Source organism: Tyto alba, unplaced genomic scaffold, assembly GCF_018691265.1.
Source record: "Tyto alba isolate M040663 unplaced genomic scaffold, T.alba_DEE_v4.0 Super-Scaffold_46, whole genome shotgun sequence".
Classification (NCBI taxonomy): Eukaryota; Metazoa; Chordata; class Aves; order Strigiformes; family Tytonidae; genus Tyto; species Tyto alba.
The window spans coordinates 5710731-5932911 of record NW_024881322.1 but is presented as its reverse complement, the minus strand read 5'-3'; the positions used below and the strand labels follow the sequence as shown (position 1 = coordinate 5932911).

The following is a 222181-nucleotide window of genomic DNA, read 5'->3' as shown; positions in this document are numbered from 1 at the left end:
TTTCCCAGCTGTGGGAAGCCTGGGAATAGCGCAGCATCTCACAGCTTTGCAAATAGTGTTGGCTAGTTTCTAGGCATTCTGTATTTAGATTACCAAGCAAACTGTGCTAGCTAAATGAGAGGAATCTTCCAGTATTTTTTACACAGTGTATTTGCTGTGTCAAATTAAAAAAAAAAAAAAAAAAATCTGCCTTGCAAAAGCAATATAGCATACAGAAAACAAATGTGAAAATATTTTTGCAAAGAAACGAATTTAGTTCTCCATCATCTCATTCTCTTTCCATCTCCCTGTTGAAATAGAGGATGAAGGTCCTCATGGAATTGCTTTCACTCTTGGCAAGACCCTCAGGAAGTTTTTACTCTCTAATCAACCAGTGATCTCCAGGAGGCTGTTTAGTATTTGACCATGAGGATCACAGATATCATATTGCGTGGTGTTTATCCCGTGGTGAAGAGATATATTCCCAAAGTGCCCATCCATGTCCATGCACAGCCACGTCTCCCTGCCTGCCCTGCTCTCCTCGTAGGATAGCGGTGCATTGCTCTCTGACGCTGAGCAGAAACTCAGGTATCTAGGAAAGCCCCTATAACATTACAATTTGCCAATTTTAGGAAGCCTGTGGCCCACATTCCGGTTTGTGCCTTGGCACAGTAGAAGTGAATCTGTGGGACAGGGAGAAGCGGGGGGTGACAACGTGGCCCCCGGGTCCCAGGGGAAGCTGCGTCTTGGTCTGATTCCAGCCATTATTTAGTCAAGTTATCAGGTTGCTCTGACTAACCGCAGCCCCAGGACAGTGACGGCAGGTGGGAACAGCTGGACCAGATGTGCCGCTGCTATAATTCCCTTTCCTGGTACCAGCTGTGGCTCACCTTGAACACGACACACGGTTAATGATGTTACGCTAACCCTGTCCTGCTCAAATGTCCCTTTCACACTCCAAGCGATAAACCTGAGCAGCCAGTGGCACAGAGCAGGCTAAACTCCCTGCTGCCTCACAGCCTGCTCCTGATGAAGTGAGGAGTGAAGGTAGAAAATAATCTACAAGGGCTGATGGCCAGAGGTGGGGAGAGGACAGCCGAGACCTCAAAGGACAGAGGCCATTTCACTTGCCGAACAATAGGAAAAAGGCAATCTGAGAAGCAAAACTGAACATCGGTCCCACCGTTACAGTTTTGGGTTACTCAAAGAGAGAGCACTGATTTAGACAAAGCCATTCCGTGTTCCATGTTAGACTCTCCTTGTAACAACCTATTTTCAATCCATCATCTCAGCTTCATTCACCTCTGCTGTTCCCCTAATATTGTTACAGCTTGCTTAACCGGGTAGGACTGAAATGCCATTTTGCTCTGAAACACTGTGTTTTCATTCCTAAGGGGAGAAGGTAGGTCTCAGAGAGGAGAGAAGGGTATGAGGAAACTTGATTCAACAGCACTATCAGTCTAAGCACACAAAATAAATAAAACAGTGGGGAAGTGGAAATGTGGTCAAAGCCACAGCACTCAATTGGTGGGAGTCCCTAGTCATCAGATTTCAAGATTTCTGATAAATTCAGAGGAGGTTTTTGTTCCTTTGAAGGGGATACTTTACATGCCTTCTTTTGAGGCTGTTTGCTCTGCAGGAAATAATTCAGGACTCACTGGTCTGAAGTGGAGCAGCTCTGAGTCCAACATGTAGCACAGTTAGGACATTTATGAGAAAAAAGTCATTCTTGTCCTTGCTCCTCTAGCTGGAACTTGGCTCTCTTGCTTAAGTCTGAAGAAGGTAACATAAAAAAAAGTCATGGGGCAACATTACTACCCCGGTGGGTTTGCCCGTGTCTTGCGTGGCCCTGGATCCCATGGGTGGGTGCATCAGGTTTGTTTATCATCCCGCTGCAGTTGAGGTCCCCTGCTCTCACCCTGCCGAGCTGGCAGACCCCGGCTGGCTTCTGCTGAAAGGGGGACTCAGGAGGGCTCATCCCAGCCGGGGCTCAGGCAGTACTGGAGTCATGCAAAGGATGCAAGACTGGCATACGAGCCGTACGGCCTGCTTCTGGCCACTGAGCTGGTCCTGTCTAGTTCATATTCTAGCTTGGCAGCCTCAAGGAAAGCAGTGGCCGAAGTCATTTTACAGCAGGAGAAGGGACAGTCACTGAGCAGGAATGCTCACGGTCAGGCTGAGGGATGTCGTGCAGGGTGCAGATTGATGAACCCAACACCTGCTGCCTGCACCGAAACCAGCCCTACCCAATATTCTTCCAGAGCAAGTATATTTAGCAGCAGATTGTAAATGACAGTGAGGAAAACAGTCCACCTGACAGGTGTTTTGCTTAGAAATACCTTTATTTTATAAAGCCACAGTTTATTCTGTAAAGTTTTACCACACTTATAAAAAAGGGACTGACAATTCTGAGGGAGAAAAGAAAAGCTGAAAACGTTTCTCGTAATCCAGGGTTACACAAAGGTTATATTTATAATATATATATTTATTTATAATTCGGAGACAGTAGAGATGAAACTGCAATACATGGGCAGCTGTGGGGTCATATTTCAGAGACTTGCTCATGTCCTACAAATAGTGTCTCTTGACAGAAGGGGTTCACGAGGACCATCCCGCTGTCGCGGTAGTCGCCGTTGGCGGGGGAGCGCGGCTCGGAGAGGTGGTCCTAGGAGAAAGACAGAGAAGCAGGGTGAGCCCCTCACACCCCTCAGCCTCCACGAGCACACAGGGCACGCCGCTGCCCTGTGCGAATGCAGGTGAGGAATGGACTGCTATTTTCCTCGCTTTTCCCAATCCTCCAAAAGTGCCTGGATTTTGGAGGCTCTGGCTCCTGGAGAGCTAAATTTGGTGAGCTGGTTTTACCCTTCTTCAGGCAATAGGAGCTATGACTGAAGAGTTTCTCTGATGGTCAGGCTGATTCTTTCTCAGTCTGGGGACCCAGAAGTCAGATGCACCAAACTTCAGGTCCCTTAGCAGAATCTGAGCTTTCATGTTTGTTTTTTTGTTTTGTTTTTTTTTTTGTGTTTTTTTTTTGTTTGTTTGTTTGTTTGTTTTTGTTGTTGTTTTGTTTTGTTTTGTTTTGTTTTTTTTTGTTTTTGTTTGGTTTGGTTGGTTGGTTGGTTTGTTTTTTGTTGTTGTTTTGTTGTTTTTTTTTTTTTTCACTTTCATTATGCATTGTAACAGTTTCCCACCTATCAGCTGGGCTTGACTCCTCAAAGATGCATTTGCAGCTTCTTTTTAAGGTCAGAAAACCACTCCAAGGTACCTGAGTGTGCCTCAGTTCAGTCATGTTCTGATCAGTTTTAAATGACTCAGATTACAGCTTTTGGAGAGTAGCCTATATGGGAATCGGCCTAGCTTTTGATTCTTGGTAAGTCTAGAGCCGGTCCTGCTTTAGCTTGAGCAACGTGATTGTCAGCAAAGTGGGGTTAATGAAGCAACTGTGAATGCTTGTCTAATCACATCTCAGAGGTTCCTTTTAAATATCTTTTTTTTAAATGAGTTAGCTAGTTTATCTGAAAATCACTTTAGTATAAACCCAAACTCTCCACTGTTTCTAGGTTTTAAATACCTTTGAACTAAGCTAAATTATTCTTCTTTATCTCTGAGGCTAGGGAATACATTTCTATCGTTAGGATCACCTGCCCTTATATGAATAATCCCACTGAACCAGTCAGATTTTGTAAGTAAAGGCTGATAGCTATACACCACCACTACACACTCTCATATACTGACGTTTTGATTGCTTATATACTTGGAAAACTCATCCTCTGAACTGGTATTTGAGAAGCTATAGGCAGCTCCTGAAACGTAAATGCACAAAATCTCTTTTCATGATTAACTCCCAGTACCCCCCTCATCTGATGTTGTGCAGGACATGCACAATAGACAGATTAGAAGGACCAACTGTCAGTAACAAGCCAGCCCAAAGAGGTCTCCTAAGCAGTCATGGTATGGCTAGACACTTGCTACAGGCTCAAAGAGAAGAGAAACCCAGGAAAAAATTCACCCAGAGGTGGTTAACTCCTGTGACCACACAGCAACATGGAACATATCTGCAGTGGCAGGGAATAGGCTGGCAATCCATTTTTTGTGACATGTTTATCCCATCTTATACATGTGTAGGGGTGAGTCCTTCTCAAAAAAGCTGTTTCCCTGAATATGCATAGAGATTTCAAGGCTTTATTAATATGACTTCACCCCCCCTTCTCCCAGCACAGCTTCAGTTACACTAGTTCTGCAAGTGAGGTACCTCTGAAGTCTCCAGGGACTGGATCTCTCTCGGCAACTCTACAGCATGTCTGTTGAAGTAGTCCATGGTAATAGCATTATTCCAATAGCTCAGGTTGTTTTCTGGGTTAGATGTCTTTTTCTTCCTCCTCATGCAGCAGACTGTCAGCAGAACTGCTGTCGATAGAAACATGTCAAAAGTTCAGTTACTTCCTTTCAGTAAGGGCTCATCAGTACCACGGACTTGGTTTTTACATTACTTAAGGAGAGGGCCGGTGACCTTCATTTGTACAATTCACTCTCAGACAGATCTAGCTCTCTCCTAACAAACCCCACACAATTAAGTCAGAATCTGGGCCAAGCAGATGAGGCATTGGGCTTGGCAGAATATGCAGATTTACTTTTACTTTTTGATGTGAGTTTATAATCTTCAAGATGTGGCTGTGGGGCCAAAGAAAAGCTTTGGTGTTGTAACTGATGGTATTTTAATACCTAAGCAGGGATTTATAGACCCTCTAGAACAGAGGGCACTCCCCAGGGACTGCGAAGCCTCTGCACAGATCTTTTCTGCTTCCAGAGTGCTCAGTCGCTGCAGCGATGAGCACACTAGCAAACGGGCAGTGAGAGACACCTGTCCTAAACTCACATACCAAATTCATAAATGCATGTAGCTGCACATCTTCAACACCAAAAGCTTCTGCCCTGAAGTGCCACTGAACCCTGCCCCCCGTCACCTCACATTCATAACTTGGATTTTGGGGTACTTTGTGACCACGCTCCAAAACATCGGCGACCAGCAAGGGGAACAGATGGGCTCCTGCATGGGGTGAGACAGTGGTGAGGTGGTGTGGGGATCCCCTCCGGCACCCGTCTCGCGTAGCTTACGCTTCCAGGGTAGCATTAACCCCTGAGCTGGGGGTTTCTCTGCCTGTTTCCATCAGCCGTACAGGGATGTGGGATCCACTGATAAGCGCCATCCGTTTCCCACACTCACCCTGGGCACTGGTGGGTGGTGTCTGAGCCTGGCCTCTTCTCTTCTCTGCACAGCACACTTAAGCTTCTGCAAACTGAAATATTTGAGCTTAAAGTAGAGCAGTTAGGCAAGACGAAGTGACCAGCGAGTGAATCTTGTTGATAGAATTGTCTGTCTGGTCTCACGGCCCCTGGCACCCCCGACGGCAGAGATGCCAGGACGACACCGCCGCAGCGGGCAAGGCCAGACACAAAGCTGGTTGAGTGTTATTTTCTGGAATTGCTTTTGGTTTAGTCCTCTCTCTTGCAATTCAGATGGGCAGTCTTGGCAATTTCATAAAAGCCAGGCAAACCCACTGTAATGAACTCGCTTTTCCCACTGGTCCTTGCTCAGGCAGATGTTGAGGCGTGTACGGGGGTTTGTTCAGAGGAGTAGTGCATAAAATCTGTGTGCTTATCTTACACCTGTGGAATTAATTGACCAGTTGTGCTTGTAATCTACCTGATTTATGCAGACAGACGGGTCGCTGGACATGTACTTAGTTTGATTTGTACCTGCGAAATAGGGAATGCCCTGCCGTAAATTCACTCCGTTGTTTCTAAACCCCTCATGGTAGAAAAGAAGAGAGAAAATATTCATGAAGCAAAAAAATAAATTATTTTCTCGGCTACAGCCAAAATTATTTATTAGAATTATAGCCCAGAGGAAAGAAAAGACTGCAGAGGGGTCAAAGCTGCTTTGTATGTTTTGACAAACATTGCAGCTACCCATAAACTGTGGGTCTAATTTCTTATCCCATTTACTTGCATCAAATGGCAATACAAAAGTGCAAGGCTAGAGCTCTATTTAAAACAAAAGAATAAGCTACTAAGAAAAAAAAAAAAAATAATGGGTTTGAGTTCAGGCAGTTTCTGTCTCATCCAAAGGGAAAGGTGAGCTTATGCTATAAATCTTCTTCCCAAACTAATGGCAAAATCTCCCGCCCTCTTCCTGCACGTTTCAGAAAAGCAGGTCATCGTCAAACTTACGACCATCTTTGACTCACAGTGCTTCGGTCTTTCTATCACCGACAGCTTCACTTGCTGGCAGCCCGGCAGCGCGACGCCCGCTGCTGCTCCCGCCGCCAGGCACCCGTGGGGGCCACCGGAGCCGCCCCCCCTGCCCGGGGAAATGCCCAGCCTGGGGAAGGCCTGCACCTTTGCTCCCTGCCTTGCTGCTACCCTCTCCGCAGCCCGGCCCAGCCTGCAGGCTCATTAAGATTAGAAAGTGAAGCAGGACCTACGTTTAGTCCCCCCCCCCCAACTGCTGGCGAGAGCCAACAGAGCTTGGAGCTTTCGGTACCCCAGCAACAAGTGCTCCGCAAGGCACAGGACGTTTCTGAAGGTGCCTGAGGGTACAAGAGCCCCAGTAAAGCCAGCTCTATCGCTGTGCAAATATTTTGAAAGCCCCAGTTTTTTTACAGCTTACAAAACATTGTGGCTGCTGACAGAGAAGTATCTGATTTGGTTTTTAGGGTCTGGAAAGCCGGTGCCGCTGAGTCAAGAGAGATCTGTGCTTCTTCCAGCAGGAAACGGCCCTGCCACGTGCAGGTGTGGCTGCTCTACAGCAATAATGCTCTCTCCCTTAGTTACACTCTTGGCCTCCAACCTTAGCGCACGCACAAGCAAATGGGTGGAAGATCATGGAAAATGGGCTCATGAGCTTCCTCGGATATAATATATTTTAGCAGAAGGCTGTCTACCTAAACTGCCCCAATTCAAAGAAGAGGAGACCTGGTTTAAGAGCCAGAGAGAGGACAGCAGGGCTGGAATGGGGCTATTCCCTCTTCATCTCATATTAACTACTATTTGGGGGCATATTTTAGTGAAATTAATGTAGCTAACGTAGGACTGCTTACTTCCAGAACAATATAGGAACAGGGTACAGCTTTACTGATATTCTTAGATATCTATTTCCTCCCGTGATTACAATTATGTGTATTACAGAAAAAACTCTTTCCAGACAAACAGTTGCGATGGCCAGCGAGGACGTATTAAGTGGATGAAATATATAGAGGGCAGAGAAGGTTCAGAAGGGATAAATGGCAGTAACAACAACAGAGCTGAAGAGAGAAACAGTAGCTGCTAATACTCTGCTTATCTTCCCTGGTGTAATATGTGATGTCCTCATAAGGCCGAGACAGTGCTGATGTTCAGTTCTGCCATGTATCACCTCTGTTTCAGAGATGGCCAACCTTTTGGGCAGAAAAAGGGCTAACTCTTCTCTGGTTTTCAAGCACTCACCTGGATGCTTTCTGGGAATTGGAAAAGCTAAACTGACTTTTTGCTTTGCCAGCTCCGGTCAATAGCCAGTGCCGTGAGAAGGACACTTCAGCATCGTCCCTGTGTCAGCCTGAAGCTCCCTGCACAGAGGTTATATTACACGCTAGGAAATACCAGGGGTGTCTGCAATTTTGTGGATACTGGAGGTTCATGGAGTTCAGAAGCATTTCTATCCCGTATCTTTTGACCTGCTGCTAGTCTGGAGGGAGGAAAGTCAACTCACATGCTCAGGGGCTGAGCTGCTGACGAGCTCTGGCTCTGATGCTGGCCTCTTTCTGGCCCTAAGGTAAATTACGTCTGCATTATCTGTCCCCCCGCCCACAAAACAGGACATAATACATCTCACAAAATGGAGAAATGAGTTTTTCACAGATTCACAGGTTTTTAGGCTGGTGGGAACATGTCCATCACCTACTCTCACCTGCACAACACCTGCACACCAGGAGAATTTCACCCGTTAACTTAACCATAAGCTGTATTTAAGGTACAGCACATCTCATAGGAAAATACCCAGCTTCATTTAAGGATGTGGATTAACTGCATTAACTGGATCCCATTCCCACAAAGTTTGCTTCAATGCTTAATTTCCATTGTGGGGATACGTTTACTTTCCACTTATTGTCTAAATACCTCCAGCTTTATCTGCCACTTCCTCAATCTCCTTGTGCCTTTTTAATTCAAAGCTTCCATTATGCTATCAGAAATGTCCCCCCAAATATGTGGGCTTCAGCCTTGTCTTGGACAACATGATGACACAAGTGGAGTTACGCTGCATTTCTCAGCTCTCAAATCATTCTCACAGCTCTTTTCTAATCTTCCAATTTTTTTAAAAACCATAAACCACCAGGATAATACACCATGTTCAATACCGGCCTCATAAACGCAGTGTGACGAGGTCATACCAACTCCCTACAGTTTCCTGATAGTCTTCTGTCTTTTCTTTCAACTCACTTAAATATTTTCCCAATCTTACGTACGTAGCTGCAGACCCCCTGTCCCCAGTCTCCAGCTCCCATCTAAAACACACTGTTAACAGGCCTGAACATTGCCAGCAGTTTTAAGTCAGGAGATACTCAGACTGAAGGATGCTAATTTACTTCTCCCTATAGCTGCAGATCATAACATAAACTAAGTTTCTACAGAACCTTTGGCTCAGTGACTAAAATAGTGGTTTTTTTCCATATTTCCTTCTATTTCCCTCAGTTACTGTGACTGTCTATAGTAGTACAGTCTTAGCTGTAATACAGATATCGTGATGGGTTTGGTTATTGACCACAGCTACTTACACCTGGAGACAGAAGGCTCTTCTCCAGCTCAGTCTGAGCTCACACCTGGGGATTAGACTCAGGGCTTGGGATCTCTCTTGCTTCAGACCAGGAAGCAAACGTTCCTAGGTTTTGCGATGGAGAAAGCGGGTGAGAAAATTTTGGAACGCATCCCAATACATGAAATGTGAGCTAAGTGGGGTTAGGTCCAAGGCAAATCTTCATATATTCTTTGAGTTCTGCTGACGCCTGTGTTCGGAGCCTCAGCCTTCCTCTCACGTTCTCCTGTGTCAGCAGAACTGACTCAATGAATTGACTTTTGCGCATCTGATTTGCAAGTTTCTGTTCTTCCACGTTTTATCGTGTCATTCTGTAATTACAGCGACGTAAGTACTGGGAGCCCGAGGACTGGGACGGTGGGTTTTAAAATGAGTTCATATTGTGTCTTGTTCTGCATTGCAGAGACAGGCACCCACACATGGACAAATGCACGTGCACAAAAATGTTCAAGGCTGCCTGAAGGACGCCGCAAAAACAACTCAAAGTGTGACATGCAGAAAATACTGATGTTGGTGTTATATATGACTTTGCTTTCCTGGGAATGCAATGATATGGAATGCTTCATTTTTGCACTCCTCAAATGGTGTTAGGAACGTTACCCCCATTATGTATACCGTGAAACTGAGGCACGAAGAGGTGAAATGATTTCCCCAGGTTCACACAGCAGACACGGCTCGCACATTCTTATCTGAAGCATTACCTGTCTGGCTAGCATTTTAAGGGATCTCAGTGGGACTCAGAAACTCCTGCATCCTTAAATAAATATAGACTGTGAGGATGGGGAGGCTAAATCCCATCTCTTATCTCAGCAGGTGAGCTCCTGAGGCCCAGGTCTTCAGGCTGGTGCTATAGCCACCGAGCCGGGCCACCCTGCCAGTCCTCACTGGGGCTCGGATCCCAGGGCACAGTGATGCTGAACAAATCCTCCGCTGCTCCCTGCTCTGAGGAGCAACCCCCCACGGCAGGGATGGGCCAGCGAGGAGCCCTGGCAGGGTCTTTCCTCTGCAAGGAGAAGTGCAGCAACCCAGGCACTTCTTCCAGTGGGGATGAGGAGCAGAGGGCTCCTCTGGTCGCTCTCTGGCGGGTCACTTCCCCTGCTATGGATGTTAAAATGCCCCCAGGGTTTTATTTAACAGATGCCTGTCAGTAAAAGGAGTGACAGCGAGCAGCGCGTGGGGCCCTCCTGCACCACACGTCAGAGAGGGACAGACGTGTCTCTGTAGCATCACGGTATGTTTTTTCCTTTCTGAGGATTTCGGGCAGCACAGGCTGTGCCCCCTGAGAAGGAAGGCTTTTCCAGCCTCCTGGCCACCCCTCGCACGGGGGGCCGGGGGGGGGGATTCTGGGGAGAGGCACAGGGGCTCCCGGCGGTGGGGAGATGTGCTGGCCACGGCTCAGCAACCTGGAGGTCAGTCAGCTGGCTCAGGGGCACTCCTCGTTAGCAGGAGGAGGGAGCCGGGTTAATTAGATTCCTGCAGCTCTGCAGCAGTGCACGGGGCTCCGGGTGCTTCTCCTCAACCTTCTCACACCCCTTTGCAGGGCGCGTTGCTGAATTCCCTGCCTTGGGGCCTCCCCTCCCGCCGGTGTAGGGCCTTATCCTTTCTCACCAGCACCTCAGCAGCTGCTCAGGGCTTGCTCAGGACCCTCGGTGGGTCCGGCCAGCAGCCCTGACGGTGCCAGCCTGAGCCCAGAGCCGCCAGCCCGCAGCGCCGGGGCAGCGATAACCTCCCATCACAGGACCCCTCAGTGGCTTATTCCCTCCTAAGGCAGCACAGACATTTAAGAGCATGGGGGGGGGGGGGTTGCGGGGGGGTGAACCTCGATATCTGAGACACCTCCCACCTTTCAGGCAGGGGCAGGACAGTGTCTACGCCCACAACAGCTGCGAACCTCTCACCGAAAACGCTTTCACCCCTTGAAGATGCTGTGGAAACCCAAACGGCTGCACTCTTCGCCCGTCTCTTCACATCAGCCCCTCTCTAGACCTGAAGTGATGAGGCAATGCCAGCGCCGGGGCCTTCTGTCCCCAGCTGCAGGTGCCTGTGCCCGGGAGGTGGCGACAGTCCCCTTGGCACACCGCGCACCCCAGGACCCCCCCGCCCGCCCAGCGCGCTGGACGCCGCATCACCGCACCCCCCCGTAACTCACACCGCACCCCACACACCACCTGCCCCGCACCGCGCACCCGTGCCTGAAGGTACACAGATGCCTGAGGGTGAGGAAACCCTCAGCACCCCGGGGAGGCACGACCGATACATGTGCGTCTGGGAAAAAGTGCTTTAGGTCGCTTATAACGCCTTTTTCTCCGACAGGAATAACCTATGCCTGTACCTCAGCACTTAGCATGGCATAGTTTCAACGCCACAACTTTGGGATGAAAGCAATTCCCTAGGCACTTCAGCCAGATTCCAAAAAAATCCCATTTAGGTGCCTGCCTTTCAACCCTGAAATACATCTGAGGATCCCCAGATTTTAAAGGGAGAGTCCCACTGAAGACCATCCTCAGAAGTCTGGTCCTGAAAGCAGGACTTAAATATTTGAACGTTTAAACACTCAGTTGTGTTAGAGCTGGTATAGATAAATTTCAAAATAACATTTGCCTTTTAAAAAAACGTACCTTACAAATACAAGAAACGGAATAGGCACAGTCATATGAACACATACTGCTGTGGCACATATGATAAGAAGGAAAGCTTAAACATCACTATTTAATTAATAGTGGGTCAGAAGTCCTGCCAACAGGCTCTTCATATTATTATTATTAGTAGTAGTAGTAGTAATAACTATAATTAGTTTTTACCTGATTCGTGGCACACTGCAGGCAGACATAAACCAGTTTACACACTGGTTATGCTTTCTATGCTTGCATTGTAAGGTATTATATCTTGGGGTTTGTATTTGGATGCTTTCTATCTAGATCAGCTCTCTTTCTGAATATTGGCCCAAAAGATAATGCTTGGAATAATTTATTTGATCCTCTATTTCTACTGATTGATAGACAAGGCACTGTTCATCACATAATCAAATATCACTGCTTCTCATTTTGTGCTTGCTATGTCCCAGTTTCTCCTCTCCATCTTTCGCAGAGGTATGTATGCACACTTCTGCTTTGCTTTCTCTTTATTTTGACTGTCCATCTTTTAGGTTTAAGCTCTGTTCTCACTCCTGGTTTTAACCACGCTGGCTACAGCAGAACCTCTGGTCCCAGAGGTACAAGCCTGCCAGAAATGCTAAGCCAATCCAACAATTTGCAGCTGCTGACAGGAGACACGCGGCTCTTTTTCCAGGTGCATGTTCCTGCAGCCTCACCCCCTCCAGGTCTTGTGCTCATCTGACCCTGCGGCGAGCTGATCCAGCTCACTGGGTGGACAGAAAGTACCGAAGAGCAAAGTGAATATTTTTTGGCGACTTTAGCAATCTGAGAGTGTCTCAGGATGGAGTCAGGCCGGGCCCGGGCAGGAGGAGAGGGGCAGGATCAGGTGGCTGCACCCGGGAGAGGGCAGGAGAGAGCAGCACCGTCCTTTTTGGCAGGAGCAAGCTGTGTGCGAGACGGGCTCGGTCAGCCCATCTAGCCTTGTCCTCAGTACAGCTCGCGGCTGTACGTAACAGAATTAATACTCAATATTGTTGGCTCCTACCCTTTTGTTTCCTCGGGCAGCAAAGGCTGGGAAATGTTTGGTTTTGTTTCACTCCAGGCAGATCAGCATCATCACACCCCGCAACAGTGACACCCCGGAGAATATGTTGTCCCACCTTGCTGGTATAACCTAGCTAAGCAAGGGACACCCCAGCAACTGCTCACAAGCTTTCTCCTAATTTCTCATGTGTTTTTTGTTACCGAGTCAAGTGACGAGACCCTAAGCCAGCTCTGGGAACCCAGCCTGCCCAGGTCCCGCAGGTGGCTGGCTCCTGGTGTCTGAAGGCCAGGATTTCAAACTCTTCCTGCTCCCTTGGCAGCTGCAAAGTTGGAATTAAAATAGAGGAAACCAGCACTTTGGTTATTAGGTTTTAAAATCCGACAGCTCATGAACTGCCTGCAGTGAAATATTTTATTGCACTGGAAAACTGGTGTTTCCTAAGGTATTAGTCATTAAAATTGTCATTAATCCTTTGGGTTAGCAGTTGGCTTTTTAATTCCAATTCCAGGGCAGCATATAGTGCTTCTCAGGTTAAAGACTTGTACAATCTTTGTTCACCAGCTTAAATGAGTTGAATTAAAGCTGCTTCACCTTCTATGATTGTTCAGCCTTGTGTTACACCCTCAAACAGAGGGCCCAAATAGACTAAATGATTTCTAATAGCAACAGAGCAAGTATGCTGTGACTGTAAATATTTTAGCCCTGCATTTTGAAGCTAAGCACTTTGGTCAGTGCATGTGATCTCTGTCTAGTGATGGCTTGTCATGCATCTCAAGCACCCTGCCTTTGTCAGCTCTCCACTCGGTCCTTGAATCATGGGCCAAAATCTGAATTTTAAGGAAAGAAAAAGCAAAATAAAGTGGCAATTAACTTACAACATGAGGATATAGGTACACTGATAGCCAGAATGATCCAGGCAATGTCCATCTTGCTGAGACAGATGGTTGCTCTGTGCTGGGGTTTGTCCCCCTCGGTGACGTGGGAGATGTTTCCTTGCACGCCGGGTTTCCAGGTCCCGGCAGGAACCAGTCTGTTTAGGAAGTTCCCGGTGGCGGTGGAGCCAGCTGTGGAAATGGAGCTGGACAACCTGGTGGCAGGCTCTGCGGAGAGAGCGCTGCCCAGCAAGGTCGCGTTAGTCACCGCGCCGTGCTGCGTTGGAGCAGGTCCCTCGGGGTCTCCTGCTGCTGGGGAGGAGACGCCGACGTCAAAACTGGTCTGAACCGAGTGACCCGCTGCTGCTGTTGCAGATCCAGGGCCAGCAAACAGGGGGACATTTGTACTGAGATTCAAGGTTACCCAAGAGTTGTTTTTGCTCAGCATATCCCATACGCCGTAGCGGGCGGGTTTAAAAGGCACCGACACTGCTTCGGGATCAGTTGATGGTCCAGCAGTTGTGGTGGCAAAATCTGCCTCCTGCACCATTAGCTGGGTCCCGTCCCCTTGCTCTGCTTCCCTAAGGCTTCCCGAGGCGTTGCGGTGGGGAGAAGGGTCCGAGTGCGTAGTTCTTGCCGGCCCCGTGCCGTTCGGATCGCTGGACGTGGCAGTCTGGGACCGAAACGGGTGGTCTGTGAAAGGGCTCCTCAGGGTAGGGAAGGGAGAGTGCAGGGTGGTCTTTAGGTAAGGCTCTGAGGACTCTGTGAAGTTGCCTTTGAAAACCTGGAATATTTTCCCCTTGGGGCGAGTCTGTCCCGAGTACAGCGCACTCTGGTTGGGTAAATGATATGTTCCCTTGTCACCGACACGAGGGCTGCCCGCTTGCTTTTGCCCGGCCGAAGGGGCTTTCTCTGCCAGGCTGACGGGACGGGGAACGGCGCGGGCGGACGGGGGAAGGGGCTCTGCCGTGTGGCGGTCTTTGTGGCGAGGTGTTGTTCCCATGGCTGTGATAGTGGTAGTGTCCACCGGGAAGCCCTGAGAGGAGGAGACAGCGGGAGGCAGTACCTGAACGGAAAACACCAGCTCTTCTGTCAGTGCCAAGATCAGTAGAACGCCTGGAGGAAAAAAACACAGACAGAGGGTAAGACACCAGGGAGGGAACAGCGGACAGGGAACGGCACGGCATGCATGTCTGGCAGGAAGGAATACCTTCCATCTTCTGCAGAAGGACAGAACAGCTAGCATCCAACTTTCTCGGCTTCTCTGGGAAAGCAGGAAGAGAAAAGAAAATCCACAGGGGCTGCGGTGGCCCTGTGGCCATGCAAGGGGCGAGGTGGGAACGGGGAGGCGGCAGGGAATCTTTGCGGCAAAGAGAGAGAGGGGCTTGCAGTACGGACTCAGGAGAGTGCTTTAAAGTGCTGTAGGCAGGTGATTTCCCTGTAGAAGCTACAAAGCATCCTACTGTTTGGGGGCAGAAACAAAAGATGTTTTCATTTTTGTTTTGGCCAGGAGGCCTCCAGACGAATGTTCCCATCATTATGGGGAACCTTAGTCCGCTTATTCTTTTGGCTGCAAAATCCTAAATTTGGCTGCCTCCAGCCTTGGATGCCATTAAGCAATCTGTTTTTTTGAGAGAGCAGCTGCTTAGCCCTTGCTGAAAATTAGGTCAAGAAGGGATGTCTGATGAGAGGGCTTCCTGGGTTATATACGGTGTCCTTTTCTTAGCAACTTCAGAAAATCTAGTCACTTATTTGAGATGTGGAGAATCTCCAAATGTTAAAAATGAACAAGAAAACATAGCCATCACAGCCATTTTAAAAAGCCATACGACTATTAGGGGTCTGACTCAATCTAACACAACTGCCCTTTGCACCCATATAGAAATGTTTGGTTGCAACCTGCTCATATATGCTGTGGGATTGGACTGTGTAAAATTTGCCCTCCGTAGTGCACACCATTTCATGAGGTGCCAGATTCACACTGCTGGGAACATCAATTCTTCCATTGATTCCCAGTCCGGGTAATGGACGTGGGCAGCTGCAGTAGCACCAGCCTCCCCGGGATGCAGGGCTAATACACTGTGAGTTAGCGTGACCTGCAGGGACCACATCAATCACACGTCACCATTTCCATATGTTGAAGCTGCTGAGTGTAATGTGGATCTCTGCCCACTAGGAAGCACACGGAATAAATCCATTTTGCACGGTCCACTGAGCATCATCAGATGGCACCGTTAGCTAGTGTGAATTTCAACCAGGGGTGTCAAGGTGAAAAATGTTGCCACAGTCTTAACAAATCAGGGGGACGAGTTCGTCAAAGCTGCAGGACTCCAAACTGGGTAATGATCACCGAGCAGCCAAGACTGTGGAGTACCTTCCTGCCCGCTTCTCCGCCCTTCCCAGGCTTGCCAGCTGTCTCCATGAGCACCGTTATGCCGTTTAGTTCGACCCTACTTGGGAATATCTGTTAGGGGCACCAGCAGAAAAGGAAGACAGGGACTTGAGGAAATGAAAGAAGATCTCTGATTAGGTGTCCACTGGGCTCTGTTGCGTGCTGGGCAGATGAAAATGCCACGAAATGTGTTTATTCCGAATCCTGTGCATCATTCATACCCGTTTGCAAGCAGTGCAATACACGTAGCAAACGCTCACCGAAGGAGCAGTATTTACTCCTCTTGCCCAGCTACACGCTTTAGTTTGAACACTGACCACCATTTCTGAACCAGAACAGTGCAGAGCTCTGCAACTAATAAAATTCACCTCATCTTGCCCCTAGCAGCCTCCTGTTACTTCTCAGAGTATCCAATAGATGAAAACTGTCTGGATAACGCAGTGATAGCCAATTACAAGCAATGCACTTTCCACTGCCTGATGCTAAAATTAGCTCTTTTTTTTTTTTTTTTTTTTTTTTTTAAATTTCTGAAATAAATTTCTCTGCCAAATAAATCATCGTCTGGGATACTGCTTCCCAGTTCGTAGCCAGCCACAGACAATATGCTTTTAGCAGAACACCTACTCAAAGAAAAAACCACATTCTGCACACCGAGATGCAAACAGGAGAGCAGATCGTGCTATATTCGTGGAGCATCACTCTTGGAAATGAAAGGCAGGAGTTATCTTCACATTTTTGGCAGCACTTATTCTGAGGTCAAGGTCAAAGCAGATATTCTAGTGTCCATATGGCTAATATTTCATGCCAAGACAAGTTGCTGCCACAGAACAAATACAAAGAGGAAAGGATGACGATTTATTTTGGATTTGGTGTGTGGAGATAATGTTTCAGGAAACTTCAGGCCTGCTGTTCTAAGCACATAAGATAAAGTGCATTGGCAGATCTTATGAGATACTAGATTATAATGATTGTAATGCCTGCTAAAAATTTTGGATGTTCTTTGTGTAACTACTTTCTCTCACACCTCATGCACAGAAAAACATCTCAAACGGGTCAATGTTTTTCTCCAGGATACTCCTTGAGGAATAAGAAAGTTGTCAGCGTTTCTGCATATTGTGCCCTGGGGTTAGAAACCCTGATCTCTGGCTAAAAACCTACCTAATATCCATCTCCACTTCTTGGAATACTGATAAATCAGAAGCTTGCTGCTGTAAAGATTTATAATCTCTCTGGGGCAGTCTGGTGTGGTAGCAGGTCACCACATATCAGGCATGAGAAGCCAAATGCATTTAGCTAGTACCTTTAGGTGGCTTGTAAAGTATGAATAATTATTCAGAGAAAATACTACATCAGAAGTAATTTATCTGACAATAAACAATAGCCCCCATGACACTGGGCTGTCTCACACTGTGGCCATTGGGTTTTGCTCATCTCCTGGATTCCCTTTAACAGCCTCTACAGAGGCCATGGTGGCCCCATAAACTACGGCTTCTTCGGACTTTTTTTTTACTGTTTGAATGGACCACAGTAACTCCTTCAGTGACAACTAGAGCTAATGTGTGCCCCCAACTGCTGAAAAAGTATTCAGCTTAGCAGACCATTGTAAAAATAGCCAGTGCTGTGTATTTAGGGAGAAACATCTATATAATAAGGACTAACGAAACATAACTCTCTGGGCAACTAATAAGGACTTCTCTATGGGCTTTGCTGGCCCTTTTAAGTAGAATTAATTGGCTCCATAACCGATCAGCAGCCAACTGGAAAGCAAAAGTAAAGCTGGAATCGTTATTTTCAGATGCTCTGCATCATCACCTAAGCATGCCCTGGCTGGATTTGCGGTGCGACTTGATTGCCCAGAGCTCCCGCTTACTTTTCTATCACTTGAGGATACGCAATCTCTTACAAAGTAGGACTCTTCTTGAGGTCCCTGATAGCAGACTGCCCTGTTTGGCAACTTTGGCTTAAGCCTAGGAAAATGATAATTCTGAATTTCTCCACTAAGGCGCAGGAGGCATTTGTCACAGAAATGGACTTAATCAACCCCTTCAAATTTCTTCCCTCCCCAACCTCTGTCTCTGCTTCACGAATGCACCCACACCGAGAAAAGGGCTGCGGTGGCTATGACACCAATTGTCCCCCAGTGCCTCAGCTTACCCTCAAGTCAGACTACCACTGAAAGGAAACCTTCTGGTTTCTATCAAGTTGTCACAGCCAAAGTTTTGATATCCCAGGTGAGATGGTACATAGCAGATGCTCTCGGTCAGTCCAAAGCACGGTGCTGCAGCTCTCTGCCAAAATCCTTCAGTTTTGGCTGCTTAAGACTCTTAGGACTGATCTTGGAGCATGAGCCCTTTGGGGTAGGGACTGGCAGTCCTGATTATCTGCTGGCATAATGGTAATACAGACTGATGTAAGCACATTAGAGCAAATAATAATAATGAATTATATTTTCAAAGGTCAGTTCACACCATTAAGTTTTTTCATAAGGGGCCATTTCTAAGCTATAGAGGCTCATGCTCAGAAGGGGTCAAACTGGTTTGGCTTTTAAATGCTCTGTGTCAAATCCCCACTTTTGGAGCCTGATTTTATGACTACATTAAAACCATTAAACCCTAATGAGAAGGCTGACTGACCTGACATCTCAGTGGTGTGAACCATGCCATCCTATGGTCTTGCATAGTGCACCAAGAAAGGAATATTAAGTACAAAATGAATTAACTCCAGGATGAAGCACAGCAGAGTCCTAGCCCCTGCTAGGAGCCAGTGTCCTGGCACAGGACAACATTAAAAGCCTTCCTTTAGGAGTTAATACCACCTGGTGCTGCACGGGACACCTCACGAGCACTTTGGGAACAGCCTTTCGCATGACATGGCAGAGCAGGCATGCGGCTGTCGAGTCAGCTCACGCGTTCAGCCTCCCCGGGGCACCCCCTTTAAACAACACAAACTTACATAACTTCTGATCTAAAGCCTGTGGAAAGGTTCCCAACGACTTTATTGCGCTTTGGACCAAGCCCTAATTGCCAGAGATACAGTGGAAACTTTTGAGCTGCACCTTCGTATTTTTTACAGCAAATTAATATGCACCATGAAACTCAGTCTGGTGTTTGACCCCTTCTGGCCTCTGCTACCTCGGACCTTGCAGCAAGACAAACGGAGCCACCCCGAGCAGCACCTGACAAATATTTTTGCTCTAGGAGGTCAGGAAGAGCTTTTTGTGCAGAGACCTACTGCTGGACTCATTATTTCAGACTGCTGTGGGCAAGGGAAGCAAGGGGAGCCATCCTACAAAGGAACTATTATCTACAGACCCAGGGCTTGGGTACGGGATGCTGAAGCCTCTCTGTGCCTCTAACAGTTTTGACTCACTAATAGTGAGAGAAGGTTGTGCAAAACCTGTTCAAAGCACCAGCAATGTTATCGTCATAACGAAAGCTTTCTTGACGACACTATTAACTTCTGATGTCCCTCAGCACACCTAAAACATTACAGGGAGCAAAATGAATCTTTAATAGATGGAAACTGCAGAAAGTGTATATTGTTATTTTTGTTATGGTCATTTCTTTGTAATCTGTCAAAGCAATATGATTTTCACTCACAATAAAGCAGCCTTTGTACAAACAAAGAGTTAAGCAAATTTCATCTTCATGACTGGTGGCAGAACGGAGGGAAGAAAAAGTAGGTTACTCTGCACAGAGAATTTATCTTCCCTGGCTGTTTATCAGTGGCTATCATTCCAGAACTCCCAGATACTAACTTACAAGTTATTGTCTGTTTTCCCTTGTAAGTATTAGACAGGATGATCAACCCCAACTTCAATACACAAGGTATTTGTTAAAATGCAGGGAATGAGACACACAGAGTAACAGCTCTATTTGCAGTAACATAAATCAGCATCAGCAGAAGCTCTGGAAATCACATGTACAAATACAAATTAAGCAGTACTCGCTGACACTCCCTGTGCAACAACAAGTAATGGTAGCTACAGTTTTCATGAGGCAAGATGTCCTGCTCCTCTAACAATATTAAAACATTGCAGAATACTATTACTGCCTCTAAGATGCACCTCCATCACAGACTTTGAGAGAGTGAGCCTGTAAATCAAAATTAATTTCTGGTCCTCCAGGGAGTTAAACAATGGGTGATACAAATAGGACAGTGTCGTGCAGTCACAGAGCAGGCAGCTCAATTCATTCTCACACTGCACTAGAGACTCACAGCTACTATGGGAATAGGTGCTTTAGAAATGCTTCAGATCCCCTATTCAGCTAAATATATACAGACATCCGAGCTGTTGAACCTTGTGAAAAGGCTTACTGACAATCCAGGACAACAGTGATTACTGAGAGGAGGGTAATAAAAAGAAAGAGCCTGACTCTAGCTGCTTGTTCAAGGTAATCACTTACCTGAAAATATCATTTGGACTTGTCAGCAGACATCCTCACCTGCTCACATCACACACATTTGGAAGCTTCATCCCTCAGCAGAAAAAGGAAAAATACATCTTCCCCCTAATGAGGCAGCTGCACGCAGGAGTTGCTGTTATTGTTGGAACTGGTTTGGAGGAATGAGGACTGAGCCAGCCCAGGCAGGCGTGTCTTGCAGGGCTGTGCAGCGAGAGGGCTCGCTCCTTTATGGAGTACCTTTGCAACTGCAAGGCAAGATTACTTACTGAGCTAGTCCCCCTCTCTGCCAGTAGATCGAAGGGCTGCTTGGTATTCCAGCTTGGTTTCCCATCAAGTCCAGATACAGTTTGTCTGACACGGGTCTATTCAGATGCCAGAGGATTGCTGGCAGTTCTCATTTTCTGGGAACAAAACAGCAACAAGCACCCCAGCTGCACGCCCTTGTGAGGCTGTTCAGTCCCTATTTCAAGGCAGAGTGCCCTCCCTCCAGCAGCAGCATTTAGCTTTTTGTGTGTCGATAGATTTTACAGACCTATCTCCTGCTTCTGTACCTCCACCAGACTTTCCACTTCATTCAATTATCGCTAATGATATTAATATTCCTGTCAGAGGAAAATATGGGGAATGAAATAGCATTCTTCTTTGCTCCTTCTCCTCGCCTGGCACGGTAATGCACGTTCTGTATTTTATTTCTTCACTCCTCAGTGGTGAATGGGCAATTTCTACTTTGTAACCATAAAGAAGTCCCCAGATCCTGTGATTCCTGAAGCCATAATCCCACCTCCCTTCTTAATTTCTTCTTTTTTTATTCTGTTTCTCTCTTTCTCTCTGCCACAGCTGGGTGTCTGGAAGAACACCCTGCCCGAAGAGCACAAAAATGTGCCCTGTGCAGCCAGCTACCATTCCCTCAAAAGGCACAGGGAAATGGTAGGAGAGCAACAAGTTGGGGGCTTCTTGAGAACAGTGTAGGAATCCCCCAGGAGCCAGAGAGCAATCCACACTGCCCAGTCTTTGATTCAGAGTCCCTGCTGTATCCAGGGGTGCTGCAACAGCCCGAGCAGTTCGTTATAGGGGCTCCTCACAAAGTCAATTCCTAATGTTTTGCTAGAGAGAAAAGCCAGTTCCTTCTTCTCTCTTATCATACCAACTGGGAAGATCCTCCTTCTTTCAGGCCTTGGATACAAGCATGTTGCAGCCAGACTTCTTTTCTGACCCTGTGCCCAAATCAGAAAGGAGTGATGATGTGACGATAGGTTTGAGATTCAGCAGCACTAGCAGCTATAGGGCCTCCAACAGTGACCCCAGTGCTGATTTCCTGGGACTGAAGTCCCCATCGGGAATGTTAGGCAGGTGCATGTATTATATGACAAGTATATTTTACCCATAGTTACACAAACTCTGTTTTCACAGACACGATCATTTACTGGAGAACACGGAAAGACAGAGTACAAATAATAATCTTAGATCTGCTTTGGATTTTTGTGCTCTCGTGCTGCCATTTGTAGTTCACTTTTCACCCTTACTGTTTGCAGTCTGAAGGTTCTCCTACATAAAGATATTTAGTACATCATAAAAAAAAAAAAATGGGTCCTTACAAATATCAGATTGTTTAGCAGTTTCTAGAACTCAGGGCTGATCAAGAGCTTGCTGCTGAAACAATGATTTAACACCAAGCTGCAGCTGGCGTAACAAGAGAACCATGACACGTATTTTAACCTCTGCTGCAGGATTTGCCACATCTGTAAGTAGTAACTCACCACAAATTTCTTCCCTGTGTGCTGTCATGGATGGAAACATATGGCTCAAAACTTCAGAGACCATTGTTTGGAATTTCAGATGAAAACTCTTCATAAGGACAGAGGCTCTGTGCATTCCCTTGTCCAAAACCACATGGAACAAACCAAAAATGATTCTCAAAGCACCCTAGTGTTCCTTGGTCTGACAGTTCCCCCCTCACACAAAGCTTGTCCAGCCCCAGCTTTGCAAATGCACGTCCCTTCCTTTCCAGCCTTTACTTGGCAGCAGTTTTTGTTGGCAGGATGCTGTTGCCAAGGGAGACAGAAAGGATGTGCAGCTGGCTTTTCTTTCACCTGCACTTAGTGCTGCTGATCCTATTTATATTACTGCAGAACCTCTGGCTTCTAAGAGACCTACCATCAATGTCACTGGGCCTTCTGAAGAGTCTTGACAATGACACAAATAGCTGTGGCCTCTGACGGAAAGCTTAAAATAGGATCTTGCCAAAGAGAGGATGTAGTTGGTGTCACAGATGCTGACTCAAGCAAGGGTATCCATTTCACAAGCAGCAATAAGAAGGACGAATGGAGGATTCAAAGCCACCTTAAAAAGGTTTCTGACAACTCCTCAAAACAGTAACTTCAGATATGTAAAAGTTACATGCTTAGTGCAAGGTAGCCGTGGCTCTGGCAGGCAATTCACCCCATCCACAGGCTGGCGAGTACCCTTGAGAGGCTTCTCCCTTTCCATTAGTGAAAGAGGTCACGTAGAGGAGGATTAGCTTTAGCTTGATGTCCAGCTTTCAGGTGATGAGAATTAGGTGAGACAAATCCCACCTCATGTCCCTCTATCTATTTAGATGGCATCATCGTAAAGCAAACCGAGAATTTGTTTAGTACAATAAAGGGATAAGTAAAAGCAATGTTTGAAAAGGTGAAATGTAGTCTCTGTATTGTGATACTTGTCAGGAGAGGAAATGCCACTGCTTTCGCCTTTCAGAACCAGTTTCTACCGAAAACCAAACAACAGACCCTAGGGAGCAGCACTTCACTGGCATGAAGAGTAGACTACAGCATGGCCTGGCAGCCTTTTCCATGGTAATGCGTATGGAAGCAGTTTTCTTTCCCATATTAGAGGGTTAGTGGGCAAGCACTAATTCAGCTGAAAATAGGAGCTGATGCCTCTCAAAGAAACAGCACACTACGGATCAGCTGCGCCTGACCCCTGCAAGGCAAGACGTCTGGCACCTGCTGAGCTGGGAAGCGGCGGGTAGCATGAGGAAGTAGAAGCCACTTCTTCACGCATAAGCCTTTTTCCAAAAAATCACAGCTCCTAGACTGGCTGCACTCCTTTCAAAATCCTCCCACTTGCAGTTGGACGTAACCAAGTCAGAGGCTTTTGATGCCAGCACCAGATGACACATCTTTTCCAAACCTAATTTCTTCATGACTAAGCCTCCAGCTCTGTGTAATTTACACCGACTTACCTATCAATCAAGGATGCTTATTCTAGACTCAGGATACTCCTTCATTACAGCACAGTCATTTTAGGTTTGTCTTTTCTAACGAAACATTTATAGGAACAGGTTGTCTATCCCTCTGTCTGTCTTTCCCAGTAACTTCTGATCCATGGCTGATTTAAAATATTGTAACACACTGTATGACAGCTGGCAAGGAGGCACAGCAGAGTGCCCTACTTGTGGATCCCTCCACTTCAATGATGCAGACTTTTTTTCCTCTGCTTGCAAAAGCTGTGCTTAAATTTTCCAGCTGCAGGTACAGAAATGTTGATACTGGAACCAGAAGGGATGTTACAGTTCTGCATAGGCTGACTAACTTATACAAACCCTGAAGGTATTTCACTCATTTCATTTCTTTACTGAAAGTGATTTGGATGATTTATTACTTATGCCCCCTTCACACACATTATTACCTCCAAGTGCCTGGTTATCCTTGTGCTTGATCTCCAGTGAGAGCTTGTAATAAGAAGCTTGCACTGATCTGTTATGTGAGCAGGTTACACACAATTAGAAAGTAACTATTATATTTACCTGCAGGAAAGCTTTACTCTGATTTTTTGACCATTGCCCAGTTGAAGGAAAAAGCACACTGTGCCTCAGCGTAAGTAAAAGGGAGGGGGGGGTGAGGGGGGCTTATGCAGTTGTTCACTGTGTCAGTTTATCACCTGGGCAAGTGAGAACCAAACCAGGTCAGGATCAAAGGAGTCATCATTTCCAGTATGGCTACTGGTTTGTGGGTACAAAGGGTCAGATTTGCATGGGAATAATTCTCAAGGTGGACGTGGGCTATAAAAGCCAGTGAGAGTTTCCACGTCCAGATTTTCTTGTGTGAGCACAGCCTGAGGATATAAGGTTACACATAAATCAGCCATAAAGGCCGTAACCTGCTGCTCTTATTGTCTTCTGGATTATACAGGGTTAGCAAAGCCTCTGGAGTGGATGTAAGGTTGCTAGGGAAAGAAGTGAGCTGTTACTTTTAATTTCTGTTCATCCTTCCTATAGACCAGCGACAGCTTGCTTTTGGCTTCTGGAGCAAAAGTTTGTATTGCCTCTTAGGTGTCTTGAGTTGACCCTGGCTTCGGCTATGGCTGATTTCAGTATAACCTGGATGTTATCTGAATCACTTGGGTGCTTCGTGAGCTGCTCTTCAGGGAGGTCTGATGGCCCAAGGGGTTAGTGAAGCCCCTCCACAGCCTGCAAAAAATGGAGGTGAGTTTCAGGACTCACCTCCAAAAAATGGGCGCTTGAGTTTCAGCCATGCCTGTTGCATTAGGACATACAAAGATAAAAGGGAAAGATCCGATTCCCATCTTGAAAATATCAGCTGCTCACTGCAGAGATGAAGAAAGGGGGGTTTGCTCCATTAGGTGAATTGCAAGATTGCACAGGTATTGAGATATGGATTTTTTGCCATCCTTTGATGCTGGGTATTGGCCTGGAAGGAACAATGGTCCAAGCTGGTATAGTAAATTGTATGTTCTTATAAGTAAGGTCACAGCAGTAGCTGGATGTAATTTCTGCTAATGAGAGCAGGACTCTGCCGCTTATATTTCACTCAGTGTTACTGCTCCTGAATTAGATTCAAGAGGTGGAAATATGCAATATCTATCCACAAAGAACATAAGGGTGAGATGACATGGTGATACAGCATACTTGATTAGTCAGGGGATCGGTAATTCAAGTGGAAATACATATGAAGTTAGGAAGAGGATCTGACTTTATAAAAATATGCTCTATCAACTCTGCAGTTCATTCACTTCTGCAATTCACATTTTCTGTTCAGCATGAATGCAGTTACATAACAAAGTAAAAAATTTCACCTTTCTGCATGGATGGTTTCCTTTTACATGTACATTTTCATTAAAAAAAAAAAAGAAAAAGATCCACTACCAATATGTGTGTGCTCTGGAATGTTAGTCTGAACATGTGTTGGTCTTCCCTATTCATAGGAACACATTGCATATCTGAAAGATCATTTACATTCAATGGTTTAAGTGTTTACAGAGGACTCAAGTCATTAGAGTTTCATCCTGCCTTAAACGTGACAGGCTGGCACTGTCATATGCGCTTCTTTGCACCATCAAAATAGAATCACTGTTTGGAATAACAGTAATAATAATGAGCATAACTCCTGTTGCGGGGTTATTTGCACAGTACTTTACAAGTAAGATATTTTATTTGTCTCATTTCTAGTTAAACCTGCCTCTGTTTATATTCAGGAGAGAATATACTTCACCCATTCCTGAAATGTCATCACCTCCACACTTAATTTTATTTTGGAAGGAAACTGGACTGACAACCCTAACAACTTCTGATTATTCACAGAACAGCCCTTGTGAAGAGATTAAATGTACCAGCGTTTACATGTTGCCCTGTCAGCACACAGCCCTTCAGGGATCTTTTCTTGATGTGAAAGTTAGCTCAGCCTCAGTGTTCATTCATCCCTGACTCCTGTTTCGTTAATACCAGTTATGTTGTTGGTGATATGACGTGGACGTCTTACCTCTCTCCTTCCCCCTTCAGGGACTACACTGGGAGCCTCATTTTATTCCAGTCATGCTATCATGTAGTTCCCAAAGCGCGGTACTTACTCTTCAGCTCCTGCTGATGGGAGCTGGAGCCAGCAGGCAAACCGGAGAGCGGCTGTTCTCCCACCTCTCCCCTGCACCATCTCCAGGACCACAGCGGCTGTGCGATGCTGCGCAGCGACCCGGGAGGGCTACCGAGAGCACCAAGTGCTCCGACACCTCTGCCGTTACCATAATTGTGTCCCGCGCTGAGGAAAGTCCCCGGGTGCTCATCCTAATGCTTTGCTGGGTGATGTGTCTCTAGCCCTGTGATCCGACGGCTCTGCTCTTGAAGGCTATTGATTATTTTCTGGTGGAAGCGCAGAAATGCGAGCCACGTAACAGAAACATTTGAATTTTGGTAGTTTCAGTGCCTACTTCAGTGGTAGCACCCGGCCTCGCTACACTGCCCTTAATGCACGTGACTGCCTGGGTCTCAGGGAGGGCTTGAGATGTCCTGACGCATGGGCAGGAACCTTCAAACACAGCTGTAGCTTGTTTCCTCAGAAACGCTGCAAGTGCAAACGTACCCAGTGGTGCATTTGGAAAAACAAATTCATCTTTGAAATAGCTAATAACATGTTTTTATTGCTTACACTGCTCTGATCCATGATTTCCTTGGTCTGGGCTTCATTTATTAATATACAAAACATAACCTTGAAACTAGGGCGCAGCAGAGCCAATGACAAACGAAGAACTTTCTGTTCAAGCACTGTGAATGAACTACAATCAGCCATCACATCTGTCCTCACCAAACAGATGCTGGAAGAGCTGTGTGGCAGTCAGATGTTACATTCCCGTGACATCCAATGACAAGACTGACATAAGTGTCTTGTTGTCACACTTTTGCCTTATTGCATTTTCCCTTTCCTCTCTCTCTCTCTTTTTAAGCATGCTCAGCTGCCATTGTACCTGAGCAGTAAAATTATTCCCACAGTAAAGTGCAATATCGGAAAGCAATTCTGTTTGGAGACAGAGCGCTAAGTGTGGCCTATCGGTGTTAAAGCTGCAGGAGAACATTAGTCTTTGCATTAACGTTAATACCATGTCTAAGAGAATATATTAGCAACGGCCTTAGTAAAGGTCAGGACACCGAGAGGAAGGAATACCAAGAAGCATTATATGAAGGACATAATTTTAAGATAAAGTGCTGAGTTTCATCCCCATTCAATATGAGTTGAAAGGACTGGATGAAAATAAGTAACAGAAGGCTGGCTTGGGGGAGCAATTCCAGGACCACTGATAGCAGTGTCAGGAAAAGTCCACTGGGACATATGGTGGCTTCTGCTGCACCAGTGTAAATCCAGGACAACTCCTCTGCAATTAGTAAGATATTTCAGCGTACAAATGACTCTGAGAGGAGAACACAGGAAACACTAAAGGAACCAGCAGAAGTAGAACATGGTTGGGAGCTGAAGAGCAATGACCAAATAAGAAGTAAGAAATAATCTGAAAATTAATGGCAATTAAGAACTAGAAGGAGTAGTCAAAGGAGGGGAGGAGGCTCATCTTTTGTTCTCTTCACATCTGGGGGCTGGGTGGCCCACCTGAAGCCATCGTGACAGCTCAGCACAACCGCTACTTGGGTGCTTAATTTCACCCTTTACCTGGTTGTGTTTCAGTCAAATAGGAGATTTAAATGAAACTCAAGTACTTGCATATCAAAGATGCAGAAAACAGCTGCTTGGCCCAAGATTATTGACAATCAGTAACATGTATACAGTTGCTAAAACCAAGTTATCTGGCATGGACCAAGGTCAGTGGCTGAAATGCCTGAGCTAACAAGAAACCCACCTACGGTTGTATTTTGAATCAGTCAGAATCCGACCTCTTGCTTTGGGCCCTGCCTCAGCAAGGCACTGGAGCAAAAGCCGCTTCCATCTGATGTCTGTGGCATCACACAAGTGCAAGAAGCATCACACCAGGGTGGGAGCAGGCAGGTAAAGCAGAGGGAGCAGCAAAATCAACATGTACCTCTGCTGTTACAGGCCTAAACCACAGATGATTTTTGAGGGGACATACAGCATGCAGGTCTTTATGCAGATACATTACTCTGCCATTACACTGTGCTTATTTAGCATATATTTATTCAAAAGTGTCCCTGCTGGGAGCTGCTCCTGCATGCTCATTCACTGTCAATTACATTGCCAGAAACACAGCAGCACCTACAGCAACATTTCTATTGCATTGCATTACAAGTACTTCCTTAAGATGACCTTGGGTCCGAGATATTTATCAGGAGAATAATAAAACAAAAAGAGGAAAAAATGACATGGCAAGTTTGCAACAATATGTTTGTGAAAGTGGTGTGATTGGAGCTTGCAAATTACAGGCAAACACTTTGTACTTGCTATAGCAATATAAAGTATCTCTTACTCAGAGCTCCATGTCAACTTCCGCCTCTGTCTAAATTAATGCTTCCAATTAGTCCTGTTTTATTGCGCATCCATCACAGGAGATTCACTGTTAGGGCTTTGAACAATACGAATCCATATACTGGTAATTATGAAAAAATACATTTAGCAAGACATAAATGTTTCATATTTATCAGCAGTGCTTTAGGTGCTTTACAGGGTTTTTTCTGACACATTTTTAATTTCTACAGTCAGATTAATCTTTGGGTTTAGTAACTAACTGAAGTCAAAGGCTGTGTAACTCTTCACACTGGGCTCAGGCTTGGCTACTTCATTTTTTTCAGCATGTGTCTTTGAAAAATCATCTACCTACCATGCATGTGTCCAAGGCAGTAACTGATCTTCCAAGCTACGTGGCACACACCATGTAGGGGAAAAAAATATCCAGACTAATTCCTTGAAATTACATCATATTACCTAACTTATCCAGTGCTGTTTCCAAACTTTCTCTCTTTTTATATGTAAAATCTTTGGCACATGTTAAAAATGTATGTGGAATAGCTTAGAAAGGACTGAGGAGATGGCAAAAGGGAAGAACGTACTCAAGGCACCAACCAAAATTATGGTTCCCTAGTAAGTCTGTGGTTTTAAGAGACACATAACTGTCACAATAATTATGGAACTGGGCTAAAACTTCTCAGGTTTGGAGTCAGTCCAGATGTGATATTTCCAGAAGGCAGGAGAAGGAGCAATGTAAAGCTGAGCCCTAAGCCAAAGCAGATGAAGTGTTTGTCTCTGCTCACTCACTGGGGTCTCCAGAGCAGCTGGACACAAACACCCTTTCACCTCCGGAGCAGCCACTCCTGGCAGAGCATGATTAAAAAGTTAATATGATGACAACAATTCTTACAAGTTATTTTAAAAGTGATCCCTGAAAACAGAAGAATTGCACGTATTTTTTTAAATGAAACATTATGCGGAATTGCTGGAAAGCAAAACAGCTAACACCAAGCTTTAATCTCAGCAAGAGATTTTCACCAATTCTTTATTGCCCATTCACCTATAGAGCAGCTCTGGAGGCACAGGGAGAGCACAACCTCCCTCAGCAAGACTGTTCTGACATAAGGAGGACTGTCTGTGTAGCACTGAATTATCTTAACAGCTCTGTCTTGCTGCCTAGCATAGACCTTGATGCGAGTGTGGGACAGGGACGGGGATGAAGGGGAAAGGGTGCAGCTGGAAAGCTCTGCCTCTTGGTTTCTGGAATGGCAGCAGAAGAGACGTGCCCAAGGGCAGGCTGAGTCACTTCGCGGAGAGCTGCTCTGCTTCATCCCTGCTTGAAAGGGAAATATTTTAAATCTTGCTCCCTTTGTGGCTCCAGAACAATAACCGTCTCATGAGAAAGAGAGAGCATCCCAAGCTCTGGGGCCAGGCTTCAGACACACATAGCATCAGGGTTTTCCTACTTGCTGCCATGCAGTCATATTGGGGGCTGGGAGAAAAATCACGGGGAAATCTTAGTAGGGATGAAACCAGCAGGTTGCTGTAGAAATTGTTCTTTAAAATCCTTTAAGTTTTAGTAAGATTCAGATATTTTTCTACCACAGACTAAAACCTGTCCTATGTGATTCCACAGAGGCTTTTTAACTCCAAAGGGCATTAGCTTTTTCCACAAAAGATGGAGGTAAAGAGCCAGTGAATCACAGCTCTCCAGCCACATGGATGGATGGATGGATGGGTGGATGGATGGATGGATGGATGAGGTTCATTTGGCTTTTCCTGCAGCAGGATTTGTGAGGTGAGCAGGTCCCACCTAGCCCTTTGTTTTCAATTCCTGGCCCAGGCTACACGCACACTTGACCATCCTGTAGGCACCTGAGAGCAACAGGCCAGACCCTCAGCTCATGTGATTTGTCCGTCCCTACTGAAACCCAAAAAGCACTGCCAACTCGGAGCGCTCCTGAGGCTGGCTCTGCACCTGGAAAGCTGCATGGCCAAGCACACTCTGCTTTTCACAACACACTTAAAGCCAGCAGTGCAGAGCAACCCCTCCAAAGCTCCAGCCTCATCATGGTGGCACAGTTCCTTGACAGGATCATGCCAATGTGTGCTTCTCCCTACACCGTGCTACTGAGACGGCGCTGTTGAGCTGCTAGCCTTAAACAAACATGCTGATTGCAAGGGAGAGGAGGAAAGGGAGGACAGAAGGGGAAGGGAGAAATGGAGTAATATTTTTAGATGATAGGACAAAATAACCAATTGTAATCTCTGTTAAAAAAAAAACAAAAACAAAAAACAAACAAACAAAACAAACCCAATTCATTCATTCACAGGCATGAATATGATCAAGCCTACCCTTCACAGAGTAAGAGTTGCTGATAGAAGTTATGCAAATCCACTCCTAGCAGACACTTGGTGATGTATATTTACATGTCTTTCTGTGATGTGTGTATGATTATGCTGAAGAGTGTTCTTGTCCAAAGATGAAATCTCTGGATTGACAAGCTGTCCCTTCTGTGCACCCACAGGCATAGGCATGCTATGGCAGCAGTTGTGGGGCAATAAGTCGGCATATCAGTGTTATCTCCAATTAGCATATACTTATATAGTTCATGTTTATTTGTTGTTCATCTTTTTATTGATAAACAGAGTAGAAAAAAATGCAATCTTTTGTAGTTTAGGTCTAGGCTCCTCTTCCAGTAAACACATCAAGTCTTTTATATGTTGGAAGTTGGAGAAAACTACTGACACAAGCTGCCCAAGAAAGACAGTACCATGGATCAGATGGAGCATGCTGAGGTGGTCTGAAGTGTCCACACAGCGTGGTCTCCACTGGGACAGGAGATAGAAATCCAGACTTGCAAGGCTCCTTGTTAGTCTCTGTTACAGACCCTAGGTGAAATCATCTCGTATGGAGGCATCATCTCGACATATGGCAAAATCTCCTACCACGTATGCATGGCATACAGCTTAAGATAAAATCCATTTAAAAGGATGTCTGCTCACGCAAAGCGAAGCTATAATCGCATTTGCTTAACTCTAAATATATGTCACGACAACTGAAGCTCAGCTCAGGCATTGAGTGCTCCGACTCCAATTCACAAGAGGTAAAATCACCTTGAACTGAGTGGATGAGAGCCCTGGCTGACACATCGACCTCGGCTGGACCTGGAGGCACACGGCTGTCGGACCAAGCAGAGGACTGTGTCCAGAGATGTCAGGGGATGGTTGGGCCATTTGGGGAGGCTTCTTGTGATGGTTTAGGAGTAGTAAGCTTTGATTTCATAACTGCTGTTCATCTGCAGTTTGCCTGATAAGTACGTGACAATCCAATAACAGGCAGGGGCTGGAAAAATCCACTTTCTGTAAATATGCTATGGGTTTAAGGGGTTTTAATGTGTCTGTTCCCTTTAACCATTTACAGCTTACAGTGATTTCTCTGGGGTCAAGCAGCTTATCTGAAGATGAAGGGGCAGATTTGGTGGAATTTTATGTGGAATTTATATGGAATTTCATGCAAAGATTCAGCTTGACAGAAACAACAAAATTCATCCAATGAAAAGCCCAAGTCAAAGGCTGGCTCAAACCCACTCAATAGATTTACAAGACCAATCCCACAATATTTTGATGAGATGTAATCTATACTTGTGTTCTGGGTTTCTAAAAAATGAAAGTTTGTCTCTCTCTACTGTCACCAACACGTCAAGTTGAAGTCCAAAACTGACACTTAAATAGCATCTCCCTAGAACGCTCACTCCCTGGAATGGGGAAGATATTAGAGAGACTCCTGCAGATAGCAGGCTTAGAGCATAGCTGTAAGGAAGGAAAGGAAGAAGGAAGGACAAAGGAGAAGCCCTAAGACAAGGAGTAGGGAGAAAGACAGAGGAAGGAAAAAAAGGAACAGAGAAGAACAGGAATGGAAAATGGCAGATTATGCATATTTTCTTACTGAGAAATAATAGATACAAGAAACATGTCCAGAATAAATAACATTATCTGCAAAGGTTGATTGCTATACACAGCCAAATCCTATTTCTGATCATGGTACAAACCTCCCATTGACATGGCTGAGATACTTACTCCACGCTGAATGCACATTATTTATATTTCAGCCCATGGATTGGCATCAGAGCTGGAACTGGGCCTTTCGTGCAGAATAAATCTGACATTCCTCCTTTTGACCCCTGCTTAACATTCTAGGAAAACCAAATTTCTTCATGAATATGTACAAAATGTGCCAAGACAAGTTCTGCCCTCAGACTGGCATTTCAGTGGGGCTGCACTGCTGTATTTCAGAGCAAAATTTGGCCTTTGACTCTAATTGCTCCCAAGTCTAGAAATATTGAATTGATTTTCTTCAGACATGAACTGTTTTCTCCTTCATCACCGAGATCTATAAAACAAGCTGAGTTCAAATTTCCTAGCGTCAGCTGTTCCTGAGTTATGAGGGCAGAGAAGCTGCGACCTGAACAAATAGGAATAGCTGGTTTCTCTTCACGCCCACATATCATAAAAACTGCCAGACTGATTTTGCTGAGAGTTCACGAAATATTCACCTTTAGGCTGAGGCCAAGTCTGAAAAGTACATTGCCACCCCCCGTGGAACTTTCTTGAGAAAATTAGGAACAAGTAGAAAACGAGGGTAAGCCTGGAAACGGAAACCGAATTGAACACCAAACAGCGGTTTGTTTCTACAAGAGTAATTAGAAATTCCCACGCCTCCATCATAAATTAGCTTTGTAAGAGCCTACATGCTCCTGAGCGGGACCGTGGCTTTCTTATTTCCTAGAAGAGACATTTTTGCTCTTAACATCAGATAATCATAAGCTGTTTAGGGTAATTTTAATCTGTTTCTTATGTCTGGCAGACGGGAACCCTGCCACAATGACTGTCGGGAACGTCTGCAAGACTTCACCCAGGTCCTTGCTCAGCGCCTGCTCTGGCAGCCCCGTCTTTCACGTTCAGCCTCGCAGCCCAGACCGCAGCCAGAGCTGCACAAGGAGAGCTCACACTGCTGCTCGCAGAGCCTGCCCAGGGCTTTTATCATCATCCCACGTATTTACGGCTTTCACATCGAGACACGTCGACCGGGTAAGAGGCCCCCACTGTGTTAGGCATTGCAGGGACACTGTAGTCGTCCGTCCATCCCTTCTCCAGTGAACACCTGCACCCGTGCTTGTCTTCTGCAGCTTCTATAAGGGCAAAGTAGTTTTTTAAAAATTTGAGCCACTGCAAGCAAAAGCTCCAACTCCAAATGCTCATAATGGAGGGTTCAAGGAGGAATTTGAGTTTGGTGCTTAAAAACCAACTTGTTTTGTTGCATGTAAGATACACAGACTGGCAAGAAAAGGTGTTTTAATTCTAGATGTCCCTTTTTTTGCTAAAAATTATTTGCACTTGAAAACCTTCTGACCAGCCTAACTGCATGCACATCCTTACCTAAAGGCAGTGGTTATGAAACACCGTATAACTGCCCCATTTTACATGTCATTCCCTGGGACAGAGAACCTCTAGTACAGCACGCAGCCACCGAGGACATCACGTGGGGCCACCATGTGAAAACATGTTATTACTCAGTTGTCACGCTGTCAAAAGCTGCAACCACTCACTGCTCTAGTAAGCCATGAATTTCTTGTTCTCTTCCTGATCAAGCTCTTCTGGCAAATATAGAAATACTGGTACAGAAGTGCCCATATCTAGAACACCAGAAAGAGGAGATGCCAAGATGCTGACACACTTTTTTTTTTTTTTTTTTTTTTTTGGTGATCAAGGGCAAGTTCTGTAGGCAGAAGACAGCAGTTTCTCAAGGACCCAGGTGTCTGCTCAGCCATTTCTCCTTCATGCTTCTGTGCCAAAAAGCTTCCATAGTCCTCCTGTGCCATCAGGATTTACTGTCAGGTTCAGCCTTGCCCTGGTGCTCCGATGAGGATCGGGACAAAACCCAAGCGGGATCTGTCTTTTCATGAGGCACCTGCAATGCACTGAAGTTAGAGGGGTTACCGAAGGAGAGCTGAGAGCAGATTTGGAACCCATTATCTTCTGGATGTTTTGAGAAATGAATAGTGAAACTGTTCCTCTTTAGAAATGGGTTACAGGGTATGCATTTTTATGGGGCTTTGCTTCCCAAGGTGCATGCATGCAACTCCCATTTAGCTACAGTGGCTGACGTGAGAATGCTGAGTGGTGGAGAGACCAATTAAAAGGAGGTTTACCACTCAGACTTTCAGTGAACATACAGCATTCCTATTTTAAAAAAATAGAATAATGGTATTTATAAAGCATCCGCAACTCAGCATTCAGGAAAACAGGGCGATCTGATTAGAAAAACATTCCAACGCAATAGTAGCAACAACTTAAAAAAAAAAAGCAGATACAATCTTACAATCTCTCCCAGGGATTTGGAGGAAAGGGGATGAGAAAGGTATTTTTTTTTTTTTTCTTTTATGGAAAAAATAAGATTTTTTTAAATTGGGAAATAAGATCAGATAGATTTCAGGGAGGAGCAGAAGAGACAGGCAGCCGTCGTGTTTGTGTGATATATCGCAGCAGGGATATGCAGGATTCAGTTGTACTTCATAGGAAATGAGTTACACTTAGCGGGCGGGTGACCCTTTCCAATGGGCAGGTGATTTAGTGTAGGCTCAGCCTGGCATGTGCACATGGAGTAGCATGTCCTGGCCTGGACTCAGCGGTCCTGGAATGTGCTCTTGCTGTCCATACAGCAGAAGTAAGAATACAGAAATTATGTCTGCAGCATACATAGGGAGTACTGATGAATCGCTCCAGGTTAATTTGTTTTATGGATTCGCTTCCTGAACATGTAAATGAGTCCAGAAATTATAAATACCAAACCTCAAGCGTGGCCTGTTGAGTTGATAAGTGAGTGTGAAGAGCTAAGCTTGGACATCACATGGACATTTCTGGTTTTCTTCGAAAGGAACCTCAGAGGCTGCATGCAAAGGAACATGAGGACACACAAGGAAAGTCACCCAAGCCTTGGCATCAGCCATGCTGCCCTGTGGGCCCAGGAGTTGCCAAAGGAGCCTTCTTGTGAAGCTGCAAAAGGACTGTCAGCAACTCCTGGGAGGGGACATCCAGGGTCTGTTGCGTCCCCATGGTGTTCTGGCCTCCTCCTGCCCAAAGTGGGGCAGGGCACAGCTGATCCAGCCCGCCTGTGCCCCACTCTGACACTGCAATGAATGGGGCAGAGTCTCAAATAAAGGGACTTACTACAGAATGCTGCAACCAGCTGGCTTTTTATGGATATAGTATCATATCTATGGGTCTGTCTATCTACCTGCCTACCAACCTACTACGTATACTGTTTTATATCTATCTATCTAGATATAGAAATAAACATAAACAGTATAATATATATATATATACACACCAGTATAAGACATTATGTTGTTACAATAGTTCAAACCGTTCGGTGCCAAATTTCACTGTTGCTTTGCACAGCCAGACATCCTCCAGTTAATTCAATCCATTTTGATTAAAATATTTGGTGGAGAGAGAGTACACAGCCAGCATCTTTCTGCAGCTGCCCTCACACACAGGCACGACAGCAGCCAAAGACACGAGGGCACAGTGGCATGGCAAACCAACCTCCCTCAGGTTTCTGTTCTATTTCTGTTCTGCTAAAGGGTAGGAGCCCCAGCTGACTAGCTTGCTACTGAGTGATAGCTGAGATGGAAATTAAATAGATGGAACATTTGCCTGCATGTACAGAGGGGGGCAAATAGGAAGGGAGGGGGAAACAGTTGATACATAGCAGTCACTGTAGAGCAGTAAATATTAGCATTAATTTTGCTCATCACAACTGCACATTCATTATAGGTTTCCACGTACCAAATTCATAAGTCTGTATGTGCTGAGCCAGTGGCTTGCCATAGCAAGCAGCAAATAATGAATGATGTATTACCTCTCTTATAATGGATTGGTTATTTCAACCATACTTGCCTTGATGTGATGAAATAAATGACAGCAATTTTGCTAATACATGGGTTTTTTGCTCTCCCCCTCCTTTCAAATAGGGCAGAAAGGTGTCCTTTAACATTTAAAGCCATGGAAGAACACAATATGTATGATGGTAAATGACTGTAATGTAGTATGCTATAAACTCTAAGTACTGTCTGGTTTGAAAGGAAGCTGATGTGAGGTATAAAGAAGGTATTTTACACATGATACAGGTAGTAAATCTAGAGTTTGCTGGAGGATTTAGATCCAACTGGAAATAAATCTATTGCAAATATTTTTGAAGTCTTGTATAGCTACATTAAGAAAGGACTCTGCCACTGAGCTGAAAGTGCTTCTTGTTCAGCTGATGATATTACAGCTTTGCCAGTCAAATACTGATCATATCAATCAGTTTTTTATTTCAAACTGACGATGGGAAACGTATGGCTTGAGGAGTGTATTGCATGAGCGATGTTACAACATTCTCCATTATAATACATCTGATTCAATAGCAAAGAATTGCTGGTTAATGCCATCCGTTCAATAAAGAAGAAGTTGGATGGGGCGAGTGTACCGTGGCCCTCTTCCTTCCCTATGCTCTGCTTGCCTTGTTCATGAGGCCAAGCTGTGACCAAGAAAACAGAAGAAGCTGCCAGGAGCAAATTTTCATGAGCCTAAGCCCAGTACCGGCACGTAGCAACCAAGATCCCTTGGCCCAGGGAGCTCAGAGCAACACCACCAAATTCAGCCTGTGCAAGCCCAGCAGAAGCAAGTGCGACTGGAGCCTCCTGCAGAGCAGTCTCTCCATGCCTGCAGGAAACACAGAGGAGAAGGACCTCGGTGACACCTCCGTGATGAGGTTATCCTGGGGAAGGAAACCGCCAGGCAGGAGGAAAGCAGAGGTCATTTCAGGGCTGGTAATACTGGCAAATTCTTAGGATAATATGGGTGGCCGCATGTTAAAAAAGATTCAGATTCGTTCCAGGCAAGATGAAAAGATTCAGGGTCTGATCCCGAGGCCACCACCATCAGTGGAAGGACTTCCATCAGTCTAATGTGGCTTTAGAGAAAACCTTTGGTTTGTACAAGCACCTGGGCCCTACTCTGCCCCCACAGAACGGCAGTGGCCCCGCACTGCTCTGATCCTTGACAAGAGGACGAAACCATGCTGGGAACTCAAATAACTCCCACAGTGTGAGGACCGCTCTGCCCTTCAGTAAACTGGATGCTAAGCCAGCTGTTAAATGCAGCCAGCAGCCAGCTGTGCTTTCTCCAGCTGCTGCAGCTCTCATCTTCGCTCTGAGAATAGGCACCATCTCTTGGTGATATGGCAGTTTCCCCTCCTTTCTACTGACTCGAACATGGAAGTCCCTGCCACTCCAAGGCTTCTTGATGCTCATTGGGTTATTCATTTTCCAGCACTCTTGCTGCTCATTGGGGTTCTCAGTCCTCAGAGTTTTCTTAGACCCAGCAGACTGGATCCCGCAGTGGCAGTAGTCACTGCTGATGTTTATCATCACTAGTATCACTGTTTTTCACCACAGATATTTTTTTTTCCTGATGAATGCTGACTAGTCTCTTTCCCTTCTGCCACTTTGCTTAAATCACATTTGCCCTCAGAGAAAAACATGGCAGCATCACGAACAGGAACGGAAAGCTCTGTCATATGGAGAGACTTGGATGCAACGTGATTATCATGTTAACCAACTCACTGCCCTTTGGATGCTTGGCCCACATCCAGCAAAGTGACACCAATACGGTGCTTTGGGCACGTGCTGCAAGTCGTCAGATTCTACTCAAATGTCAAACAGCGTCCTGGATGCTGCGGGGATCTCGGGGGCCGACCAGCAAAGAGCTGAGACTCTGTGCCTGGCTGGATCCACGCTCCCTCAGCCACCTGTGCAGCACATTGCACAGGGGCATCAGCACTGCTCACTCACCCTCTTGGAATGCCACTGAGATCATCGCGTTGGCCCCTGGGGGGCAAGCAGGCCAAGGGACACCCTTCACAATTTTCTACAGCAAGCATTAGGTGCAATAAGCCAAAACATTAAATGGACATCTGGCCTCACATTGCTAACAGAGAGCCTTTTCCGGTGGGATTTCTTTAAGACCTTCTACTGAAATAAAAGTATTTCAGGGGGCCTTGTGTGCTTTCGCTTGGGTAAATCAAGGATTGAGTTGGCAGCTGTATCCACCACTGGGGCCCAAGCAGCCCTGGCTCGCAGGAGGGGCCCGTACCCTGATGAAGTTCTGTCGCCCATCTGCAATCCACCAGGACATGACCACCCGTGGTGGGTGAAGACACAGACTGAACTCTCTTCCAGCACCAGGCTGCCAGGTACAGCCCTCTCCCGGTGCTGTCACACATGAGCCTGGCCAGAGCCCAACCCCAGGCACGGTGTGGCAAATCCAGAGCCTGGACTCTGCTTTCAGTGGCTTCCTCAGGTTTGATAGCAGTACAGCCACAACCACAGTCTTGCCCTTTTAGCAAATGAAGGTTCATTTCCCACCCAGTCTATCTTTTGTCTTCTCCCTAATCCATCAACGAAGTTACAAAGCCAAATTTCCATGGCAACAGACTGTGAGGTCAGAGAGAAAGTATTAGGCAGGATCAAGCATCTGAAGTGGAATTGGGAAAGGGAAAGAATAAAATTTCTTAAAAAAATTAAGTCATAACAGAGGGAATAACAAAAAAAAACCAAACCAAAACAAAACAAAAAAAACCCAACCAAACAAAAAAACTCCAAAACAACAGGTCAGATAATCCACTCCTGGTATGAAGACTCCTTTTAGTTTCTGACAAAGCTGGTGCCAGCAAAAACACCCTTTTGTACACACAGCACCCCAGTTTGTCTCTCTGCTTCCTTTGAAGTCAACAGCAATTCCAATGGGAGAAAAATATATGGTCGTCCCAGGAACTGCAGGGGAATTTCCTGGTATCTGCCTCTTCTTGCTTAGTGAGAACCCACTGCATGTCATCACAAGCCTCTAGTGAAAGAACATCACCACCTCCACAGAAGGTGGGACATGGAGATTGCAAACATTTTTTTTTCCTAACCAGTAGTGGCCACAGCCTAAAACCATGTTTAATTAGCAATCAGTTGCTTGCTCCCTGGGGTAGCCCTAAACCAAGCTCCTGCTCCATGATGAGGTGCTCCCAGGAGACCAGCTATCAGTGCCCCCAGCATCTGCATCGCGTGCCCCATGGAGGCAGTGGGGTTTGTGGCGTGAGCCCTGCCTGGCCCAAAGATGGACAGCATGACTTTAGCAAGGTCAAGAGATAGGGGAGTGAGGTGGGAATATGGATTTCCCCCCCGTGACGCTGCCAACCCTTTGGGGTCAAACAAATGGTTGCACAGGAGGCCGTGGTGTTTGCAGGAAGGCTGCATATTTTTAATATTTCTCATATTTTTAATAGGGTCTCCTGCACCGTAGCTGTCACACAGCACTGGCGCTGATGGGCAAGGACGTTGCACGAGCCCCTCTTCAGATGAAAGATGCCAATTCATTAAGCTACAGGCTTGCTGCCTACACCCAAGGAGCGAAGTGCGCGTTTCCCTCTGGCAATGCTCCCTCCCCTCCGTCCCGCGCGATCGGCACGTGCTGCACAACAAAGAAGACAAGAGGCTTCAGGGTCTCTGGGTTCCCCACATGGGATTTTTCTCTTTTATTCAGGAAAAATCAGTATCAGACCCTGAAAACATGCTGGTGATGTTTGGAGGGGAGGCAGGCGGTTATGGAGAGAAACCTCTAGCGCCTATCTGGGATTTATAATGTGCATAGGCCTTTGTGACTGAAATTACTGCTTTTTTTCCCGCTGCTTGATCTGAGAGCATATTTGAGTTGATCTGAATATCAAAGAAATTCAGAAAGGCAGTGGGGCAAGGAGTAGGGCAGAGACTGATAGGAAAATAGGAAACCAGGGAGGCGGTGCAGAGATGGTATTGCAGATAGACCAGATTAAAAGACAAAAAAAAAGAGGTGATGTGCATGGCTAGCAGACAAAACTGCTCAACTTAAATTCACTTATTTTTTTCCACTTAATCTTCTCAAGTAGACGTGTTGTGGTCTGTTCATAGGCTATACACAGTCCCTTTGAAAAAAAGGTTTTCTGACACTCGGTGACAGAAGAGCAACGATACAACTTTGTGCCAAAGTACTACAGAGCAATCTCTGCTGTAAGATAGTTCCTCTGAACCATGTTCTCCAGAACAAATCCAGAGCTTGACCTGGCTCCCAGGGATGCACATTCAGTGCACTTGGCCAGATAAAAGCACAAACAAAACCTATCATATTAAATGATGCTCTGCAACCCTGAAAACTGAAGGGGAATGTATGCGTGCATGGTGGGACACAGCAGAGCTACTGAAGCGCTTCAGCCTCTTCATGGCATGTGGCTGTTGGTGGCTCCAGGAGGTGGAACATATTAAGCTCCATAAAAAAGAGCAGGAAGAGAGAGTATGTCCACAGCCCGTCTACAAAAGGACCGCATGGAAGAGCTAATCATGTCTGAAAGACCAAACCACCACTGCTTTTATTATTACTACCTTTTTCTCAGCAAAATACTCCTTGCCCATAACACCAGGAAAAGTCTAGGAGGTATTAAGAGAGAGCATGCCAGCTTCATGGCATGGTCCCCATCACTCTGACTCTATAGAAATCCTTCACTGGACCACAAAACCAATTCACTCACATGAATAAGGACCATAGCCTGTGTTTAATATCTGGGGATTTATCAGGAATGGATGACAGCATCGTCACCAAAAGGATGGCTTCTTGGAAACTTTATTACCAATAGCTTAAAGGGGGTAGGAGACACTTGCAGCTGTAAAATTTTATGCATATATATCATGTGTCTGTGTGTATAAATATATATGTGAGCACATATGTACATATACACACACAAACCTATAATTAGTATTTTCACACTCATAGGTTCTTCTACTGCCCCCACAATGTAATTAGTATTATTATTCTTGTAATTAAAATTTTCTGCTTTCTTAAATTTAAAGATAGCACATATGGTGGCTTGTATTACTGGAGTATAAAAGAATCAGTCTTTGTTTAACTCTGAGTTAAGATTTCTATCACTTTTCCCCATATGCTGCTTTGAGGGTTAGTTTTGCTGTGTTTTCCTTCCTTCCCTTATTGATACTGAAATATTCTTACTTCTGATTCTTCTTTTATTGCCTCTACTGGTTTCACACATTTTCTTCACTTGGTCATGGGTACTTTCTGTTTTTACAATTTGCACTTTTTCACCCATCTATAAATTGGCTCTCGTACAAGTATCATACAATGTAATTTTGACTAAAAAAGGACATCACAATGTCATTTTTTTCCATCCAGCTTTCAGACCAGTTTTGCAATGAGCCAGTTAACAGAATCTTGACTTGTTTATCTGCAGTTTCCAGGTTGGATTATAGCTGCATTTGGGGGGCCATTTTCTGCCTCTCTGTTTTGTTGAGAATCTACTCCAAACTTGGCAGCTACTGAAAAGTTGCGTGCTCTTCTCACAACTTGTCATCTTCCATCTTTATTCAGGCATTGCACTTGGCTACCTTTTGAGGCTTAAAATTAACATGTTATTATTGTTTTTGAAGACCCTTCAGACTTTGACTCCTACCTATTGGAGACATTTTGATTTCTGTTTATGTACTTGCTCATAATTTGGGTTCTGTTTCCAATCTGTCACTTGCTAAACCATCTGTGCCATCTGGAATGTGCCTGGCCCCAATTTGGTGGAATTCTCTTCCTTATGAAATTCATGAGATTCAGCCTGCAGATGCTTTCACTGCTTCTCTGACAAATTTACTTAATTTGGCAGCTTTGAGGTTTGCATTTTTGTCAGTTTCTAGGACCGCATCTTGCTCTTGTTGTTATGCTATAAGTGGTGGGATGTATGGAACATGGATACATATAATACACGAGAAACCTTCCAGTTTCAACAGCTTTGACATACAAGTGAACACAAGGATTTGGGTACCCAAGACCCTTATGAGTCATTTTTCCTCTAGCATGCCATAAAATCACGGGCACTTGAGAGTGCAGGTGTAAGATAAATGAAATGCATAGCCGTGCAGAAGGTCATCATCAGGTTTACATTCCAGACTAAGTGGTGCTGCAGATAACAGCATCCAGGAAGAACTGGAATAGCCAAGACTCTGGCTCAAATATTTCACTAAGGTGAAACCATACCTTAGTCATCAGTAGATAAACCCTTCTAGCCACGAGAGTTTTGATCTCCTGAGAAATAAAGCCATACTGGAGATCTCCTGAGGATCTGATTTTGGTGCTTTCCAAACCAAGTAGGTGGGGCCAGTAGGCTCACAAAGACTGATGAAACTGGCCAAACTTTTAAAGTATTATCCGAATGACCCCTCGATAATCAAAATACGCTGGACCAACCATGGGTAAAATGGGGGAAAACAAGGTCTATGTGCTTCTAAATTTGGCATTCTAAATGTTACTCCTCAATGCCCAGGATGAAATATCTTACAGGAAAATGTTCCCACTTTTTTATTTTCTGACTCATCCCTTTTCTGGACTAAATTCAGCTTCTAGGAACTACTGTTTTGATGTACAATGATGGAAAAATTTGTTCAAAAGAGCACGGTTCTAACAGAATCACCAAAATTAGAAATGTATTAGATTTTATGTGAAAGAAAATTAACTTCTCAGTAAGTTTTCTCCCACCCCCATTCAAACTGCAAGTTCCTGGACAGAGAACACAAAATGTGAACACGTAAAGTTGAGTATGTTAATATGTACTCCAGCACCTTACAAAAGTGATCTGATTTCCATAGGGGTAATCCCTCGCCAGAAGAAGTAATTTGGAGAAAATGAGAAAGCCCAGGTAATGACAAACTCCTGAAGCCAGATGGTACCTAAGTCTGCCCTGTTGTGCTTACCCGTTTTTCTCTGTCACTCCCCCATGGCTGCCATGGCTCAACCCGCTTCATATTATGGCATTAAACAAAAGTTCTGATGGTCGGCATTTAGTCTGCTAGATTGTAATCAGAAAACGTCCAAAGTGAGCAGGTAGTCATGGAGAAATCCTACCAAACCAGGCTGTGCTTTACATTGAGAACGAGAGGGGACACCGTTCGCAACAACCTCCACCGAATCATTTCCTTACAGCTACCAACACTGCCACGTGTTTTGTGTGGCAACCGCAGCTCTTTGGAAAAAACCCACTATAGTAGCACCACAGCAAATGGAGAAAGGGAAAATAAGCAGGCTTTGCTGGTTACATTTTCTTCCTCAGTGTAGGGAGTCATGGAGCTATATTTTGCATTATTAACAGCAACCCAACTGCCATGCCTTGAAACTCTCACTAAGATCGGGTGACCAAGCTGGCACCAGTTTGTGGAGGGGCACTGTATTTCCATGTCCTAACTTTACGGCTGCATTCAGATACGTTGTTATTGTGATTGCAGTTGTGTTTAGTAATAAAGCAACATACAAAGAAGCCATATAAGGTTAAAAGGTGCTATCTGAATTTGTATTTGTTAATGGCATTAGCATAAAAGACTCCCTTGGAAGACTCAAAGCGCTGTGGTCTGGATTGATGCTAACGGGCAGCATCCCAGCAGGAAGACGATGTGCGCTTCATCACGATGCTGGAAGGAGTTTGTCTGCTAGCCAAAATCTCTCTCCTACTGTTTGTAAAGCAGTATTTCACTGACCTACCCCCCTTTTTACAGTTCATTACTGTGCAGTCTTTTAAGGGGGTTGGCTGCTGTTCAATTTCATGGCTTCAGAGTTGCAGAAAAGCACCTTTCAGGGTATCTAACCTTCCCGTCGATCTCATGGCTACTCAGTGTGCTAGATAATATTTTACTAGATCTCTTGCTTGGAAATGCCCTGTTTGTTGCTCCTGTGATAACCCCAAGTGAACAGAAAATCCATCGATCCTGTGTACCACAAGTAATTAGAACTGGGGTTGCATATCATTCCTGCAAAGATGTATGGGTCAGGATTTTAAACATTAAATGGTTTTCAGTGGATTCAGCACTCGGCCTCTGAATAATGCAGTCTATAAATTGAAAGTGCCTTTAAAAGATGACATTTTTATTCTTTATTGTCCTCAATTAGTCTTGCTATAATTTAAAAACAAAGCTGGTATTTCTCCTGTTCATATGATACTCGGATTGTGGTGAAAGGTATCACATTGTAAGTGCTGTAACTTTTTAATTCTCCTAACAATTTTTAGGATTCCCTTGAAGTACTGGATCTCCCTTGTGTACTCATATTTTCACTTTTGATTGTAGGCAATTAAATTTTATTACCATAAAAAAGCCTTCTGAAATTCTTTTATGACGAGCTTGTTTTATTTATCTAGTCATTAACCTGTGATGAAAGCAACACCTCTAACAGCTCAGTCAAAAACCTTCTACTGGCAACATATATAGTTCTGCTGTGTGTGGTTAATCTTCTATTAGATTAGAGTTACTGTAAAAGCTGGCATTAAATTGTTTAATAGGTTTTCTTAATTCTGATCTTCTACACTCTAAGAAATAGCTAGAGATAGATGGTAAAAAAGGTCTTGAGGATTTAGTGCAGTTGCATGGTTTCCTAGGCATGAACTGGTAAATACTTACAGGCTTTTTATAAATAAAAAATCCTTTTATTTCTTTCCCAGTCAATTCCATCAACATTTTAATAAAACATTTAGGAATTACTGAGAGAAACAAACTTATTTCTTGAATGAATTGCAAAAATCAGTTTATACAGATGTGTACATATATGGCTTCCACAAACTCGTGCTGGCCACCAGCGCTTTCTGCTACATCTCTGGCAGGAAGGTATTTATTTAAATTCATAAGGTAGTTTAGAAAGAAAAGAAAATGCATGTCCTTTTGAGGTACCACTCAGCTGTAGATAAAGACTATTCTGGCCTCTGGGAGAGCTGATGAGAACCATCATCTGATCAACTCGCCTCAGCATTAAAACCTAATGCAATTAGTTTTGTCCTCATGAGATGGAAATTTTGTTTCCAAGCAGACATTTCAGCTGACAGTGCCTGTTGTTTGTGGGTGGACTCTGTCCTGGGCTTTGCGTTCTTAGCACTGGCTGGGACTGAGATTGATTGAACCAAAAATCTTTGCTGAGGTCTGCCAGGAGTGTAAATTTAGAAGTGGCCTTGGTATTTGCTGTAATAATAAAATATTTTTGCTTATTCATTGAATAAAAATTTTAGGTAAGTTTCATGTGCTGCAGGAGGAATCAAAAATTTACTAGCCTTTTAACTGTGGAAAACATAGTAAAGAAAACCAAGGAAAACAGATTATAATTTCATATAATGGAATATGCTAAGGAGTGAAAAAGAATGCTGATTCTGAGGAATTTGCCGATTCTCTTTTCAAGTCTCTTTCTGATGCACTTACAAATGCATAAATTGTTCTAATGCTGTTTAGATCATAAAAAGCAAATTGGTAGGGTAAGAACTGTTTTTCCTTGTCAAGTTGGGCACCCTACCTAGTTACAGAAATGAAGACAGTCTGCTTCCCTCTCAACATGCCATCATGATCAAAGGAACAGGATGTGAAAATTTTCCTCACTGGAACATACTGCTATTCAAAGCTCTTTGTAGGCACCTCACAGCAAAACACAAGTGTCTGGTATGAGATTAAAAGAGAGCGCATGTATTTATTTATTCAGGGTGGCAGTTTGCAGCCCCAAAAGAAATGTATGTACGTAAGCATGTATGTCTGTATATGGGGGTCACTAAGGAGGAGAGCTCTGTCTGGGGGGCTCTCTCTTTCCCCTGGGCAAAAGCTCAGCCTTGAAGAGGACTCGCAGGCTGCTGCTGGCTCCTGGCAGGGCTCTGCCATCCCTTCCTCTGTTACCAGGCAACATTATCAGAGATGCTGCACATGTGCGCTGGACGTTAATTACCACTTTCTGCTTGCTGTTTATATTTTCATTTATGCCTTTTCCTTTAGAAACACGGGCATTCTTGAGCGAATGAGATTTTTGTTGGAAGGATGTCCGGACCCATAACCTAATGGCCTCCGGTGCAGGGCAGGTGGACGATCCTTGTGCTCCTGCTCAGCTCCAGCCACGCTGGATGCGGCCCCAGCCACGGTGTCACTGGGAAGGGCTGTGCCACCACCGCCCACAACCCAGGGCTTCCCAGCACAGTGCCCAGCTCTCCCAGCTTCCACCCACCACAGCAGGTGCTTATCACGTTGAGCAATTAAACCCTCAATCCCCCAAACCAAAGTTGCACTGGGATCAGTGGAAATTTTACCCGAGCTGAGGATTTCAGCGTGTGGACGTGTTACCATCCAGATAGGTAAGGTGTGACTTTGTCTAGTTTTGTAAAAACGGATGTCAAGAATCAGACGTGTGAAAAGGCTGGCAGCAGCTAAAATTTAGCACATGTCGTGGTGAGCACATGGTGATCTATCCCCCTTGTGCAAGAGGGAGAGGCACTTGAACAGGAATGACATCTGTACAGCAATACCTTGTTGCTGCACTCTGATATATGAAAAAGGCTGTTATTCAAACCGGAGATGGAGTCAGGAGACGTAAGAGCTTGGGTTAAGTGTGTGGTGCCCGCTGCTACACAAGACAGAGCCGCGGCACTGGTCATTCCCTCTCACCCCACCCCGAGACCCCATTTCTCAGCTCCTGTTTCGAGGCCTGTTTTCCACCAGCTTTGATTACACACTGCTGCCTACGGGAGAAGCAATGAGCCGCGCACTGTATGGCGATTAATGAAAATCCCGACGGCGCGGGCCGGCAGCTCTGAGCTGGAGCTGGGCACCCGGGGGGCAGCGGCGCTGAGCTGACCCTGCCTGGGGCCTCGCCTCCCCCGCCCGCCCGCACAAGTGTACAGCCTTGAACAGAAATTCTGTACAAAAAGAGACTACGGTCTGTGAAGAAAAATGTGGGGAATAAAAAGGAAGCGAACTTGCTAGGCACGCCCCCCCCGACGTCTCTTCTGGATATGGATGCCCCATTTCCGAGCATCAGTGCCAGAGACATGGCAGCATTCTGATTTTGAGCCTGTCCTCTAAAAACTTACGCCCCAACCTTCACTGTGTTTTAGATTGAAGTATCCCAAATCGTTAGTCCCATTTAAAAAGCAGGAAAGGTTTTATTGTAGGAGACTGTCTCACCATTGTAAGCAGCCTCCCTTTTTTGCTTCTGAAACACTCTTCCATCGTTCCTCCATGCTAGTGTAGTCTCTGTGTCCGCGGGCAGCCTGTGCTCTCTCTAGCCACACATATAACAGATGTGAAAATGTTCCAGAAGAGACAAGACATGATTTCAGAAAGGGAGAATTATCTATCTGTCATTACCCTGCCTCTGGTTTCACTGCAATGACACAATACTTTCAGTCTCTTACAAGAACCTCCGAGAAAGCACTTAGGGTATGTGGCTGTCCTAATCCTCATAAATCTGGAATTACCCCAATTACCAAGAAGAGACATCATTAAAAAGGAATGACTGTGCAACCACCTTCTCAACGTCACTGTCACTACACTGACATTTTAATTAAAACTGCTATGCATTTAGTTATAATTAGTTTGTATCAATATGGAAGATACAGATTTTTTTTTAAATTTTCAGTCCCCATTCATCAAAACGTACCTCAGTGCTGCTACTTAGGGTCTACATCAATCTACAGATTTTATAATTTGTGAAGATACGTGAATATCTCAAAAGAAAACCCCCATCTTCATATGGGATCTTCATGCCAGCATATAAATGGAGTTACTAGAAATAATCACCTTTACTGCAAAAATAATGACCCCAAGTCTATGAACGTCATGTTCATTATATAATACTCCACATTTTTTGTCCTGTGCTTTGTTGCTTGACATAGAAAATGAAGAGGGATATGAAGGAATTAGAAGGTAAACAAAGAAAAGTACCATTTTTTGTCAGCAGACGTCTATTCTGACTCAGGCCTCACGCAGGTGTAAATCTGGAGCAGCTGCCTTGGTGCTAGTGGAGATAGGGGGGCCAGGTGCTTACCCATCAAAAGCTGATGCTGCTCTCCTTCCCAGATCGAAAATTTGGGGAATTGTTTCAGCTATTCCTGCCACATTTTGTGACTTTCTTCAAACACGGAAGCAGCCCCACGGAAAAGCTCTGCTTCACTTTTTAATAAAAATATGTTTCTAACCCATGAGAGTCTTTAATGCTTCAATATCAAAAGGCAACTAAGTGAACCGCAAATGCATTTTCTAATCTCATATTATTTAAGCCAATCTCAGGATTTCTCAGAGCCTGACTAATGATTTTCAAGCACTTAGGACCGCAATGACTCCAGCTGGGGATGTGATATCCATTTATTTTATTTACTAAATGACTTTATAACAACTGCTTGTCTTTTCACATGTCTGATCCCTGACATCTGGTTTTACAAAAGCAGAGCCCTAGCCTGTTCCAGCAGGAAGGCTGTGGCACTCACTTCAGCCAGACCCTCTGCCAGTACTTTTTCGATCCAGACCCAGAGCACTGACAATATCCCACCTTCACAAAGCAGAGCTTAAGATGACTGTAAGGCACACTTGGCCCAGGGATGCAAAAGATACTGATAAACTAAAGGAAAGGCCAAGCAGTGAAGAGAAAAGCCATCTCTGAAATCAAGGAGGTTGAAGCACACTGAGGGCACAAAGGTTGCCTTTGACCTCCTGTTCTTTTCTGGCACGCCAGTCTCTCCAGAAAGATGAAATTCAGATATGACCTCTATTTTCCTGGAACGCACCTGATTTGCAGCCCTTAGCAGCCAGAGGGAAGGAGAATAAGGCAGATTGAGCAGTTTGCACACAATTTGTGGAAAGAAACAGGCAGTGCTTTCAGTGTCAGCACGACACATGTCAGCGGGAGCAAAACTCAGCTCTCATGAACTGTCATGACATCTAGAAAAGAAAACATGCACCTTAACAGCTGGATGTTGTGCAAAAAAGCCAGCGCTGGGTAGAAGAGCAGGGCACCCAGGCAGGAAAGCCAACCAGAAGGTGTTTTGCCAACATAATGGGCTGGGAAGAACATGTCCTGCAACATACTTTGCTGTTGCTCTCCAAACCAGTAACCTGTGCTCTGACGCTCATTGCTGTGCATGCAAAGCACGGCTGGGGTGTCCTGCCCACAGCCCTGAGTTGATGGATGCTGCTGCCTTAGAGCTACAGGTCTGCTAGAGCTGCCTCTATTAGTAAAGGGAAAGCAAAGACAAGGTGGTCCTGGCATCCCTTCCCTGCAGGGTGGTGGCATCTGAACAGGCCAGCTTGCAGGCTAGACCCATGCCTGTAGGCTGCCAAACATCTTGGTCGAGGGTGGGGAATTACAGTTGAAGTTTGTTGAAGAAGGAGCATCAGGGAAGAGGGAAAGTTTGCCACAAAAAATAGTCATTTGGGAGGCTGGTTCTCTGTTTTGCATTGTTTCCATATGGAATTCTCATCAAAACATGTGTTTTTCTGCTGCTGCTGCTGTATTTCAGGTTTTCTTTTTTTTTTTTTTTTCTTTTGGGGAGCAGCGTGTGTTGCCTCCCAACTGCACTGTTTATGTTCCCCTCAGCTTGCACACCAGCTGCATGGCAACACGCTGGGGGTTGCCAATAAACACAACTGGAAGCCAATGAGACAAGAGCATCTTTGAAGATTCAGGCACAGTGTTCTCCTTGGGATGACATGCCATAGCGGATTAAAAGCTCTCTGTATATCCAGATGCTGGGGATAACACAGACACTTCATGCAACACAAATGCTAGATTAGTATGATCACCTCCTGATGCAGGAACCTCAAGGTTGCTTAGCTTTTAGAGCCAGAGTCAGGATCATTTGACTTACATACCCTCTCAAAGGATCATTCCTCGGGAGAATCATTCAGGTTTTTGTTTCAGTGCTGTCTGGTTTGTTTGACTGCACCTATCATCTGTAAGGTCACCCATTTATCTCATGCAGATAACTGGATCTCCATCTCAGACCTTCCCCTCCCCAGTTCTCCCTCTGTGCCCCAAGGAACAAAGTGAAGCCTGATGAAAACTGATGGCATGAGATGCAAGTTGGATTTGATCTGTGCTGGATATCAACACTGACTTGTTGCAGACCAATGACTGTTTATTCTATTCATTCATGTTAGGAAAGTAAGGGAGTAAGTAAGTAAGTAAATACATAGATGATAGATTAGATAGATAGATAGATGATAGATAGATAGATAGATAGATAGATAGATAGATAGATAGATAGATGATAGATAGATAGATAGATAGATAGATAGATAGATAGATAGATAGATAGATAGATAGATAGATAGATAGATAGTTATCTCCCCTCAGAATATACCTCAGCACCCCAAAACAGTTATGGATTAATCACAAACCAATTCTGCATGCAGGACAATTAAATGTTTATTGGAAAGACAATTACTGCTCTTTAAGCCTCGCATATCTTATCAGCGCCACAAGCAAGATTATCAGATATGGTGAAGATCTGTTGTTCTGCCAAAGGACTCTGGCCACTGATAAATATACCTGGCTGTGGAAAGCCTGTGCAAAGCTGTGATGGCATTGAGATTGGACCCGCTTCACGAAAACGGGATGATCTTAGCATGAAGTTACGCTGTGATGATTGCAGTCGGTGGCCTAAAGCCAACAAGTCTTCACCAGGACATGCCTGTTTTGGTGGGAGGCTGGAGAAATCTTTGGTCTGCAGAGAGGCTGTCAGCTGCCCAGGGCGGCTGGAGTGCCCGGCACAGCCTGCAGAAGACAGCACTGGCACCCACACTGGCAGGACCTTGCTCCGTGCTGGATTTAATCTGGAGCTTCCTGATCAGAGGAGCTCCCGGTCAGAAGTTGGTAAATATTTCCTGAAAGAAACAGGGGATTGGTTTTGGATTGCATTTGCATAAAATGTTTGGGTTTTTTCCTTCCATTTAGAAAATAACTAGATTTTGGGCATCTTCAAATGTCAAAACAAAAAGTAATTTAGTTTTGATGTTCTTGAAGACAAATGTCTTCCTGATGTCCCCCTTTTTCAAAAATTGGAGCGTCTTCAGTGTTTTCAGTTTTATGGAGATTCCTACCTATTAAATCCACATTTTCAATGAAAAGTATGTTCAAAACTCCCATTGCTATGAAATAAAACTATCTGAAAAATGGACCTTTGCTCCAAAAAGAGTAGATTCAATCTGGACTCTCCACCATCCCATGCCTGGGGAGAATGAGAAACACTGCTGCAGTTTTGGGATTAAGAACCAAGACGTGACATAGCACAACGTAGAGACACCTGCTCTCAAAGAGCACAAGATTAGCATTGGAGCCCAACTCAGACATATTTACTTGACTCCCAGAAGAAGTCATGGGCCACCCGGCTGTTCCTCCTCGAGGAGGAGGAGGAGGGAACTCAGAACAAGACAGCACAACTGCAGACATTCAGACTAATCTGGGTCACAGCACAACTGCATCTCTGAGTGGTGGAGTTCTACTTTTGCTTTGTTTCCTCCAAATTTCACTAACATTGCCCAACCTTAAAAGGCAAAGTTCTTTACTTTCTTTCACCCTAAGTAACCCCAAATCAGTCACTGCGATAGCATCTGAGGTGAAAGCATGATCACTGTCACTATCACAAATTAAACCCAGTAATGGCAATGAGCAATTAAACAGGTCACCCTTTACTATATCCTCTATCTCAGCATAAGCTCCTTAGACATCACCCCTTCTCCCTCCAGTAATTCCCCTGCCTGTATTTTTTCCCTTTCCCAGCATCTTCTCACTACAGACTGGTGGATCTGGGGATAATGTAAGGCACACAGTGGATCTATTTCAGCTAAACCAAGACTCTTGTCAATACAAGCTTTTTTCATGTGAAACATTTTTCCTCTTTCCTGCACTAATTTCTCAGGGTTGTCGAGGAGTGGTGTTCAGTGTGGTTGGTTAATTTTTATTAATGAGATTTCTCCCTCTCCCTTTATTGGTTACATATGGGCTTGAAGTTGATTAGCCAAAGGAAAAGTAAAGTTACACATAATCTGTCTTCTCTTACATTTCCCTTGATCGATCCATCCAACATTATCCATTTCCCATTAGTTTTCTATTTGCAGCACACCTTATTTTTAGAGCCATAGTTAGCAAATTGATTTGCTGGTCTTAATCAGCAATTTCCATTTACAGCCTGGGAGGTGGGATTAACACAGCACACTTGCCTTTTCGTCTCTGTCAGTGATACCTCACACTAAATTTTTACGTTTGGTACGTTTTGCTGATTGAGTTTGCCTTCTGGAAGAACAACAAGCTACATGAAAGCGCAGCCTAGTCATCGGGCTCCGGGCCAAGTCTCTAGTGTAGGCGCAGATTATAGGACTTTCCAGCAACACTGACAGAGTGTGTAAAAGTCTAAGGAAGCCAAAATATCTCTGTTCAAAGTCACAATGCAGCGGTGAGAACATTGCCTCCTACATTTACGCTGTGTTCAACCCTCACCCCTCTGTCAGATTTTAAATGAAATGAAACTCAATCAGAGACTCCGGTTATCTGATGTTATTCCTCTGAAAAGGCCTCATGAAAGCAGGATGGGATTTTTTTTTGAAAGCATCACAGAAGAGTGTTTGAATGAATTAGGAGATAATCTGTTAATTCATCAGATTGTTCAGGCATAATGCACACAAATGACAGAGTAAGAAACATTGCTGTTTTTCTATTAATGGTTTCACATAATGCTGCCTTCCCCCCTGAGAGTTGATTAAAATGTAATTTAAATTGCTCCTGTCTTAGAGCTTCATTGTCTATTATCTTGAACTGAGCCAGAGGCTCCCTGTTGAGAGGATGTTTAACAGCAGAACATTAACTGATTTCCTAACTTGTATTTCATTGCAGAAAAATTCTCCATTTTTCTCAGCTGATCTTGTTCATTATGGAAAGATGATGAACACAGGTGATAGCATCCAAAAGAGATGAGCCAGTCAGTAACTGATCGGCACTTTTTTTTTCTTTATTCGGCAAAAAACACCACCAGCTCCTGTTAAGATCTTTTTCAGTGGACCAAAAATGCAACACAACAGAATATGATCTGTTGCTGTTGTTGCAGTTATTTTGCCTAAATTAAATAAATCTCAGTTGATATATATTAACTTCAAACAGGAATAAGCCTTATTACAATACATCATTTAAAAAAAAAAAAAAAAAAGAAAAGTCAGAACTTTCTGGCTCACTACATGCTGTTTAATCAATGGAAACTATTTCTAAAAAATGCATTGTGTTAAAATAATTGATTTGGAAGGGTGAACTATTTGCCATATACTCTGATTTATGTTTAAAGACTCTTTTTTTTTTTTTCATTTCCCTACTGAAAATAAGAATGATTTGGCAACTAAAACCATTCCTCAAGCAGACGGAGTGAAAGCAACACTCTTACTTTCTTTACTGTCCTAGTGCAAACCCCCCCCAAAAGACAAAAATTGTTACACTGAGGTCTCTTACTATACACTAATTCCATACCGAAGTTGATCATAGCACTGCAATAGAAGACAGCAAACAGAGCACCGTAACAGAAATCAGTGAGGTTTGTTTTATGTCTGTTCCTCTTTATTCCTTCATTCTGGTACAAAGCCAGAAATTTTTCTCAGTTTTTCATGCTGGGTCCTAGCTAAATGCATTTCCACAGAAACTTGGCACTGTAAAGCAGCTAAAAGGAGTAATTCCGTAATCATCTTCTACCACACAGCACTGATGCTGATCACCAAGTCTAACGTCCCTGATTTTGCTCAGTATTAGAGGGCTCCACAGTACAGCCACACAAAATCTCATCTGACTTCTATCTCCTTTACACCATTAGCACTTTTTCACTTGCATGACAACTAGGCAGCATGAAAAATTTTAAGTGTTTCTTTCAGAAATGCTGTGAAATCTTACCATCTCAGAGAAACATGAATCTTAAATTGCAAATCTGACTTAGAGATACGTACTTATTAAGTTCCTTGGAAAACAACACATAAACATTGAATAAAGCTATGCCTATACTAGTTAATTAAGTAGGGCTCAGGAAGATCCCCAGGTTCTGGGTTGTAGTTGTCAATATTATCCAAAAGCAAAAGGGTTCCCAGGCGTAGGACTGGCACTGCTCCAGTGAAGCTACCAAAATGCTGCTGAGCACAGTGGGGACCCAGCCACCCTCTTCTGCAGACTGGGAGAGTTTCCCAGCCTGGAGATGTCTGTAAACCTCAGCAGCCCACTGCTTCATGCCAGTTGGCATCAGCTCTCAGGATTGTTCTCAGGCGTGCTTAATTTACTAGCATAAATACTAGCATAAATAGTTTGAAGTACTCATGAGAGATGTGGCATGAGATTTAGGCCAGCTGGAACCACTTCCAGAGGTGCAGTGTTAAACACATGCTGAGTGGGACCAAGGCTGGGGAAAACAGGAACTGCCTGAGCAATCCATTTCAGGTATTTTTAAACAACTTGAGAATATGCAAAATATTATGGTTGTTTATAAGTATCACCCAAAAAATCACTGCGAATGAGACATTCTGTGTTGTAAGGTACTTAAACACAACACAGTATCAGTGAAAAGTATTTTAGGGTAGAAGTTTTGCTGTATACTCAAAACGCATTTCCTGGTTAAGAAGGGATGCTACATTCCCAACAACATAATCAGATGCATACAAAAAATTTTTCTGGAGAAGCCACAACTGAGCTGTAAGTTGTTATGTATGAAAGAGAGCTTACAGAAGCAAAGATGGGAGAGATAATCACACAGCCACAAGCATTGAAACAAATCTGAATAAGGGTAGAGTCATGTTTATGGTTGACAGAGCTAGTAGAAATATGTTAAGCAGATTAAGTAGAAATATGCAGTCAGACAAAGATAAATTATGTCATTTGGCATAGTATTAAATCTAAATTGTGGTTTAAAGCATAGAATGATGAAAAAAATCAGAATCACTGCAAGGGAAGTTGAAAGAACTCAGCATTTCACCTCAATGAAAGGAAATTTTCTTCCTGCTTCTTCAAGATCCATTATGTAGCATTTCTATTTTAATCTCTGAATTTGAAACCATTTGCTTTGAACCTCTGTATTCTATACTCAAAGAAGGATTTTATTCAATTATTTCAAGCATTTACCACATTAGCCTGACTGCACTTCCCATCACAGGCAAAAGGATTTGAAGAACCGTATCAAGAGGGATTTTGAAAATTTTGTGATTTGGTTCTTTTGACCAAAACTTCTGAAGTAATTACACCTGACAACAGGGGACTCAAAATCTGATAGCACATGACAACTGAGATATAAGCAAATTAAAATAAATGTAGCGTGAGCTAAATGGATATGTTTTTCTCACTTGCTGGTAATTATAAATTTTAATTATGACTTTTGCGTTAGGTATCCTGTGTCAGTAAGAGCTGTACATTTATTCATTAAGTCCCTTGCCAACCCAGTTGCAAAGGAAAAATTCTGGTCTTCACTTTGTTTTGTGCATATCTATATAGTAAATCTCACATCAGTAATGTTTTTGCTATGGAATAATAATGGGTTTGGTGTGGCCATGAAGCCCGAGAATGTGACTGGTTTGGAGTCACCCATCTCACCCAGAAATGCTGACTAAGAGTGGAGATCACGCACAACCCAGCCCGACTCAGAGTGCCAAGAGGACTCTGGAAGCAAGCACCAGCATCCACACTAGCAAATAGTGCGGGGTCACAGATGGGGAGCTCTGGAGTGGAGCAGGAGGTGCTGAGGACCCAACGCCTACGCTCTGTGTGTTTCTGGGGGATAATCCTGATTAGCTCTAGCACCCGTCAGCAGCTGGGGTACGCCAGGGTGCTCCCAGTGTGCAGACTCCAGCCTAGTTTCACCCGTGGGGATCAAACGGCTGCACGCTGAGAAAGCTCCCTGAGGTGAACCAAAGTGAAGTAAGTGGGGACAGGCAGGAGATTCATTTCAAAGTATTTTCCTAATCTGAATGAAGATGCTGACCTAGCCTAGAGTGACGGCCTAAGCGAGAACCAGTCGCTGAAATTCAGAGCGCTCTGGATTTCAGCGACTATTGGGCAGAGTAACAGGACACAAATTAAATACAGCACTTTGAGGCCATGTTAAGGGCAGCCACTTATGCTTCAGGCACCCAAGAAATCAAGAAACTGATGACACTACTTGTTTACTGTTAGAAGACTTTATAGGTAAGTTAACAGACAAAGGAAAAGATACTGAGTCAGACATGGAAATTTTCACAGAAACTATCAGATTTGTGTTCTGTCTGGGAAGGTGCCAGCAGTAAAACACTGTAACTTCTGACATATTCCCATCTAAACATCTCAGAAGAATTGGTGCATCTTCATGTACAAGACGTGGGATGAAAAACTACCCAAAAGCAGATGGCATTCATATTTAATGTATATACATTACTGTATTGTGCAGATTTCAAACTGCTTTGCATAGGCATGCAGCTTTCAGAGTTCAAATGACTTGCACATGACTAAACCACCATGAGCTGCTTAAAAAATATTTCCCCCTGGGCCTTAAGTGAAAACTCATTGTTTAAGTGTTGATTATTATTTTTTCTCCACTGAGATTAAAGTCATTATGGAGCAGAAGGGAAAAGAAGAAAGAGGACTTGCTCATCAGGTTAATTTTTCCATGTATGTGCGGCTAATTTTCAGTTGTGGCTGAGATACACTGTGAAGTCAGCACACACATGTGCAGGCACACATCTGATCATGGGCCTTGAGGTAATCAATCCAGGTAACAATGCTGGTTAGCTGAGAGAGAAATTAGACTTGAGAAACCATCGAGACATTCATAACAAGGGATACAGCCACTCGCACGACCACCACTAGAAACCAGCGTTATGCAGCCGGACACTAAAAACCACTTGAAAGTATGAACATGTTTATGCTTTAACAGAAATATATTCAGGGAGCTCCAAACTATCTTTTGTTATCTGTAGACTTCCTCTGCAGGATGAAGTCCACCGAATAAAGCAAAATGAAAGAACAAAAATAGTTCTTCCTTTACTCCAGCATAAATGGAGGCAGATCCAAATTACAGTACTTCCCTAGACATAACAGCCATGTTGTTTTAGTCCATCTGAAGTTCTGCTTGTAGAGTTATACTCCAGGCCTGTAAATCAGTGCCGGAAAAACACAATTTAAGCAAAACTGCAGGTTAGAAATCAGGATCTAACTAACCCTTTTTCCTCCCATGGGGCTGATTTGCATGAGACTGATTTAAAATGCAGAATAATACATGAACTGCATGAGCAGTTTAAAGGTTTATAAAATATCCTAATGCTCTCCATACCCAGACAGCTAATTTAGATTTTTGCTGTGGATTAACTCACAAGCAGTCAAAACTCATCTTTCCATTAACCCATCTTGATTAGCAAGATCCCGACCACCATATGAGGGGCGAGCTCCATCTCAGATGTATTCATTTGGATTCAGAGGCTAATGTGCCCCAACTACTGTTCTCTTTTGTGACTGAGAATCATTTTAAATGGCTTTACTAATCTGATGTATGGTTTAGATGAGGGAGGAAAACCTTCAGTCACTTCATCTTAAGAACTAACCATCATGATCTACATTGATGTGGTGCACACTCTCACAGAAGCCAAGTCATGGTCACAAACAGACACTGAAGGGCTGGATCTCCTCCCTCTGCTTTAGATGCAAATGATCATGACATGGGATAGTTAAGCAATGAGAAATCTCTCCAAATACCCAATGGAGGGGAGACAAAACAAGAAAATCCTAGTGAAATGTAATGCCTGCTTACAGGGGCATTCAATTAATCAGTTCCTGTGCACCTGAGGTAACATCAGATATAGTCCCAGCAGGGTATCCAGTAATTCATTGAGTAATAATTACAGTTCCCAAGCAGGACACAGCAGGAATACTGTTTATCCATCAGTGTGCTACTGTTTGTACATGATCATAGGATAAATTGGCTGGGGCAGAGGAGAAAATACTCAGGGACAAAAGCTTCAAAGTTTGCTCCAGTGCTCTGATATTAACCCCGAGATCTACAGGAGAGCTACCTTCACCCATATAAAAACCCCATGATGTAACAGTAGGCTTCAGAATATTTTGACATGGGCCTGACCATCTGATAATATAGCATGGTCTACATGAAGAACATACAGTTGGCAGCTGTCACCAATTGGTGAAGCAGAAACCAACATTCAGAAGTGCTCCAAGTTGTTGACACAATCAAAACTGACAACAATCACCACAAATAACAAACAAAACTTGTTGTTGTAGTTCTGCTATGAAGAACTGCGTGTGGTTTTGTTTTTTTTTTTTTTTTTGAAAGAAGCCCACACTGAGTGATGAATGGTATACCTGTCCCCATGACAGACCTTCCAGCTTGCTGTTGAGAATTCCAGTGGGCAGGGAACTGTGCATTCCTGCTGCCGGTGGGCTCTTGCCTGTGAAGGTCAGCAGAGGACCCTCTTCTGCAGAGATGGCAAACAGGTATCCTTTACAAAACATTAATATAAGAGAGGTCTTAAAGAATCAGGAAGAGATTGGGATTCTAGACAAGCGGTCCTCTTAGTTTGATTTTTGTGCACATCTGTGTTGCCCAACAGTTCTGTGAAGCGATTTGGCTCCTCTGAGATAGTTATCTTCTTCTAAATCAAAGTCTGATTTTTCAGTACTCACATGCACTCAGAGAAGTTCAGGCATATGCCATAGACATATAAATCACAGCCATGACCATAATAGTTGACAGGTGGCAAGCTTTGTTGCAAAGCACCTAAATACTACAACATTTGTGAGACAGCTGCAGATTATTTTAAAATATATGACCAGCAGACTAAATAGGCAAATGAAACATTCAGTGTGGACACTATTATTATTGTTGCTTATTTTGAGACAATTTAATTTTATTTATGTTGTACCCCAATTGTTTCAGTGCTCCATTTTGCGCTTTTTGTTTCTGAACACCCTTGTAAGGTGAATAGGCTAGTTCATATTTGCTTAAAGCCAATATTTCAGGCTACTGGCCAATTTAGACAGAGAGAAAACCTATTATACAGACACTGTATTCAGTTTTTGAGTTGTCTCAGTCATACATTCACCCCCCAGTGACTGATTCTCTAGTTTATATCTAAAATGGAGCTGTGGAGCAGTATAACAGAGCCTAGATCAGCACACATTATCTTGTGTGTGCAAGAACCACTTTTCTCACTGGCTTCCTAAAGATACCGTGGAGCAGACTGGCTCGGGAGACCCTTGACAGCTGGTTCTTAATCCATGATGAGCAGTGGATCCCAACTCAGGTCTCTTGGCTCAGGGCTCTGGTGCCCAGGGGGAGCTGGGCACCTTGGTGGCTGCTGGAGGCATTTGGCTCCAAACCAGCACAAGCCCCAAGCCCCAGCACGCTGCAGTAACTGGGGTGAGGTATTGCTCCTGAGCTGATCCTGCTTTTGTGAAAGGAGCTGTCTCACAGCCTCTGGTAACCTGGGAATGCAAAGAGGGATGGAAGCTGGAAATAGCTGCGTCTCCCAGGCTCCAGATCTTGTTAAGGTGACAAAAAAAAAGACTGTTTGGTGAGAGCAGTGAGCCAGGAAACCTTTCCTGTAAAATCCAGCTAGCAAAATCCAGACACACGTGTCTGTTGGAAAGCATCTGCCATCTGCATAGGCTGGTGATGACATTCCAAGGAGGGTCAGTGTGCAAACTGGGGGATGCTTCAAAACAGAGCAGAACACCCCAAAACAAATCAATCACCTAAAGGGCTTGTCCACAAAGCAGTGTCCTATGACCCTGAGGTCACATTCTTGAGCTTTTCCCACAATTTTTAAGGTTAGAAAGTTTATTGGAAATCTAAGCTGAGCCCCCAAAGGACAATTTTTGTGGCTATGGGTAAATGCAGCAGGTGTTGAATTTGCTCACTGAAATGTATGATAAAGTCATATATAAAGAAAATGCCGGCCCAGAAATGGATATTCTGGGATCTCATTTGGACAAAATCTCACAACCGTGTTCTTTGTCAGGCGCCACCTGGCCCTTTTGCAGTTCCCACTATAAGAAAGAAAGAAAGAAATGACATGACAGTGGAGAGCACAATGCAGTAAGTTTGCAGATGGTTTAGAGAGGACAATCATTCTACAAGGTGTATCTGCTTAACATATCAGAAATGAAGAATTTACATGGCATGGGATGGAGGGCATCTACCTTCACCTGACTCCTGTTCAGGCAGCATTCATTCACATTTACACCTGTGCATTAGTCCCACTGATGCAAAGGAGATGGAACTATATATTTAAAATTTATTGCTATAGAATAGACTTTTTGCTGAGGATGAGAAAAAAAGAAAAATCCAAAATGCACATTAGGCACCCCTAAAATAGCCCATTTTTCAATTCAACCAGTAGCTGGCACTGTTTTTTCTTTCCAGAACCCTGAAGTATTATGGTTTATAATATGACAACAACAGCAGAATTTTTTCAGCTGATATAGATGACTTTGCAGCAGGCATCATCATCAGCATTTACTGTCACCAGAGATGAAAGTGGCTTAATAAACTGTGTTTGTATCAGTGTGGCAGGATGCATGTGTACAGCATCGCCACCCAGAGAACAACAGGTAGCATGGGAATTGATGACTGGGGCAGCAGTATTAGGGTTACGCTAAAGGAACAAGGACTATGTTCTTCAAGCAGAGGTCATACCTCCCCAATTATTTATAAGTTTCAGTTCAATTAGCTGATGATTGTTAAAATGTCACTTCTCAGGCTTATGATTCGTTTATACAACTATCAAGTAACATTACAACCTGCCCTGTTCTCGTTTTTAATTATGTAGCAAATATTATGCTAAATATGCTGAAGCAGAAGTATAGACCTACAAATCAGGAATAGATACAATCAGATAAAGAGTATTTATATCAAGATAAAGAGTATTCATATCAAAAGTATTTATATCAAGATAAAGAGTATTTATATCAGATATTGTATCAAGCTCCAAAATTATCAATACTATGTGTTTTCTGGCAGGAGCAAAATGTGAATGATGTTCAAAATAATTAAAGTTGTTAAGGTATTTACAATGATAAATTGAAGAGATGAAGATTCAAGGCTTAGAGGAGACATGCACAGAAGGGATTGTGAGACAGTTCAGCACACTAATAATCAGAAAAGGCACATCTAACATTCCTATTTGTTCTGTCTGGGAATTCAGTAATATCTAGATGTCTAGAATAGCAAGATATGTGAAAATTGAGAAGCTGTAGAAATACAACTGATTTAACATACAATCCTGAACAGAAGGGGAGAGGAATAGAGTGGTGACCACAATTAGTTGTGTTATTCTTGTAGAAAGAGGAATTTAATGACTCAAACAAGAGCTAAACTAGCTCTAGCTAGGGAAAAAAAAAAAAAATCAAAAAAACCCAACCAACTGCACACTGCTAATCTTAATAGTTTAAAATGGACAAAAAGTCAGCCATTAAGCAGAGTTAGCCTAGAAGTTATTCCCTTGGGAACCTGACATACTCTCTTCTGCATTGTCTAGTATATCGGCCATTCTCAGGAAGATAGCATCAGATTAGATCCACCCAACTTTAGATGCCAGATGTGCCAAACTGGATGAGCTGGTATGTTCCTCATTAAAAAAAAAAAAAAAAAAAAAAAAAAAAAAAAAAATTAACTAAGCACAATCAGCTTCTAATCATGCAGTTTTCAAAGTGTCTATTAAAACTAATGAATAGAAGCAGAGGGGGAAAATGCAACCAGGATGGATGTGCTAAGCTTAAGGGTTTGAGGGCAGTATATCAAACGTGACTTGACTCTTTTCATTCAATACAACATGATTGTTAATGAGGAACAATCAATAAATGTTCTTCAAATAAACCACCAGAGAGCTGCACATGAGATAAGCAAGCAATAGGAATTTGCCAAGGGGGGACTGCACCTTTCTTTGTTATTATGATAACAATTGCTAATGCCTTGATTTAGACTCAAGGGACTCCTGTAAACATTGTTTCCTCATTCTGTCGCATATATTTAGTTGAAAATCTTCTTCTAGGCATTCCTAGCTAAAGGAGTTCGGAAAGAATTCCAACACCAAATGTTTCTGTGAAAACAAGGATCAGGATGGGTTTTCTGTGTAAGTAAAAAAATCAAAATTCCAGTCAATTAGTTGTCTATCCCATCATTGCAGAGAGGTTACAAAAATTTCAAACTTTAAAAAAAAATATTTTTCCTGAAAGATTTATCCATTTTGTTAAACAACTTCATTCCCAATCCATACAGAAAATCTGAGGTTATGTTGCTCCCACTGTACTTCAGGTTTTTTTGTGAGCTTGATATATTGAGCAATTTATATTTTATTAGAACAACAGAAGCTTGAAAACTCCCTGACTCAGAAGTTCTCATTCTCTAAAATATGTAAGAATTATATATGCATTTTTAGATGGGTAGATATAATCCTCTTCTGTGCTTCTGTATTCAGGGACATTTAAGTGAAAGTCTGAAGAGCTCCAGCTAAAAATTAAATGGCTTTACCAGCCGTCCACAGCAGGAACAGTCTGTAGCTTGTCTATTATCTCATCTGGTCTCACCCACTAAGTATGGTTTGGTCTAGTGAATTCTGAGATGACAGACCTCTAAAAAATTGTAGGTTTTGAGTACTGCTGACAGTTGTATTTGTTATTCATCGGGTGGCACACTTTCCTCTCTATCAATACAGAGTGTGATTTTTAGATGCTGCTAGGGATGCTATTTTTTTCGGATGAAACAGAAGGCAGGAGAACAAATATTATTTGCAACAGTGAGCCAGGGATTTTCTTTCAGTTTCCATCGCTGGTAATAATTAACAATACATCTTTGTTTGAAGTTCAGGAATTTTTCTTTCCATATCTGCTTGTGCTCTAAGTCCCTCTAGACAAAGGTACTGTCATTATAGACAACTAAATTTTCAGAGCTGCTGTGTTGCTCCAGAGACAGGGAAAACCCTGTTAGAAGTGCACATCATATATTAGGAGGATATCAGGATTTTGAGAGGTTCTGGATAGGGAGATCAGGGCAAGAAATCTACCTGTTTTCCCCTGCAATACAGGCTGAAATATTTACCATAATATAAAACTTTCAACATGAACATACTCCCAGGGAGCATGTAGAAGGAGATCAGTCTGTAGACACTGCCAGTGCCACAGATTGTACTGAATATCAGCAAAAGCATTCAGTATTCACAAAATAATGTAACTCGCTTTTTTTTTTTTTTTTTTTCCCCAATGTTATGTAAGTTGGACCATTCAGCAGTGCCCATAAATATCAGACTGAAGAAATCAAACGGATGCACGCACGATGCCACAGTCTATACCCACCAGATTAATTTCTGGGCTGTTGCGAGTCAGCGTCCGGAGCTGGGCTGTGTCCAGCTGGGCCCCAGCACAGGGGTCTCTGGGGGCAGCAGACCACGCTGCTTTTATTTTGTGCTGATTAGCACCACACCACCATTTTTTTATGTATAGAGTAGCACCTGCCCTGTTTCACATGATGTGCCGCCCGCGCTGTTTCACAGGTAGAGCCAGGCAAGCAGGGCCGGGCAATACGGTGGCGATTGGTCCCACCAAGCTCCCGCTGTTTTGGGTACCCGTCCTCTTCCTCCCCTCGACGGGAGTCGGTGCTAATGGTTGAGCAGCACGGGTGAGCTGAGCTGGAGGAAAGCAGGAGCCCCCATTCCTGGCCGCTCCCCTGCCCAGCGGGAGCCCAGCTGGACTGGGGAACCAAAGACTGGCCGTAGGGCAGAGGAGCGCTGCCGGGGAAGCTGTCTGTCTGCGTCTGGCCTCTGCACGCCACGACAGCTCCCTTCAAAGCCGTGGTCCCATTAAGGAACCAAACCTGAGCTTCTGCCCTCCACCTCGCTGACGGTAACAGCGCATCCACCTGCAGAGAAGGGGCACTGCCGAGCAGAATAGCAGCACTTCAAAGGGTGGCCACATCTCCTGCCAATGCCTGAGTTTTTCCACTAGCTAATCCTCAGGGGCAAAAGGTCTCTGGTAAAGCCTGTGCTTAGCTCATGATAAGGGCTGTAATTCAGCAGCCTGGAGGGAGCGCTAGGCAGGCATGCCTGCCTGCAGGCACACGGGTACAGAAGGAGCCTTATGGCTCATCCCATTGTATGGCCAAGCAAGAACAGGAATAATTTCATCCAAGGTGACAGCTGTTGCAGGTGAGAATTTCGAGACAGCACTGAAGCTCGGGAGCAGCAACAATCCATCCGAAAGCTCTCCGGCACATCTGCTGGAGCGCTGGTGATTTGACGCCAGAGCTGCCATCCCACCCACCAGCGCATGGTGCTGCTTTGGAAACCTCAACCTCATCCTTCTTGTGAAAGGGATTTCAGTCCCAGTCACTGGTAAGGCTTTCCCCTATTCCCACTGTGACCCACAAAATCTGTTTTTCTCTTAACTTTATAAAATAGGACTAATTACAGGCTGTGTGAGAAACAAAGAAATGTGATTCTTTTGTGTAAATGGTGCCAGAGTTAAACCTCCACACTTATCCTCAGTAGACCTGACAGTCTGCAGAGCATGCAATTTAAAAATGCCAGGAATCAAAGATCCCTTCTTGATAGAAAAGAAGCAAAACCCACACATGTTGGGGCTTTCAGGAAAAAGAAATCTACCTACTTGGCATTGACTGTCATTTAACTTGCAAGCAAAGCTGCCAAGACCCTGTAATTACAGGTACCTGCACTATACTCCAGGTATTGATTCTCCACGGTTTGGAACAAAAGTGATGTGTTGACCCCACCCCAGAGAATCAATGTCTGGGTAAACTGTTTAGTTTTTTTTTTTTTTTTCCCTTTCCAGTGATAATTCAATTTAGCAGCTATAAAGTAGAAGTTAATTCTTTGCCTGATTGTATTTTGGTTTTCAGAGACTTGCTGCCCTTATGTTTCAGAAGATAGCCCAGTCTAAAACGGTTGGAGCACTTCATTCAAAGCCACCAATTCCCTCCCATCAGTCTTATGTGGGCCTCATTGTTATGAGTCTCTTTACAACGTTTCAACTGAAAAACCATACCTCTACTCCAGCTGCCATGGAACAGCCTGTCTGTGGTAGAAAGAAGAGCTGGCATTATGTTATGGAAAAATGTCCTATAAATGTATTCTTTGTTACTAATACCAAAAGCTTGATTCTGCCACGTTTACACAAGTTGACTGGCTGATTTTAATGGAAATGTTCTGCTTGATGAAGGAGGGGAGAACTGCTACAAAATAAACAAACAGTAAATAATAATTAAATAAAAAAGTTCTAAGAATATTGATGTTTCAAATTTAGGCACCCATCCTGCAGTCTGCTTTGGATATACTTCAGTTTGGCTCTGTGCAGAGCAGCTTGGATGACTGTTGTCTTAAATTGGAACTAATTGCTTTGCTATTTGTGCAGAGGAATCTGTCCATGTATGATCTCCTGTTCCCTTGCCGAATTCCAAAATTAATTTCTCGAAACACTAGTGAGACGGGAGGTGAAGGTACATGGATGAGGGAATACAGACTACCTATTTCTCACTGTAGATCTAGCATCTGGTGCCAGGGACCCCACTCTTGGTTGGCCTGTAAAGGGACACCGTAGTAATTTTGGCAGACACACACGTGGCACGTTAGGCAGCAGTTAATCTGTCAGTGGGATTTTACAGTCTGAAAATTAAGAGTGCACGGAAAGAAAATAATCAAATTCCACTGAATATACGGCTATGAGAGGATGGAAAAAGCCATAGGAATGCCTCATTTTTAAAGTCAACACTTAGCTTCATGCCTGTCTGAGATTTGGTTTAAAATTGCTAGTGCTTCTAGTACAGAAAAAAATAAAAACAAACAACCCTTCTAAATTTGACCAGTGCAATGCATAAGCAGCAGTTCCAGCTCTGGAAGTGATATGTTATGACTCATTTCAAAGCTGTGTTCACTCTGAATGCTAATGCTGACAAATTAAATATCACCATTTTAAGATGTTCATCAACTTATCAGCAGGAAGAAGTGCTTTTTCACTGGCAGTAGGTGGTAGTAATTATTATATATATGAAGCAATATATTAATCTGTTATTATAAAGGGTTCCTCACACATACATTACAAGCAACTTCCAGCTTTGTGTAAAGAAGGAACAAGAAGGGGAGGTTCACTCCTAATTGGGTTTTTAATCAATATAAAGTAATACTATCTGATGTATCAAAAGTTCCAAAAGATGCAGTCTATTTACTGAAACCTCTAACTTTCCCTGGACAATTTCTGTAATGCACTGGGGCATTTGTCCTTTACATTTTACATTTGCACATGAACAACACACCAGGAGTGGAATACATGGGTCAATGTGAAACCAACGGAGGTTAAAACCAAAGGTATGCAGATGAGAAGGAAAAAATAGGAGATAGGGAAAAATTCTGTGGACTTTTCCACATAGTTCTAGCTCTGTGTTATATAACTTAGGTTTCATGTCCTGTGTAGTCATGAGGTATTGGGAGAGATAATAACAGACCTTAAATTGTTATTCCTTGGTAACTCTTAAACTCAGAGGTGTGATTAAAGAGAGAAGTATATCAGGGCTGGAAAATATGTGGGAACATCTGGAGACAATTGGCAGAGTGTAAAAATAGACTATATGTCCTATTTTTTTTTTTTTTTGTTCTGTTTCCAGTGTCTGTGATTCTGTGCTAACAAGCAGTTTTATAAAATCAGCTTTTAATAGCAGAGTATCAAATTAATTAATATGGCTGTGCTTGGTCATGTGGCACCTAATACTTTGTAAGCATAAGGTCAGAAGAAGCATCCCTTCTCTCACAGTACATCCTCCTCCCTGGTACAATCAAACATCTTACACTCACATACTCCTGATGTGCTGAGAGTGTCCCCAGAAGCCACAACCAGAGCAAGACACCTCTCCTGAGCTGATAAGCAAACTCCTGTTTCTCTCTATCTCCATACATGCAATGTCTTAATCATGCCAGTAACTCTATGCACATATGGCACAAAAAAACAAGCCTAGGCTTTGGTTTATAAGGGTGATCCCAAAGGGCCAGCAGGAAATCTTGTTTATCTGCTATTCACAAACAAACACAAACCAGAGGAATAGGGCAGGTCTGAGTTTGTTTCACAGAGGGTGCTCTGATCAGACTTGAAATCTTTATTTTCTCAGAAAAGTCAGCTGTTGTTTTCTTCAAATGTGCTCATTCTGAGGAGCTTCTGGGACACGCTCAGGTTCATACAAAATAAGTGATTCCTCACCTATAAAAGCTCACTGACTCTTAAAGGCCTTTTCACCTGAAAGCAGCGCTGAAGGGGAGTTGGCTTCAATTTAAAAAGAAAATCCACAAGAAGACATTAAGCCACCACATTACCTATGGCCAGCAGCTCTGCTATATTTGCATGCCCCAGCCTCTGCATCAGACACGGGCAAGGCAGAGTGCAGGGATGGGGAAATGAGGCAAAAGATGGATGAAGTCTGTCAAGGCTAAGGGGGAAATTTAACCGAGGAAGTCGGCAGCAGAGCCAGTTATTCAGAACGACATCTCAGCCCTACTCTGCCATGCTTATGCCAAGACATCCCTCCTAGCTGGGCGTTACTCAGCATGGTAATTCCACTGGCCAGGGTCAGCAAGCCGAGCGAATGCAAGAGGCAAAGAGAATCCGTATAACAAGAACAAAAATACATGAAGGCTAAAGAAACTCTGTCAAAAAAAGGACATGAGAGTAAGAAAACCAAACATAGCCAAAAACACCCAATATAAATTAAGAGAAATTCAATCTGTGATTCTTAATAGGCTGAATATGTATAAATCAGTGCAATCTTATCTCTCCCAGTGCAAGTGAGCAAGGAAGAGGTGCACACAACCATTTTAATATGTGCTCAGTCTACTTGTTGAGTACTTTGGAATTATATTATATTATATTCTTGACTAATGTCTAATAAAGATGACAAGTGAAGAACAGGGGCAAATGTTTCAGCATCCACTATGACAGGAAAGAAATATATCTATTTCATTGCCCTGTGGCAAGCACTGGTGTCCTACTACATGCTCACAGGCACTACCATTTCACTGCAGTTCATCTACTTCGGAGATAAGTACAAAGCCTCCCTTTTTGAATAGAAACTACATGTTGCTTTTCTCCCCCATAAAGCCATAGTGATTATGTGGAAACAGCAGGGAACTTCTGCCTCCCCAGAAAAGAAGCTCCCTATGTGAGCAGAGTGCTAATCACTTACACGGCACCTATCTGCCTTACACTTACTATACAGTTCTGAGTGAAAAAATCAAGTCATTTACTTTTTGCTGCCTAGTTTTTCTTTTTATAAACCTGAAGAACACAAACTGAAATTCACATAGGATCATTTTTTCCCCTAGTTCAGTTAGCTAGACTGGTTGATAAAAGGAGTAAGTAACTTGAACTCATGTACTGGGCAAGGCCTTGAGGGTAGAGTTTGGATCTATCAGATCTCCCTGCAATCTTGGGGAAGCCAGTTCCTACACCATTTCAGTTTTCCAAGGCTAAAATAATGCTTTTGCTCATCTTCCCTCTGTTCAGATTTTGAATGCATTAGGATCTAGGATGGTATTGCACACCTGTGTACAGGGTTTGAAAAATGAGCCCTTCTCCTCTTTGAACATAACAGGACTATTATTATCATTAGAAATAATAAACTACAGAAAGGTTTCCTCAGCTTTCGTGCCCTCATTCTGGGCACTTGAGGACAGGTAACACAACCTTGACAACGCTGTATCTGAGAGGAACTCTTCTGGTTGTACCAACTTCACCCTATTCACCTTAAATAGCCCCATTTTTCTCTACCTACTGATTTCCAGTGGCTCCTGAAAGGTGAGAGAGAGATTGTTGGGTCTGTTCATAGGTGAGATGAAGAAGCTTCCTGAAGTTAAGGTTTCCTGATATGATTCCACTGCTGTGGGCAAAACTGCTGATGGGGAGACTGCAGGGCTCCCCAGCAGTCAATGGGGTCTGTCATACCAGAGATCAGCCTGGTCGTTATACCCTGACTGTACAGCCACTTTGCTGTATCTAGCCTTTTAGCTTCTTGCTAGCTGGGGCCAAAAAAGGGGTAACTGGGATCCTTCCTATAAAACACTACGTTTTTTTTTGCAATAGAAGAAGAAAGCCAAGAGCTGCAAAAAAAAAAAGCCTGGATTCATTTTCTTTCCATTTTCCATTATACAAAATGTTCTCAGTAGAGATTAATGTCTGTTCATGATCAGGCATTACTTCATCCAAGAAGGATGGAGAACTACTCAGCCATCACTCAGAGAAATGAAAGCAATCTCGTATCAAATCATCACTCTCCTGGGTTTGATCAAGTCATCATCTGAACTAAGTCCAGTCAAGGAAAAAACACGTGTTTTGAGGAAAACTTCAAAATTTGGGTCCATGTTCATCAGAAATATACAACAATCAGAAATTACACAGAAAAGACTGCTTTTCAGATGTTTCTGCAATGTGAGTCCACTCATCCTGCCAATTTAAACGTCCAACCCAGTGCTTCCAGCTCGGGTGCTCTAAAGGCCCCCAGTTACAGGATGCCTGGACACTGTGCTGGCCTGGCTGCGCTGCACTGCTGTGGCTGGGTGACCTGCTGGTGGGACAGCTGGAGGTGGCACTCCAGCTCTCTTCTGCCACTGACTCGCTGAAGGTCTTCAAGTAAGTTGTGATTTTCTTCCTTGCATAGATTTGGCTTCCCACTTAGGAAACAGGCAGAGAAACTAATTATGCACCTGGTTACACTACCTCTTGATACCTACAACAAGTGTTTATAGTACACCAAGCACAGAAGTAGTTAAGGGGCAATTAATTTTTTGGATCTCACTAATGAGGTATGAGCTGTTCGGTTTATCTGCACAAAACAGCACGAGATCCTCAGAAGATGAAATAATGCACAACATTATTCCTTCATAATCGTTCATAACTGACTTCTGTTTCTGAATTACCAGAGATGTTTGTGCCTGCTGTGCAATGCATGGCAGCAAGGTTGGTTTCCTTTTTTTTTTTTTCTCTGCTGAGAGAAGCACACTGTGCCATGGACAACTAACTCACAAGACCCCAGTCCTTCTTACTACTATTCACAACCACGCTGAGGGGGCAAAAGTACATAAAATCAGACCGCTGGACATTATCATGCCTGCCATCTGCTCCTCCTGCACCTACAAAGAAGTCATTTGTCTGTCACTCCATACAACTTTCCTCCTCTGGTTGTGCACCATTTGTAGAGCTGCAAAATTCCTATACTTCAGGGGCTCCTTTTCCTCTGAATCATCCTACCCCTGCCAGGTGCCCACTACCGGTCTCTCAACCAGCTCTGATAGCTGCTTACTATCTACAACTACCATAAATAGGCAAAATTTAAAGCAAATTCAGCAAGGAAGGGATATGAAAGTATTAAAATAATTTAGTAGGTCAGTCTTCTTGTCAGAACAGGTGTGGAAGGAACATTTAGCACCAGTATAAATCCAAAGATGATCTACTGAATTAAATTTTTGCTCCTCAAGATTAAATTGTCAGAGCAATCAAGACGAGAATCTGGAGCTAATCGCACCAGCTATGCTCAGACAATACCTAAATGCCTTTACTAGCAAAAGCAAGCAGCTGTCAAGGACCAGAAAATAAATTAAGAGATACTTGAGGGATTTCAGTTGTATATTCATGCAAGTAGCTGCATGTGAAAAAGGACTTGCACAGACCTTCCATATATGCTTCTGTCAGACTATACTACAGTAGAAAACAGGAATAACATCCTAAAGAAGATGCTTTAATGGATATCTACTAGCTTTAAGTTTTGCAAATAAATGTTCTACTAAATCAATGGGTTTGCAATACAGTATCAGTATTATCTACAATAAAGCTGTGCCTAAAAGATGAGCTTTACCTGACCAAATCCTAACTTGAATTAAAACTTGCTTTGTCTTCACTGTTTGTCTTCACTTGTATGAATCTAACCAACTAATCCAGGGGGATTCTCTTGCACTGCAGATATGTCCTAAGTTTACAATTATGTATTACAGAAGACTAAAACAATGAATTCATGGACACTATGGCTTACTGAATATATTAATCAACAAAAGAACAATAGAAAATTATTCTGTTTGGTATAAAACCCACCAGTCACAGCACATCAGTTGCTTAACTACTTACAAGCTTTGACAGGCATCATGGGCAAGAAGCATTCCCAGCAAGGATATTAAATGGAGTCTAAATTTTACTGGTATTTCTAGGACCCAAAATATTTAACTTAACTACTCTTTACTAGGACCCATCACACTTCTGGCAGGACAGGCACGGATATTGTAAGTGAACACAGTCACTGTGCTCTTTATCTAACTGCACTGCATATATTGTATACACTGTAAACATCAAAGCTAATAAAAAAGAAGGGTTTGAAGAATGAACAGTGTTTTCAACAACATGAACCCTGACACAAAGACACAAAACCGCCAGTCACAGCTCACATAAGTAACTGGCTTATATCTATCATACTTGTCTGTACCATCTCCATATTTTACCAAAATAATCCATAAAATAAATACATAATGTATAAAGTATATATAAAATAATTTATTTCAATGGAGTCATAATGACTTAAACCAAGCTAATCATGCACTTATTTCTGTGCACTGAATCAGATTCAGTGAATTAAAGAAATTTGAGTGATGTGACTCTGGACTTGCACTACTAAATATATAGGCAGAGTATGATCTTTAGACCCTAAAGAAGCACTATTAATAAACTACTTTTACCCGTTCCTTATGGCAATGAAACAATTTGGTTATCAAGCACCTCATGCACTGAAAGATGAAAGTTCAGAAAGAAACCTGGACGTGTTACTCAGACCATCAGAGATCCCAGGATTTCCCTTTGTGACATCTTTCTTCTTGTTATGGAGTAAATGCAGTGTGTTGCATGCTCTTGCATTCTTGTTCACTTGTGTGAAGTATTTCCTAAACAATACCAGAAACTAATCCTCATTTCCAATGTTTCTACATTCCCAATATACATACTCCTGCTTCACTGACTGACCTGTACTTGCTGAGCCTACTCTTTAACAAAGCATGTTAATGATTTCTATCTCAGTTGTAATGACAATTTTTAGAGAAGAGACACTCAGGACTATTTTTTATATTTTGGATCTTCTCTTGAGCTGGACCTTCCATTCACTTGTTCAGGCTAAGCATTTGATTTAGTGATTGCCAGTATACACGTGATCCCAGGGGAATGGAGGGACATTGTTTTTTTGAGGGAAGCAGCTTGGGTAGCCACAACTCTACCTTAACTTTGCAGTATTCTCCTCACAGTCTGATTAATTCTTGTTCAAATACTAGGAAATAAAAATAAAGGAATGAAAACTGCAGGTGCTCCATCACTGCCAGCAGTGTTTTAGAGTATTGCAATCCCAATATACATTAAAAACAGCCTAAGGGTGCTTTTAGCATACTGACTTAGAACTAAGTGAAGCTTCTTTAAAAAAGAGACCCATTAATCCCCTCTATTACAAATATTGGCTGTAGAGAGGAGCCATCACAAATATAATTCAGTTCAAAGCTGAATAAATAACTAGAAGGCTACTGACAGGAATACTTTTAGCAGCAGAGCAGTCAGACATACATTTCCAAGGTCTCTCCTTTACATCATCTCCAAACTGTGACACGAAGCACTTCTGGGGTGAAGATTAGCCGCCTCTAACACGGTTTAGCCTCTGCCTCTCTGCGAAGGCTGTAGGAGATATAGTTAGGTAACTTCAGTGCCTCCCCACAGATTACTTGAGAAGTTCTGCAATATTTTTGTCAAATGTATCACTGCAATACATCTTCACCATGAGATCACAGAACAGCAGAGTATGCAGTTCACTTGCAGATATCCATCATCTTTATGTTCGTAGAACACCTAAACAACAGGTTCCCGCTCCTTGCTGGGATTTGTAGAGGCTTTGGGGCTGGAAACAGGAATACTGAAATGCCACTGTCCTCACCAGAATGTTATTGCAACCACAAATTCACTGATGACTGTTTCCCTGTTGTGCTCCTTGCTGATGCTGATGGGCATCTCCTGGAGGTGAATGAATTATGGGCAAAGTTATGCATTTTCCTGTTGAACAATCCTACCACACTTTCCCATGACAACCAGCAGTGCCAAGGTCCTCTACAAATAAAAATGGTGTTGGAAAAGGGGAAGAAACCACAGAATGGATGCAGTTCATATGCAAACTTGCCCTAGAGGTAATATCTATACAATCTACAGTGCCTGATGAATGCACCATAGGGTAGCAAATGTGCTTAATGCATGTATGACAGACAGGTTGAAGTTCTCTTATGCTGAACAATGGAGAAATGGATTAAGTAATGGAATAAAAATAAACTAATATTTTAAAACACTGAAATATGTGGCAAATCCAGCAGACTATGAGGTACCTGTCTCCCCCTGGATACATACATTTGCCAATCCATAACTCTTGCAGTTTAATGTAAGTGACAAAGCCCCAGACCTGTCATGAAAATACATCCTCGGTAGTGGCCAGAGGCACTGTGAATGATATCAGTGAAACTCTAATGTAGCTACTGATTTTATATACAAAAATGACAAAAGAGTTGCTTATGACTGGTGATTTATGTCTTCATTAAAACACTTGTCTTTCAAACCAAACCCTGCAATTCATTGAAATTAACAGGGTCTTAAAATTGCAATACGTGTTGTAAATTCATGCATTTTTGATCTTAAATAATGACAAGTACAATGCTATTGGCATCCTACCTTTCCTGCATAAAAAATACTGCCTGCTGCACTAATACATATTGGCTTATTCAGAAAAGCAAACCTAAAGAATGTAAATCTCTGAAGCTCATTTGCTAGAGGCTTCTGCTGTATTCTGCCATAACTCAGTCCAGAACTACCAGTTTTGAATTTTCCAAACCTGAGAAGCTCTCACAATTCAGTGTCTTGTGCATTTCAGGGCTGTCAAAATGAAACCATTGCAGCTAATAACTTTATAAGGGAAAATTTTCTCACTGTCAAATTCATGACTGTCTCCTACTCTTACACAGACGCATTGTAGAAAATATGTTTTGCTTTCTCTTGCATGAAAAAGCAGCCACAGATGACTAGTCTCACAGAACTACTTCATTTTCTTTCTTACTACACCTCTGACAGGCAGGGAACCACACTGATCGGAGAGCAATCTTCCCAGCCTTGCTGGGTGAGCTCCCCTCGCCCACAATCCTCTTCTCCTCCTTCAGTGGCAGTTTCTGAAGGGCTTGCCAGCTGCAACAGGGGCAGCTCTGCCAGTCTCCTTTCTCTGCATTTCACAAGGTGCAATAGGTGCAATAAGACCAGAAATGCTGCAGTAAGAAGCTCTAGGTGTGGGTCATCCTACCTTGGCTATAAAGGAGCTATTTCTTTTGGTAACTGTGGTGGGTTGACCCTGGGTGGACACCAGGTGCCCACCAAAGCTGCTTCATCACTCCCCTCCTCAGCTGGACAGGGGAGAGAAAATATAACAAAAAAGCTGGTGGGTTGGGATAAGGACAGGGAGAGATTATGCACCAACTACCATCGTGAGCAAAACAGATTCAACTTGGGGGAAATCAGTTTAACTTATTACCAATCAAATCAGAGTAGGATAATGAGAAACAAAATCAAATCTTAAAACACCTTCCATCAACACCCCTCCCTTCTTCACAGGCTTAACTTCACTCCTGATTTCTCTACCTCCTGCCCCTGAGCAGCACCGGGGGATGGGGAATGGGGGCTGAGGTCAGTTCATCATACATCTCTGCTGCTTCTTCCTCCTCAGGGAGAGGGCTCCTCACACTCTTTCCCTGCTCCAGCGTAGAATCCCTTTCCCATGGGAGACAGTCCTCCATGAACTTCTCCAACTTGAGTCCTTTCCACAGACTGAAGTTCTTCATGAACTGCTCCAGCGTGGGTCCTTCCCACGGGCTGCAGTCCTTCAGGCACAGCCTGCTGCAACGTGGGTCCTCCACAGGGTCACAAGTGCTGCCAGCAAACCGGCTCCAGCGTGGGCTCCTCTCTCCACAGGTATGCAGGTCCTGCCAGGAGCCTGCTCCAGTGCGGGTTTCCCACTGGGTCCCGGCCTCCTTTGGGCACCCACCTGCCCCAGCGTGGGGTCCTCCCCAGGCTGCAGGTGGGCATCTGCTCCACCGTGGAGCTCCATGGGTGCAGGGGCACAGCCTGCCTCGCCACAGTCATCATCACGGGCTGCAGGGGAATCTCTGCTCCGGTGCCTGGAGCACCTCCTGCCCCTCCTTCTTCACTGTCCTTGGGGTCTGCAGAGTTGGTTCTCTCACACATTCTCACTCCTCTCTCCAGCTGTAGTTGCACAGGTTTTTTCCCCTCTTCTTAAATATGTTATCCCAGAGGCGCTACCAGTGTCGCTGATGGGCTCGGCCTTGGTCAGTGGCGGGTCCGTCTTGGAGCCGGCTGGCCTTGGCTCTGTTGGACACAGGGGAAGCTTCTGTCAGCTTCTCACAGAAGCCACCCCTGTAGCCCCCCTGCTACCAAAACCTTGACATGTAAACCCAATACAGTAACTCATTCCTGGCTGTAGATGCTGGACAACAAAATACATGGACCGACAAGGCTGAGCAGGAGTTAAACATCAGCATGGTCAGCTAGCAGCTCTTGTGAGCAGGAGGTAGATGGCTGAAGAACTGCCTGACACTGCGAAGCAGAGAGCAGAACTCACCCTCACTGATCCCATAACTGAGAAAACCACACAAGCTGAAGAGCCTTTCCTAGTACAATTGTCTTGTTATCTCTGACTGTAAAAAAAAAGCTCTTGGTTCCCCGCTCTACCAAGTAAAATTTTGCTTCCCTCTTAGTGCAAGAATTGATGAATGCAGAGGAAGAACAGAGTACTGAACATGGAATAATGCCTCCTTCATTGCCTTTTTTCATATTGCTTTTCTCCACCTGTCTTCTCTACAAAGCACACCTCATGACGGAAGCTTCCAAAAGGAGAAGACAGCGCCCACAGGCAAAATCAGAATAGGCAATTTTCCCCCTTTGTTTTTTTCAGAAGTCTTTTTTTATAGAGGTTTCCATTTCTGGTTGCCAGGGGCTCTCAGCAGCACAAAGACTGACTGAGCATTGTTATGAAATGTCATTTTTAAAAGTCTTTTTATTAATATTTTCCCCAAATTTACTTGTTTCAATAGCAGATTTACTCTGAATTTTAGAGTTATGTTCAAAATCCGTGAACACGAAGGATGTTGAAACTATGCAAAAACGTATTGCTTTCCAAAAGTGACATTAATAATACATTTGTAGATAGAGACCCGCTCTGTACTAGTTGAGACAGAGTGTGGATGTAATGTATTCACTAGCACTGTGGATAAATCACCTTAATAAATTCTTCATGCTATGCTGTAATCTCCAGAATCTCTCTGACTGGTAAAAAATCAGCCTTGCTGATCTGTCTGCGATTCTTCTCACTATCTTGTTATTCATCTGCAGTGACACCCGAGGTTGAAACAACAAATGCCTTTACACATCTGGCACCACAAAACAACTTTACTTCAAAAAATAGTCTTAACTGTTTTAAAAATATACTAACGCAAACCTGCATCCTCCTGCACACCTCTCCCCAATGTTCCACCTCAGCGTATCAGATCACACTTTAAAAATATACTTATATGTGCTTTAGTTCTTGTAAAGTCACTAGTCAAAGCTTTTCAATAATTTCTACTACACAAGAAATAGTTCTTCCAAAATTATCAGTTCAGTGGACGTACTGCATGACAGTCCTTTCTTAACAGTAATAAGTATCATATTCTACTCACAGATAAACTTTGGAGAAATACCCCTCTATAAACTCATGCATTACTTCAAAAATCAACTGTAAATACTACTTTGATGATTTGAGCATCAAGGTGAGCCAAATGCTTGGTCTGATTTTCACTCCCTTGTGAATGTTGCTGCCCCAGAACAAACACACACAGATGCATCCTTTGCGCTAGATCACGGGCTCGGCAGCACACTACTCCTATCAATACAGCCACCAAACAGGAACAGAAACTCTTGTCACAACTAGTGACAATATGTCTCCAGTTCAAAAAATGGGACACACAATATGCAGTTTGGAGATGCAGCAGGACCATGTGTGATCCGCTTTCCTCCATGGATACAAAGCTTGAATCCCTTCAATCCGCAGGACAAAAGGGGCTTTACACTTGCCCAGGCCATGCTGAAAAGCACCACTTATGCTAGACCTAAAATTTTCACCTTGAAACACTGAAGACTGAGATTTCCCAGTCTCCCATATTGTAACTTTGATGCAGTGTCTGAAAAGCAGAATACAACTTGCAAATTAAATTTTGAGAGTAACATGTCTCTATTCCATAAATCTCATACTTGTGATTAAATATGTTAGGATAGGTGTTGGTGATATCATAATCAAACACCACCCGATTTCCAAATGAGTACATGGATTCATGAATTCATCTGGATTCATCTCCCATCCTCTGACATTTTGACAGCAGGCACCTGAGGGTGCAGAGAACATTCTGTATAGCAGACACATCCCTTTGAGGATTAAATGTAGGATTATTCAACCAGGAAATTTAATTTTAAAAGACAAGTACTAGGACGCAGATTTCTTTTTCCATTCATTCTTCACACTTTCTGTAATAATCTGAATACTTCTAAAAATAAAAGCAGAAGGATGGCATAACCAATCCCTGTTAATAGAAAATTAATTGGCTTAAATGAGGCACACACTCATATGCACAAAAAATAAATGGCCCAACAATTCTTTTGAGAGTTACAATATTTTTATCCATATGGTATTTCTTATTAATTTATATAATTACTAAGAGCCAAACGTATGCTTGGCACTGTACAACACATCCAAATTCTGTCAACCCCTAGCCCAAAATGCTTATAGTTCAAAAACCAAGACACGTAGGAACAGGAGATACTGAGAAATGCAGCAACAACAGCCCAAGGTCTCCCCAATATTAGGAGGCAGATTGGGCCTTACTCTTACAGCTGCATCAGGAACATCCCTCCTCTGAGAATGACGAAACGGGCTCCTAACTCTTCTCCTCCACAGAGCCAGCAAAGAAGCAGCAAGAAAAAGGGAACACGTTCTGAGGCTTGACAATCCACACCGGCTCCACAACGTATTTTGGGCCTTCGGCAATTTATGCTAATTGGATGTAACCCTCAAGCTGTTCTTCCTGCGATGGGGCTGCTCTGGAGCACAGCCAGCCCAGAGTCCAGAGAAGCACAAGCTCCTGCACTGAACTGTGCCATGAAGCTGTGGGTCACCACACAGCCTGTGAACCAGGGGAATGATAATGGAAATTTTAACGCACCAGTGAAAAGCATTGCGGGAAAGGCATGTTTCTCTGGTAGGAGTGAAGCACATTGAACTGGATGTCCTGGTCTGGGCTTGGTGTCACAGACTCCCCACGGTTCGGGTTCCCGGTCCCACCTATTTTACATGGGGCCAGGAGCAGGGAACATGCACAGGAGGGGGCAGCAGCCTTCTTAGAGCTACGAAGAACCATGTGAAATCACCAAATGGCATCATCAATTTCTGGAAGAAAGAGGGATATTTTCCATACTGGAAAACACCAGTGAAGACAGGTGAAATTGAAAGAAGCTTAATAGCCAGGAACATTAAAAGATGCTCCCAATAACAATTCAAACCAGGACATTTTCCTCAGAATTGACTTTGATTTCTGAAACAGATTTACTTGAAACAAGAGCCAGTCAAGTCTACACACACTGCACATCACTCACCCCAGCTTTTCTCTGGCTCTGTAAACTACAAGGGGAGAGAACCTTATTTTTCCCTGTAGAAGCCCCTCCTTGGATGATGTACACTATGTACTCTGTTTTATACTGTCTTCAGTCCATCTGTTTGCACCTCAGAGGCCAGAGGATTTATATCTGATTCCCTGTCAGTCACATATACGCTTTGCGGTGACTTTGCAACTAATGGTCCTTGTCACAAATGTCCCAAGGGCCAGGAAAGATGCACTGCAATATGTATAGCTGAGGCCCAGGGTCCTGTTACTCTATCTTGTAGACGATCTCTCTCCTAAGGGATTTCTCTGCTTGAAAAAAAAAAAAAAAAAAAGCTGGTAGTGTCCGTTCCTATTAAGCTGTAGCAGCCACTCCATTCCTGCTCATCCTCCTTGTCTGCTCCTGGGAATTGGTCTTGGAGCATCCTCCTTCCCTAAGCACCTATTGCTCTTTTTCTGGCGTAGGCTTCATCCTTAATAACTTTCAGGGCACTTCTGCGCAGCAGAGGCTGTAATGTGATTAACTTTATGCTTCACAACCTCACTGTTAAGAAGGAGGTCCCAGGGCAGGGATTTGACATGAGGCTCTCAAGCATGTGTAGGACCTTGATCAGGAAAACATCTCTTCCTTCCTGAAATGGCAGAACAAAACAGCTTTGAACTAGGTGAAATGGCCAGTTGCTCTAAGGAAACATTACCAAACCCGAGCACTACTGAAGTGAAAGACATAAAACGGGGAGATAATTGCTCCATTCTACCTCCAAGACAAGGCCAAGATTACAGGGTTTGAAACCATTTTCTTTTTCTTTCCGTGCTTTAAGGCTCTGAATTAACTCTCTCTATACAAACACAAGTGGTTTGCCCTGCAAGCATACTGTTGTCCATTTATCAGGTGCTCTCATTGCTTGTTATCTTCACTTTCTTCTCTTTAACATCTTAATTGTGGTGTCTGTATGTTAATTGTTAATGCCCTCAGCAATGAGAATCTGTGATACCATAATGAATTTGTAGCCTCCACAGGAGCCGGTAATATCTAATGCTTTAGAAGATACTGCAAAGTCATCATTCTTCTTCCCATGGGATGCTAACTTCAAGAAGCACTGCCTTTTTCAAATACATAAAGAATTAGAAACTTCATGTTAAAGTACTGAGAGCCCCTCACAGGCTGGCTGCAAGGGAAATGCTGCAGCAACAAAGCCTGGGGATTTACAAAATGGATTTATAATCTGGCCAAAAATCATGGTGTTTTTCACGCAGTTTACACAAAAGTCTGGTCATTAATACTCCATGGTTCACTCCAAAAGCCAGAATGAAATATGATGTGAGGTCTTGTATAAGTGCAGAAATTTTCAAACTCTTTCAAGTTCTCCTGCGATGACTCATAACCACTGATGACATTGGTTATCAAGCTACTTAAGACCAATATTCCTCAGGGATAAGAGGGAATTGCTTGTTCCCTTTCTAGCAATGAGGAAGGTCCAGGGGTTAAAGACCACAATAAGAGTCTGTTGTATGGGCTGAATGTTTCCAGCTAAGCAATATTTTAGCTTTCTATGCAGAGCATGCTTTATTCTGTCCCAGCACACATGTGCTTCTACTGATGATGGCAGTGGCTTGAAAGGTATCTATATGCACCAGAAGTACAGAGTAAGAACAACAGTACAGTAAATACAGAATATGCACCCAATAAATTTGATCAGCACACGTGTTTTACTGGGTATATGAAATACACCTACTGATTGCAACTATACCTGCAGTAAGAAATGAATATATCTGCTTTATTAAGAGAAATACCCAATCATCTCTTCGCCCCACCCTGCATTGCTTCCTTCCCTGATAGGATACAAGAAAGGTTTATCTTACTCCTTCTTCTCCCAGCAGCTGGAATCTGTTATAGCAGAATTAGGAAGTTGTGTTTTGTGAAAGCTACTCCAACCATGGCAAGCTGTATGGCCACATGAACACACAAGAGCAGCCTCCGTGGACCAAATGCATGCAGGAGAATATAGGAAGAACAGAACGTGTTTCCTAGTGCATGAGACAGATCAGCACATCAGCTGCAACATTTTAAATTGGAGACTTAAATTAACAGCATAATTTCACTGGAACATAAATTAATTAGACATTATCTGCAAAATGCTGTGACTTTATGAAGTACTGAGTAAGAAGCATTTGTTACCACTACTAGGAACTGTAAATGCACGCTTGATTCAGTGTCCCTTTTTTTTTTTTTTCCCCCCTTCTTTGTAACTCGGTCTTAGTAAGCACCGATTATTGTTCAACAACTCTGAAGCAAAAGACTTCTGTTTTGCACAGTATTACATAGTTTTGAAACAAGTCTGCTCCCTTACATTAGGAGAAAACAGATCCGATTTTCCAATGTATCTTGGCACTCCACATCAGAGAGGCATGACTAGTGCAATTCTTAAAGGCACCTGTGGAAGTTTCCTACTTATCCACCATGAAGATAGCAGGTTAACCTGCTTAGGTACTTAGGAACACTCACTGAGGACCCAGCTGAACTATTAAGCATTTGCTGATTTGGAAAACCTGGCCCCCAAATCCTGTACTTGTCCCTGGGCATGTCAGGAGCCTGGTCTTGAATGAAAAGGGTAGCTCAAGAACCACATCATCATCACAGTATAGCAGAAAAGCTCAGTGATGGGGAAGCTGATGGGGCTACACTGTGTTATTACTTCAAAACACGGAGTGCTGGGTTCCTCCTGGGGAGTTAAGGTGCACATAACAACACACGCACCAGCCAGCGTGGGGACCCAGCTCCTCCACTCTGAGGAAACACGACCTTGGGGCTGCGGTTACCTTACCTTCTCTAGCTGAAGGGATGTGACATGCTATAAATTTTCTCTCCTCATTTCCAGAGTCTCATCTGAACCCAGTAGAGGAGTGGTTTTAAGTTACTATAGCAGGGGTAGAGTATTTTTCCTGTCAAGGTCACTTTTCAAACATCTTTTGTGGGACATAACACAAACATCTTTCATTTTTCCAAGAACAATGTGGGGGGAAAAAATCATCTGAAATGGGACTGTGGGCTTTTTCAGACCTTTGGAACACATCCTGCCCTTGAGGTTTCAGGCATTAGAGGATATACGTAGTTTAAACTGATAATGTACTACAAAACAATACATTCATACCAATTACATATAGGCATTGATTTGTCAAGGAAGTTTTACAGATGCCTATCTTCAAAATAAAGACCAGCCGGATACACTGCTTTGATAAGCAATGGCTTTATTCCAAAATCTAACTTGCATGATGTTTCACAGCAAGTTTTTTGCAAGTGGAGTTTTGAAGTCTTTCATTGAGTTGAATGTGCTTAAATTTTGGCATACACTCGAGTTCTTTGGAGATCTATTGTAGAACTGGGGAGGACATCTACATATTTGCTATTTAGAGATGGGACAGGGATAATACACATCATACGCTGCCAAGCTGGATGACACTTTGTTTTATATGTATTTCTTCTCAACTGCTTCAACAGCCTGCAATGAGCTTGATTTTATAAGTATTTCTTCTAAATCATCTACACAGCCTGCAGTGAGCTACAATGGACGCATACCTGAGTGACTGAAGCTGCTATAACCTCCACAGTTAGTTCTTCCTTGTCCAAAAATAAGGGGATGTAGAGTGTTAAGGGGTGGATGGAGGGAGAAAAATTCAAAGACTTTGCAAAAAGTCAAAGAAATTTTTAACGTATAAAGTTCCAGCACTTAGACACAGTGTTATAAATATCGCTGTACTACTGATACCAGTGGTACACTTCCCTGTGCACGGGCAGTTCACACGTGGGGAAATATCAGATAACAACGAATATCAAGTATCTAAGAGTTAGCCATTTTTCTGTCTTTCTCGCAGGAACACCATCACAGGCATTGGATAATTCATGGACATTAGACACCAGCGTGCGTGCTGACATAAAAATTTTCTTATTTCAAATTACTGGAACACAGATTCAAGCCTATGGCTAGTGGCTGCTGGAGGAGCAGTCTGCCTGGTGCTAAGAGCTCTATTTACATATTTAACTGCCTTTGCTGGATTAGGGCTTGATTGCAATATTGTCAGAAACATACCGATGTCTCTTAGGCACAGCCAGAAAGAAAAGGCGGCTTCCAGAAAGGAAATAAATTTTTGACAGGGTATTTTTGGTTTACAATGCAACATATCAAAGCAAGCTGGGAACACGAAGTCTGGGAATAAAATCCCAACTCTCCTAAAGTCAATGGGAGTTTTTCCACCAAACTCAATAGGAACAATATTTCATGGTCGCTAGGCTCCTGTCTGCATATCAGTAACATTTCTTCCTCCACTTGACTTGACACTGAGTCTCAGACACACACATGAAATTGCAAGAGCTGCTAAGTCTTTGTTTCTTAGGTTTCATTTCTGTTAGAGATGGATGAATAGACTTTTGAAAGGGAGAATAGCAAAAAGTCAAATTCGTACTCCTGCCTATTCACTCTCCCTCTAAAACCCCTCTCTCTCAAGGCTTGAGGCAAACAATATTGAATCTAAAATAAAAGATTAGATAGATACACTGTCATACAATGGGGATTGCTTCAGGTCCAAAACACAAATAATTCACAACATGAAATGGAAATAATATTGTGGATTCATTTTTGAGCTATCAAATTATTGTTTTAACAAGACAGAAAGGAATTTTAAAGCCAAATCCTTGCAGCATTTTCCAACTTGGGTAAACATCCATATTCATATGTATGTATTTAGTATCTCTTGGTTTTCTAGCATAATGATTATGGACATTGTTACCAGGACTTCCCACAAATGTTGTGTGAATGCTTGATGAATATGAACACCAGGCAGTTATCCATGATCACATTACTTTTAAAAAATCTACAGGGTTCTAATGCAAATAGTACCAGTATATGCATAAAAAGGAAGGTACTTAATGCCAAGAACATAATCAGACTATCAAATGATATGTACAAAGGCACAAATTCCTTGCTTGCCAATAGAAAGAACAACAACAATAATGTAACTGTCTGTTGGCTTTTTCATCCCAAATTTAGTGTCAAGGACTTAAACCATGACCTGAAATTCTACATCTAGTGGCCTATTCCACATCTTTCTGTGTTTCAGCAAATCTGCAACAACAGTGGAGAAATTCTCAGAATACGTTAGTTGTCTGAGAGGGTTGTTATGTCCTAAATTTATATCTGCTCTTGGCAGAACAAAGCAGAGAATCACACCCCCCCCCCCCCCCCAAATAAATGTACATCAAACTCTTTAAACTCAATCTGTGAAATGCTACCAAACTGTAATGTCTTTAAAGGCAAGAATGTTCATAGAACCAGCAAAGTTAAAATAAATATTGCAAACTATTCATGGGAACAATCTCAATTTTAGAATCACAAGAGTCATCCTATTCACAGAGTTGCATTTATCCAGGCAGCTAGCAGAAACATGCTCTCGCTTGCAACTGAAATCTCACTAAAGGGCACATGAAGGACACTGAAGCCTCCACCTGATAAGAAAATGCATATGCAATTTAGTTCCTTTATGATGTGCATCAGTTTGCTGTTAAAGCTCTCTTTAAAAAGGTCTGTTTTCCAGGAAGGGATTACAAAATGTAAAGTTGCGGCTTCCTTCAAGATGGCAAAGTTTTTGCTGAGAAACCAAAGCAACAACCTTTAATTGAATTCTGGGAAAAGCAAGTGTTGATGGGCTGCTTGCTGCGAGCTGCCCAATGGGCAGTCTGTTACCAAGCCACGTGACTCTCAAATACAAATGCTCCAGCCCAGTGAGTATCCCAAAAGCTTCCTACATGAAACACTGCATACCCAGAGGCTGTTTACCTTTCTAAATTTTAAGCAAACCAGATGGAATTTGTTGCTGGATAACATTTCCCTGCTGCTCTCTTTGCTCAAGCTAACACCTACCAGCCTAACAGAGCAAAACAAAAATGTTTTCTCTCTGCGAGTCCTCGTGAATGATAGGAAGAGACTCTCTGCTATCTGTATCAAGTGATCCCCAGTACCTTTAAGCCTACGTCAGCTGCATTTTTCTATTGCACAGATTAATTATACATAGCTCATGCAAACTGAGAGCCCTGTGCTGAAGCAAGCAGGCTCATTTGTGCTAAGGACACAGTACCTAGTGGTCACAGGATCAGAGGGTTTGATGGGAGCTTCTGAAATCATCTAGATGACCCCTGTCTCCCTTGAGAGATGCTTTTTTTTTTTTTTTTTTCCATTCGGTGCATCAGTGGCAGACTAAAATCCTCCTGACTAGCCTGTTCTAGCATTTCAATGTCCTAACCTGCTAAAGCATTTTTGCCTGATGTCTAACATCAAGCTACCTGCTCTATAAACAAATTTCTTTATGTCTTATCTACTACTATGGGCAGAGAACAGGTTACTCCCCTGCTTCTGGAAGCAGTTCTTTTTGTACTGTTACCATGCCTCCCCACTTGGTAGAAATGAGCCATCAGTGCATACCATCTCATTAATACCACGTAATTATTCACAGACAGTATTTGGCAATAGGAGTCTGTGGGTGTTGGTTCCTATTAGAGGCAATGGGCATTAGGAGATAACGCTGCTCAGCACCTTTCAGAAGGCACTGAGAATTGGGTCTTCTCTAAAATAGGAATTTGACAAACTCACATTGCTTACCAGATATTTATGAAAAGAGGGATGAGCCCCTGGACTTGCTTCAGACTTGAATGGAGCACTAGCTTGTGCCAGCCCTTTCTACAGGGTGAACTCCACCGCAAGAGACTGAACCGACAGGCAGCCAGGCTGCCGCTTAAACCCACGGCAGGCGAGCTGCACCCACAGCAAGGGGAAACAATATTTGTGACAGCCTGTGTTATAAGGCACGGCCACTCACTGTCATTTTTGTTCAGTTTGCTACAGAGAGTGGTGCAAGACTGCACATAGGAGACTCTTTCTACTGATATTACTGGGCATAGTGCCAGGCCTCGGAGATGAAAGACTGATGCTTGGGAACATGCTAAGTGATAATGGCATGAAGAAACGCTCTGACTGGCATTTATTTCCAGATGCTATGGTGACAGGTCCTCATAGAGACACTGGTGCTTGTAAGTAAACAGAAAATAAAAGTTCCTCCATTTTTCAGGAAAACAAATGTCTGGAGAGGAAAGTCTCATATACAGCTTGTGCACCAAGGCCTTCACCAGTTACCTTTCTCCACATTTTTCTCTAGTTTATATGCAACTTGGAAGCCCTTAGTGAACAGTGCATGCATGGTAAATTGTAATGTGCATGTTTTATTACAGAAAATGCAGACATATTGTGGCTCATGCTGTAGGGCTTAAATCATCACATTAGGTCTTTATAAAAAATGGCGATCTCTCAGCCTCATGGGAAAGGCATTTGCATCTTCATCATTACAGAGGCAACAAACTTCATCCATAAAGATGTGCCTAGAACAAATGGCAGCAAATTGTGGACACATGTTTTGTTTTAATTGGTCCTTATCAACTCAATCTAGCTAGTGACTTCAAAGAGCTCTCACTAAGAAACCTCTTCCAAATTCTGTGTTTTAATCTTTTTTTTTAAATGTCTTACAGATTTCAGATTAAATAGAATCTTTGAAGATACAGTTTGAAAGCACTGCTGCTTTACAGTTACATCACATGTTTAATTACTTATTCATAAATTATAAATGACTAGAGGTAAAGTAGCATCGCCCAGAGCCCCTGTCCTGGGCCCAATGTAGCACTGCAATTTTTACAAAGTCTACCTCTTGACAACTGGGATCAGATTCAAGCAAGCTACAACCATATTCAAAAGAGCAGCTGCTGCTAATGTCATTTTCACACACTATTCTTGATCAGAATAAATGGATGAAATACGCTCTTTTTGGAAAGCATAGCAGAAGAATATGGATGGCAATAGACTGATTACATAACTCATCTAAAATTAACAAAAACAACAAAAAAAAGATGTATGCTACATTTAAACTCTTATTTAGATATTGGCCTGACTTAAATAAAATAGCTTAGAAATTCCACTGGTCTGTAAATCAGACAAATTTCTACATAAGTCTTTTCTTCCAGCCCAAAAGCCAAGCAGTCCTCATGAGTATGAGGGTCCCTCTGTCTCAGATACTGCACAGACACATATGAACATGGCACAAATGAACAGAGGTAGAAAAAAATACACAGAAGACCACAGCCACTACTGGCCCAGTGGCACAGCTGGGGCTCAACCAAGATGTGACAAGCCCCCCAATTTGGGGATGAAACTGCTTCTTCCTACATTTCTTAGCCACGGGCATGCTCACACAAGCACAGTTTTGTCTCTCCAGCTCATCACTGTTTCTACAAAAACCACCAACACTTTGTTCAAGCCAACCTAGTTTTTGACTCACAAGAGTACATACCTAGGGCACTTCTCTCTGTAGCCCTAAGCCTCAATTAAAAACTCACAGCACACGAGATGAAAACGCTGCCACACCACAGAGGCAGCAGCATGGACCCGCTTGTTGCAATTGTGGATGAGGAAGGCAGGCAGGTGTAGGACACGAGTGAATCAGCCCAAACTAGAACATCCTCTTTTGACACTTTTTCTGAAAGGCTTGGTTTTATTCCTCACTGTATGGTAGCAGCAATTTTCCCTCTTTTGTGCAAGTGAAACAAATAAGACCATGCTGCAGGCCCTTCTTATAGCATAAAGAACAGTTACAGGAAACACATTCATTTCCTCCTCCTTGGCTGCAAAATGCACACTCTGCAGATTGTTTTTAGCATTGTGGTGTAACTGGGGGAAAAGCGAGCTTAAGTAACACACCTACATGGCATCTAAAAGAAAACTGATTTAATAGGAATTAAGTAACTTGGCGGATCTTGCCATAGGCTTCTGGCAAACCAGCCAACCAATTAGCCAGAGAAAAAATTCATTCCAGAAGCCCAAAATATCTCTTATATAGCTATAGCTGTTGCATTTATTAATAATAACTACATTTAGCACGCATTTTTTGCTGCACTCAGAAATAAAGCAGTTTATCTGGCAGTAGAAATTGTATGTTCAGAATCCATCTTTTCAAATTATATAATGGAGTTCACAATATTGTTGCTTATTCATACTACACAGATATCTATATAAGTGTATGTGCATATATATTTATTTTGCTCAGCCTTTCCTTCTTCATTTTTAGTGTTCTTCTATTTTCTGCCTAGATCTTCAACATATTACTCTTAAAATATACAGTTTAAAGCAGCAGGGAATGAGGAATGGTGCCAAGCAGGGAATCATGATATTAAAATTAAAAAATTCCAGAAAGACTCAATACTGTGATAGGTTGGATCTAGAGTATACCTTCCTTTTTTTCCATACTATATTCACAGAAATGTATTCAAACATTTCAGTTTTGTGTTTTCATTACAATGAACCTAATGTTGGTCCAGCAACAGAGAAAATTTTAAAATTAAGTTACTTTACTATTCAACACACAGAAACATGTCAAAATGTGACAAAGTATTCTGGGTCCTTAGCTATTCCAACACTACCACAGCCCCCACGGCTGTCATTGGGTTTCTGGTTACAGCCCTCCCTGAGGAACTCCCCCCATTGCGCTCCAGCCAAGCATCCAACCTCTGGGCAGGTCATCTGGGCACACCTGGCCTAGCTTTATGCTCATGAGAGCAAAATTATCTCAGGTGCACCGCCAGAGTCTCTCCTCAGATGTCATGAAGACACAGCTGAGTTTCTCCTATGTCACAGAAGCAGCTGTAAATAAGAATAGGAACACCAGACAATCTAGCAAAGCAAAAGAAATCTCTCTATATATACTCTGATGACAATGAGTAAAGCAAAGATATGATATTAACTAGATTTCTGTAACAATCCATAAAATACTTGTTAGACTTAATTTTCATTTATGCCAATAAAAGTTTTAGCCCTTGCATTGCTCATTCCATGCATATTAGGCGTGATTTTCTGATTTCTGTCTTGCTTGGACCAGAATAAGAGAAATCCATACAAAATCATCTACAAAAACATGTATCTTGAAGTCAGAAATTCTGCTGATTGAAGAGACAACATTAAGAAACCTTTTTTAGATGCTTACTGTAAATTAGCAATTTCATTTGTAAAACATATGACAGCAAGTGATTACACTTACATTTCATCTATTCTTATTTAATCTCAAAAATTTTGAAGAAAATTTGTTGCTTGTGATGTCAACACTGAAAATTGTCAGTATTATACAAAAATACCCAAACAGTGTCAATACTGTTTTACAGCTATAAACTTGTCTTACTCCCATGAACACGGGAGGCAGCCCCTGCCTACACAGTCTGAATTCCACCTGAGTCTTTTTGCTGGACTTTCATATGGGATGGACTCTTCTGAAAGTCAAAACTTAGAAAAAGAAAATAATCATCTCAGGACATGACAGAATTTAGATCTGTGTGAGTTTGGAGCTCCCTTCCCTCACTCACAGAACTTTTATTGAGAGACTACCACTAGACGTGACAACTGGAATGAATCCCTTTTGTCCACTGAGAAATAGACAAAAAAATGTGATTACAAAAACATTGCATTATTTCTTCCAACCACCATCCTCTGTCTCTACAGCTCAATTTTTGAGGGTCTTCACAGTTGCAAGGCACAGCAAATCCCTTTTACTCTTGTATGAGACTCTGCAGAATCATCTGATACTTCAGCTCATTTTTTTAATACATCTCCAAACATTTGTTAACAAGACAATTTAACTTCTATAGGGTTACTCCAGGTACCGGAAGCAAGGCACATGGTTAAGTACCTCCCTGAATTGTGCCCTGCATGAATATTACTGTCTTATGTATGGATTTTAATAGTTCCTTTCTTACAGAAATAAAAAATAATATTTACTTACTAAACAGTTGGCAATAGAGGACCTGTAAGCTTCTCTTCATGGTATCATGTGGTCTTGCTGGTCTGCCAGTTTATTCATGATTCTGTCAAAAAAATCAAGATAAAAAGAAAACGATTTATTACAAATATATGTTCTATTTTTATACCTGTTGATTATAAAGTAAGATGAAGCTTCACAAGAAAATCATACTGATTAGCAGCGGGAAACTGCCTGACTGCACTTTGCTTGTGTTAACCATGCTCTCCAACAGCTTGGCAGTGAAAGGTAGAGCTATGGCCAAAAAGAGGAAAAAATCTCAAGAGTATACAAAATACATGCCCTGAGAATTATTTTCACATTGTGCCTACAACTTGAGAAAAATCACTCTCACAAGGATTTCTCAGGAGCAAACGCGAGATGCGGACACCGCCAGGCAGCTGTGCCGGGCACACACAGGGCTGAAGGCTCCTCCCCAGGTCTCACCGTTTCACATCCCTCAAGAAATACAACAAGGAGAAAGTCCACCCTCCTTTCCCAGCCCAAACTCTGATGGTGCCGAAGCGTGGAGATCCCAAGCTGTGCTGAAATGGTAGCACAGAGGGCATCTTTGTCCAACCATTTCTTAGCTTTAGGTTAGCCCGCTGTTGTAGCTCTTGTCACCTCCTGACCTACCCCCATCAGCAACCCGGGCTGCAGCTACAGCTGCAACTGGAGAACCTTCTCTGGGTCTTTGGAAACTTTCTATTTCTCTGGAACTGAACCATCTTGGTGTAGGAGGAAATCTCGCAATTCTTGTACCTGCTGCCTGAAAATGGGACATGCCAAAAAAAATCTGACCACCCCATCTCCCCACACCTTTGCCTACTGGAGGAGTAACTAATAACGTTTTATGTGTCCTCAGATAGTATTTTCAAACACTTGTCACAGATATTTTTCACTTCAGTTTTAAAAATAGTATGAAAAAATAAATCCCAATCATGCTGATATTAATTATTCACATTGTGAGGAAAATAAATGCATAAATCAGAAGTGAAAAGCAAATGTAGTCCCAAAGCACTGCTGTGAGTAACGTCTCAGTGAGTACCCAAAGACAACACAGCATTTAAGCTCTTCATTCTGTAAAAAAGCATTTGCTGAAGATTCATAACCAACTTTGAAAGATAGGACACTGAGATCATCCTCCTACAATGCCTCTTGTCAATATTAAATGGTATGTAATATCCTCTAGTTTTCAGTTCAACATAATTTTATCTTCCAAACTCCTGGGGACGTTTCTGAGTCATTTTCACAAACCCCCATACAAATATTTTACAGCTTATTTAAAATGCAGTCTTGAAGACATAAGATAAACAAGTCAAACCAATGAATAACACCTTCCATGCTGAGGAGTTTGTGAAAACAGAACTATGTCTGACTTTTATGTGGAAGCCTCAAAACAATCCTGACTTTTATTTCCTGTGTTCTGTAACAAAAGATGTTTGGGTTTTGGTAAGTTATTAGGTACAGAAGTGTATGTACACAAACACCATGTTTTTTGATTCTCCCATGCTTTATTTTCCATTTAAAACCGGACCTTAAAAATATCTGAGTAACTTGCAGAAATGTCAGTATTTGCAAGGTGTTTTCTCCTAAATGAAATCAATCGTCTGTAAATTTATTAATTATTTTTTAATGAAAATCAGAATTAGAATCATGCCATTGTTTGATCATAAAAACTTGCGGAGGGATTCCTGTTCACACCATTCTCCTTAAGATTTGCCAAACAACAAAGCAGACATAGTAAAATACCTCAGTCTTTTTGTGTAAATAGACATCATATAGTTTATTACAGCACTTTTCAAAGATGCATATACAAAAAGTCTGTGTTTAGCATCTATTAAGATATTAATAAAAATATATGCAGGAAAGGACAAGAACCACACAAGCCACTGACAATGTAGATTCTATATCCCCAAGGACTCTGCTTGTAAATTTGTGTCAAAACAGGATTTACAAGCACTGACCCATCTGCAGTCATAAAAATACAATGGAAAAAAAGGAGAATCCCATATTGCAACCCTAAATCCACATTATTTACTTTGCATACCTTGAACGGTGCTTGGCAACTGCAATGTGATACAGTTTTTGGCTATGAATGAGAATTTTTTCATATTTCTCTTCCATCTCCCTGTTAATGCTACCCATAATGTATAAAGGTATTTGCTTACAAATTTTGGTATCGTGGCTAAAATAAATGGTATGCTTTTGTGTGTATTTTTTTTAGACAGGACTCTTAGGGTAATTTACCCTGTGCTAAGGAATAATAACTAGTGTGCGTATGAGGAAAGAAACAAAGATTAGCACTGGAAAGCTTTCACTATGTTCTTCTGCTGCCCAGTTAGAATTTTTATCTTTTTGACTACAAGCCCGCATAACTATACATAGGCAATTCAGTGAAGATGCATAAACCAAATGTTGCCTTGAGTTTATAACCTCTCAATTTCTTCAAAGTCCTCGGTGTGACTTAGGGTTAATTAGAATAGAATATTTCAGTTGGAAGGGACCTACAATGATGATCTACTCCAAGTGATTTAAATTTAAACACTGGTGGAAAATCTTGCGTTTAAACTTTCCATAATTTTTAATACCTTATTTCTTGTGTACAGGAAATGCATGCAAACCAAGGATTCATTTTCCAGATATTGTAAGACGAGACATTTTATGAGATTTATTTGTATACCTATGGAAGCCAAATCACACCAATGATGGTCTTCCAAAGACAGTCTGCTTGCAATGATTATCAGTGCTGCACAAAGTTCAGGCAGATGAATCAGCCCATTAAGTGGCTGAATCAAGACCTGACATAAGAACAGAGGAACCACTGCTGCACCTACCCAGGGGAGAGCTCCAGCGAGCCCATTACCCTGTCTTTAACATTAGCTGCTAGTAGGACTGTAGGGAAATAACATGTGAAACAACGTGTTACACCCTGGCATAGGTTTCTCTACTTCCAGCAACTCTGAGCTTTGAATACAGTGTCTGAGCTGCCATGTTTTTTTAACTTGACAATAATTATTCCTTACTTATATCTTCCATGTCACACATAATTTTAGTCTTTCATTAAATAATTCAGAATCTCTTCTTCAAGCTGAGGAATTTTGGGTTTTTTTTTCATACAGAAGATATACCCTATGTCTGATAATTGTCATACCCTAAGCTGTACGTATCCCTTTCAGTTCGGATCTGAGGAGTCGGGAACAAAAGTGCATGCAGCCACCAAAACTTGGGTATTGGACAGTGATATTTGCTGTTTCTTCTCTACTCTGCTCCCAATTCTGCCTATGATCCTCTTTTCCTTTATGTCTGCTGAAGAGCTTTACTCCACTGTTTTATAGAGCTGCCTGCTACAAATCCCTGAGTGCCAATAACTCATCTGCAGTCCACCCTCAGGTAGATAGAGGACTGGCTTTTGCTTGTGTATGTGAGTTCGCAATTATCAGCACTGAATTTCATCTGCCATTTTACCACCAATCACTTAGTTCCATAACACTTCTGAGAGATAGCAATAAAGGGCAGAATTATTATTAGTAGAATTATATAACAAATATATACTTGTTGTAAATAACAGCTTCGGAAGTTGCCACAGTTTCAACACTAATATTAGTTTTGGCAGCTTCCAATCACAGTTCAGTCATGGAAAGTCTTCTGTATCTCTGAGAAAGCAAGGTTTCATGGTCAGGCACTTGAAAAGCAGCAGGGGAAACCCCCCTTTCTGCGTATCAACCCATGTCCAGCCATCACAGTACTACCTTGTGACCATGCAAACACACCTAATCCAAAAGCTCTTTACCTGGAAGTACCTGATTTTTGTAACCTTTGGCTTACGAAAATCTTTTTCATGTCTTCTGTGATAAATACATTTATTTACATGTATTTAATTAATTTATTTAATACATTTGTATAAGGTTACATATGAGTGGCTGGTGTCTGAGAGAGCTCCAGTTCAGCAATCCATGTTTTCTTAAGTATTTGAGCATGCAGTTTTAGGCACTAAGAGATTAGCAGAGTTGTGCACATACAGATGGAAAATGCAGAGATACAGCCAGTTCCTGACCTTGGGCAGATTCATGTAAACCCACAGTATTGCCACCTGTTTTAAATACACCAACTGTCACAAGAAGAAAAAGATATGAAGAGTGAGCAGAAACAGAAATGGTCCTGGAAAAGAAACAAATTTGGAAAATGTGTATTAAACTTTAATAATCCAAAATCTAACCCAAGTACCTGAGTTTTGTAGCCACTTTATCCTCACTCTATTCTTTAACACTTCCCTGAATTTTCTTGGAAGTATATTTCTCCAAAATACCCATTTTAAAACATACTGTGCGTTAATGTTTGAGAAGCCATTTAGAGAATTTGAAGCAGTTATCTGTTACAAATATACCAGATCTTTGATTCATATTAAAAAAAAAAAAATAGTTTCTTAATTTCCTAGATCCACATTTAGGTCTCCAAGCAAATGGGCATATATTCCCAATTACCAGTTACTCTGAACACCGATTGTCTCTTCTCTGAAAACCAAGAAATAAAGGTCTAATTATGACTTCTGGGTTTTCCCTATATTGTAATTCATATTGGTGTACCTACTGATATATTTTGAAATAAAGTAATAAAGCTAGGGCAAATTTGTACTCAAATCAATTTCAATTTAGAAATTCAATAGTTAAATTGGTGGAAATGTGTATCCAGAAAAGGTGTCACACGTCTCAGAGACCTGTGTTTGAAAATACTGGCTAAGCATTTTGTGCCTGGACTTACATATTTTGTCCTTTTTAGTGCACAACATGTCACATATAGTTTCACATATCTCACACAGGATGATGAACAGATGTGTGAAATCCCTATGGACAGCGAGCAATACTGTCTTTCACAGTAAGTGATCCCCTCAACGTCGCAGCTAAATTAAAGAAGACAATGAAGACATAATGATTAATAGAAGACAAAAGAGTCCAAAAGAGCTGACAGGTCCCAGCCATTCATTGTCTGATGGGAAAAAAATACCAATGGTGCCTTAAATTAAAGAAGAAATGGAGGAGAACAGAAGATGAGCATTGAGGCAAAGCTAACAGTCAATGGAGAACCCATTTTCTTTATGAGTCTGTCAAACAGAAACCAGGAGACTAAAATAAAGAAGCTGAAAAAGTGGTAGTGGAAGGAGGAGACAGGCAAAAGACATGCCACTTCCATTCTATGAAGCACCCAAAATTTATTATGCTATTTCTGACTGCCTTCTCTCCTCCATGGATCATTCTGGAAAGAAGAAAAAGCTACATCACTGACAGTTTTCAACAATATTCCTGGTTCTGCAGAAAATGAAAAAGATGATACACCTAGAAGTTCTTCCATCTCCAATCATTGTTGAATCCCCAAACAAGAAAACACAGTCATGATCCTTTTAGTATTGTACTGTCCCATGATGTTCAACGACTGCCTTACAAGACAGCAACAGCAGGGGCTCCTTACATACAACTCATGTAGTTGTGACTTCCCCAGGAGTTATTCACCCCGTGTAAATTCTATCACCAGGGTCTTCACCCACCACTTCCCACAAGGTAGTCACTTGCAGAGTATTCAAATGTGCCTCAAAAGGAAGCAGGTGTACTCTTCTAGACTACACTGGGCTAAAGTACAGCTTAATATTTTCCAGTTTGCGTGATTTGTTTCTTAATTCAATGGCCTACTTCCACAATTCAGCTGTTATTTTGCAGAATTTATATCCCAAAAAGCTTCAGGGCATGCCAATAAAAAGATGATTAACCTGCTGCCATAAGATTTCTCTGAGCACGTATTCTGTGTTCTTGTTCAACATGTGCCACGTTGTCTGCTGTGATTTATTTCCCACTGCTTGGAACACGCAAACCATTGTTACCATCTTTCTTCATAACATCCTGAGTGCGGGATTCTTTATGTTTATGTCCCCTTTATACTTAGCTCTTCTTGGCAGATCTGAGAAAGAGCAATTCACATCTACTTCCACAATTATCCTCAAAAGTGTATACTTTTCACTTTCCTAAGGTCTCCAAAGAGTAAGGTTTACCCTCAGGATATCACAGCTGATCAGAACCACTTGCTGGTGTCGTGTAGACCTGTTATATGTGCATATGGAATAGCCAGGTAAGAGCTGAACTAGAGACACTACCATGCTTTTCTGCATAGACAAGACTTGCATCCTACATAACGTGAACTTAATCAGAGAATCTCATACCATCCAGAAAAAAAAAAAAAAATCAATCACCCCAAAGCCTCTCCTCTCTCTGCATTCAGACGCAGGGTATCTACAATCCCCACCGGGCCTGAGTGAGCCTGGCTGTGGTTATTCTTGTATCAGTGTTTGAATCCATACCTTCCCATTACCACAGAGATAAACACAAATCAAGAAAAACACACAGAAAAAGCAGTGTCAACACAAAAGGAAAACCTGACAGTAATTGCTCTCTCTTCCGCAGATCGCCTACTTCATCATTAACTTCTGAAATCCCAATCCCCCCATCTCTGCTAACATAATAGTTCAAATGACAGGCCTCCTCCCCACTGTGACAGTGCCTCCGTGAACAGTCTTAAACTAGACGATCACTTAAAGGCTGCTGTCATTAATGTGGTGAGTGGAGGACATTTCAGCTAATTTATTCTTCTTTCATTCATGTGGAACTTGGGGCATGTCGATGAAATGGAGAGGGAGGAAAGGCCTACACTTATGGGGTTCACTGTCATCAAAATAGATGGGCACAAAGAACCTCATGTCCAGGTGACCACAGCCAGGTAACACTGCTGTTGCCTTTGGCTGTCTAATGCCTTGGCACCTCTGGTAGTCTTATGAACAATCACTGAAACAGCCAAAGGCAAGCACTGAAAGGGTAGGAAAAAAACTGAGAGGAAAAATACCAGGGTGTAAATAAAAGGTCATTTCACGTGAGATTTCCCTGCTTTGATGTGTTCCTGCTCTCCAGCAAGCTTGAGCCCGATGACCTTTTTGGAAAAGCTGTGAGACAGGGTTACTGACTTAGCTGATTATAACTGAGAAGTCCCAGAGATGAAGATTGGAACAACTATAAAGCACTAGGCTATTGATTGTCCTTCACACTCCATCGATAGTGCAAGGGACTTTATTTCTTGATTTTGTTCCTAATTATCTACTGTAAGCAAATACTTTTGAAGGCAGCTCCAGGCGGAGAGAAATCTGAACATCAGTTGTTCTGGATACTTCTTGTTCCCATGGGTGTACAGACAGAAGTCTCTGTGTGTGTATCTGTCTGTCCAGTTGCAGAGTAAGAAGAAAAGAAGCTGCCTCTCCTTTTCATCATTCATCTTTGTGGAGCTTTGAGAAGCTAAGATCTTCACAAGGATCAAACTGACTTAGCAGCTGTAGGGATAATTAGAATTTGGTCATTATTACACATTAGAGATGGAGAGGAGAAGACTCGTGTGCATTTTAAAAATTTATATGAATTTGCATGAAGTAGCATTTATGTAATAGATGTTCCTTTGCTCCATTTTTCTCCTATACCATTACTTAAGCTACACTGCTTACTAGCCAGATATTCTATATCACGCATAAAAATACTTTTCCACTTTTGGCAATAAGTTCTAAACAAATTAAGCATCTGGTTACTGTTATCAAGTTATTACACATCAAAGCTGAAAGACAGTCGCACAGGTCTGTGTCTATTTTCTGCAACAACCTAACACTGGATTGTGACACTAGTCATTTTAAGGTACTACAAAATGCCATTAGTTACTCTTACTTTACAATGAATCTATTGCCACAGAAGGTCTTCTGGGTGCCCACTTGTCTTCCGTTGCTTAAAAAGGCATTTTTTTTCTAGTCACAGTACTAGGGTGCCATTTTCTGGGTGGAAGAAGTGAATTCTGCCACTTGAATAACAGGAAAATCTCTGTTATCTAACAGTAATGAGAGACATACAGCATATACCTGAGCTTTTCAAACCTCTTTCAGGAAATCTCACATATGCAAACACGTGCTTTGTAAATTTACTTCAACTGGAAAACTAATAAGAGTATGTTAAGGTTTAGCTACGTAAATATTCTCATTATTGTTCTTTCTTTTCACTTACTAATGGCCATTTAAAACTTATCTTTGATGATGAAATTTTATTGCACAGCTTGAAACATGCTATTTTTGCTAACTGTTTGAATAAAGTCCAACTTCTCTGAGTTTAGAGAAGGATCATCTTTCACATTGCAACTTTACAAAAAAAGTGAAACAACTCGGTCAAGGAAGTTGTACAGAAATAGTCCTTAGTGAAAAGAACCATTCACTGTCTTCTTGAAAAGACTTTTTTTTAAAAGAATATAAATAAAAATTGAAATCTAATAGATTTAGGAGTGAGTAATTTTTCAAAATTTTGGTCTTATGGAGCCAAACCAAAGAAAATCTTTTAATCTCCTATCAAGTTCATGGTGAAAATTCCACATGCTGCACTATGCCCAGGAAGCATTCAACAGTCAGTGTAAATTGTCTCCTCTTTGACAGGAAAACTTTATAACCATTGGAAGCACTCCTGCTAAAAGACTTTCTTGGCACACAAAACTACACTAGTTAAGATATCTCTATAACTTCTGTGAAAATAAAATATAGCTTGCTCTTCCTTGTCAGTCACAGCAGGGAATGGACGAAGAAACAAGCTCTGTTTCCACATCACTCTTGTGATGGCGTGTTTTCCCTGGAGGATCTCCCACCACATCTCACCTGCCTCAGGGTAGCCACAGTGTGGATGCTGACATTTGATTTATTCACCTAAACTCCCTCTGAAGCCTGATACCTGTGACTTGTTCAAAATGCCTCTGTTGGAAGAAGACCACTCATCCCTTATGGGGGGCTGTTTCCCTCCATTGAGCTTCAGAGGGCTAAGGTCCACCACTGGTTTAAGCTCATAGCACTGAAAATGAGGATGCCAACATCTGTACAAAGGAATCCCACCCAGTGCTTTCTCCAGCTACAGGGAGCTCAAGGTTTATGGGGTTAACTTCTCTGCAGCTGGGATAAACTGTTGTCTTGTTCCTATTGTGTAGGATACACAATAAAAAGACTTAATGTAAATAACAGGCAAGCAAATAGCTCGGCCTGCACTGTAATAAACACTGGAGAGACAGGAAAGGGCGTACCTTCATGAAGCAGCTGAAATTAGGCTTTTCACATTATTCAGCTTGATTAAATGTAAATATTTCAAGTAGAGAAGAAAAAAGGGTGCAAAAGAGAAGGTACTACTTTCTCTCTCTTATAATATGGTATTCTATTCCTAAAGTTGATTGATTGGGTCAAATTTTCAAGAATAGAAAGCACCAACTGTAAACAAAGAGAAGTATGCATGCTCTGCATGTCTGAAATATAGGTGAAAAATACCAGTTTCATAAAGATGCTTGAGTATTCAAAAATGCAAGCAAGTGCCTTGCTGTAAAACAGACCTCCATTGTAGCACTGAAAACAGTTGCACTGGCCTTAGAAGACTTTAAAGAAAATCCTTAGCAGAGACAGAAGCACCTCAATGTAACATTTTAACTGCAAGATCATCTTCCCTTTAGTAAGCACCACAATTATCCAGCTAAACAAATAAGCTTTAATAGACCACTGCAAAGGAGGCTCAATATGGTGCATCACCATTACCTGATTTACAACGAACTAAAGGTGTGAGCTAAGGAAGGAAAGTGACTGTAATTGTTTTGACAAATATCTCACAAACTGGGTTTTGGCTTTGAAAACTTTAACTGTAAAGAGAGTCCCTTTTACTAACTTTCCTCAAGAGACTGTAAAGATATATAAGAAGAAAAAAAGTCAAGATAGACTAATTAAGTTTCGGCCCACCTCTAGGGAAATTTCAACTGACCCGATGTAAGATAAGTACAGAAGACCCCAGTGCATGACCCATGCATTCTGCTTTGTCTCCCAACTCCCTGGCTAGTCTACATCTATAAAGCAAAGAGGAAATAATTGCTAATGAAGGATGCCGACGTAGTGCTCTTCTCACTCCATCGGGTGCTGAATCACGTTCACAAAACCAGCCTTTCTGAAAACTGAAGAGGGGTGAGGAACAAGAGATTTGAATCACATCATAGTGCCACATCAGTGTATTTTCATTGTGGTCTATCCTACTGTATCAAGGAAGATCACAGAATTAAGGAGAACATAAACACCTCAGCTGCCAAAAAAAAAAAAAAAAAGCAATGCATTTATTATTGCAATTTTGAATTGCACACATATGTTTGTTTATGTATGTATATAGCAGATGATGGCTATGTCTTCTGCTTGTTTTATTTCCCTGTTTATGCTAACATGCCTCTCCCAGTGACAAAAAGAAAAAACAAGAAAAAAGGAAAAAAAATCATAAGCATATATGGCATTTCCCCTTTTTCTTTTCAGTGAAAAGAAAATATTATTAAACTTCCCATCAAAATATATGTTTAAGAGTATTTCCATGTCAGTTTTGTATGGAATGTTTTTGAACCAGCTCTAATCATACTGTGTAAGTATAGAAAAACGATCTAATTTCACAATGACAGGTTATAATAGACATATACAAGTACCTAAGATTGAAAGAAACATTTTATTATAGTTGAAAAAAGCATAGTAGGAAAGGATAAACACCTTTTGAATTCTTAACCATTCCGTCTCAGTGGTGTATTAGTATATTTAATTGTAACCCTTACTGTCGTTTTTAACAGAGCATAAATTCCTAACAAAACCAACAATGTCTATAATGATATTTTAGTAAAAATATCAGTACAGTAAACAGACATGAAAGGTTAGGGTTTTTTTAAGAGTTCCTCATGTGCCTTGCCAGATCCTATTGCCGCCACAACAGGGTGTTAGTTCTGGGGCAATCCCAACCGAACTGTTTCCTAGTCTCCTTCGCACAGCTATTTTAGAGCACATATTCATCTTGGAATAAAGTCTATCCCTTCAAAGACTAAGTCTGTCTGAAGTAGCTTCTTCTATGAAATTGTAACAACTCATGTTCTAAGAATACAGATGTCTTTGACAGATTTGGATGGATACATAACTGCATGTACACAATCTATGCCCCAGAAAGTAAGATGATATCTTGACCTACGTTTCCCTGGCTAAACCTCCTTTTAACAGAGTCATTTACTACCTCTCTTATAATGAGACACTCAATATGGTAAGAAGAGAAGGGAGATAAAGTGAGCTCTGAAATATGACTGCTCAGCTTTGGAGGACTGATCAACATATACATGAAAGTAGAAGAGTACACTCACTTAGACTTGACATTTCATCTGAGAGTTTATTATGACTGTGTCTAGTTCAAGGGACACCACTTATTTATTCTCAACTTTCAGCCCCAGGGTTTGATGTCAAAGGAATAAGTGGCCTCAGAAAGAATAGGGGACTACCAACCAGTGACCCAGTGATAAATAGCAACCCCTTTTTATAGAAGAATATTTTGCACACCATTTTGACACGATAGGTACGAATAAAATTAAAATTTTACATGGCATCAAACAGAAATATAGCCCCGTAAACATTTAGTTTTGGAGGGAGGTGGCAGGAAATAGGCTCTTGGTAATTTTCAATTTATTAATTCTTGTCCATACAAGGTTACTGTAGAGCAAACACTGCATTTCATTTGATAATGTATGTAGTCCTGCCTGATTCAATAGGAAGAGTTTCCAAGAAAATTAAATGTCAGAGCAGTGCAGCTTATTGGTTTTACTCAATGTAAATTCACTTTTTATGCAACTGTGAATAATAATGCCCTGCTCTGTGTCAACATGATGTCAACTACTTCAGGCTTTGGAGAGGGAGACTGAAGGCAGGAGAAGGAGGGATAGGGGCACATCCACTGCTAACCTGGCACTGTCTGAGATTTAGCTCTACATGACAGGTCTCTAGCTTTAGAGAGGATTTAGCACATCAATCACTGTGTGTCTTTATTCCTTTTCACATTGTGCCCCCAGAAAGACTGATATTGGCTAAACTGCTCATCTTCCCTCCTTCAGAAGGTTCAAACACTGGCATATATAGAGGTGCAAGTAATCCAGAATGAAATGCATACAGAAGAATATGGGAAATCTCAAACAGCAGCTTCTGAAAACACGACATGCTGTCAAGTAAGATTATGCTCAGATGCACAATTTATTCTAATAGGTTAGAGGAAATTCTCATGTACTGCCCAGAAATGTGAAGTTCTTCCTCAGGTGAAACCCACTGACCCTGATGGGAGCTTTGCTTCAGTACAAACCCCAGCATCTGGCTCAGCATTTGTAAAGCAGTGCAAGCAAATGCCACTGATGCCACTGTTTCAAGAATGTTGGTTTGTTTTTTGGTTTTGTTTTTTTTTTTGTTTGTTTATTTTGTTTTGTTTTGTTTTGTTTTGTTTTTTTTTTGTTTTGTTTTGGTTTTTTTGGTTGGTTGATTGTTTTTTTTTTTTTTTTTTCCCTAACAGAGGTAAGAAACAGCATAGCAGGAAAAGACTAAGAATCCCTGAGACTGCATGTTTGATAAGTGGATTTAATAAACAAACATCTGCCTGAATAATTCACCTCAGCTAAAATGCAATGAGGATAGTTTCAGTTGCGTCAGATATTCTTTTCCTACATTGCAACTAAGATGGGCTATGCTCTGAGCTGCTAAGTGCAAACCCAGAGTAATTCCAGTGACTCTGTCATAGCACTATATGATTGAATATGAAAATGAACTGATGAAGGAAGAAGGGGAAGAATGGCCTTGTGTAAAGTACCAAACAGCACTGAATAGGATATGGGTGACCACTGGATTATTACAGCAAGATTTTTGCGGGTACAAACTTCAGTGAGACTCCCCTCTCATACTGAAAGCTAATGGAGCCTAACTCCTATTTGTGCATCTGAAAACTGTCTCTTATCTTTCTGTCCCTCTGTTTCCCTACTAAAGAAAAAGTCTTTCAGGGAAACAGAGACTGCCTTCTCCATGCCCTGTTTGATTGCACCATGGCTTTGCTTTTGTAGGCTGTAAAAAGTTGGGGGGAAATGTGTTGTCTCTTCTTGGTGCAGTTCACTTCTGAGCCATGAGTTCAGCCCTTAGACAAGAGATGCCCAGCCATGGGTCTATCGTATGGCATGGTTTCCCTCTCATCCTCATATCAGCTCACGCAACTGAGCAATGAGGCCACCCAGGGATGCAATGAAGGATCCTCTTCAAATAAAACTGCAGCTTCTCTCTTGCTTCGGGAGCCCTTGCTCCTGTGTGCCAAGATTGCCATGGCAGAGTTACTAGAAGACAGGAATCAGTAAGAAGGAACGAGAGCCCTTTTGGTACATCTATCCCTGCAGTACAAAAGTCTGCACTGGCTATGGTCTGTACACACTGTGACCATCCAAATAATAAACTCACATACTTTGTTTTGTTGTCTAGTATCCAGCCTCACTTAACCTAAGAGTAGGGACTCACCGCACATATTCAGTGAGTCAAGGTCACATGAAGAAGGAACCTGCTGTTTGCTGCATCTCTTCCTTGCCACTGATGGCACTGGACAGTCCAACAAGAATGAGCTAAGGCCTTGGAGAACCACCATGGTCATGCCTAGGGCAGCCGAAAGCTGCCCTGGGGAACTGGATTCTCTCTCTGCCTCAATGCCTAATGCCAAGAAAGTCACAAAAGCCAAACTCTGCACAGGCAGTCATTAATTGCATCTTCCTTGTTTCCTTTGAGCAGAGCACAAAACACCTGCGCTCTGATCTGTGGAACATGGAGCAACTCCAACTGCGATGGACTCGGCAAAAGCTGACTCCAGAACAAAGAAAGGACAATCAAACGCTATTTTTGGAAAATTGGGGCACAAACAACATGTCAAGTTGGGCATCTAAAATAAATATCCCTTCTTGACATTATGCTTCTGTGCCTCATTTTCCCTGGTGTATAATATCATTTCACCTTATTGGTACCATTGCGAAGATAAATTCATTAATGTTTGTAAAATACTCCGATGCCACAATAATGAGAGCTGCAGAAGTGCTCCCCAGGAAATTAATAACTCTGGCTTCAAAGCTGGATCTGAATGATGTACAGTTACAGGAGGAAGGAGTGACATAATGAACTACTAAGATAAAATAAAATATTGATTCATCTGAGCAGTGTTGACTGAAATATCTTCTCATTTAAGAGAGCTTTGCTTTGTACCCTTAACAGGCTTTTAAGTGTAACTTACACAGGTTTTTTTTTTAAAAAAGGCAAATGAGAAAAAAAAGACCCCAACTCAGAAACTGTATCACATAGCCCTTCTGGCACCCAAACAATCCTCCAGAGAACTGAAGCCTTTAGGTCTTCAGCCCAGACTTGTAACACTTGAGCTAACACTTGACTTTGCCTTACTGGTAGTCTGGTCTCTGCCAGAATCCTGTCCATCCCTCTTCCTCCTGTGTATTGCCTCCATCCCTTCTTAAAAATCTCACCCATTCCTCCTCAGTTACCCTCTGCTCCTACTCTCTCTGTCTTACCACTTTATTTCCACATATTCATCTCTTTGTCCCTCTCCTACTTTCCCTTACACGAGGGACCATACCCCAGCCCTGTCCTTTCTTTCTTAACCTTTTCAATACCCAAGTCAACCACCTAGACCATGGTCACAACCTTCGTATCCTCAGTCTGCAGCACAGACTACTGACTCCCTACTGACAAAATTCAAGGAAAGCTGTGCTGCAAAACTTAAAAAAACATATGCGAATAACGATTTTTCAGACCAGAACACTGTGTAATCTGGCAGATTTCCACTAAAATGCAAAAATTTTTAACCTTGACTTCCACTATAGAATTCCCTCTTAGTTTTTGTTCTGCATCCTCTTCTCTCCCTGATAAAGGTCAATTCCCTGATCTGCAATGTGAAAGTCCCACAAAATAATAGAAGGTACTGTAACTTCTTGAAACATGATTTCTCTTCCCTCCACACACCCCCATATTTTATTTTTTTCCTCAGGGACTAAACTGTTTTTACCGAAATGAAGAAATTACTGCCTGAAATTGGAACAGAAATTTTCTAAGTTGAAAAATTTCACTTTGAATGGTAACAAAATGGTTTTACTGAGTGAGGCATCAGGCAACCCTTACCAGACTCAAGGTCAACAGAGTCCTTGTCTGTACTGTTCTGCACTTGGGAAGACTCTGACCCACCAAATCACATCAGGAACTCAAATCTTTTCAAGGAAGCAATCAAGCCATCAAGAAGGGCAAGTCCTGTAGATAAATGTGTCTGATTCTTCATATAGTTCCCTCCAAATTATGCAATCAAAACTACTGTCTGTTTTTTGCTGGACCATATACTCAGAGGTGTATTATGATTTACAGAATTTATCACTGCAGAGTTCTTTAATTTCATTCATATTGAAAGATATGAATGCAAATCTTTAACTGAAAAATATTTAAAGAAATTAACTAAAATAACATATAGAATACTTTTGTAACAAATGCATTAATTGTATGCAAACTGAATTAAGTCTTTTATTAGCATGTAATTGAGGGAAATATTAATACATTATTTTAATTTGAAAAAATTGTAAGTTAGAAGCTTTGAAACAGAAAGATGCATAATGGCAGCTTTAACATTAAGAGGTTATTGTAAAAATGAATGTATATAATGAACTCAGAAAAATAGAAATATAAGTGTCTGATCCTTTCCTTGTTTCCTGTACATCTGCATTGGAGTTCGCCTATTGTTATTCAACTAGCTAATCATCATCTTTTGTGTGGTGTGACTGTGTTTTTACTCAGAGAGGCTAATCTGTGAAGACATCTGTTATTTGGTAGATAATAGGCCATTTCAAGTCTCAAAGCCCTGAAAGGCATTTCTGAAGAAGGAGAAGTAGATACATCTGTTCCCACCAGGTAGGACTACAACTGAGCATGCTGTAACACAGCAGAACAAAACTCTTTTACTTGCTATTCACCAAAATGCCAAATGAACATGGAACAATGCAAACAAAGAGCAATTCTGGTATAGTTAGGGCTGGGAGGGAGACTGACTTTACATAAATCTTTTAATATTTTCTTGAGAAAACAGAACATCATATACCAAAGAACAGTGTGATTTGTCATAGTGATCACAACCCACTGGATCTATAACCCAGACACAGTCAATAATAGCAGTGGTCCACCAACTCTGATGTTCTCTTGGTAAAGGTCAATATTAGAAATTTTGAGGGCAATGCAAATGCTTGATTATTCACTTGGAAATAAAATCTTGTGCTGTTGGCTCCCTAATAACTTATCCACATGAACCAGTTCTCTCTGCATTCCACTGAAAATATACTACCCTCCGCATTGCCCATGCATCAACTGCAGCTCTGAATAATCCTTCTCATCATGAATTTGGGAAGAAACAGGACATATCTTTATCTTCAGGCTGCCTAAGTAATCTAGCACAGAGTAGCTGCATTCTGCAAGCTTCCATTCCTTACATCTTCATCACTCTGTCAGTCCTTCCCATTGTGCTATGAACACAGATGAGACCCATATATTCAGTTTTATCTGACGTAGGGTTTGTGACACTTTTACTGACAACTCACTGCTCCTTAAGCAGGCTGACCGTACAAATAGCATTATATACATCAGTAAGGGGACAATGTGTATATGTGAACTTACAGTATGTACAGGTTCTTTGTATTTAGACTTTGGAATGGCACTAGCCACAAACTGCAAATTCAAGGAGTTAATGTAATTTCTTTCTCCAGTTTCACCTACTTCTGTATTTTGGAGAATCGTTGTCTAAACAGGAGTTAAAGTTTTTTGGCTTGTTTTTTTACTGCCTCAGCTCACAGGCCTAGAATACTGCAGAGATAGCAGAGTTGATGCAGTGTTGCCCCATTCTCTGATTAGTCAATTGTACAAATGCAAAACTGATGAGTGACATATGATGTTGACACTTTCTGCTGGTGTGTACGAGAGTGTTGATCAGTTAGACATGTTTCTGACCACAATCTCACAATCTTTTTTTGTTTGTTTGTTTTTTTAGATTTTAGATATTTGCTCACTCTTCTTGGATGAGAAAACAGTCTTTCAAATCTTTTCTCAGAAAAATAAGGTTCCACACTGTAGTTTGGTGGTTAAGCTAGATATCCACAACCTAGCTAAGTACTCTAACCATCACTCTGCTGAGTACTCAAACGTATGACTTCCCTCACTTCCCTGCTAGAGCTATCTTTCCATTTTGTATAAATAATTAAGACATAAAACCAGTAAAGGCTTGAACCTGAGTCTCCCATGTGTAATGTGAGTGCCCCGTCCTCTAAGTGACAGAGTCAGTGTTTCTGGCTCTCCCTGGCTATGAACATTGAACTATTTATTTGAGGCAGAACAGCTATAGCAGGACAATCAGAGAGACAGATGGATTCTGTAGCCTGTTGACTTGTAGGTGAAAAGAATAAACTGACACATGTAGTTTTAAAGATCAGGTAGTTATTTCCTCACTCTATTTCTTGACTGCAATACCTGTGTATAACCATCAACAGCCTGAGATCTCTAGATAACATTAAACCAAGTGATTCCCTGTTAAAAATATATGCACATTTTGTCAGAGATCAAGCACAGGCCCATGGATGCAAAGTAGAAGAGCTAACTGAAGGTCTTTTGTGTTCACAATAGTTTGGCTACAGCAAGAATCAAGAAAGACTACAGCTGCTGAAGATCACTGGCAGGTGCCCCCAAAGCCTAACCACACGTGATGGGATGATTCCAGTCAATGCCACAGGATGCTCTCACCTTGCATATACATCCTGGATGCATGTGCAGTCCCAGTTTCACCATGTACAGGGCAGGGTTCCAAAGAGCTTAAAGGTTTGGGCATGACAAACTGTTGCACCTAGATACCACCTACATACGAAGAAGTATCTCCCCAAGGAGCTGAGAGCTTGCAATCCCATGCAAGACAGATATACTCTACACATCTGTGTTACATCTACACAGCCTTTTGCAGGTAAGGGCAAACATACTTTGCTGAAGATGCAAGTTGGCTGAAGGCAGAAACCACACAGTGTGTTGTTCTGCTCCAGGGAGTAAAACCAACCTCTTGACAGAGCTTATTGGATCAAGCATAGTTAAGACAGCTACAGGGCTGTGTTTCTGGGGCAGTCAGGGGCAAAGTGAACTGAGACAGGTATTTAAAACACCAAAGCACAATTACTAAGCAGGAAACCATACTCCTCATAAGAGATTTATCTATAAAATATGAAGTAATAGCTCTGTATGGAAAACAGATCCTGGAAGAAATTCATTACACATTTATGGTGTAAAATGCTCTACAGAAGAAGAAGGAAACACTGGAAATGAACTAATAACAAAAAAGATCAACAGTGACAGTATGTAATACAGCACATCACAAGTTTTCAAGCAATGCTGCAAATATGTTTTACGGAGTTTTGACCTCTGTAAAGGCTATTCCTCTCTATCAGTGTAGGATCCATGCACATTAATTCTTGCTTGCAAGACTCCATAGTGCCTGAAGGAATTATTATCCAGCTTAACAGCAGACTTGAGGCAAAGCTCATCTACCCTTTTTTTTAGCCATATAAAAATTAGGAATCTCATGTAAGCTATTTGCCTAAGATCCTTTTTAATCAATGCAAAAAAGACAGGGTGTTCTGAGTGATAACTGATTATGTCTTCACAAAGTTTGGATGAAGCCCTGTCTTAAAATAGGATGCGTCACAACCCGCAGGTGGCCATCTCCCCTCACTAATGACATGGAAAGCCTAGGTGCCTTGCTCCAAGTGGACAGGCCTTTTTTAGAGAACAAAGACTTAGTGAAATAGATTTCAGCCTAACTGCTTAGTCCAAAATCAGATCTGTGGACATGATCAGTGTAATAAATCAAATGAAGGCTTTCAGAGTCTCTGACTAGTGCCTTAGCTTAAAACTCAAGTTTCTTTTCCAAATGGGACTTGCAGTAAAACATATAAATGAGATTCCTCCCCATAATATGTCTAGAGCAACTACTTGTAAAATATGCTACTCGGTCCACAACACAGTATTGCTAAGCAGATGCTAGCATGGAAGTAATTTCAGACATAAAGCTGATTAAAATGTCAGTGAAGTTATCTACAAGGAACAATATTAATAGTGGATAAATACTGTATAGGTACATGAAGTACATAAAGATGGTAGAAGTAGGAAGAATCAAGACAAATTTAGAAAGATAAAATATAGGGAAAAATAACATAAAGGATTTCACAGTTCCCAGACACTTTCTGTTATGGAACAGTCTTCCAAAACTACTGGAGTGAGTAGAGCCGGCATGTTATAAAATAGATAGGCAGAACACTTGGAAATATATTGCCAGAGAAAATAATTTCATAGGAATTTGGTACTTGAATAGCCCATATCTGTCTCTATCTTCCATACTTCCATTTTATCACAATCAGTTCAATTCTGCACTTGCTTTTCAGTCCACAAGAAATATTAAAATGAAATCTAAAGACACTGCTTGAAATTGCAAACAATGATCAATTAGCATGTCTCATCGTACAATTTATTACCTTTCTTTTTCATGGTCTTTGTTATGCCCTTAAGTGCCACACTGATTTACTACACTTTTGCACTTAATTATCTCTAGTGCTTTATTTCAGAATTGATACTATTCTTAGCTGTTTCTTTATAGATAAAAGTGCATTCAGAAGGATCATCTCATGATCTGTTTTAAAGCTATAGCAGCAAGTCCAGATCTGTAGTTTAGAAACAAGGGATAAATTTCAGTTATTTGGGGAACAAGATACTGCTGTAAATTATAGAAATCAAACTCCAAGATTATTTTACACCAACAGGTCTGAGAAAAAAAAAGCTAGCAAACAGCCAGCTCCCCTCTGGGAGGCACTAAAATGATTCTGAGAGTGAGAAAAGACAACATTTGAATACCTGAGAAATTAATTTTTGCGCAGTCTTTAACTCAGCTATAACACCCTGCAACGAGGCTTTCACCCATCTCACCCAGGAGCACAGGAACATGCTGGTTGACAGAGGTGAGGACATGGTGAGAGCCAGCTGTGAACACATTCAGGTTGGAAATCAGAAGATAGTCACTAGGCAGCAGAGATTTCAGACTGCAGTAGCGGAATAAAAAACCCTTAATTTTTAAAATGGAGCTCAGCAGGTCTGTCAAAGAGTGATTGATACAGCAGTTGGGACAGAAGGATTCCAGGTCTTTGTTTCTCTGTTTGTGGAAAGGCTGTTTTGTTAAGGCCAAGTCAAATAACAATGATCTGTGATTTTGTTACTCGTGGTTCTATGTAAGAGTACTTCACAGTACGTGTGAAATATAAGTAGAAAACTACATGAATTAAAAGTGGAGGAGAAAGATACCTGAAATCTAAAGAGCAGACTCAAGTACCTAACTTCTATTACTAAAAGCAATTTGTGAGACAGAGATGCCTGCAATCCAAACCCACTGTTGACAATAGAATGTAAACTCCTGTGATCTTTTACTCTTAAAAATCCTACCCATATGTCATGGACGAGTGGTATACAAAGCTTAAAGAATCTCTGTCAAAGGTACTGGTAAAAGTGATTTTAATGTGAATTTGTAAAAGTGCAACTTAACAAAGTTTGATAGTAAACACAACAGTGGTTTAACAAGAATGGCAAGGCTCACTTGGTATTTACTGCATAGGGGGCAGGGTCAGACAAAACTGTCAGCGAGACCCTCCTGTTGAGTCATGAGGTTCAGAGAGGACCCCCTTGCTTTCTAAACTCCTCAGAGAGAAGTCTAGGTGTGGCTGGATCCACTCTTAATCCCAGACTTGGTCAATGGTTTATGTCTAATGGAAGGGTACAAAGGGTAAGGAAAACCTTCAGTTAAGTTACTACACCAATTGTTTAATGTCACAGGGGCTCACAAAATTAACTTAGATAGGTTATAAGCTCAAAGGAAATTTAGTCTCATTAAAATAATTCAATATTCCAACAACATTCATAAACTACAGGTTCCAGATGCCAAGTGGAATCAAATACTACACAGCTGACTTGAACTTATGTTCTAGAAAGGAACTAACCCAAAACACCTTTCACTCTCCAATCAAGTTGAGGGCTCTCAACCTCAAGGAGTTACCTCAGGCAGCGTCCCAACACAAGGGGAGAATCCCCAACTGAATACATGCCGCTCTGAGGATGACCAACTCCACATGCCCTCCAGCAAAACCCCATTTATACCCTAGCTGAATCTGGTCTGTGGCTAAAATATGGTCATGCTGGTCTTCACTGGCTGAAGGTCTTAGCCTTTGATCAAAGTGTGGGTCTAACAATAGCCAGTTGTACAACTCTCTTGTGATTAAAATCAGCAAATGTGGTTACCCAAGTCAGAAGGCATTTGCCAGAACTGGCAGATATTTTTATATCTCAAAGACCAAAGTCATCAGATGTCAATATATCTCAACAAAATTGGAAAATACTGTGGTTTAACAGTCTTTCCATCTGGGTGGGTGTAACTGCCACACTGTAACTGAACTAAAAGTCTCAGTCCAGGGATAATGGTTGAAGAGCCTCCCTAGCACATATATTATTCATGCTTAAAAGTCAACATTTGCCAAAAGGTAACAAAAAAATTCTGCAAGACATAAGGAGAAAGACCTGTTGTAACATGGATGCAGGGTAATTGCTGACTACTGAACAGAAATTGCTTGTTTACTACCGGATGTTGTTTAAGGAAGGGTAACCAAGGTAATGGGATATGTGTTTATGCAGGAGAGAAAATATATTAGGTAGCTAACAACAAAACAGTTTTGAAAGAAAATGTGGTTTTGTCTCCTTTCAGAATTTATGGAAAATACATTGCTGCCACTTAAATTATTCCTCATTTCCACGTTCGTTATTTTTTGTGCCAATTGCTACTCCTATCTCTTAACAGGAAAGTGTCAGTGTCAAAAATGAGAGACATGGTATAACTGCAAATAAAAGTTAATTACTGTGGAAATTCAACTCCAGCACTTTAATTAAAGCCTGACAAATGTATCATGGACCCCAGGCACCAGCATGGAGTACACCCATTAGAGAGATTACTCCTCTTTCTATGGCCTCCCATGCTAACACAAAGGAAATATCAATCATGCCAGAAAATGGCTTTTCCAAATCAAAGATGCTGGGAATTATTCTATTACCTTTCTCGTAGATAATTTTCAGAGTTGCTGAGAGGGATTTTTATGCAAGAAAGCAGCATGTTAGCGTAAATTTTTGCTTAATTGCTAGGTTAATGTTAAATTGCAGCTTTTCTTTTAAGAAAAATGGCAGCTGGTGAGTCCCTTCTATAAACCTACATTTCCTCTGTAACTTTAAGATATGTAAATAGGTATGCAGGAGACAAACAGCTTCAAAATTACATGTGATGAAAAGAAGCAGAGGACACCAAGATGCTTGAAGCAATCTTCTCATGGGGAAAACTACAGTGGACTCCATCTAGAATTCTTCATCAAGCCCACATATGTTTTTGCTGCCCTCCAAAACCAGCTTGCTGTGAGGTATTTCCACCAGAGTCCCCATCAAGAGCAGCCTGGGATGAATCACTTATTCTCACAATGCAGATAGTATCACTTCCTCTTTTGGGCTCTAACCCTGCAGCCAAGTGATGCCAGGGCACTGCTAAGAGACAGTGGGGTTTTCTTTCAGATATACCTTATTGCTCCAACTGCAATTATTTAATCATCTGCTGAGCACTGAGAAGTAACGAACAGTGCTGACAAGCTAATACAATAAGAGAGCTGGACATTTTTGCTTTTATTGGCTTAATATTTAAAGCTTGGTTTTGGAGGTGATCAAGAAGTAAAAGGGAAATATGCTCAGATCTCAAGAGTTGTTTTGTTACTCCTTTTGCTGCTAAGACATTTAAATAAAGAACTTTCTCTTTCACAGCCCAGGTTCTCTCCCTCTTTGATCCTGAAAGCAATAATCCCATATTTATGAGATTATTTTTGTTGCCATGGAAATTAACAATGTTAAATATTCAGCATTATCATTTCTGTATAAGTAGGCAAGATGCAGTTCTCTTGAAAGACGAACATTTTCCTGACACCTCTACTTACCCCCACTGTCCTACACACATGGCAGGTCGCATCACAAGAGCCAAAAGACCCATGTGCAGTATACAGGACACCACAGCCTTGCATATGGCAAGATTCCCCATACAGGTCAGACTCACACTTCTGGTTTAATGTTATGGAACTATTTTTAAGACTGTGAGGAAAGAACTATCCCAATTCCAGTGCCCCAGTAGACTTCGTTTGTGGCACCCACCATCAACTCTAACAAAAACTAGAGACAGTGGTTTGTGGCCGTTTGGGATTACAGGACCCTACCTTACAAGGCAGTAGTCTAAAATCACCCTCTCCCCCAAAAATTCAATTTGAGGTCATTAAAAGCACCTTGAGATACAGTATCTTTTTTTTCTTTGCATATGCACCAAACAGCACCGTAATCCGTGAAGTGTTTCAGCAATGCATCTCCACGCTCACCCTACGGTGAGATACTACTTACCAGTGCTGACTGGCAGATGTCTCCTCCTGTAGTAAATATGCAACCCATTCGAGAACAAAACCACCCCCAACGCATCCTGCTCTTATATCTTCCATGTGCTGGTGGCTGATAAGTTACACCGCCCATAGCAAATTTTAAGTTGAACCTCAGTAAAGTATTGCTCTAACCACCTTATTTTGTCTGTAAATTTACTCTTGGCTCTTAGAATTGTTGTTATCCTGAGAAAGGATGGAAAGCCATGATTCAGGAAATTGCACTTTCATGCAGTCTTTGAATTTTAAAAATATACAGCCAGATCCCAGGCATATCCAGTGAGTCTGACTTACACACTTATAGGTGTCAGTGAAAGAATTTGCACAAAGATCCCCCAAAATACAAAAGCGAGCCCCAGAAGCACTCAGATCAACTCCCTGTTCTGATGAACTCACTCCTTCACAGTGATCCAGTGCCTGTGTCAGGGCTGGGGATAAAACTGAATTCCTTCTCCCACTCCCTTTGCACTAAATACATAGCCCTCCCAGCCTGAGCATGGTAGGAGTAAAGTAACCATCGCACAACAATACTGCCTACATCTTTTTGTTTATATGTCTGTTTTAATGATGTGACATGCATGGAAAACATGGGATTTCAAAACCCATACAACATAACGTGCAAGTAACAAAGCAGGTCTCTTTACTCTCTCGCAGGTCTGACCTAGAGAGACCAAGAGAGGTAAAACTCCATGTCTCTTCAGTCCTCAGATGCATTTATGAGACAGAAAACGTTTCAAGCCAACTGTGATGATGATTGTTATGATGTGGACATCTGTTTGCTTAGACTGGCACATTTGTTTCTTTACAAATAAAAGGGCCGAGAGAAGCAGCCAGTTTTTAATCATCTTTATGGATTTACTCTGATGGTAATACTCAATAAAAATAAAAATGCCACTATCTATATTCTGCTATATTTCATAATTTTGGTTGGTACAAAAAAATGTTGGTTTAGCTACAGGAAATTTATCACTTGATGTAGGAAACAGTTTCTTGACCAAAGTTTCTATGATTTCATACTTTATTGAAAGCTGATGAATTTTGTAGCACATCTCTGAAAGCAAAATGGGGAGCTAATGTTGAGTAATAATTCATATTAATGTCCCTAGGTATTAATATCAGAGTCATCCAGCTTTCTGGCCATTCCACATAAGCACACACAGAAAGGGATACTGATAATTGCAGTTCACAGTACCTGTCACCCTTCTATTTTAGGCCTAAGTTGTACCTGGCTCTTGGAGATGCTTTAAGCCAATTCCTGGTTTAAAGAGGATGTTTGCAACTGACTGGATACACACGCAGATTTACTTTACTCCCCTACAATTTTCTTCTAGTAAGTTCATGTAGAATAACCATCACAGACCATCTACAGCAGCTAGAGCAAGAGAGCTTCAGGCACCAAAGCCTCTCTGTTTCTGGAACTAAAGGAATACTGTGGTTCGCCAGCAACAATAGCAAACTCATCTCCTCCCTGTACCACCACCACTAGAATTAACTGTGCTGAGTTTTAAAAGGGTGCTGCAGATCTCTCTGCTCAGATGGTCGTAGGAGGCATCATGAAAAACTCTACGCTTCTGCTGTATTACCTAGGTTTCCTTCTTGGCCAGGTGCTCATATGCTCACCACACAATAGAAAAGACATCATCTCTCTCCCTTTCCTAAGTAAAAGCTGTTTGGAAAAATAGAAGCTCCATGCACCTAGGGTTGCCAAGCCAAAGCCTCTCCTGAATGCTGAATTCACAAGAAGTATTTGAAGTGGCCAAATTGCTTTCCTGAAGTGGAAAGACCCCTAATGCTCAGAGACTACACATTTGTCTGTGTTTACAAATGTTCCCCCAGCCAGGCTGTGATACCTGAACATGAATACACTGCAATTCTGATGAGAGATGGAAAGATTGATGTACTGTAAATCCAGAGGGAAATCCCCCCAGACATAGTTTTTGAAAAGCTTAGAAATCAGCTTTTTTTTTGTGGTTGCCACTATTCCTTAGCAACAAAGCTAGTCTGCTGAACATGGCTCTGCGGTAACAGATTCCAGAAATAACTAGCAGGGCTGGCATTGTTTGGACTAACAGGGGAAAACTAATCGGGTCATTTGCTATGTGAGGAGGAGAAAACAAAGGCTTTCCTCTGTCTCTAACAGAAGGTAGTAAGAGTCCTACTGAAGCCCAGAGTGCATTCCCTTCCTACCCAAGTGCCCCACAATGGCCAGGAAGAACCCATCTCCTTGTCCTCCAGATAGCACGACAATCACCCTCTCCTCCAAACTGCAAACTCCACAAGTGGAGACATTGCAGAAAGGATCATGTTTCCTCATTTCTCCATCTTTACAGCAGCACAGATGTAGTAGCTCCAACAACTGGTATGGTAATGGAGAAGCTCCCTTGTCACAGCAAGGAGTGTTTGGAGGTTTTCCTCCTTGCCTTTCCAGGGCTTGCCAGCAAGATGGGGCTCCAGACCAGCACATACTGCAGACAGTGTCCTACAGGTCTGAACTAACCCATCACATTCTCCTTTCACAGGACGCATCAGTTAAACAAAGAAAGAGCTCATTGCAATGCACTATTAAGGGCAGGATATTTTTTCCTGTTAAGCAAATTATCAACATTTTGAATATCTTTCTGTTCCACACTAGGTAAGGAATTTAAACTTAAAATTTTAATGGAAAAAAAAAACCCAAACCCCTAAACAAAAGCTCACCTCAGATGTAGGAAAAAAACAGCTTAAATTGTTGCTTTGTCTGATTCAACCTGGGACTTGAATCTGTAGCTCCAGCTTCTCACGTGAGTGTCTAAATCAAGAAGGCATTACAAATACTGGAGAGGAACATTATTCTTCTTGTGACCAGAAACTCCATCTTGGACTTGAGAAACAGAGATTAGAAAATATGGCTATGTTTTAGTAAAACAATTCATTCCTTTCAATAAAGAAGTATTTTCTGACAAAGCTTACTGTATTTTGAACATCCAGGCTTGCTCTAATTCATATCTAAGAGGTCAAATCCCAAAGCTCTGTGCCAACAGAAGTACTGACTGCACAAAACTTAACATGCAAAGACAAAAGGACAACATCACTGGTAACTGCTTTGCCATCAAGAGATGTAATCTGTAACAGCATCCTAACAAAGAAGTATGGACAACAACTGAGTAATATGTCCAAAATTCAAGAGAACATAGCCAGGGCCCTGCTGAGTAGCACTTCATCAATTTTAACTAATGGCACCATCTGAGGTTTTCCTCCCAATGCTTTCACTGTTTTCCTCCCAATGCTTTCACTGTTTTCCTCCCAGTGCTTTCACTGTCTGCGCTGCTGACGTGCTACTGTTACACGGGATGGTAGAATTCAAGGTCCAAACAGGGCAGAAAAATTAGCCAATTTGGACCTCTTTCTACTTAATTTTTAAAAGGTATGGGATCAATTGTTCCCTCCCACGTTCAGCCCAAAAGAAGGGAGGGGAAAGCAGAGAGGATCAGAGATCACACCTGTGGAAAGTTCAATACACCTGCTACTGCTGACCAGAAAGCTCCTTTCTGCTCCGACACACGCTGTGCTGCAAGGTGCAATCTAGCCTACCAGGTATAAACTGCCTCATTTTTAATTTTACACTTTTGCCTCTTCGTAAAAAAGTTCTGTACTTCAGTCCCAATGAACTGATTCAGGGCACAGATTAATGCAATAACTGTTGTGTATTTTGGGTAGATAAAAATCATTCGGTCTTCCCGAAAGTGCTTCACAACACGCCTCGGGCATATTCAGTGGGCTGCGAGGCACACCGAGCGTCCAAATTGCTAAGAAACTGTCATATATTCTACACACCTCTCAGCATCTCACTGCAGAGACAAGAGCCTCCAGTGTGACGGAGAGGTACGCAGCTAAAACACAGGGCAGCGCGCTGGATGCCCACATACTCAGGTGCACCCTAAATTGTGGCAGCCATGAACCAGTTAACAAATGAATCACCTTATAAATTAAAAGCTAGCAGTTAAAAATCTCCCCTTTTGACAACCTTCAATTACAAAGACTTGCTCTATTCACACCCAAATTAAATGTAAAAATCTGACTTTCAACTGCTAATTAGCCATAGAAGCTAGAGTTACATTTCTGTTATGGCATATTATACTTTCTGTTAATTGTTATTTATTCCCACTGTTTTGAAACTGCCATTTGATATCTATCAGTGTTAAATGTGTTTTCGTAAGACTTCAGAAAAAAAAAAAAAAAGTCAAAGTTCAGTCATTTCTGTGGAAGAAAAGACACTGGAAATAAAATACCAGGTCTTTGCTTAGTCAAAATTAACACGTCTCCTGAAGTCAATGGAGCCACATTCATTTTTATACATGCTGGAAATCCACCCCAATGTTGCTTATTCCCATTAAAGACAAATCAAGCAGACCCAAAAGCGTTTGCAAGTTGTACTAGCAATGATGGAAGGAGATAAAAATGAGGAGGAAAAAGGAGTAAGCTAAAAACCTGGGTTTATTTAAAAAGAAGGAAAAAAGAACCCACTAAGAATTGAACCTTTTGGTGACCTTTTCCTTAATTGAAGCTTTGCCAGTTAGTACCAAAAGGCAAAAAATAGCAGTGGTAAAAGAACCATTTATATACTTTCTTGTATCACATGGAAGGCTATTAACATAAGTAGCATTAACATCGCATAAAACCTACTTTCCTGATCTGACGATTTACTCCTTGACTTGTGTATTTAACTAAGCCAGTGCTCAGCATTCCCCTCCCAGCGACTCAAAATCCCAGCTCTGTAAACAGGACTGTTTACTGTCTTAATTTGTGCTATTTTTTGTACTTGCACCAATTATAGAAATAAATGCACAGTATACATCAAGGAAACATAAAGAATGCATTTGATCAGTTTCTGTTCTTACTAACATAGGATTTGTATGGACTCTGATTTGCTTCAACTGACTTACAGATTATGAGATGAAATTCAGGCTCTTCAATAACTAAAAATTACACCAAGAGGAATGCTTTTAATTCTAATGAAATATGATGGGTTTGCAGTGAGCGTATCAGTATTTTGCTTAATTGATCTTTTTCAATAACACCAAATTGTAATATACACTAGCACACCATCTCGGAAGATTTGATACTATAAAATTGCTGAGTACATTAAATGCTAAAAAGCCACTGAGAGAGGAAAATGACCTTTAATGTTTTATTTTCTTTTTCGTGTCATTGAACTGAAGTAGTGCTCCAATTCATTTTCCAAAGCTTACATGTATATCTATAGGAGCCTGAAGCCAAATTTTGTCCCTTTCAGAGTCTCTGGTATAATTGTCATTGACTTCAGGAGGGTCAGATTTTGGCTTTACATAATTTTTATATATAAAATACTACTTCTGTTTCTAATGAAATCAATAGCAAATCTACTTATCACAGGCTTGGGCTTTAAATATGAACCAGACCATTAAATGCACATCACAATAAAGAATACAAGATTATTCCTCCTTTTTCCATTTTCTGAGTTATAGCAACTGTGGTCATGAAAATCTGACCCGTTTGAAATACCTCTTTTGGATATGGTTTCCATGAAGAAAGGATTACTGCAACCTGTCTCTTTCTGTCATAATCTAAGGTAACAATCAGAAATCAACAAATATCTTTGCTTTCTGTCTAAATGATGGATATTCCAAGTATATTTATTAAAAATGGAAAGCTAGTGCCTGTCAATTTGTGAAAACAGATCAAGTGCTTAACGGGTTACATTTAACGTGCGATACAGGAGCCATGAAGATGTCTAAACTGAACACAAAGGAGATTTTAGAACTTATGGAAATGTAATCAGCGGGGTTTTGGTTTTTTTTTTTTGTTTGTTTGTTTGTTTTTGTTTTTTTTTTTTTTTGTTTTGGTTTGTTTTTTTTTTTTTTCTGCAGGATTCTGTTATATTGCTCCAGACTGCTTCAAATATCTCCTGTCTCGAAAACTCAATCTTCTCAAGCAAAGCTTTGATCTACATGTTAACTGCTAAGTAGTTTTGAGTATTAAAGAATTAATAACCATGCAGTGTATTTCCTCTTGCCTAATTCTGCATGCTGTATGATTCTTCAGAAAATCAAACATTATCTGTCAGACAAATGGTACCATGGTTATTTAGGACATTTAATTTGGCGGTTTTCTAGCAATTCAGTAGGTTTTTCAGTTATGGTAATATAATACTGAAAATGCTGATATTGTGCAGCTACCACAGAGGCAGTTTTCTGGTATGGCTTGAAAGAAAAAAAGCCCACTGAGTCGTCCTGGCAAGGATGAAATACATTGCTTACTACCCAGCCCGTACAGTGGGAATGAGCTGCAACTCCAATCTTTAGTTCAGCTTCTGTGTGGCGTCTTCTGAACATTCACAGCCTCCACACAGCGTGTTTGTTGTTGATCATTTATCAACTATATAACTACAATAATTTCTTCTGGTTTATTGAGATAGAAGCAGTAATAAACATTGCTACTCAGAAAGCATTTGCATCCTGCACTGTCTTCAGCACTTTTTAGTTAACAGCATGTGAAATGAAGCAGATGTTAATTGTTCTTCAGCCCCTTAACAGATCCACAGTCTTGGTGGTGGCATTTCTTCACTCCACTGAAGAAGGAAAATGAATTACAGAGTTCATATGGATCACCCACCTCCAAAGGACCACACTCACTGTAGGAGAGAGGAGGTACTCCTCCTTGACCAGCAGCTGCGCTGCTGCTGGTGTCTGAGAAGGTGATGTCACGTTCCCCAACGTGAGCACTTAGGGGCTACTTAAACAATAACCACCATCACCTCTGTCAAGGTGGGTTTTGAATATGGAGTCCTCCACACAGGAGTAGAGATACATGAAGGTTTGAGCTGAACTTCAGCGAGTGAGTTGCTCCACACAGCTGTGTAGTCCCAGGCTATGTCTTATTGAGCAAGTGGCATAGCCCAATAGGAGTAGTTTTGTATGAGAAACAGTGGTGCTAAGGGCCCAGCAACCAGACCACTTATGTTTCAGAGTGGGTTACTTGTGTCCTGGGTTGAGTGAGTGGTGGGGTTTTTTGGTGGCAGGGGAGGGGGCTGTAGGGGTGGCCCCCTGTGAGAAGGTTCTTGAATCTCCCCCAGCTCCAAGTCAGCTCCACTTCTGCACCAAAACTGAGCCCATCAGCTGCGCCTCTGCGATAACGTATTTAAGAAGGGACGTGGTGACAGGCAGTGGGACTGGTGAGGAGGAGTTGCTGCAGCTGCGTGAACACCAAGGTCAGTGGAGGAATGGAGGAAGAAAGGAGGGGGGAGGTGTGCCGGAGCAGAGACCCCCTGTATCCTGTGGGGAGACGGCAGGGGGGCCCCCCCCTGCCACCCATGGAGATCTACGGTGGAGCAGACATTGATTTATGGCCTGTGGCTTCCACATGGATGATCAAGATGCTGTGCCCGAAGAAGGCCAGGGTCTTGTGGGAAAAGGTAGACCCTGCTGTTGTAGTTCAGTGCTGGGAGACTTGGCTCTAACTTTACTTTAGTCTCCCGTGGATTGAATAAGAACTAGCAGTTGGATATGTGAGGTGCATCTTCTGGTTTGGTTTCTTCCAAAAAGAGCCCAGTTCATAAGCACCGGGACTGCTTTGAACCAAAGCATAGAAGTGCAGACAACTGGAGGGGTTCACTTCAAAAGCACGTTTCTAAACTAAACTAGAACTCTAGTGCAGATGTAGCCTCTTGCTGGCTGGCTTTCTGTGTCAGTGGGGCTGATCACTAACCACCCAGATGTCAGGTGACGATGGAAGCACAGCCAAGAAAGGGGTTCATAGCAGGCTTGGAATGGGTGGTATTTCAGCTTCTGCATCACCAGAGGTAAGGTGGCTGAGTTTGTGCGATGACTGACACTTCCAGGTGTACCATGAAAATGGAAATTTTCCCCAAATTTACTCCTTATGTAACCCCGTGACCGTAAATAAAGTAAGGTAATTGTACTATTTGCTGAGCAGGGAGCTGTAGAGCCTGCTGAGCAGCTGACGCAGCATGCAGTGATTGCTGCCGCTGGCTAAGGAATAGCTGCAACTGTTTTCTCCTTTATTTTTCAGCTATAGCCAAGGGACATATGTGATGCTCACAATGTACACTACTATTGGAAAAAAAACAATTCCTATCATGCTCAAAGGATGGAAAGCAGAACACATAAGAACAAATAACAGAAAGAGCTACTTTAACAAAGTCTTTGGATTTCTTATGCAAAAGCAATAATGCCCTAGCCTGCAGCTCTTGGCATCCTTGTTAAGCCACTAACACAAGGACAAGAAGATGGCCTCAGGATAGATATGCAATTAAATATAAACTCTCAAAAACATTTTTGTGGAGGACACTAGGAGGAACAGTTAATGGCACAGCAGTGCCACACAGATGATGCAAATAACCTGGCTATTTAACTGCCTGATCATAACTTCTCGTGGCATGAATCCACTGCTAAAAGGCCTGGATTTTCTCTGCCAGCCACTCTGTAATAGTTATCCTTGACCTCTACATATCAAAATGCTTGCTAGTTGAGCAGCTTCCCCAATGTCAACTTCAAAGCTCTCAAAAAGATAAAATTCTTTTCCAAAAAAGCTAGCAGGGATATTCTCACTTTTGAAAACACTCTCTTCTCTTATTAAGTGACAATTCAGATGCATACAAATCCCACCAATATTACAGTAGTATTACCTGCACTTTATTTGATACGTTCTCCTCATCTCTCAGAAAAACACAGGAATTTGAAAATGGGCGAGACTTGTTATGTGAAAATTAACTCTCTGGTTAAATTGCAGTTAGCTCTCTCCTTTTTGAGAATACAAGCCCATCACCTAACAGGAAAGACAAGGTCAGGTTTTCTGAGCCAAATAAGCTATTCATACTGTTCTGGTGACTTTAATCACCCTTACATTCAATTTTCACAGCCCCTGTTTTGCCATCTATCTTCTAGGAGTCCCAAACAAGAGAAAGAAATTTTCCAACAAAGTCCTGTTACCAAAAGGGTTTGCTGGAGCTAAAGGATTGGTTTACAACCACAGCATGAAGCTATGCTAATTCTAACCCAGGACAGCCCCGTAACACTGCTCTACCAACACGGCAAACTGCTTTGAGACTTCCTGGATGAAGATATGAGCTAACTGACCATTCAGCATCAATGATCACAATCCCGATCTTAAAGGTATCTGAGTAACAAAATTACCCACATTTTACAGCTCTGTTGTGCTGAGACAGAACGACTGCTCTTCACAGCCAGGTACTGTCTGCAATACCCAAGCATTATGCCAGTGAGTGCTTATCTCATTCCCTTTGCTGGCAGACCACCTGACACTGGCAGAATACATCTTTCCATGCCAATCTTCAACATATGTATAAGAACCAGTAGAATACATTTTATCACTCTGCTCTGGCTACTATTCCAGCATATTTTACTGAATAAAACACCATCTACAGACAGATCCCAAATTTAACCATGTAAGTCTTGTGCATAAAGGAATAATTTTAAGGTGCTCTTCCTGGAATAAGTTGAGCCCTCTCTACTTCCATTAGAGCCAAATAGAGTTGAAGGAGCTCCCTAAAAATCAAAATATTCAAATGAAAGATCATTGTTACAAATGTTCTGAGTAAAACAGAAATTCACTCATTCATACAGGTTGGCTTAATGAAATACTCTCAAAAGACAACCCTTAGTTCACTCCATTCAGCTTTTAACACATTTTACAAGAAAAAAATACAAAAATACAAACTTTTCTGTGAGTATTGCATGTCATCTCCTACTTTGACAGTCTGATGGCAAGCAAAATCAGCAAGACTGTTAATCATTCACAACTGCTGATGGCAACTAGCCTTGCAAATTTGAAGGGAAAAGTCAAAAAGGGGACAAGAGGTTTAACCATCGTGTTTAAAGGTCCTATCCACACAGGGTAGCACCTACTAAGAATTATGTTCCTGGTATACAGAGGAAAAGAACTGGCTGACTGTTTCAATCCCACATGGTTAGGAGACCAGACTAGGAGACCAGACCCACTGAAATTATTCCAGTCAATGGAAAGTATTAATTCTCTTAAAACATATGTATGCATCATGCCAATAAAATGAATAGGTAAGTAGTCAAGACAGAAAGTCTTTACCATGTACATGCAGGTGATCTATCTGAGACCCTCTAGGTTTTTCTGGGATTGGCTGTGGCTTCAGGCACAAGCTGTAATGCTGGCTCAGGATGCTCCATCTTCTAATTAAAGGCTTAATCTCCTCCTAGTCATCTGGGCAGTTGTAATGAAATATGCCAGTTACTCCCTAGTCTTGTTTTGGAAAAATGCCCAGCAGATTACAACAGCAACAAAATTAAATTACCCATTCTGTACATTCGCTTCACAACATACCCATACTGCCCTTTACTGGATTTGCAAGAAATACTAAAACAAAACAGCTTTCTCTATTTTTCAGCAAGCGCCAAGGTTTCATTACCCTTCAGGAAAAAAAGACAAGTCTTGCTCAGGCCTCAGGATGTCACTTTGCTTTTCTGACGTGTTGCTTCACACTTTTTTTGGGACACAGCTCTCTGCAGCACTAGGAATAACACATTTTAGCTGGTACATGTTAGCAATATTAACTGCAGACTCTTATAAAGACAGAATAACAAGGGTATAAAATCATCCTGTAAGCAAGGTATCATCCCCCTAAATGCACTCCTACGCCGTCTGTTTTCGAGCAGAGTGCCAGCTCCTTTTCCTCTCCCTTTTACCCTCCTCACTTCCTCCCTTCTCCATGTACTGCAGGTGCCAGTGACCAGCCTGAGTCGATTCTGGGTGGAAACAAGGCTGAAACAAAATTAACATAACAGGTCAAAAATGACAAGAGAGTGAGGAGAAGGTAAACAGCAACTGTCTGCTGACTTCTTAAAACTTCTTAAAACAGCTCACCTAAACCCAGAGAATTCACATCTTACAGGCACATTCACACTTTTACTGGTGAAAAATTTTCAGTCACATCCTGCTGCAATAGATCTGACTACATAAACAAACAAAACAACAATCCTGCAAATTTAGTAATTTAAAAGTTACCTGAACTTACACCTCTGTAAACCTCCATTGCCCTACAGCTCCTGACAAGCATTCCTTCTGTAGCAGAGGTGCCGGCACAAAGCCAAAAGTCCCATCAATACCCAACTGCTACAATAAGTATCCCAAATACCCATCTGGAGTGCTGGAGCAAACGTTCACCTCTTTTTCACACAGACCAGAATACATTCCTTTTGGTACCAGCAAAGATCTCTGAGTAGATGTGAGAGACGAGAGTTTTGGTGTTCTCAGCATAAAGAGTATGTGGGTCAGGCCAAAATTTAGGAGTGTATTGAAAAACCACCCTGCATTAACACAGTCTAATTGTAACGGTCTTTATCTGGTAACTCAAAAAAAAATGAGTAAGTAAACTATACCTGTGGTCCTGGGAAGGGAAGACTAGCAGAGTGTTTCTGTAAGTCCTTCCCGACTTAGCATGATGTCACTTGCTATTTTAAGGGACTGAACCTAATGACCATTTCATTTTTATATTATTCATTAAAGACTAAATTATGTTTTCAATTAGATTAAGGAAAGTATGAAATAAATCTGTTTCAGTTGTTCCAGATATACAAAATGTCAGAAGCCATGCTGTCCAGAAAATTGTTCTGATAACACATGCAGCATTTATTCAACGAAAACAGGATCATGCAAAGCCCTTGTTCCAAATACTTTGGACATGGCTTTTGTACTCTAACCCAGAATAGCTGCTGTCTCACAGCCTACCCTCAATGCCGTTACAAAGTGCCAAAGTGGAGGGAAGTGGGCAAAACTCTGTTGCACTTGTATTTCAGTTGTGAATTGTTCACATACAGAAGAGGGACAAGCTTTTCAGGAGCACACAGCTCACACAGTCCCAGTCGTTAACAAGGTACCAGGCTGCAGTCATGTAGCACCCAGACGTGTATGCTATACCAAAACCTCCAGTATGATCAAATAAAAAAGTTGCTCCAGAGTTTTATCTTTTAACAAAAAATCATCCAGATTTACATTCTAAATCTAGTCTTTCCCTTTTTCACAAAGCAACTTTAGATAGCACAGAGCTTACAGAGTTGAATCCCACAGCATGATTTTAAGCAGCAAAACAAAACTCCAGTGTTTACAATTTAGATCTTTTTAGATGCTTTTCTGCAATGAAGATGCCCAACCTAGATGACTCATTTCTCATAAAAGCAGACAAACGTGAATACCCTTAAGAGGATCGAGGAGACGACAGTCATTAAGCAGACAACTAGCAAGATATGGAGATGAAATGAATGCCATAATGAGAATGGGAATTACCCTTCCTATTGTTTTTTATTCCACTCCTGCTCAGCCTCCATCAAAACGACTTTGATGATGTTATTAAAATCACAGGTTCTTACAGAAAATGGGTTCAGAATGTCTCAAGGCAGCTATTCCAGCTCCTGTAGCAAGGGCCAAATTACCATGTTGCAAAATGGTTTCTTCTACAACTAATAAAAGTGACAGTGGGGTTGATGCAACAAACAGCAGTTCTGGAAAAGCTCCCAAGCAATTCATGTTTAATTTAGGCATTTGGACAGTGAGTTTGACACTTTATTAAATCTGAATTTCCAAATTAAACAATCTAAAGAGCATTAAATTAATAACACTGTTATATCTTTCTGGTGACACAACTCCCAGTTCCTCCCTAGGTGTTGTTAGGCACCAGCAGTTGATCAGAGGTACTGATAAAGCTCAGAGTCAACTCTCTCCAGACTGATTAAATGCAGGTGCTTTTTGCATCTTGTTTTCAGATTCTGCAGAAGCCTAGTGTGCATCACAGCTGAGACCCATTTCACTACCATTCTGCAGCTCTTTCTAAATGAGCTCACCCATCACTCCAGAAGCAAAGGTGTTCACCTTCAGTTTTTGCTCCCTGACATCCTGTCCCAGGTGAATTTTGCATTTGTCTCACATGCAACTGTTCACAATTGTATGCAAGTGCTCACAAAAGCAATGTCTAGCAGCAGATGTCCAGCATCTCAAATGATGCAGTGTTCACGCCAGAGCTGGGGAAGCCAACAGACAGGTGTTCCTACTCCTCTGTGCTGCCAAGCCTGCCCCATTAGGGCAACCAGGCTGAAGGCCATCAGTGCAACAATCAAAACTTAATCTCCAAATGTGTCTCTGTTCTAAATACCTCTCACCAGCTGGTTACTACTTATCCCCTGATGGTGTCTGGGCACTGTCTCTCCCAAAAAGCAATCAACCTTTTCTGATGTGGTGTGAAAGGCCAAGCCCGTTCCTTCTTCAACATACGGGCACACAATCCACTTACAAAAAGTTCACAGAGCACCAAAAAGAATTGCTCGACCACTCAGTTTTCCATGCTGGGCTGGGAAAAGCCCTACCACAGGCAAAGCTAACATTATGCCTTTGTCATCAGGAAATCTTTGCAGTGGAGAAGAAGCAGCCTTAGTGCCCTCCTCATCTGCTCCTGCAACTGCCAAAACGTATCAGCCCAGATCCTTCACTCCTGGAAGCTGAGTGCAGCTCCACAGATTCACTGCAGAATATAACCCAAGGCAGGGCTTTTCACTGTCCTACCACTGCTTCTGTAAATTTACCTGATTTGTACTCAAGGGATGGGTTAGAAATAAATAATCCATGTTTAATCAGCAGAGTGGCTTCCTCAAAAATACAAAGGGATTTTATTTTTTTTAAGGGAACTTACGGGTTTGACTGTGCTTCTGTAAATGCCCTGCTGGAGGCCCTGCCCCTGTGTAGAAAAATATCTGAGCATGGGCTTAATTTAAAAAACAGCATTTGACTTTGTTGCATATTTCAGGGAGGGACATTCCTGAAAATTTTCAGTCCTCAGTTAGGGAACAGCACAGAAATGCAGAAGTGAGCCAAGAATATAAGCACCAAACCTGGGTCACGTACACAACTTCTGTCACTAGACACTCAAATACACACTTCACCTGTTTTGTTATTTAACTAAGCATCCAGGCTAATCTTGAGTGCTAAAAGAGATATTCTAAGTATGAGGCGGTGCACTATTTCAAAACAGAAACAACTCTTACATTTGTAATGGTATTGCTAAGACATCTGAAAATTATTAAGAGGAGAAAAAAAGAAAATCTAATTTATTTTTATAATTTCTCTTTTCTTTTTGCACCTTACCCACTCTGCACAATGCTTTTCCTCCTCTACCAGAACACTATTTAACTTCCAGATTATCAGAGGTAGGCATCAATCTTATTTAGAAATCACAAAGGACAATTGTCTTTTTATCAGAGTAGTATATTCCGACTCAAGAAACCTAGGCTCCCTCCCAACTCTAACAGAGATTTTCTTTGTGACATTTGGCAAAATGCTTTTTTTCTCCACACTTCCAAAACCAGTGTTACTGTTCTATTATCCTGCATGAATAGTGATACCCCATCTGAAAAAGAGAGATACCATTTCCTTTTTGCTGCACATCATCTTGCCTGTTTATACTGCAGTCTCTGCAGGATTGGGACTTTTCCCCACTATGGCTTTACACAGCGTCTGTGATACAATGGAGCTCTGGTACAGCTCAAAACCTCTAGACACTACTGGAATACTAATATTAAATTAGTTCAACTATTACCACTGAGAAGCCAAAACTACTGGGGAAAGATAACCTGTGAAAAGCTGCAAAATCAAATCCTGCAGTCCCTGTACTGGCAAAACTCTTCCTTCTGTCAAGATGTTGGGATTCAGCCATAAATAAGGAAGGCATTACTTTAACAGCCAAGACAGTAATGTCTTTTCAGTAACAAATGTAGAGGTGGAGCTCCATCCTGTAACACATCTGTGAGAGTAAAACCCCACCTGAGTGACAAATTCAGGTTTTTCATTATTCAAGCCAGAGAACTCCACATGAAGGCAACTGCAAAGGAGAGAGTTTAATTTACCCTACGTTAAGATTCAAATTGTTCAGAGCTAGACTATCACTGATTTAACTCCACTCTACAAGATATCATGGCCTATGATTTAATTGGCCAATTACTTATCCCTGATGAGAAATTGGTGAGAATGCTGTGCCTCATACATGAAGCAGTGGTTGTAGTAAGGGACAAAACGTGCAAGTCTGAATCAGAGTATTTTATCAATCATTTGCAAAGCTGACAGTTTTAATGGGTTTGGAATGATTAATATACTGCCATTTTGTTATTTGTCACAAACTAATAGAAAGCCCTATTAAAGTTATGTAAATTATTTGTCCGGCACAAACAAAGGATGATCCATATTCATACTTGCTCCAGGAAGAATAAAACACAGACATTAACTAGTTAGTTGTTTTTCCTGGCTAATACTTCACACGCAGAGTGGGGAAATTTATTTTTGCAAATGCCCAACTACACTTCCCACATTCTTCCCAATGTGCCCAAGGAAATAAAATCTTCCTTAGACATCAGAGTAAAGCCATGGACAAGATGCTGCCATCTGCAGCACACAGCAAGCTCTCGGTCCATCATCATTCTCTGGGTGCCTAGCACCTGGGGACAAGTTTGTTGATGTCAGAATGAAAAACCCTAAGGATGACTGGTAAAGAGAAAAAAATGAAGATTTTTCAATGAAGAAATGCATGTTTTAGTTTTGATGCCATTTTCTGTCAGGCCTAGCCCCACAAAGAGGCAGTTTGGACAGAGATTATTGCACAAGTACTTTTATTGTGCTGAAAGGCCTCGTACAGGACCAGCGCACAGGATTAGGCTGGGTGAAGTTCATGTTTGCCTTTGCACAGAGAGAAAAGCAGGTGACAACAACGGAAGGAACACAGAAGCATACATGTCCGTGCATGAGCAGTTGTGTGCTTTAACATACTCTTTTGAGCAATATGTTCACCCAAAACGTGCTGATATTCTTTGTGGCAAAATGGATCGCTTGCTCCATCCTCTCCAAAACCTTTTGTTCTCATTTCTGTGCCCATTCAATTGATCTCCTTAACAGGGATGAGAACATTTCCATCTTTCATATTGCACATTTCAATGGCTGAGCATTTCAAGCTCCATTAGGAGTTCATTGCTCATACAACTTTGGGATGAATGCCACAACTGACTACGACATGCAGAACAAGATGAGGCCTCTGCTCTTCATGCTGTAAAAAGCGAGTGGGGGACAGTGGATTACCAATGCCCAGAGAATGGCAAGCTACCATAAGATTTACATTAACTTCTGTTCCTTCCTTTTTCCATTGCCTTCTAGAAGATGGTGATAGGTTGTCTCATTTATGGTGCCTGAATAGAAAAGCATTATCCTTTCTAAATCCAAAGGGAAGGATATGCAAAAGCACAAGCCGCTTTGCTGCTTCATCAATACAGGAAAATACACCACACTTCGGGACTGAGTGCTCACTGTAACTTATATCAGTTCCTGGGAAAGCAAATGGGGAGAACTGGGGTTGTGATTTACCTTATTTCCTAGGTGGCACAGTTGCATGCATTTTCATTAAAAACAAAACAAAATGAGAACCTTTAATATTTTGGGGGATCCACAACTTAAGCTTAGATAGCATCAATGCTTATCTCCATCCTACAGAATCTTGGATGAAAGAGATGATACCATTGAAAAGGATTATGAGATATTCCAAGGAAAATGGCTAAAGAAGGAAAGCCTTGCAGTGGAGGAGCCAGAGAGACATGAGGTCCTCTAGACAGATAAGCAAAAGATGTCAAGAAGATGTCAAAAAGTGAGGCTTTCAGCCAGGCACCTTCGGCTTCCTTAGTGCGTGGTGAGGGAATGCCTGAAAACTCACCAGGCACTAGTTTAGGAGTGATCTTCATGTTGCTACAGCTGGCCAGCTGCCTCAGCATCTGCCAGCACATGCTCTCCTTGGCTATGTAGGAGAAGTCCTCAGAGCCTAACAAAGAATGCTTCAGCAATGGTGTTTCAAGGCCCCTCAACTTTGCTTAGGTAAATTGCTATAGCTCAGCTGCACTGGCATCCAGGAAAGAGCATTGAGCCACATGGGTTCAAATGAACTTGGGCTGGGGTTGTTCTTCTTTTTTATATGACAATATCTGATTTAAAGTCCACTGCGTTCAACAGAGGATCTCCATGGGCCTTGGGGCAGGTTCTTAACCACAGAACACATCTTGAAACACAAAAGAATAAATGACAAGTGCCGCACTTAAGGGATTTCCACATTATCAAACTATTAAGGTGAAGTGGTGTCTAGGAAGAAAGCATGTGAAAATTTCATACTGCCAGTGCTTTTAAAAATTTCTGCTACTACTGTGCAGGGTATGAATCTTATTACACTAGATAGTATTCATGCATATAAATGAAAGCAGAAAGAAACCACTGAGAGGAATCAATGGGCTGAATGGGAAGTTTTTTTCTTCTTAATCATGTTCCAATTTGGTGTTTTCTGAAAGTTATTCTTGTCTCTTTCTTTCTATTACCCTCAAGTGCCTGAAATTTTCTTTGATGGAAGACAGCTGCATCCTACTCATGTTGACAGGCCCTGGAAAAATGCATCTGACAACCAAACTCTGGGAAGATGCATCTGTAGTGGTTTCTTTCGGTGTAAAAGGAATCAATGCAGCAAGGTACAAGCTCCTGCTCAGCTGCTGCTTTCTGACACTTTGATGGCTGCTTGCAGGGTGACTTAGCCTGTAGGCATGCCAGAGAGGGCCCCAATCTTGTCAGGTCTCATAAACAAAGCAGGACATAAATTGGTCAGCATTTGGATGAAAAGCTGAATTTTGCAGGAGATAATGTTGGGGATACAATAGATGGCAGTCTTAGCTCAGTCAGGACTAAGCAGACAAACGAGTGTGATATCAAGGGCTGCAAGTACCATCTTTTAGAAGAGGTGTGAAAATCGGGCACCAGGCTGAAAAAAACACAGGTACTTTTGGGAAGATCATGACCAACTGCTAATTTTCACTAAGAAATGACATTCTGCCAGCCTGTAGACTCCCTCTTACAGTTTCAGAGGGATACTCTTATGAAACCAAGGCATGCACTTTAAACTCTTCTATCTCCCGCTCCAGAGATTGCTCAGCTCAGTGAAAAGTGATTTAGTATCTGTGTATGAGACCAGAATTTCACTGTAAAATACACTGAATACAGCGTCCAATGGGCAGCAGATGTCACAAGAGTGACGCTGAAGTATGGATTTTTTTACTTTTAGTGTTGATTAGCTCTCACATTACACAGCGAAGAGATGATTAAGCTGTGGCTTTGACCATGTAATCAGGGAGGAGAGAGGTAGAAGAATTTCACTTACATTCCTGTAAGATTTACCCTGTTCTTGGGTCTGTGAAAAAGTGTGCAGTCCCGAACAGGTGGGAGATGAAAAGCTTCACCTTCTGCTATGCCATGCATGACTTGGCAAGGCAGCAGAGCTCAAACAGTGCTAGTCATGAGTTGTCTGGACCAACAGCAGTGCTCCATGCCCAATCTTCAATGCAAGAAGAAAAGTTACATCAAGGATCATGTCTCTCTAATTACCCTATCTTCACTGGCCAGACATTATGCATTATATCAAGGGTTTAAGTCACCTGTCCGTGTGGGCAATACACTACTTTCAATCACCTTGTCCTACACATATGACCTGATTTCAAGCTGCTGGCCCACAGAACCTACTAAAATCTTGGAGGTGGGGCTTTTTTTGTCTTCAGAATATTCTATGCAAAAAAGGAGGAACAGCAACTGTAGTTTTTAAGAGTGAACTCCCCATATGAAGCTGTCATAGACCTAAATGAGAAAAATGCAATGCTGAAGCACCCCATGGCCAACAGCAATCACCAGTGAGACAAAAATCCAAAGGCAGTGTGCCATTTTCAGCTATAAATCTATGAAATGCACTAAGATCATCCTCATCCCTGGTAGGAGGGGATGCTTTTGATGTTTAGCTTTCACTTCCAGATCCTCTGGTTATTTATCAGTGGTCTTCAGCTCTGAGGCCCCCGGCATAAGAAAGGCATGGAGCTGCTTGAGCAGGTCCATAGGAGGCCACAAAGGCAATCATGGGGCTGGAGCACCTCCTGTATGAGGACAGGCTGAGACAGCTGAGGGTGTTCAGCCTGGAGAAGAGAAGGCTCCAGGGAGATCTTATGGCAGCCTTCCAGTACTGAAAGGGGGCTACAGGAAAGCTGAGGAGGGACTCTTTATCAGGGGGTGTAGTGATAGGATGAGGGGTAACAGTTTTAAACTTCAAGAGGGTAGATTTATATTAGACATAAGGAAGAAATTGTTCCCTGTGCGGGGGGTTGAGGCGCTGGCCCAGGGTGCCCAGAGCAGCTGTGGGTGCCCCCTCCCTGGAAGGGTTCAAGGCCAGGTTGGATGGGGCTGGGAGCACCCTGGTCTAGTGGAGGGTGCCCCTGCCCATGGGTATTTAAGGTCTCTTCCAACACAAACCATTCTATGATTCTATGATTTTTAAGAAGCCTGCTAGGTAATTAATCTTCTGTTTGAGTGGTGACTTATAATTTTTTTCCTTCATTCTTTGGGCATCCTCTTTATCTCTGATACTACACAACATTGCAACAATGCCTGTAAGCTTCCTCTCACCTGCCTCTCCACTTTCCTAAAATATATATATATTATTTTGGAATAAGGCACATGAAGTTTCAAGACATCAGGAACTGGGTTGCCACGTACCTCTGACCAGTTCTGGCACCAGAAGAGTACACCTTACAGATAATTATCTGCCCTGCAATCCAGCAGCCAGCCTCCTCCTTGGGCTGAGAGCTTGCACCACTATGCCTGTGCCACCCCCAAGATACAATATCACTGCAATCATCAATCTTTTTTTTGCTATGATTTGGCAGTGTTTTCCATAGGTGTCTGCAAGGTCAGTAAAGGAGCATGGACTAAAACAAACCCTTGCCTGATCACTGCCACATGCACACATGGCATGCACAGTCATAGCTGGCTGATAGTGGGTACCACCAAGCCAATGCAAGAACAAAATTTCTCTCTTGATAGCAGGCACAAACAACTGGATGCTTTCCTCATATCAAACTCCAAGCAGTTTTAACAGTGCTAGATCAAGGTCTTATGATGTGTTTGTCAGTGTCTGGGATGTCTATGTCCCTCTTCTTGTCAGAGTGCTGTAGGGACTTAATCCCTGCAGCTGCAGCTCAGGGAGTTGGGAAGAACTACAAGCTAAGAGCAAGGGTTTTTTTCACCAGCATTCAACAACTAGAGCAAGTACCCCTTTCTTTCTGGACCTATCATACAATGTCAACTTCAACTCATGCCATTTTTTTCCCCTCTGATACAAGAAAAAAAGAAAGTGTTGATGTGCATGAGTCACTATGTTCATTAATACAATCACGAACAAGATACATCTAGAGCAGTTGGAGTGACTGAGAAAAAGTGTTCATGGGCATGTGACTTTACTTATATGTGCACATGTATTTATGTGCTTACATATATGCACAGTATTTTTCCTTTTAAAATTTTGTACACTTAGTTGTTTAGACTTGTTTCCATGTTTTTCTGAACACAGGTAATACTCCACACTGCTCTTTATGCACAAACTATTTTGCCTTGTTTACAGAAAACAAAGTAACTTTTAAATAGTAAAAGAGAAAAGGAAACAAAGCATTGAACAATGATCAGTTGAGACAATCTAAAAAGGGGTAAACATATTTAAGAGGAACCCTACCAGGGAAAGCAAATTACTATTTCAGCCTTTTGAAGAATTTCATTACCCATTCCATCACAGGTTTGATTTACTGTACCAAGCAATCAACTAGTCTTTGGTACCTGGTGCAGAGAGATCTGCACCAAATGAAAAAAAGGCCTTAGAAAGGGATTTATTGAAGTTGACTCTTGACCTTTTGTTAGCAATTTATGACATTCTCAGTGTGTCAGTGACACAGAACACAGAAAACCTGAAAAAATACACAATGGGCTAACGAAAATATTACCAAATTGTGCTGGTTAAATGAACAGCATATGACTGGCATGAGGGAACAGTCAGGAAATACAGAAAACAGCATTCTTGTTCACTTGTGTAGCTACATGCAAATCACACGTGCATATCATGATATCAGGACACAGCAGCCCAGTCATTCCAAATACACTCCAGTGGGCATTAAGAACTTGTGAGTCCTAGCCTCCTCTCTGGCAATGACGTTGTTTTGCTTTTGACAAGCTACTTTTTTTCTTTGCTGCAGTTTAACTAGCTGTAAAGGGAGAGAATATTACTTACCTACCTTAGGGGAAGGTTAGGATTCTTAACTACATAATAGACCTTAAGTGTTGCCATCAAAAACCCCCTTTAACTGAAGAAGAAAAAAAAAAATAAAAAAAAGACATACATTTCAAGGAGTTTCAGCCATTTGTATTGATTCATTTCTTACAAAGAAAATGCTTAACCCATTAGAGGAAGGAAAGAGATAGAAAGAAACACAGATTTCTCAGTATTTACTTTTCAATGTAATAAAGGGATGCAAGTACTACAGAGTTGGCATGGATTGCAAGGGAGGACCACTGCTAATGATACCAATACTGCTTTGAGACTTGAAATATCTATGACTGTACATACAGTCAAAGTACAATGCCTATTCTTAATGAGAACAAAATGTCCTCTACTTAGGTTTTCTCATAAACAGAAAGCTTGCGTTCTGTGCCATTTCATGTTTCTCAGTTGTGAATGAACTACTGTTCGTTCACTCCTGCTTTTGGCTAGCAATGAGGATTCAGCGATATTCCCCTTCCGTTTTCATTATAAGCCAACCTTGGTGACCTAGCTACCTCATAACAAAAATCTTGGCTGAACAAAGAAACCATTTCTCATCCATTTCACATAATGCAGCAGAAATGAAAGCCCTGGAAATGTTTTATTCCTCCATATTGCTTATCACAATGCAGCTTTTCAGCAGCACTTCATTTGTCCTCCATCCATTTCTACACAGAAACTTTATTATCAGCCAAAGCTGAAAGGACAGGAACTCACTGCTATTAAAATGTGAGAACACATTTCAAACTTCTTAATGCTCATGGCAACCTGCAAACTCATCTGGAGTAAGGAGAAGCCCATCTCTGGATAAGGAGACCTATACTGTCAGGGCTCACCAGGGCGGTGGTGTACAAAGCAAGACCTGCCCTCAGGCACACGTCTCTCAGGTGGGCAAATTCTTGACAACTAGATATGAAATCCGGCTGTATTGCTGAAACAAATCCTGTAAATTTGCAGGTGTATTCCATAGTATAAGAGCTGCAACTTCAAACAATTGGTCATTCTTGAAATAAAGAGACAGGGGCAAATTTGCTTGTGAAAAGCACACCATTTCCAGTGGAAATTAGTTTTGAGGAATTTTGACAAGTTTCTACGCACAGCAAAGCCAACAGCATATCTGAAAGGATCTCCATCACTGTTATTTCTGTGTACTTAGTTTTACTTCTAGCAGAAATCAGGAATTACTTCTGAAAGCAATACCACTGAGTACATTTCCTTGCCCAAATACAGATTTTGTTGGGTTGATTGCAACTTTTTAATATATTTTCAAACCAACTACTATGCTATCTAGATCAGCCCAGCTTGATCTACACTCATGACTCTGTTCCTGCCCTTTCTTTTTTATTTAAATCAGTAACTACCTTATTTATCAGTTTCCATAGTCCTAATATGAAGAAACAGCATCATATTAACCACAAGAGTTGCTCACCTCAGTATAACATCGCACACAATTCCCTCTGCAGTTTACATATTTTGAGCAATCCTATCTTACAAGCCAGTGAAAAGGCTTTACAAGCAGATTAAAGGATAAAACTGCCAACTGTGTTAAAATACATGGTCAATACACTGTTAACTACAAATCCATAACTGTTTTGCTGATAAAACATTGCCTAATCTCCAGTTTGTTCAGATTGCTGTTTCAGATTCCTCATGACATGATCAGCAAAACGAGGACAAAAAATTCTGATGTTTCCAGAAAAACTGTGCTGGCTTGCAGTCATGTCTGTATAATTGATTTTTCATTTCCTCTGTTGAGTTTTAAATTGATTAAAGGAAACCAGCATGGAATTTCCCCTTTATGTTTTCCATAAGTAGGCGTGCTGAAGGAAGTGTTTTGACTTCCAGCCTAAGTTTTACAGTTTAAGAGATTAATTCCTCCTCCTGCCTAGAACTGTGTGCTCATGAGACACTGACTGGTTACTAGCTGAACCTCCTGCCCAAGAGCAAAGTGACCATGCTGGAGTGCTATTTTGCTCAGAAAGGCTCTAGCATCTCCACCTTTGGAGGTTTGTAAGACTCAGCAAGGCAAAGCTGCAGTTAACATGACGTACTGTTGGCAGTAACCCCACTTTGAGTTGGTGGCTAGACTAGATGACCTCCAAAGATACCTTCTAACCACAATTTATATGACTCTATTACTTTGTACTTGATGATTAAAAGGTAGAAGGCACTTCTTCTGGACCAGCTATTTCTAGAGCACTTCTCTCCCAGTGGAGAGTCTTTAGTGATAATTTGAAGTGGAACATTTTATTTTATGAGGTTATGTTTGGAATTCTCTGCCATCTAACATCCTCAGAAGGATACTATCTTGTGACATTAGAAGAATGCATGCAAAAGGAAGAGATGTGGCAGGCAACACTTTCCCCATGCTAACCAGGACTAAGAAAAAGATCTTCAGTGAGCAAAATAAGACATAACCACATGGATGATTAACAGAGACACCTGTAGTAACTGTGAAGTCCCCGCTCTCATCACAAGCTCATTCTCTAGCCGAAGGTAGCTGCATAAGACATAGGACAACTTGCAGAAATCCTTCTGGTACTCTGAGTTCATTATATATGCAACATACAGAGTCTATAAGACTAACCTCCCTCAACGTTACAGTAACCTGTTTCTTTAAAAGGACATTGAGAAAAGACAGAGCTCAGGACTACTCTCCACTCAGACACAAACATGAATATAAAATAAGTCAATTAGAAAAACCCACCCTAGAATATTAATATGCATGTGCTAAAAAATGACAATGGGTATTTCAAATACCCTGAAACCAAGGTAAAACAATAGATTATTCTGCATACTAGTATCCCCTAAAAATATCTAGCCTATTAATAGTTTCTAATCTAGCCTTACAGTTTAGAACCAAACATTCACTTAAAGAAAGAATCTACAAATATTTATACATGTGATCACCTCAATCTCTAGACAAGTAGGCATTTGACATTTAAACATAAAATTATGCATGAAACTCACCTCGATCGCAATCTATTTGAGAAAGAACCCATATGGTAGTAACTAGCCCCATACATCAAAACTTGGTCTATGTTAAGCATGTCACACGATGTAAGCAAAAGTGACTAAAAACTACTTTAAAACTTCATTTGTAAATAATTATAATTGAGTATACAAATATTATTGTTAAAGTTATGCACAACACTTGAAGCATAAATCACCCTAACAGCAGATAGACACTTTGATTTCTCTCTGGAGTACAATCTACTTAGAAAGTAATTCCTAGAAAGTAACAGTTGTGACAAGGTAGTGTTTGATATCTAAATAATTGATTTAAAAGTCTTGTTTGTCGATGGCTGACCATAAAAGCATTCTGCCTGTTTGCTAAAATAGTTCCAAACAGATCAGTCATGAAGGAGAGCTCTCATGAGCAATCTGGTTTTTTTGCCCCACAAGTCAATACCTGATGCCTAAATGCTCTTCATCTGAAGAAATCAGAAGAATTCTCTTTTCCAGTATATACATGAAGCCAATTGTTAAAATAATATACCTTGAGAGTTTTTATCTGGCGTTAAATTAGCTCCTCCTTATAAACATACATATATGATTGTATAGTCTAAGGGATTTTCAGTCCTTCTCCATTTGCAGACCTCCTCCTAGGTATTTTCCAACAGAGGCGAGACTGCCTCTCAAAAAAATTTAAAACTCCCAACAGTAAACTTACTTTACTTTGATCTCTGCTGTAGAACATTTAGAAGGAGCTCAGTGATACCCAGGGATCTGCAGACTGTCAGCTCCATGACCACAGTGCTGCTACCAGGCGTCTGCTCATACTGGTACGTTCCTGAGTAGGAAACCTTCAACTAGTAACTGAACTCAGTTTTACTTGTAGATACAATTTACACAAGCCTTGTTTGAAACACCTCACAGCTATAGAGGGTAATACTGTCTTTTCTTTTAGTCTGTTTGGGGGTTTGTTTGTTTGTTGTTTGGTTTTGTTTGTTTGTTTGGTTTTTTTTAATATTCTGTGTTATATACAGAAATGCCTAAAAGTTTTTACCCAGCTATTTCCACTTCCCCCCCCCCCCTTCAAAATATGATCCTCTCATTACATCCTGGTCAGCTGGTCGTGGATCTAAAATCAAAACTAGTCGAAGACAAATCATAAATCATTTCCAAACTAGAGGACTGTTCCTCCAGTACACTCTACCCAAGAACTGGAAGCACTGAATTATGCTGAAGGTGAGAAGATTTAGACTCCCTTCACTGGTGCTGGCCAGCAGTATTAAAATAGACATCATATTTGCATTTCAAACTTGCATTCAGAGCATGAATGCTACAGAGAAGTTGAGGCATTTTGCTAAATCAGCTCAAGACAGCAAGACTGGTTCAGAAGAAATTTCAAATTCCTGCCAAGAAACACTCTAATTTTTATCATTTTTTTAATTCACAGTCTAGAAGAAGAAAAAAAAGGACAAAATTTGAAAGGCCTGAACATAGTTCACATTCTTCCTTCAGTTACATTACCACAAAATCAAGTCAAGTCTAGTTTTAATGAAAATACAGTCTCAGTCCATGAGGCTACCAATTGAAAGATCAAGTTTTCGCAAGCATGTCCAACAAATACCTACAAAAGTGTTCATGCATTGGTTACAAGGACCTCTTTTACATACACAAACAATAGTTTGGCCTGTGTATCCTGACTGCTGTGCTATCTGCTTGTAGGCACCATGATCCAATGTAGTTATTCAAATGTGAGTTTGCTTTCTTGCAGCCATGAGTATAATTTCTGCCAGAAAACCTGTAGTGATTCTTAACTACATACTAGTGGTGCTCCCAGACACTACAGGATGAGTATGTTCTGTCTCATCTTCTGACAGAGGGCTGTCAAGACAAATGTCTCTAAAGTTTTGCTTTGTTTTAGAAGTTGCATTGGGTACAATCAGATACAGACAATTACTCATGTATTATGGTGCTATATACTCCTATAAGAACACGTGCCTTTTATAGCTTGCTGTTTTCCCAAACTATTCCATAAACTTACATCTTTGTAAGGTGTTTCATTAAAAATTATGATACTTGGCTGAAAGTCAAAACTGCCTCTGACTGCACAAACTTGATTTTTTATTTCATTATTTATTTATGCAGAATTTCTGAGCTCATCCAGTCTTTACTGTTTATTATTATTTATTCCATGTGTCACACACCAGAGATGGGAGCTCTGTTTTAATTTGGGGTCAGTCCACCCCTTCAAACTCACACCGTTGTATAAATGAGGCAATGTGCTGGAAGGGAACTCTTTAAAAACGTTATTATAAGGACCAGAAACAGGCTCATAATCATCAAAAAACCCTCCTTAATACTGCACAGAAATAGTAGGGCCAATTTTGGTGGCAGACTTAGGTGCTACTGAGTAGTCAATTAACCTTAAAATTGTCCTGTGTTTTGAGTACTGAAAAGTCTAGAATTTTGCCACAAAAAAAGCATAGCTTCAAAATTTCCTTTAGTTTGGTTCATCAGTTATTAAAAATGTACAGGAGAAAAACTACTGAATAGAAGAGCAGAGTTCTGAAGTACAATACCTACTTCTAAAAATCTTCACAACAGAACATGCTTTTCAACTACAGCCAGTGTTTTACACAATCTATTCTAATATATTGATTTTTCAGGCCACAGCTGTTATCCTTCAGACTTAATTCACAGCTGTCCCTTCTTTTTCTTGTAATCAATGCAACTGAAGCTACTGCAATATTTACTTCTGCCAGCTTAGTTCATACAAGTCTGTTTGCCTTTTTATTTTATTATTATTTTTGGTAGAAGTATTTTATTTCAAAGTTGAATCAAAACTTTTTGGCTGTACCTCTCGTAACTACTTACTGTATATTAAAGAAAAAGCAACCAGGCATGAATGACAAAAGTAAGACTAATTGAAAAGTCTGCTTTCCTCAAGCATGTAATGAGCCTGTTGCAACAGCTAGGGATTTAGTACCATTGCAGAACATTTTTTGGTATTTTCAAGAGGCAGAAAATATCTCAGCTCCCCATGCATTCCACTGCCAACATGCCACAGCTTAAAAAAGGAAGGTATATCCATCTATGCAAACAAAAAATTGGCTAAAGTCAATGCATAGGAGTTATATTTATGTTCCCCCACTCTGTAAAAGGACAGCTGTCTAAAAAGGGTGTTTACTTTCCCTACAGGTGCCTCTTCCCTTCTCCTTCCTTCTTCGACCTCCATAACACAGCATTAAATTCAAAGCATCAGAGCAAGTCCACCCCAGCCAGAACGCAGTTATAAGTGTGCATGCTGAAACAAAGCTGTCATAAATGTCACTGCACCAGGACTCCGGGACTCGAGTAAATTATTGTAATGAGTTCAGTATCAATCAAACATGCTCCCCTTGTCAGAAATAAAGCCTGGTTTTTGACTTTTAAAAATAGCTATTAACGTCAATCATGATTCGAAGTCAATCGCACCAGGAGGGCTGTGGTTGGATCTTGAAAATTCCAAGTATGACATGACAGATGGTAATAGCAAGTCTTTGTTACTCATGCAGCAGCAACAACAGCTACTCAGCTGCCAGGATATACAAGGAGAAACACAAGCAAGGCTTTAGGTCAACATTTCATGCTGAGATGAGACACACATAGCAATGAAGGGCTTTTTGTTGTACAAGAACACGTGAGCCTCTAATCCTGGAACTTCCAGGAAAGCGAGATCTGCATTTCAGATACCTGTATCAGGAAACCACTTTCCCTTTATCATAAGAGATGTATATAATACAACCCCAAAACAGTCCTGTAAGAGAATAGCCTATGCTAAAAGCCTGTCTACATGGACAACCAGCACTAGCTGCGTCTGTAAAAATCACTGAATCCAAATAACATCAGCCCTGTTATCAAAACATCTTAAGCACTAATCCTAGCAAAAGTGGGTACAAAAGTATATGAGGTATGTCACAAAATACCCATTTTGAGTGCATATGACTTTCCTCCATGGTATTTTCCTGGGCTGACAACTAGGCTTCCTATATTGCTTCGCACTTTACCTTTGAAGTCTCCTGCACCATCACTCTGCATCTGGAGAGCCACACAGCCATTGCACTCCAGTTTGATGCCAGTTCTCTCTTTGGTTCCTATGCCCAAGGAGCAAGCAGACAAGCAAACAACTCTTTCTTGACATCTAGCCTTGTACTTTATTTACCAAGTGGGTATCTATACTGAATGTGCCTCTGTGAAGGGCCAAGACTAAAGGCACAAACCAACACCACATTTGAAAAGGGGTATCACAGAGATGGCCAAGCAGTACACTGAACAATGTGCTCTTTAAGGCATAAAGATGACTTGCAAGCAGGTTAAAGAAAAGAAACACATGCCTAAAATCACTCTAGCAGCATTATGAAAACATTGAACAGATTTTTGGCACAGGACAGCAGTCTAAATTTATGTTTCATCACAGACTGCTGTACTTCTACAAAGAAAAAGGAGAGCAGGGACAATGACTCCTTTCAAGAGGACACACAGAAAACACAGGATTTTGCTACTGAACTGGTGTCTACTGGTCAAAATGTCAAAAGTGACCAAGATCCAGCAACCCTTTCTTTGTTGCAAGCCAACATACTGCTCCTGAGAGCAGTCTGGCTGTCAGGTGGGACTGGAAAGGAAAATGGCAAACATCCCTGCATTAGTCCTTCCAACAAGAATGCATCTGGTGACATACAAGTGGCATTTCTTCTAGGTCCCCTATCAGATGCTGCCGTCTTAGGAGAATGACAAGGTAATTCTCCATCAGGCTGTTGCCTCCTCACCATCTCCCCTCATGTGACAATCACTGCTATCATGAATGTCCCACTAAAATTGATGTTTGGTTTCTACCCCTAATACCCCATGCACAGACTTGCAGCTCCAGAAAAGCTCCAAAGAGGAAAGCTAATCATCTGACAAATTTTGTCACTAAGCTGCTAGCCACTGTGGTGTTCCCTTTTTATGCCTCATGGTGAGATAATTGTTTTCACTGTCTGTACTTTTGGTATGTGGTTTTCCTTTTGCCCATCAATCTACATACCATGGGTTGTAAAGTTCATAGTTATCTAAAAAACAACCTACAAAGTCTCTGCAGAATTCCACATATGAAAGATCCAGCCTGTGCAGGTCTTGAGGCTTAGCCCTTTCAAATTCACAAACATTTTCAACACATGCAGAACTAACACCACACAGCTTAGAACTCCCCGACAGCACATCAAAACTTTTTCTTCTTCAGGCAGATGCTGTTGAGAGGTATGTCTACCACACATCCCTGGCATTCAGTGAGGCATTTCAAGGACTGCCAACAGATTTTTTGCAGTCCCTGAAACTCTATCCTAGGTCTCAGTGAGGTTTTCTGCCTTGATCTCATAGATCTTGTGTGGAGCACAGCACAAGGTTGTAATTCAAGGCAGGTACTGCTCAGTTGTCTGAGCCTTCCAATTAGCGTCCATCATGTGCTCTTCTCATCCTCAAAGGCTGCACTACAACACTGCAGCTGCTTACATGGTGAATAAACAATTCTTTGTCATCCAAGTGTCCAGAATAATCCTCTCCAGTCACGGGTACCAGCAAATAAGCAGAGCTTCCCAGAGTAAGATGTGGAACACAGAGATCATTAAAGCAAGAAAAGGTCAGTAAACAACTTGCTTTTCCTCAGATAAAACAAGTGAGAGTACTTATCATTCTGCTTTCCACCTCTGGTTTTTACTTTCAGCTTTCCAAGTGAACCCACACCAAGCTTGCACTGAAGTCAGCAAGAGAGAACATAATCTTATTTATGAACTGCATAGCCCATGGGGGAGGACAGGCATTGGACAGAGCGTGCAGACAAAGGGACTGGGCAATTCTTTGCAGTCAAGGACCTCAAAAGCCTCAAGATTATCAGCCTTGCTTTGAAATCAAAGCCTATCACAACAGATGACCTCAGTTAGGGCTACTCTGTTTTCTTCTTTATGTCCTTTTGCTGCTTGAAGAGTTGTACAGACAAGGAAAAAAAGAAAGATTCAACTCTTTGTCTGGAATTTTGGAACACTGAACAGCCCTGGTCAGGGAGGACTAGCTCATACCTAAAATGCATTTGACAACTGTGGGTGCCCAGATCCACGGCACAAGACTTGCCCTGTGGATTAAACATGAGAAAGTGCAGTGTGTTCAACGTAACTAGAAACGAGCAGAACTGCTGCATGCGGGCAGGCAGTGCCTCCCAGTACAGGGAGGGCTAGGCGTCCAGTTAGAGGCACACTACTGCTTACTGGCTGACGGGAAGCAGATGAACTGAAGATTCATCCCTCATTGTTTATGCTTTACTTGTACAGGTCGAGGAAGAGGCCTTCAAAACCATTAACTATTAAAGCAAAAAATCCATCAGTTGTTTTTTCCTACAGAAACCGCTCATACATCCAGCTAGAAAAATTATCTAGCCTGCTCCATTTCTCATCCCACCTATGACTAAATTCTAGCTGTAAATTCAGTAGGTTTCCAGACCAAACTCCATACATGGACGTGCCTGGCATTTATAATTAATTTTCCTAACCAAATCAGGTTTCCTACCTGAAAACATCCAAATAACTTCCCATCCCAAGATGCAATGCACCTTCAGCTGACATCCCTAAACAAATTCAGTCTTGTAGGATTTTTCCTCAAAATCCACTAGCTAGGACACATTTTTAAAAATGCCCCAATTATTCAAAGAGTAATACATAGTCCAGCATTCAGAGCAAGCTTTCCTAAGGCAACAACCCAATCCAAACAGTTTTCATTGTTTTTTGTTTTGACCGGTTGATAGATCTTTCCATTCCTGCCAGGCTGCAAATACCACTTTTTTTCCACAGGAACACTATTCACACAGTATTTCCTACTTTGCTAGAACTAGGATGTAAAAGAAGGTACCAAAATCATCCCCAAAACCCTATCCTACTGACTGTTGCCAATTTGGCTTCTCTGAATTTAACCAAACTTCTTTCATTTAACATTGTCTTTGGCTAACCATACTGGAAACGGCTATTTAACCATAAGCTCTTTCTTGTGAAAGAACAAGGCAAAGGCCCAGATTTTTCAAGTGATTTGTCTTCAGTTCATTACCAAAGCTGAGATCATTCTCAAATCTCACAAAACAGCCTCTATGGTCTTTAGTGTGAGCTGGATTATATTTTCTTGCTATGTAAGCGTTTGGATTTGACATTTCCCTCCCACAAAGTTCTGTGACACATGCTCTTGAGTGAGGGGAGCTATAAGAAGTGTTATAATTTCATTTTATAGTTTTAACCTACTAGTGATTTTTTTTAAAAAATACCTAAACAGATGAAATGCCTGAATCAATTTACTGTGAAAAATTGCTTCGGATGTGGAGTAGGAAAGGAGGGGGTGATGTCAGTTTGATAATACAGTTGCTATAAGAAAAATTTGATATGGGTAGTAAGGGTCATCAATAAAAACCATGGCTATCATAAAACACTGTTACAATATAAATGTGACAGCTATGCTGAGATAGGGCTGTTGGGTTTTTAACTGCACCATGAAATATGACATTTCCTAGTGTTTTACGTCAGTTAACAGTGGCAGGGCCATGTTCAATGTGTGTCTATTTGTTTGGTTGCAATAAAAACATTTGAGCTCTACTTCATTATTTAAATTATACCATTGAGTAGTTCAGAGCTGCAATAGGATTTAAGATGTGTGTCTGGGCTATGACTGTCATAATGGGATTTTCCACTTCTTGGCAAAATGTTGTGCGAAGACAGGGTTGAATTACAGTGAGTTTTCAGCTGTTTTTCAGCCAATAATCTTACTGGATGAATGGTAAATTAATAAATATATGCATAAAGCAATAAAATAAATATTACAGAAAGATGTGGGGGAAAAAGGAAAACCTTGTCTATTAAAAATTTAATGTATAACCCAGGCAGCAATAGCAGTTTGATAGGTTGTCAGGTAGATTTACAGTTCGTGCCCAAAAACTGGACAGAAATCATTATCTTGGTCTTCCTGACTCATAGCCATGCTGATCCACTGACACAGTTGCAATTTGGTATTTATTAGGAAACTTTTCAGGATTTTTAGCCTTGATGGAAATGGTATTGTGATGTTATTAGGAAGTCAAAGATGTGAAGCGCCTTCTTGCATGGGTTAAGGATGATGTCAGTTTTACCAGCTACTACTCAAATCAATTCAGCCATGTTCTTAGTGACAAAGCTCTGAAAAGAGACCAGAGCTATCCCTTCTTTGGGGTCATAAAGCAAAATTTGACATCAAAGCAAAAATTCAAATGGGATCCAGTGCCTCTCACAACAGTTTTCAGGACTTTTCCCATACTTCTATAAAGTATTAAAAAAAAAAAAAAAAAAAAAATCTCATCTTAACAACCACAAATTATATCTATTAAGTTCAAAGAAAGCAAAAAGTGAAACCTCCTATGCTTGGACAAAAGAAGAGACGCCCTCATTGTACAAGGAAAAAAAGGTACCATTATGGAAAGGAAAGTGTGTTCTAAGGAGATAAAAGAATAACCCAATATATGGACAATAGCTAAAAAAGAAATTTGGCAATGTTATTTCAAGAAGCATTTGTCCCACCAGATTGTTTTTAAAAGCAATCATTTCACCAGTAGCCTTTTTCCTAAATAGTACTTTTCTTTCCCCTGTCCCTTAATAACCCCAGAAAATCCCACCCCCCACCTCAACCCAATGTCTTCCCTGGGTCAGAGAAGCCTGTGCTGGGGCCCATCCAGAGCTATGAACCAGACAGACTGGCCAGCTGGCTTCTGTAAGACAGAGCCTAGCACAGGCAAGTTTTGCCTGAATTTCCCTCCCTGGGGGATATGAATTCATTCTTTCCCTCTAACCAGCCACAGAGGCTGTTCTATTTTTTTTTCCCCCAGGGAATTTTTGGGAGGAAAATTAAACACGGAATAAGATGAATAGTTTGTTGTGCTTAAGCATGGCAGACTAATGAGTGTAGACTGAAGATCACTAGCTTCAATTCAGCTGCATGGCTCATGTAAATTAATCCTTTAAATAGCCCTGAACACACAGCATATGTCTAATGCATCCCAACCAACCATCACATGGCCACTGAACATACAGCTCCAGCTGCTGCTCCTATGACATTGAACTTGTCAAGGGCATGCCAAACAGGCACTCCGGGGATTAGCTGGTGCTCCTGAAGACAGCAGTAACTGTTCATCAGAATGTGTGGATTTCAGGAAGTAGAGAGGAATCTGACAAATGGATCCAAACAATTCAGGTTATGTGAGTCCCCGAACAACGTGAGACACCAACAGGTCAATCTGCTTAGTAGAAGTACTTCCTGGTATCAGGGAAGCACTGCACATTCTAGAAAAAAAACCAACTGTTATCATCACTCTACTCTCTCCATTTGCTCTCCATCCCCACAGCATGGGAAACAAAGCCAAAATAAGCCCTTGGGACACAAGAGCGAATGGTCTCCTTGCTATGCTACAAATAACACCATGAGAAACAATATCCAGCAACACCAAGCTCTGTGCCACCTGCCTCGATACCCAGGCAGTAAATTGGTCCCCATGAAGCCTTGTGCCTGGGAATCATGAAGGTAATTTAAAGCTTTATTTGCTCACCTTTCCCCCAAACAGCTCTTGACTTGACCACATGGTTCCACTGCTTGGGCGCTGAATTAAGAGCCTGAACAAATTGTGTGCTCTCAGACTGGTGCTTGTCCACCAGAACAATGCACACGGTTCCCTCCTCTGCAGAGTATTAACACCTGCTTTAGCAGCAAACAAGCATTCTCAGCGAATGCTAAAAGCCACCAGGTTTATGTAATGCTGGACAAGATGCTTCCCTTTTCAATGTTTTACTCTAAGATATTAAGCCTAGATAACAGAAGAAAAAACAATGATTGCTATGGGATGTCATTAACTGGTTTTCAAAGTTTTTTATTAAAGAAGTTGCAAAGATCTCAGGGAAGCAATGTCTAGAATCCTAGACTTGAAGAGCATTTAATCTTTCTCACTAACAGGGGCTTACTACCATTTAGACTGTGTCTGCTCAAAGACAGGCAGCCAAGCATATGTGAAGGGGGTCTGCCTGACCACTGTGTATCTTACAGCATTATTTGTACAGCTTCAACTCAGTAGAATTATCTTAGCATGAGACTGGCATAACAGTGTCTAATCAGCTTATTATCCTAAATTCTCAATTGTTTCCTGGTAAGCTGCATTTATGTCTTAGCTGATTATCCACTTAAACTATCAAGTACCAATTATAAAATGCAGTAACATTAACGTCACAGATGCTTGGATTCAGAGAGAAGCAACCCCGGATCATTTTTGGGATAATAAATTGTACTACAGAGGCATCAGACCTCTGTATGAAATGCCTGTTTCCATGATTTAAAATAAATAAATAAATCATTCTGGTGTACAAATGACTCATTCCTAAGTAAGACTTTAATTAGTTCGAAATAAACCATGGTATAAGTTTGCTTACAGTGCTGCTGTGAGCAGACATTAGGATCACATTCATATAATGGCATTGGCAAGTGCAATTCCTTGTGCAGTCAACAGAAAAGTGCCTCTTTTAAGCGTTGTTTTATGGCTGGTCCTCATGGAATAAGGTCCCAAGAATCTTGTTTTCCTTGTGCAGAGAGGTCTGAAAAATTGAAGCAGTTCTGTGGAAGACGACTTGCAATCTATCCCTGTTCACTTTGCCAGCTGAGCTCATCGGGCTCAAACTGCAGACATTTAAAAGCAAAACTTGTTCAAAACATTCCCTCAATTCCTGAAGGTAGGGTAAAGTCAAGCAAAAACACCATAGTGGCACTGTCAAGATCTCATTGTGCATCCTCACTGCCTACATCTAACCTTATATTATCATTATAACTAACATCAGCTTTCCAGACTTTCCAGACCCTTCAGAGAAAGCCAACCTGTTGTACCCTGGGCACCAGAAATCAATCATCAATGCTATTAAATCATTTAGACAGTCACTGGCCTGGTTCTGACAACTTTCAGGCACCCTTTGAGAATTAGGAATGTGCAGAAACCACCCCAAGCAAGCAGTGTACATGTGGCTATCTTCTGGAAGGTAAATACAATTTAATTATATAGGGGTGAGCTGTATGTAGCTAGCTGTGCTCAGGGCTGAAGAATGATTCTGGGCATGCCAGCCACATTTAATTTATTAATACCGATGCAGCCACAGTGGCTAGGTAAGATACAACAGCTTCCAGCTGCAGCACTGTAGCTTCTCCCTTGCCTCATAGCCTGATGGCATAGAACAGGTTGTGGCTCCACCCTGAACATGCAAGAAGAAACATGAATTGAAGTACTTGAGATATCTGTATGTCTTTTGATCTGGAAACCTGGGTCTTTTAGCTCAGTATAGAGAAACCAAAGGTTTTCCCCCAGTAGCCAGCAGCTCACCATGGGCCACTCACCAGAGACAATGCTCTGTCTGGGAAGACTGGTGTTTAGTCCACTTTAAAGCTCTGACCAACTTTGACTTAGGGATCCCCAGATGCCTGCCTTCCCCTGCATATTGCTTTGACAATATTGCTTATCTTTCTTTGAGAAATACTGCTCCCTTGTATCTTCATGGCTTCTTAGCTCTCCCTTTATGCCATCTGTTACCTCTTACCCATCTCCCTGCTGACACATACCAATAGGTTTCTCTCTCAATTGTGCAGCAAAAATGCATTAAGGGAGCTATTTCCCTTCTTGCTGTCTACTCCACCTCAACACCACTGTCACAAGGACAGCTGAAATCGAGCAAAGAGGAGGAAAAAGAAACTAAAGGAAAAAAATATACAAAAGATACAAAGCAAGGGGAATGAATCCTATAGTGCTGTGGAAGAGCAGGTTGGTGTTATTTTTGACAGATCACTATAGCTTTAATAGTTTCCAGGACAGAGTCATTAAATGGTTTAAAAATTGAGTGATTTGCAAATGGAATTGATGAGCAGTAGGAGAAGCAAATGTTCAGAGAAGAGCTGCTATAATAAAGAGTTTCATCCTGAAGCTGACCAACCATCCATCTACCCAGTATTTTCTCTTCAAGGAAGACCATGCCTGAAAAAACACTTTTATTTCCCCTTAGGACATAATCCTTGGCTATTGAAAACCTTTCATTTTAAAATGCCAGTGGCTTAACATGGAGTAAACAGCTAGGGCTCTAGAAGAGAGAAAGAATGAATTTTGGCTCTAATGACAGGGAAAGAATACAAAAGGATTTTAAAAACCTCAACAAATAACCCTTCCTCTCCACATTTCCCTCCCTTCCCTCCAGAACTCTACTTATGCACTGAACTGAGTATCACCTCACGTTTGCTGCCAAGCCAAAGGAACATACAGTAAGTGTCTAAAAAGACTCAAGGAATTACTTAACAGATCCCAGCAGCTTTCTTCCAGTCCCTTCTGTGGTGGCAGCAATACTGTGCTCTGTAACTGCACTAGGCTGAGGTGCATGTCTATATACATATAACTCTTTCCACTCAAAGCTCCAAAACCATTTTACAAATAATCTGAAGAGCCTTTTATTAAATCAGGTAACATAACTTTCTTACGGATGGGCACACTGAAGAGCGAAGGTACTCTGTGTCACAGAGCAAATCAGTTAAACCAAGCAAATCAGTCAGTCAGCTGTGAAGTTGAGAACTCTGACCCACCTCCTCCCCTTGCTCAATTTGCCAAGCCACATCCACGTCCCTCAGTCCTATTTATTTTGCCCTCCCCTCTCCCTTCCATTCTTCTTATTCCACAAGCGAAGTGCTTTTGTCATCACAACTACTTAATGATAAGAACAAATGGAAGTGAGCATTGAGCATCTCTTTTCAGAACCAAGCAGAAACCATTTGGGTTTTTTTTGGTTTGTTCTTTTTGTTTGTTTGTTGGTTTGGTTTGTTTTTTCTCTTTCTCTTTTTAAATCCTACAGACATAATTACCTGGCCAGAACTGAGAAGGATGGGCAAAGCAGCTTCAGTTCCACAGGGACAGGCATAACTAAATACAGTGGATGGATCCACTAATCAAACAGAATAAATGCTGGATTGTACATACTTCAGTAATCACTTATGCTAGCTGGGTTAAGTGACAGTAGAAACTACAGAAGGTCAAGTTTTATACTTCTTCAATATGTTTTGGTCTGTTAAATAAGAGAAGAGAGTACAAAAAAATTCTACTTGGAGAAGAAGCTCATTTGAAGCACTTTCACATGGGAAATTATTTCTGGAAGAGATTAGGTGTAATTTGGGGAAAAGTAAAGGAAACATTATAGAAGTAATCTTTTAAATACAATTAAAGGTTTAGTTGAGGACATAAGTTTCATGGACTGTGGAAAAGAAGAGAAGAGGAATGGGGAGTTTTACCTTGATTAAGAAGACTTTATATGACTAGGCTGGACTGTCAATTTTTTCATGTGGACTAAGAGCTATAAAATGGAAGAGGACTCCTGCTAGAGATCATTCTTGCTCTTCAGACTACAAGGAGTTTAGCAATTATGGTTACAGAACACACTGTCGCTTCCCTAACGAGGGACTGAATCCACAGCTTTTCCTGACTGACAACCTACTCACCACTGAATTTTCCCAGTAGGTGGGAATGCAAAGCCCTACGTTTACTGCTGAGCCCTAAAAGCAATCACCTAATAAACCACCTGAAATGACTCTGTATGGCTATAGAGGGGATAAGCAGTGAGAGCCTGAATTAGGAAGTCTTCCAGCAAAGTGCATCTTTTCCATTTGTAAGCTCTGTTAGTTTAAATAACGTGTAGCATATGCTTAGCCACTTGGCTGGCTGTGCTCTCCGGCAGCAAGAGACAGTCGCACGGTTACATGGCTAACATTCAAGAAACAATGCCTCTACCTCTTCAGACCCTTATAAGTCAAGGGGTCATATGCTTTGTCTTCCAATTTCACCATCTAGACATAAAGGTTCATAAACTGCTCCATTATTACATGAAATACATAGATTCATCTTGATCAACTCCGCAAATGTCATTCCTCATTGATGAACTGCTTACTGCAACAAGGAATGAGCCTCCTATTGAAACTCATGTAAGAATGTGAACTTTACCTAGAGAGAAAGAGGAAATTATGGGCAATCTGTCTTTCAAGTCACCGAAAAGTATATTGGGCAAAGCAATGGAAAATATGACATCAGGAACAATTCTGCTTTAGCATGGCAATGAATCAAGTTATCTATAATCTTTTTCATCATTTGCTGTTGAATTATGTGAATTGAAAGACATCATGTAATTATTAATTAAAAAAAAAAAAAAAAAAAGACCAGAAACTACTGGTATTTCATTTAATAGATCAGAACAGATAAATTATGTTGAAAACAGATTCGTATACTTCTGTTCACACCAAATACCAAATCAGCTGAAAGTGACCTACTGCAGTAACTGCAGGAGAATATCTGTGAGGACATTGGCTTAACTACGTAGATGTGAAATTACATGGTCCTGAATCAAGAATAAGTGCCAGAAAGTTGTCTAGATTTTAAGGTAATAAATTATCTTATTAGACTCTTCCGGTACTCTTCAGTCAGCTATTACATTTTGAATTATATTTTCACTGAATAAAGAGGAATGAAAATATTAATAGTTGAATTCTTCCTTCCTATGAAGACAAAGAAGTAGATAGTAAAGCTGTGAAGTGGACTATCTAGAATTTCCCATTCATGCCTGATGCTCCTGGAGTGTTCATTGATTTTTCTGATCTAAAGTAGACTATAACATATCAGCCTTTTAAATACACAAAAGTGATGCTGGCATAAAGGGATAGTGTTCTTCAGAAGACTATAAAAATATGGCAACATAACAACACTCTGGTACTGAAAAATGACAGAAGAAACTGTGAGTCTGGGCAAAATATAATTTTCAAATATACTAAACAATGCTGTGTAGTACAGAAAGTAACTAAAAAATAATAAAAGATATGAAAGAATTACAACTAAAGACACTGGACAAAACCACTGTAATTAAAACTATGATCATTAGTAGCACAGGGCCAAAATCTCTCACATTGACTCATGAATAAATAAGACCGGAAGTATCTGATCTATGTTTATTCAAATAGTTCCGAAACAGAAATAAAAAACTATCTTACCTCAATGAATGACACCTCCTGGAGAAGACCATTTTAAAACAACTTTATCGACACTTTACGGTACCATTGTTTTGGAGTTGTGAAAGCAGTATCATGTCCAACAAAGGACCGCTTACTTCAGTGATCCCTAGGGTCACTGCAGGATCACATAGTTTCTAATTAACCTTGTTTTCTTGCTATCAAATCTTTGTCATGCTTCTGTGATCAGTCCTGTCCAAATCATTGAAAACAACTGCACAAATACACTAAACACAATTTCAACCATTAAGTCTATAGAAAGATCACTGTTAATTTCAGTAAGTGACCTCCCATGCTTTTGCAAAAAAAATTTGTGATGTAGTCTGTTTTCTACCTTCAAGATACAGGCATAAATTACTGAAGATTGCCTTGTACTAAGTAGGGATCAGATTATCCTTCCAGCAGAAAATGCTGCTTAAATGGAGAAGATGCCCCTAGCAATTCCCTTTAGGTGATACCTCCACATCAATAAAGAATTAAAAAAAAAAAAAAATAATCACATATCAAAAGAGGGAAGCAGACAGTGGAAATAAATTCAGCCATGGGACACATCCCAGAAACCAGTGGACATCTGTGCAAAGATCCTGTGTCTCTGTAACACAGAGTTGCCCCTACCCACACAGCAGTATGGTATCAGCTAATTTTTCTGTTACTGAACAGTATTTGTGGTCAGTATGTTATGTTGGATGATGGAGATGCTGCAGCAAAGCAGTGAGCAGATGGCTATTTAATAACAGGAGCTGGGCAAGCCCTCTCAAAATAAGAAACTTTGTTAGCTACTGTTCTCATCACATTGTGTATGCCATGAGGGAGTTCTGAACAGAACCCAGCTCCACAGCTAGTTACTGTATTTAGAAAGGGTCTGCAGTGCCAGAACACAAAGTGGTGGATTACTTCTGAACTTACCTAGTTATGTGACTACCCAGCTGTCAGCTACAGTCGGTAAGCTCCAGTGCTAAGAACTCCGCTCCAACAGTCCTTTAGTGATCACGTTTTGTGAGTTTTGCGGCATTTATAACACAGTAGCAAAAAAACTGTATTAGACCTGACATGATAGTCCCACTGATTCTAGAGTGGAGTTGTGCAGGCTCCCTGAAGAATGAGAATCTTAGCTTTTAACATCTATACAAAAAATACAGCGTGATGAAACAGGGATAGTAGGGAAACGAACAATGGTTGATTTTCAACAACCTAACTTGCCTTGCACATCGATAAGGGCATTCTATTAAAAAAGGTGCCTGATCGTTGTCAATTTTTGTGCACTAATGACTACACAACAAGCAGCAGTTCAGTATGATTCCTAGTATATCTAACTTAAAAAGAAGGACAGTGTCAACCGTCTATGGAAAAGATTTATGATTGCAATTACCTTTCACTTAAAAGTTGATTTAAGGCTAGACTGTTTCTCTGCAACAAAGATAGAAATAAGGTGGGTTAAAGCAGATACACAAAGGGAGGTCCTAAGGGAAGAAACACTGTCCAGTGTTGAAATCACTCTCTTAGGAGCTGAGACTCCCGATTTCTATTTTTGGCACTCCTGTTGCCATAGCGTTAAGACCTTGGGAGGAGGAGATACAATATGTGATGGGGCTAGCTTCTATTATTTTATCCAACACCACACTTCCAGTCATAAATAGATGCACTAATTACAATAAACTACTCACTGAGCACTGCCTAGCATAAGTCAGACACTGCCTCAGAAGGGTATTGTGACGTTTAATTAATGCACACAAAATACTTGGAAAGCCTGAGACTAGTTCACTGCATCACTTCAAGACACTAAGCCACAGCTGCAGAGAACTATTACTGGTAGTTTGAAGAAAAATAGCGAATGATCCCCTCATTGCAACAGATCTGAACACTTGCCATAACCCACCAATGCATTTTATATCAGGTAGGGAAAATGAAGGCAATTCAGTACAACGTGAGGTTAAACTGGAGGTAAAAATAATTGAAAAAATATCTGTGGAAAGCTTTTCACAGCTACCCTTCCTGCAATGTTTCAGTGAGTTATCCTCTCCTCACATAAAAACTTCTTAATTACAGTCTTCGAATATCCCCTGTGGATAGTTATCCATGTCAGATTTCAGGATATTAGACTAAACAAAGAGCTTATGTTTCTTGTGCAGAGTGTGAAAATTATCTTCCCACCCCCTCAATGCCTTCTCCAACTCTCTTGCCACAGAACCAAACTGCAACGACTGCCCTATCAGAGTGAGTGCTAGATTGGTTTTGTACTATTAGTTGCCAATATCTAAAAATCACCTTTTCTTTTAAGGTAAAGTCACCGCTGGCAGCCTTGTATCCAAATCTAATTCTTAGGGACCCCTGCTGGTAAAATGTACCCTATGGTTCTTGAAAACTAAACACACATTTTGGGAAGTAGCATATTATTTATTTATAATCTTAGATATAAACCCCTACCCCTTTGATATTCTGACGCTTTACACTTTCACATATAACAATTTACATCTACAAATCTTAAAGCATTTCCCAAACATGTCTGTGACACACCACACCTTCTATGGGAAATACACTATTATACACAAACTGTCAGATTTTACAATGTCTTGCCATATTTGATATTGATGTGGATAGGACCTTACGGTAGCCTTTGGATCAGTCAAGGCTAGCTGTCTAGTCCTTCTGATGATGACTGTGAGCAACAATCTCTGTTTGGTTTTGGGTGTTTTAAAGATCCTGCAAGATTTTAAAATTCGTTCATTTATTAGCCTGTTACACAGAAAACTTGACAGAAGCTGCAGAACCCTTCTCCTCACCTTATTCCTTTTACTATGAAGAATTACAAGATCTTGAAAAAATGGATCTTTGATACAAACACAAATTTTGGGGAACTATATTTGCTTAAAAACACATTTTTCCACATTCCTCTCTGCTCTACTGAAACAGACACATACCTTAGATGAGACTGTGCCTCTGGTATCTGAAGTGGTTAGAAATTTTTTGCAGTTCTTTGGGTAAAGATCTGCAGAAGAACAGGCAGAGCAGCTTCCTGTATACCCAGATACTTCTACTGATCAGTGCAGACAAGTCTTCATACTTGACAGCCAACACTCTAGGGAAATTTTTAAGGAATGTGTCCCTAACAGGTTTCATCACATCACTTTTCTATGACTTTTGTACTTGTGCAGGGGAAAAAAAAAAAAAAATCACACTTCTTTCCCAGGAGCTGCTTATGTGAAGAAAGAAAGAAGGGCTATTTCACCAGTACTCCTCTGCTCTGATCTGCCATGTGTATAGCACATGCCTCAGGTCATATTATTTTGGTCTTTTGTTCCTGAGGTTATTTTAAAATAAGTGGTGCCACTTACATCAGAGAGAAATCAGACATTAGGATTTCTCAACCTATTGCTGGATGGGCTATTGAAAATTACCACCTCCATTTCTTGCCAAAATTTCTTTCACAAGTTCCAAATTTCCTTCACTCCTTCATGCCTGGAAGTCAGGTGTCCTGCAACTTGAATCGTGAGAGCAGCAACATTAAGTTAGAAAAGATGCTGGATGAAACAAGACTGGAAACTCTTAAGAGATACCCAACAAAAAGTCACTGGAAAGTTATGCATGAGTGTGTGAAGAGCACAAAGCACTGTTTTCATATACATACATATAATTGAAGCTGTAAGAGACGGGCATGGTGTTACACATGCCTGTCTAGTTTAGCCCAAGAGAATAGGAATGCTAGCATAATTTCCTTGTAGATGAAGAGATACCATGTGAATCTATTTGATCTGAAATTAGATAAGACAATAAAATCCTAACTACCAACATGAAAATGTGTTTGATTTTTTTTGTGACTGAGAAGCAGAGTATTTCTACTTCTCTACAGAGCAAAAGTTCAAGGGATGAGACAGTCCCAGGAGAGAAACACAAAGATCCCGCTTAGTGTAAATCTGGATAAAAACAGATTGATCACTCGTAAGCAGACAGCTAAAATTAACCTGGAAAGGCACAGTAAGATGAAAGAAGAATTTCAACAGCCTAAGGGGAAGTGTGGAAGATGCCAGATTCTCCAAAAGGAGAAAATTAAGGCAAGACATATACATATGGAGCTTGAAAGATGAAGAAAGATGTAAGCTACTTCTGATGAACAGAAAACTGAAGAATATGGTATCATTAAATTGCCAAAGAAAGTCCAAAATAAGAGTAGTGTGGTTGTTCCTGCCCATGGGTACATGACAGCCTCCATTCTGAAAGCTATTAGGTTGAGTGACAGGATCAGGAAATAAAGTAAACAATGTGTGCCTAAGACAACAGCATGTTAAGAAAGATTCTACACAAGGGCAGGAAGATTACATCTGAAAAGGTGAAGCAACAATTGCAAACTAATAAACCTATTGTGATAGGTAAAACATCCTTCAATTTAAAGAAAAGCTCTGAGAATAAGATTTTACATGCACCACTTTTGGTGAACAGTTGCCTCTACCATAAGATAAGACAAGAGCAGCTAACAGACCAAATCAGAAAGAAGACTAGTACAAGGTGACTCTCAAAAGTCAGTCTGAGCTTTGAAAGTCTCTCCTGGAGAATGATGTGAAAAAGAATAAAGGACTCAGCATAAAAGGCAGAGTAGCTAAACATCTGAAGTTTATAGACAATATACCCTGCATCCAAAATCTGACTAAGCTGAGAAAGAAAAGTCAGAAGTGGATACAGCTAAATGAGCCAAAAAGTACAATTCTTCAGAGAATTCAGAAAAAGGACTGGGACAAAGACTATAACTTTCAAAAAAGCACCAGACAATCTCTTATTTGAATAACTATAAAAGAAAGCAAGAATTATGACACTGATGTAATCAAAAGACAACCCCAACAGAGGATTTGGGATATTAAATACTTATTTGGTACTTCACTAGGATGCCTAGACAAAGCTGCCTGCTGATTATGTTGTTCAAAGTAGACCAAAGTCATATAATAACAGTACTCTGCATTTTTAACAGTCTGGGTCTTCAGAAACTGCACATGCATTATCCTCCTTGCTTGTTCCCGAAGTCAAACAAAGCTACTGCTACTATGCCATTTAATCAAACAAAAGATTTAAAGTGGATAAATTAGGTAATTTGGCTAAAGCCAGGCAAAAAACCCCAATCAGATCTTGTGGGTAAGACCATGCTCAGACCACCTTTATCTCACTTTCTAGCAAAAGAAATCACTGTTCCTTCCTCTGACACAGTTTATCACATGTATCATTTTCCCATGCCTTTTAATACACATTTAGAAAGATGACAACAATTTAAATTTGGATCCCGTGATGAAATGCATGAAAACATGCTTTTACAGAAAATTCAGAAGTCAAAGTCTTTCCCCACTTTTTAATACCTTCAATTCATCGCTGAGCTAGCTCTTTGCAGCTATAAACAACTCCAACTATGTGCAAAAGAGGATGCTGGATTTCACTTGTGAAACTTCACATGATGTGCTTTTGCCTTCCTAATCGTGAGCGTTTCTTTGAATTCTTAGCACTGCTGTTGGCATGCCAAATGCCAGAAGACACTCGTTTAAAAAAAAAGAGTATTACTTTGAATTTGCTTTTACAAAGGCTTGTTTTTAAGCAGTATACACCTAACCAAAGTAAGCAATCAGCACATGCATGTAAGGAGGAATAAAAAAAATATGAACACAGAAACAAAATGAAAAGGTTATATCACAAATAGAGCTTTAAAGATGCACTTTCAGTAATCTAACATGTAATTAACAGCACAGATACAGAAATAAAGACACAAATCACACTGTATATAGTTGTAATGCTTTCTGTACTGACTTAACTTCCCATATGAGGATCTATATTTCGTCTTTAGCACACCAAGGTGATGCTGTCTCAGCTGCAACCTCACCTTTGCAGACAGATTAGAGTTTAAAAGTTCAGTTCGGCCTCTTTCTTCTAAGAGGCTGAACTCCAAAACTGAGTCTCTCCTGAATTTCTATGGTCTTCTGTACTCCATTTGCTATTTTCAGTTCTATTCCTGAACAGCACATAGTTGAAACAAAGTGTGACCTTTTTACTCACTTTAAATCTGATCTAGCAACACATAGCTGGAATTCAACAGACTAATCCTTAATCTAACTGAGGATATGAGTGGCACAGCCTACTCATTCTGCTGAAAGAGCAACCCACTGGTGTAGGAGTATTGAGCAAATAGCCAGGTCTGGTGCTTGGTTTTAGAAGTGGAATTCAGCTCTCTGCTTTGCATGATCCTGGGCAAATCTCAGTGGCCATTGGTATGGGGGGGCAAGATAAGGGAATCTTCCCACCTCACACAGCTCATACAAGGTTGTCCTCAAAACTGTCACTCATTATGGATTGTGAAGAACCTGAGGCTAAATGAATAAACACCTAAAAGTGTCACAGCTTTTGTTTCCGTGCTTGGCAAGAAACCAGAGGAAGCACTATGCAACCTGCCTAGCCAGGTACCCATTTCTTTTTGCTAGTACTTACAGACCATCTTAGATTAGTCTCATAGCGAGTTTACCTTTATATCAGATTTCCTGGTCTGATTTTACACAGTATACCAGTTTCCTTTTATACCAGCTATCAAACAAGAGGTTATACTGCCAAAACTTCCTTCACTTACTGGTGAATTCAACACCACGCTTGATTGAATTTAACTGCACCCATAAGACTTTTTTCATCTACATCGTACACAATAGTCTCCTACCACACCAAAAGAAGTGTTACTGCTTATTATTAGGAATAGTAATCAAACTTGTCAGGGCCAGAGATCATCAAGTGGAGTGAATTATGCATATTCAATGGCATCTGCATGAACAAAATGTTATCAAAACAACTGTATTTTTGATCTAGTCATCAGGAAATAATTGCAGCATCTAACATGAAACTTGAATAGATGACTAAGTAGCAACAAGTGTATTCTTTACTGAAGAAAAGACACTCCTTGCAGAAACAAATTAAAACAAAGTTGTAACAATTCCCACTCGGTGACCCACATCTAAACTAGAAAAATGCATTCTTTTTGATTGTGAAAACACTGATCTTGCTTCATACCATTTTTCTTTTGATGGGTTTTAATACAATATGCTGTGACTAGTGTCCAGTGTTAGTAGGAATAAATGGACGCAAGCACAGCCACACCTTACTGTTAGTTGTTTTGTTGTTACTTCTGTATCTTAATGTCTGCTTTGGGAGGGCTGACTTCTGAAGCTAACTCCTTCAGGATTTAGCTCATGAAGAAACAATGACTTCCAGCATGCTGTTGAGTAGTGACAGGGGAAAAGCCTTGGAGTGCTAGCTGCCATCTCAGCTCTTTACTTCAGGCAGCACTGAAACACGGCAAAGCAGAACTTATCACTGGGGACAAGGGATCAAAATGGCTGAAATTAGAAAAGACAGTTTGACTGCTTTCAGTTCAAGTGGAAGTATTATGAAAAAGTGTCTCAAATTATGTCACACAGGGCAAGTGTCACCGCAGTTAGTAAGAACTTCCTGTGCCAGCAAATGTCAGGACAAATTACACTGCACACAGGCGAGCTGTATGTCACCCTTGCTTTCAAAAGGGAAAGGCTTCCCCCCACTGCCAAGGAGCTGCTCCCATTTCTGAGTTGATTTAAATCAAACTGCTCTTATTCAAATGAAAACAGAAGGAGGGAGGACTATAGGGACATTATGGGCAATTCTTCAGATCCCTCTCTGCTTGCAGGGATGAAATGCTTTGATTCTCCACCACCTTAATACACAATCACCTCAGGGTTATGGAGTTGCATATGTAAATGTCTGCCTGCAGGTTCTTGAAGCCACTGCTTACCATGCTGATGAAAGATGTCTCACTGTCCCCTGTGCTCCTGGGTCTGTACCCATCTAATCTTTCTTGCCTCTTTGATCATATACTCTTTGCAGAAAGGTGCATTTAAAATCTGTGCTGAGCTCAGCATGGTACGTGGTAGAACAGAGGCCCCTGAGCACTACTAGTAAAAGTAAATAATATGAACATCAAATTCAATGCACCAGAAAGGAGAAAGTTGGGACTAAGTCATGAGCAAAACCAATTTATTTTATTTAACTATAAGGAAGTTTTTCACTGAACTGTGAACTCCTAGCAAAATGAACTGGTTTTGATTCAGTTTCCTGAAGTTTGAAAACAAATGTTTCAATTATAAGTTACTTGTGCTTCAATACAGAGAACAAACACATCTTCATGTTCAGCAGAGAAAAAAAAAAAAACAAGAGCTACAAAACATCCTGATGAGTTGAAGGAAATTTTTATTCAGTTTTGAACTTTTATAATACATGACTTCCTAGAAGTTTTCAGGTGCTGCTTCTTCAGGCCTTCATTTAAAACTTAGATGTAAAAAAAAAACAAACCTGAAACTTGCATAGCTTCTGTTAATGTCAGAATACCTGTGTTGGGTATAAACCAGAAGGTAGTCTGTTCCTTCACTTCCTATATTGATTGATGTTCCTATTTTGTTCATTTTTCAGCCAAAAAAAGGATAAACACACATAGAAGGCTAGCAAGAATAATGCCCACAAATAAATGGCAATATAAAAGTTCAGGGATTCAAGGTCTAGCTTTGATTTAAGCTACTGTTACCTCCAGTTATTTTTCTATCCTACAGTTGCAGGCTATCATCACTACAGTACACCATCTCAGATGCATCTTCCACAGCACTGAAAGAGCAAGGAAGTTGTAAGTGAAGACCAAGACCGTATACAGAAGCAACTGGGTTGCAAGCTCACATTTCCACATGACAACTCTACAGGGATGACAGCCCAATTTGGCAAATGAAAACTAAAAAAGCAATCCCAGAGCTCTAACAACATTTTCTTCTGTGAATAAGTGCCTATAAATCCTGTTAACTATGACACTACAGACGCTCTGAACCTGTACATTCTTCTTAGTTGCTAGTATCAGTTCTTTTCAAAACTGACTCAATTTCTGTGCAACTGTCTGTCACTGACCCCTGTTCTGAATGGCTGGACCTGAGCTATGTCTGTGTAAGCAGAATTTGCCTCCACGTATTCATTCTCTATCCCCAGAACGGCTGCTGCAAGAATGCAAATCCTATTTGGAAGGATTACTTGCCATGCAACAGCGAGGCCCTGTCCAAGGCCGGGCTCCCGGCCATGCCAAGAAGCACAAACTCAGAAGCTCTGACTCACAGAAGAACATGACTAAAAAAGCAAGGTGGCAACATGAAATGGTATGCTCATTTCACATATGCAGAACCAAAGCTTTCATTCCCCTCTCCCCACCCCGTTATATTAAGAGTTTGCAGTAAAGCTGGGGATTTCATAAAATGCAAGTGTAAAGATGTCCAAACAAGAAAGCGCAGACCAGGGTAGCACTTATACTTGTGGAAGCTGGCAATAACTGGTGGCAATGCAGATTCCACTGGACCACTTATGTGCAGACACCAGGGGTCACACAAGCATCTGGGAAGGGAAATAAAATTCTTTAGAGAAGTGTCTGCTATCTAGACCAGATCTTACAGGTTTTTATGGTCTGTGTACATTCCTCCATAACAACAGTTACAGAAAATTACTGGAATGTCCCAAGTACTTAAGAGTTTGAATATGTTTTTCCTTGTAAGTTGTATTTGCTATTGCTTATCTTAGCATTTTCTAAATACTTTACACATTTCATTCCTGTTATTTCCACATACGAGTGAGCACCTCCTGTTTCTAGAGAGTGCAGTGCCACAGTCTGTCACATTCCCAACCTTAGAAAGGGGTGTCTCTTCAATTTAGTTCTTCCACAAAAGAAGAATGAGAGGCAGGTATTCCATGCTTGTGAAAATGGCGGACTGCTAACACTGGACACTGGTGGCCAGCATTTCTGTACAGAATAGAAGCAACGGCATTGCATTGTCCCAGTACAGATGGTTCCCTCATCATTTAACACTGGCTAGTGAAAATGGAGAAATGGAGCATCACACTGGCTTCAGCTGAAAGTCCTCTATGGGTTAAAGCAGACACCAGCTAAGACCAGTTGTAACTTTTTGCAACTGCACAGCTGCCTGATTCGAGCTCCTGAGTAAGACAGAGATGGTGGTGTGGTTCTGCATTTGCTCTATAGCAGTCTTGCATTGATCAGAATTGTTAGACCACGAAGAAGTCCCACATACTCACCCCCAACCATGCAGAACTACATCATCCTGGAAATGAGAAATTTTACTTTAAAATTAATTTGCTTCGGGTTTTTCTCAAGTGGCACAGCTTCTTGGCTCAATTTTCCGAACAGAGGTGGGGCTGACTTGGAGCTGGGGGAGCTTTGAGAAGCTTCTCACAGGGGGCCGCCCCTATAGCCCCCTCCCCTGCCACCAAAAAAACCCTACCACTCACTCAACCCAGGACACAGTTCCAAATAAGTTTTTAAAAATCTGTGGTTTGTACCTTCCCTGAAAACAACTAAGTAAAGAAAGCACTCAGAATAAGTGACAACATACCCAGGCATCAGGCAAAAGATGCCAAGAAAATGTACCAAGCTCTCCGCCACCCTCACCCTAGAGCAATATATAATAAATTTTTATTGGAATAGTGAAAAAAAAAAATGCAGCAGCTGTTTTAAACAAGCCATATAACAATCTTGAAAGAACACTAGGAGTGTACAAAAAAATGGCATACCTTGCATCTCCAGAAAGAGTAATTTTCTGGCATCCAGTTTAGAGACATTTTCCTCTGATTAAGCTCCTGCACTAAGTAGTACAGGTTCCAGCTCTACTTCAATCTACAGCAATTAATAAGCACATAGAAAAAGATGCTGTAGATGAGTGGGAATGTTTCCTATTAGTACATGCTAAAAATAGACAACCTGTAGAGCTACCTGAACAGATACTTTATGTAATGAAACTTTGAATTTTACAGGTCCTGTGGATGCACGTTTGTCATTGACTTCTGAAAGCTGAGGCCTTTTTGGGTCTGAACATAATCCAGTTATACATTAATTGTAAGCCCCAGTTATTAGCAGTGAGTCACTAGACTGAACAAGGTTTGGAGAACACCTCCATTGCCATCTTGGGCAGTACCACAAAAGAAAGCTGTGCTGCACTGAAGAGAAATGAACCAGCAGAAAAATCCTTTTGTGTCTTACCTTGTAATGGGAAGAACAGATGCCTTCAAACATATCTATATCCATACAGTCCATTGGTTTGGATCCTCCTGCTAATAGCAACTCTTCCAGCTTCTTGTTTTCTTATTTTTAATCTACCAGCTGGTGCAACCTGTAAATTTACAGAAGTGGGTGTGTTATTCCAAGATGTTTATTCATCTCATTCTACATGGCATTCAACTTAAATACATATGGCTCTGTGCCACGTGGCTGCTATTGCTCTCCAGAGCTTTCAGTGTAATGAATTAACCACCACAATGTGTCTGTAGGTTATTGATTTTTGGGAATATAAGTAGAGGACTCTTCAGGATTTCTTTGCAGACTTTCCAGAACATCATATTCCATATGTGTATATCTTGTATATTTGAGAACATGTTCCTACCTAATGTAATTCAAACACTTTACTGTATATAAAAAAAAAAAAAATAAAAATAGTGTAACTTGCATCTCTGAATTGTCAATTTCTTTGTCAATTTATCTGTTAAGTGTCAGTAATTATGGAAGAGGATTAAGCTGCATTTAAATGCTAATTCAGAAATAGGAATGCTACTAATATGAGAAACTGGAGGTTGATAGAGTGGCCAAGATTTACATTCAGCAATTAAGGCAACAAAACAAACAAACATCTTCCAAAAAAGTGACTTTGAACACTGTTCAAAGCTTGTCAGGAGCAGAGAAAATTAGTGAGACAGGAGGAAAATTGAGGCAGACGGATTTTTTTGATAGAACTACTCAGGGAATCTCAGCAAGATTCCTCAAATGTATCTATAGCTGCAGTGCCTTCCAGGTATATAAATTTGGTCATCCAAACCAAAAGGATATCTGAAAACCAACAAGCAAGAGGTTCTCTGGTTAGGCACTGCGATTTTCATCGGCGAAAGCCATGTGGGGCTCATTTAACATGCTTGACTCTGCACTGCAGACTGTACAGCTTGTAGAGCATTACCTGTGTACCTGACAGATATCTCTCCCCACCCCCAATATCTGGACCCCCTGTATGCAGGATCCACAAGCAAAACACATTTTCGTGGTGGATTTTACAAAATATATTTCAGTTTGATGAAAATTCAATTAAACAGCAGAGTGCAATTATCTGTTTAGTGGCAGGCAGGCAGTCCATGTTAGTTCAGAGCTGCTTTGCTGAGCTCTGTTCAACTTCTCAAAGCATTTGACTGTTTCATTATGAGATTTTACCAGACGTCCCTGGCTCTAACACCATGGCACAAAAAATGGGATGCACAACACCTGCTGCTTAAAAGCTGCCCCTGCTCTCTAGAGAAACTGTTTACAAGTATTTCAAAAGTTTGTAGTATATACATCTTAGATAAGCTGCTCTCTCCCTTGCTTTTTTTACCATAGAAAATTGAAAAAAATTAACTCACTTCAGTCAGAATGCCAAAAAATCATCAGTTCTGACATTTTATACTATATTAACCACTTGTAGCCTTTCATCCCAGTGTAGCTTCCCACCATGAAGGACGCCACACAAGGCCACTCTGTCCCTGCATGGCAGAGCTGGCATGTCACACACTGCTGGTACAAGGTATATCTGATTTAATTGCCATTTAAACCTGAAACTCCTGATAGAGCCAGAAAGGACCTTGATCCTGGCGATGTTTTAAGTGAGCCGTGCCTCCTCCTTGGTGCAGACAGATCTCAGATCTGAAAAGTTATGGACAATTACCCTAGAGTGCTTGACCCCGAACCTCCAGATAACTCCCAAACTTATGCAGGCTCTCCTTCTCCCCTGACATCTCTCAGGACTTGATTTCAGTGAAGTGCAAAATTTGTCCTTCAGAAGTACTGGCTAAAATGAGATCCAGGACTCAATGTGGAAAAAACTACAACATTCACTCTTACAAATTAAGCAGCAGAATGCAAACTGCTAGGAAAAACAAACAAACAAAACCCTACAAAACTAAGAATGCCTCACTATGCAGGCTATCTGAACATTTTTATTCAATCCATGGTTTAGGACCTCTCTCATTAGGATAAAACCTTCCCATTTGTGACAGTGGGGCATGTAGAGACTGGCATTGGGAGTTTGTATTGTGATTCTACTGTTTATTACAATCACTGTATCATGCCTGTGGTGTGATTTTGGCATAACGCTGTATCACCCTTCTGAAACAAAATCCAACATAACATCAAATAGGTAAATCTGGTACTAAAATATTAACTCCTCCTGCCATCTCAGACCTGTTGGATAGACCAGAGCCTGTTGGTCAGGACAGGCAGCCACCAAGTCTCCTCAGCATTACACAGCCAACTATCTTGGCGAGAAGGCAATCAACCTCCTTGTCCCTATAGCACCAAGGAGTCCTGAAGCAAGCAGGGTCCAGAGGTGAGCAGCTGCTATCTCTTGGGTGGTGGGACAAAGAGGCACTTCACTGAACCATGGACTAGATTGCTCGAGTTGGCAGGACGAGGCAGCAGGTTAAGAAAAGGGACATTTGGGACACAGGCTTTGGCACGTGCCTGGATGCAGGCAAAGAGAACTCTGGTGGTGTGCCACTCCCACAAGACCACTGAGGAACTGATTACAGTTCAATGAAAAAATTAGTATTCCTATAGAATAAGGACTCTGTGTATACAATCACATAAATTATGTGACTGCAGGAGATAGATATGAGGTAGCCTGCACTGGAGAGCAAAGAAGAATGAGCCAACAGCAGCAAGCAAGTTAAAGAGTGAAAAGACATTTAAAATTGTTTTTTCTTGGTTGATCGCTAAGTTTAATTATCCTCACAATGCCCAGACTCTGCTCAAATGCTGATAGAAATAGAAACGTATAGGAGATCTACCATTATAAATATAACACTACCATATGATTTTGTATTCCAACCTTGGATATATACTATTTCTAGTCCTTTGTATATAATACTGTTAATATTTTACAGTGTCTTCCTACATAATGACAGACATTATATGAACTACAGAAAGTACAGGTTAACTAACAAAACTCTTAGAGTGTCTTTAAGTGTCTGGTTACATGATATGCCTTTAACTGCTTTCATGTCTATGTAAATAAAGGGAGCTGCCTAAGAGACAACATACATCTTGATTAGCTACTGTCCTGATTTCAGTTACACTGTTAATCTACATGGGTATAACAAAAATCCAATCTACGTGTATAAAAAAATACAGCTGAACAAAGGAGGATTAGCAATATGTAAAAGTGATTACATTGCTTTCAGCTCCACTTACAGATGTTAGCTCTACCTCTTAAAATCTTACGATGTGAAAAGCTGATCTTAGTTTTCCTGTGTATGCTCCTGTGCAGAGAGTACTGTACCTGCACCTCTCTAATCTGAAGTTGCAGAACATGCCATAAACCATTGCTTTAACAGCTTGGCACAGATCACGTAGATCACACCTCTGAAGTCTTTAAATAGGAACACCAAATCCCTCTATTTTATATGTTCTGGGTGACTTTCAATCTTCTGGAAGAAAAAACATAACAGGCAAGGTAGACAAAGGGCAAACAGGTACTGCTCCATTAACATTGATTGACCTATTTACAGTGGACGTGGATCTGGATCAATGATAAGGACAAAGCTGCAACTATTTCTCAGATATGAAAAACATCCAATACACCCGTGTTATTTCCAAACATGAAAGAGTATATGCTCAAATGTACATGCATACATGTATTATGAAACTCCATAATCAATCTTATTGGGCAACCTCCATTTTAGGACCATCATAAAGGACTCCTAAAGGTAGTCCTGCATCATCTATTCTAGAGGACTACCGCTGGATTACAATCTGAATGTCAGTGATCCTTTAAGCGACCACAGAAGACTTCTTTCATCATCGATTCCCCCGTGTCTTCCACAATTAGTATACTGTACTTCTGTCTTGTCATAAAACTGCATTTGCTCCTTTGAGGCATCATGATGCTTTACTCAAAGGCCCTTCCTGGAAAAGTCTGCCTTAATAGAGAGAGTTTAAGAAAGCAACATGAGCTGCCCAGCCAAACTTTTTCTGAAATCATACCAAAACTCTCAGAACTATCCCATTGCAAAGATTGTTGAAGAGGAAAGCATCCTGGCTGCCCTGGAAGCATATATACCAACCTCAGAACAAAACTCACCCATTCTTTTTGATTCATGCTAAAGTCATTGTTTATAGTCGCAGGATGCATTAAATCCTGTTTATATCACCAAGTATAGGAGCACTTGTGGAATGGCATTCAAGAATGTGGTCTTCCTCTAACAGCATTATAATGAGGCTGAGGTAAACCAGCCTGCTGCAACCAGCATACTGGCTCCAGTTGCCTGCGTTCCTCTGCACACTCCCACACCCCAACCCCTTCTCCCACCCTTTTCTCTTTGTCATTTTCTCTTCTTCCTCCCTTCTTGTTTCGTCCTCCCTCTCCTTTTGTACAAGTACATGTTGGAGGCCAACTGGCTGGGAAAACGGCTTTGCACAGAAAGACCTGGGAGCCTCACTGGACAACAAGTTGACCACAAGCATGCCCTTGTGACAAAGAAAGGAGAGTAAAGAAGATGAAGCCAGACTCTTCTCAGGGGTGCCCAGTGGAAGAACAAGAGGAAACAGGCACAAACCAAGACACAAGCAATTCCATTTAAACCTAAGAAACTCTCATTGTGAGGGTAGTCCGACACAGGTACAGGTCACTCAGAGAGGCTGCAGAGTCTCCATCCCTGGAGACTGGAGATATTCAAAACCCAGCAGGACACAGCCCTGTGCAACCTGCTCTAGATGCTTTGAGCAGAGGATTGGACCAGAGGACCTCCAGAGGTCCCTGCAACCTCAGCCATTCTGTGAGCCTGTAAAGAGAGCTCTGTTCTCTGTTTTTTAATTATTTAAAAACAAAACAAAGCACAAAACAAACAAGAAAAAACAAACAAACAAACAAACAAAAACCAAGCACATGTATATTACTGACAGAGTTAAATTGAAAACCCGATCCTGAACAGCGGGGCACAAATTTCATTTGAGGTCTCCACACTTTATGGATGGAATGGACTGATGAAACAGCGACTTCAAAAATTAAACTACATGTTAGAGATGCTCCTTACTCTAAGAATCATACAACTCCTCTCATCCTTTTCTTAGAAGAAAAAGCTCCAGTGGTCACTGCTGCTTGCAGTAAGATCACTAGTTCTGCTTGACACATTTAATGCATTTCCCACTTGTGGCATTTTGTTTAAGTGTTGCCCTTCATATTATGCTCCCAAACAGAGACTGCCAAAGCAATTTTAGTTAGAAAAATCTTTTCCTCCACATCACAGCACATTGGATAAAACCTGCTTTCTGATACAGAAGGACTGATGAGAGAAAATAGAGAATTCATCCCCATAACAAAGAACAACTTGGACCCTTACGCAGTGCTCAAGAAAGCTTTGCAAAGGAAAACCAGTAAGTGTGACAGCTCATACACTTCTTTCAGTGAATGCTATCAGCAAACCAAGGGTCACAATGAGTGCTTTAACTATGGATTACACATATTGTCAACAGTGGCAAGGACTGCCCAGTATCAAGCAGAGATGTATCATGTCCTTAGCCAAAGAGGCGGCTAAGTGTTCTGCATAATCCAGTTCCTCAGCCATCCAGGAGCCAGAGAATGGCCATCACTCCTTATTGCAACAGTTACCATATTTCTGTTGTTAATGATCTACAGGTAACATCTCTAAACTCAACATTCTGAGTTCTAGTACCTCAAACTCAAGTTTGAAAAGATTTACGACAGGTTACAATGTAGGTCCAAAATGACAATCTAGTCTCACTCCTATTTCTTTTGAAGAATAACTCAGCCTTCAGTCAGCCAAGAGAGTCAACTATGAAACTATCTTTTTGTGGATGCTAAGTTAAAAAATTAACAGCAATTTTAATTTTTCCTATTTTGTATATTCACTGTGGCCAGCACGTGCCTCCAGCCAAGTTATCTGCAGTTACCCCACAGTAACTGTGTTGTCTAATGGTTTCTTTGGAATAATTCAGGTAATGACAAGATAGCTTTTGGTTCACTTTAATTTCTACTGATTTTAAGTTAACCATCTTCAGTATCTCAGCCATAAATTTGCACCCTGTGACTCAAAGAAGATCTGTTGTAGACACCACACTGTCTTTAGTTATGCTCAAAAAAAAAAAAAAGAAACTTACTAGCCATTCATAAATTTGTTAGTTATTAATTCATTTAGTTGTTTAGTAAATACAGCCAGGCATACCAGTTCATATATTCCACAAACAAGAACTCCACGAAACAATTCAGTGAAAGTTTCTACACAGATCCATTAACTCCAACCAGAATAAATATTTTGGAAGTACGTACACTAGAATTTGTGTGTACATTAATTGCCTCTACCTGGAAATTGATTAATCCAATTTACAGCAGGGCCAAAACCTCTGGCCTACCTATAATCCTCAGAGAAGAACTTGTTTACCTGCAATGAGCTAGACTGGAGTGTGAGTTGGTCGCATTTTGTTGCTACAACTGAGGCCTGTTGCATGCCCACCCAGGGATTCAGTTTAGCTAAACTCTTGCTTTGGGCAGCTGCAGGCTGTAAATAAATGCAATCTGTGCTGATTCAGCTTATCTGTTATGGCAAAACTCAGCCCTGGCAAGACCTCCAAGGGAAGGCAGCACCAGAGCAGATGCTACAGCACAGCACTTAGGAATATTGCCTCCTGTTGCCAGGAGAGGAAAGATTGCCCAGTGTTTCCAAAATTTTAAAGCAGTTAGTGTCAATATATGTCTTTAATGTATGCACATTATTGCAGCTATTTTCACATTATATTGACATGTCAGTTTTATTAGCAGAAATAAAAGGCTTTGTCAATAAAAAGCTTGAGTTTTATTTTATTCTGCTTGATGCCATTGTAACTGCAGATCCTGTATACAATCCCATAATTGTATCTCTACCATTGTAACACTTGTAATTACCTTCCCTCTTTCTTTAATCTCTCCAGTGGAAAAACTAAAGTTCAAACTACTCCATATGCGGCATTAATCTAGTGAACATCAGTTTACAAGGGTAAATTCCATCAGTCCTAATAGGATTAACGGTATTTCTGAAGTTTTCAAATCCTCAGAAGTAGTAAATACTTTTTAAAGGAACAGGTGGTGTTCACACAGCTGATTAGCACGGTCCACCACAATCAGAATCGCTGGTAAGAAATTTACCATAATAATTTCACTGCATCTGCATCAAAAATTATTTTATGATTAAGATTTACAGTAAATCTGCTACATAAACTAGAGGAGAGTAAGTCACTCTGGGACAACAGGATAGTAGGCAACAGCTAATTGCTTGCACATGTAGATTTAGGTCTAATTACTAGTGTTTAAGTAAAGTCAGTAGAATGTTTTCAGGTTCAGACAGTGTTACTGTTACCATACTGTTACTTATTCCTGTAATTCATCTGGTTAAAATGACTCTAAAGATGTAAGAGTCAGAACATAGATTTGAACAGTTGCATCTGTTTTCCAGAGGTACTGCTGCAAAGCATAAGGAGAAAATTACAGGGTTTTTTTAAAGTCTGCTTTTGAATTGCATTCCTTGATCTACTATGTTGCCCTCCCCATCCCCCCCTCCCAAACCAGCTGCAAAATGACAGCTTCGTTCATCAGAAGCACATGCCCATTGCTGATTTACCTCCCGAGGCAGTCAAAGGGTCATTTTTAAACATTAAATTGTCAATAGGATAAAGAGGGATTGATCCTACTTGCTTTAATTAGCAGCTTTTTCCACAGAAGCCTCTCCATAGATCTTGAATGCCTGACTGCTTTCTGCAGTTGAGGTGGATTTTCTCAGTTTGATTATATGTTTTGTAGTTCTGCTGCACAAGCATGGCCATTTATTCATAGCATAGTTCAGTTTCCTTTTCAGTTTCTCCTGTAGAAGTCACTTCAATCCTTAATTACTTATCCATAGCTGTTTCATCTCTGTTATAACCCATGTACTCTATCTATGCTTTAAAATATTTTCCTGAAACAGTCATCCAGCCCCTCCTACTCTTTGAGAGAAATATATGAAGGTTATCTCTCATAAACTGCCTAGATAAAAGGTACTGCCTACCACAGTACCACAACAGGCTTTTTCAATTGGCTGTGCTTCAAGATCTATTTTAAAAAAGGATGCTGCCTTTCATGCAGTGTTCTACTTTAAATACAAGATGCAAGCCACGGGCTCCCGGTTCGCTACGATATGGAGCAGTCTCGTGCCTTTGGCTGTGTATTACCAATCTGCATCTCGGCAAACATATACTCTACTGGTCGTGACTATATATATATACACACAGGACATATATATATATGCATCGTGCCTTCTACAAGGGTTATGATGCTTTTCATGCGATCATAGATATTAACGTCACCTTCCTTCGCGGCTCCCACCCATTCAAAAAGAGTGGAAACAATCCACACGCGATTCTCACGACGTGCCTACCCCTGAAACTGCTTATTCACATCCAGCCGAGCCCACCAAGGCGCCGGAGGACCGTTACAACGCCAGGCTCTTAAAACTACCAGCGCAAGCCTACCGGGCACAGCTACCACTTCAGACCCCATTTCATAAAATAATAATAAGAAAACCTAGCACCAAACGCACCTGGGAAAATAGCCCCCATCCTTCCACCCCCCTCAGCCCCCTCTCAACCCACTTACTCCCCGGCTTGTGCTGCCGAACCCGAGCCCGCGGCGCCCGCCCCGGCGGCTGAGCCCCGGGGAGAAGGAGCGGGCGGCTGCCGGTGTCCCGGTGCCCGCGGCCGGTGTCCCGGTGCCCACGGCCGGTGTCCCGGTGCCCACGGCCGGTGTCCCGGTGCCCACGGCCGGTGCTTACCTCCGCCTCGGCGCCGGCGGCGGCGGCTCCCCCCGCGCTGCGGAGCGGCTGGCGGGCGGGCCCGTAGGCTGAAGCTCCGCCGGCGGCACGGACCGACAGACAGAAAGACAGACAGACGGACAGGCAGGCGAGCGGGCGGGGCTCCCGCCAGCCCCCCCCCCCCCCCCCCCCAACCCCCCCTCCCGCCCCGGGAAGGGTCCCTGGCTGCGGCGGGGGGTGGGGGGGCGGCCCCGGCGCGGAGCAGCGAACGTAACCGAGGAGCCGGCGCTGCGGCAGCGGGGAGCGGCCGGGGGGGAGATTAGGGGCAGGGTTTTCCAAAGGCTGGATTAGCGGTAATTGCGCCTAAAGGGGAAATCCGGTATTGGGGGAGTGGGGGAAGTGGCGGGGGGGTGGGGTGCGGCAAGCTGGAGAGGTTAAATGCGCAACAAAAGCCGCTGGCGGGGAAACGGCGTTAAAATGCAATTACAGGTGGCTGCTAGAGCGGTTTGCTCCCGGCAGTCCCTTTTGCTCCAGGCAGTGGGGTGGTTTGGAATTCTGACAGCGCTCTTATTCACAGCAGGGCCGGTGCGCTTTCAGGGCAACGCTTACAACCTTGAACCTGGCTAGAAGAGACACACACACACACACACCCCCCGTCCCCCCGGGGAAATTGGCCACCGCTGAGTTAGGATTTATCCTCTAGGCGGGGGAACGCTCCTGGTGAGGCTGCTGCCAGAGAAACTGAGCCTAGGCAGTGCAGCTCCAGAAACAGTGCCAGCTCCCAACCCAGACCCCTTCCAGTTCAGTGCCTTGCTCCATGCACTACAGTTTACTGAGAATTTTAAGCCTTCACTCCTCTTCCCTCATTAACCACAATGATTATTGGTTTGTATTTTTCGATATTCATCAATAGAGGGAAAAATCCTACTTTTTTTTACTTACCTTTTTGCCCTGGGTTTTCTGTTGCTATATAGTTACTAACAGCAAATACAAACCTGCTAAATCTGTCTTCTGCTGGTGCAGGATATCTTACCTTTTATTTCTTATCACTTCAATGGAAATGTTGAATGTGTCAGGAATCCAGGACTTAAGAGTGGAAAGTGGTACACGCAGCTTCAGGCATGCGTGGTAGGTCATAGCAATGAGTTGGATTCCGCTGCCCAGTCTCTCAGTTTTTCATTCCAGAGGCTCTGCAATCTTTGCAGTCATCCTTTTGATTAAAGAAAGCATCGCTGCTGGTAAAATATTACCAACATTGAAATTATGGGTTATTTGATGAGAATTTCCTTTGTCAGTTCAAGAGCATCAACCACTGTCTTGTTTTTATGGCTTTCTCTTCTCTTTTGTTCTTTTGTCCAATATTTCCTTTGAGTTGCCACATACTAGCAGTAAAATGAATGTCTGAGTCCATGTCACACACCAACAGCTAACAACATCTGTAGTCAGCTATGTTTTCAAATCATAGTACAAATATGAAATAATAAGGCTAAATGTGCAAATTGATGTGCAATAATGGAGTAACCCGTTACTTACTAGGAAGTGTAAGATTTTCAGCCTACTATATGAGGAGCAAATAGATACAAGGACAATTTCTCAGATCAGCTTCCTCAGTTACGTTTGCCAGTTTGTGGATACTCCAGTTTATAATGCCCAAACTAAGTACGTCGATCACCAGCTTATAAACTCTGTAACTTAGTCAACAGCCTTTACAGCTATAGAGGAGGAGAGGGAATTAGTGCTCCAATTTTTTGGCAACAAAGGATCTGCATATATAAAATAAATCTTTTCCATCTACATTAAGTGCCCAACCAAGGACTGTGAAAGTCCTGGCTGTAAATGCCCAGTTCGGCTTCGCAAGCTATGGGATCAAGCACATCCTCCCTGAGGAAGCTTTGCTTGCCACAGACTCTTTAAAAGTTCCTTTTCCAGGTTTTATGCACTTACTGTAGTTTTGCAAGCAGTGAAGTTGGTAGTAGCAGGAATATTACTGGAGGTGGATAACAGAGGGCTTCATATCCTTGTCTCGCAGTGTATACCTGATGCAGAGGCGGTGTTGGAAACAGAGTAACTGTTCTTAGCTCAAGAACAGATTTCTTTTTGCTCAGTCCAGATTCAAAGAGAAAAGGAGCATCAGTTTGCCTAATCCTCCTGCTGCCCTATACAGAATAAGGTAACAGTCCAAAGTTAAAAAGCATCCCCATGCTCCACACAGAGGGGATTTGTTTGGCAGAATGTCCATCAACTCTGATAACCTTTTAAAACAATTTTGTTCTGTAAAAGCTTTTTCTTCTGTAGTTGCTTAGTCCAGGTCAGGAGGAAATCTCAGCTGTTGAGAAAACATTATCCTAGTGTTCACACGGACCACATAGGAAAACCATGTTTCAGAGAAATCACTTGTCTGTCTGTGTTAAACATACCTGAGGTTAACCACTTTGAGGCAGTTTAGTAGTTTGTTTTTAACCAGCCAGCAATAGTTATTCACAGGTTAAAAGATGCTTTCTGAAGAAGACTAAGGTTCAACCTCTTCAGAGATCTAGAATTTAAGAAGAGGTTATGGCTTGTCTCTGGTCAAAAGCCAGCAAGTTTGGTTCCTTTGAGGCACTATAATTCATAAGTAATTATTAAAAAAAAAAAAAAAAAAAAAAAAAAAAGAAAATGATTGGAATTTCTTCCTCACTGGAACAAAATTCATTTTGATGTTATAACTATAGTTATAAGAAATTTTTTAAATCCTCACGGGATTTGCAAAAACACAAGACATTATTCATCCTTGTATATAATGAAAAATAAAAAAGGGAGTTCCAAACCAAAATAAACACCAATTTTCAGTGCACAGAGAATCCAAATTGAACTGTTTTAGATACAAAGTGAAGTTTGTCTTTGTAAAATGGATGGAACTTGTAAAGTGAGATGAACGAGGTTATATACATGAAGTCTTTGTCCTTGAAGTACTCCTTAGCACTCAAGAGAACCGAAGCTTGATAGATGTCCATCATCTTCAAAGGGTCTGGATGAGGTGCACAAACAACATTGATCTACTGCGAATAAGACATTCATGTAGGAGCCAGGGCAAGTTGGGTTTCTCTTCCTGAGCCTGCCATCAAGCTAGCACATTTTTCTGACAAGTCAGGTCATTTCTCAGGCTCTTCTTTTTCTCTCCTGCCTTTGGCCAACTTGACTTCAAGCTCCCTGGGATAGACACAGTCTTTAAAAACAGCACACAGACTCAAAAAAGTTCCCAATTTCAGCTAGGAATAATAGATACAACATAAACAAACAACCAAATTTACAGAACTGGAGCCAGCAAACTAATTAATTCCAAATTTTGCAATGTCCTTTTGAAAATGTGCCCCAAGGAGGCTGCTCTCTTGAACAACACAGGAGTGATTCTATTGCCAGCTCTCAGAGCTACATCCATGAGGAACCACAGATGAGCCCTCTATGACTGTAACCATTCCTTCTCTCTGTAGACGAGTCGCATGGTGGGTAACAAACATCCACCAGGAGCTTATAAACATACAATTTTTAAAACTGAATCAGTCTGTCACCATAAGGAAAAAGTATACAGAACTTATTACACAGTATTTTTCCACCCCCTTCTTATTCTAGAAGGACTATAATTATTCCCTCTTGCAGGAGCTGTACAGTAGTAATCCCTCTCCTCCTACATGCTTCATTTACAACTTGAGAGCTAACAGCCTATTAAGTTTTTAATAAATTATACTAAAATATTGTGGTACTGTTCTAAAAATAAAACCTGGAGATGAGTTGTTAAGGATATGTTCCTTACATGCATAAAGCTATCCCTTAAACACATAGGGCTTTTGACAAAAATGTCTTGGCTTATAAACATCTGTGATCATAAATACTTCTCGGAAAAGCACTGGCAGTGAATTTGTAGAATTATAGTCACTTTTTTAAAGGCGAAAGCTTTTTCCTTTTCACTATTAATCTCTTTTCCTTTCATCTCAAAGTTAATTCATCTCTAGGTCTTTACAAAGTCATGAAATTATTCATGTGCTAAGAAGGATAAGACAGTATGAAAGAAGGAAAGACCTCATGAAGATTCAATAAAAGTAACAGTAAGAGTACCAGGAATATGGAAAATATTGGCCTTTCAGTCATTCAGGACCACAATGGCAGCCTGAGTCATTTTAGAAAGTTTTAAAAATAATGCTTCTCATTTTGCATTCATGGGGCTAATTTTGATGGGGAGTTTGGATTACAGCAGGCAGTGGAGTGTTCTTTTACCACTGTCTTTTGTATTAATGCTTATGCTTAACACTGAGTCCCCAAATCTATGGTTAAAATATTTAATTAGTCTCCTTTTCAGGCATCTTGAACATTCACCTGCTTCACCGACAATCACAGAAGCTGTGACCTAGCAGCTCTAAGATTGAGCAATGTTTACTTAAATCTCTATACATGGTCTTGGAAGTTGAACGTTAAGCCTACAAACTTCAAACCCCTTAAACTTCATATCTGGGGGTTTTCTGTCCTTTTCTGTCTCTCACAATCATCCTACAGCACCCCAGAATTTGTAAAGAAGATAAAGAGAAGGACAGAAGAACCAAAAGATGATCACATATGCATGCCAAAGTCATTTACACTTAAGACATGCTTACATATTGAATAGCTTGAGGAAAGAGTTCACAGATTTCATTTTGGTACATATTACTCGAGATGGGCTCTCAAGAAGGTAGCTGTTAATAGGGGAAAGTTGTTCTTATGCTGGTTGCCTTAACATACCAGAAGTCTCTAAGCATTTAATTAAGCAAGTAATATCTTAAAGATGGAAAAGAAGCAGTATATTAAAAATACAAAACCTTCAACAAAACAAAAAAATTATCAAAGCTTTAAAAGTTCTCAGAGAGGGAAGAAAAAGCCTTAAGCCTTACAGAAGAATTCAAAAGTCTCTGAGAGTACTGTTCTTTAGGTAAGACTGCAGCTGTTTAGGTATTCTGCTGAAAAGTATGGAGCATACCATTGAAAAGTGTAAACTTGAATATAAAATTTTCAATTCTTGTCACAATTATTTCAGTTCTGTCCTCTAAATATTATATATCAGGCTTCATAATATGGAATTTTTTTTTATAAATGTGGTGAAAACACTATTCAAAACCAGAGATGTTGAGGATATATACTTACCTCATCCTTATCTTAATGAAATACATTTCTGAGGATGATAACTGGTAACTAAAAGTAAAAAAGGGACATTTTGTTCAGCACAGCCATCTGAGAGTAGTTTACATGAAGAAAAGCATTTCTTACATTATGTCAACAGAGAAATTTAGTCTAAAGAAGACAGCCATAAAGATTTCCTACTACTGTTTGAGCAATCACTACTGGCAGGATTTGTCTTCATGAAGGGTCACCACATCACAATGAAACAGTGGAAGCTTAGATTTCCATGTTACCATGTGTCTATCGGAGTCAGGAATAACAACAGTGGCACAGCAGGGAAGGAACTCAGGCACTCTGGACAGCAAGTGACCGAGAAGATCTCCCCTCACGGCACGCCTAAGCCTCTTCAACAAACCACACATCTTCACATGTCCCATAAACTCTAGGGTTTTGTTGCTGCTGTCTTTGCCTTCACCTTAGGTGTTTCCCTAGATTATGTCTGTACAGTTGACAGAAATGTTCCATGACCACCTCTATGCTGGGGTTTCATACGTGCTTTCCAGGAGTTATAGATCCCTGGTGATCATCTGGGAAATTGCTTTGCACTGGGAACTGCTTCAGAGCATTTCTGCAGAGCTTCCACTTCACCTTGCACCCCGAAACAGCTGCTTGGGTGTTTGTGTATCATCCAGCCGTCCTCTGTCAGGAGGGCTCTCTGCAAGCAAGTTTTCCTCATGGAAGTTTGAGTGAGTGCTTTCATTAAAAAGATCTGCAGCCTAAAAACAATGGACTTCTTAAAAAAGAAAAAGATTTGTTTACTGCAAGAACTTATCAAAATATTTGATGTCTCAAATAGGTGGAATTTAGTTTTGAATCATTGTCTGGGAGCCAGATATACACCTTGTGGAAACTTAAAGGTGTCAATTAAATTATTCTCAGAAGTACCTTATGCCCAGCTTTTGGAAACAGAGGAAAATACCATGATTGTAATGGTACAAATAAATGACTAAATAAAACTAAAATCAACTCAGGAAAAGTTTTGTTTAGTTATGAAAGAATATGAGATACAACAGTAGCAAGATCTTCAATTCTTTTCCTATCTGTTGCTAAATGTTCTTAATGAAGTACTTAATCCTGTAGCTGTGTTTTAATAAACTGGTATTAGGGCTGATAAAAATCCAGGAGGCCTTTCCAGAGATCATCACCATAAGAGCAAAAATATAGGGCTTGATATTTTCTTAATAAACAACAGATAAGATACAAACTTCCCTTGTATTTAGAATCTCCCTCCTGTCCAGAAACTAAACTCATTGCTTCATTATAATTAGGACCCTTGCAGATTTCTTTATAATTGCTAATTACTTTTTAATCTCCCTGGCAATAAATAGCTTTTCTAAACTTAATTGATTTCACTCGCAAGGACTAACAGATTACCCAGGATTCTGCTCACCATCTGTCATGTGAACACAGGTAAAGTAAAATTTTCCTTGCTTTTTCCTCCTGAATTACCTCTCTTTTCCTTTGGAGTTGTTCTGTCTAGATTCAGAATAGCACACAGCAGTTTTTGGTTGGATGAATTTATTTGTAAAAAATTTTTCAGAAGTAGAAATGAAAATTACAGTGAACATCAGAGATTTTCAGTAGGTTGTAAAGGGTTATATTAAGCTAAAAGTTCTCCTGAAAAGATAGTGTCATTCATATTTCTAAATGTAAAAACCCGTAAAACTACAATCATGTTCCAAATGAGGAAGGGATCGTATTAATTCGTTATTATATTTCTCCAAATTAAAAAAACTAAAATAAGCTATGTTATTTGTTTTCTTCTGAACTGTGCATTTCAGGGAGGAAAGGAAAAGAAAACTCATGTGTTTCCAACCTCAAAGGTTGGGACTGCTTTGTAATGAAAATTAATTGTCACATAAGTTACAAGTCTAAGAAGTGAGACTTTAAGAACAGATGTCTGATAAAAATTGTTTGCACTGTCCCTGATCCAATTAGAAAACTATCTCCTTGCCATCGTGGCACAATATTTCTGTTTTTATGAAAATGTAACCAGATAGAGACTACTGGATTACTTCTTTATAGCTGGATGAAAGTATTTGAACAAAACAAAATAATAAGCCTTTTTCGAGGGTTGTTAACTCAGCCATGTAAACGTCAGCATTTTGTAGAGATTTTTAAGTGCATTTTGTTGTAAAACATACTGTAAGATTCCATTTCACTACTGCCTTACTTATCTGCTGGTGTGACTCCTGGAAATCCTCTGGTCAAAGAAGCTTTCCAGAAGGGTTCCACAACAGCCTCCATGTCCTGACAACAGTATTTTTTCCTCGCTTTGTCAAGGAAAAGAAGAAGGTCTGTTTTCTAAATATGACTTGCAATAGAAGTTTGGACGTATTTCAGCTAAATGTAAGATACGGTCAAGGTATCTGCTTTTATTTATTATTAAAAATAAATGGGGAGTGTTAGCAAAATAAATAGAATATAGCTGTTTTAATTGGAAAAAAAAAAAAAAAAGCAAAAGTAAAAATATGTATTGCACTGAAACACCTGAAACCTGGCACGTGAATTCTGTTATAGTATACTGACTTCTTTTGATTGTCCATGAAGTGTTAGCTTTTTGTTTACTATGTAGATGGGGGGGAAAGATAGTTTTCAGAGAGAGCTTCTCCTTTCTTTCAGTATCTTCCAGAGGGAAAAAAACCTTCTTAGTTTTCCATCCACATGCCATCCTCCTTCTCCTTTTGCCTACCGTTTGCTGCTTTCATTCCTGCTTGCGGAAGGTTCTCAGACACTTCTACAGGGTTGACCTCCTAAACAATCTGTGCCTATTAATTTGCTATGGGGTCAGGTGTTTGACTTTCTCCCTTCACTCTTCCAAACTTCTGGAAAGACCAGTCCATAGCTCTGCAATGAAAATCTCCATCTAATCCTAGATTTGCCTCATCAGTTCTGAAACACAGTAATTCAATTTGGAGGCAATCCAGACTGCACTGTATTTTGTGCTGTGTTTTGTACAAGAAGCTTTTGATCAGTCAATGCCAGATTTTATTCATCTATTTCTATTACATGTCAATAAAGCAAACAAACAAAACCCTCTTAAGCACTGTGCAAATTATGCTGTCTGAGATTGTTAATATTACAGAAGGCAGGAGTTGTTAGTGGCAGGGCACACTGACATTGGTAGAGAGCATTTGTCAGAGTGAAGATGAACTGAAGGTTCATCAGTAAAGAAAACATAATACAAGTTTTAAACCCCAGTTTATATATCATCCCAGATCAGAAACAACTGTTAAGACATTGGCAGCTGATCTTTGTTTGGTAATATTAATAAAAGAGGTTGATGAAAACAGCTGCATTTCTAGTGGATATTTATCTATTTCCTAATGTGTATGAATTAGCTATATTAATTAACTTTGACATTAATTGCCAGATGCAGCATTATGATCAGAGAAATGAGTCTCAGAGAGCGCCGTTTCCCGGTTTTATGTTGGGGAGAGCGCTGGGCTCAGGTGATGCAGTGTCAGGCCACACCTCAGGGACTCGTAATAACCCTCCCACTGTCACCCAGACACAGCCACAGGGCGACAGGTTTGTAGATGCCTGTAGGCAGGTCTTTAGCCTATTGGCAAGCTCCATCACCTTGGAAGGAAGGTACAGTAGAGAAAGCAATCACACCATCCACCTTGTCTGGATTTTAAAGCAAGTGAAAGTTACCCAGTCCATCTAGTACAGTTGCTGATATTTGCAAGTTGTGTAGGGATTTTCCTGGAAAGGATGGACCAGCAAATGTTTTGACTTCTTATTCACCTCCAGTAAAAAGGGAGGTCCTAAATGTGGGCGATTCTGTGTGTGATGTGTCACTCTTCAAGGCGTTTGGCTGAACATTGGTCACGCTCTGAAATGATCAGAATCCAATGCGTTGGGATGGCAACAGGCCAATCCTTGGAAGGAAAACAGATGTATTCAGGCTGTGAAATTTGGAGTAATGATTCACCCAGCCTCATGACAGCAGTGTAAGGAGTCAGGCTGGTAGATGCTGAGCCTGGACTGATAGGAGCAGGGTTCCTTTCTCTTGAAAAAAACAACTGAAGTGGGAGTTGGGAGTTCCTCACTAGGGGTGTCATGCCATGCCTTGAATTTGCAGGACAGATAACAAATTATGGTCATGTGTGTATGTGCACACATGCAGCAGTAAATAAATATTGTGATTTGCAGCTTAATTCCAATGTAGCATCTGTGTCCTCTATCATCAGCGTGCCCGAGTCAACTATTTCTTTGGCATTAGCAGCGAGTTTCTCAGTTCAAAAGCAAGGGAATTTTCTTCGACCATTTAAGAGCTTACAGTGCTCATGTCTGTCTTGTAAGTTCCTTGCTGCACATGGGAAATGGATGTTTCGAATATATTTATCTGGGTCTGTTTCAAATGCTAAATTCAACCTTGTTATTAACCACCCTCTAGCAATTCACAGCCCTACAACACATCAACCAAGATGATCCTAATGGTTTTACAGGCCCGTGGCCCTGTTCTGAGACTCTGAAGTTAATTTTGCTCGAATAAGGACTTCAGAAATGTTAAAGCATTTGGCTAAGAACTGCAGACACAGATACAAAAAAATACAATGTCCCTACATACCCCTTCTTCTCCTGAAGACAAAGTGGAAATCCTTGCCTCATTCTTTTCCTATATAAATGTCTGTGGTTTCATGAGGTTTACATTATTAAAAATTATCCTCCGAGGCAAAAGTTGTAGAGCCAACTGAATGCAGCTCATATTCAAGTCAATGAGTTTCTATTTGAACAGTCAAGCCATACAAGTTAAGATAGTAGAATGAGAAAGCAATAATCTAGTAATAACAAAGTGGTAAGAAGTATGAGTACTTGAGTATTTATTAAGCCTTGCTCCCTCAGGATTGCACAATTATATTCAAGTTTTTAAATATGCTGAGCTTCAACTTAAGTTGTGTGCATGTAATGGAGCAAGCAAAATTTTAAGATCCACATGGTTAACAGTTTACTGAATTTTGCACTTGTGTGAGTAGTACCTCAATATATAATTTATTGTTCCTAAGATGCCATTCAAAAATAAAATTAAGGAAAAGGTAAATGCAGCGCTATATTCAGTTGAAAATAATGTGTTAGTGCTGTTCTTTTTTCCAATTTGCTTAGTCTTAATGAAAACAATGAGTATTTTTTTCCACTGCAGTTAATGGTGGAAGGATTGAAGGAACAAATGAAGAAATGAACAGAAAACAAATTACACTTATAAAAGACCAACTAATATAATCTGTCTGTGGAATTTTAGCACTCATGTTTGTATTCAAAAAGCTTAAATTTCCCCTTCTCTTTCTGAATTCATTTTAGGAGACACTGACCACATTTCAGTTTTGATGTAACAATTTTCAATCTAGACAACTGCCAGATTTGATTATTTAGTACCCCTGTGTCAGCTGAATCTTTGGAGTTCATCCTCCATTACTTCTTCAATAAGAAATCTCTGAACCGTTTCTTCCTCTACCCTTCCATCCTCTAATGGATCTCCTCAGACTCATCAGAGACTAAAGTCAAACTTCAGCCAACCCATAATCAACTTCTTTCAAACAGTGATTTTATTTATTCAGTACCTTCTGATTTATAATGCCATTCAGTGTGACACCTGCCTCATCTCAGCCCTATTCAGCATTCACCAATGGCTTGCTAGGCATGTGTTTATTCATCTCCTCCAAGAAATGCTTTACCTAATGAAGAGTTGCAATTCTCAATTTCTTAAAGTAAGGAGTGAAGGAACACATTTTTCTTTGTCAGCTACATGCACATACATATATGCACATACCTATATTTTCATTAGTCATTACAAGTTTTTTCCAATCATGAAAGCTTCTCTGTCTGGCTGTCAGGAAAAATCTGTGTTTTCACATTACCCCTATTAAAGTCAGCTCTGACTACATCACTATTAATGCAAACTAGAACTGATTGTTCTGTTTCTTCCAGATTTTTATTTCCTATCTCTTGTAGCCAAGGCAAGAAGAAGTATATGGGGAACAGAATACACCCATTTCTGAATACACCAAATTCCTGAACACCACCAGAAATTATCAAAACCAAATAAATTAAAAATTAAAGACACAGTCACGCTTTACATAATGCTGACCTACCAGTATATTTCTACTTCCACTGCTGCTATGGGTTCTCTCATCCCTTTGCACTCTTTATAAATGTGATAGATGTTCATGTAGAACATATACTTATAGAATTGTATATTTCTAGCTCCTGAAAAGCATTTTGCCCTGTTACCCCAGGTAAATTCCAAAACAAATTCCTCTGGATCTGCCAGTAAAATCTGCCAAAGTTCAGACCTGACCTTCAGATCACTATAAAAAAGGCTTGGAGCACAATTCTATGAACTCTATAGTTGGGAAAGTTAAAAATCAGATTTTATTTTGAGGCTTGATTGCATTTTGGTTAAAAAAAATCAAAATCTTTCCTTCTTCTGCATTGATCCACTACTGAAGGAGGAGAATATAAGGGGAAGAAAGATAGCTTCTTGCTGTGTTGTAAACAAATTTGGTCCTGCTGTGGGTGGTTGCCCTAAGACATCTCAGTAGTCACTGTGGTTAACTGCTATACAGCACAGGCTAGAAGGACTGTGCTGTTAATAATAGGGGTCTCCCTCCGACCCTCTAAGCTGTTGAGCAGCGTGCTCAGCATCTGCACTGGCATCACAAGACCTTTGGCACTGGTATTGTCCGGCTGACATCAGTATAAGCCTTGCTGTTCACTCCAAGGATCAGGAACTTTATTTCAGACACAAGTCAGAATTTTGCTTTCTTAACAGTGTTTCTTCTCTTAGCTTCAAAGGCGGTTTTATCTTCTCTTTACCTGTTGCTTTCTTCCTAGTTTGTTCACTAGAATGACTAAAAATAATTACCTGCTTATAAATAACTAATGCCCCTGAATACAAGGGGGAAATTAAATGAAAACTGAGAGATCTTTTTCATTAGATCAAAACCTGCTAGGGACAATTTCCTTTGGAGTGTAGTTGTAATTGGCCAATTTTGTGACTTAAGGGCAGGGAAGACTTAAGAAATAAAAGGAATATAAATCAGGGATGGAAACAGCGCACTCTAAATTTCTCATCTCATTTTGAAGTTACATCTGTTTCATGACACAAACAGCCTTGTTTAATCACTTTATAGCAGATAAATAGTCAGGGTTTTTGTCCATAAAGTGAAAAAACTAAAGAGAACTGAGCAATGAAGATCTAAGGAAATACTAAAAATAGCATGGAGCTGTGCCAGTCCGTCATGCGACCAACAACAGTGCTAAGTGTTGTGCAGAATGAATAAGAAATTCCTTCAGAAGATGCAAATTAAGGTTTTGAAAGGTAGCAGACTTTTTCCTCTGGAAGGACATTATGGCCTTGCAAAAAAAAAAAAAAAAAAAAAAGTGTGTTTGGTACTGGCTTTCAAGCAGACCCCTTCCTTTTGCAGAATTAGTTCTCCTTGCATTTTGCTTAAAATCAAATTTTATTTTTGAGACTGTTTCGTAAACCAGGAATTTTTGTGAAATATTGACGAAGTGAATGTTTATGCATAGGCAATTTTAATTAAAAAAGAAGCTACTTAAGAAAGCATACCTAGAGTATGCTGTAGCAAACAATACTTACCCATTTTCATCAGACACCCTGATTACAAAAGTAAATAGACAAGACACAGGTCATACTAGGTTTCCTGGTCTTACCACCACTCTTCTTAGGAACTAGAATGATTCAAGGGGATGATCTGAGAGGGATTTCCTGTTCAACAGGGCATGGTTTCTGCTAGAAGGATTCTGTTTCTTCCTATTTAAAAACATGCCCAAGTTCACTAAAATGTAAATGAGTACACTTGTATTTTTCTGCACATTACTCTTGTTTGAATGGATAATGTGAGAGAAGACACAAATGAAGAACAGACCTAGGTTTGTTCAAAGTCAGATTTACAAATATTGATATGAATGAGTGATTATTTTAAAGGTTGTAGTACAGCGAGAGGATGTGGGGGAATCTAGAGGCTCAGAGTTTCAGTGTGAGGTTCTGCCTAATCCAATGTACACCATATGCCACTGGAAATAACAGCAACATGCTTATAAAGTGAGGCAGCCTTTATGCACTTCTTTAGCGGAAAAATACAGGTGAGTTACTATCTGCTTTACTAGCCAGAAGCAGTTCAATTACATCTCCCTCATTTTAACTTTGCCAGCCTCTATATCCTGGTTGTTAAAACACAATTCTGCCCTCCCAGTCTGCCTTGTTTATGTTGCTTTAAAAACTGTTCCTCAGAAATCATCTGCCAGGAATTAAATGTTTCTATTACTTGGATGCTTCTGTGCATGCTGCCTATTTGTCTAATCTTTGAAAGATCTGGGGCAAAATATTAGTAATACTAAAGAGAAATGGGAATGAGTTATCTCACAAGAAGAATGGATATTTATTTTAAGGGAAAATAATTTCAATTAATTTTGTATTCAAAAGGAAGATAGATATATCAGTCACTGCTTGTGTTAATAATTTTGAATTATTTACCACACACACGGTGCTATTATCAATTTGCTAGCTATCCAGCATGAAAGCAGTAGTAGCAGATTTCAACGCATAGAATTACATAATCCTACTTCAAATTTACATAAACCTTTATAAAATCAGAGAGGAACTACAACGACCTCCAACTGCACAAAACATTTCAGATAAAAAGAGGCTGCTATAGCTCAAATCCCTAATTTTCACCCACTTTGTTAAAAATAAAGGTCATGATTCTGACACATTTATTCACACTGAGAGTGTGTGTACCCTGACTGTACCCATTGCTCTAAAGTAGAAGAGAAAGGCATGGTCCTGACTGAAGGCCAGATGCTGCAATGAACATCTGATTGCAGGAGAATTTCCACTAAGTCTGCAGGAACATGGTTACAAATAGGTCATGCTCAGCATAAATCAAGCATGTAGTTTTTGCCCCATCAGATAAAAAGAGGTATCGATTCACATTATGTTCCCCATCTTTGTTTGGATAACTCACTCGTTAATCCAATACAGGCAGCAAGCAATTCACTGCATTTTTTCTTCTGCTCTTATTCCTGTCAGTCCTAATAATAGAGGACTGTGTTTTGTTGTTTCTTTGGATCATTACTGAAACACATTTATTCACTGCTGTCTCAGGGTTGATGAACAGGTGTATTCTTAAATCTTCATTTAGTTTTCAGTGAATAATTTGGATGTTTCTGAGTTCAGTCTCTCACATCTACTCCTTCATGTCATTCAAACTACCCCTGCGCTGACAGGTTTGCAGTGCCAGATCAATTACTGCATATGAGTCTGCTTGGCTAGCAAGTCCTGAGTTGAGGAAACTATGATGCATAAAAAAAAAAAAAAAAAGAAAAAAAAAAAAGTATTGTTATAGTTCTGATAAAGCAAGGTCTATAGGATAGGCACATCCTTTTATTGTATCAAATGATACAGTTAGGAAAAATGGACAAGTTTCCAGGCACAAGTATGTGAAGCTTAATTGTTTGTCCCAAGTCCATTAGCTGGTTGAATACCATTCTCCAAAAGCTTTGTCTCTGTCACACACGCACACACATACACACACTACTGCTTCTTTGTGTCTTGTACGTTCAAGGAGGCAATAGGTAATAAAAATGATTAAGAGGGAACACTGAATTTCTCTGAAACCGAACAATAGATTTAGTTATGAAGATTGTTCTAGAGTGGGTATTGGTACATACAACCAGCTGCAAATTTTTTTTATGAGATGACTGTGATCAAGGTCCAAATCTATAGACCTCAGAACTTCATAAATTTGGATCATGACAGATTTTGAGCTGCTCTCTGCTGATTTAGATTCTCTCAGGTTATTCTGTTGTTGAGATGTTTATGGCATGAATCTATCTGGGTCAAGATCATAGGTGTTGTCTCCAAGGGGAATCTTTCAGTAGGCATATGCTACTGACCTCCAAGCCAAGATGATAAGGCCAATGAAGCAGTATTTGTGTCACTTAAGCAAGCTTCAGGTCAACAGAACCTGGTTCTTATATGTGACGTCAACTACCCAGACATTTGTTGGAAGAACAATACAGCAGCTCACATGTCATCCATCGGGTTCCTGGAATACATAGAGAATTGCTTCCTCATACAAATGTTAGATGTGCCAACCAGGAATGAGGCACTTCTGGTCTTGCTACTCACAAACCAAGAAAACCTGCTTTGTAAAATGTCGCTTAGTGATAGCCTTGGCTGCAGTGATCACAGTGTTGGGGATCCTGCTGAGCATGCTGAAGGTTATTTCTAAGACAAAGGTTTTAGATTTTAGAAGAGCAAACTTCAGCTCGCTCAGAGCTCAGCTGGGAGGGATTCCATGGGAAGCTTCCATGGAGGATAAAGGAACTAGCAAGTGCTGAGAGTTTTTCAAGGACGCTCTCCCGGAAGCATAAAACCAGTTCATCCCCCTTACCTTTAAGGGAAGTAGGCAGAGCAAGAGACCACCCCTGGCTTAACTGAGAGCTTCTAAGTCTGCTAAAAACCAAAAGAGAATCATACTAGAGATGGAAAAGCAAACAAACACCCATTAAGAACTACAAGGGCATTGTCAGGGTGTGCAGAGATGCAGTTAGAAAAGCAAAAGCTCAGCTTGAATTGCAATTGGCCTGAGATCTCAAAAACTACAAGAAGGGGTTCTTCAGGTCCATAAACAACAAGCACAGAGGGAAAATATTAGCCTGCTGTTAAACAGAAGAGGTGAATTAGTCACCAGTGCTGAAAAGGCAGAGGTTCTCAACACTTTCTTCACCTCTGTCTTTACCTGCACTGTTGCACCCCAGGCCTTGGGAACAAAAATCCTGGACAATGCAAACACAGACCCGGTATCAGTGAAGGAAGAGTTGGTATGTGAACAATTACAGGAGGCTGACCCCTACAGATTGATGGGCCCTGATGTTATCCACACAAGGGTGTTGAGAGAGCTGGCTGATGTAGTTGTGAGGCTGCTCTCCATAATCTTTGAGAAGTCATCGAGATCAGAGGATGTCTCAGAACACTGGAAGAAGGCTAACGTTGCCCTCATCTACAAGAAGGGCTTGAGAGAAGATCCAGGAGATTATAGGCCCATCAGTCTTACTTCAGTCCCTGGGGAAGTTATGGAACAAATCCTCCTGGGGGTTATCACAAGTCAAATGAAGCATGTGATTGGGAAAATCCATCATGGATTCACCAAGGACAAATCACGCTTGACAAACCTGATCTCCTTCTATGACAAAGTAACTTGCTCAGTTGATGTGGGGCAAGTGGTGAACATTGTCTACCTGGATTTCTCCAAGGCTTTCGATACGCTTTCCCACAGCCTCCTAGAGATACTGATGTGTTATGGTCTAGAGATGTGGTCTGTGTGGTGGGTGGGGAACTGGCTGATAGGTTGCACCAGAGGATGGTGGTAAATAGCTCTTTTTCAAATTGGCAACCTGTCACAAGTGGGGACCCCCAGGGATTGATATTAGGCCCAGTGCTGTTTAATATCTTCATAAGTGATCTGGATGATGGAATCAAGTATACCCTGATGAAGGTTGCTGATGACACTGAACTGAGTGGGAAAGTAGACACTTTGAAAGGGAAAGCCATCCTGCAGGAAGACCTGGATAGGTTAGAAGAGTGGGATAACAAGAACCTTATCAAGTCTAGAGAGTACAAGTGTAAGGTCTTGCACCTGAGAAAACATAATCCAGGAGTACAAGCACAGACTGGGATCTACCCAGATGGGGAGCAGCATTGTGGAAAGGGACCTGGAGGACAACAAGCTCAATGTAAGTGAGTTACATCAGCAAAGAAAGCCAACAGGATGATGGGCTGCATCAACAGGGGCATCACCACCAGAGACAAAGAAGTCATTATCCCACTCCACACAGTGCTTGTCAGGCCACACCTGGAATACTGTGTTCAGTTATGGTTCTCGCTATACAGAAAGTTGTGGACAGGCTGGACAGTGTCCAGAGAAGGTCCACAACGATGATCAGGAGTCTGGGAAGCCTGTCATATCAGGAAAGGCTGAAAAAAATGGGTTTGTTCAGCCCTGAGAAAAGGCAGCTTAGGGGATACCTTATCACCATGTTCCAGTATTTAAAGGGTGACTACAAAGAAGACAGAGACTCCCTTTTTACAAGGAGTCACATGGAGAAGATGAGGGGTAATAGGTACAAGTTACTCCTGGAGAGGTTCTGATTTGACGCAAGAGGAAAATTTTTCACAATGAGAACAATCAGCTACTGGAATAATCTCCCCAGGGAAGTGGTGAATTCCCCCACATTAGGCACTTTAAGATTCAGCCGGACAGGGTGCTGGGCCATCTTGTCTAAACCATGGTTTTGCCAAGAAAAGTTGGACCAGGTGATCCTTGAGGTCCCTTCCAACCTGGTACTCCTTGATTCTTCTATGATTGGTACGCTGTGACAGCTGGGGAGAAATAAATGGCAAGTGTGGAAAATGTTAAGAAACTAGTCTGGGAAAAGACGGTAAAGTGAGGACAAAACCCAAGGTTCTTTTTGAAGAAGAAAAGGTGATAGATTGCAGAAACCAAGCCAATGAACAAGCACTTGCTTAAGTATTAGAAGTAAATAGAAAGGTAGGAGATCGACATCTAATTCAGTTATGCTAGACATACATGGTCTATTTCGCAACCTCTTGCTCTAAAAGTGCTGTACTCACAGCTAGAAAAAGATGGTAGGAAGACTAGTAGGAAGACTGTCTGGTTGTTGTACACAGAACGTTTTTCACAGTTTTGAAGAGAAGATCCAGAGGTGTCTGAACTTTGTCCTGCAGATAAATGACAAGGCCAACCTTTAAATAATGAATAATGCAGAAAAAAACCAAAACAAAACAAAAAAAAAAAAAACAAAACAACAACAAAAAAAAAAAAAAACAGAAAGGCATATAGCCCTGCAAAGGCAAAATTAATTGCAGCTTATCACATCTGAATTAGTCACACAAATAGACTAATTGGGAACACATCATAAAAATAAGTGCCACAGATGTCCTCTGCAGACATTTCCACACATTTTGTGTCCCTGACTAGGATCTAGTTGCCCATGTATGACACTGTCCCTAAGCCCCCACTCATCTGCCACTAGTTATTATTCTTTCCTTATTATGAATTCACCTTGATGAATTGTTTCAAAACCCATATGGCCTGAAGGAACCTCTGGTTGCTATATTGTATCATCAAGGGGTAAGATAACTTAAAACATTTTTTTACTAACTCTCAACAAAAAATACACCCTATTTCTGAGTCTGACTATATAAAATTCAAGGAATTTGGCTGATTTGTCCTTACCTTCACAGTCATCAGAGAAGCTGTCACCACTGAAGGCCCACTACTTTTGATAATGTTTTTTCTTGGTGAAAGCAAGAAATTCTTGGCCAAGTAGGTGACAAGCCAGTGAAGATTTTTTTGTATTTGTCAGTCTGAGACAGAGTGTGTCCTATCACTTTCTTATGTTTACCACTCAAATTAAAGCAGATATGTTACCAAAGGAAGGAGACACTTAATATGTAAAAGGTCCAGCATGTTGCTGGACCACTGAACTGGTGATTCCAAATTAGGTCCCAGGTTGATGGTATTGTAGAACAAAGGGAGATACTCGTGATGTTAATTGCAAAAAAAAAAAAAAAAAAAACCAAAACCAAACAACATGGATATTCTGATTATAGGATCAGGCCAAATTTTAAACTGGAAAAAGTAGTCCAAAGATAACAGTTATTATGGGAGCTGGGGAAACCAGTCTGGCTCAACTGCTGCCCATGCCAAAAGAAAATGGCTCATCTGAGAAAATGAATGCTTTTTGTAACGAAGGTTGACATTGGCAGGGTTTATACCATCCCACAATAATGCAGTGGACACAGCCAAGATAAAATAATTTGTAAAGCATGATTTACATGATAGGAAAATAGAAAATGCTATTTACTGCTCACCTTTCTAGCCCCGTTATTCATTAGAGTAACACATAATGTTTTCTTTGAAGTCCAGATGAGGAAGAAAGGCTTGGACAGATTTCGTCAAACTGTAAACTCCCTGCCTGTGCTCCATGCACATTGATGTTGCTTTCAGATCACTTCTGCAAGGCTCTGAGCACACCCTGAGAGGGGTTCCTTCCCTCCTTCCCCAAGCATACTTAGCTTCCGTCTTCCTCCTTTTGCCTCAGACTCTGCGACATCATTTTCCATTACTATGTTTGTCTTCTAACTCTATGCACTGGCAACCTTTGCAAAGTTCTCCATTTCTTATTTCCACACAGTCTCCTCTTTTCTGTTTATTTCTAATATACAAGAAGGAAACTTAGCATATATGATGTAAAGTTTCTACATTCTGGTATGTTTATTGGGGCAATCATACACTGTTGCTTCTATTCTGACCACGAGGAACACAACAACTAGTTTTTCTGTCCATTAGCGTCATTGCACGTGCCTCTCAGGCCATTCATTCTGAGCTATCTGATGCTTTTCTACTTTAGTTGCCCTGTATGATGCTTATTGCAGGTAAGGAATGGCAAAATTGTTCCTAAATAATCCTATGTCTACTGCCACACAGCAATCAGCTCTGGGGAGGGACTACTGCTCCTTCATCCTCTACCCTTCTCCCACAGCAGACGTGAGGCTATGGCTCTGTTTTTCACAAGCTCGGGAGGATCGGGCCAGCACGGTACTTGGCAGGGGGAGCTCCAGCACGTCCTGCAACAGGTACAATGCCCAATCAGCAGCTACACAGTTCCTCACCACCATGGCAATGGGTGAGATTGTCAGCCAGATGATGGAACAAAACTGATCCTTTTGCAGATCACTGAAAATCCCAATGGTTTTGATGAGATTACTTCCAGTGTCATGGAGGCCACAGTAAAGTGATCTGTACCCAGTCTGTGCAACCATACTGTCATGAAGATGATGGCTTTGCACTGATAAACCAGAAATGCTGAGTGCTACATGGCCTAAAACATTCAGGAATCCCTTCCTCAGAACCAGTCCAACCTGGATAATTATGTTCTAGGGACTTAAATGCCCAACAAATTCAAAATAGTTATTTGGTTTTTGGCTTTTTTTTTTTTTCACTTCATCCTCTACACCTTTGTCTCTTTCTACTTCCTGTTAAATAAAAGGTCACATATTTATGTAAGACACAAACTTGCAGACATTATATACACATGCTACTATGTGGGTATACCTTTTTGATGTGCTTTGAGAGGAAAGGCGGTATATTAATGTGAGATTACTATCTTTTCTTCAATAAGAAATCAAAGGGAAAAAGATCAAAAGGCAGTGATTTCATATAAAAACACAATGAGAATTCTCTGTCTTCATGTTTTGTCTACCAAGTTATTTATAACATGTAATTATTGCTGCCCTTTCCATGGTATAACTAGGTTGCACGTTGTAGATTATTAGAATGATTATTCAGTATTGGTCAGACCTTAAGGTCCTAATTAATTCCTAGTACAAGTGAAATGATTAAAGTCACAGCTTTATCTACAAATGAAGTAAAACCAGACTGTTTTCTCAGCACCCAGCCTACTGCTTTATTTCACAGTTCTATTGTCATCTTTATCTTCACTGCTTTATCCAACATACAGCATTTCCACTGGCTTTTCGTGAGAATGAGACTAACAGAGATGTGTCATCCCCTGGAGTAGCTTTGCAAAGACCAGCTAAGAGATAACACAAACCAGCACTGCCTTTTGGTACCACATACTGCTCCTTTTTCCAGCAGACTTAATTATGAAGTATTGCTTAAATTCCCACTTGTTTATATCACTTTGATTTCCAGAGTAGGTTGCCTAAGAAAGGGTGAAAAATGAGAACTGACTTCAGGTTCTGGTCCAGCTTGCAGCGACCACCAATATTTAAGGCATAAACTGAGAGATACCATCACTGGCAAAATGCACTGAAGTGAGACTACACAGTTTCCCATGTTTTAAATTCAACGTCTTGGTAGCAATAGACAAGTTCATCCCTACATTAAATATCAAGTTTCAGTTTGCATTGCAGATTTATTGAACATTATGATGGGAAGCAAAGCATGAAAAACTGGAAAACAGCTAGTGGGAACTGCTTAGTTTCTGGTAAACTAACAAAAGGATTGCAATGCCTACATTTCTGAATTGAAAGTTGAGAGAGATGAAGGGAGTTTGACCTTAACCAAAATATCTGATCCAGACTCTGAAACTAAACTTGGTATTTTCACTCCGTATCCATACTTGCCTTTTATTTATACTATGCTGTTCCAGAATTTGTGATTCCAGTGTCATCATATGTTTTTGACTCACAAGGAGAGTTGGATGTGAAACCAGCTTCAGATTTTTCAGCTGAGCCCAAATCACAGTGCATGGCTGGTATAAAATTTCATTTCATTTACCTCCCTATTTTAGATATCTAAATGGACCTACACGTTATAAGTAAAATAAGAAAGATAAATAAGTAAATAAAATCTCAGAATCTTATTACACAGAAAGACTTTGAAAAATGGATTTTCCATCTGCAGACTAGCAGAGAAAAGAAAAAAAAGGAATTATTTTTTACTTATTTTTCAGTAGATGCCAAGTGTTTCATGCATTGCCTATAAGCTGCCAACTTTCCCTTAGTCTACATACTAAGTGGAATCTGATCACCTTAAAGCTCAAAAATATACCACAGGACAGAAATAATAGCTGTAAACCAGGACAGATGTCCTTCTGATGAAGTGATGCCAAATTATACTTCTCTCATCTCATGGTCATGGAGACACTAATAAAAAGTGCAGTGACCTCCACTACTGTACCCAGTAAAAATCATAAGGTCTGAACAGTCAGCAGTTAATTCTGAGCAATGCCAACTGCTGTTTTTAGAAGATGATTATGTATCATTCATTTCTCGTTCCTTGTTTTATCATTGTGCAGACATCACTGGAATTTTACCGAAGATACAAGTTTATCCTGGATATCCCCTAACGATCAGTTTAAGTTATGGAAGAAGGAGCAGAATCTGTGCTGAACAATTGTAACCCATTAATACAATGGATTGAAAATGTGACTCTAACCATATTGTTTTCATATTTTGATTAAAGGAGACTGATAGAGAAGCAGAAAAAAATTGTGGTGTATTACATTCAGAAAAGAAAGAACGTGATTGACAATGATAAGAAGCAGTAGGAACAGGGGAAGGATTAGTTACGCTGGAGTGCTGTAGCCAGGAGTACCATCCCATATTGAACCACCTGAACATCTATGCCTTACTGCATATTGCATATGCCACATAAATTACAGAAAATATTTTTACATCTTCATTGCATTGTTTAGAAACCTTTTTGAGGAGTAAAACATTTCTGTCTAGATGCATCAATAACTATAAGGCCAATGCTCAGGTCTTGTTCTCCAATTAACTGCAGTATTTTTCTCATTCTTAAAAGTTCTGTATAATTAAAACCTATTGCCTCTACAAAGGAAGGCCCTTTAATGAATGCTTTTGTACAGCTGGTCAGGAAACCAGAATGCATGAAAAATTCTGGGATTTCAGTATTGGCAGCTCTCATTATAAAGAAGTACCAATATTTTCTCAGGAAGAATGAGAGACATGATGAACACAGATTATTTAAGTCAAGGTAAACAACACCTGACATGTGGGAGGCACAGCGCCACTGTCCTGCCCTTCTTGAGTTGAAGATCAGCTGGAGTCTCCCATATTCTAAACGAGAGAAATCTAACCATCCATCACAAGCATTCATTACTCTGGTGCCAAGAGCAGTGGAGTCCTTACACAAAGCACAGTAACTGAATCCAGAGAGTCTGAGAGACTCCTGTCCTGGAAAACCCAACCAATGGAAGGCACTCATAGGATACGTCAGTGCTTGCTTGAGCCCTTGTTCCATTTTCAACAAACTGATGATTTAACCAGACCTGTTCTTATTGCAAACGAGTGATTTGGTTAGTGGCTATTAGCTGCTGTGGGATCTTTCTTGTCCACACATGCCCCTGTTGCAGAAGCCCATATCCTAAATCTAAAATCTCCAAATATTTTTTCCTCAAAATTGTCACATTTCTATTTTACTGTTTCTTTCTCAAAAAGTCAGAATTTTTAAAAAACAACCCCCCCAAAATAAAGACTTGTTGAATATATTCAGTGCTATATATACTATAGGGAGGTGAGGAATTCTTCCTGCCTCCCTTTTTAGCCTGGTAAGATTGATAGAGATATAGTTTTTAGACATCTGTGACATTTTTAAAAGAGGAAAATCATGACCTGCCACTTTGCAATCCTGTTTATCTTCAGCTTTAGCCAAATGTGCCTTTTCCCTAGAAGGAAGAACAGATAGTTTAGAATTTGAAGACATACTTGTGCCATAATGATCTTTTCCTCAACAAAGAGTTTGAAATAGTAGCACAAATGTGAAGGAGAAGCATTAAGGAGGAAGAGTAGGTTAGGTAGACTAAGGCCAGCAGCAAATATATTTCTCACCTAGAGCTAAAATTTGTTGTGCAGATTGGACAGGTAATCCTTGAAAACTGCCAAAGGTACTGGTGTATGATCAGCAAACACCACCTGCATTTTAAGAGGCTGCTTACAAACCTCTGATAGGTATCAGAGGGTTCCTGTTTGTCAGAAACATAAATTTTAAAAAACATGAATGACAGTATAATAGAAGTTAGAAAGGGAAGAGATCTATGAGCTTCTGCAATACATTCTCCTACTGAGGATTCAGTTCTTTATTCTAATTTATCTGAAATGTTCAGGTGTGTTCTAATTTTAGCATTTTGAGAAATGACTTTTTAAGAGTATTTGGAGAAACTGAGTTGCTTTTACAACAGTGAACTATATGGGAAGTGTTTCTCCTTAGAGAGCAAGGAGTCTAAAACAGCACCAATCTGTTCTTGTGTTTGGAAATCACTTACCTACCACCTGGGAACATTACAGACTGACATATGGTACTGTCATTGTCTGCCTCCTGGCAGCTAATAGAGGGTATCTACATGAGAGATAAGTTTATCCTAGTTAGCACTAAAGACCTACTAGAAAGAAGAAAACCATATTTTTTTTCCAAGAGGACATTGCACTCTTAAATAATTCTTAAAATATTGAAGTGATAATTAGAGACCAGGAGGGATTGAGCTTGCCACACTACTATTTTTAAAGTTAGGGACTTAAATAAAAAACAAAAGAGAGGAACAATTTAACACAATAAATTCAGCAGTGGAACTCATGGCCACAGGAGAACACATCTATGAAGAGATTCGAAAGATTACTAGATAAATTCATGTAAGAAAAATCCTTAAATGGCTATCAAATATTATTACAGGTGCAAACTCCAACCCAAGAGATGCCCCTAATGTGTTAAACAGACATAAGGTGGGAGGATGTACTGATAGAAATGTCACTATATGCTTGTCATTTCATTTTTTAATACTGTCTTTAAAGCGTCTACTATTAGACATTGCCAAAGATACTAGAGAAGACAGCTTTATTGTCTGACCTGCTGTAGATGTTCTGTGTAAGAAATATTATTTAGAGAATGACCAGTCATCGTGTAAGCTGTGAGTCTAAAGGAATACCAAGCCATATACCTTTATTTGTGTATTTAGTCATGTACTTTTATTTATGTGTCTGAATACAGACGTAAATGTCACATAGGCATTCACTTTCAAAACTTTTAGCTAAGGACTTTTTAAGTATGAAACATAAACTAGCTGTGTAAGAAATTGATATATGATGCCTTATATGTGGTACTTATGACATAAATTTATATAGGCTCCAAATGTTATATCAAGACCTTTTAAAACCCTGCAGTCTGCCTTTTATGTTTATCAGCCTACATCTGCTGTGGTTGCAATAAAGGAAACTTAAAACAAGAAGGACATTTCCAATCTACAGCAGAATATATTTTCTAAGCAGTAAATATAAACAAGAGTTCAGCTAATATCCTCTGTGTCATCATCTGCAATTCTATGATAATCACACATAACTTGTTTTTTGTTGTTAAACCAATGGAACTAGTTAAGTAACTTGCATACACCTGGAGAAGCAATGACACTGACAACACAGGTTTGAAGTCCAAGTACATACCAAAGGTTGTAGCTGGTAACCTTGCAGCTAGTCTAAAATTATGTGGATGGATTAAGAATTTATTAAGATTACAAATGCAAATGGTTTATTGATCCTGAAAGACTGGATAAAAAAATTAATCTGGTGATTATGTTTCTGGAACTTATGTGATTTTATCGGTGAGCAGCCCCAATCCATGGGGCAAAGAACCCATTAGAATGGAGTCAAGCAAACCTTTTTGATGGGAAAGCAACTGAACATCCTCCTCTGTATGACAATCTTAGCTGTCTTTAGAGATCAGAAGCCTACAAAGGATGCAGAAAAAACTTAGTCCTAAGCAATATGCATGAATTCTTTTTTAACTGTCCTTGGACTCTCAGCTCTTAGAAGGACCATTGTTGTGGTTTGACTAATGAAAACACCATTCTTTTATATTTTAGGATAAGTTTATATGCAGTTTGCCTAAACAAACCTCTTAGCAGTTATTTTTCATTGCTGCTTCACAGCAGCAATAAGATGGTGGCAGAAAAGGTAACTCCCTCCTTGATAGGTAATCACCCATCACAGTTAAATGCTAGAAAAACATAGTATATCTCAGCCATGTAACCCTTATTTTCAGCACTTTCCATGGCAGCTCTAACTGAGCTGATAGCTCCACAAGCTTTAGTCCCTGGTGGAGAGAGCTATTGGCTTCTAAAAACCATACAGCAGCATAATATGTCACTGTGCTGTGTTTAAGCTGATGCATGTCCACAGCAAGGGTGTTGAAGCCCAAATCAGTGGTCTCTGCAGCTCAGGTACGCCCTACTCAGTTTGGTGCTTCTCACAGAGATGTCTCTGTTTTGAACAGTGATGGCAAACTATATCTGCTGCCAGTGGATTCTGACTGGAAGCCTCTCCGTGAGAAAAGGCATGGAAAAGCAGGGTTACAGGGCCAGGTCCTTAATTAGTTTTGATCCAAATAGCTCAAGTAAAGTCAGTGGATCAATGTCCGTTTTCATCACCAGAAGATACGCCCTGCTGTGTGTGTGAGGAAGCTACCAACCTGTTTTCTTGAAGGGACATAGTGCTGCACAGAGGAATTTGTAGTTTCCAAACAAAGACTCAATTGCCTTCTGCTTGATCTCCCTATCCCTCAGTACAGATACAACCTTAGCTGTCTCTTTCATGACCATACAACATAGAGTTGGACTGGGATCTAGACTGAGAGCCAATAGATGACATCATCAGCCTCTGTGAGGAAAGAGATAGGAGTCAATCAACTAATTAATCCTTCTGTAATGGAAGTAGTACATAAGGAAAAGTATGCAAAGGAGTAGAAAAATATCTACCTGATAATAATATACTCTTACAGGCAACGTCTTGTAAAAATGAACTAAATGACTCCAGGCTATGCCTCTGAGTGTAGCTTTCCTGAGGAAAGCAAAAAGAGAAAACGCTTTGTTAAAAAGCTACTGGATCAAAACTAAGCATTTGGAGGGGGAGGGCACAGAAGAAACCCAGCACTACTTATGAAAATTAAAATTGGAGTCATAGTTGGGAGTGTGCTATAACAATGACATTTAGAAAACTGGATTTTCTGTTTGAGTTTACATCAGCATCCCCAGAAAGTACTTTGAGATATGCAAGAAGCTTTTTTCCTCTACATGTAATGCATATATCCAGGCCTTTCACCTGATCTTTTAAGTTTGACCTTCTGTGCAGACAATGATCCATAACATGCAAGTGAGAAGACTCCAGGGTAGTAGTGAAATGGAAATGCTAGCTTATTTTTCTAGGGTCAGTAGCCTCCAACACATTCAGAAAGTTGTCTTTTTGGGTTGTAAATATGGACCATTTCATACATAGTGTTTGAAAAGAGATGACCACAAGGAAAGCAGCTTGGAGCACAGTTAAGGGCAGTTGTCCTTATTTCTTTGCAAAAGGATTAACCTTCCTACCATCACTCAGGAAACAAGGCTTTAAAAGTGACACTGGGTGAAGGAGGGAACCAAAACCACCATGGAGTGGGGAAAGAATGTCTCTTGTTAAATAAGAACTCCTTAAAATTTGACAATGGCAGACAACCACTTTATTGTCATATTTTATTTTCTACTATATATCAAACCACCAGATTTGCAATGGCAACCACACAAGCAGCAGATTTTATTGTGGTCTAATATTTAGATATTGGCAATGGAAAAGCAGGTGCTGCCATTGCACACAGTGAACAACAAATCCATCAACTATCTTTTACTTTACTAGATTCTTAGTAGAGGGCTTATAGCTGTCAGCAGGTCTCACACCAGGGAAATGTCATTGATTTCACTTAAATTATTCCTTTACATTGGTGTAATTGAGAGGCTGAGGGCCTACAGTTTCCTTCTTCCATCTTGATAGTATAACCAAGTTTTACTTAGGTCTCTTTCAAAACAATGGAGAGTAAATGCATTAACATGTAAGACCAAAAGACAGAGGTAATCAAAGGGGATGCAGGAAATAAAACCACTTTTATGCCTTTAGAATCTGATGTGTTAAATAGGGAGAGCAGTAAGATTTATTTCTCTGTGTCATATCATCCAAAACCAGCATATCCCTCTCCAAATTTGCAATTTAATGCTAAAAAAGATTATTTACTTTCCACCCATCCTCATAAATAATGGACAAGTTCTAATTTCTGGTTCAGATTGCTGATAAGATTAACAGCAGTTTACTTGCTTTGGTATGTGGATGGGGAAAAGCCAAAGGACTGTCTATAAATAAAGACTGTGCAATCTTTTCCCTCTTGCTGTTGTTGCTGCACCCATAGCTTTGGATGCAGCCCTGACAAATGCCATTTTTTAGTTATTTAGCAACTGGTTGTGCTTAATTGGACACGAGATCAAGTTTTACATCAACCATTATGGAGAAGGCAGGGAAGGAGGAATACTGCCACATGCACATCTGCTACAGAAATCCACTGTGCACAGTTGCTCTGTCACCTCAGGTGTGCAGGACCAATACCTATTCATGACTCCAACAAATGCAAGTGGTCCAAATGGATTACATGAAATGAAGTGGTAGTCAGGTCAGAGCTCTTTCACTTATCCTCACCTAGCAAGCAATCCATTGCCAGAGGAAAAAAAAGCCTGACTTCTTATTTCCTGTAGAAAGGAAAGGGATCCTTAAACTCTCCTGTTCTTCATGACATCAGAAAAACACAGCTTAGGACCTTCAGTGCCAGCCTGTGACACAAGTGTAGGTTTTCATTTCATTTGTGCTGATTTATACAAGGAGGAAAAGAATAGAGTCAAAGCTTCTGGAAGCTTTTCAAATATCTAATTAGCAAAAAAGTCAGTCTTGATACAAGGAAGATGTTCAATTTCATCTAATTTACATAATTTTGAACAGAAAACTAGAGAAACAATGAGGAGTAGAATGCCATCTGCTTTGTTGACAAGACTGAAGGAAAGTTCATCATATTTGACTACATTTGATGACAACTTGATTGACAGCCAATGTCAAATACTAAAAAAAAAAAACCCAAAACCAAATCTTTCTCATCCTCCCCAAATTAGAAAGCAAGTCAGAACTTTGATTTACATTACTTTTACGAAAAGCAATATACATATATTGCTTTCTGCAGGTGTGTTTAAATGTATGTATAATATAACATTATAGATTTGCAAAACCAGAACCTAATACTCAGTGCCAATTGAAACCAACATTTTTAGCTATTGTAAAGGTTCAGAACTGGATATATGCATACATGTTCCTTCATATGTCCTTATGGAACATTTCCTTCTTCAGGGTTGGAAAAGATATTTCCAAGACATCAGAAAACTAGAAATATCTTCAGCTGGGGCTGAGTGGGGCTTGAAATGCCCCAAACGTTGACTTTAAATGTACAAATAACCTTAGCTTGCTCTAACAAAAGAGCAAATTAAAAAAATGTAACATAAAAAAGCAAGGAAGCAGGTAGAATATGACAGATACATGCTTTATGCTGATGTGATCAAAAGATTTTCCAAAATTATTGCACCACTTACATTAATTACTCTGAGGGGATATCACGGATCACTACTTCCTATATCACAGGTATGTCTAAATAATTGCGTTTATTTTCCTACTTAAAGAGAGAGCAATTGTTTACTTTCACTAAAAATAATTTATTTCTTACTTTGCTGGAAGGTTTTCTTTCATCACCACAAAGCTAAAGTGAACTTGTAACTCCCAGCAGAGCTGAAATTGGTTCAGTGCTTAGTAGAGCTAACATTCCTATGTATTTTGAAATGATAACAAATTAAACAACATAGCAAGGAAAAGTAAATTACTAGAGGTTTGGTCATCCAACCTTTGTATATAAGAAGCATTCTGAAGTTAAAAAGCATAGCACATAGCTAACTAAATCCTTATGCAGAGAAGAACGGAGAAAATCCACCTACGCACTTCTCTTACATGCATTAGCTAAATAAACTAATTATCTAAAGAGTTCTTATCATCTATGTGTTCTCATTCTATCCTCCCCCCATCCATACAAATTTCATTATGCCTAAATTTAGGCATGGACCTGGACCTTTCCATGAAAGTTCTTGGTGCATCTTATAATCAAAATGCTTTAAAAACAGAGACCTCTTCCTGACAGGGCCTTGCGCTCGGCTCCTCTTTAGCACTGCTGGGTGCTATAACCATGAAATATCAATACTGCAAAGTGAAAGAAAGGATCATTAAAATGATAATACATTATTAAGTGGGAACTGATCTGGACCTCCCAGACAGGTATGTGTCACCTGTCTAATGAGATTCAGAGTATAAAACAGACCCAGAGGCTCATGCTATTACCGAAGAAGCTGCTCACATGACAACAAAATTCAAAGGAGCCATCATAAATAACAAAATTAAACAAGTGTGCTCCAAGGGAACAGTTTCTGTCTACAATAATGGAAAGATAAAATGAGGGAAGGGATCTACACCTAACACCCCTTACCATTTCCATTTCTTTACTAGAGCTGGTTCTTAAACCATCCCTTCTGGAGCTTGAAAAGAAGCAGCAAAAGGCGGAGGTGTTTGGCAATAGCTACCTTTAGGTTTCTTTTATGCTTATCCAATTGTATCCCTTCCTTTACAATCATTTTTTGAAGTCAGAATTAAGTTTATGTTTACATATATTTGGTTTAGTTTGATCTTCTGCCTATAGCCATATGTTCTCTTATGATGAACCTGTCCAGTGGTATTTGAACTTGCTTCCTATATTCCTTTCTCCAATCTAAAATCCTATTATAATGTTATTATGGCTTGTTATAGCCACAGAGAGGACAGAAACTCGTTTCAGAAGCTATTGAGTCAGGAAACCTTGATGTTATGGCATTTAAGAGTAAATCACAGGTAGAATGGGAGCTGTCCTCATTTAAAGTTAAGCAGGTTCTCTAGTTCTCTCATAACAATGGCTTTTTTTTTTTCCATGATAGCTCCCAGCTATATAGTCTCACCATAATTTAGAACTGCTGAATCTAAGATGTCCACTAAACAGGTGAGGGAGTACATAACAAAGGTGGACTGCTGGTCCTTGGTACAAATAACAGGCTTTTTTATGTTCTCTGAGAGCACTACCTTTAGAATACCAGAGTGGATAGATCCAGAATGTCTCTTCTTGTAGCAACCTTTTGCCTGTTTGAAAACTGATATTACATTGCCTCTGATTACTGTTCTCTAGGCTATTTTTCACATCCTCCTTGTGTAGACTTCAGCAGGGTTTTCTGCTGTGTGTATGTGCTTGGCGGGGAGGGAAGCATTTGATTCCAATACTTATGTAGTATTATTGCAAATCCATTACATTTCAAATTTTTATACATGATACAAAAATATATCAATTGGAATGTACATTTTAATATGGAAATTCTCTGTATCATGATGTCACCACTCAGTGAAAGGACACTGTTAGTTTGCTTGTTTTGCTGAGGGAATAATTGAATCCAACACAAAATGCACTTATTAAGGCTAGGAAATATTATTTTAAAATCGTGGAGTGGATGTTATTCACATGACACTCCAGATTTACAATACAATCTTTTTTTTTTTTTTTTTCAAAATACAACATTACTAGATTTCAATCTTTTATGTTTAGGTTCTGTAATTATAATGAGATGAATATTTTATCCTCTACCATATGATCACCCTAGGCTGTTTAATTTTAGACCATGAACCATATTTTAACTAATACATTAAAATGTAAGATATCATCCAAAATTACTTGGGTTTTTAAATACATTGATGTATGGGGTGTGAACCTTACAAGGCACTTTCACTGTACCTCCATTTACTGTGAAATCCCTGTTCTCTCCAAGCTTATCACATTGTAAAGGTATGACAAACTGTATCAGCATTACATTATCACAGAGAAACCTGCAGAACCAGAAAGGTTTAATAGCTCAGAAAGTATGTGCCTGTCTGCAAATGCTGCCTATTCCTGCTTTGTTTCTCCCAATGTTGCTAAAATCTATGTCTCACTGGCAACCTCCACTTCTGAGGCAGGAATGATAACGTCATGGTGCTGCTCTTGCATCAGTACATTTAGATGCTCCAGAACACCTCCCACTGCTCTGTTTTCTTCCACCCATTGGCTCTTTCACTTCCCCCACTGTTACTTCTTCTATCTCTTTTTCCATTACAGACGATGCCAGAAGGATTTGAGCCTCTTCGCCTATTCAGGTTACAGCTCTGAATGCTTCCAGCCCTTGTCCTGGCACAAAGCTCGATGAATGGGAGCATTGCTTTGCCAGATTTTAGGACACTAAGGAAGAGGACAATGCATGTGTCACGTTCCTAATGGGAAAAATTGTTACACACCTCTGCAGCTGATTTCATTTGATTAAGAAGGCTCAATACTTTCTTGCCAGGTGTCTTAAAACCCTAACCTGAGTACCTCTGCAGAGCACAGCCTCTTACTAGGTTTAGGCTAGTCTTCAATATCAGGACCTGGTCTGGATTAGCGCTCAGGATTATCTCCATGGAGAGTCAAAGAGTGTGGAGACAAAATCTCATTCTCCAACATTACAGTTACTTGTATACTCTCCTTGTTAGGTCAGTCCTATCTTATCACTGGCCTCTTTCCCCTCTGCACCCTGAGGTGGGGCAGATGGCAAAGAATACTGGTACAATTGTACAGGTTTAAAGGTGCCCTTCTGTGTCTGGCATGAATACTTCAGACCCTTTCAAACTTGTCTGTTCAGCACATCAAGTCTGTGACCATGACAGAGGAGGAAAGTCTGAATTTTTGTATATATATTCCAATTGATGAGGAACCTGGGATGCAGACAGCCAGAGGACAAAGTTCTTTCCCTGATACTGGCACTTGTGTGCTTCGCTGTACTAAACTGTTTCAATGGAGTATGGCATATAACCAATATAAATTTGCTGCCTGGCTGGAAATACCAGGAAAACCTAATAAAATGCTAATCAACACAATTAAATAGATGGTTTTCTCCTCAGACTCTTGAGAAAACACTTCTCTAGACTCATTTTGGAGGTGTCTCTCTACAACACAAATTATTCAAAAAGTCTAGACAAGTAAGTATGCAAAGTAATTCCCTGGGAGCTCAAAGAGCTCTGCCGCAGGCTTCTGGCCAGATTATCTCTCTCAGAGCAGTATTCTTTGTGAGATCTCCTAATGGATTCTCAGGCCTGCTAAGTGCTATATAACACCTTTGTTGCTGCCAGCCCATAGTCCCCAGGAGGGAACACATCTGCTCTTTTATGTTTGGGGTCACTTCCTAGGCAAGTGTAGCTCTCAGCCATGCTTGGGCATTCCCTGCAGGGCAGACTAGGGTATGAAAACTTGTGTAAGAGGTTATGCATGTCTTTGGGTTATCTCTGAGGTTAATTAATATTCCATACCAAATACAAAGTGGGTATTAGTTGTTCCAAGAATGTTGTCTAGTCCTCACTGAAAACCTCCAAGTTTGCTACAAATATATAGGGATTTTAGGATAATGTCCTCTAATTTCAGAAATATGACTCCGTGCAGCACCTGGAGGTTATTTACACTGTCTTTTTAACTGTTTAGATAAAGGATTGAGGCTCTTTACACATTTGGTGACAATAAGGAGGCAGACTTCTTCAGAAGGAGAATGCATCCACATGCATGAAGAGCCTTCTCTCCACACAGGTGTCCTATGTACCTCTTAACTGAAGCACACAAGAATATTGCTTTTTCTCTCATTTTGGGGAATCAGAAGCCAGTAATATTAACAAGAGAGAAAGAAATCATGTTCAGCCTTTGAAGTGTTCTTCCTTGCAATTAATTAATCTCTTCCCCTTTGTGTTGTGGTTGGTTTGTGGGTTTTTTTTCTAAATCATAATCTGTTGGATCAAAATAGGAAGATAGTGACTTATAGTACCCCTCTCCTTTGAAGTTCATTTTAGAATACTACTGTGGCATGAAACAAAAGCATAATTCCAATTTTGACTGGGTTTTGCTGTCATGTATTTTTTAAAAAATATCCCTTAAAGTACAATAACAGTTTATTTAAAATGGGTTTCTAAAAATTACTATTAACTTACCACTTCAATGTACTTTCATATAAAATCTTCTTGCAGAGAACCTGAAGAAGAAAAAAAGCCAGACAATTATTTGGATGAATTTGTAGGTTCATTTCAGCCTATACTGTGACTCAGCTGTTAGCTAGACTCCATGCTTTTTTCTGTGGGTATTTTTAAACATTTGTCTTCTCCATTCGTCTTAGCACATTTGCCCAGAATGTCTTATTTGTCTTTGCAGCCACAGCAGTGAGACAATTTTACTGAGAGAACGTTTCTCAGTGTTACATCTGTGTTAGAAATTACAGGGTATTGGATGCAGCTATTCCCAAATGGTAAAAAATTAAAATTTCTTGTAAGTGTTCTGGTTTTAAAAGACAGGATAAGAATCTATTGTTCTTCATGGGAACAAGCATTATCTCCTACAGTTTCAACTCTATCAGAGACAAGTATCAAGGGACATAGAAGTAGTGAGCTGTGGTTATGCTGCAGTTTCTACAGAGAATTTTGGGTATTACACCTCCAAAATAATCACTAAATCTATTCAATATCCATCCCTAGAAATACAAAAAAATCCATCACTGGAAAATGCTTAATAAGGCCTAATAAGGAGACTATCAGAGTAAGAAAGCAATATATAAATAAGAGCCTTTAGATGTCTGTGCTGTAGCCAGTGTAATTGGAATAATAAATGGGGAAGAGTATTATTGCATACTCCATTAGTCTACCCAAACCCCAGAAGTGTTCCATAAGCTTAGCAGCAGTAGTATGTACACTGTCACCAGAAATCTTTTCTCCAGAAAAAATGGCTTGGCATCAGACTTCTAATCTGAAAGTCCTTTGTTATCTGCTAAATGTATGGTATGGATAAATAGTACATAGTTGTAACTTTATCTCATTTTCAGGAACTTCCCCACAGCTCATCCCTCAAAGCTGTGTCCCAAAACTCACATAATGATTTCCTCTCAGGTTCTGGGAAAATCTAAGTTATTTTAGCACCATGTTTTAAATTGAAATTAATGGATCTCTTGCAACAAATAACACACTTTATTGGATTTGTGTTTGCTCAGATAATATTATTAACAATTGTAACCAATATACACTTGAAAAAAGTCAATAATCTGAAATAAAATTTGACACTGTATAATTGGAATTGCAGATAACAATACAATTATTTTACAGGAAAAGTCCCCCCTCCTTAAGAAACAGATAATATAAAATTCAGATTCCTTAATCCAGTTGTATCAGTTAAATTGCTGACGTTATAATCTCTGTTCACAATGGAAAATTACATTCCCTTGAAAAAACTAATTACCATTTCCGAGCATTTCCCCTAGCTCCAAAGACTTATATCAAACCCTAACAAAGGATGGAATTGCCATAGCAACTGCCAATCTGCTTGCTTTTTATTGCTGTTTTTGTTTTCTCACTCAGAAGCCCACATAATAAACCCGTTTCATCAAATGACCAGCCATAGGAGACTGAAGTCAATGCTTTCAGAGAACACAGTGCTTTTCTACCAGAGCAAGATGTTGAAAGTAGAGAAAACAGCAAGTGCAGATGATGATTACAGCCCAACTGCACTTTCAAACTTCCAACAGGATGAATCTTTGCCACAATCACTGAAGTATCCAACAGCGCACATCTGTTGCAGAAAGAAGCATTTCTTAATATTGCTTTTGCAAGCTTTACTTCACAGCAGAAGATCTTCATTGGTTGACTGGCCTCTAACATATCATGGCATAGTGGCTCAGCAAAGTCACAGTATTAAAAACCAGCTTCTTGGCATGGAAGAAAGACCTTCCACCTATATTCACTTAGGCAAGTTATGCCCTAAGAGCACAGTAAATTCTCGTCACCATACACCACACATAGCTGACTGTCAAAACGACGTGTAATTTCTGAAAGGAGTGAAATAAACTGTAGAAACCAATGAATTGCTAAAAAGGGCTCCTAGGACTCCTTACATACTTTCTTCAATATTAAATAATAGCTCTGAGAAAATGATTAAATGTTTGAGCTATACGGTACGTAACTCTTATTCTGCCTTTACTGCCACTAAAAGTGCTTTTGATGAAAGTATGTTTTTAAATTGTACACATGTTGAGCGAAGAAACTTGAAAATCTGAAAGTTCTGGGGTTTCACTCATGGAGAATCACACTCTTGCTGCATCTGAGAAAAAAGTTCACTGGTCATTTATTCAAAGGCTGTTATTCACCACTCAGGAATGCAAGAAACAGTTAAATTCTAAGAATATTATTGTCTTCACCTGTCTTAAATTCTGTATCATTTTTCCATGCAGGATGCTTTGCAAACTTATTTACATTATTTTCAATTCTCTCTACAAGCTCACTTTCTCCTTTTATTTATATCATGTCCAAGAGCATGAGAATTGTAAGTTTGTTCTTGAGAACAGGACAAATGTGGGACTGCAGAGAAATCTTTCAAAAATGTCAGCTGCATATAGCATGCTATGATTTAACTGACCATATCAATCATCCCTGCAATTTAAAGGCAGCACTGATTTCAGTTTAGCTGACAACATATAAAAAGTTTCTGCGACCTGTTCCTGAGGTTTTGACTCCTGGTAGTAGAATGATGAGTGAGAAGTGAAATGCTTAACAGCATATTTATCCTTTGCCAATATTACCTGTAATCAAAGTCACCCAGCACTGCCTACACAAGCGATGGCTTTTGGATCCTTCTAAAGCATAGCCACCCAGTCAAGCTTTTGCTATTTCTGTTCTTAAACTCACCATGGTGGTGGTACAACTTCTGATTAAAAAAAAACAACAAACCCAACATCACTTTTAATGTCTCTGAAATCCAGATAAAATGGAATGGACTTCCAAACAACTCCTAGTTTTACAAGTCGAGCAGCAGGACAAAAGCACTAGTGTATGCCTGACCCATCAAACATTAGTGGCTGGTTCAACAATACCAGGAGGAGAAATGGCTTCCATAGATATTGAAAAACTTTCAAAAGTAGAAACAATGTGTTATTTGTGCTTTTCATTGCAAATTCTGTTTTTAGCGCAGATGTTGGAAATTCCAAGGATCACCTTATGTATTTGGGACAGTGCTCTTTAGGTATTTTTTAATGTCAGAAAAACGACACGTGTCAGAAGATGAAAAATCAAACCAGTTCTTTTTGACTCCAGAAAGATCTCAGCCTTGTACTTTATGCTTTCTGGTCCTAAAACCTCACACATCAAACTCCGTTTCCTTCTCTTTCTAAAATGGCTTGAAACAGCCTTTTCCATCACCTCTCCTTCCTGTGGGAAGAAGGGAAAACAGTCTCTCAATCCATCTTTGTTTAGAAAACAAGTAAAAAATCCCCTGTGAAACAAAACAAAGTTTAAAAAATAGGCACTAAAGGTCTCTGTCAGTGACCTGACTGGCAAATCAGCCCCAGCAGCACTGCAGCACCAGTGGTTGTTGTTGTCTTCATTTTTCTCCTTTTACTTTTTTTTTTTTTTTTTTTTTTTTTGCATTTAGGATGCTTCAAGCTTTTCTCTGACTTGGGGTTCTATTTACTGACTGTTGCCTCATGAGTCTGGACTCCTCCAGCTTTCATTCTGAGCCATATCTTATGCTGCTGAGGATCCAGGCTCAAAATGAAAGGCTGGATTATAGGTTGATAGGCCCTGTCACAAGTTGCAAAAATCTCTTTTTCTGCAAACATGGAAAAACTGCATCAAAAGCTCCTACATACACACATGGATGTCTAATTTCCCTTTTTATGTGTACTTTTTATGTACATACTCTTCAGGTATCTCGATATTGATCAAAAATAGCTTTGCAGTTTCCCGTGTAACTACTTAGAACAAGCATTTTTACAAAATATATCATATTCTATGACTTCTTGCCACAAAGAAGAAGTTCCAGCCCTTCAGGGAAAATACAGAACTTTAACAAAATTTACATTTAAAACTAAATGTCCTAATTCTGTAGTTCGTTAAAGTCACTTGGGCAATAGATGCAGAATTTGTTTCACCAAGATCAGTCTTCGCTGAATCACCTTATTAGGAAATCTGCATGTCTACTTGGTACTTATTAATTTTTTAAAAATTAAGTAGCATTTACGATGTTTTTTTTTGCAAATCACACTTGTATTTCACTTAAGAAATGTAAATATTTTAGATCAGAGGTGAATAATTGCATTATACTTCATTCCTAATTTACATGCAAAAGTACTTGCTAGCTATTAATGAGGTATTTATTACACTAGATAGCATATATACGGCTAAATACACCAAATAATGCACATTATTTTTTTTGGAATCCAGTTTGCCCTTTTCTTAAGTGGATGGCAAAATGTACCTCACGTACCTCAGTAAATGCAGAAGGAGGACCAAAGCTCATTTCAGTTACATACAATGGAAAAACCCCAAACTATCTGAAATAAGCAATGGAATGAAGACTATGCTGTATGCTGTATATAGCTCAAGAGTAGTGTGATAATTTGTGATGGGTAGAGAGACACTATGATTTCACCTCATACAGTAACCTTTAAAATCACTGTGTTTCTACAGAAGAGAGAGCCAATATCCCCTGATATGCAGTGCTGTCTCCAGCAAGTGCACCTGCCTCTGAAGACCTTGGTGATGGTTTACAATTCCCAAGAAGCCAACTGTCTTGCACCTTGTTCTCACTGAACATGCGTTGCTATTCTGGACTGTCACTGCTGAATTGAGTTGGTCCCATGTGTTTTCCAAAGAGTCTTTAATGAACGTGAGCTGCCTGGAAGCAAAGCCTTTGGGAGCACAAAGCAAACAAAGGAACAAACTTTTAATCAAAGAATCTAAGTATGCTCAGAGCTCGGTTGTGTGAAAGACAGGGAGCTGAGGGTTCTCAGCATCCCACAGGAATAAGTGTATATGGTGGAAGGTGAAAAGCTTGCAGTCAGAAAGTCAAAATTACCCATTCTCAAAGATCAGGCTTTATAACGCATACCATGTAGGAGATGATTCACTAATAATGGCTAATTTGCAAGAAGAAATTCTATTTGTTTTGAAATTAAAACCCTAATTAAAACTATTAAATTTTGAGATGTATAGAGCTGTAGTCTGAACTGTAGGTTTGAAAAGTTAGTAGGGGCTTTCTGATATCATTACCTTAAAATGGTATTCAGAAATCACTCTCCTTTTTTCATGTAAAGTTTTTAAAATAAATTGGATTTTGCAAATTCAGGCAGAAAGACTATCAGTGTAAGGGCAACTCTGGAATTTCCAAAAATGTCTGTCAATTTTTCTGTGAATTAATCATAACAAATTACAATCAAACATGTTTTGGATCCCTGTTGATTAACCAATGTTCTGCAGTTATTCATTTTGGATCAAAATATTAATGGGAGAACATGTTTCATAGATCCAAACCCCATTTTGCAATAGTTTTTACAGAGGAGAAAAGGAAGACGTAATTTCTTTCTTATCTAACTATGTAATCCAGACGGGGAGGATTGCATACAACATTGAAAACCTCTTAACTCATCTAGAATAGGATGTAATATCCCCAGGTAATCTTCAGACTTGTAAAACAGTACTTAAAGGTGAGATTTCTTCATCTTTACAGAAGACTTACTTCCACAATAACACTCTGCTGGTTAAGATCTATTCAGATACAAAAAAACGCCCAGATACGTCTCTTAGAAAGGGTCACAGATCCACAGCATCATTTATCAAAAAACATAAGTACCCTTGAAATCAAAGGCATGTGTTCAACTCTGCAAGAGCATGCCTGCTCCAAAGCCACTTAGCTCTGCAGCACAACCAGAGCACCCAAGTGTTCTGGTGAAGAATTCCTGTGAAAACCTATGGCACGACTCTAGGGCATGTTGAGGTCTCCACACCATCTCCTGAACCTATCAAATATGTCTCTGTGCAAAGCAGAAGGATACCTCTGCACTGTAACGATGGTGATGACAGCTTACGTATATATCTAAACAATAGTTTAATCAGTTAGCTAACTTTAAGCTAAGTAGGAAATTTCCAAATGTGTAGCTATAATAACACGGAGCTCAGTTTGTGCCACAAAAAGCACCCAGTAAATAAAATAAACACCTAGTCTGTCAGTCTGTGTTGAGCCTGCCAGCAAGAGCCAAACTAGCTAATTTATAACTATTTCACTGTGTTCACAAGACCATCACTGCTGCAATAGAAACACACAACTGCTGCATGACAAATGTCCGCTTGTCCTGGCAAGCAGAACCGTATGAAGCCTGCCAGTGCAATGTGCATTTAGCAAAGCTTTATGCTGGTAAGAACCCCTTAGTGCCTGAGCATCTTCAGATGGAATGACAATCACCCCCAGAAGGACAAACTAGTTCTTTAGACAAGATATTAACTCTAACATACGTATTTAATCTACCCAAGATTCATGGTGGGGTGGTGGGTGGGAAAGTAGCTTTGGATTTGTCTGCCTAATCTAAAACATAATCTGAGGGGGAAATAGACTTTGCACAGGCTTTTTCCTATAAACAAGTTTAGAGTTTTCAATCATCTCGCTCTCTTCCAATCCTAATGAAAATGTGGAGATTATGAATGCCCATTCTGCTCGTGTGATAATACTGTGAGTAGCCTTTGCATTCCATTTTTATCAACTGATTGTTTTGGACCATTACTGAGATTTATTAAAGTCTAGAAATGGGAACAGGAGATCAGAGTTTATTTGTATTCTATTAAAAGAACATTTTTAAAATGATCATAAAGATTTATTGAACTAATAACAAAATACAGATATCTTGCTAGAATTATAGTGTTATACAACACTTTTTGCATCTTGGATTATTTTAATAAACATATCAAAGGGAGAAAATAAAATAGCTAATATTTTTGTTCCTGGATAATAGTTCTTTTTCACTTTTGTATTTTATTTAATCTGTAGCTCATAAACTTGCAGATATACCTTTTTAAAAATATATCACATGTGATTAAAAATATTATGGATGTCTTTCATGTATATTCCCAAAATGGATCTACCTGCCAGATTTACTAGTTTATATTTACAACACTTACTTGAAATCCAGCATCATCTATTGATGGAAAATAATGGAATTTTGAATGTGAGTAGGAAGTCACTTTTCTTGGGATATTGTGAACATATTCACTTGAAATAAATTTCACTTTCTGTAACAGTTCTAGATTTAATGTTGTAAGATGCTGAGCACCTTCCTTTCTTGAGGGCTGTACCCAAAATGTTTTGTTTTGTTTTGTTTTGTTTTCAAAATTGTGTATATAAACCGTTTTCCACACAAGATCTTTTCTGCTACCAAGTTACTCTCACTGTAAGAAAGCTGTTGGCGTGGGAGCTGTTGGACCAGATGCCCTCCCAGAGTCCTTCTAACGTAAAATATTTTAAGATTCTACTATTTTTAAGGCCAGCCAAGTTCTGACAGTAAACAGCATACCGCTAGATGTAGTTCCACTAGATCCAGCAGTACACAAACAAACCCCGGGATGTCAACAATTAATGCCTGGAAGATATATTTGTAAGCACTCAGAAAGGTAAAAAAGAGGTGATCAGGCCCAGATCTAGAAATGGGCTCTGCTGCAGAATTCAGAAAGATATAGAATTCCTAAGTCTCAGCAAGTGAAAGTGTATGTTTGGGGTTCATTTGGATACATTTGGATTTCAGAATTATACAATTAAAAGGAAGAAAACCTGTATGTCAAATCATAACTAATCTATCTGAAACCTTTGATCTACATTTATTTTCTATTGGGATTTTGGGCCCGATTTCACTTAGCTGTCATTCCTCTTTGGTGTCTGCTTTGCAACTGAGACTTAAAACACCAATTACCATATCACAGTGTTCTGAGATCTGCATTGCTGGTGATTACAAAAGACCCAAAGGGCAAGGAAAAAGTTCTCCGTAGACTCTTGTATTCTGCAGATTAGTGATGATGGATCTGCCTCTCCAGCTCCTGCTTGAAAATATAAATTCAGGAAAACAAAGGACCTGGCTTTAAGCCCATTATGATCAATAGGACAAAGCCTATTAATTGAAGTGTCTGAGAAGACTCAGACATGTCAGTGGGAAATTGCATCTGCCTCTCATTAACCCTACAGAACAGTAACTAATCATGGGATGGACATACTGTAAAATCCAGGAGCCCTGAGAGCAACTCCATTCCAGACCCTTAGTTGCTTCCGTGGTAACCTTCCCTGACTGTTTTAGGTCAGAGATTTCTTCCATCTCGAACCCCTAATTCTGCTCTTGCCCCTTCCAGTGAGGCACAGAAACATTTTTGGAAAGTCACGATGATTTTTTCTAACCAGAACTGAATTCACAGCTCAGAGTGCAGACTAGATCTCCAGGAAGACATAACCATATTCACCTGGAGTTTAGGGGATGAGGGCACCTAGCATGTTTGCAGGATCTGCTCTTCCACGAGGAAATGCTAAATTAACTTTTGGCCTTTCTGTCTACATTATAATCTATGGGATTATAACGTAGCTCATTGTGGGAGCATGTCTTTTGCTGAAAGACAGTATATTTAAATGTGATACGTGCTATGGAGACAAATAACTCACCAGCACACACGCTACTTTTCAATTAGTTATTTGCAGTACTTTCTTCTTTCTAGAATCAGAATGGGAAATTCTAATAAAGTTTAGTAGTTAGTCTGTGAATTGTTATCCCTTAAGAACAAAATGAGCCTGCTGCAGATTGTCTTTATTTTGGTGTGAGTTTAATTTTGTGTCCTCATTCTTAAATAAGAAATTAGTTATAACTAAGTACGCTATTCTGTAATTAAGATGCCACAGGGAAGATGCTGATGTCTAGGAAATATCTTCACAAAGAGTCATTTCTCTTAATGAAACTTGTGTTTTCTAAACAGATTGTTCCCATTTCAGAAGGACTTAGGAAACCAGAGATTTTAAAAGTGTAGTATTGATGTTCCCAATTAATGTAATTATACAATAACACACTATTCTAAGAATTAAATATTTTATCCTCTTAAGCACTGGACTGATATGCCAATGGGAACAACACTAGTTGGAAGGGTGCTTGGTGACTTTATGTGGAACCAAATTGAACTACTTAGAACCATTCTACATCTGCCTTGAAGAAGGAGCTGCAGAGATTTAATTCTTAATTAAGAAGAGCATCGTTTATATTGTTTCGAGCTTTCTGTCATCTCTCTGGCTCATCTCAGGCCTTGAGAACTTTCAGAATGAAAGGTTTTTGCAACAAAAAGCTTCTTTTTAAGCTCTGGCTTTTATTTCCATTTACTTTTGACCATGTTTTCTACAGTTTTACTACCAACCCTGAGCAGTTGGATTCTGTCCTAGGCTCAAAGGACTTGATAGTAAAGAGCACCATGGAACTTGGGACACATTTTACAATTCAGCTTGATTTTTAATTTTGCATTTACAGAGTCCTAAAAGTTTCCTGTGTTTAATGACCTCCTCCTTCTAATTTCTCTATGCCTGCTCTCTACCTAGGCCCAGATACTAACAATTTCAAAATCTGATTTAAAAGCCTTCCCTTACTCTTTCTCTTTCTGTTGTTTGTTATCTTTCCATCCTCTCTTTCCCCTTTCTTTTCCTGTTTTTTTCTCTTCATCATTGTCATGATAAGTAGTAACTCCATTCAGTTCAGTGAATTTACATTGGTCTAGATCAAGGTCAAAATCATACTTTCACAAATCTTAGTTTCATACAACTTTAAATTAATGACTATCCTGCTGTGAGTCCAGGTTTGTCTGTCCCCTGCAGTGGACATACCTTCAGTCCATAGGCTCTCCCAGAGCATGGAACAGTCTATCCAGCGAAATGATAAATGCAATTTATGATTCAAATGACTGCAACACTGTTATATGATAGTTATATGATAAGGAATCACTGTGTTCAGAAAGGGACAAACTGACTCATCCAGTAAGGTATTTCTACCCCTGCTTAATATCAGAAAATTTCCTAAGTAAATTATTCTCCTTCTTTGAAGCATTATTTATATTATTTTTTCAAAACAAAATCTAAGCACTTCTACTACTTTTTTGGGGCTTTCGCAAATGGAAACAATAAAAAAGCATAGTGAAATGCAAATAAACAATGCCATAAAATATAATGCTAGAAAATACTGAAGAAAGAACTATGATTTCAATGGCAAGCATTGATGCACAGTAAAAGAATAGATCTCTATTATCTTTCAGTCTGCCTTGCACTGTCATGTCCTATGAAGAAACGGATTGCCAATTTGGCTAATTACTGATCAGTTCCAGGAACTTACTGGTTACAGTTGAAGGCGGCCTCTGACTGCTAATGGCAGGTTCCTGACTGGATTAATTTTGCAGTTCCTATTGACATTTTTATTGGTCTCATGCTATAGATACGTTCTACTGGTCTCCGCAGCGGTAATTAGCACAGCTTTTCCTTTAGGTGAATGCAACTATATAATTTCTTGTATTTGATCTAATGCAGGTAGCCATGTACAGTGCTGCTTTGTGGTGGGTAGCTGCAACCTTCTGGCTGCAGAGCTAACCCTGGACAAATGCTGAATCTTTTTATCAAACATTACATTTTTCAGATGACTCTGACATTTACTGCTTATGGGAGACTTTAATAAGGATAAAAGCATCCACAGCAGGTGGATACTGACAGAAAAGAAGCTCCTGTCTGTAGAGGCTTTGAACAATATCACAGAAGAGAAATGAATTTGTAATGTACAGTTTAATAATGGTCCATCATATAATCCCCTACACACACACACATGCACACAAACACACACACAGTCACAGGCACACATTAACCTTCTTCAAAATGATTTTGCAGAGATTTTTCTGACCACATGTAAAAATAAAAGCAAATAAATAAATAAAGATTAGCAACTCCAAGAGGTAAAGCCAGAGACAACAGGTAAAAAAAGTGCTTGATCTTTCCTACTGAGTCCTTGAAAATCTTAAGCCTTTAAACAGTAACAGTTTAATAACAACAACATTAAAATAAAATAAAATAAAACCAAAACACCTATGTGAAATACAGACCCAAGCCATTTTCTTTTATGCTGTGTGTATGATTCACATTCTGTTTCAGAATTATTGGTGGTGGATCTCCCAGAAAACAACTGCTGAACTAAAGGAAATTGTGAGATTTTAGCGAAATGGACTAAAACAGACCAAATAAAATTAAGAGAGAAATATAGCACCTGCTTGGACAAAGCAGCTATGCTAACATAGCTAAGGATGATGTATTAGCCATCTATTAAGGATATTGCCCTCTTCAATACCTTGAGCAATGTCTGGGAATTAGTAGGCTTCCACTAGATCCACACAGACAACTGACTTCCATCATAAAATCAGTTATATATGACAGGTTTCACAAGCACACTTGGACTAACGTAAATTCCAATGGGCAAATCAGCAATCAGTCCTACCCTGCACTGGTTCTGGGCACAAAGTATTTCCAGTTCTTTTCTTCTGCAAACTCTAAAGTCACACGAATAGCTGATGGAGAAATTTCCCAGGACCTTGCTCTTTTTTTTTAGATAAAACAAAAAATAAAAGCACATCTATCTTCCTGGACGTTGGTATGTTAGTCACAGAAAGAAAAAATTGCTTTTCCCTGAAAAAGAGGTGGGCTTCTTGCCCAGCGGGTCACAGGTCTACATTTGACCTTTTTACAGGGCAATCAAATGCAAAATAAACCACACTTTTATCTCCTTTTCCCTTTGGATTTTTTTACATTGTTCAGTTGCTGTATCTTCCAGCAAAATTACTGTTTAACAGATGACAGTTTTAAATGCATCTCCATAAAATGCCAGCAAAGCCCATCATCACATCTCCATAGGTTTTAAATGATTTGGAGTTTACAGTCAAAACTACATTTTCCAGTTCAGTGAATCCTTTCACTGACTATTGCTCCAACATCCTTGTTGCTTCCCATTACTGAATGGAAAGCCACCATATGACTCATAATAATTTGGATTTAATTGCAAAGATATGACTTTCGTCCAAGTGGATAGTATGGGAGGGAGGAGCAGGGGAATTATTCCCTTTTTTCAAAGCCATGATAAGATTTCTTTGAAACATTTTAAAATCTCCAGCACAACATGTTCACCCCAGTTCTGAAGGTCCTTGTTAGATTTCTTCTAATCTAAAATATTCCTGGGGTTTCTCTCTTGTGATGTTATTGCTTAATAAATGATGTGGAAACTTAGATTTTTTCATAAAATCTCCAACAACATGAAAATAGTTTCCATAATGAGTAGATTTCAATCTCTAACTCCCTCTGTGGAAATGTTTTAATCATAAAAGACAGAATGAAGTTCTCGTGGGGCTGTTATTTAAAATAGTAAAGAAAAATATTTCCATCTATTATGCAATTTTGAAATACGGCTTGGTGCTTTGTTTACAACAGGCAGGCAGGCGGTTATTTTACTGAAAGAATTGACTGGCATCTTGCATGGACTTTTGAGAGGGAGTGTATTTGTGCTCTGCAAAATCCCTGTATTTCTGCCAGTGTGAAAAATGATACTGTTCTCAGTCTACATCTTGATATTATTTGTAAGAGGGTGGCCAGCATTTGGAGTAAGAAAGAACCTTTATATATAATATTCCTTACATATAATTGAAGGAAATGGATAGCTTATATGAACAGCAACATTCTGTCAAATGCAGTATTCTCCCATAGCTTCATGCTACTGCTATCTCAAGAACGATGACAGAGAGGATAGGCTGTCAGTCTGAACCTCTCATTTTCCACCTCCACGTTTTGAAGCACTGAAAATAGAAGGAATATGTAAAAGCAACCATGTTTGCAGATACTGTTAAACATCTAAATATCATGAATCTTGGCTCTACCTACAAGCAGGACTGCAACAACAAAATTTCACTCCAGCTGCACATCCTGCATTTATTAGCAATTAACACCGTTTTGATTTAATTTCTAGCTTCTTCTATTCCTTTTTACATATGCAACATGTACGACATAAGCATCTGAGCTTAATCTTCTAGTGTGAGTGATAAATATGGATGTGATGGGAGGTTCATGACTCCATAGAAAAAAACCTCTGGGATTTGATTTTCTGTATAATTAAGTAATGAAAATATTAATAAAATCGATTATATAATTTTATTACTAATCTAATATTAGATGCACAAGTAGGGAAGGTGGAACAATAGCTTTACTGACACATGTAGATCCCTGTGACTGCAAATGCTCAGAAAAGTACATTAATTCCAAATGATTTACTGGATGATAACTTTGTTAAACTATAGATAGGCTTGCATGGGAAGAAGTAAATTGACTGGAAACTTTACTTAAAACCAGTATTCCATAAAGCCTTGAGTTTGGCTGAATTTTATTTTTCACATTAGAATAATTTGCTCTGAATATAGCAACACAATTATATTTCAAGGAATTGTTTAAAAAAGTTTTCAAGATTCTCCTGAATCAATCAGCAAACAGATTGAAACATGGGGTAAGCAACAACAACAGAGAATAGATCAATTTACATTGGAAAGCAAACATTTGCCTGGGGAAAAAAAAAAAAAAAAAAAAACAAAACAAAACATAACAAAACAAAATCAAACACCTTGAAAAACTGTTTAATTCCAAAATTCAAAATAGAATAATTTTTGTATCATTAATTAAAAGTTTAGTGAGAGCAAAAGCATAAATGCACTTAAGTCAAAATTTAAAGAGTCAACATTTCTAACCACAGCTAGAAAACCATCAGAAGCCAAGAGCAGTAAGGGATCTGGTATGGTACTAAAGATCTTTCAAATATAAGGGTACATATATACTGCAAATGCATCGAGTCTGAGATGGCATCTACCAAGCCAGGGATGACTCAATACTATCATATTCTAGGAATATTTTGTATCTATTTATCTCTATTTATAGGGCCTATTAATAAAGCCTTTCTAAAATTTATTAATATTTTCTCATCAATTTTCTCCTTGAAAGCACATTTTGTTATTCAAACACATTAATATATTTTAGTGTTGACTGTGACTATACTCTTATGGAAGACACTTATACCATGCCATTTAGAAAAACATAAATTTTCCACGGTGTCTTACCCTTTTGAATTGTCAACTAAAGTTCATCCAAAAATAAAGGGTTATATAAGTCATAATTTAAAAACCCATAGAAAAAAAGGTCATGCTTTAATAAGAGAACTGTGGTTTTAATAACAACGTATGTGGAGGCCTACTGGTTTAATTTCTATTAGGTTGCATAAGACTTTCCCATTGGGGCAGCATATTGATCTCCTAAGTCCTGCTAAAGTGTTGCATGTTACTATATTGACAGGACAGGCAGTGGGATAAAATGCTCAGGAACCTTTGAGCTAACAATTCTGAAGAGCTCCTCAAGGACCTATTATAAGAAAGCAATTGGATGATACGACGCCCAGATTAAATTGAATGTAGAAAATTGCAAGGTAGTGCACATTGGAAAGAACAATTTAAACAACTCATATGCACTGATAACTTCTGAATTAGTTATAAGGTGCCAGTGAAAAAAAAATGAAGGAAGAGGAGTCAAGAAGAACTGAATAAAGACATTTGTTCAATATGCAGCCAGTACCTAAACATCATAATATGACGTTAGGTTGCATTAAGAAGGAAATACAGAATACTATTAAAGCTATAATGTTAATATCTAAATCACTGATGCATCCTCACTTTCAATATTAATTACATGCAGGTGTGTGATCTCATCCCAAAAAATTATACATTAGAAATAAAGAAAAATTATGACTATGACATACAGAGAGGTAGACACTGTCACAGGACCTTTCTTAGCAATAAGAACCTCAAGAAAAAAAAAAATCTGGGGTAGTGAAAAATAGGACTCCAAAACAGTTCCCAACCAACAGTTCCCAACCTTTGTAGGAATATTCAAAAAAAAAAAAAAAAAAAAAAAGGGCAAAGAAGATTTCACTGTGTGTAAAGAGCTGGTGTGGGAGGGAGAAAAATATAAAGAGACTATGCCAGAAAAATAGAAAATAAGACAAGAACATCAACAGATCTTCTAATCCATCCCTCTGGTCCTAGACATCAAAAAATACTGAGTCCATCCATCAGCCCTGAAAATGAAGGTCTGTATTTCATGCTTGCCCATGACTTGTATTTCACAGCAGGCCCAGGGGTGCTAACATGATGGTAGTGACGGTTTAGGCCACAGATGCGCAATCCTCTCACAGAAGCCAACACGGAGAGAGCATTCCTTTGCTCCCAATTCTGTAGAATCTATGACGTCTGGATCTTTGGGTAAGGTCATGGTTTGGACATTCAGATACAAGTTGAGAAAAAGCAGTATAATAATTTATCAAATGTTCAAAAAAGGCCCAATTAGTATGCCCTACAATGTCAAAACAAGTAGCATTCACTTATCAATATTTTAAATACTTTATCTGTGCACACACCATATTAACTAGTGCTACAAGATATCATTGAAGCAAAGAGTCTGGTAAAACTTTAAAAAACCATGGTGAACCAGGTTGTAGTAAGTAATCAGCAGCTGCAAGTTCTGTACTACCTTGGGTCAACACATCCAGTCCCACAAGCCACTTCTCAAACAACTGGCCTTTTTTTCCTAGGCAAAGCAACACATTACAGGAAACAAAACATGACATATTTCAGTATGCACTGTAGCAAATAGCATGCTTCGGAGTCAGGAAGAAACTTCTACCCAAGTGTGGAACTTCCTTAGTCACTTTTACAAGGTAGTCTTAAGATACCACAGTGGCAGGTACATAATAATAGTCTCAGAAGATTAGATTAACCAAAAAATAGGTAAATTTCTATCAAGAAAATTCTTATATTGTCGTTACACTACTGTTAGGGAAGAAACAGCATCTAGGGGAAGCTGCCTCTGAAAGACCCAGATGCCACATAGGTAACAGCTGTTGATTTATTTCTCCTTTACAAATTGATTTGCACCTGGGCATTTTTTGCCAAGCTATTTTACCTCATGTGTTTCTGAAACAGTAACTTGAAGAGGTGAAAAAAGCGAAAAAGTAGTTTGGGG

At 40.8% G+C, this 222181-nt stretch overlaps 1 protein-coding gene across 4 annotated transcripts; it reads right to left on the bottom strand.

The window, feature by feature from the left end:
* Positions 1-2302: 2302 nt before the first annotated feature.
* TMEM108 (transmembrane protein 108) lies at positions 2303-173559 on the bottom strand. 4 transcript variants are annotated; one of them, XM_042806453.1, is made up of 6 exons: positions 173542-173559; positions 163702-163831; positions 89858-89939; positions 13342-14454; positions 4232-4386; positions 2303-2644 (listed from the first exon to the last, which is right to left on the bottom strand). In XM_042806453.1, the coding sequence occupies exons 3-6, from the start codon at positions 89895-89897 to the stop codon at positions 2522-2524; spliced, it is 1431 nt and encodes a 476-aa protein (XP_042662387.1). In that variant the 5' UTR covers positions 89898-89939; positions 163702-163831; positions 173542-173559; the 3' UTR covers positions 2303-2521. The 4 variants fall into 4 exon arrangements, with proteins under 4 accessions (XP_042662387.1, XP_042662386.1, XP_032847136.2 ...); XM_042806452.1 differs by lacking the exon at positions 173542-173559 and adding an exon at positions 172530-172845; XM_032991245.2 differs by lacking the exons at positions 89858-89939; positions 163702-163831; positions 173542-173559 and adding an exon at positions 20137-20970.
* Between the last annotated feature and the right edge of the window lie 48622 nt (positions 173560-222181).

Bases quoted from the DNA above. Each gene is read 5' to 3' on its own strand.
- TMEM108 (XM_042806453.1), bottom strand. From the start codon at position 89,897: ATGAAGAGAAGCTTACAGGTCCTCTATTGCCAACTGTTTA. The intron at 14,455-89,857 runs GTAAGTAAATAT...TTTTTCCTCCAG, and splicing joins CCTCTATTGCCAACTGTTTA to GCGTTCTACTGATCTTGGCA. The intron at 2,645-4,231 runs GTACCTCACTTG...TCTTTCTCCTAG, and splicing joins AGTCCCTGGAGACTTCAGAG to GACCACCTCTCCGAGCCGCG.